This window comes from Meriones unguiculatus, chromosome 8 (assembly GCF_030254825.1).
Source record: "Meriones unguiculatus strain TT.TT164.6M chromosome 8, Bangor_MerUng_6.1, whole genome shotgun sequence".
NCBI classification, from domain to species: Eukaryota; Metazoa; Chordata; class Mammalia; order Rodentia; family Muridae; genus Meriones; species Meriones unguiculatus.
In genome coordinates, this window is record NC_083356.1 from 45650284 (window position 1) to 45938641 (window position 288358).

Here is a 288358-nt window from a genome sequence, read left to right on the forward strand (position 1 = left end):
AGATGGCTGCCAATCCTGATGACCTGAATTCACCCCTGAGACTCACATGAGACAATAGACGTGTTAGAGGCATCCTCTGATTTCCATATGCATATGTGGCGGTAAGTCCCTTCTCCCACATACAAACATACACAGACAGAAGACAAATGTAATAAAAATTTTGATGTGGAAGAGACTTTTATGAACTTGAACCCACATGCCATAAACTAAATAGTGGTCAATATGTTCATTTCTGTAACATACTAAGGAAAGGGATTCAAAGGGATAGAGAAATTGGCAAGGAAATTGTTATTCTCGAAGGAGGAAAAAATGCACGTGGTTGATAAACATGTGCGCACTCCGTTTTCACACAGTTAAAGCCATGAAAGGCAGAGCAAGAAGATGAACTGTGTTTACTTATTGGATCAGCCAAGTTTTAAAAGCATGATAACAAAATGATGTCAAGGGTCTGTGGAAATGCATGCAATCATGCTGGGGTTGGAGTACAAATAGATAATTTCTTAATGGGGAAATTGAAAATAACACTCAGATTTTAAAAGCACATATTCTTTGATCCAACAAGTCTGGATTTAGTAGTTTCTCCTACAGGGACACTTCAAAGTCAAAATAATAAACAAAGGAGAACAACCTAAAAAGAAATCTACCAACTGAAAGCTAGCGAAGCATAAGATGAACAGTCTCATGTGGGAGAGCCATCCAACTATTTAAAATAATGGGGTGGAATTATATATATTTATATGTATTATATAAAATATTATATACATATACTACTATACAGAGAGAGATGGAAAGATTTAATTAAGTATTTCAATGTGAAAAAGAAGTACAGCAAAGGGCATAAATTTCCCATAAGAGAAAGACTTTTAAGTCTTTATATATTATACTTTTGAGATTTTATACATGAGAGGAAGGAATTTTACTAGAATTTTGTCTTATTAGGCAATTTAGTGAGACTGCACTTTCTGTAGTGTAAGGTCTAAAATTTTTGCCATAACCTGGTGAGACCATGATAAACTAGCCCAGGTACCAGCCTAATTTCTCAGAACATCTCCTCTTTGTCTCCTCTGTAGCCATGCTTAACCAGCTTCGCAAGCATATCCTGACCTCAGAATATTTATTAATCTACTTAAAACATTTGTATGGGGCCTTTGCCTGCATGTGTGTTTCTGTTGCATATATATGCCTGATGCCTGAGGCCCGAGGTTGTCAGTTCCCTTGGGACTGAAGTTACAAGTGGTTGTGAGCTGCCGTGTGGGTGCTGGGAATGAAACCCAGGTCCTATGGAAGAACAAGCACCCTTAACTGCTAAGCCTTATCTCTACAGCTTCTGGGCTATGAGGTTTGATGTGATTATTCCATCCTTCTTTTTATGGCACATTAAGAGGAGGATTGGTTGTCACCTAAGTCACTCTCGCTCTCAGAGGAACTGGATGAAACTACAACTTCTGTACTGCATGCACTCTGATTTAATCTCAGGTCCTGGGCCTGTTGTATGCTGCCTGTCCCCTGGGCACTCCTGTCGTCGGGTCCTGTATTCAGTGTCAGTTTGGGCTACGATGTACTGAGAGAATATCCTTTTTCACAAGGAAGACAGGAGAGCTGCTGCACACATTTGTTAGCATCCTAGATCTGTACACATTTCACAAAGCTGACCCATTCAGTCAACAAACCCTCTTCAATGGAGGGCTTGAAATCCTTGTTTTGTAAATGAAGAAAACTGAGGCTCAAAGACACTGTGAATTCCTTATAGTAAATGGTATTTTGGACTCAACTTTGTGATTTCCTGTCTCCAAAGCCGGTGTCTGTTCCATGCTGGAACTGGTGTTCTGGAAAGAAAGGGTTTGGTGTAAGGCAACAGTGCCTATAGTGGTCTATAACTGGGTACCAGGCTGCAGGGGGGACAAGAAGGGCCACGCTGAGAGCAGAGAAGGAGGCGAAGGAGAGCCATGACTGGGCCATCCCCATTTCACATGGAATTCACATGTTCATTCTCTCCCCACAGAAGTCCTGGACCTGTCTAGTGCTTTCCTGACCCCATCTCTGTTCTTCCAAGGGCCAGATGGGGTGATTCTGTTTTCTGGACTAGCACAGGGCAGATGATGATTAATATTTGGCACATGTGGAAACAGAAATGTGAAACACGTGCCTGAGTGCACTTCCTCACATGTTTCTAATCAACCAACCAGATTTCACTCGAATCTTTTATGGTTTCTTTGAATTATTAGTGGCATTGAAAGCCAAATGTAGTTTTGGACCACTCTGAGGTTGCTATAGTAGCTGTCCCTTTTTCTAAGTCCCTTATCCACTTGGTGAAAATTATTATTGTAGTAAAACCTCTTAGTCATACTTTCCAGGGGGTTGACTTTCTTAGTTTGTCACGTGGATAAATACTATGTTAGAGCAATATACTTGGGTGTGGCTTTGCACTGGATTGTATAAAAAAGAAACCATTAATGTTATGGGCATGTGTTGTCTGGAGGTACCTATAGCAATTTCCAGGCTCTTGTGCTTTCAATAAATAAATAAATAAATAAGTAAATAAATAAATAAATAAAATGGGATCATTGAGAGACCCATGAGTAGTGATAGAAATAATGAGTGTCCTGAGGAGACCTGATGGGCCAGGGTCAGAGGGAAGGGGAGGAGGACTTCCCTTATCAGTGGACTGGGGGAGGGGCATGGGAGGAGATGAGGAAGGGAGGATCGGATTGGGAGGGGACAAGGGAGTAAGCTACAGCTGGTATACAAAGTGAAAAAACTGTAATTTATAAATAAATACATAAATTAGAAAAGTGAAAAAAAAGAAATAATACGAGTGTGTTAAGAAAGAGAAAGGAGATCTGAGGTTATTGTTTCAGCCAGTAATATACCTGGTGCATATATGCATCAAGGGACAATAGGCAGATAACCCCTGACTCTCTCTGGAGCATAAACACAAGGACTGGGGTTTGGACCCCCAGCACTTGTGTACATGCGTGCCTACAGAGGCGCAGGGATGCATGCCTCTGACCTAGTGTTGGGGTTCATGGGAAGAGTGTAGCGGTGAGACAGAACCAGAGAGACTAACTGAATCCAGAAGCTTCAGCTGCAGTGAGAGACCTCATCTCAAGGCTAATGTGCAGGGCCAGGAAGAAGGTTCAGTGGGTTTAGGGGCTTGCTATGCAACCCGACACATGAATTCAATCCCCAGAGTCCACATACAGGCAGAAGAAAAGAATGAATCACACAAAATTTTCTTTTGACCTCTGTATACATGCCATGGTATATGTACTTACACATATAGGTCATGTATACATAAACCTGATGATAAATAAAGTTTTTTGGATTATTTTCAACAGGTAAAGAATAACTGAGGAAGACAACCAATGTCATCCTCTATATACATAGGTTCACAGAACCACACAAACACATACAGTCCTACGCACTCAATAACAGTAAAATAAAAATAGAAGTAAAAAAGAAAAAGAATCATCCTGAGTGAGATATTCCAGAAGCAGAAAGACACACACACAGTATATACACACTTACAAGTGGATACTAGACCTATAAGACAGGATAAACATACTAAAATCTGTACACCTAAAGAAGTTAAACAAGAAAGAGGACCCGGGGTAAGATGATCAGTCCTTACTTAGAAAAACAAATGGGATGGACATTGGAAGTAGGAGAAAATGAGAATCAGGATAGGAGCCACCATATAGGATCTCTGAAAGACTCTACATAGCAGTGTATCAAAGCAGATGCTGAGATTCATGGCCAAACTTTGGGCAGAGTTCAGGGAATCATATGAAAGAAGAGAGAATTAGTAAGACCTGGAGAGAACAGGAGCTCCACAAGGACCAAATATATCTGGGCACAGGGGCTTGTCTGAGTCTGATTCTCCAACTAGGGACCATGCATGGATATAACCTAGAACCCCTGCTTGGATGTAGCCCATGGCAGCTCAGTATCCAAGTGGGTATCCTAGTAAGGGGAACAGGGACTATCTCTGGCATGAACTTTGAGGCTAGCTCTTTGACCTCCCCACCCCTCTTGGGAGGAGCAGCCTTGCTAGGCCACAGAGGAGGACATTGCAGGCAGCCCTGGTGAGACCTGATAAGCTAGGATCAGGTGGAAGGGGAGGAGGACCACACCTATAAGTGGACTTTGAGAGGGGCAGGGCGGAGATGAGTGAAGAACCATGGGATTGGGTGGGAATGAGGGAGGGGGCTACAGCTGGGATACAAAGTAAATACACTGTAATTAATATAAAAAATAAAGGGTTGGGGATTTAGCTCAGTGGTAGAGCGCTTGCCTTGCAAGTGCAAGTGGGTTCTATCCTCAGCTCTGGAAAAAAAAAAAAAGACTGGGTCTGGAGAGATGGCTGCACTGGTACTCTTCCAGAGGACCAGGGTTCAATTCCCAGGAACCACATGGCGGTTCCCAACCATCTATAGTAAGATCTGGTGCCCTCTTCTGCTGTGCAGACATATATGCAGAAAGGACACTGTATAAATAATAAACAAATCTTTTAAAAAAATAAAAAAAGTGTTAAAAAATAAAAATTGAGTTAAAAAAGCATTAAAAAAAAAAAAAAGAAAAAGAATGGTGCTCCTGAGAATTGAAGAGGCCCAATGATCTGGGAAAAGTTAGAAGCTCAGATGTACTGGATCATGAGAGTTGGTGAATCTTTGAGTCATTTTGCATAACACCTGCATTCTCTTATGTTTGTATATGATACACTTTCCTCCTCCATGATTCCTCCTTACATATAGCCTTGGCAAGTATGAGTGTCCTGAGTGTGCTATGCCAGGAACATGTGAACATGTTGTGTTTTTTCATGATATCAGAATTTATTAAATAATAACAAATGCAATAAGTTTACAAGGGGGCAATTGGGTCAGTCACAGCGATGCACCCAATAATCCTTCCTACTTTGTAATGTGATTGAGGCAAATCCATGTTTCTTATAACAACCGTAGTTACTCATACTAATTCTCATATCGCACATCACACAGCAAATCTATGTATGCGTTTATGTGTTTACAAAATAAATACAAGTTAGCGCCTATAGCAGAGTCTAAATGATTTCAGAAGTGGGCAGATAGAAATGCTGTAAAGTCAGTGTTTGCTAAGAAAATAAACCCAAAGCAACTACAGGGAAGAGGCAACTGCTGTAGAGATCAAGCCAGGAAAGAGCCAGGGTTTTGAGAGAAGATGTAGACAGCTGCAGAGGTGAAAGGGCAGAACTAGACCCAGAACAAAAACAGCAGGTGTAAGTCCAGCCGGGCAAACGGGTGGACAGGGACATGGCCATTGAATAACCTGCTCTGCATCAACTGTGGGGGACTGAGCCAAAAAAGTAAGCAACATTCCTTCATGGTTTCTGCTTCAGTTCCTTCTTGAGTTCCTGCCCTGACTTTTCTCAGTGATGGACTGTGACCTGAAAGTGTAAGCTGAATGAGGAAGTGAATGAACCGGGAAATTTTGAGATCAGTGACCCAGAACAATGAATTGGACCAAGGAGACATGGGTAATGGTAGAGATAAGGATAATTTATTAAAAAAAGAGAATACTCCTCCTGGGCACGGAAACTGGCCAGAGAGTTGGGAAAGTTTGGAAGCGCCAATGGTCTGGGCCAGGAGGACCATGTTCTTTTATGAGTCACATGCGCTCACTCTTTCGTACGTGCAGCTAGCTTTTCTCTTGTGTGCTCTGCCCCTTACCTGCTGGGGACTGGCTTCCAGTCTTTCTTTGCATTGGCTTCTTTTCATATGCTGATCTTGATGTTTCTCCCACTCCTCAGTCTCTTTTCTCTGTTGTCTTCAGAGTAGAAATTAGGTTGATTGAAATCATGTAACTAGATTGCACTGAGGGGCCAGAGAGATGGCTCCGTGGTTAGGATCACACGTTCGTTTTGCAGAAGACTCAGGTTTGTGTTCCAGAACCCAGGTGGGATTGCTGAGTAACTCCAGTTTCCGGGGATCCAGTGCTCTCTTCTGACCTACACTGTTGAGCACATACCCACTCATACACATACACATACTTAAAAAGAAACATGTTTATAATACACTGAATCTTAATTCAGTTACACAGAAGTCTGAATCCCTACTATCTACATGGCATGCTGCCAATGGATATAGAGGTGTGGTTATTACATTTATAAAAGTTTACATTTATTACATGTATGAAAGTCCATAACTTAACCTGAACAAATCTCAAAGGAACCCATTGTCTTCTCTCAGTCCTGAGCTCAGCTGGTAGCACCCCGGAGTTCTAGTTGCTGAGTCTGTTGAATTAACTTTGCTTCTTCCCTCTGTAGTAATGTCTTTCCATTTATTTATTTATTTATTTATTTATTTATCTATTATTTATTTTGTATACAGAGTTCTGCTTACATGTACACCTGCATGACACGAGAGGACACCAGATCTCATTACAGATGGTTGTGAGCCACCATGTGGTTGCTGAGAGTTGAACTCGGGACCTTAAGAAGACCTCCGTCTTCTTAACCTCTGAGCCCCCTTTCCCTTTTTTCTTTTTTGAATGCAAATTATCTGGATGACAATTTCTTGACAGTGCTATTTTTTTTTAACATTTTTCTTTTATTAATTACACTCTATCCACCCTGCATCCCCCCATAAGCCCCTCCCTCCTCCCCTCCCAGTCTTACCCTCCCTCCCCCTCTCACACATACCCCTCCCCAAGTCCACTAATAGGGAAGGCCCTCCTCCCCTTCCCTCCGATCCCAGTCCACCAGATCGCATCGGGAGTGGCCGCATTGTCATCCTCTGTGGCCCAGTAAGGCTGCCCTCCCCTCAGGGGGAGGTGATCAAAGAGCAGGCCAACCAGACTATGCCAGAAACAGTCCTTCCTACCATCACCATGTAACCCACTTAGACACTAAACTGCCATGGACTACATCTGCGCAGGGGCCCTAGGCCATCTCCATGCCTGGTACTTGGTTGGGGTATGAGTCTCTGGGAAGACCCCTGTGTTCAAATTTTCTGGTTCTGTTGCTCTCCTTGTGGGGTTCCCGTCCTCTCCAGATCCTACTATTTCCCACTTCTTACATAAGATTCCATGCACACTGCCCAACAGTTGGCCATAAGTCTCAGCGTCTGCCCCGACAGTCCACAAGGCAGAGCCCCTCAGAGGCCCTCCCTGGCAGGCCCATAGGCTGTTTCCTGCCTTCTTCTTCTGATGTCCATCCTCTTTGCCCTTTGGGATGCGGATTGAGCATTCTAGTCAGAGTCCTCCCTCTAGATCAGTTTCTCTATATGTACAGATTTTATTAGGTTTATCCTATATTATGTCTATATGAGCAATAGATTTGACTTCCCAAATGTTTCTTGATTCTGCATATTTGTGGTCAATGCTGCCCTTCTGTGTTCTGGCCTTTACTATATTTTGCTTGGACTTTTCTAGAAGCTTTTCCTTCATTTCCAAAGCCTCCAATACTCATATCCTTTACCCCATCACAGAGGTTTAATGATACAGGATGAATACTGCACTCAGTAAGACAATCAGTGCTGTCCACTGTGTGGTCTTGGGTGGCATGTTGGCAGAAGCTGGCAGACCTGTGAGTTAAAGCACTGTAAAAAGTCCAGCATCTCTTTATTTATAGATGTCAAGCGCAGAGGACAGAAACCTAGCGTTTTTAGTCTCTATAATCCAAAAGGTTTTGGGTTATAGTTGTTGCTTTTTGTTATGACAATCAGCCAGGTCCTAGAAACCCATCTTTCAGCATGTTTTAGGAAGACAAATGTTCTAAGAGAAACTCACAGCAGTAGGCAATCAGAAACACAGGTTTTTTTTTTTTTTTTTTACATATTTATTTGTTTGTTCATTTACCCCTTTGTTTCTTTGATCACCAGGTTATCTATTAAATATCTAGACAAAGAGTTTACAAAGTAACCCAATGCAACCACTGCTCTCAAGGGCAGACAGATAAGAGGCTACACTAAGACTCCAGGACAGAAGCTCTGCTCTCAAAAGCACATCCTGGTTTTTAAATGAGTACTGGGACAACCTAAGCCAATGCAAGAGGGGAGGGAAGATTGTGTTTGAAAAGAGCCAAGACCTGAAGAAGAAGCCAAAACCTTACTTTGAGTAAGCAGAAAGAGAGACTGGAAGCAGAGGGAAGCATGGGTTCTAAGTCTGAAGGGAGACAGGACTTCTGTGATGCTAACATTTGTATGTGGGGTTCCGATGCTTACTTTAGGACAAGCCAGGAACAGGGTCATGAGATATGATATTGAGCCAGAGACAATAGACACTCATGCTGAGTGGTTCTAGCTCTCATAGGGTCTTAGACAAGAGTGGCTGATTCCCTGAGCCTCTGCTTGGGCCCTTAATCTAGAGGCCCTTGTCCCTGTGCAGTCACCTTGAGCAGGTTACTGCTAATCTCCTCTGAGAAACTGAGGCCTTGTCTTCAGGACAATGAGAAACCCTGCAGGGCAGGAAGCAGTAGATTATGTGATGGATCAGGATTTTAGGGAGCTCTGTGTGATCTCCCTACAGCAAGGAAGGGTTGTCAGAGGCTCACCCTGGATTTGAAGAGAGTGATTAGGAGATGTGGTCACTGGTGAGGATGAGAGAGGATGGTAGCCTGAGATAAGGTAGTGAGTGACATTTATTGGAGCTAGTCCCATGATGGATAATTAAGGGAAGCTCATCAGCACTCCTTAAGGGGCAAAGGAAGAGTTCCAGTCTAGCTGAAAGCCTGGTTCCTGAGAGATGCACAGCAATGTGCTTAGTGGGTTGTGAGGAAGTTGCTGTTTTCTATTCCTAACAGCTTCACTGAGGGGTAAGCACCACACGGAGCTACAGTTTGATGTCTTTGGAGATACTCAAGCAACTGTGAAGCTAATGCTGCAGTGGAGCACCACCACAGGCAGAAAAACAAGACTTTTAAGAACACAAATTTCACAAAGGACACAAGGAAACGTTAGGAGACGTCGTCTGTCCTCAAGCTGGCAGAGGTGAGTGTCCCCTACTTCTCTTGCTTGTGTAAGCCTCACCTGAGCCTGATGAGGACATTCCTGTTTGTGACAGCTTGTTCCACTTCCCCGCCCACTGGAAACATCTTCATGAGGAGGTTGAAGGATCTCATTCACTATCCCGAAGAGCAACTCCAACTTTCAAAGTTGTGCAATCCTGTCGAGTTAAATTTTTACAAGTCCTTGCTCAGCCCAGCGTGGGAGAGACATGAACCAGCCGGGTTGGGGAGAGGGCGGTGCAGAGGGGGAGACTTGTGGCATTAGTCACTTTGCAAACGTGGATGGTGTGAGCATCTCCAACCACTAACATGTGGGTGCTTTACGGTTGTTAAGCTGGTGGCACACGCCTTTAAACCCAGCGCTCAGCAAGGCAGAGCCAGGCAGATTGCTGTGAGTTCGAGGCCAGCCTGGTCTACAAAGCAAGTCCATGACAGCCAAGGCCACACAGAGAAACTGTCTCGAAAAACCAAAACCAACAAAACCAAACAAAAACCAGATCCGTAATGAACAAAACAATCATTTGGATTTTCTCTGGCTTTGTATATTTTGGGTGGCTTTTATTTGGTAGTTTTTGTTTGTTTGGGGGCAGGGTCTCACTATGTAGATTAGGCTAGTCTTAAATTCACAGAGAACTGCCTACCAGTCTCTGCCTCCCTAGTGTTGAGATTAAAGGTGTGTACCACCATACACAGCCAAGTCCATGTTATTTTTAACTGGAAGAAATATCTTTGTCATAGTACAACAAGATCTGTCACCAGAATGTTCTTTACTCAGGTACTAGGACTCTTGATGCGGCTTTTCTTTCCTTCATTTTATCCTCTCAAAATTCCTTTCAGAGTTCAAATCTTATGTTTCTGTAAAATATTTGTATTTCACAGTGTTGGCATACACTAGAGTCTCAATAAATATCTGTCAAATAGACTAATGGGCGTTTTAATCCTGATCCAGAGCAAGAAGATAGATGAAATAGGTTAATTTTCTGCAGTTGTTTGTGGTGTAGTCATGCATGGTGCTGCTGACTAGAACTTCTGCTTAGTGCTCCTGTCCGGGGGCAGCTGAGGAGAGGAAAGCAAGAGCGGAGGGTAGAGTGAATCTGAACAAGGGCCTTTGCATAGGAAAGATAATCCAGTAGTAGCTACGAGAAGGCTAACATATGAGGCTGGTGTGCAAGAGCAGATGCCAGCTACCCCCGACTCCAACTTTCTGGCTATGTGGCTGATTTGCTGGTGACAACACCAGAACCTCTTCGGCCACTCAACATTCTGTTTGCTACAGGAAGATGGTTTTATCCTAACTTTGGGTTGGCTAGAGAGAGTTAACCACCCAAATATTGATTTCTGACATATTTAGCTGATGTTCCAGAGAGGCTAAGCATAGAGTGTTATGTGCAGGCCTGGTGCATAGGAATAGTAACAGGAGGATAAAGTAATTGTAGGGGAGGCATGTAGGTGACAGGTGTAATGCAAAGTCCAGGAAGCCAATGCGTTCTTTCTACTCCTAGGATCGAGGAACACGGAAAGACACATTTCCTTCCACCACATTTAAACTCTGGAAACAGGGCTTTCACACCTTGACTCCCACTTTCCATTAAGTTTGCTTGTTGATTTTGTCTTGTTTTCGAAACAAGGTCTCACTGTGTAGCCCTAGCTGGCCTAGAACTGGTCTCAAATGCATAGAGATCTTTTTCCTGAGTGCTGGAATTAAAGGTATGTGTCACTTCCCCTAGCTGTCATTTTTAGGCTTCTGATAAATCAGCTCAAGATTCATAACATCTATTAAAATGCAGTGTGACTATTTCCTAATGATAATGTGTTTAAATGAATCACTGTTGTTGTCCCCCTTTCATACTACACTCTACATAGGACAACCTGTAAAGAGCTGTGGTCAATCAAAAAAAAAAAAAAAAACAAAAAAAACCACAAGCACATACCACGTGTTTATAATGTTCCAAGTCTGTACTTCTCCCTGCAGCCTCTTATTTCACTGTAATGACTTTTTAATTCTTTGATGGGGTGCCTAGAAGGTAGGAATTATTTTTTTCTTCTTTGTAGAGATGAAGACATGACCTGTGAAGATCAGAAGCTACTGTCTAAACCAGAGTTTGACCCAGGAAGTTTGTTTTCAGAGTGGGTCCTGGTGACATAAGAGAGTCTGCTCAAATAGCTTAGCTGCAACACGACTGGTAAGACAGTTTACCCAAACTGGATTCCATCCCCTTTCTCCTGTTATTCTATGGTGACAGATACAGCTAGCCCTCTTGGCCGCCCCATTCTCTCTGTCATTCTGGGGTTCAGAAATTTGGACAATTTACCAGGCTGCAGCACATGACACACTGCCTGCATTTGCTTTCCAAAATCTCTACCAGAATCCATGATCCTTCATGCACAGCCCATATAAAACGGAAGTTTGTGACTAAATGCATCATCTCAAGTGTCAGCAGATGCCAAACACAGAACATGGGTTATTAGACAGTTCCATTCATAGAATACATGGCTAGAACAGGCAACCCTATAGAGATGTAACAGTCTCTACCAGGGAGTACCCAGGACTAAGAGGCTGAATGACAAATAAGACTGTGGGGTTTCCTTTTAGTGTAATGAAATGTTTTATAGTCAGACATGATCTTGGTTATGCACATATTTGAATATTCCTGAGTCATTCAGCTGCACAATTTAAATCAGTGAATTACTTACCAAGTATACTTCAATAAAGCTGTTAAAACAAGTAAATAAAAACTTAAACATAAAGCAGACCATCTCTCTAAAAATTCACTTGATGTGTTGCTTTATTAATTTGTTAATTCAGTCATTGGCTAGACATGAGATTCAATGTGGCAAATGCTGAGTCAGGAAATGCTGGCTCCAGGACCCAGCAGTGGGAAGCAGCCAGCACTGTGAGCAGTGCACAAGCAGAGAAGGGGAACCAGCCTAGCAGAGGAGGCTGTTCTGAGCCCAAGTTCATAACTGAGTTGAGTGAGAATCACTGCTCTAGGGTCATGACCTGTGGGTCATGAACCCCATAGACCATTGGAAAACACAGCAACAAAAGGACAGTTACAAAGTAGCAGCGATTTTATGGTGGGGTGGTAGGGCTCAGCACAACATGAGAAACTGTATTAGAAGGTTACAGCATTGGGAAGGTTGAGAACCACCTCTCAACAGTTGAGCCAGATATGGGTGTTGGAGGTGCCAATACCAGCTGGTGAAAGCTTGGAGAAACAGACCTTTGTTTGCATGCTGGGAAGGCTCATCATGTGTGGAAGGACCAGCAAGAAAATGACTGAAAGCCAAGTAGATGCCAGTGATTCATTTCTCTTTGGGCCTTACTTCTGTGTCATGAAGAGGGGAGGCGAATAATTTTCAAGCATGGCTTTTAGAAGTACCTGGAACTTACTCCAGAGGTAACTGTACTTCGTGCTTTTGGCATCAGGATTTATCTATTTATTGATTTTCATTTTTAGAGTTACCAATGGTTATTTTAAACCCCTATCTACCAATTTAGGATTGTCTGGCAATTCAGGCTTCATAGTGTTTCTTAGGTGCTTCCTATTGGGGGCCTCGGCAGCAGCCATTGCCATCTTCGTAGGCACCCGCTTAGCCTCTCTTGCTTCACTGGCAGCCATGTTATCTTGGTCTCCCTTGAGTGATACCACATACCTGCAATCCCAGTAGTTAGGGGGTGGAGGTAGGAGAACCAGAAATCCAAGAGGCCAGCCTGAGCTACATGTGACCCTGACTCAAAAAGCCTACAAGGAAAATCCTGGAAACTGTAGAGTCCTGGATATGGTACAGTACTGAGCAGGACAAGAGTCTCAGGGTTCATTAGGTTCAGACTAGAGGAAACAACAGAAAACGAGCAAGAACAAAGAGGTTCTCGTTACGGCATAAAACAGATGATCTGAAAGCAACAATAAACGTGAAACACTATCTAGTCACAAAGCTTCGTAGATAGACTGTGTAGGAAAATTCTCTTTGAGGAGGTGACAATAAACCATGAAGCTTGAGGAAGAACTGGTTGGGAATCTATGGGAAGAATGTTATTGGTGATGTGTGTGTGTGTGCGTGCGCGTGCGCATGCACACGTATGTGTTTGTGAGTGTGTATGTGTGTGTATGGTGTATGCATGTTCCTAGCAGCATGTGCGTATACACACATGCATTGTTGTTGCAAGGAGGAGTTAGTGGAAACAGTAGAAGATAAGTAAGGAGCCCCTTGTTATGACGTGGAATAAATGATGTGAAGGGGATGACACATTAAGAAACGTGAGTTCAGTGTAGAGGAAGTACTTAAATGTGCTTCTGTGCAGTGATATTTTATTTATCTCTGTATGTTCAGCATCAAGGATGGTGAATGACATTTAATAGTTGTGTTAAAAATGAAACCAACAGGAGAGAAATTGAAAGGAAGGGGATGGCTGAATGTTCTCAAGAAAAGGAATAGTGAGAGAGTCCACAGTACACAGAAGAGGGGCACCTCAGGCCCAGGGGAGTTGGAAACAGAGCTAGGCACAGGCTGGCACGTGGAGCAGAGTCCCCTCCTAACAGCTGGGGACTTTTCTGGGGAGGAGGAGGCTCTTTGCCAAAGGAAAGCCGGATGCACGGTGCTGAGGCTTGCAGGGACCACAGTGGGTTTGCACACCTGGGCAAGGCTCTATACCATGCAACCACAGCAGTGGTCAGTGACCACGGCTGCGGGACGTGTAGACTTCTGACAGGTAACATTCCTGCGGGTGGTTCACAGGTGATATGGAGTGGCTAGCTCAAGGAAATGAACAAACTGATGCAGATACCATGAGGGAGCTCAAAGATAAAGAGAAGGGAGCGAGGCCTCACACCTCTCATGAGCCCAAAGCTGGGAAGAAGTGCTGGAGAGAGAAGTGGAGGGGTTTCCTGATTCCTCTGCATTTTGCACTGTGCCAACCAGAGTTCTCTACAACACAACAGTAGCTACCTGTTTGCTATTGCATAGACTCTCCTGAAGAAAGGCTAAGGGCTTTACTTACACAGTTTCATTTAATCCTCATAGCATCCAGCACAATCGCTGTCTTATTGATGAGGAACTTGAGGCTTGCTGAGGTTAAACACACTGCTTACATTTTTCTAATTAGAAAGAAGAAAGAAAGAAAGAAAGAAAAAAAAAAAGAAGGGCACTGCATCTGGCCGGTAAAGCCTAAGCCCCACACTGATATAAATATTATTCTGGTTGTACAACAACATTCGATTCCTGCATCCTTTTCTTGTGGGCTGACAACCCGGGGCTAGTTCTGTCAACTCATTGGGCATTGCAGGATGAAGTCCAAGTTTCCTACAGTGACTCACGAGGCGGGTCAGAGTCCAAACCCACCATCTCCTCTGTGGACACAGGCTCTCACACCAAGTGCCCCTGCTGGCCTCAACTGTTTTCAGTTCTCTGAATCCAGCGGGCAGCTTTTGTGCACAGTGCTGTCTCGTGGTGGCGTGCCCTTCCTCCGTTTCTCTTTCTGCCCGACTCCTTCAAACCTTCAGAGCTGAGGGTTCACTAGCAACCAGCGGAGTCCTTCTCCAAGCTGAAGAAAATGAGAATATGTGGGCATCTCATCTTTGCAGACCTCTATGGCATTCCCTATCACGTTGAATGCTGTGGAGCTTTGACTGCTTGACAAGGGCTCCTTCCACAGGTCCATAGTTCCTGTCTGTCTGGGTTAGTGTTTCTTGTTTGTTTTTGAGACAAGGTCTCACTCTGTAACCCAGACTGGCCTCAAACTAGTGGCAATCTTCCATACCTGGCTCAATGAAGAACTGTGCTTTCCCCTCCACTCCCATTAGCTGGAACTACTTGGAACTGAACCTTCCCACGTTTCCATGTGTGACGCAAGTGATCTTTTATTAAGCTATATCTCCAGCCCTCACCCTTGAAGGATGAAAGAAAGTGGTTTTGATTGTGTTGTTGATAGACATTGGTTCACCCCCAAGAACTTCTGGCTTCTAACCTCTGAAGCCAGATATTCTCAGAGCATCTTTTCAGTCTCCGGTAATGAGCAAAATGTGCACAAAATTTTAAATGTAGTCAATGCATTCAAGATAACTGTGGTTATCCATGACCCAACTACCATTCTATTAAAACAAAGTCTTACCCTTTTATAGTCACCAAATTGAAGCAGTTTACACAGTTGCTTTATATTAATTATGGTATCATCAAGTTAAGATGAGTCACTCAGAGCAGAGACCAAGATTTCTCCCTCTGCTTAGAAGATCGAACATACGTCATAGCAGCAAGAGACAGGCTTCTCTACCCTCCAGGGTTGTGAAAATCCCTTCAAAAATTGTGACGTGTTCACGGGGTGGAAATACGAGGGTCTGGTCGTCTTCCCCAGGGTTCCGCAGGGCCTTTCTAGAATGTGTCCCCCGCTGAGCTCACCTGGAAACGCTGGTTTAGGGACCCACCAACACCACAGCAGGAACGTCCTGCAGCAAGATCTTCAGGAAACAGGAACGGATTCTAGAGAAAGAAGGGGAAATGCACAGCAAACTTCACAGACTCTGCTTGAAAGATGAAAAATTAACCCGGCGCGGTTGGGGGTGGAAGCGTGAATGGCGGTGCTGGACGCCGGGTCTTCAACGTCCGGACACTTTTCCTTCCCTAAAGCCATTTTAGTCAAAGGTCATGTGTGTGTCCTGTCAAAGGCCAGCTTCCAATGGAATCACTGTCCCCCGGGATAGCGGCCCCCTGACTCCATCTGCCTTGGAGAAATCCCAAAAGCAAACGGCCCAGCACAAACAAGCGCAGTCAGGAGCCGCGATCCCGGGCTCAGCTCCCAGGTCCCCGGCAGGCAGCCGAGGCTGTGTCCGCAGCGCCCTGGCTGGAGAGAGGCACCCGGACGCCGCAGCATGAGCCGCCACTCGGATCTGGTAGGGTATGCACTCCTCTTTGCGCGTGCTCCATGGCTGGGGCTCCCGGGTCACGGGGGCTGCACGGTGCAGCCGGGGCAAACCTTGCAAAGGGGCCTCGGCAGCTGCCGGAAAAAACGTTCCGGGCTGGGCTGGCTTCCCGTACCCTCAGCTGGACCGAGTTCTAGGCTCACAAACGCGGAGCTAATTTTGAGTTGTCGTTGCCAGAGTCTGTTTGGCTTTGCAAATGCGTATCTCGTTTCTGGAAAACAAGCCAGTGAGGGGCTAGGGACGAGTCTCAGCTCACCGCAGCTCGAGCCTGTGGCAAGGGAGCGACTCCCTTTGGCCAGAGCCAGTCGCAGGGGTCTGTTAGCTTTGCCCTCCTGGGACAGCCAGCCTCTCTGGCCTTCTTGTTTATGACTCGTTAGACAAGCGCTTGGCAAGGCTGGGGGACTGTAAAGCAATCTATTTCAGTAGCGTTCTCTGTGCTCCTTCCTACACTTGCCTCAAAGAGACAGATCATTTTTCCGAGTGGGGAAGCCCTTTCCTGCAGCCAGATCCCAGCAGCCAGACTCTGCTCCTTTGTACTTTTTTATTTGAGCGAATCCTTTGGATGGATCTGGCTCCTTTTGGTTAAGACTAGACGGCTCGGTTCCCTACTGATCCCGGGTGCTTTTTGGTTTGGACTCCGAAATCTCCAAGAGCAGAGCAGGTGGGCAGCGAGGACCGCTGGTTAAAGGGTTTCAGAGATTGCTTCTGTTTCCACTCCGGTTTCATCTTAACAGGTTAAGCAGGGAGCCATTTCTCACTGATAAAGGGGATGAAAACAAAAGCCTTCCCAGTGCTCAATGGGCTCAGAAAGAGCCCTTTTCTGGGATCTGTTTGTGCATTTAGCACACACTCAATTCTACTGGACTAGGAGGTTTTCTACACTTCAGTAATTTTCTGAACTTATGATCCTCTCCAGAGGCCACCTCCAGCTGCTATCCGGTTTTCTCCTTCTTGAAAGAGCGGGTGACAAGATCTCACTGTCCTTACTCTCCTTCATACATAGCCTTGGTCCTTCACTTTGAAGACTCCCTTTTGTTGAGGTCATCAAAGGCCTCTTTGCATCAAAAACTACAGAGATTTTTATTTTTATTCCTAAAATATAATTGTGGGACAGACATAGGACAGTCTTAATGAAAACAGAAAAGGAAAGAAAGAGGAGGTGGCATGTTACTAGGTGTTCAAAAACTGGCGAGTCATGTTTCAGTTGCTTGCAAATGTTGAGAATAATCTTTGGTTCAGTGCTCCGCCTCCCAGAGCTACTGGGTGGCAGAATGCTATAGTATCTCCAGGATGAGATCCTGTCCTAATGCTTAACTGCAGAGAATTTTGAAGTCCTCCTCCTTCTTTGGGTTCATGAGGCCATTTTGAATAGTAGTCATTCCCTCTCTCATGTTTGGACTCTTAGATTCTCTAAGACCATCTCTGCCCTGTTCTCTTTTGCCCCTTTGAGTCACTACTTAATACCTTAACGGGCCTCACTTTAGATCTTTTAGTGCTTCCCTCAGGTCTGTCCTTGACTCTCTCCCCTTACCATCTATCCCATCCACTCCAGCAGCTTCAGTCACTGCAGATATACATGGTTCTGTAGCAGAGCCTTTCTCCTGAAACATTTCCAGTGGGGTGTTCCACAAAGCATCTTGAAGTAAAAATATTCAAAACTGAATCTCTTCACCATTCTCCTTCCGCCTCTGCTCTTCCACTGTGCTAAGGACACCCTCGTCATGGTAGACACAGTAGAATCACCATCATGCTTTTCTTTCCAGTCTTTCCACTGGGTGACATTCCACATGCAACTTTCTGTTCATATATGTGCCATCTCTCCTTCCATTTTTTGAGTTCAGGCATTCTGGTCACATTGGCTACTTTTCTCATTGCCTTAACAAAATACCTGACAACTTAAGGATGGAGGATTTATTTTGACTCACTATTAGAGCGGATCATGTCCATTGGGAAGGCTGGTGCTGCGAGCATGAGATTACAGGTCCATCTGTAGTTAGGAAGCCAGGGGAGGGTGGGGTCATGCTAGAGCTGACTACTGGCACTCAGCTAGATTTTTCTTTTCCCCCTTTTCAGTCTGGGGACACAGCCTGTGGGATAGTGTCACTCTTATTTAAGGTGGGTCTGTGGTTATTCTGTCCTCTCTGGAGATACACTCACAGACATCCACAGGTGTGTGCCTTTTAGGTGACCCTGAATTCAGTCACATCACCTGATCTCCATATTGTGTCGGGTGTTCCTAAAGCACAATATGGTCAGAGACATGCTTTGTGAGACATGTGTTAGTGAATTTTTGTATTTTTTTTAAGAAATGATGTTGATTTTTTAAAAAATGTGCATTGGTAGTTTTTCTGCATGTATGTCTGTGAAGGTAGCAGGCCCCTGGAATTGGAGTTACAGACAGTTGTGAGCTGTCGTGTGGGTGCTGGGAATTGAATCCAGGTCCTCTAGAAGAACAGCCAGTTGTTTTAAAACACTGAGCCATCTCTCCAGCTCCCACAACTAGCTTTTTAACTTATTGCTCTCCTACCTAACAACTTCCTCCCTTTCCACATTTCATGTATGATTTTGCATGTCTTACACACACTGTGCACAAAGTAGTCATATTAAACTATCTTCTCTCAGGTCAGTGTCTAGCATCATATTTTTTTTTCAGTGACTCAGCTAATAACCACCTTCTTCTTTTTTCTTTCTTTCTTTTTGAAACTTCCAAGACCATCTACTCCTCTTTTAGAGTGGTTTAAGCAAACTTGCCATTTTCTCCCAGAGCTTCCTTTTTCCCACTATCAGTTCTTACCATTCTTTATTGCAGTATTCTACTCATCTGCCCCCCCCCAGTAGGCAATACACACCTACAGGATACAGAAGAACTGCTTTTGTCTCACTATTATTTTTTCCTAGGATCTTTAGAGCCTAGTGCCCCATGTCTCAGTTGGGATGTTTCATAAATTCTTGGGATTGATTTTTCTTTCTAGCCTGTTCTTCCTCCCCTTCTCTCCCCCTCTATTCCTCTCTTTCTTCCTCTCCTCTCCCCCTTTCCTCTTATTTCCTTCCCTTTCCCTTCCCCCTTCTTCCCCTCTCCTTTTTCTTTTCTTCCTCTCCTGTCCTCTCTTCTCCTGTCCTGTCCTATCTTGTCCTCCTCTTCCCTTCTCTCCCCTCCTTTCCCCTCCTCTCCTGTCCTCTCTTCTCCTGTCCTGTCCTCTCTTTGTCTTTTTTTCTCTTCTCCTCTCTGGGTCTCATGTACCCAGACTGGCTTCAGACTTGCTATGTAGATGATGAACTTTTGATCCTCCAGGATCTACTGCCTGACACCTGACTGCTGGGATTACAGTTGTGCATTACTACACTTAGTTTTATGTAATACTGGGGATTGAATTTGGGACTTCATGCTTGCTAAGCAAGCACTTTACCAACTAAGACATATTCACCAGCCCCAGAATACTTGTAAATTCTTTTTTGAAAAAAAAAACTGTAAGAAAATGTGTGTGTGTGCATGAACACGTGTGTGTAAATAAGAGAACAACTTTGTGGAGTCAGTTCTCTCCCTCTATGTTCTCCTGGGATCTGGGGCTTGAACACACATCATCAGACTTGGATAGCAATCACCTTTATCCATGGAGCCATCTTGCCAGCAGCTGTTTTGTGAATTTTTATGCACTGTTTAAGAATGAGTATTCTGTTCAGGCAGTGGATTACATAATGGAGATACAAGAGCTTGTGTGAAATTTTTTTTGAGCTACAATAGGGTAAAGAATAAAGATTCATCATATTAGCAGGACAAGTCACACTCTTCCAATTATTTTAAATAGGAAGAGTTTAGAATTTCTGGATATTTGAGATAATGTTTCCAGTGTCTCCTGTGTAATCTACATCTGAATTGGGAGGTTTTTCTTATCCCAGCATAAAGCCTGCAGATCTCCAGGCATGAAAAGTTTTTAGTATTGCCTCTCTTGACTTTATGAAAGCAAAGAAATTCTCCTTGGGCTGCAACCCAGCAGGAGAGAAGTTACCTGGGGCTTCCAGTGGCCAGGAAGGAAAATCTCCAAGAGCTGTCTAGAGAATGATGGAGACTTTGGGAGGCTACAAGTGAGAAAATGTGGTTCTGATTTTCCAGTGAGAGAACTATGCATTTGGAAACACTGTGAGGTGACTAGTGATTGCATTCTATAGGGAGTTATTTAAACTGTAAGCTGTTCTTAAGCTCTGTGGGGCCATGGTTCTTTTGAGGTTTGGATGCACACTACTCTTCTTAGGGAAAAAAATGTACAAAAGACTACACACAGCATTTTGCATAAACTTTTGGGGGGTTCATCCAAGTCTTTCCTTCAATACCCTTGAGTTGTTAAGGACGTCTGGCTAAAATATCTGTAATCAAAGGGCTAATTAATTCAGTGGGTACTTGGGAGAAGGGAGTAGGTGGTGGTTAGAAGCCAGCATAATCAAATTATGCATGTTTTCTGTTTTGAGAGGATCCTGTGTAATGTGTGCTAATGACCATGAACTTGGAGTCACAGGACATGGGCTCACGTCTCTACCCTGGCAATCACTAGTTGTGTAACTTTCACTCTGAATGGCTATTTCATTATCCAATTTTTAAAAGGACAGTTAGAATTTTAGCTAAAATGAAGCATTTGAAAGCATGTGGATTGTGCCATACTTAAAAATAAGAAGGATGTGGGGGAGAAGAAGAGGAGGCTTAAGAAGGGGGAAGATGAGGGAGCAGATATGTAGAGAGGGAGAAGATGGAGAAAGGAACAGATGAGAATAGTTCAGGAGAGAAGTGGTGGCTTGATGTATTCAATGTTTAGAGATTTAATCTGGCAACTAGAGCAACAGTAAGATGTTGCTTCTAAAATTAAAATTAGGATTTATAAGAAGTCTAAAGTATCAAATATAGGAGGTGAGTCATTTCATTCTGTATTGTTCAGCCTTTAGAACCCCACAGCTCAATCTGAATGCCACACATTAGGTTTTTAGCAATTATTGTCAGAGTACCTACTGTGTGACACCTACTGTGTTGTAAAAGGCAGACCTGGTCAGATGGGGTTTGCAATGTAAAGGCATCCTGGGCAGGGAACATGTGGCTTTAATTTGACAGAGGAAACTTAAGTCCTGATGGAATTATGTAATCCAGAATTAATGGACAGGTTATGTGTAGAATTGATACCTGTCTACACTGAGACTCAGAAGCTGACTAGGGACAAGCAAGGTGAAGGTGATAGAGGAGAGAAGTTTTCAAGCTGATGTGCCCTCAACAAGCTGGGAGCAATGGGGGCAGTCAAGAAAGAATCTAATGAGGTAGAGGATGAGAGAAACTAGGCCAGAAGGGTAGCATGGGATGCTATATAAAGCTACTACACAGCAATTAATGATTAGGAGAATGAGACCCAGTGAAGGCTTTCAGCAAGGCTGCACCAAATGCCGTATTATATTTTGCAAAGTCTACAGAATGGACAATAGGCTGAAGGGAGTGAAAGGAAGAAGATGATGATGGTGGCAGGGCATGCACATTAGAAGCACTGTAGTATATAATCAAGGAGAGATGGGGACCCCAACCAAGATGGTAGCTGGGAAGATGAAAAGAAGTGGGTCAAATCGAAAGCTCATTTGGAGAAACAAAGTGAGTGATGAAAGACTGCAGGGATGCTGCAAGAAGGAAGCGTGCAATCCATTTAATCTATATAAAAAAAGACCTAGAAGGTCACTATACCTGTCTTTGCGTCTTTCATTCTATGTGGAAGGGAGATTAGCATTGCTTGTCTTTGAGATGGCAAGACTGGTTCATGTGGTGGGGGGATACTGGCTCATGTTGGGGGGAATGAAATTTTAGTGAATCAAGTAAAGAATTTTCTGACAGGCTTTCCAAGGCAACAAGGTCTTTGCTGCACAACTATTCTGGAAAAAGTTAAAGAATTGGGGTAAGGATAGGGAGGCTGGAGGACACCGATGTTTCTGTTCTTACTCAAGATGCCAAAATTGTGTGTGAAGTTCAAATAGCTGAGCCTGGCATTTACAGCCCACTGTGATTCAGCCTTTGCTGCGTGCCATGTGTCCCGATTTCTTGGTTCTAGGGCATATCTATTTCTTCCTGGTAGCTAGCATGTACAAGAGAAACTTCATTTCAACCATACATTTTAAGATCTTCCATCTCCCTGACATAATTTATATGCTTGATTCCTTGATATATATTTTCTAGAAAGCCCAAAAGTTACTTCATGTTCACTATTTGTTCCTCTCAGAATAGACCTTGCATTTTAGTGCCACTGTGTTTATTTATGTCATGTCCTCCACCAGAAATAACTATCCTTCCTACATCCTACATCCTCAATGAAAAATACACCATTTCCTCAAGTCCTAACCTGAGTCCTACCATGACCTTTATCAAGAAACCCTTGTTTGTCTTCCTCCTTTCCACTTCACACTACCACCACCACCTTTTCCTCTTCCTCCACCTCCTTCCTCTCCTTCTTTTTCTCCTTTTACCCCTCCTTTTTCTTAATCTTTTTTTCTTTCTTAATCTTATATAAACATGGCCAGTTGCCTTATATTACATAGTATATAATTATTTTTATACTTATTTAAATTGCTTTCCTAAATTTCTATCTTCTAGAACTCCAGTTAGAGTTAGAACACTTTGTGATCTCTACCGTAACCCAGTGGAGTGAATGATGCTTTGTCTAAGGGGAAAGGTTGATTTATTAAAAATAGTTATGTTTGGCTGGATAGATTGCTCAGCACTTAAGAAGACTTGTGGCTCTTATAGAGGACCTGAGTTTGTTTTCCATACACACACACAAACACACACACATACACAAAGGCAAAATACTCATGCACATAAAATAAAATGACTAAATCTAGAAATAACCATATTTTATTATATAGGTGATACACACATTGTCTAGAAAGAGTTGAATGAAAGAAGGAATAAAGAAGAAGTAAAGAAAATCATCTGGAGTTGCATTACCTAGAGGTGCACATCACAGCACCTGGGTGAACAGCCCTTCTGAACTGTTTTATGTGCTTGTATCTTAAAATTGAAGTCATGCTCAATTTTCTATAACCTGTTTTATACCTAAAAAACAAACCCTGTGCCATTGTAAGTTCTTTGCAAACACGATCTCTAATGAGTGAGATCGCATCCCATTCTATCGCCATCTTGTGATTTCGTTAGTGAATTTCCATAGCTGGGCATTAGACTATTTGCAGTTTTTGATGCAACATGCAACACTATGATTAACTCCCTGGAACATTCACCTCTGCAACCATTCTATATGAAACACTGACAGTTTCTAAAACGAGAAATCCATTTAATGACTAAAGGGAAGATATTGAACATTAAGGAAACAAGATTTTTTTTAAAGGCCCCTTAACTTAGTTTTATCATTTTTATTTTGGAATTTTTAAATTATTTATTTTGTTATAAAGTTTCTGTACATATGGTTTTAGACCCATAGTTTAATGAAGGCAACTATTCTGGAAACTTGTCAACAACCTGTGGGTTTTGGAAGGAAGGGACTGACAACTAATAAATTATATGAACAAATAATTGAGTTTGACGTCTAAGCACTTTGGTGACTAATGTGAAATGAATTACTGCTTATAAGCTGAATACATGAGGAAATGAAGACAGAGCTGCTGTAGAATAAAGGTAATTCTCTGGAAAGATGGACATTGGCCAGCATTCTGGTGTTTGGAGAAGGTGGAAGGCCATGGACTTGGATCCTTATTCTAAAGTAAATAATCAATCATTTTGGACACTCAATAAGCAAGAACATTTCCATTATAAAGTGGAATGCTTTCATCAGAACAGAAACTGGCCTTATTTGGAAAGTCCTGTGAATCTGTGTGGTCACTTACGACAGACTAAATGAAAGATGTTATTATGGGATGAATTGTATCTCATGCTCCAGGTTCATGTGTTGGAGTCTTGGGCCTGTAGACTCACTCCACAGTGTGACTTTGGAGATAAGGTTTTTAGAGGGGCTAGTGAGAGTAGGTAGCAGGCATGTGTACTAACCCAATATGATGGATATCCGGGGAACAGGAACTAGAGACATCATGGAGGGAAGATGATGTGGAGAGGCACAGGAGAAAGCAGGTGATGGTAAGCCAAGGAGGGAGAGCTCAGAGGAAACCAGCCCTGCTGACTGACACTTTGTGCTTACACTGCTAGATTTCAGGATGTGTGCCAAATGCAAATCTATTGCTTTAGCCACTTTTTATTAATTAATTAAGTATATTTTTTGGTCATTTTCATTCCCACTAGCCTCTGTCAGCCATTCTTTTCTCCTACTGAGACTCTTTTTCTCCCCATAAAAAGAAATTGCCTCCTACCTTCATCTCCTCCCCACTTTCCTTGACTCCCTGAGTTTAACTCTTATTGCTTGTATGAGCATGAACTGGGTGTGTACTAGAACACAGACAACTTAGCAATAGCCATACCACCAAAGAAAATGACACCGCTACCATAGCACCCACTAACTGTTTGTAGTCCCTCAGTGATGAGTCATCAGGGGGCCCTCCCCAACACATAAGGAAGCAGTGTTGGGCATAGTCTTATGAAGGTCTTGTGCAGATAATCTTGGCTGCAGTGAGTTCATGACTGCAATCGCTGTGTCATATCCAGAAGACACTGTGTCACAGCGCTCTTCCTCAACCTCTGGCTCCTAAAACCTTTACCCCATTTTTCAGATGTTACCTGAGCCATGGAAGAAATGGTATAGATGTCCTCTTAAGGTCAGGCACTCCAAAGTCACTGTCTCTTCACACTTGGCTCAATCTCTTCCTGTGGTACTTTGCTATGAAACCTGTATCATTCTACCCTGAGTGTGGTTCATCTGGTAACACTCAACATTTGTTTTCAGTCACCAGAGCTTCTGATGTTCAAACGTGAACATAACATGACAGTGTTTTGTGTTTACGACTTGCAAATAATTTTTATCTCCACAATTCCTTTTGAACATGACAGTGTTTACAATGGGAATTATTTCTTCTCTACTCAAAGGATTTGGTGATGGACAGAATAGGCTTTCTCAGTATACAATTTGATTGCTGACGTATCCAACTGTAAAACTTTGGATAAATTAGATATAATTGGGTTTTTTCCTTATTAATACTGTCCACATGTTAATTCAACATAGTGACATGAGGAGAGCCTAACAGTTTCCTGGAAGCTGCTTGACTTTAATCAGCAGAAACAAATGCAAGATTATTGCACTTTTTCCTTGGGTGACCTAAGCTTGTTCTTGGCACCCAAGAGTGTGAAACCCTGGGTTGTCTCACAATGTTTCAGTGGCTTCTACCCAGGGGAGTTATTAGTTCTGAACCTTGGGGTTAATTCCATAAGAATGTAATTCCTTTCCTTCCTTTGAGAACAAAATGTTGTTTGTGTTGATTATCCTCATGGTGTGATAAAACCAGAGTTTTCAAAATGGTGAGTCATAGTGATCTATGGATAGGACATCAGAATTCAGTAAAGACTAAATATCAAGATGTTCCAGTTAATTTCAATATAAACAATGAATACTTTTATTGAATATTTTCTATTGTTAAAAATACTAAAAAAGTGTATCTAGCAACTGTATTTGAAAGGAACTAGAGAGGAGAGAATAGACTCATAATACTTCTATGTGTCGATATTTAAGTCTATATAAAAGTTATGCATTTATTTTAATAACACTTCAGAGGCAATTGACAAGGTTAAGTTTTTTTAATTAAATTTTTATTTTTTTTACATTAATTACATTGTATTCACTTTGTATCCAAGCTGTAATCTCCTCCTTCATTCTCTCCCAATCCCACCCTCCCTCATATTCTCCCATGCCCCTCTCCAAGTCAACTGATAGGGGAGGTCCTCCTCCCCTTCCATCTGACCCTAGCCTAGCAGGTCTCATCAGGACTGGCCACAATGTCCTCCTCTGTGGCCTGGCAAGGCTGCTCCCTCGGGGGGGGGGGGTTGTCAAAGAGCCAGCCACTGAATTCATGTCAGAGACAGTCCTTGTTCCCCATACTAGGAACCCATGGGTTCTAGGTTATATACAAGGTAAGTGGTGGGATCTAGAAAAGGTCATTCTGAGTGAGGTATCCCAGAAGCAGAAAGACACACACAGTATATTCTCACTTATAAGTGGATACTAGACCTATACTATACGATAAACATACTAAAATCTGTACACCTAAAGAAGCTAAACAAGAGGATTGATTCTTTGGGTAAGAGAATCAATCCTCACTCAGAAAGACAAATGGGAAGGACATTGGAAGGAGGTGAAAACAAGAAACAGGACAGGAACCTACCACAGAGGGTCTCTGAAAGATTCTACCCATCAGTATATCAAAGCAGATGCTGAGAGTCATAGCCAAACTTTGGGCAGAGTGCAGGGAATCATATGAAAGAAGGGGAAGTTAGTAAGACCTGGAGAGACCAGGAGCTCCATAAGGAGAGCAACAGAACCAAGAAATCTGGGCACAGGGGTCTTTTTTTTGAGACTGATACTACAACCACGGTCTATTCACAAATATAGCCTTTGTTTTTGGTTGGGGTTTTATTTTGCTTTTTACACCCAGTTTGAAAGCACTAACTAGAACTACACTTGAGCTAGCTATTTTTGATGGCTTGTCTTCTAGGGGTCATACAAAGTGCTTACATCAGTAATCTCATGGGATGTTCAAAACCAAGGCTTGGCAGGGCTGGAGAGATGGGTCAATGGTTAAGAATACTTGATGCTCTTGCAGTGGTCCAGTGTTCCATTTCTAGAGCCCACAAGGTAGCCCACAGCCTCTTGTAATGGCAGTTCCAAGGGATCCAGTACTGTCTTCTGTTTTAAACACACACACACACACACACACACACACACACACACACACACACACACATTTTAAAAAGAATTGCTTGTAATATATATAATACATAATATACAATATACAATACACACACACACACACACAAACACACACACACATATTTACAACCAAGAGTTGTCAAACTATAGCCTGCAGGCCAAATCTAGTCTTACTTATTGGTTTGTTTGTTTTGCCTTTTTAAAGTACTGAGTCAAAGTTTATTTCACACATGCAGGACAGAAAACTGCAAAAAGAAGGAACTTTCTCCCAATATCAATTTGGAAAAAGGGTTCTTTAGAAATAGAAAGGACAGGGGGTGGGGATGTCCAGTGTGGTGCCCTAAATTCAGTCCTCAGCACCGCATAAACTGGCTTATAATCTTAGCCTATAATCTTTGCGCTTGAGCAGTAGATGCAATAGAATCAGGAGTTTAAGATCTTCTTTAGCAACTTGAAGAGTTCAAGACCAGCTGTGGACACAAGAGGCCCACCCTGTCTAGTTTGAAGGAAGAAGGAGATTAAGAGAATATGTGAAAGACAAGAGAGGGCAATAGGGCATGAAAATGTTTGAAATACATTATGCATATATATGAAATGTTGTTATGAATTATATTATGAATAATTAACATATGCTAATAAAACATTTAAGAAAGTAATGTCAGGTATGGTATCTCATAACTGAAATCCCATCACTTGGAAGACTGTTGCAGTGGGATTGTCATGAGTCAGTCCAAGATAGAGAAAGAAATCCATTCTCAACCAAGAAAAAAAAACCCATAAAAACAAGAAAATAAGTGGGATGGAGAGATGAGTCAATACTAAAGAACACTGGCTGCTTATCCAGAGGACCCTGGTTCAATTCTCAGCACTTATATGGCAGTTCACACCCATCTGTAACTCCAGATTCAGGCACCAGGCAAGCACATAGTGCCCAGACATGCATGCAGGCAAAACAGCCATATGCATGAAATATAAAATAATAAAAATCTAAAAGGTAAAGAAAATAGCATCTAGGGTGGTTAATGTTAACATGCTAGTTGCTTCAGAGTTCCTGATTGAGAAATTCTGCTGTGGGGCTGAGTCTACGTTTCTAATTAGTTCCTGTACAATCATTCCCATGTTGTTGATTCGGGGATCTAAACAATGCTGTCTACCTGTCTGTGTGCCTGTTTATGTACTTTATTTTTTTTTAAAGATGACATTGTGTTTTCTTTAAAATATATTTTTGTTGTATTTATTGAAGGTGGTATTGCTCTTCTCATGTGTAGGATGAACAAAGTGGACACCTAAGAGGATAAGTGATTAATTTTGGGAAGATTCTCAGTAATTCTTAGAATTTACAGTAAAGTCCCCTGATGTCAAACTGCTCAAACTGTCACCATGCAAGAGGTAGAGCGCGCATTTAATTAGTCCTTACTTTATCAATGAGAAAACCAATTTGTGATTTAGGATTAAAAGCGCATCCATCCCTAGGATAAACCTGATTGGCTGAATTTAGTAGTGGCTGAGAGTTCAGAATCTGCAGCCACACTATCTAAATCACAGTTCTGTACTTAATTTTCTGTATCTACTTTCTTTGCCTCACTAATTATAGATGATAACAGTACCATCTGTTTGCATGATTTAATGAATCTCAGAAGAACGCTCCAGCGTCTGTGTAAGCTATAACGGTGACTGATCTGGGTCTTTTAGTCTCTTGGCTAGCTGAAAGTGCACTGGAAAGGTCTGTTGAGAGGCGTTACCAGCATCCATCCACTGATGGCTGGGCCTGGACCTTTGCTTGCTGTCATCTTCCATATTTCAGTCTCAATATTCACTCCCAGAGTTGCCAAATTGACTAAACATTGCCATCAGAACTGCACGGGAGTAAACTGCCCGCATAATCCTAGATAAACCATCACCCTCAGTCTGTAATTTGGTGATGAGCTGCAGATAGGAAGAGCAATCAGTTTGTCTTAATGTTCCTCACCCTCCCGTGCACTAGGCATAGCAGTGGTTGCATGTTGTGTATCAAGCTGCTCTAGCTTCATTTCTGTTGCTGTGAGAAAACATCCTCTCATAAACTGAGGGGAAGAAGGGTTTATTTAGCTTACAATCCCAGATTGCAATCCATTATTCTAGAGAAGGACAGAGGCAGGCGCTTGAGACATGTGGTCACAGCACAGAGAAACGAATGTACACATGCTGCCTGCTTGCTTATGGTCTGGGGGCTTTCTTCATGCTCCCTCTCTTTTTAAGATTTATTTTGTTTTATGTATGCTAGTATTCTTCTGCATATATTTATGTGTATCAGTTGTGTGCCCATCCACAGAGGTCAGAAGAGAAGATCAAGTTCCCTGGATCTGGAGTCACTGGCATGGTGGTTTACAAGTGGGTGCTGGGAAGTGACCCCAGTCCTCTGCAAGAACAGCAGTGCTCTTAAGCATTTAGTCCACTCTCAAGGCCCAGCTTCCTTTCTCTCACCTGATTCAGGGCTCAGCATAGGGAATGGTGCTGCCCACAGTGGGCTGATTCAATTAAACGTCAAATGATCTCCTTTCTCCTGCCCAGTTATGCCCACCGGCAAACAAGATTTAGGCAATTCTCCAGTTGAGACTCTCTTCTCAAAGTATTCTAAGTTTTGCAAATTGACCTTTCAAGCCAAACAGCATAAAAACATAGTGATCTTCTGAGGTGATTAGCAGGCATGGTAGTTCCCAAAGCAGGATGGGCGTGGAAGCCTGGAGACATTGCTGTCTGAGCTATTAAGTGGATAGCAGATATGAAGTGATTCCAGTCCCAGTTCTGATGTCTGGAATCTCTGCTGAAGTGAAGCAGAAACAGGGATTTTTGCACTGTTTGGATTTCTAGGAGCAAGAATAAGAAAAAAAAACCAAACAAAAACAAAAACAAACAAACAAAAAAACAACAACATTATTTTTTCTGGAATTTGGCTAAGCATTCCTGTAGAATCTTGAAAATTCTTGAGAGCTGTGGGCTTAGAGCAGTTTTAGTCCCTTTTCATTGCTGTGATTAACACCATGATGGAGTGTGACTTAAAGAAGAAAAGAGTCTCTTTCCACTTATGATTCCAGGAGGGTGAGTCCTCCGTGTTAGGGAGGCATGGCTGCAAGTGGAGGACATGGTGTCCAAAGCAGGAAGCAGAGAGGTCACACTCTCAACCATATCATGAAGCAGAGAGAGAAAACTGAAAACAGAGAAAGGCCTTGGGTGGCTCAGAACTGAGGGCTTGGAGAGACAAGAGGTTAAAGAAGATACGACTTCTAAACTCAGGCAGTTAGTAAGTAAAGACACTGAAGCTGGAACTTAGATTTACTGATTCTTTTATTACTAATTAATTTTTTGTATTTAATTTTTTCATTCAAAATATTTTGATCATATTCTTTCCCCTCCCTTGACTCCTCTCAAATCCTTCCCACCTCCCTACTCACCCAACTTGCAAGCAAACAAACAACCAAAAAAACAGAGAAACCCAAATGAAAATCCAAACACGCTAAAAACAACCAAACAAACAGAAAACAAAACCCTGTAAGACAAACCCCACAAAAACAAAGCAAAAATCAGACAGGAAAACATGGAGTTTGTTTGTGTTGGCTGACTACTCCTGGACATGGTGCCTGCCCTGGTGTGCAATTGATCTATTCAGTGACACTCCATTGGAGAAAATTGGTTTTCCCTTTCCTAGCAGGTATAAATTACAAGTAGCTTCTTTCTCCAGGGTAGGACTTTGTGTCCACTTCCCCTACTCTATATGGGGATTTTGTTGGCTTTGAACCTGTCCAGGTCCTGTGCATGCTGTCACAGTCTCTGTGTAAGTGACTCTTAAGAACTGCCTACTTTTCGTTACATCTTAAAACAATTATAGACACTCTCAACAATTTATATTTAGCTGTGCAACAGCTTGAACAATGGGATGAAACAGTAATGTCTTTACTCACCCATTCTGATGCCACACTGCGCATGTAAATGCCAAATCCAAAACCCTTTGTGCAGCTGGGTGCACCGGGCCCAGTCTTGTTGAGAAAAGCATTGTTAGGCTGGAGTTGGGATAATGCAAGAGTGTCCAAGCTCATCAAATTCATCACAATGCCCCCTTTACTCCATAATAGGGCAGCTATCAATTAACATGCAGGGCACGCACTTAGCGCCTGTTGATTGCTTTCATTCTTAGACAAACAAAAGCCCAATAAATTAACAGATGTGTGTGCCCAGGTCACAAGTTTGGTTGGGGGCTGAGGTTAAGCTCTGATGCTAGCAAGTTGCCATTGCACTGAGAATGGTATTCATGGCACTGCCAATTTTCTCATCTCTCAACTGCCAGGAAGATGAGAAGAGCTGAAAGCTAGAATCAGTTGCTGTGTTTTCGTCTATTTGAATTTCTGTCTGGGGAATGAGGCACAAGCAGCTCAATTTTCTCTGTGCCAGACACCGTTGAACTTTTTGTAAATGACGGAGGTGTCTTGAATGAGCTTTTCAACGTCTTATGGTAGTGAAGGCATGGTGAGGACAAGGGATTATAAACTTTGGACCATTCAGGCTGGTATCTCATCCTTACTTCACCATCTAACTGTGTGGCCCAGGCCAAATGATGACCTCTTTTTGAGTCTTCATTTCCTCACTAATAACATATATACGACAGTACATATAAACAGCTAACTTACTATGTGGTGCTGAAATTGCCACTCTCGTATTTCATGTTACTATTATGCAACCCTGCAATGTCCTGTTCTGTCACCGACTGGGTGACTACGGACAAACTGCTCAAACTGTAAATTATAATTATTCTGACAGGCTCACTGGTGCAGCACTAGGGCGGCATCCAGGCTTTCATCACTATTACACCTTGTTTTATTCTTCAGTCATCACTTTTAAGACCATTTGCTGTACTTATTTATCCAGAGTCCTTTCTCAGCCAGCAAGAATGGCTGAGGAAGCATGAGCAGGTATTTGCAGGGTCTTTTGTGACTTGATGTTCTTTGAGCCTAGAACAGTTCTGGGAACACTCATGCCTAGGGTCATAGTGGGCATAGTGTTATTATTAAGGTTACAGTATGAGGTATGTCTAAGATAAAGCTACACTGAGTGAGCACTCTCAGCTCTGACAGTTGGAGACCCTCATTCTTAGCACTGGAATCTCAAACTGTGTAGTAGCTGAGTCAAAAAACCAGGGTCATTGTCAATGGTAGGACTTACGTCCTGTGGTAGGATCATAGGAGATGGATCACAAAAATATAAGTGTCAGAATGTTAATCAATTCTCAGGAAGAAAAAGGAAAGAGGGTTAGAAAAGAAGAAGGGACTGGGAAGAGGAGAGAAGCACGACTTTTGTCACCAGAGTCCACTGGCTACCAGTCTGTGACCTACATTTACCCAAGCCTCATACTTAGGAGGCATCCAAAACCAGCTGCATCAGTCAGATGATATGAAAAGACAGTGCCAGTAGAATGACCCCAAACTGCTATGGGGGCAAAATGAGAAATTACCCTGGACAGAGTCAATTCTCTTTCCAAGTTGTCAAGAGTCCTCACAAACAACTCCTCATGCTCCCTCCTAATGAAAGGCTGGGGAATTTTGTTAAAGAGAATATAACTGACATGCTGCAGCACCATGTAACATAGCAAGAGATTCTTTTTTTAAATTACATTTTTATTTTTTACATTAATTAGATTTTATTCACTTTGCATCCCAGCTGTAGCCCCCTTCCTTACTCCCTCATCTCCTCCCATGCCCCTCTCTGAGTCCACTGATAGGAGAGAGATTCTTAAGGCTGGACTCTGCTTAAGCAGACCTGAATATGAATGCTGGCTTTGACCCTTGCTGAGTGTGTAAACTTGGGCAAGTGACTTAAACTTCTCTATGCGTTAGAAAATAAATTGAATCCATGATGGACTTTTCAGGGTCATTGAAAGTGTTTCGTGAGATGAGTTCTGTTCAGTCTCTGATACACTCTAGGGGCTTCATTGGTGGCAGCCATTGTTATAAGCAGTTGATGCTACACAGATCAATCAGTTTGATTCCGTCTCTACAACAGTATGAAGAAGGTCCTGAGGTTCTTTTCATTTTCATATGAGGAACTGGAGGTCTAGTGAGGTTTCCCAACTCACTCCAGGCCACATGGTCAATAAGCATCCAAGTTCTGATCCTGACCAAGGCTGACAGCTCAGGATTTTGGTTATTAGTAAGTTGTATAACATCTCTCCCAAGAACAGCAGAAGCTTAGCTGGACAGAGGAAGGTCCAGAACTTCTGCACACTCTTGCATAATACTCTGCTGGCAATCTGAAGTTGCTGGATTTAATAAATAGACTGGCTTACTGTTTACAAGGCATAGTGAGAAAGCTATAAGGCTATGCGAGGTCAGCTTGTATTATGTTTGTTTTCTGGATCAGTTCAGAGGACAATGCTTCATCTCTCCTCTATCAAAAAGATTCTGTGAAAGGTGTTTCTTTCTCCTTTTTATTAAGCCCTGTCCTTTCATAGACATATGTAAATAGATCATACCAGTTATCTATTGATCCATACATATTCTATTCTCTGTAAGGATTTCTTCCAGGAGATGGATTAGCAAGAACAAGAAGGCATAGGAGTCCTTACTTTCCCCTTATTTACCAAGATGAAGAAAGAATTCTTTTTGTTTAGTTTGCTTTGAATACTCTCTTTTGGTTATTACAGAGAGACAAATGGACTCCTTGAGAGAGTTATACAGAGAGAGGAAAACAGTAGGTACCTAGAGTTGAAAAGGGTCTTAGATGCCATTAAGTCAATTGTCCTCTACACTGAGATGTTGTGCTGGAATTCTTGAACATTTACTGAGGGTCTTTGCTTGTTTGTTTCCGTTTTTTTTTTTTTTTTTTGCTATAGGAGGAGTTATCTCACCAGTTATCAGCTCTGTCTCCCGTCATACTCAACAGGAAATGTAAGGCTCACCTTATAGCATGCAAAGTCCTGCATGGACCAGTGCCCACTGCGACACCAGCTCTTACTGTTTCTCCACTGTACTCTGTCTAGCCACACTGCCCCCCCCGAACATACCAGGCTGTTCCTGCAATAAGGCCTTTGTACTCCATCTCTTTGAAGAAATACCTGGAGCATCCTTCACATCCAGAGGCTGTGTCCCCAGGGCACTACATATATTAGGCACACAGTGAATGAACACAGGAACGAGTGACTTCATGTGTAGAGAACGTCATAGAAACACCTTTAATTCCACCCTATCATGCTTTTCTTAGCGTCCCTAGTTTCGTAGGGGTCTCGTAACATAACATTCCCAGAAGTGTCTGGGCAGCACCACGCTCAGCAGAAATAAATGCTACTAGCAGAGCTGGCCACTACGCACCTGTTAAAGGAGCTGAAGATCAGTCAGGGTCACTTAGAGCTCTAGTCAAGCATGGGCACCCATGGAGCTTGCCTTTCCCAGAACTCCCAGGTGGTTTTGCCAGTCATTGTTGATGTTGGCCTCTCCTTACATGGATGCATAAGTACGACCATGCATTTCTCTGTCTTATTCTGGCTCATTTTTAACTTCTTAATTTCACTGTATCAAGAAACATTTACATTTATTATTGTTGTTCTTTGAGTCAGGGCCGCATTATGTAGCCCTCGCTGGCTTGGAACCCTCTCTGCAGATCAGGCTAGCTTCAAAATCGGAAAGATCTGCCCGCCTCTGCCTTCCGAGCGCTAGTATTAAAGACAGACACCACCACACCTGGCCAAGAAGTGTGTAAATTTAGTCAGTCCACGGCAGCTAGCCACTTACCTGCATGTTGATTTCAATGATGTGTTTTAAACTTGTGGTCCAGGAGCAAGAAAGCTACCACCTCTCCTCTAGAGAAGTGTGCAGGTGAACTTGACCTTCCTTTCATGTAAGGCCCCTGGAAGAAGATACTTTTTAATAAGGACCTTGGATTCTAATGAGGACCAGAAGCTGCCAACTAAGCCATTGATTGTGGACCCCAGCTTCTCCTTGTATGCACAAACCAACCACTTATTGGTATTTTGTTGCATTGCCCCAAAGTACATTTCCTTTCCCAATCAAAACATCTATCTAGGTTGGAATATCAGTCTCAGACTATGCATGGAGATAACCCAAGACCCCTGCACAGATGTAGCCCATGGCAGTTCAGTATCCAAGTGGGTTCCATTGTAATAGGAACAGGGACTGTCTCTGACATGAACTGATTGGCCTGCTCTTTAATTACCTCCCCCTGAGGGGGAAGCAGCATTACCAGGCCACAGAAAAAGACAACTCAGCCACTCCTGATGAGACCTAATTGACTAGGATCAGAAGGAAAAGAAGTCCTCCCCTATCAGTGGACTTGGGGAGGGGCATGCATGCAGAGGGTGGAGGAAGGGAGGGATTGGGACGGGAGGAGGGGGGGAACCAAGGGGGGGAGATACAAAGTGAATAAAGTGTAATTAATAAAGAGAGAAAAAACCAAAACTATCTATCTATCTATCTATCTATCTATCTATCTATCTATCTATCTATCTATCTATCTATCTGTTTGTCTGTCTGTCTATCTATCTATCTATCTATCTATCTATCTATCTATCTATCTGACCTTGCTATTCCTGATACTAAGGAATCCTGGTGCTGAGCAAGCTTTCATAAGCATTAGCACCCTTGTGAAGGGTGCTTACTACCTCTGTGTTGAATTAGCACAATATGTGTGTATAACACTTTGGTTCTCCCAAACTTTGGTTTTCTCCAAAACTTTGGTTCTGAGAAATTGTCTAACAGTGAACAGAATTATTTTATGATGGCTTAGACATTTTGAAATGACATGCCAAAGTCCTTGTCACTTGTTCACAGCTAGTTCTGCTTTGGGGTCACAACAAGGCTAGCCTAGATCAGAGGTTTCTCTGTGGTTTCTGTTATGCTCATCACACACTTATCAGTTCCTCTGCTTTGCAGAGACTCAGATCCTTCTCCATGTAGTTGAAAGCCCCATTTTGTGAGAAGTTGTTAATCTTTCTAATCCTCACTGCGAATCTGAGAGGAAGCATGGCTTTCCCACTAAAGATGGACTGGACCTCAGGAGTTGCCTGATATATTTGATGTTTTCACACTTGCTGACAGTGATACTACCAAAAATATTCATGAACACAAAGCGAGATGATCTGTGTAAATTGTCTGGGAAAGTGTAAGCCCCTTCTGAAGACCAGCTGCCACATATGAGGTTTGCTGCATGTCTGTGAGGGGACCGTGTCTGCTCTCGTCTGTTATTTCCCACTCATTGCTTCTGGTTCTTATATTTGTCCACTTTGAAAATTCCACCTTTAGCACAGTGTATGAAGTCTCTTTCTGCTGCATGAGCCGCCTACATCTTCCAGTCACAGGAGCTTTAGAACTGACGGCTGTATGAAGCCCTCTGCTTTATGTCGCAGAATGGAGGAAAGTGAGCAGTCTTCACTTTCTCCTAGGAATTTTATTTTTTACTGTTTGTTCTCAAAACGCAAAGTATTAGTGCTCTTAAATCTCCACAGCTGCCCTTCACGTTATTTGTGTTTCATTGCCATTAAGGTTCGAGTTTTATAGGCAAGAACTGGATCCTCTTATAGGCTGTTACCCTTGACAGTAACATGAAACATGAAGCCTGATGAAAGAGTTGAAAGGGCTCAGACAGAGTCTCAAGAAATTCACTCACAGAGAGGACCTAACTGTAGAGGTGCACAGCACAGCTGAGATGCCGCGCTCCTCCTGTGTGCTGTTCCGTATACATAGTATTGGGATGACTCTGGAGATGGCTTTGAACATGCAGTCTTCAAAGCTAGGATCAAAGCGAACCCTGTTTCTCTGCGGATCGAATGCTCAGAACTTTCCTTTCTACATGTATAATCTCAGTGGCTTACACGTGTGTTTGAACGTGCGCGTGTGTGGTGTGTGTATTTGTCTATGTAACCTTTGCTGACTTGGTATTTGGGACTCTGACCTCAGCCTCCCAAATGCTGGGATCATAGATGTTCACTGCTAAACTGGGCTGCTAGTAGGTGTGTGTGTGTGTGTGTGTGTGTGTGTGTGTGTGTGTTAAAGATACCATCAGCGAAACATACAAATGAAAATGTATCCTTCCTAATGCGAAATGTTCAAATATCACCATTACCTGACTGTAGAGCATTTCATTATATGTGTCCTCATGCTCCTGTCTGACAGCCATTTCTCCTACACTGTCCCACAGCCCTGAGCCCCCATACTCTGGATTGTTTCCTACTGGGGCTGTTTCTTTTCAATGAGTTAATGCAGCAGGTGGCTTTGTGAAAAGCTTCTTTCACGTGGTGTGGTATTTTCCCGTAGAATGTGCTCGCTTACTTGTTCTGGCAGCAAAATGACAATAGCATAGAGATGGCAAGAGAGCATATCTTTTCTTTACTCCTAGTCTCAGGGGAAAGCACTCACCCAGTCTCTAAGCAGTTACTGTGATGTTAGCTGTGTGGCTTTCCCTCTTCACTGGGAAAGGGAAGTTCCTCTCTGCTTTGCCTTTGCTGAATCTCACAAGCTCTTATTTTGCTTAAAGGAGAAGCACGAGAGTGGTAGCTGTACTTCCTCCCCAGAGAGGCCATTGTGCTGGGAACTCTAGCCTTGCCATTCCAGGAACAAGTATAAACTTCCTTCTAGATTTAAGCTCAAAAAGTTGCTAAGCAGAAACTCAACTTAATATTTTCCATTAGTGCTGAATAGTGAGGTTAGTATCATGTCTTCAAAGCTGTGTCTAGAAACAACCCAGCTTTGCCAAACAGGGACTGCACAATACCCATTGAGGACTGAGAGAAAGTTGAAGGGGAGGTTTACAACATTATAATTTGACTTAATGTTTCCATGAGTAAAAACATTTCCTAGAACTTATACTACTTCGAAGTACCTATCTTATGGCCAACACTTGGTAAGACATTAGGAATATCAGGGAAGGTGATGGAGACCTTATTCTCTTGTGTGCGTGTGTGTATATGTGTGTGTGCATGCCTTATGTTTTAAGCGTTTGGCTACTTGCTTAATTTAAATATAATTTGGTCTTCACATTGACGTTGCATGATAAGAACTGTTTCTTTTTATAGAAATGTGTCATTTAGAGAAGCTGAGCCTCATCTTAAAATTTTGGGTTCTTTTGGAGTCTAGAATCCAGACTCTTAGCCTGTTTATCATGCTGTTTGTTTATCTTTTTCTCTGAGAAGTTACACTTTTACTGGCAAGGGCAGAAATACTAAAACAAGCAAACAGACAGAAAACACTAACCATCATGGAACTTTATAGAGAAGATATCTATCCTGGGTATGTTCTCTTTGTTCTTGAAGGTGGTACAATGGGTGCTTCAGCTATGAGGTGTGTTTTCCTGCAGTTGTGGAGGCTTGGAGAAAGTTGTGGGTTAGGGTTTGGGTAAGCATCCTGAGAAGACTTAGGGGCTAACAGAACCATATAAGTAGGCGTGAACTTGGACTCCTTCTAGAAGCTGTTGTCTGGGTTGTTTCTGCCACTCATCAATAAAAGGTCTACCATGCTGGGTGAGACTGGGCTAGGGTTTGGGAATCAGAATACCTCAAATAAGAGACTGGCTTACACCAGAATTTGAATACTGGAGATAATGTATTGATTTTCTTTGTTTGCTTTTGGAACTCACACGCTTTGCTTGTTCAAAAATCTGAGGAGGTGTCACAGGGTGAAGGAGTTGGCTAGGGTGAGGTGAGATCCTGACTCCCCACCCCTACCTCAAGTCAGGCAGTTCCAAATTTCATCCTCACTATTTGTTTTAAGATTTTATCTGGAAAAAAGGTCTAATCATTTTTTAAAAGGTGAAATATACCATGATAGTCCAACAACCCTGTTTGACAGATGAATAAATGAGGCAGAACAAGAACTGCAGTTCTAGGTTCTTGGTGCCCAGTGGTTCGTTCAGCATTGCTTTGTTATTTGCCTATTACATCCCAGGCAGAGTGTGGTGCTCTGGGGAGTATGTGGGTACCTGATCTCTGTGTGAGAAGTTTCAAAAATCTGAGAACAGAGTAAAGGGACCCCATTGCTCTCCACTGGATGAGAAGGTCAGGGGAGGTCATACTGGATAATGTCACATGACTCAATTTTCATAAACATATTGGGATTTGCCGGGGAGATTAAGTGAAGAGGCCATTCTAGGCCAAAGTAGCAACCTGTATTAAGAAATGGAGGTGTGCAAAAACACAACTTAATCAAGAAATAGCACACATTTTTTCTTATTAAAACTACCATTTATTAAGCATTATTCTGTGACAGGCTTTGTGTTTGGTGATTTGCATGGATTACTTCCTATAATACTCTGAAGAATCCTGAGGTGGATACACATGGGAAAACTGAGTCTATGGCTAGAGAAGTAAGGTCACATAAGGCCTCACAGTTAAACAGGGATAAAACTTCTCACTGATTCCAGAGCCCGTATTCTTAACTGTGAGCCTTGTGAGCTGTTGGGTTTCAGCCCTTAAGTCAGTGGTTCTCAAACTTCCACCAGGGTATCCAGATGCACTCTCTGCCCTGGGTTTCCTGGTTCAGTTGGTCGATGTAGGCTCCAAGGACATGTATTGCTCATAAGCTTCTAGGCCATTCAGATTCAGCTGGTTCAGGCTTGAAGACCTGCCATGAAGAGAAACAGTGCAAAAGCTTATGTTTTAAAGAAACGTCATCAGATTTATATCATGTCTAGGGCTTTTTGGGTAATTTATAGCGATGAGTTACACATTGGATCCATGAGGATTCAATGAAATGGTGTGAGGAGGAGGAAGAATGCAAAAAATAAGTTATAAGAGGAACTCCTCAGGTATGACTCAAAGAGAATGAGGGATGCTAAGAAATGCCTCCTTGTCAGAAGAGAACTCAATTGCTGATAGCACTCAGCAAGCTCTGAGAAACAATGGAAATGACAGTATTTCATAATTTGAATTTCTAAGCATAATATGTGATCGGGAAAAAGAGAAGAAAGCATTACAATAGAACAAGTGGTCACAGTTTCCATGAAAGAAAAGGGAGTTGGCAGGGGAAGCTGGTTCTTTAGGTGGCTGTATTTTGGATGTGTTGAGTTGAGGCCCTCGTGTGGTGTAACAGGAGGTTGTCAGGCTCTAGGGGAGGGAAGCTGAGGCTGGTTTAGAAGACCTGGTGCTTAGCCGTGGCTTACTCATTTACTCTGCCATTTCAGAGATGTCACATACTCTTTGCACCTCTTTTTTTTTTTTCCATCTTTAGGAAGAGAAGATAATAGTACCTCTTCCTACTTAAAGATACTAGAAGGAAATTATCAATCTTATGTTGAAGCTGTTGAAAAAAAAAAAACAAACCAATTATCTTGAGCTAAAAGATGGCCTATTTCGTAAAGGTTACACCCAATAACCTGAATCCAATAACTGGGACCCACACGTTAAAAGACAAGAACTGATTTATTCAAGTTGTCCTGTAACCTTCACACACATGCTGTGGCAAACACACACACACACACACACACACACACACACACACACACACACACACTACAGCTGGGCATGCTGGTGAACACCTTTAATCCACGTATTCAGCAGGCAGAAGCAGGCAGATCTCTGTGAGACCAGCCTGATCCACATAGTGAGTTCTGGGACAGCCAGAGCTACATAGTGAGATCTGTCTCAACAAAAGTGATAACATTAAAATACATATAATTAAAAAGAGAGAAAGAGGAAGAACTTAGTGAAACAAAAACAATTATCTGTAATCATCTTCCCACTCGTTCAATGCGTATGTGGTACACAATGCATTACAAAGTCAGTTCCGAGAGGCAAGCTCTTCTGAGGGTCTCTGAATGGGAGCGTTCTCTTTGTTTGCTGGACTCTTGGACATACAGTTGAAACTAACTAGTTAAATAGCATTTTTGACTTTTAAAGTGTTTTATTATCAACCAGAGTTAGGAACAAAGCTGACTTATTTCCTGGGGCTAATTCTTTCAAAACATCTTTTGTTATGAATTTATTATGTTCAAGGTCTCAGGTCACTACATCTACTGCCTTAGATGGTTTTGAAAATTCTTGATGAATGTTTTGAAAATACCAGTTGTGCCTTTTATTTTAACCAATCCTAAGGGGTTAACAAATAGAAACATGTATCATTCTCTTCCCCCTCTCCTGTCTCTCTCTGTCTCGTGTGTGTGTGTGTGTGTGTGTGTGTGTGTGTGTGTTCATGGGTCTGACTATGGGTACACATTTGTCAAGCTGCATGTGTGGAGGTTGGAGGGCAACTTCAGGTGTTGAGGCAGGGTCTCTTCTTTGTTCCCTGCTCTGTACACAAGGTCAGCCCATGACCTTCTGGGAATTCTCCTTTCTCTACTCGAATGATAGGAATCACAGACACACCACAAAGTTCAGCTATTTATGTGGGTCCTGGGTCGCCAACTTGGTTCCTCACACCTGTGCGGCACATGATTTTCCACTGAGTCATTTCTCCAGCCGTATGTATGTGTGTATGTATGTATAAACATATTTATTCCATTTAGATATGTTTATATATTCCAATTAACATACAAGAAGAGGCATTTCTGAGATTGTATGTGGTCATGGTAACTGATAAATATTCGTTAGCTCTAAAGCCATGCTTACCACGCAGCAGCCCTTCAGCTCTTGTATCTGGCTTATTTACAGATCTTTCCCCTCACTCTTAGCCTTTTCTTCCTGCCCATGACAACCAGGACCTCCCTGGTGCAAGCTGAATGCCATCCTTTTAAGCCCAACAACTGTATCCATTATTGATTCCTTGCAAATTGTATCCACACTAGAAAGAGATTAGCTTTAAAATCTGATTAAACCTCTGCTTTCTTAAGCCTTCTAGGGCTCTCCATTGTGTTATGGATAAAGATAATGCCATTAAGGTTACCTTTGAAAGACCACATGACTGGCCTCTCTTAACCTGTACACTCTTTCTTCACTCTCTGCCTATTCTGGTTTTCCCAACTTTATTGAAGCTGGCTGATTTTTAGTCAGCATGAATTTTACCTTCATCCTACACAAAAATTTTGCACATTGTGTTCTCTCTGTCTAGAATTCTTTCTTCCCTGAGAATCCTCTACCTTTCAAATCACAGCTCAACTGACACTACAAATTCTTCCGAAAGCCCTCCCGATTAGGTCAGAGCCGAATTCTGTGTTCTCAAAACACACTGACCATTACATGTGTTCATTCACCCCTGCTTTCTAGTTGAATGTGGAAGGCATGGATGTTGTCCAATTCAGCTCTGTGTGTACCCAGAACAATGCTTAGCACATACAGTAGCTAGCTAGTATCTGAACAATGAATAGGTAGGCACAGATTATTTTGGTGTGGAATTCCTGTTAGATTGTATGTGTAGTAAATGTAACACATTGACAGTTACAATATAAATTAGATCCACCGAAAAACATTGATTTAAGCTTTCAGTTGTGTGATAATTAAGAGAACTAGCCCTCTTGGCATTAGAGCTGAAACTTGCTATTTCTCTACTGGCTAACTCCTGGGAACATACATTACCCACAAAAGCCTTGCTTTTATGCTTTAGCATCTTAAGTCTCATCTGCAGTCCAGAGTTGTGGAAGCGATGAGCCAGCTTGTTATGCTTTTAGCTGTCAAAACATTCTGCCCATTAGGTTAGGAAACAAAGGCTGTTGCTCATTTTGGAAATTCTGAATTTTCTAGTAGTCCTCAGCCAAAACAAAATTTAAAGACAAGACATAATGACTTTTCAACTAGATTTAAGGGAATACACACGAGTGCCATTTTCTAATGTTCGTGATGTTTTGTTGTAGTTACAGTTGGAGTAATACTAAACCAACTCAAGTCAATTCAGTTCAGCATAATGAGAAACAGGACTTAGACAAAGTTTTAGTGTGTTCCTGACAGTTTCAAAATTGGGAGTGAGAATGACAAGTGTTGATCATATAGCATTTAAAACTCACAGTCAACTCACACCTTCTTATCTTGGTCAGGTCTTGAAAACAGTAGTTCATAGACTCCTGTCAATGAAAAGATAGACTGCACATTTACATAAATGCAACTGCCTTATTGCAATCAAGCAAAACACTGCTGCTCTGTATAAACAGCAAAGTAAATAAATCACAGCTCTGAAGTTCCCAGCATCAAAATGATCGCTCTGCTGGAGCACCCCAGCTTGCCATCATGAGACTAAAACTTAAAATCTAATGAACAGTGAACTCTATTACTAATAGATTAACATTACATTATGAATTAGGTCAAACCGTTTAACGTGTGGGTCATTGGTGAATTAAGTAAGTCATTTATTCTATAATGTTTTTGTAAATGTGGTCTTTGTATGACTTGCACCAGAATGACCAATTGTGCTGTTCTCGTCTGTCCTCTAAACGCTCCTTTTTTTTTTCCTCTACCCCCTTAGATTTCGTGGAGCAGAACCTCTGGGGATAAGGCATAAATATCACACTTTAATACCTGTCCCTCAGGGGAGCCTTCTGGGCCATAAAGTTGGAGAACCAGAGAGATTTTTGAGGCTGAGATGGTTAAAAGATGTTTATAGTGTTAGGTTTTTCTCTGCCAGAGGGCAGTGTTCTCTGAAATACGGCTGGCTTTATAAACTCCACTGGAAGTTAAGTTTACAGGCCCCTCCATCCCCCCCGCCCCCGCCTATACTCTTTCTGCCGCACTGAGCCAGTTAGCCTTGTATGTCTTTCTACGAAAATCTTAAACCATAGCAGGTGAACTTTATTTCTTATAAAAGATTTTGCACTGTAGTCCAGACATTTTAGACATTTTTGACCTATTGTATACGCTACTGGGTTTTGGAGTTTTCTCTGTTTGAGGTGATGAGAGTTAATTGTAATTTACAGTTGATGTGATGCCAAGGTAGGGCTATCCCCTTGACACATACTCTATAAGGATTACCGTGTGGTAAAAATCTGCTTGCCTTGTGTCTTGCCCTGCAAGCCCTGTTGGGGGTAGAGACATGAGGATTGCTGGAGATTTTTGGCTGACAGCCTGGATCTGGCTTCATGGAGACACACTATCTCAAGGGCATAAAAGGGACAGAGTAATAGAGCAGGACACTCACAGCCCTCCTCCGGCCTCTGCACAAGTACACACGGAGAGTACAAGTACCTTATGGACATATACACACACAAAACACTGCAATTTGCTTTAAGTATAGCTAGGCGGTGTGTACATTTGTGTGTGTGTGTTTATACATGTGCGTCTGTTCTTTTACGTGCACATATGTGTGCACGTATAGATGTGCTTTGTGTTTGTGCATATATGTGTATGTTTGTGTGTGTATGTGTGTGCACCTGTGTATTTGTGTGTATGCATGTATATGTAGCTATGCATATGTAGGTATTAACAAGTTCCTGACACACAATGACCTGATGAAGATACAGTTTTTTGGCAGAATGGTTAACAGGAATAATGGCTGATCATGATCTTTTTGGATAAATGGGTAAATCCAATTCTGTACATAATCATGCATGTACATGTATCAACATGCTATCACATGTTGTGACCCCTTCCTCTTGCACAGTAGCTTACACGCCATAAAACAAAACAATAAAATACAAAATGATCTTTGATTTCTGAGCTATATCCCCCCCCCCAAAGAGAGTCTATGTTTTCCTAGAGATGGGTTTCCATGTCAGAGAAAGTCTCAAGTTGCTGGGACCAGGAGGCCTGGAGAGGCTAGAGAGAAAAGAAGGCTGTTTGTTTATAGACCCTTTGTAGCATGCAGCATACAAGGAAGAAATAACAGTGTGGAACCGATAATTTCCTCTTGGTTTACAGATTTCCCTGAAAACAGCAGGTTTGCATCTAGCGATTGAATGAACATAGTAGAAAAATCTTACATGGGGTTAACATCTCTTAGAAGCCTAGCTAAATAATCAACTCCAGATCAGTTTAGCTGGGCATAGAGTCTAAAGCAAGAGGCTTGTAGATAAATTCATAGCCCGCCCCCTCTGTGAGAGCGCAAAGCTAAGAGGATCCGAGAAGAGCAACTGAATGTCTGCCAGTGCCTCTTCTTCTTTTCAACGAGCTGTTTACTAAATCCTAGCGTTTATAATGAAAGCCAGGCTTACTCTGCGGCCCACGCAAACAGGCGCTTGGCTTTTGTGCTATCAGGTTTTATGCGAGCAGAGCCATGGGGCTCCTTCAGCAGTTGCTGCATGGAAGGTTTCTGTTTGTTTACGTATGCACATATGTACTCTGCAAGAATGATAGTCAAGGGGCCTGGCAGAGAAAAGCCAAAAACAAGCTTTCCCTCATTTGAATCCTAAAGGCATATAATATGTAAACGACTTTCCGATTTAGAGACTTCTAAATTTGGTGTGGTTGCAAAGTTGCTAAACTGCTTGGGATAGAAGCTTCAGCACACACACCAGCCTCACACCACCCAGCCTCTTCAATGAGATGAGCATTTGAGGGAATTCTTGCAGCCATTGCCATTCGGAGCTAAATTCAAGGCTAATCAAGCTCCCCCCTACTGTCCCTTAGGCCTCTTCCTACCCCCGCCCCCACCCCACCAACAAGCTGACTTTTGTCAGGAATGGGTAGAGACTTGAATGATGCTGTCTTTCCGCATACTCAGAAGCACTTTATGCAGCTTAGCTGGCAGTCCCAGTATTTTGATAAAAGTTACTAGTGTAAAGTATAACAACATGGAGGGAAATAATGCTATCTCTTGTGTGAGTTGCAATTTTGGAAGATTCCATTGTGAGAGACTCCTGAGGAATCAGAAGTAGCTGAGAATGTAGTTATACAGAGACAGGGTTTTTCGAATTGCCAGAAAAATAAATAAATGGTAAAGACAGAGAGATTTATTTGGTTTATAAATTGTAAAACTTTTTTTTTCTTGTTAAAAAAAAAAAAACAAAAAAACAGAACCCTGAAGTTGTGAGATTGAGGACATCAAATAACTACATAGCAAAAGCTTCGAGCTGATGGGAAGTTCCGGGCAGTTCTGTTTCATTTTTATCGGATAAAATACATTTGGTTTCTCTTTTGACAAACCATGTATTTGTGAGGGAAGAAAAACGAACATGCACTGTTACTGGCCACAGCTACATAAGAAGTCCTCCGGTTGCCAAAGGATACCACATGAAAGTGTCTGTGTGAGGGGAGGGGCCGCCGGGGGGGGTGGGGCCAAGAAGGATGTTGCCTTAAGCCTCTTAGGCTCAGAGTTGCAATTTGTGAACCAACTGTGATGAAATCGGGCTCTGCACGAATCAGATGAGCCTGTCAACTTCCCAGGTGGGATTGCTTGGAGTTAATAGACTGAACCCAGAGCCCCGAAAGCAGTGCATTCAGGGCAAGCGGAGAACACCCTGCGGAGACTTTCCAAGAATCCCTCGGCATGGCAAGACAAGGCTGTTTCGGGTCACACCAGGTAGGAGGAGGATGCGGTGACTAGCGAGGTGCTGAATCTCCAGGATTACTTCCATTTGGATTATATATATATACATATACATTATATATATGTATATATGTATATATATATATTTCTCCCTTGTTCAAATTCAGACGTATCTGAAAATGCCTTTCGGAGTTGGCAGGACTGGGGTTGCTGGAGTCATCTGAACTGCTTTCACGCACTTTGAGGCCATCTAATACAGCTGTGTTTGACAACTTGGTCTCTTTATTCCCCTAGGTAATATCCTTGTTCACTTTTGCCGTCGGTGTCAATATCTGCTTAGGATTCACAGCAAGTCGAATTAAGAGGGCAGAGTGGGATGAAGGACCTCCCACAGGTAAGAGTAGCCGTTATCAGCATTTTTGATTCTTTAACAGTGTTGTGCACATAGGCAATCCTCGTTAACAACTTCAAACATTCATCTTCCTGACGACCTTGCAGGGTGATTAATTTAGCTCAAGGTTTTTCTGTCACAAAACTAATTATGTCTCTGATTTAGGTGTAAAGAATGTTGTTTTAATCAAAGACCTTTATTGTCGCTTCTTAACAACTGGCTGTTTACATTTTTGTACCCTGAAGTTTGTAAATGTTGAAATAAAATGAGAACCTTTGTTCATAAATAAAGCCAGACTGAGAGCAGTGAGAACAGATCTCGGTTTACTGTTGGAGAGGGATGATACTGACAGGTACCACGAGGTGCAGATGGTCAGACTGGTGTCCTGCCGTGTGGAATAAAGCACGCTATTTGCAACCAGAAAGTTCTATCTCAGAAGTGAGAAAAAAAGGAAGTTTAAAAAAAAGGCAATAAACTTTTTTTTTCCTTACAAAACTAGACCTTTAGAACTTTGGAACTAAGATTTACTGAGAATAGGGGGACCCTCAAGGTGATCTCTTTGCAGAGCTTCAAGAGTAGCTCTGCGCTCTTCTGTGTTCCCTTCTGGTAAAGGCAAGGTGAGTTTTGGGAACTTTCCTGACTTAGCCCAGCTGGCGTGAATGGGGCTCCTTTGCACTGAGCTGCCCCGAGCAGAGTGGGGCTTCATAAAGGAACGCTTGTGCAGGCTGAGGGGGCCTAGCTGACCTGGTCGCAAGCAATGGCTTGGTTAATTTCCTGGAAATTGGAGCTGCTGATGGTTTCAGGATTAAAAATTGCATTTGGAATGACAGGTACTCTAGGGGGCAATATTTTCTTCCCTCTCTCTGACATCACAGTATGTTTTCTGCCTTTCTGGGAATTCTGTGTTTCCCTGCATTTCTTGATTGGGGCACTACCAGAACACCACCTGTCTTTACACCACCATAATGTGTTATTATTGAGTGGGGTGTAGTGGATTACTGAATCTTGCACATGGAATGCAGGCTTCTTGAGTCAGGTTTGAGAATATTGAAAAAATACTGGGAAATGTGGGTGAGTGAGCTGAGGTGAGGTGTGCTTTGGGGGAAGAATGAAAAAAAACGGATCTTAAAAAATTGTGGCCCCAGGGAGCCAAATGGACAAAACTGCATTGTGTTTCCTTAGGAGAGAGGAGAGGGGTCGCTGGGCCAGAAGAGAATGCTGTTTTTATTAGAGGCAAATGCTGTCTTCAAAGCCCTCTTTTTCACTCCTGCTAAAGCTGATTGCAACTAAAAGACAGGGGACCAGGCCCTTGGCATGGCATAGGGCTCTGACAGCCACTGCCAGGTCATTCCACGGTGCCTAAAAGGAATCCTTTTTCTGCTTTCTTTATCTGATATTGACAGGAATAAATGCTGTTTCTTTAATGACTGCATTATTTTCAAACTTTTTTTTTTTTTTTTGGAGGGGGGAAGGAGGGGACCTGGATGGATCAGGAAGGTCCCAGCCTGGGATCTTCTGTCTATATCAGTAAGCGCTATAGTCACAGGCAAGTCACTTGTAATGTCTCAGCCCTCAGCAGTGAGGATTAGTTTAGAAGAATTTTGCTTTATCTTCTGTGGTCTCTAGTGACAGCTCATCTCACCTATGTGAAGTTTTAGGATGCCACACAATTTACACCTGAGTTTAGGACTTAGATATACTCAGGTGGTTTTTATTTTTAAACTTTCTTTTGATGCAGCTAACCTGCTTTCTATGCAGTGGGATTTATTTCTGCTTAAATAGAAAAGACAAAAGATACCTTTTTGAAAAGGAGGGAAAACATAGTGCAGACAGTTTTCATATCTGTTTAAATGTAACTACGCTTGGAAGAAGAATCTCCTAAGTAATACACGTGGTAGGCTGTTCGGCCTATTAGCAAAACTTTTGCATCAGAGAACACTGGGTGAACTTTCCCTACACTTATTAAAATAAGAGTCAAGAGAGAAAGCACCCCGTTCTTTTTTTAAACAACATCCTGTGGCTCCAAAGAAATCCTGCGAATTCAGTGCCACCAGGTGTTTCACAAACAAGAAACACAGAGACTCTTCATTTACATGTGCCCAGACCATTCGAAAGCATGCAGCTTCATGTATAATCCTGATAGCTCCTTGGGCAACACCAGAGACTGTTTTGTATGCATGAATACTCTCACTGCTGTACTGTGGACTGAGGTGTCTGCTCCAGGGCTGGACCATGCAGAGAAACTTATAATTAATTAACGAGCACACTTGTAGGGTTGTGTTTATTGCTAGGACATGATGATCTGTTAGAAGCAGGGGGCAGAATAAGACTTCTCCCAGATCCTGAGATGTTTAGAAGGTGTAGAAAGGCCAGAAAAAGTTATAAAGCTCAGGAAAGGGATGCCAAGTTAAATGAGGGGGTGGAAATCAAATTTCAAAGGAAATATAAGTGCAGTTTAGTTGGATATCTTTACTTCAAATATCCGGGGTGGTCACCCCATTTATCTTTAAGATGAAAAGAAAATTCATGTGGTATGTCTGGAGTTGTAGAGGATTCTGCTTTGTGGAAGGGATACTTCTTTCTCTACTGTTTCAGTCCCCAGGTAGACATGGGTACTTTTTGAAATAGAAGCAATGTGATACTTGAATGACAAAACAGGATTTGTGAGCTTGTGAATACAGGGCTAATAAAATTTTGATAACTCAGTCCAATTTATCATCATTTTTATTGGGCTGGATGGAAAGTTTAAAAGCACATGAGTGATTAATTTGTGGGTAAATATGAAATAAAAAGCATAAATAACAATTTTATTAGAAAATAGAAAATGTTTTTGGGGGCCGAGTGTGGTGGCGCACGCCTTTAATCCTGGCACTCGGGAGACAGAAGCAGGCGATCTCTGTGAGTTTGAGGCCGGTCTGGTCTCAAAGCAAGTCCAAGACAACCAGGACTGTTACACAGAGAAGCCCTGTCTCAAAAACCAAACAAATAACAAGAAAACAACAACAAAAATCAAACCAAACCAAACAAATAAAAAAATGTTGCTAAAGATCAGAAGGCTCATGTTCTTGAAAATTTTAGGAATCTCATTGTACAGTTGAGAGCAATTTAACTAACAGCCCTGCAGAATGCAGGAAGATCTAAAACTTCAGCCATCCATCTGTGAGGAAAGTGGTCGGATGGCTATAATGCCCAATGTCACTTAATGGTAGACTGAAGATAGAAACTGGGGACTTTGAGTCAATGGAACGAAATTATCTGAGTTAGGATTCAGAGACATCATTGCGCTTTTGCAGATCTCTGTTGAGCAGGGCTCAGTGTGGTGATTTTTCCATTTACTTTTATACAGCAGAGAACTCTGTCATGTTTTTCTATCTGAAATTTCAGTGTGCTTTGCTCAAAATAGATTTTTTCTTTTTCCTCATATCTTAAATTGAAAATAGATTTATTTCGTACAGTATATTCTAATTATGGTTTACCTTCCCCCAACTCCTCTTATGTCTTCCCCACCTCCCCTCTCACCTGAATCCACAGCATTTCTGTCTCTCCTTAGAAATCAAACTGGCATCTAAAGAATAATAATAAAATAAGAAAGCACAAACAAACAAGCATAGGACAGAACAAATAAACAGATGAAAAAGAGCCAAAGAAAAAGTGCAAAACACACACACACACACACACACACAAACACACACACACACACAATCTCACAAAAAACACAAGAGTTTTTAAATAGATAAAAATCAACCAACCTTTCAAAATTGTGATTGGAAAAGAACCTCCAAAATTTGAAGCATGCATATAAAATTCAAAAACTCTTTGGTTAATGATGTAGTACTTAGTCAATGGGTGTGGTATTTAATGCCTATGATTCCAGTATTTGGGAACCTGAGACAGGAAGGTTGCACGTTTCAGGCTGTTCTGGGCTACACTGAGAGACCCTATGCCAATCAAATCCAAGAAACAATCTTCCTTTTTTAGTCAAATAAATAATTTGGCTGTGCTGGTCTAAAATCTTAGCTGAACAGCTGCTAGCTGATATGTAACTCATTGGTTTAGTTCTTCATTTACAAAAAAAGAAAAAAGAAAGCAAAATGCCGTGCCGTGATAAGACTGATCGGCATAGTGTATGTCAAAAGAGGTGTATGGGAAACTTTCAGGTTCTTTCTGTTATAAGGCTGGTTTTACACTTGTAGGTGTTGGACTTAGCAGTGTCTGACACTTTCTTGTTTGCTAGCAGTTCTGCAAATAACTCCGATTTATGTGTTCAACTACAGTGGATGCTATTTAAATGGTCTAAAAGTTAACTTAAAAGATTTTAAATTTTCATTTAAATAACATTGTATTCGGTCTTCTTAGTATGCAGTCTTTCTACATATGAATATATTGTGTTTATAGACACAGTGTTTTCAGAGTATAGATGCCTGAAAACTTGCCAGGTGAACCCATCATCCATTTCTGCCTCTGCTTCTGTCTCTCTCCCCACTACCTCTGTCTTCACTACCCTGTGAAATCTGGCCTGGCAACTAGGAAGAGGAGAGAACTGTGGATTTGTCAAGTAAGTTCTATACTTAAGAAACAGTGAAAACTGACACATGGGTCTGTATATAAACTAATGGTCCTTGCTAAGGGACGAGATGAAAGTCCCCAGAAAAAGTGGGGAGAGGCAGCTCACTCAAGAAAAGATGAAGTTGCTCAGCAGTAGTGATGCACACCTTTAATCCCAGCACTCAGGAGGCAGATGCAGGCAGATATTTGTGAGTTTGAGGCCAGCCTGGTCTACAGAATGAATTCCAGGACAGCCAAAGCTATACAGAGAAACGCTGTCTTACAGATAGATAGATAGATAGATAGAACTATGCGTTACATACTCCAGAAGAGAGGTGGGTGACAGCATTCCAGACACTGAATGCTGTCCACATGTCCTAAGCCTTTGCTTCCAGTTTACGCTTGAGACAAAACAGCAAACAGAAAAGAATCTGCTGTCTTTATGCTTTTGAGAGAATGAGCCAGTGTAAGAACAGCCCACAATCCATTTCAGGGTTTTGTTTGCAGCAGACACCTGGGCTGAGCACCAAGAACAGGAGGCACTGATAGGGAAGACAGAGCAACCCTGCCCACAGGACCAACTTGTTAGAAGAAGCTTAAGTCCATCCAGCTTTAGGCTAAAACACTTGAAAATTTAAAGATTACCACCCTCACTGGCCATTTTCCAGATCTGAATTTTCCCCTTAACAAGAAGATGTAGAAGGAAATATGATTGAGAGTATAGGATGAAGTCAGCTTTGATGACAGCCCTTGTCATCAGTTAGATTCTTCCCAATGGTCCAATTAAATTGTCAGTAGTTTGTGGTTTTTATATGTCTGTAAAATAAACAATACCAGAGGCTTATAGCTTTATCTCTCTGTGTGTCTTCTGTGTGTGTACACTGAAGTGAAATACCCTGGAAAGGGGTTTTTACTTGACAATTTAAAATAATCTTGCCTGTTCCTATTTGAATTACAGATTTGAAAGAAAAAAATGTAATTTACATTTGCATTCTGTTAAACCATGAAATTATACTTTGGTGAGGCGGAACACACAGCCTTGGGTCAGCTGCGTATTACAGTTGTGTACATACATTTTAAAATGCAATGTCTCCCAAGACCGACTTATCCATATAAGTAACATTATATACTTATCTATATAAGTAGTCTGTAACATTTGCTTTTCAAAATTACAGAGCAGACTAAATCTTTAAAGGAAAACAGCATCGTTTGAAGATGTAGCTTAAAGGAAGTTTATAATTTGAATGCCATAGGAGTGCTGGCAAGTGCCTCCATCACACTCTTGTTCTCACTCGGCACTTGTGAATGCTCTTTGTTGGCTTGCTTTTTCATCTTCCTTATTCTGTGATTTTTATGGCTGTCTCAGTAATGATGGAAACTATTAGGATGGCAACAGTTCACTGCCATGTCATTTTTCTCCTCTCAATGAGTTACAGAACCAAAGTGCTTATGCTTGCTCCTGTTTGAGATCAAATAAAGGAGGGTCTACATTGAAAATCTCAGGTATGCCATCGAAGGCCCTGTCCATAGTTGGCATTGGATCAGTTCTAATCAAAAGGCAAGTCTTCGAAAGGTCTAAGGCTAGTAAGATGCCTTAGAGCAGATAGGTGCTTTTCACTTAAGCCCAAAGGACCAGTGCTCATGGTACCCATGTAAAGTTGCAAGGAGAGAACCACCTTCACGATGGTTTCATCTAACTTCCACATGTGTGCCTGCACACATGCATGTCCTGAACACGGATAGAATAATAATAATTAAAACACTCCCAAAACAAAACAAAACAAAACAATTAAAACAAAACAATTCCATCCTTAGGCTGAATGTAGGGAGAAGGACACAGACCGTGGGCAAGTAATTTCTTTTTTTTAAAGTCCGTATACAGAGGGTGACTAACAGAATGAACAGGACTGTGCTTGCTGTGGCAGTAAAGAGATGGGATGGAACAGACTCTGGAAAGGCCCAAGTGAACTCTCAATTCAAGCACTTTCTTTTTTTGTTTTTATTTATTTACCGATTTTATTATTTTGAGACAGGATCTCACAGAGTAGCTCTGGCTATCCTTGAACTCACTATGTAGATCAGGCTGGCCTCAAACTCAAAGAAATCTGCCTGCCTCTGACTTCTAAGTGCTGAGGTTAAAGGCATGCACCACCATGTCTGACTCTCTCTTTCTCTCTCTCTTTTTAAAGGGAGAACAACTCAAGTTTCTTGGGGTTATTGGATTAGAGAGACTCTTACATGGCTCAGATTATCTTTTCCTTTTTCTTTCTGTCATTCTCAGCTTAACTTGCAGTTGTTATCCAAGAATGAATTTTCCCCGTTTCGATATTTCTCCTAATTCACAAGGGAACTCACTCCTAACCGAAGCTGCTGATAGTTGGATCTTGAACATTTTTACTGAGATGTGTCTCTGCAATAGAGATGCAGCTCTGACCACTGTCTTCAGTGGCAATCTTGGTAAGAAGGACTAGCTGATAAGGCAAGCTGTTAAGGAAATTCTTTCCAAAGACAGCAAGGGGCAAATTGAGAGAATGACTAATACCATAAGAAAATATTTACAAAATCACCTTGCTAGGATGGGCAAAGAATGATCACAACCCAAGGTGTGTAAAGGTATTTGAGAAGTGAAGAATCTAGGGTCTTTGAAGAAGAATGCAAACACGGGGCGTAGACAATTAGAATGTTTCGAATACTGGCTTGGACTCCATAAAGAAGATGAGACAGGGCGAGCAAATGCCTTCAGACTTCTTTTCATCATCTCAGCTATTCGAATAGTGGGCATGTTTACAGACACAGCTCAATGGGAATGATCGCTACTTGAATTTATTAGGCAGTGGTTGGAATGATTCTATCCAAGCACAACCCTTAAACAAAGAACATGCAATTACAAGTTTTTCATTATTTTCCCTTTTACTATCGGTTTTTTCCTATTTTTCCTTCTTGCCTGCCATAGTTTATGTCTCAGCCTGTACGATTGATAGGTTGGCCAAAATCAACAGAAAAATGTGGTTTGTGGAGCAGAGGTAAGACATTGCATTGCAAACAGACATGATTTTCTAAACCGAACTGATGTGGTTTGTATTTATTTCGACATCCCCAAATCAACTGTGAGAAAGCATTTCACATCTCATGGTCTAGTGAGTCTGTTTGCTTAATGTCAATTGATCTGATGCCATAAAAGCTAGGCGCGGAGACTCTGATTCTGAATGGAACAGTTGACTAAGAGATGAACTACGTGTTCAAATAAATGGCATGGGTACACCTAGGACTGTCATGTTCTCTGACATCTTGCTTTTTCTTGATTTTAAAAGTGATATATATATGTATTGTAAAAATGATAAATTTCTAAATATAGAAGTTACAAATATATTTATAAATAATATTTGCTAAGGTATGTTACATATATTGTTCTATATATATCTCATCTGCTTTTGTGTGTGGAAAATAGAAGACAATGAACTAAAAGGTCAGACAATTCTCTGTGAGTTCATAAAATGTTGCAAATTTCAAGACAGGATTTTTTTTTTTTTTTGAAGAAGAATTTATTTAGCATTTAATATGTTAAGACTAAAACAGTGCCAAATCTGTTGGGCATATTGTCACATCTAATTCTTTATTTTCTTTTATTAATTACAGCTTATTCACTTTGTATCCCCCCATAAGCCCCTCCCTCTTCCCCTCCCGATCCCCCCTCCCTCCCCCTTCTTCACGCATGCCCCTCCCCAAGTCCACTGATAAGGGAGGTCCTCTTCTCCTTCCTTCTGATCTTAGTCTATCAGATCACATCAGGAGTGGCTGCTTTGTCTTCTTCTGTGGCCTGGTAAGGCTGCTCCCCCCTCAGGGGGAGGTGATTAAAGAGCAGGCCAATCAGATTATGTCAGAGGCAGTCCCTCTTCCCATTACTATGTAACCCACTTGGACACTGAAATGCCATGGGCTACATCTGGGTAGGGGTTCTAGGTTATCTCCATGCCTGGTACTTGGTTGGAGTATAAGTCTCTGGGAAGACCCCTGTGTTCAAATTTTCTGGTTCTGTTGCTCTTCTTGTGGGGTTCTTGTCCTTTCCAGATCTTACTATTTCCCACTTCTTACTTAAGATTCCATGCACTCTGCCCAACAGTTGGCCATAAGTCTGAGCGTCTGCTTTGATAGTCTGCAGGGCAGAGCCTTTCAGAGGCCTTTTTTGAAATGCAATTTTTAAATAAAATAAACTTATGTATTTGGCTTTATTTCTGCCTTATCCACAATACTGATGAATTTATTTTCTAACACCAACCTTAACTATTTACCTCCAGAATATACTTTTTTTTACCTTGCCACCAAATTACTTTTTTCTTCCAACATCTTTCTATTTCTGTCAGTAAGTCTTTCTATCCTTTCAACTTTCTAGAATTCTGAGTATTTATCTCTATGAATAAACTGAATATTTAGGTTTAAGATGAATTAGTATTTTTTATGGTATTGATATTTTTGTCTTTAAAATTCAGTGCTCTATGATTTAACTAGATTTTTCTAGAATTGTCTTTTTCATAAAGCTTTAGTATATTCTTTTAAAAAAGGATGGCAATTTAAATTGTGTGTACATGTGAATGCAGTGTCTCTGCAGGCCAGAGAAGGAGTCAGAGTCAGATCCCCTGGGGCTGGAGTTATATGTGCTCCAGTTATACATGATCATATGTGTTCAGACGGTTTTAAAAACATGCTCACACTTCCTTATGGTTTTGGTGGCAATGGCAGCTTTTCACCCAAAATCTTGCTATGTAGCCCAGGCTAGCCTTGAATCCTCTTGTCTCTCCTTAGTGCTTGATCATTGGCATACTGTGAAGTTCAGCTAGTTATGTGGTTTTAAAAATAGGAAATGAACTCTTATTCCAATAGGGGCATGCACCATTACACATGGATAGTACTCATTACTGTAATCACGAATAGAGCCAACAGTTGTGTGTTCTTGGTGTTCTGATGAACGTTTCACACAGGTTGTTTCATTCATTTCTCATTTCAGTCTGGAATTACTTTTATGAGCCTCCCATTTTACAGTAGGGAGCTGTGGCTTATGGAAGATGGTCAGCATGCTTGAGGTACCCACGTTGCAGGCACTGAAGACAGGCTTCTCATCCAGAGTTTGGCTGCATTCCACTCCAATTGCTCCCAAGTACCACTCTTGCATTGGTGACATGGCCACTCCCTAATCTCTTGTCTTTGCCTCTTGTTCAAACCGGCAGTGTTGTCTGACTCTCCATGGACCAACACATCTGGATCCTGCAAGGGTAGATGCTTTGAGCTTCAAGAGGTTGGCCCTCCTGATTGTCGGTGTGACAACCTATGCAAGAGCTATAGCAGCTGCTGCCATGACTTTGATGAGCTCTGTTTGAAAACAGGTATGTGACTTCTGGATGCCTTTCCCTTCCAGCAAAAGACCTACTGTAACCTAGCTGTTACACACTTCTGTTTTAGCCTATTCACACAGTGGGTTTTGGTTTGTTTCTTGATGGTTGCATGAAGAATGTACTTCTTATGGATAATTTGGCTCAGTCATTCTTGGCGCAGCCGAAGAAGGCACTTTCCAACTGCAGGCACTGTAGACTGGTTTGAAAAGCATTTGTGGCCAGGCCTTTGTCCATCTTCCTCACCTCACGTTCACTGCTAGGGTTTGTAGCTTATAATTATGCACATTTTGAAAGTAACGGGTTTAAAACTAGTTCCTTGTATTCTGTGCAAATGGAAACCACTTATGGAATCAATCTGGGGTCTTGTGCGATGGGCAGCTCTGAAATCTTCTAAAGTTTTCTCGATTTTATTTATCCTGCAGTGGAATGGCCATTAGAACATGTGCGCTATTGAATGGATGTACAGGAGTCAAGGAAAAAGCAGCCTTGGGGACTTTTGACATCATACTTACTCTGTTTTCAAAGCCAAACATTTTTAGATAGGCCTTTTGGAGTAGGCTCACTACCATGTCTCTGTCCCTGGGCAAAACCTCATGCAATCCACTAAGAAAATGGTAAGACACACTACTTTGTACACTGGAAACTGATTTCTCAGCTTCCTTGACAAATTCTTACTTCTGTGCATTGGTGGTATTTTGGAAAGCCCAGCTTAACCATTGCTATTTGTCTGATTTTTTAAATGAGACATTATTGCATTTCCTTAAACCTTAGTTCCTAACTTATTGGCTCTTTGATCTCCCCACCCCACAAGGGAGGAGCAGTCCTGCTAGGCCACAGAAGAGGACTTTGCAGCCAGTCCTGAAGATATCTGATAAAACAGGGTCAGATGAAAGGGGAGGAGGTCCTCCCCAATCAGTGGACTTGGAAAGAGGCAGGGAGGAGATGAGGGAGGGAGGGAGGGCTTGGGAGGGAAAGATGGAGCGGGATACAGCTGGGATACAGAGTTAATAAAATATAACTAATAATAAAAAAATAAAAAAAAGAATGTGTAGGTAAAGACTTAAATATAAAACATGGCAAAATAAATATAAATATAAAAAAATTAAAATAAAGTCCCTCACTAATTGGGACTTATTTTCTCCACAACCTGCAAAATATAAGGGTTTCATTAGCTTAATTTTGCATAATGAATTTCTAAGTAGGCAGATGCATTTTTGTTGTGGATTTCCCATGGTTCTTCAACTGTGACTCCTCAAGTTTAAGACCTCAGGCTCTTGTAAACTGAGTATATGGGTAGAATAGACATCCCACAGAGCTCTTTGACTCTAAAACATAAGTGCAAACCAGAAATCTGTGTCTGATTTGCACTGAGAATTTTAGAACATTTTATGTTCCCACCTTACCTTGAGTATCTTGTCTCCAATAAGTTATGCCAACCTTCTAACATTCTGGTCTTAAAACTCCTTGCAAAGATTAATGAACCCCTGATTCTAGGTTAGTTCTCTTTGAATGTAACTCATGCCATTCTTCGTAGTTTAATACAAACTATAACAACATTCTGTAAAGCACTTTGTTCTCTGGTGTCTTAAGCCAACATGCATTGAATGTGGAAGAATCAAATGTCAAATAACAATAAAAAGTTGAAAGGAGAAAAGAAAAGTTCTTAAGGCTCTGCTATGCCAACACAGGAAGCAAGCCTGAGATTTCAGTGTAAACTCTTTCTGTGTTTAGCATGTCTGGATAGTGTATGTATATCTCTGTGTGTATTTATATACACAGTCATGTGGGAGGCATTATCTGTATCTATAGTCTTTTAAACACTGTCTTTTCAAATGACAGTGTAACATTCCACCAAATGGAACATAATTCACTGACTATTCCACCTCTGTCTATTCTATCACTTAGCAAGGGCTCCTCTTTGGTAGAATGTCATGAAGGAGCAGCCTTGATGTAGAAGAATGTCATTGCTTTCTACTGTCTAAACATTTTAAAGGATGAAGGCTTTCAGTGTTCCAAGTGTGCTTTACTGCCCATGAAAGCTCTTTATGTCGTGGTCCTCAATTTCAAGAATCATAATTCATTTTCTTGACCATTCTTTTGGTAGCCTTTCTACTGCCCCATTCATGCCTTTTTCTTCCCTTCCCATGACTGAGTGATGGTGTCTGTTGGTTGCATGTTTGTGGTCTGTCTTTCTGTCTTGGATATGAGCACCAGGAAGACGGAGCTCTTATCTTTCAAACTTTGCTATACTCTCAGCACACAGAGGATGGAAAACAATGAGGCAGACAGATTATGGGAAGTGGAAAAGCTAAATACTTGGATTACCAATGAAAGCTTTTTATGTCATGGTCCTCAATTTCAAGAATCATAGTTTACTTCCACCACCATTTTAAAGATATTTATTGAATATTCATTGAACAGCTAGAATGTGGTGGTTAGTCTGACAGTCTTATATCTGAGATGAAATATAATAGTGAACAATATGGTTTCGTAAAAAAAACAAAAACAAAAACATCTTTCCTTAAGACTTATAGTTTATTTTCTAAAACAAAATCAATTAAAAGATGATACTAGCACTCTAATTAAAATGAAAAAGTTACTTCCCCCCCATTTCCCTGAATAACTGAAACCTAAGCTATCACTCAGTCAGGATGCTGCAGCCTGTTTACTGACCTCCTTAGGAGCAGGAAACCTCATTTTATAGACGGCCATTTTGGTCAGTTGGGATTTGGAAGGCATTAATGCCTCTTTCTGTTCTTTCTCCTTTTGTGGTACTCAGGGCCATTCTGCAAGGGTGGGGATACTCTGTTTGACTTTCTGGGTTTTGTTTTTCTGTGAGAGCTCAGCTCTGCTGTGAGTGTGCCCTCTGCTTTGAAAAATTAGAAATTCATCCTATCTGTAAGTTCTCCAAATGTCTTCTTGGCCTCTGGCTGACTCAAGTTTTACAAACAGATTAAGTGATGTGAGCTTCTGGCTCTTTTTGTTGGAACCCCTTGTAAGCAACTGCGGCCTCTTTCATTTGGTTTGTGTGTGGCAGTGAGAGTGTTTCATTGTGATGATTTCAGCCCGTGGCTGGGAGTGCACCAAAGACAGATGTGGAGAAGTACGGAATGAGGAAAATGCCTGTCACTGCTCAGAAGACTGCTTGTCCCGTGGAGACTGCTGTACCAATTACCAAGTGGTCTGTAAAGGTGCGTGCTCTCAGACTGCCCTGAGACAATAAACACTGGGCATTCGCCAAGGTACATAACACCTAAGGTGTGGGGTTTGGAGATGGAAAAGAATTGTATTTTTTTAATATCCTTTTTTATGTGTATGAGTGTTCTGCCTGCATGAATGTACATGCATCATACGTGTGTGTGCAGTGCCTGTGGATGTCGGAAGAGGGTGTCAAATTGCCTGGAACTGGAGTTACAGATGATTATAAGCCACCATGTAGGTGCTGGGGACTGAGCCAATCTTGGGTCCTCTGAAAGGGCAACAAGTGTTCTTTTTTTTAAATTTTTTTTTATTAATTACACTTTATTCACTTTGTATCCCCCCATAAACCCCTCCCTCTTCCCCTCCTAATCCCACCTTCCCTCCCCCTTTTTCACGCATGCCACTCCCCAAATCCACTGATAGGGGAGGTCCCCCTCTTCTTCCTTCTGATCTTAGTCTATCAGCAACAAGTGTTCTTAACCACTGAGCCATCTCTCCAGCCTCAGAATTATACTTTTTAATTTTTTACACTACTTCTTAGTTGTCATCTTTTGTATTTCATTGATTTGATACAGCAAAAAAGTAAACAAACATCTCAAAATTAGACGAAACCATACTATTTAAGATATTTCTGAGCTTTCTGTGTTGTTTAAGATCAGGTTTCTTAAGCACCAGAGCCTGTAATTGGGTCCATGAAGTTTATTGAGAAAATGCACTATAGGAAAACCATGTGTGAAGGTCAGGGAAGTGGGATTGGGAAGGGACCTTGGCAAAGCAAGCCTTGGTGAGTCTTGCCTTGGCTTGTGTGATGACTAACCTGACAGGGTCTAGGATTATTTGGGACAAGGGCCTCTTCAAATGTAGGTAGTGGGAAATATTTTGATTACTTTATTGCATTAATTGATGTAGACAGGCCATATTTACAAAAAAAATTAGAGTTTAAAATTTCATTTTATGTATATGAGGGGTTTGGCCGACTGCATTTCTGTGAGCCACATGCGTGCCTGGTTGCCAGCAGAGGGTTTCAGAGCCCATGGAATTGGAATTATGGCTGGTTGTTAATAGGTGCTAGAGACTGAACCCGGATCCTCTGCAAGAATAATATGAGCTCATAACTACGGAACAGTCTCTCCAGTCCCCAAGACACATGTTTTTGGAATACCTTTTATATAATTTGTTCTTTTATAATTTCTTGTACCGTATATATAGTGTTTTCTATTTACTGGAGTCCTCAACCTTCTTTTTTTTTTTTTTTAACCTCCCTTGTACTCTCATTCTCCCCCTGCCTATAAGTATATTTCCCACATGTATGTCATTTTGTTTTGTTTTGAATTCCACTGAATGTAACCACATCCAACTCTGTTGACTTAGGTTTAACTGCCCCTGCCCTTCAAATCAGCAGCAGTCAGAAGGCACCGTGGTTCCCTCTGGGGGGGGGGTGTCAGCCTTGTTCTTGTACAGGCCCATTGCAGACCTCTGCAGCTGCTGTGGGCTTGTGGCTGCGCTGACTACGCCGTGCTCAGAAGGCAACAGTTTATGACTCTTGTCCCTACCTCCGAGCTCTTATGTTCTTTCCACACAATATTTCTTGAGCTCTAGAGAGGGTAGTATAAATGTTCTATTTAGGGCGGAGCATTTACCCATCTTACCAGTGGGCAGGGGCTAGGACTGTATACCATGCAGTTTTTGTTTTTTTTTTTTCTCTTTGCTTTCAAGAATTGTGAACCAGATGAGACAGACTGCTCCAAATGCCTGCTGCCTTCCTTCACTTCCATGGTGCACTGTCCCTTGATTCATGAGCTGAAGTAAACCTTTTCTGCTTGGAGTTGTTATTTTCAGGCTGTTTTATCATAGCCACAGGAAGAGAGACTCTGTGTTAAGGAGTAAATCACCAAGTCATTTGAAGCTTTGGAGCACGACTTTTGTTCCCAGTGGATGTAAGCTGTTTGTCAAGGCCCCAGCGGCAGCCTAGGACTGGGAGTGCTTGCTGAGGAAGGACACTAGAGCATCAGTGGATCCAGTTGCAGCCATATTTGTACAATATGCATGTGTATGTGTGTTGTTGGCAGAATATGATGTTTTTATATTAATCGTCAGCGGCCTACAGAAAATATAAAAGATACAGCTTCCTTTTTTGGATCTATGCCTAGGAGTGGTATAGCTAGATCTTGAGGTAGCACTATTCCTAATTTTCTGAGAAAGCACCAAATTGATTTTCAAAGTGGTTGTACAAGGTTACAACAAAGATGCTTGCTCAACCATGTTCATAGCAGCTCTATTCGTATAGCCAGAAGCTGGAAACAACCTAGATATCCCTCAATGGAGGAATGGATACAGAAAATTGTGGTACATTTACACAATGGAAATCATGCAATTTGCAGGCAAATGGTGGGCTCTAGAAAAGATCATCCTCAGTGGGGTATCCCAGAAGCAGAAAGACACACATGGTATATACTCACTTATAAGTGGATACTAGACCTATAAGATAGGATAAACATACTAAAATGTGTACTCCCAAAGAAGCTAAATAACAAGGAAGACCTTAGGAAAGATGCTCAATCCTCATTCAGAAGGGCAAATGTTATAGACATTGGAAGTAGGAGAAGACAGGGAACAGGAGCCTACCACAGAGGGCTTCTGAAAGATTCTACTGATCGAGGTATCAAAGCAGAGACTGAGACTCATAGCCAAACTTTGGGCAGAGTTCAGGGAATCTTATGAAAAAAAAAGTGAGATAGAAAAATCTGGAGGGGACAGGACCTCCAAAAGAAGACCAACAGAGCCATCAAAACTGAGTCCTGGGGGCCCTGAAGAGAATGATAACACAACCAAGGACAATGCATGGAGAGGACCTAAAACTCCAGCTCAGATGTAGCCCATAGACTCAGTCTCCAAGTGGGGTCCCTAGTAAGGAGACCAAGGGCTTTCTCTGGCATGAACTCAGTGACAGGCTCTCTGATCACCTCCCCTTGGGGGTGCAGCCTTGCCAGGCCACAGAGGAAGACAATGCAACCAATCCTGTTGAGACCTGATAGGCTAGGGTCAGAGGAAAGGGGAGAGGACCTCCCCTATCAATGGACTAGGGGAGGGATATAAGGGGAGAAGAGGGAGGGAGCGTGGGATTGGGAGGAGACGAGGGAGGGGGGCCACAGCCAGGATAAAAATTGAATAAATTGAAATAAGTGATAATAATACAAAAATTTTTAAAAATGAAAAAAAAAAAAAAAGACACAACTTCTTAAAGGAAGGCATTTCAGGAACCACACCAGGCACTTATGGATGTTTAAGCAAAAGTCCATGACCTTTTCTCTATAGTTCACGCCACCTCTTATTTCCTAAATTAAATCCTTTCCTCTCTCTAGCACAGAATGTTTATAAAGCATTTCTGTTAAATGACTTCAGGTACTGGCTAGGACATAGCATGTGTAAGACCTTGGATTAAATCTTGTTAAGAAAAGGAAAGGACGCTGGGTGCCATGGCGCATGCCTGTAATCCCAGAACTCGGGAGGCAGATCTCTGTGAGTTTGAGGTCAGCCTTGGTCTTCAAAGTGAGTCCAGGAGAGCGAAGGCTACACAGAGAAATCCTATCTTAAAGAACCAGAAAAAGAAAAGAAAGGAAAGAGATTTTAGGAAAAAAGGAAATCATTTCTGTGAGGTGTAAATGGATCTGGAAACCTTCCTTTACTGCTATTGCATTGTGAAGTTCCCTCTACTCTAAGAGTTATGCTTTTATTTTGAAGTGTGGCATTCATCAAGAATTTATTTTTTCTTTCCTTTTAATCTTTAAGACATAAGGGCTACAAAGGGAAAAACCCTGGATATCATTAGTCACTGAATCGTGACAGGTTGAGGCCATTTTTGTTGGTTTGAATTCTGATTTCAGTGGCTGGCCTGAGTTACTCATGCTTGATAAAGCCAATTCAGCTTATTTACTATCTTGCCGGGTCATCCAATAGCTAAATGGTTCTGGGCCATGGGAGACTTCCAGTGTTCTTTATGTGGGAGAAATTTCTGTGAGATGTTGGTGACAAGTTTCATGTGTGTTCAAGACATAATTTTTGCTTGTCTTAGAGAAACTTAAGGTAAATTCTTATTGTTATTGATTTTTCCCCCAAAGAATTTCATCCCTATATCGAAATTGAAATATCTGAGGCTGGGCTTTTTTTTTTTTTTTTTTTTTTTTTTTTTTTTTTTTTGAGACAGAGTTTCTCTGCATAACTGCATTCCTGGAACTCACTTTTTAGACCAGGCTGGTCCTGAACACACAGCAATCTGGAAGCTGGGCCTTTTTATGGATAAGATCACTCACAGTTTAGAGGCTGTAAGTCTCCGTTGGAAAGCCCCTGCCTGTTTGATCTCTGATCGTGACTGTTGGGCTGTATCACAGCAGATCCTGTCACAATGAAGGGAGCCTGCTGAGGCTCCCTTAAGACTTTTCTTTCTTGTGGAAACTAATGAGTTTCCAAGAGACATGCATTAATCTCTTGTGAGGATGGTCCTCCCCCACACAACCCCATTTCTTTCCACTAGGCTCTGTCTCCTAAAGGTTCTGTCACTTCAAGCACTGCCACATTGGAGATGGCACTAGCATGGGCATCTGGGGTATAAACCACAGGAAAAGCCTAATTATAGAACAGCTCTGGGCTGAGTAAACGATGGTTTGGTGGAGGTATGAGGAAGTGTGGAAGAATTCAGGTCGCCAGAATCCATGTAGGAACCTAGGCAAGGTGATACATGGAGACAGTCAGATCCTGGGATCTCACTGGCCGGACAGTCCAGCCAATCTGTGAGCTTCCGGTTCATGGAAAGACCTTGTCTCAGAAAATCAGAGGGATAGTGACAGAGGGAAAGACACTTAACATAAACCTATGGCTTCCACACATGCAGGACTTAGGTTCTTAGATCTTGATGCAAGATAAAAGTGAAAGACAGTTTGGGTTTTGATTTATAAATTCAGTACTATATATGCGCTCATCAGAAAATGCTCTCTTGCAATATTTTTATGTATACTCTTGACTATTATTCTAACAGCATAAGCTTTTTCTCCATCTGAAGGGAAGTCATGTTATGCTTTCTATGTCTTTGAGATCTTTAGTGGCAGGGGAGGGAATGTTCCATCTAATGACCAAACAGTTTATTTTTGGAGGGAAACAAACATGAAATCTTGTCCACTGACGCCACTGTTTTATTTTTTATTTTATTTTTTTAAATCTACAAACCATTTAGGCTCTGCAAGCTGAAATAAACACCATTTGAGGTTATTAAATCTTAGCTTTCCCACCATGTATGGGTGTACTTTAAAAGCCAGAGCAGACACTAGACTTTATTTCAGAATTTCTTTTTAGTTGGTGTCCTATAAACAAGTCCCAAACAGGACACAGATTCTGGCATTGTACTTCTACTCTCTGGTTGGCGTCTATAAATAGATTTCACAATAAATGTCCCCATTTTTCTTTGTAGGAGAATCACACTGGGTAGATGATGATTGTGAAGAGATAAAAGTCCCCGAATGCCCTCCAGGGTGAGTGTATTTTTTCTTATGGATATGACGCCACATTCCTTGATAAGCCATCACAAAAATAGATGGGTAAATAACTGCAAACATTTTAAGATGAAAATCCCCTTGTGTGAGTTCTTATAAACATGTTGCCCGTTAAGCTATCTCAAGGCTTTTAAAAAATAAAAACAAAACTCAGTTATCCATTGTCGGGTGTGTGCAGGTTGTGTATGTGTGTGGAGATGAAAGGACAACTTTCTGGAGTTTATTCCCTCCTGACTTTAAGTGGCTTCCAGGGATCCAACTCAGATCAGCAGGCTTGCAGGCAGGCTCTTTGACTGCTGAGGCATGTCGTCAGCCAGTCCTATCTCGAAGCTTCAATGTTCTCTTTTCAACTTTCTCCTATCACTGCTGTGCACAGCGGAGTCTCAGTGTCTGCTGTGGTCCACCAAAGTGCATCTGTGTACCACTAGAGGATGCATTTCCTGCAGCGATTCCCTGCCGTACCGCTGTGCCTCCCCTTCAGCAGTTTTCCTTGAGTTCTGTTTTTACCTTTGTTAGTGTGTGAGGGAAGGGAAAGAAAGAGGCAGACTCTAAAACTTCGGAAGCTGTCATCCAAGAAGGTAACTCCTACCAGATTCAGCAGGAATTCGCTTCTCTGCCGAAGGGCTGCCTCACTGGGGAACAGCCAAACGAGGGACACCTAACATCTCTGGAATCGTGTCTGGAATCAGACATTTAAGCCTTCCAGGAAGCTGTGGAGACTTCATGGGTCTTTACAATGCTTGGCAGAAAATACATTCTCAATAAATGCATTTTTATAATGTATTTAGTCTTTTAGGTATTTATGTATTGCAACCTGAAATGCAGAATTTAAGTGTTTAGATATCTTTGTCCCCTACCCACCTTTAAAAAGTCTTAATTAGGCATAAAAGGAGAGATAAATAAAGACATTTCAACACTTTGGATGTATGGAATGGGATGAAACAATTTCTGATCGTCTATGGACGGCCCCCCTCAAAATGTTTTACTTGTAACATGACTTCTAATAGCCACAAGCTAAGAGTTGCTCAGTTAGCTTCAAGTTATTGGAGAAAACTCTGCACATGGTTCAGTATTCTCTCATGACTGACTAACTACACCCTTAGGATAATAACATAGCATTTCATCCGTTCCTGGCCTGGATCAACAAGTTCTTTGCTGATAGACTTTTTAAATTCTTCATAATTTAAATCACCTTGGAATCAAGTCAATAAGAAAGTTGAAGGAATGCCCTTATGATACTTAGCAGAAAGAGTGTTACTGTTGTTAATTTTACTTCACTTGTGTAGTCATTAATTCACTAATATCTCTGATTAGTATTTATTGCAATTGGATATGGTGGTCCATGCCTTTAATCCCAGCACTAAAACTGAAGCCTCAGTGAAAGCTGAAGCAGGAGATTTGTGAGTTTGACGCCAGCTTAGTCTCCATAGCAAGTTCCAGAGCAGTGTGAAACTCTAGAAGAGAAGCCTGTTAACAGATAACTGTAAGCAATAAAATAATGTATATATGAATGCAAAGGAAGTATGTCTTAACATCATGAAGGAATTTGGAAGCATGGGCAGCTAACATCATAGAAAAGGAAACTTAGAGCTGAGTTTTAAAGAATAAATAAGAACTTTCCAGGTTAAATATTGGAGAAAATACATACTTTTGGCATGTGGCACTACTCATTTTTTTTTTTTTTTAATTTAACTATTGTATAAGGCCCTTGCTTGTAATATAAGAAACACCAGTAGAGTCAACTACTTTCTCTTGGCCAGGTAACTTTACCCACTTAACTCTGAATCAGTTGCCTCAAATGGTATGTGGTTGGGAGCCTGGGCTTGTCTATGTTCCTTCCTTCCTGGGTCTTTTTTGGTATTGACTGGTCCCAGTCACTGAGTGTGACCAGACACTGCGGAATGTCTGTGGCAGCAGTTTCCCGAGACTTACTCTGTTAATGTTTAAGGTTTGTCCGCCCTCCATTAATCATCTTCTCTGTGGATGGGTTTCGTGCATCATACATGAAGAAAGGCAGCAAGGTCATGCCCAACATCGAGAAACTGCGTAAGTCAATTTCATGTTCTTATCTGTTTTCCAGGATAGTCATAGCCATTGCTCTGTCGTAGGCTTCCAGAGCCATAGAGATATGGTCATTCTTTCTCTCTCCTTGTTCTTTCTTACCTTCCTTTCTCTCTCTCTCTTTTTTTAAAATTTCATTATTGGAAATACAAAAAGAGAAATAAAGTGCTTTTCATAGCTGGGAAAATGAATTTTATACGTGAAGTTGCTCTGGATGGTTTTCATGTTCTGATGACTCATTTTCTACTTCCAGGATCCTGTGGCACTCATGCTCCTTACATGAGGCCTGTGTACCCCACAAAAACCTTTCCTAACTTATATACTCTGGCCACTGTAAGTATTTGTTTTCAAGTAATGTATATTCAAAGGTCTGCTTTAGCCCTTCAATGACTTGAAGGGAGGAATTTTTTTAAAATATAACATGCTTTAATTTTTAAAAAGATATATTTTCATGTATTATTTAAGAATTTATTTTTATTATTTGAGAATATATTTTTATTGTATCCTTTCCTGTCTCCTACCTCTTCCCAGACCATTCCCCCTTCCTTACTCACCCAACTTCATGTTTTCTTTCTCTTAAAGAAAGCAAAAATAAAAACAGAAGCAAAAGAAAGAAGTGACTTAAAAATATGGTCTGACGTATGTTAGCCAAATATATTTATCTAGTATGCACGCATATATGTGTGTGTCATATATGTAAGTCAGGGAACACCTATGGGGTCTCAGTTTTATCCTCCCTCTATGTGGGGACCAAATTCAGATTTGTAGGCCTGGTGATGAAGGCTTTTACCGACTGATGCAACTGGCTGGCCTGAAGGGAGCTTAAGAACATCTCCTCCAGTTTCCCTCCATTTGCCTCTGTTAATCACAGCAAATGCTGCTCAGAGCTTCGTGGGTGTCTGAACTGAATTGCAAAATTAAAACTAAAGCCTTTTCAAGCACAGCTGTAGCCAGGTTTCCCATTAAACTCTCAGCGTCAGAGGGATCTATCATTTATCTTCCGAACTCTCGAATAAGAATGTTGGCTTCAGGGACACCATGTCGTAATTTTCAAACATTCCAAACTCTACCTTATTTTCTTATTTCAAACAAAATTTTTATTAGTATTATTCTTTAAGTTATCGTTCTAAAGAAAAGTAAAACCATAAATTGAATCTTCTTTGGAGACATGTGTACATCTCAAATGAAGTAATAAAGATGTCCATTTTGTTAGATTTCAGTAGTCAAAAAGCCAAATATTATATTCTCGTCATCATCTTACATTTTTAAAATGGCTTAAAGTTAGTTATGACTCGTATGTAAAAATGGACTCAAAGGCTATATATATCTATCCTACTTGATTTGGTTAACATTGTTGTAAAACCCATCTGTGATAAAGTTGAAAATAGAACATATATATATATGTAAATTATTATATTGTTATTTTAATAATAAAATTGTTCTTATACAAAGGGTTTATATCCAGAATCCCATGGAATTGTTGGCAATTCAATGTACGATCCTGTATTTGATGCTACTTTCCATCTTCGAGGGCGAGAGAAGTTTAATCATAGATGGTGGGGAGGCCAGCCGGTGAGTCTTGAACTCTCTGTGTCTGTGTGTCTGTGTGCATTGAAATAGTTTGTCTAAACTGGGAGTGCTTTCATCCTTTGATATTTCATGTGTGTGTTCATATATGTATACATTTTACATGTGGATATGTGGATATATGTAGTATATTTGTATTATGTGTATATATTTATGTACATGTATATGCAAACATACATATATGCATGAATCTATGTGTGTACATGTGAGAACATAAGTCATGATGATAAAAAATATAAGATGATGAATTTCTTTTCTGGGATGATAGTGGTGGAAATGTGTCGTGGGTTGAACACCTAGATGAAAGAATAATCAAATGTTATTGTTTATTAAATTTGGGGATACTATGCAAAAGAAAAAGAACTATGAATTCTCAGATATTTTGACCCCAAGTGACACTATAAGAAGAAATAATAATGGTTCCTGGAGAAAAGGAGTGGATTAAAAGTCAAAGGGAATTTATAGGTTATTTTATTTAAGCATCTCGATCACAGAAGGTAGGTGTAATAAGTGGAGTCCTACCTTGGTTCTGAGGCAGAGATTGACAATTAGAAGAAGATCTTGTTGTGTACCTCACACACTTGGGCAAAAAATCAAAAGGCTTCAGGTGGCTTCCACCGGTGATTTTCCTGTCCCTGTGTAGGATAGGCAACCTACTTTGGTCAGACGTGAGCAAAGCAGTGACATAATGCCATGGTTGTTGACTGTCTGGAGCTGGGCTTAAGAGTACAAGCTCCAGGTCAGAAGGCTCAGAATTACCACAGGAACATGGCCCAGGGAAGAGTCGTGAAGAGACTCTGAAGATATCAGAGACGTGAAGAGGGAGAATGGAAAACAGCTTCATCTCAGGTTCTCTGGAGACTGGTCAGGGAGGAAGCTTCTGAGACTTCTGTGCCCAAGTGTAAGAGTGAGGCAGTGTCCTCACTCATCCTGCACAGCCACCCTGCTGAGACATCCTTGAGTTTGATCATTCACTGCCACAGATGGGCAGAGTAAGGTACTCCTTATTCTGAGACATGTGGCCATAAGATGTGTACTGAGAGATGTGTCCATAAGGTATCACTTTCTGAGAGAGGGTCAGCTGCTGTCAAAATATTCATCTTGATTAATAGGTAAATCACTATGCAAGGATAAATGTGGGCTTCTTTTTTTCCCCTCCCTTTTTAAATAAACACTGACAGGCTTCCTGTATGCCTGTGCAAAAGACTCTTTATAATAGACGTTCTGATTTTGCTGTTTTTATTCAGGCCGGATTCCCAGAAGTCTATGATGACTTAGTTTGTGATCCCAGTGAAATTTGTTGACAGGGTGGATCTCACAAGTTTATGATAGAGGAATATTTTATGAGTAAATAAAATGATGGCAACGTGAGTTTTATTTGACTATCTCTAGTTGGGATTTGGTAATAGGTTGACTATGAAAACAGGCTCTCCTGAGGAACCTCAAGGTATATGTGGAGATAAGTGGTAATCTGATCTAATTGGATCATTGAACACTTGGTGTTGACATTGAGTTTCCTCTGGGTTAGCATGACTCAGCAGCAGAAAAGGCCACACATTCATTACCTCCTGCAGATGCCCTGCAGAGAGAATCTATTAACCTGTCCCATGAAGTCAGTTCTCTGTTCTGCTGTTGGCCTGCTTCCTCACTAGCTCTCAGAGTTGACACATTTGACCAAGTCTCCTTATGTTCCCCAAGATCTGTGGTGAAGCGGATTCGTGTTTCTGTCTAACATCTTGATCAAGACAGGCACTGAGAATGCTAAGAACCATCATAGCTATATTTTAAAAACTTGTTGTGTTGAAAACTGACCTATTTGAAAAGCATACAGACACAAACTCTAAGTAACTATAGGGGAAGCATACCAGCATGTAGAGTACTAAGTATTCTAAGGGGTAATTTTATCTATTCCTGAAGCATATATGCAAACCTCTTAGACGTGCGTATTTTATAAGGTCCCCAGTGAAAAAAATAAATTGGGCAGAAAAATTATTCATAAAAATCTTAAACTGGTAACTCAATTTAATTCCACTCATTCATTTCTGAATGATGAAACTATATAGGACATAAATAACACCAGGGTCAGATGCAATACTGAATAAGAGCACTTCTTGTTCCTGTTTAAAAACTAGGAGATAGAATGAAGATTTGGGGAGTTGTCCATGTGAAAATCTGAATCTCCATAGTAAGTTAAAAAAATAATCTCTGCAACTTAATTTAATCTTTAAAAGCAATTGGATATGCTCATTCTCACTTTGCAGACTTGCTTGTCTCTGCAATGTTCTATCTGAAGTTGCCATGGCTTGTCCATGACCCTGTTTGTCTCACATGTGTTTTAATGGAGTCCCCAAGAGTTTGCGCCTCTGAGAACGCCTTGATACAGTCCTGAACCTCAGATGAAGCGGTTAGTGGAGTACTTCTGTGTTCAGGTTAGATCAGGACTCTCAGGCACCTGTGTATGTATCTTCAGGGCACTGACTCCATCTGCAGATTGGAGAAGCAAATCAAGCCCTAACTCAGGTCCTTCAAGTCAAAGCTCCTAGTTGTGTTTAAGGCGAGCAGACGTGTTCTATGTTCCTGCTCTTCTCAAGCTGGCTGGCTTTGAATCCCCCTCGCCCCCATTGGTAGGGCAGTGCCTACCCTCATGAATGAACTGAAGTCTAAAATGAGCGAAGCTGGCATTTCCAAAAAGAGATGGCAAAAGGCCACACAACAGTGTTGGAATGAATTTCCAGGCCAGAAGGATGGGCCTGATGGGAAGTGCATATCCTTGTCTGTTTTTCTTATGTCTTTACCTCCTGCCTCTTTCCCATACACCGTTACAGACCTACAGAATCCCCACCCACTTGTGTTTATTTTTGTTCTTGTTGCTGGGTACTGAACCAAGGGCCTTGTGGATGCAAAGTGTGTGATATTATTGAACACACCCCAGCTGCTTTGTCTTAGCTCTTAATGCAGTCGTTCGCATCCTGTGGGTTGTGACCCCCACAGAGGTCACATATCAGATCTCTTGCTTATCAGATATTTACACAATGATTCATAACAGTAGCAAAGGTACAGTTATGAAGTAGCAACGAAAACAATTTTGTGGTTGGGGGTCACCGCAACATGAGGAACTGTATTGAAGGGTCGCAGCATCAGGAAGGTTGAGAGCCACTGACTTAAGGTACTTAATCAGAATGAGCTCTGTTCTCCTGTTCACCTTGGCGTCCTTAGGCAGGGAGTGTTCCTTTGCAAACCAGGCGCTGGCCTCTTAATTCCATTCCAAATTTCAGTTGAACTCGCTGCAGGGTTTCTGTTGCTGTGATGAAATATCGTGACCGAAAGCAAATGGGAAGGGAAGAGTTTATTTGGCTTACACCGTTTTGCTGTCCATTACTGAAGAAAGTTAGGGCAGGAGCTCAAGCTGGGAAGGAGCCTGGAGGCAGGAGTTGATGCAGAGGCCCTGGAGGGTACTGCTTACTGGCTTGCTCCTCGCGGCTTGCCTCCTCAGCCTGCTTTCTTATAGAACCCAGGACTATCTGCCCATGAGTGGCCCCACCCACAATGAGCTGAATCTACCCATATCAATCGCTAATTGAGAAAATGCTCCAAGGCTTACCTCTATCCGATCTTAGGGAGGCATTTTCTCAACTGAGGCTTCCTCCTCCCTGATGACGCTAGCTTGTATCAAGTTGACATAAGACTAGCCAGGACAGTGTCTATACTCAGGAGGCCTGCTTTAGCAAAGCTAAGTGACTCTGCTTTAGCTTTCTTTCTCTATTATAGGTTAGACAAATGACTTGTGAAATTGTTACTTGTTTGTCTACTTTGGTCTATAAGTTGCATGGGGATAGATTGGCTTATTCATTTCTAGTCATAAGATGAATCAAAAGCCTGGTTCAGTTCATGTCCCATAGACTGTATCTGGCGTTGACCTCTCTGTGCTACAGTTGAGGCAGATTTTACCTTTGCTTCTATGGAGTGTTTGTCTTTTGGGCTTGGGGATTTAGCTCAGTAGTAGAGCATTTGCCTAGCAAGCACAGGTCTTGGGGTAAGCCCTCACCTACCTGTAGCTGGATGGTTGTGTGTGAGGGTATGACTCTAAAAAGACCTTTAATCTTAGCTACTTGGGAGGCTGAGGTTAAAAGGATCACAAGTTCAAAATTAGCCTGAGCAACTTAGTGAGACCCTGCCTCAACATAAAAGAGAAAAGAGAGGGTTGGGGATGTAGCTCTGTGATAGAGCACTTTCCTTGTATTCATGTACTTTCCTTGTGTTCTTTTTATTATGGAAAATAAAAAGAAGAACACAAAACAAAACAAAAACAAAAATAAAATTAATAAATAAACAAGCAAGTAGGGTTCCATCTTCCTAGAGGTGGGAGTGCCAGGCCTGTGTGTCCTCGGCTCGGTACCTACTATTGGCTGTAAGTACTTAGAAAGCACACTGTCTGTTTACTGTTCTCCTGTCTTCCTCCCTTCACAGTCTCGCCATCTGCTTTTCAGCATCTGATCTACCTCTGCTGGAGATAGGGGTAGAGGACAAGAGAGTAATGGGGGACACTCTGATCAAAATACATCGGAAATGTGTGGGAAATTGTAAAAAAAAACTACAGTATATTCATAGATGGAATTGATAGTTCCATCTGTCCCTCTGGTCACTCTTACCTATCTAGTTCCATGACTTTGAATATAAAGAACAAATGTTAAAAGGCTGGTCAAGGTGGCTCAAGTCTGTAATCCGGGTACTCAGGGAGGCAGAGGCAGGTGGATCACACTGAGATCAAGGCCAGCCTAGTCTGCAAAGTGAGTCCAGGACAGCCAAGGTCACACATAGAAACTCTGTCTTGAAAAAAAAAACAAAACAGAAAAATGCAAGAAAGATTATGGTTGTTTGTTTATATTTTTTTATTTATTTTTGTTTTGTTTTAAAGGTCCATTGTCTTTTATTACAAATGTACTTGGTCTCTTGGCTTCAAAAAATTTAAAATCAATACCCTAATATCTGTATGCTAGTACAAAACAAACTATTTTACAAATTAAATACCTAAAAACTTAACAAAGTATTAAAATTTGATGAAAAACAATTATAAAAATTCTTTATTTCTCTCTTCAAAAAAGGAGGCAGTTTTTCTAGACCTATTATACAATGATAATAGATAGTATTCAGCATTCAGAACAGGTAGCTAAATTATATTGTTTATGTTAGAGTTAAAAAAAATCTCTTTAACTAATGAATTTTGTTTGTAAATGTTCCAGTTAACTTCGTGAGTGCCATCTGATGGCAACAGAAACAACTATATTTAATTAAATTCCAACTTACACCTATTTAATAATTTGCATAGCTTGAAAGGGATAAAATTTATTCTACTACTGATTAACATAGAGTATTACAGTGCTATTTCTGAAGGCAATAAATATTTGCTCCCAAATGAAATTATCTGTCTCTTTTCAGCAGGGGTTAAAATCACTAGGAGCTTTCTTTAATACCTGAAAAAAAAAAAAAAAAACAATCAAACATCTCTAGATGTAAAAGCATAAAACCAAAAATTGATAGACTTTCCTTTTTGAGTCAAATTTTAAGCCTTTCATGGGAATAGTAAGTGAGACTTACACCTTCTTTTATATTTCCTATTGGTTTTGGATTCTACTTTCCATGGCTTTTGAGAAGCTGGAAAAGTTTGTTTTTCCCGACTGCTTTGTCTTTTTCTTCCCATTTGGCAAATATTCATCTACCTCCAATGTGTGTCTAGTAGAGGAAAGGCCAACATGGCTTTCCTATGAACTTATATTTTTGAAAAAATATTTCTAGTTTATTTTCTTTTTAAAAACTTCCATATTCCCATACCTATATATTTTACTTAATTGCAGAGGATGTTGATTTTTCACACTTTACATCATAACTCCAGTGGGGGAAGCTTTATTGATTCTTAGCATTCCTGGCAACACAGCAAGAAGATACCAACATATTTTCACTTGCCCAGTTTTCAAACAGTCTGTTGGGCACCAATGGTGAGAGTTGGGCTTCTAGAGAATAAGCAACAGGGTTATGACGATTAAGGTTAGGAGGTCCACACTCAGTATCTGCTTAGTTTATTTGTTTTAAAATTTTAATAATCTCTAAGAAAAATGTATGTTTGCATTCAAGGTCAGAAAGATCATTTCTTTGAATTAATAAAGAACCAGGAAACTTTTCTTTCTCCTCTGCTTTAATAAAAATAGTACTAGAGGGTTATTTTTGCTTTTTAGGCCAGCATTTTAGTGCCTGCAGTTTTGATAATTACCTTACTTTGGGCCCGTAAAATATAAGACATACCTATGGCTTCTACAGAAGTTTTCTGGCAGCTAAGGATTTGACTTAAATCCCTTCAGGCTCCCAGAATTTGCTGAACTTCAATTGTGCTACTAGATTATTAAATGTTTTTTAGCCCTTTCATTTGACAATATGTAAAAAAAAAATTTGGGACCTGTTATGTGAAAATGTACTCAAAAAAGCTAGTTCAAACATGGAATACTTTTTCAATAAAATGTTGGCACATACCTTATAAATAATAAAAACAAAGTTACATCTTTGGTATGTATAATTTTATATATCATCTTTGATGGAGTATTTTAGTCCATGTTACCCCCTGCAATTTTTTTCTTGTCTTTCATTACTCATTAGCCTTTTTCTCCTTTCCAGCTAGTCTTTTCTTTTTATTTCTTTGAGCATGTGTGGGTGTACTCCACTGTATTTAATTAGTGTTGCTTACACGAGTAAATATGTATTTAATTTCATATATTGTCTATATTCACCTTTTGTTCTCTTCCAATCAGGCCCCTCATTTTCTTTTAGAAATACAGTGTAGTAGCTAATAATAAGGAGGCATAATTTTCTTGCTTCTTTTTTCATCAGAAAGGTACTTTTTTGTTTTGATATTTGACCTTGAATCTGTAATCCCCCTGTCTCAGCCTCCCTACTGCTGGGATTACAGATGGACAATGCTGTGTCTGTCTAGAAACATACTTTTTGATCTTCAGATTGTCTTAATAGTTTGTATTTTGTTCTGTTTTTCAGATATAAATATAATTCCAACAGATAATTTATGTAAAGCACAGAAAACTGAGTCTAATGGCATGCACATGTGCTTGAGAGGCAGAGGCCAGCAGAACTAGGACTGTTCAGTCACATAATGTGTGTGAGGCCAGTCTAGTCTGTAAAAGACCCTGTGTGAAAAGATAGATTCTGGTTTTTATCACCAGTGTAAGGCATGTGCTTCAAACTCTTTGATATCATTAACGGGTTTACCAGTTCACTCAGGTGGGCCATGTGTTGGGAAAGTGTAGCATGTGAAGCCCTCTGGCACCCTATCTTGGTCATCCTTAGCAAAATGGAGCTGGGACAGGCCAGATACCTGAGCAGCTCCTTTGCATAGTCCACCCAGGACTCCTGTCACTCCTCCTGCATCTTCATTCTTGATCTCCACGAAGGCTGTCAGAGTAACTTTGCCCTTGGTACTTGTCATCTTCATTCTGTGTTTGCATCCTTCTATCACTGCAAAGCCTTTTTCTGGTGATCTTGTACATGAGCTGAAAGTCATCGCCAGGACTTCCCATTGTCCAGATAATGTCAACATCAGCACGAGTTCTATGCTATGATTTTTGAAACTGTAGGTCATCGTCAGAGAAGTTCATGTTTTGATTTTTTTTTCTTTAGCAAGCCCCAGGTTGACCTTATACTTCTTATATATCAAATGATGCCTGGTATGGTACGGTTTCCCTGGGAACAGCAAAGCAGTTGCTTTTCCAGGAAAGTTGTTTGGATATGAATGCAGTGAGCTTGTGTCACTGGAAATAAAGTAAGTATAAACATTGGTCCCATATTATGAGAAACAGGCCTCTTTAAGATCTGGCACAGTTTTTGAGGCTGGGATAAGGTGGCGTAGTTTGAGTCATCTCCTCTTGGAAGGACTTTTGAGGTTCATTTAAAGTCTAGGATGCATTATGAAACCTGGATGGAGCATGCCAGAGGTTATCTATAAGGTGAAAAGGTGTTTCCTAGTGCTGGACCAGATTAAGAGGAGACACTTAGAGCAATTTGAGACCCTTAAATACATTAGCCATCCCAGTGAACCAGATGTCTTGGGTCAGGCAGAGTCATGGGAATAAGGCGAGGCCCTCCTCCCTCCATGTCATTCTCAAACCCACAGATCTGCAGGTACTTGGGACCCTCCTACTTCAAGGCTCACTTGTCAGCTGCAATAGCTATAAATCTTTAGGGTGTAGATTTCTAGATGCTCCCAGGGGCTCTGAGATCCCTTCAGAAGTTTTCAAGCTAGGCATTTTGAGATGGTTAACCTAGATTCCCTATGCTTTCCAATTACATATTCCTACAAGAAACAAACAAATAAATAAATAAATAAATAAAATAAACAAATGAATAAAATAAAGATTTCCATCATACCCCCAAAGTCTGGATGCAAAATAGAAAAGGATCATGTTTGCTTTAGTCTTGGACTACAATCCTGCTCATGTATTTCTCTTTTTCTTTGTGAGGGTTTCTTCCCACAGACTTCTAGTGGGACACTTGCCACTGTAAGCTGTTTCTAATGCTCCTGAAGTAAATGGATTCCATTGATTTCCACTATTGTGTAATAAAAGGCTGCAACAAACTGTTTACCCAATGCTAAAACACTGGCTCAAAAATTTTAAGTGAGTTAACTCATTAAAATGGAGCATCATCACATGTGCTAGAAAAGTACATCTGCCTTTTGGAGGAAACCAAAGCACAAGAAGATGAAGTAACTTTCCTGAGGATCAGGCAGTTGTTAAGTGACAAGAGCAGGGGGTCAAGGTTCAGATTGCAAAGGTTCGGGCTGCTTGTCTCTTGAACACTTTCATCCTCCTCTTCTCATCAGCATGAGCTAGAAAGAATTTAAAAAACAAATCTCATTGTGTATCCAAGGCTTGTCCTCTTGCTTTGGATCCTGCTACTATTGGGATTACAGGCATGCATCAATGGCTGGTTTATAGAGAACATTTAAAACCATTCTTCGTGAAATGGTTCATTAACCCAGCTTATCCTAAGGACTTTTGCCTAGAGCCCCATTTACTAAAAAGAAAAAAAAAAAGCTAAAGGAACATTATAGAAAAAATATAGGTTAAAAAAGTAGTCGTTTTAGTTCTTTTTTTCTCCTCATTCATCTAGTTTAAAGCCAAGCATGACAAGCTAGATTTAAGGATTCTGACATCTGGGTACCAAATTGGGACTCTGTTCCATAAGGCCAACAGTCGTAAAAGAAACATATGGTCCTATCCCTGCATCCTTTGATGAACAGAATTCTGCCACATAAGTAATGTTTAAAACAATTATCAGAAAAGACAGGTATAGAAAAGAGAGACTTTGGGAATGAAATATATTTTTCACAAGTCAGTAGCATCACAGTAAAGCTTTTGAGAACGTTTGCAGAATATGTATTAAATAACATTTATGGAAATAATGAGTCTTGACCTCCAGATGTGAAAAAAAATGGTTGGAAATATTGTGAATTTTATGGTGGGCATGGGTAGAGTATAACATATCAGATATGATGTGTTTTAGTCTTTTTCTTCTTTGACCAGAGCTCAGAGCATATTAAAAGCCTCTTATATTTTCCTCATTAGCTATGGATTACAGCCACCAAGCAAGGGGTGAGAGCTGGAACATTCTTCTGGTCTGTGTAAGTCACCTTTATTTTGTCAATGTTTATAAAATTACAGTCATGGTTTAATTTATGAAACATCAATGTAGCCAACTTCATTTTAGCTAAATGTAAACATGTCAAATGTATGAGAATTTATTGATTCAAAAATAACTTTCCAGGCATTTTTTTTCCTCAAGGGTTCTTTCTCTGTCTCTCTTTTTACTTCCTTTTCTTACTCTCTCTCCCTTCTTTATCACTCCTCTCTTGTACAATCCTTCAGTTAAGGTCAGCTTTCTCTTTGACCTACCTTTAAATGTTTTATCTTCTTAACCTTTATTTTGACTACTTTTCATCCAAGTACATGTAATTCTTTTAAACTATTGCTGTAGCTTCTGTTATCATTCTTTATAAATATATTGTGACCTATGGTGCTTATTTTGTATGTGTTTATTTCTTTTGATTCCCAACATTAAACACATAGTGTAGTTTTATGCAGCTGGCAAGCTGATGAGGTAGTCTAGGTTTGGAAGTTCTATGCAGTAAACCAGGGTTAAGGAAACCTCCATTTTTTTTAAATGTTTTTTTTCCCTGTGTAGATTGCTTTTTTTTAATTTTTATTTTTTAATATTAGTTACAGTTTGTTAACTTTGTATCCTTGCTGTATCCCACTCCCTCTTTCCCTCCCAATCCTGCCCTCCCACTCTCATCTCCTCCCTGCCCCTTTCCAAGTACACTGATATGGGAGAACCTCCTCCCCTTACATCCGATACTGGTTTATTAGGTGTCTTCAGGACTGGCTGCAAAGTCCTCCTCAGTGTCCTAGCAAGGCTGCTCCTCACTTGGGGGGGGGGAGGAGGTCAAAGAGCCCACCATCGAGTTTATATCAGAAATAGTCCCTGTTCCCCTTATTAGGGTACCCACTTGGATACTGAGCTACCAAAGGCTACATCTGAACAGGGGCTCTAGGTTGCATCCATACATGGTCCTTGTTTGGAGAAACAGTCTCATAAAAGACCCCTGTGCCCAGATATATTTGGTCCTTGTGGAACTCCTGTCCTCTCCAGGTTGTATTAACTCCCCCCCCCCACACACATACCTTTTTTTTGACTCCCTGCATTCTGCCAGAGGTTTGGTTATGAGTCTTAATATTTGCTTCGATACACTGCTAGGTAGAGTCTTTCACAGGCCCTCTGTAATAAGCTCCTGTCCTGTTACTTGTTTGCTTCTACAGCCAATGTCCATCCCATTTGTCTTTCTAAGTGAGGATTGATCATTGTACCCTGGGCCCTTTTTCTTGTTTATCTTCTTTAGGTGGATAGATTTCAGTATATTTATCCTATCTTATAGGTCTATATAAGTGACTATATACCATATGTGTCTTTCTGCTTTTGGGATACCTCACTCAGGATGGTCGTTTCTAGGACCCGCCATTTGCCTGCAAATTTCATGATTTCCTCGTTTTTAATTGCTGAGTAGTATTCCATTGTGTAAAAGTACCACAATTTCTGAATCCATTCCTCAATTGAGGGACATCAGGGTTTGGAAACCTCCATATTTCCCATTTCCCACCAAACTTCTCAAATTTCCCCAGTATGAGTATAGGGCTGCTCATCCCTTCAGAACTGGGGACTATTTCATGTTTCCAGGCTAGCGAATGAAATTTACGTGATAAATTGTCAATGTGTTGATTGTTTTTATGGCTCCTTAAGAAAAGGACTCTGTTTCTACTTTCATGGGGATTTTATTCCCACTGTGATGTTATTTTGTTTCTATTATTTTCCAACCACCTAAAGCTGTTTCTGTGTTTGCTTTTTATGCTTTAACAACAAAACCTGACTATTCTCTTAGCAGAAGTGTGCTGAGATCAATCACTGGTTCAGATTCATCCAGAATGATGCTTTCTCTTGACTCTAAATTCAGGAATAGAGGGTAGCCTCTTCAGATTCAAAGGGTTCAGCTGAAGTTACTTTTGGGCACTCTGAAACTAAGGCGGGTGTCTCATTAGAAGTAGTTTTTTCTTTCCTCTTTAAAAGAGGTTCCCTAGTTGAGAAGTAAGTGTGCCTATGTTAGAATTGGTGCTGCTCAATATAAGTGGCCTGCTATTTACCAAGTTAATCTTCCACGGTTAAGATTTTAACCCTTGGCTCTCACAGATGCACATGGGAATTCTGCTCTGCAGCTCATTCGCCTAGCAGAATGGAGAGGAGCCAGCAACATAATTAATACTTAGTCTGCACCCTTACCCCCCTGGAACTGCTGCAAAGTTTCCTTGAAAAGGCCCAGTGTTCTGGCTTTGAATGACAATTTTCTCCACCCATTTGAAACCACTTATAAGAAGGTGGCTTTTGTGTGCTCCCAAGATGTCTTTCCTTCTCCAGATATTCTTTTATCTCCATGTCCTGGAAGTGAGCAGGCTCATTTACTTCCAACCCCCACCCCTTTGAAGCGTTTTATAACTTTATAAAATATGATCAGGCTTCTCATTTTTACAGGGAATATATATCAAGGGAATCTACATATAGTCCATTTTGAAAAATTTCAAAATTTAAATAAAACCAGATTCAAACCATAGGCTTCGACTTTAAAGGCAATCTTTTTAACATGGCTCTGTATTGCAGTTTAGAATTTTATTCTTGCTTCTTAAATGATAGTATTTCATTTCAAAATCATCCCCAGCTGACACTGTATTGCATGCTTTAGTTTCAATTCATTCTCAGAGGCAGTAATTCCATCGTATATAAGTGTTTAGCTTGAATACAATCTTACTTCTGCTACTGACCTTGGGCATATGATTGACTACCTCAAGTTTTTTTTGAGGGTTTTATTAGGTTCTTTAATGTAGAGAGAACAACTAAGAACTGGTAATTGCTTTTTTATTCTCATTAGCTCTTTAAACGCTAACCAGACAAAGTAGCCCATCACACTAAGCACTTCATTTTTTTCATCTATTTTTTATATCATTTATTACAATTTATTCCATTTGTATTCCAGCTGTGGCCCCCTCCCTGGTCTAAGCACTTCATTTAGTCCTTCCTTTTCTAGTTTTTTTGTTTGTGACTGTGTCTTATGTACTTGGTTTCAAGATTAATTCTTTTCAATCAGTGACATGCATCCTGTTTTCCTTGTGCTTAGACACTTGCTGCCCTTGGTCAGCTTACTTGCAATTCTCTGCCCTGTGTTTGAGATATAAATGGCTAAGGGCCATACTTTTTTTTTTTTAATCTGTGAGGTTATTTCCAAAACACACAGAAAATTTTAGAGACAACCTTGTCCAACTCCTTGCTTAAGGGATAAGAACATTAAGACTTCAGATTGTTAAGTGTTGTATTCAAGGTCACACTCCAGACTCCAGACTCTTCATTGCTACATACACAACACTAGAGATAGGGCATGAGGGAAGCTTTCACTTAAGAAATGATAAAATAATTCTGATTTTCCATCCCAAGTCGAGGGGGATGACTACCACAGTCTTCTTCATGGGAGAATCTTGTATCTTTGTATTTATAGAAGGGCCTTAATCATAATGTACCTTTAATAATGGACTTTTCATGAATGAATGTATCCTTTCTACAGAACTAGAAATACAGCACATGATTATGTAAACTCAAATTTTTCTTTTTTAACATTTTATTAACTCCTTTAGCAAAATTTTGTATATTTTCATAATATTCATTCCCCACCCCTTCACCTAATTCCTTCCAGATCCACGTCACCTCTCTACCTGCCCAACTTCATGTCTTTTTAAATTTTCATTTAAAAAAACCCCACCCACCAAGTCCACTTGATGCTGTTGATGCTGCCTGTTTACTCGTGGACATGGGGCCATCCATTTCAGCACAGCTGGCCTACCAGAGATCACAACCTCAGAGAGAACTGACTCTCCCTTAGAGGCTATCAACCTTCAGTTGCTCCTTAGGAGTGGAGGCTGGCAAGCCCCTGCCCGTCCATGATAGAACATGGACTGGCTTGATTTTATACAACTAGCATTTTCCTAAACCCTTTCTATGAGCCAGAAACACTTTTAAAAAACTTTACATATATTATCTCTTTGAATCCTTCCAATAACCTTATGAATAGATGCCGCTACTAGAATTTTGTAGAGGCATCAAAACATAGGTGCCTTCAAAGTCTCATTGCCAATATTGATAGGAGTTGGGATTCAGAACCAGGCATTCTGCCTTGCAGGCTGGTGTCTTTGATTCTCTAGTGTTGTTCATGCAGCAAGGATGGTAAAGGGTGAGTGTGCTGAGCTTGACACTTGTTCTGTTACCTTATATTTCTCCACTGAAGTCAGGAGTGGTGTTACACCATACACACACACACACACATAGCAGCAGCAGCTCTCAGGAAGGTGGAGGAATAAAGTAGCATGAATAGGCTGAGCTATTAGTTTTTTTTTCTAATTTAGGAAAGAATTCAAAATATGCAATTAAAATTATTTTGTTCAGATACAACGGATTTCTAAGGCTAAAGGATTCTTTAAGTGATTAACCTGGCTTTGCTTGGTCTATTTTTATTTCATTTATAGGTCGTAATAAGCAGGGCCACATTTATTCAATGCCAGTGGAATATGTTTATGGCAGGATTTATTTTATAGTGAGCATGAATTTTCTGGTGTTGGAGGACATTTCTGAACAGAGAGGATTTTAGTGTGGTGTCAGATCCTGAGAGGAGAGCTAAGCAGAGCTGGTGGGATGGATGGTGATGGCAGGCACAGGAAGAGGGTTTCCAGCCCTAGTCATTTATCATGTTTGCATTTATCTGTTTCCCAGCCCTCGTGTTGATGTTCCCTGAGAGTAAATGTTTCAATGGTCTACCCAATAATTTTCCTCACCACGATGAAACTAGTGTAAGCTTGGATTCATCATGAATTAGACTCTACAGTCTGATCTTAGAGCAATAGAACTTTTTGTGTTCCTTGTTGGGAAAAAAAAAAGTGATTCTTTCTCAAGTCATGATATTGCTTAGCTTGCTAGCATCCTAACAGAACTCAGCCCAGGATACTGTTCTGTCTTAGCCAAGAGGTCCTAATGTTATTGCCAGGCCTAGGATAATTATGTTCAACAGAGGAATGGTAATTTAAACACAAAGGCCATTGTGGATGAAGATTATACCCCTTTTGTCAGTCTTGTAATTATATGTGCCTAAGCTTGACGAATTTTTATAAAGCTAGAAGAAAACGTCAGGAGTAGCTTCACTAACCCATTATTTTATAGAGGAGGAACTTAAAATTTGGGTAAAATAACATTTTCAAAATCATAACTATTTGAAGACTGACAGATATCTAACTGTGATCATTAATAAAATAAGATTATTTTTAATTTTGAAAATAAATTTTTTAGCACTTGTTATATGTTAGGCACAGGGTGTGCCCCTTCTTTGATTTATTTAATTTTACTTTACCAACTCAGTTTTGTCATTACTGTTCTGATGTGCACTCTAAGGCTGAGGTTAGAACTCCACAGAAATCATATTTCCAGGAAGAGACGGATGATGGGAGACTTTTGTCACAGCCAAGGGCTTGACTCACTTTAAAAACAAACAAACAAACAAACAAACAAACAAACAAACAAGTCGAAAACAAAAACCTTCACTGGTTTCTTTTTGCTTGTAGCAGTTTCAGATCAGCAAGATAAGGTTCTTTACTTTGGTCATGAATTCAGAGTTTCCAATCTAATCATTCATAGAAGGGGTTGAGCAATAAAATAGGTTGGGGGTGGAAATGGAAGTTTAAACACTAATTCCAAAGAGGGCCCTTCACTGCAGTGAAGTGGAAACAGATGGTGAGGAAGAGAGAGTGAGTGTTGGCCTGAGTGATAAGAGCAAGCACTTTTGGGGCTTGAGTTTGTGGAAATGCAACCAAAGGATTTGCTTTTATTTTTTGCCCCTACAGGACCATCCCTCATGAAAGGAGGATCCTCACCATTCTACAGTGGCTTTCACTGCCAGATAACGAGAGGTATTTGTCCTCATCAGTCCTTTTCTTTTTTACCCCTAGTACATTTCCATGTTGGGCTGGATCTGGACAAAGCACTAGATGGTCTGTGACATGGAAGCACAGTCCAGATTGATGTTATTAAAAGTTTTGTGCTTATTAACTTAAAGCATGATTTCCTTAAGAAGGTTTGAGTTGCCGGGGACTATTTAATTACATGGATTACTCCAGCTGTTAATCCCGGTGACTTCAGCAGACCTGGGGCAAGTTGTAGGCTTTGATAAAGGAATCAGTCGTCAGCATCTCAAGGACTGAAAGGCATTACAGCCGAGTCTCCCCTTGAATACAAGTCAGTTCTCTCAGGCTGCCCACTGCATGGCCAGTGGTGTTGATCACAGTGCTCCTGCTATTTAAAGATCAGAGTGCCCAGCGATGGTCAGCTATTTTCATTGTGACTCTTAGTGCTTTGATGTGGCACCTGCCATTTACCACAGTGGGCAGTGATGTGGGGATGTAGAGTCATGGGTGAGGAAGTAACAGAAAGTAAAAGTTTTCCATCTGTAATCGTAAGAGTGGGTGGGGGACTAATTCGGCTTGAAGGGTTCTTTTTTAAATTAATTTTTTTAGGCTAATGTTCAAAGCGATGGGTTTCGTGACAGCATTTGCATGGACATGTGTCACTCTGCTTTCTTTTCTCTTATTTCCTTCCTGTTACCTTCCTGGGGGCCCCCTAGCCCCTTTGAAGGTTTTTCCCCTTTGTTAATGTGGGATATGAACTGGTCTGTGTAGCTTCGCATTGACTCTGGTTCTGATTTCCCCCACAGGCCTTCAGTTTATGCCTTCTATTCAGAGCAGCCTGATTTCTCTGGACACAAGTATGGCCCCTTTGGCCCTGAGGTTAGTAGTTTATCGTCTGCCTGAGGAGAACCTGTGTTCCTGGGCTACCTAATTTTAGGATTTGTGCAAAATCTGGGAGTTTTCAAATATAAAAGGCATGAACATTGTCAAATATTTTGTAAAACTTACACTATAAACTTAAAAAAAGAAGAAAAAAAACCTTAAATGTACTTTTTCTTCTTACAGGAACTTTATTTCAGATTATCTTGTGGTGAATAGGGGAAATTGTAGCCTTGAAGGAAGGCATCAGTAGAAGAAGGTTAAAGTTTGGCTACCGGTGGGATAGGGCAGAAGGAATCTCTAAAACCTCTGATACACAAGACAGCACAACTGAATGTTAACTCTTTTAGTATGATGACACAGTTCTCGGAGGGAAAGTCATTTCATCAGCACACGTAGCCTTAGCATGATTAACCTGACACGTGACACAGTAGAGATACAACATATGTGGGTATCTGGATGTTGTTGTTCATACTGTGACACTGTGAGCACTCCCAGGGGTAAAGTGAGTTCTTAAACAAGAGCGATGCTCCACTGGGAGGCTAGTGGAGCTCAGCCATCCCAGGAGAAGACAATATTTGTAAGGCGCAAAAGCGATTCACTGAAACTAACTCCATGGGTGCATGTGATTGTTTTTCGTTTACTTAAGATGGGGTTCTTCCTAATGTCAGTGTAGGTCACTTGAAATATGATAAAGTCTAGGAGTCAAACTTTTAAAATATCTTAAATGCTTTTCATTTTTCTTCATGGGACACAGCAGTCACTGCAATAATGTAAACATTACTTTGGGCCGAGAAAATTATTTTAAAAAGCCTTTGCTGTTGGGTATTGTCTCTGATTCTCTGGAAGCCGAGGATGGCAGAGTTGCTCTAAATTCACTGTGTTCAGCCTGAGGATATGTTGGAGATGCAGATAAATGTGTCTTGATTGAAGCAGTTCTGAACAAATTACCCCACGTCTAAACAAAGGCATCGAATACCAAAAAAGCCTTAAGGATTTCTGAATGCTTTAACATCAATTCAGTGTCTGGTGAATTTCTTTTAAGCACTAGAAACTAATAACTATGTGAAACCATTCATAGTTTGCCTTGAATCACGGAAGTCCTATAAATCTGAGGCCCTTTTATCCTTTTGATGGTTGAGCATTATTGCGTGATTATGAAATACAAATGATAAAATAAGATAAACATCCGCATACATGAAACACAGAAAGCCAGGATGGCTGTTTTATCTTTGGGAAGACTTTCTTTGAGATTAATCTAAGAATGAACTGAAGGAACCAGATTTTATTAAAATGTAAAAAAAAAAAAAAATCCACCCCACCAAACACCTAACTAGTTCCATGTGCTCTATTAAAAAGTCCAACTTTGTCTGAATAATATCCTTCAAGAGAAAAAAAAAAAGGAACTGGTTTTGTTATAGCCATCTTTTGAATGTTGAGGCTGGTACTTGTAGACGTTTGAGTTTCTTGGTAAGTGGAGGGTTTGCGTTAGACTCCCAGTCCACGAAACTTCCCACAGGACAGGGGATCAGAGAAGCTACCATCGATAACTATATTCAAATTATAGGACTCATCATCTATGTGGCAAGAGATGGCTCTTAACAACACATGAGTTATAGCACATTTGATGCCTTAAATCCTATGGCTTAACAGTAAGTGCTCTTTTCCAGAGACATTTCTGGGTTTGTGATACCTGTGGTTTCGTTATAGCTACTTTGTGAAAGTATATGTATTTTGGTTAAGAACCAACCCAATTGTTTTCAAACGCTGAGTAATGACCAAATGACTAATTGAAGCAAGGTGTTGAATGCTTTAATTCGGTGTAATGATGGTTTCTATGTTCATAATTGCTTATAAATATACAAGCCTCCCCCCTCATAGTATTTTTGAATAAGAATTCTAAGTATTCTCATTATGTTCTTTCAGTATTAATACTTCTTGCAGCTGGAGTTTGTTCCCTAGATGCTGGGTAGACATTAACTATATGCTGTAGGGAATCTCATAGCATGTCCACATCTTCATAAAGAAAAGGATGTTTTCACATTTCAATATTTCTCATGTGATTCTCTAAGAAACTTCTGCTGAACCCAAGACAAAATAGAATGAGAACCAAAGGAAGCCAGCAAAACCTTTCTTGTGTGTAAAGCTTGATTGGCTCGCACACCTGTTTATCAGAAACACATATCTGTATGTGTGATCATCCAAGTATCATCACAGACCTTAAGTGCTTATGAGAGTACTATATACACCAGGCGAAGGGTTATTTTTAAAAATACATACCATTTTTATAGATGACAAGAAAAGAACTTGAGTTTGAAATTTAATTGAAATGATTCTAACTAGAAAAAAGCTATATGGCACAGTAAGATGAATTCAACTGAAGTTTGTGGTTTATTTGTTTAATATTTGAGTACACTTCTTTTTCAGGGTGAGTCTCAAAAGCTATTAACTGAGATGGCCAAACACGGGCTAACAGTTTCGAGAAATGGTGTACTGCTCCTGGTTTCATAGTGTAATGGTGAATGTTCAAAATATGCTTGCTTTTGATTATTGGCGCAATCTTTTTCTCTTTGAACTATGCTTTCTCTGTGACCTTTTGTTCGGCTGCTCTTCTGGGCCTAGAGGCAGAGCTTTGGCTGGCTGGTCCCTACCTTCAGATGGGAAAGAATCCTTCTGAAAAGCAGGGACATTTGCAACCTGCCCCCTCCCGTTCTCTGAATAACCTCAGGCTAAAATTTCTAAATTCAGGCTGAAGTATGGCTGGACAGTGAAAACTTAGCTTTCATCTACCTCTAACATCTGAAGAAGGAAAACATGCCTTTGTAATGACGATGTAAAAACTCGGTCTGCTTAAACTCCATTTCTTCCGCTCTTCTAACCTGCTGCAATTGAAAGGGTTCTCTTTGGGCATCTTTGGAATGTTGGAGTCTCTTGCCTAGAGTTTGATGGGCAGATTTGAGTGCTCGCAGAATGTACTCGGTGACCATGACATGGAAAAACCCTCTTCCTTTTCCTGCTCTTCTCATGGAGATTTGCCTAAACTAGAAGCATTAAAACCAAAGCAAACCAAACCGAAGTCTACAGGGCTGTGACTTTTGACTGCTCTGCCAGAGAGAAAGGATGAGACAAAGACAGAAGTGCTCTTGCAGCCGCTTGCCCTGGGAACAGAGCAACCGCATGGCAGACATTCCCCTTGGTTACACTAACACTGTTACTCTTCCTGCCCCTGCCTGCATTCCAATGGCTCTTGGGACGGTCCTGCCAACAGATGAGATAGCTAGGTAGACAGCAAGGCCAGCTGCTTTAATTCACCTTTGCACCATCAGCAAATCAGGGGCTGGTTTTCTCCAGCACTGGGGGGCTCTTCCTTCGGTTGACGGTTAGATGTCACTGCTCTCTGGATTTCCAGACAATACTTATAGAAGTGCTGTTGCTTCCAACAGGGAGACAGCTTCCCATAGCAAGTGTCTGAGTGATGCCTTCATCTCTCTACCTCGATGAAGAAATCCATGACTTTTCATATTTTATATAATTTTCAGAGAGGATTTCTAAACACACAGTCTTGTGTTTGCTCCTCTTTCCTGCTGAAAGTCCTGATGTGTACAAGTTTATTCAGGACCAATGGGGACTGTTTATTATTTCTGTTTCATTTTGTCCTTGGTTGAACATGCAAGCTGAGAGCCCTCTGATATATTTGGTGGTGTGATCAGATATCTATCCATGAGTTGATGAATTGGAACCACCTACATGAACCTCATTCCCATCTTGAAGCGACCAAGAGACCTTGACTCGTTTGGTTACAAGCTAGTACTTTATATACAGAGAGCTTTTTGTAACCAAGGAACAGTCAGTGCAGGAATTATGGAGCTTGCCTAATGTCACTTTCAGGTGTATCCATACACTGGCTTCTCAGCCAAAAGCAGCCCACATGACTAGATCCTCTTACATCATAACCTTGTGTCAGCAATAAAGCTGTGATCACACTGCGACACAGGTCAGAGGCCTCTCCCTATAGAGGGCCCTGAATCACCTCTCCTCCCAACGTGTTCTCCCTTAAGGAGAACTTAGTCTTCCTAACTTGGACTCTGCTGACCCCAGCTGGGAAAGTGTGAGCTTTACTCTCTGGCCCAGAGGGACAGACGGCCTCTGAGTGCAGACATCTCTATCCGCCAGTACAGGAGAGTAGTTATGGCTCACTTCTTACTCCGGCTAAAAGACCTAAGAGGAAAGTTACCCCTAAGAGGAGACAGGAAAGACCAGTTGCTCCTCCAAAGAAAAGAAGAAGAAAATTACATAGGATGGATCAGTATGCAGCGGAAACTCGTCAGGACAAAGTAAGTTTATCTACTGTTCCAAACCTCTGTGGCGGGCAGGTCTGGCTTGAAGGCTGCCTTTGGTGCCTTGGTTTGAAAATAGCCTGGGTAAGGCTTAGGAGAACTAGTGTGCTTTCTTTGGCATTGAATCCAGGGTCATCTGGTACTTCAGAGGTTAACAAAGATGTGAAGACATCTTGCACTCTCAGTACCACTGAGGGGAAAAGGAGTCTTTCATCTTCTTTAACGTTAGTTGGCCCCACCTGGATGTTGCTGTTTAGGCTGGAATGACTTCTTGGTTTTGCTTGAAAAAAAAGTCACCATGATTTCTGTTGCTGCCTCTGGAGAAGCATCTCAGAAGTGAACAGGGAAAGTCTTTCAAAGCAAGGTAGATTAGAACTCAGTGAACACGCTGACTTCCATTAGTGGTGTGTATTTCTCTGAGCTTGGCAGACGTCTTCTGTGGATGAGAGAAAACAGGCAGACAGAACTGCGTATTTTTCTCATAATGACAGTAAGAAATTTTACTCCTAACATTTACATTCAAAAAGAATGTTTGCTTATTCATTTTTTAAAACCTTCAGATTCCTCAGAGGCGGATTTTTCATTGTGAACCTGATCGCTAAGACGCAAGTTCTGGATTTTACCTGAATTGTCCCACTGAATAACGGAAACTGACTCCGTGCCAAGGATAGACATGTGTTATGCATTTCACATTTCTGTGTCTAGACACGGATCTTGGAGGACAGTGTATTTCTCAGACAAACACCACTTAGTCTCACATCTGTTAGTCCCTTCAGGTTTTGGTGGCCCAACTCCTTCTGCAACTTTCAGTTGTGATTTGAAACGCTGACTCCTGTCGTGAAGAGAAGAGGCCTCTACCTTGTTTCAAGGATGAAACGATACAAGGAGAGGTCTTGAATCATCCAAGAAGATTCAGATAGCAGATGCCATAATGCGTTTGATTGGTAGTAATGTTCAGGCCTCTCGTTTCCATCTTGGCTAATTTGGATGTATGTGTGTGGTTATTAGCTGCACTGGAAAACGCATCTGCACTAGTGTATAGTGTTTGTGTGATGTGAGGTTTCTTGAAATCTTTCTATTTCATACTCAGATTTGAAAAAGAAGGCAATCCTCTGTATGCCTAGGCTCTCATGACTCCTTTTGAAGCTACAGTGAGAGATGGTGGATTGAGTTTCTTGGGCTTTGGAAATGTTCCTCAGAGAAGAATTGGGAGTTTGCATTTCATTAGTCTAACTAGAACAAATTCTGTAGCTCATTTCTGTTTGTTAGGATTCTTGTCGATTCTTATTTAATCTGTTTGAAAACAATGAAGTTGAGAAGCAACAGCTTGTCCTTAGGACAGCTTCATTTGCAGGCAATTGGTTTGTCTCTGGGGTTGGCAGTTCAGGTCTTTAGAACAAGGGATGAGTCCTGTCTTATTAATGATGTTCTAATTCATTTCCCAAAAGAAAGTGATGGTTTTAACCTTCAGTCTTTATGCTTTTAATTTCCTTGGCCTCTCTCTCTCCCTCTCGCTCTCTCTCTGTATGTCTCTCTCTGTAGTTCAAAGTCTGGTGATTTTATAGAGGGAACAAAGGCTTTCCACTCTTTGTCTGACTTTCTTCAATTCACTCTTAAAACTCTTGGATTTACAGAACACAGTTACATTTTAGAAAAGCCATTTTTGCGCCTCAGAAAGCATTTACCTCAGTAATTTGTGATATTTTCATATCAAAATATTTCAAAAGGGATCGAAAAAGGAGAATCTTTTATTCTCTCATGAGATTGGACTGAGTACTTAGATCTTATTACCATTAAAAAAAAAAAAAGAAAAAGGAAAATGGTGGGAAAATATTCCCTAGACAAAATTCTGCCTCTGGACCAGACGTTTTCTTTCCAGAATGCTCTAAGGGTAGAAGATCTATGGAAATTGAAAGGTAAAAATACATACATAAATATATGAGGACTAACTTGCTTTTTACAGATGACCAATCCTCTGAGGGAGATTGACAAAACCGTGGGGCAGTTAATGGACGGACTGAAACAACTCAAGTTGCACCGGTGTGTGAATGTTATCTTTGTTGGAGACCATGGTAAGGCTTTATTCCCTCTTCTTTGCTATTAAGATAGAGGTTTCACAAGGCAGTGGTGGCACACGCCTTTAATCCCAGCACTCGGGAGGCAGAGGCAGGATCTCTGCAAGTTTGATGCTACTTTGGTCTGTCGAGTGAGTTCCAAGACATAGAGCTACACAGTGAGAAACTGTCTCAAAAAACCAAAAATCAACCAAACAATATAACTGAAAAGATAGGAATTTCCCAGGATGTTGTAAAAAGGAACCACTGCTCTCTGAATCTAAAATTCTGTTCTTAGCTTCTTTTTCTTCTTCTTCTTCTTCTTCTTCTTCTTCTTCTTCTTCTTCTTCTTCTTCTTCTTCTTCTTCTTCTTCTTCTTCCTTCTCCTCCTCCACCTCCTCCTCCTCCTCCTCCTCTTCCTCCTCCTCTTTCTTTCTTCCTTTCTTTTAAATTCAGGATAGGGAGAGAAATTAGGTCATGATACAAAAGTTTGAGGGACTCAAGTATTTCTTCAATCGCATGTTCTTTGTAGGAGAGGCCTTGCTGCAAAAATCTGTCTCTATTAAAGTGTTGCAGACAGTTAACACGTGATATGAATGACTTCTTCTGTGAATTCAGTATCACAGGTGATATTCTCTGGCCTCTGTGAACTACATCTCCAAAAGAAGTCTACAGAATTTGTGTGGTTAAAATAATAATTCTCAATATGTAAAGGAGGCAGAGACATAGGGTACTTGTCAAAGATGTGGTATTTAAGTCAAATGGTTTCCTGGTACTCTCAGGGGAGACTAAGGCCCAGATCAAGGCCTCAACACAGAAGACGCTTATTAAGAGGAAGGGTCAGTGTAGGCAGTGTCCTGTTCTCTCTCCCTCCTCCCCTCTTTCTCTTCAACTTTCTCCTCCTCTTTTTTCTTCTTTCCTCCCCTCCCTCTTTCTTTCTTTCTTTCTTTCTTTCTTTCTTTCTTTCTTTCTTTCTTTCTTTCTTTCTTTCTTCCTTTCTTCCTTTCTTCCTTTCTTCCTTTCTTCCTGTCACTATGTATCCCATGACAGCTCAAACTTAATGAGTCTACTTACCTTCCCAGCTGCTGGGACTGTAGGTGTGTATATCCCACCATGCCATTGTAGGAACGGTTTCTCTAAAATACTTCCTAAAATAGAAAAACATTCTTTTTCCTTTTTTCCTCATGAGCATTTCTTGAGGTTATTAAGAGATCATAAACACCATATGATTATAGAGCTAAGGGCTTCAGGGAACATTTTAAATAAATATTTTCACTCAGCCCTTCCCCTAACTCCTTCTAGATCCAACCCAACCTTCCCACCTTCTTCCATCCTTGTGTCCTCTTTTTTATTTTTTTTTAATAGCCCTCTAAGTGAAATTTGTGCTATCCATATACTCAAGACTATGGGGCCATTTATTGGAATGGGGTAGACTTACCGGGAGATACATCTTTAAAGAATACTGATTACTCTAGAATTCATCAACTGTCAATAGCTCTTTAGGGTTCATGGTCCCTTTCTTCCCCACTCGTGATGGAATTACCTGTCTTGAGGTTGTGCAAGTAACCACAGGTGCTCTGAGTTTGTGAGTACAGTGATCCTGTTATGTCCAGAAGACACTGTTTCTCTTTCACCCTGACTCCACTCTCCAGCTTTTACGCTCTTTGAACCCTGTCTTCTGCAATGGTCACTGAGCCTTTAGGAAAGGGTTGTGGTATAGATGTTCCATTTATTGCTGAGCATTCCACATATACTTATTTACCATTGCACAAAGAAAATACCCCGATGAGCTAACAGCTGAACTAATCTATGGGTACAGAAATACAAATTTAGAGGGCAGCTGGACACTGTATCCTCTTCTCTAAATGATAATAGTAGGTTTATGCCTGGGGCTTGTAAGTTAATCAATCATGTTTTTTGTGTTTTTGGCCATGTTCATAGCACCATACATATGCTTTCTACTATATAGCAGGCCTGAACTCCAAGCTGAGAGTGACTGACTACTATAATAACATTCATACTGCTCTTACATCTGTGGGCCATCTTGCCATACTGGTTATTGTAGTTTACAGGATTCACAGTTGAGGAAGACTGTTAATGGCTTTTTTGTTTTGTTTTGTTTTTTTAATCTCAGCAGCCTACACAGCACCTTCTGATACTCTGAAATCTAGCTAGCAGCTTCACATTCAGTGCCAACTTAGTTTTCAGAGAGCATTTTTTATTCCCAGACATGCAGACTGAGTTCTAAAGAGTGCCACCCATGTACTAAACTATCAAACTGTAAACTATAATATTGACCTTAGAATTTGGGGCCTTTGTTTTCTAGTAGAGTATAAAAAAGTAAAAATTGATTGACTTATTATCTGTTCTGTTAAGAATAGTTCTATTTTGGCCCCTGACATTTTATTCCAAGGACATTCTAGAAGATCTGAGATGCTGGAGTAAGGAGTGGGGTTTTTTGGATGCTAACTTGCTACCCTGAGAGGATTAAATGATACCCTCTGCAATATCATTCTCTACTAGTCTGGCCTGGTGGAAAGTTGCAGACAGGGTGGAAACTGTGAGCCTGTGACACACTAATTCAATTTAAGTTGCCCAGAAGTGTGGAGAGCATTTGCTCACATGCTAGAGGCAGACATCTAAGAAGTAGACGGCCCCAGTGAGTCATATGTCAGAGAACCATATATGCCATACACAGATTTCTCTATGTGAAGATTGCTGAAATGAATGGGTCCATTGGTTCTGGAAAGCCAGGGTGCCTGTTTATTGAAAGGTAGCTTGCCTACTTTTGCAAGCTCTGAGCTTTGACAGAATGAATTTTAGTGGAGCTTCGATCACATGGTGATTCTTAGAACCCTTGGTGCTGTGTGCAACCTGCCCCAGGAATTATCAGCTCCCTCATTTGCAAAGTGAAAACATGGAATCCACACAGGTGAGGTCAGCCTGGGGGAAGGCCAAATGGGGGAGTGGAGTTATTAGAGAAATACAGGGCACATCCCCAGATGGTCTCTAAAATCAATGGCGGTGGCTCAGTGTTGGAACTGCAGAAGTAAATGTGTTAAAATGTAACAAATGGAAGATTCTTTCCATCTTCCATTCATCTGTTTTTGGAGATTTTTTTTATCCCCCTTTCTGAGGTAATGTTTTATTAGAACACATAGCTATGCATTATTTTAACTTTTTCATCTGGAAAGTTTCCATGTTAAAAGAAAAGAGGTTGTGTTAAAATGTTTTGCTCTTTCTTCATGCTAATTGATATTAAGAAATAAAAAAGGGGCATAGGGGAAAGAGGGTGGGAGGGAGGGACTAGGGAAAGAGGAGGGAGGGGGCTATGATCAAGCTGTAAAGTGCATATATACATTAAAAATAAATTAAAAAATAAAAGAGGACTACTGGAATGTTTCAGTGATTAAAGGTGCTTGCATATGAGCCTTGTGACCTGAGTTCAATCCCCGGAATTGTTGAGAAAGTGCAAAGAGAGAACTGACTCCCTCTCTGACCTCCACATCCACACTGTGGCTCCCTTTATTATGAGTACATACCTACAAATTAAATTTTAGAAAGAAAAGAAGATTATGATCTGGGATCTCCAGAAGTGATTATTTGAGTTTTACCAGATCCTGACCACTCTGGATCACACCCTAAGACCCTTTACAGAATTATTTATTGTCCCTCTTAGAAAATATTATCACACTAGATCGTATAACGCAATTCAGTGGTCTCTCTTGATCCAGGGAAAATATGCTCTAAGACTCTTAGCAGTTGCCTGAGACTACAGATAGTTCTTAACCCCATATGTCTGTCCTTTCTTTTCTTCTTTTTTTATGATTTTTAATTAAATTTTTATTTTTTACATTAATTACATTTTATTTGCTTTGCATCTCTCTCAGCTGTAGCCCCCTCCCTAATTCCCTCCCTCATCTCCTCCCATGACCCTCTCCAAGTCCACCAATAGTGAGGGTCCTCCTCCCCTTCCATCCAACCCTAGCCTATCAGGTCTCATCAGGACTGGCTACAGTGTCCTCCTCTGTGGCCTGGCAAGGCTGCTCCTCCCTCTGGGGGTAGGAGAATGTGGTGGTCAAAGAGCCAGCCACTGAGTTCATATCAGAGATAATCCCTCTTCCCCTTACTAGGGAACCCACTTGGTTACTGAACTGCTATGGGCAACATCTGAGCAGGGGTTCTAGGTTATATCCATGAATGTACCTTGGTTGGAGTATCAGTCTCAGAAAATAACCCTGAGCTCAGATATTTTTGTTCTGTTGCTCTCCTTGAGGTGTTCCTGTACTCTCCAGGTCTTACTAACTCTCCCTACTTTCATAAGGGTCCCTGCACTCTGCCCAAAGTTTGGTTATTAGTCTCAATATCTGCTTTGGTACACTGCTAGGTAGAGTCTTTCAGAGGCCCTCTGTGGTAGGCTCCTGTCCTATTTCTTGTTTTCTCCTTCTTCCAATGTCCTTCCCCTTTGTCTTTCTAAGTGAGGTTTGATCCTCTTACCTAGGGTTCTCCTACTTGCTTAGCTTCTTTAGGTGTACAGATTTTAGTATGTTTATCGTATCTTATAGGTCTAGTATCGACTTATAAGTGAGTATATACCATGTGTGTCTTTCTGCTTCTGGGATACCTCACTCAGAATGATCTTTTCTATATCTCACCATTTGCCTGCAAATTTCATGATTTCCTTGTTTTTAATTGCAGAGTAGTATTCCACTGTGTAAATGTACCACAATTTCTGTATCCATTCCTCAGTTGAGGGACTTCTGGGTTGTTTCCAGTGTCCTCTCTGATACACTTGTAATTATGATAAGATATAATTTATAAATTAGACATAGTAAGAAATTAATGACAGTTACTAGTGATAAAAACCATGTCAATTAGAATATGCTGTAAAAAGAGATATGGCTGCTCTTAGCTATTGTGTGGCTACATTTGCTAAAAGGATGACTTACATATTCAGCACAATGGGACAGGATAGCAATCAATTTCATTATGCTATTAGAATGGCAATTTAAAAATTGTAAGTCACTTGCTTTTGGAATCATACATTAATTCTTTTTGGGTTTTTATTTACCATAGATAACTATACCTTCAGAGAGTGAAACCATAAGGGGGGGTGAACCTAGGATGTGGGGGACCTATGGACTGTAAATGTTCGTTGTTCTGGGTCAACTTGTGAATTTTAAAAAATGTCAGTAAAGTCCTCAGTGAGATTTATATCTGAAGAGCTTCTAGAGTCTATAATCTTAAGGTTTAAATTAGTTTTCAAAATATCAAAATTTTCCCCTGCTCTAGAAGGCAGAAAAAATTTGGGGATGGGAAAGAATATTGATTGGTTTAATAAAAAATTCTTAGACCTCTTATTGTGTGGTAGATGATAATTTCCGGATCCAATTATGGTGTTTACAACTTGTTTTTGCACATTATTGTACAGCTTGGGTGGTCATTTGAAGTGACTTTGTTTTTCTCTCCCTCATTTCTTGTTGGCAGCATTGTTTTGTCAGTAACACCCGAGGCCACCAGTGAAGATAGATTGAAGAATTGGGATCATCTCCTAAAGACAGGGGATATACTAGAAAGAAAGAGAGTAGGAAATGGCATTGTTTAAGTGTGTGTGTGTGTGTGTGTGTGTGTGTGTGTGTGTGTGTGTGTGTTGGCAGAAACCAGAGGTGTCAGATCCCCCTTAAGCTGTAGTTACGGGCAATTGCAATCTGCCTGACATGGGTTCTGGGACCTGAACTCTGATCCCTTGCAAGAATGGTATGTGCTTTTAACTACTGAGCCATCTTTCCACTCCAGAAATGACATTTTACAAAGGAAATGTAGAAGTGCAGGCCTAGTCATTTCTGTCACCTCTCCCTTACCGTGCTGGATACAGATTCAGGCAACTGGGTCTATTTTCAAAGAATAATCTTCGTAAGGACAGTTAATAATTTGTGTTTTTCAAACATTCTTATTTGTTTGTTTGTTTGTTTGTTTATTGAATAAGAGAGAGAAGCACTCATGTAGAGGCCAGAATGTAATTTGTGGGAGTCAGTTATTTCCCTGTACCATGTGGGCTTCAAGGACAAAGCTCAGGTAGTCAGGTTTGGGGGCACAAGTACCATTATCCACTGCACCATCTCACTGGCCCTCAAATTGTGCTGCTCTTCTTGCTCAATAACTCAAAGTAACAATTGAGGTGGCACATTTTCAACCTTGACTGCATGTAAGATAATATGGTTAAGAGAACATCTGGAGAAAAATTCTATAGATACAGCTTCACTATATCATATCAGAACAATCTCAGCGGTGAAGCATTTTCTAATTAAGTTGCTGAAATCTAATTAAAGAGATGTTATGATGCCATCTTCAGGCCTGTATGAACTTTTTTTTTCAGATTTTAATTTTAATACTGCCTGACAGTACTTACGTGTATTTTTTCATCCCATAGGAATGGAAGATGTGACATGTGACAGAACCGAGTTCTTGAGCAACTATCTGACTAACGTGGATGATATTACTTTAGTTCCTGGAACTCTAGGACGAATTCGATCCAAATTTAGCAATAACCCTAAATGTAAGTTGGCTCTTAAATTATTTAGTAGTGCAACTAATAATCAGTGGAAGAGGTAAAGACTTATTCTTTGCAGGTTGAATGCTTGGGCAAAGAATCCTAGTTGACCTTGTGTTTTCTCATCTGATGATAAAAGACTTGTTATCTGTGAGGCCTCCGTGGACATGAACCCATGCGTGTTGCTTACAGCGGTTCCTGTCATAGAACAGCATCGACCAGACATTTGCTCTTGTTTTTATCGTGTGGAAACTGCACTTGATTGGAAGCATGTTTACAATATAAACATCTATTTATAGAAGAGTGTTTTCTGGGGTCAAGGGCAGATAGGCTGGTCCCTTTGCAGAACCAACACTCAAAGTTCCTAAGTGCCTTCTAGAAGGAGGCTCTTTCCTTTTGTCATGGAATAGACGAAAGAAAAAGAATTTGTTCTTTAGACTGCTGACTATTCTGAAAAATTAGAAACTGAAAAAAAAAAACTGGAAAAGTTGTGAATCATTGGTTTAACTTGTTTAGCGTGTTCAGGGTGTTACATGTCATGAACACGGCCCTCTAGTTTGTCTTGCTGCCATATAGATTTTGAAAACTATATAGATCTTCGTTTTGGTCCTTAAAAATTTTTTTGTTGTATACATTAAATATACTTGGAATTACATCACAAAGGGCATTGTCATATGAGCATATGTTATATGTTTATAACTATATATAGTTTTTCTTGAGACACACTGTATTAAAACAGAACCTTTAGAATAATAAACCATTGACATCAAGCTCAAAGCTTTGGAAACATAAGTTTTTCCTAAGTCAAAATAAATGGGACACATTCCAGGGCCAACATTGTGAAATCAGCAAAATACTGGTGTTTCTTCGTTTTTTTTCTGTGAGCTCTTCTGTCCCTTGTGGCCTCAGTACCTTTGCTCCCTTGGACTGGATGTGAGCCTTTATAACGGGTAGCTTTTTATTTTAGTATTTTCATCTTAAGGTGTATGCAAGAATTTGCATATCTATTTCAAAAAGTATTTCTGACATCAGTAAATGTAATGGGGAGATTGAATAGATGAGGAGCTTTATTGGGGAAATATGGAATTGTACTACCAATAGTGAAATATTTATGCTCGCCGTTCATTTTGGGAGAGGGAGAGATGGTGAGGTGTGTAACGAAAAGCACAGTTGTGGCAGCATACTTTTGTTCACACTGCAGCTCTTCCAGTCTTCCACTTAGACACTTGAAAAGCCTTTTCAACACGCTGTGCTTCGGGTTCCTCATGCATAGAAGAAGGATTGTGGGGATGACTGAATAAGAGATTGTGTAAATGTAATTACATTGTATTTAATCTGTAGTCGGAGCTATATGATGAGTGTCAAAATGAGGTCTTGGCCTTATTACTGCGTCAGCTGAATATGGACATAATCTTATTTAATCCCTCTGGTATCCTTGTGTGATATATGTTGCCATTATCTCAACAGACAGTAGAAGTTAAGGGCAGAGAGAGGGTTGAAGGAGCTGGCTCAGAGGGTGACAGTAGGTGGTGGAGATAGGATTAGAATCCTCATTTGCTGATTCTTTAAAAAATTAAATTTTATTTATTTATGGTATTCATATGTATGCACACATGCACAACAGTGCCATGTACCATAACATGTGTGAAGTGAAAGAACAACAGGTAGGAGTTAGTTTTTTTCTTCCACTGTGTCCATCCTGCGAATGAAGCTCCGGTTGTCAGACATGGTGGCTGAACCATCTGACCAGCTCCAGTTTTTGCTGAGTCTTAATCACCACCTTTTCTTCATTGACAGTGGGCTTGACAGCATGAAAAGATGAGCTCAGACGTGAAGGACTGTTATCTTAAACAGATGCCTTTGGTATTTCCTAAGAATTTTCTGGGATGTGCCTGAAGATGAGGTTTCCCCATGTTGTTGATTTCTCAAAACCTTTGGGTCATAACCCCTTTGGCATACATCTATCTCCAAAAAATATTTACATTATGATTCATAACAGTAGCAAAATTGCTCTTGTGAAGTAGCAATGAAAATAATTTCATGGTTGGGGGTCACCACAACATGAGGAGCTGTATTAAGTGCTGCAGCGTTAGGAAGGTTGAGAGCCACTCATCTAAACTATGGAACAGGCATGAATTCATTCTGTTTATTCACTGTGGAGACTATGATCCACAAGGTCTCGGGGTGTAAAGGTTCGGAGCATGGCAAGTTCAGTGGGACTGTGTGCTGCGCTCTAGTATGCAAGCTTCCTTGCCTTCTAAAACTAATCGGCTGAGTGAGGACTCTGATGGCTGCCGGTTTCATTATGATCAGAGAGAAGGTGCTTCAAAGCTCTTCGAGAGACACAGGTACACAGCGTGGACTCAGTTATTATTGCCGTGGTCACTTCTGTGCTTTCCATTAAACGTAGCTATTAAAGTAGAATGGAATTTACCTTTTCCCTTTGGATTTTGAAGCTTTAGAACTACGTTTCTAAAGATGGCATTTAGAGTGTACATGTGTGTATTCTATGGGAACCCACATTTCCACAAATATGAACAAATGCTTTTTATTGTTTGTGAACAGGTGTTTATTTAGTGCTTACTAAGCACCTTATTCTGGGGATCACAGCAGTGAATGACATACACACAGCCTGCTCCACTGATGTTTCTGTCCCAGGGAGAGCTGCAACGAGGAACCTGGGTCTCCTCAGAATACTAGGTTTTCCTTTCTCCTGATTCTATAATGACATAATTGAAGTGCACGTTCATTTTGAAAAACAAAACAAAATCCAAGCAGCCTACAATCTTTTCCCACACAATCCCCACAGAGGGGTGTCTTGACAAAACGGTCCAGTGTACACACAGCCATCATTCACATAGTTGGGCTTTAAGCTTGTTCCAAGTGTAGGCTGAAACTTTGTCTCCTGGTAGTAAACAAAAAACAAACAAACAAGGCGGGCCAGACATGTGAGCATACAGCTTGAGAGGAATGCTCACCTGTGTAATTAGACCTATGATATCGTCAGAGAAACTACTCCCTTGCTGCATTAGGAAATGCATCTCGCAGTGAATGGTGGCTTGTTCCAAAGCATTGCAGAGAAACAGGAAGTGAGGATAAGAGACCCCTAAAAAGGACCAGCTGAGTTCATGACATGAAATTGCAAATCAATTCATGTGGGTGTGCTCCACAGGAATCTGTTGGGAAAGTTTGAAGCAAGTTACCCAGCAGTACTCTGTGCTAGGGAGGAGGACTTTCTTTCTAGACAAGGAGCCCTGACCTTTTTGGGGCAGATTCCTGTGGGATGTGTGTCACTTGTGTAGTTGCCTTTCTGTTACTGAAATGTTAGCTACCTACACCCAATTACACATCTGTTCAAAGCTGACATCAAAGGGATGGAAGCATTGAGTCTCTTTCTGTGGAAATCACTTCTCTCTGTGGTTATGTTCTGAAATCTTTCTTCCTTTCTCTACACAGATGACCCTAAAGCCATTATTGCTAATCTGACGGTAAGTGTTGCAAGCCACCAGGTCTCTGCTAGGAGCAGCTTCGTGCTCACCTTCTCATGTTTGCCTTCCCTGTGGGTGGTTAGAAACTTTTTTTTTTCCACTGACCTGTGGTCCTGTGTATTTGTTTCTCCCAAGCTTTCAAAACTTCTGGCCTATGGTCAACTGTAGACTCCTCAGTGGTCTTAGTGATGATACAAACTGAGGCTTTGTTCTTATAAAGCTGAGAAGTATTTGCTCATGATTAATCAGGTCTTACTCTCAAACAGATCTGTCCCCATCTTGTTTTCCCCTGTCCTGGGTGGAGGCCTCAAAGTGCTTGAGAATACCATCAGATAGGCTTGCACCTGTCTACTCATCTTCTCCAACACTGCCTCCCCCTCCTTAACTTGAAGCAGTTGGAAAAAACCTCGAGTTTTAAACTGTCATCAGTTTTGAATTTATCTTAAGAATTACTCATCCCCTCTGATAGCCTATGTTTTATTTCTGAAAGCTGTCTAACTCTTTAACTCCCTACGAACCTATTTGCTTTTAAAATGCATTATTTAATAGGGCATAACAAATTTAATTTTTTCACTAACCATCTTTTTTTGTTGTGCTCACACTGCCTTCAACTTTCACGAGACAGACTATCTAGGACTTCTTTTTTTGGTAGAGAACATACCTCCATAAGACCAATATTCACTTATATTTCAGTGTAAAAAACCAGATCAGCACTTTAAGCCTTACATGAAACAGCACCTTCCTAAACGTTTGCACTATGCCAACAACAGGAGAATTGAGGATATCCATTTATTGGTGGATCGCAGATGGCATGTTGCAAGGTAACATGGGGATACTGTCTCTGTCTTTGCAAGCACCTGTCTCTTTGGCACCTGGAAATCCTTTAAGGTTCTTGGTCATCAAGAAGATAAATCTGGGCTGGAAATGTCATTGTTTAAAATGTTTTGTGTAGAAGATTAAATGATGAGAATAGAAATGACACATCTCTAGTTCCTGAGCACTTTTTCAGTTTCTCATGCATCACCATGCACAAGTTTTATGGAGACATTCTCATCTTTATTTTTTATCCCTTGAACAACTGAAATACAAATAGGGTCTTGCTGATGTGGTCTCCATTGACAGGATTTCGTAAGCAGTGTTTGTGGAAGGTTCCTGGAAATGTTAATCTTGAAACCTCTGTTGCTGCAAACATGCTTTACATTGACCAAAACACAACTGATGATTGCCTTCTGAACTACAAATGCCTCTCCTAGATCAAGCAGACCATTCTTTCTTTTGGAATATGACGTAGAGCATGTCTGGGGACTCTGGCACTTCTAAAGAGAAAACCACCACAGGTTTAGTCATTTTTACATAGACCTGGAAGTAGTGTTTTCTCACTCATTCTTGTTTGACTTTGTCTATAGGAGAAGTGTGATGGATATGCTTGTAGTACTAGCTGAGTAACTATGATGTTATAGCTGAGCAATAGTCTGTCATAGTTAATAGTGAAGCATGAGAAGGTAATGAAAACCGCTGGTCTTCTAGAAACCTTTCTCAATATTAAACACACACACACATGCAGCATGTAATGCCCTCCTTTAACTGTAAAGTGACCAAATAGATTTCAATACATAAAATTATGCAAAGAGAGATATGAAACCCAGAAATTATTAGAACCATGTAGAAGAGACAAGAATTCATGTAGAAATGTTACAGAGATATGGCCAAAATAGGTTGGCTGACTATGTCCCAGAGACTTTTAATGTTGCGGGTATCTAGGGAGAGAAGAAACTTGATGGGGTTGTCTAGTTTGTATGAAAAAAATGTGCCTTAGAGTAGCAGTTAAGTGAGAGATGACACTAGCTGAGTGAGTTAGTGAAAAGCAAAGGCCAGTGCTAAATCTTTTGAAGTTCACTCTTGCATTGTTTGGTTATTATACATACATATTACTGTCCTAAGTCCAAGTTACTCTAGGTGGAAACCCATTTGTTAGACTTCTTTGTTTTCCACAAGCATTATTCTTTACTGACATGTGCCTGCTTGTTCTTGGGCAATACTTACATTAATAAGCATCAACATATAGAGAAACCATAAAACATTATGCAAAAGGCGTCTCTCTGCCACAAAGGTAAAATTAAATGATCATAGTGACTTGAAAGTAATATTTTCATTCACTCCTTACTTTTAAATACATTTTCTAGGTGAGACCAGGCTTTTTATTAACTATGTCATGTTTAATGTTAAATTAACCACTTCATGGACTCTGGTTTTATTATCCTACTAAATAAGTTTGTTTACAAATGATTTTATAGAATGCAGATCCATGAATTGATTCAATATCACAAATTTAAAAATGCCTCCTGTGTCTTGGGACTGAGCCTGGTGGACACAGAGCAGGGAGAGATGCCCTGTTTAGTCCAAGCAGAAGGCATGGAGAATACTTTGACTTCTTTTCAAAATTTCCCTTCTAATCTAGGGTGATATGCAAAGCTATGACATTAGAGAAAGGAAAATAAGTATCTTGCCATCACCCTAGGAATGACATAATTAAAACAGACAGTTGCTTTAGCAGTCCTTTTTGGGGATCCTATGAACCCCCAAATTTGCTTTCTATCAGTATGATTTGGAGCAGAATTCTAACTGACCATAAAATTGTTTCAATGTAGGAAACCTTTGGACGTTTATAAGAAGCCATCAGGAAAATGTTTTTTCCAGGGGGACCATGGCTTTGATAACAAGGTCAACAGCATGCAGGTATGACTACAAAAGTGAATTGAAACTGAATTTCATAATTCTCAGGGAGGATGGGACTTGGGGTTAGTGAAGCTGCAGGGAATTCAGACACAGAAGAAACCTTGTTAGTGGAAGCAGAAATGGTTAACTGTGTTTCTTTTCTTTTCTTTTGGAAGACTGTTTTTGTAGGTTATGGCCCAACTTTTAAGTACAGGACTAAAGTACCTCCATTTGAAAACATTGAACTTTACAATGTTATGTGCGGTAAGTCACTTGTTCAATAAAACCCAGTGAAACAATCTTTGGTCAGTGAATTTCCTCACTGCTAGAGAAAGAAATGAGGTGTCTATTTTCTAAGACCTCTCTCTGAAAAAAAAAATTGTAACTTGCCCATTGGTTCAAAGGGCAGAATGTCACCCCCTTCTAAAGCTTCTTTGTGTCCCTTCAACAGTTGACTAATGGGGAGTTTTCATAGTGTTGCTGTTGGCAGCCTTTGGCTGATCCAACATAGCATTACAGTTTGACACCGTTGGTCAGAGACCCGATGAAGCAAGAGTTCCACGCAGACAGAGCACTCTCTCCCACCTCCCTCTCTCGCATTACAGCCCAGTGAAAAATTTGCCAGCTTGCATCCCAGCCAGCTATTTATGTGCTCTTAATTATTTTTCTTCCTTGAGCTTCTTGTTGCTGAATGAGGACAGCTTTTCCTATTTAGTAAGGGAGTGCCAGTCTGGTGGTTAGAGGCGGAGTCTGAAAGTCGGGTCCCCTGGGTTCTTTTCCCAGGTCGACTACTAGCTCTTCACTGTCCTGCCTTTCAGCTTAGGCAAGTCACTGTATGCCCACTTGGCAACCATTCACTCACTGTGAAATCAGTCCGTTCATCCCTTGGTGGCCCATCAATGCACATAGCCAAAGTCTACTCTTGTCACCACACTTTTGTGGAGCATTAGAGGGCAGGCTGTAGGTATTTATTGATTACGTCTTATTTCAAATTTTGGTTTTAAAAAGTGCTGGAGAAGATCAAGAGGGTGATGGTACCAACATTGTCACACACACGGGCAATGGCTGAGTGAACTATTCCCCCACTGAGACTTTTTGGCAATGTCATATTCACACTCTAGCAATGAACAGGACCATCTCAAGAAGAGTTAGCAAGGCATTGTGAGGTCTGAATGGCTCAGAAGATGTGAAACGAATAGCTGACATGGTAATTTAGTTTGTTCACTTGTGATTTGTGCTCAATATTTATAGATTTCTGGAAGGTGAAGGGTTTTGATTCTTACCATATCTCATCGGAGAACTAATAAGAAACACTACATCCTTTTCTTTCTTTTCATCAGATCTCCTAGGCTTGAAGCCAGCTCCCAATAATGGAACTCATGGAAGTTTGAATCACCTGCTTCGTACAAATACCTTTAGGCCAACCATACCAGAGGAAGTTACCAGACCCAATTACCCAGGAATTATGTACCTTCAGTCTGATTTTGACCTGGGCTGCACCTGTGATGATAAGGTAGAGCCAAAGGTAGAAATAATCTTTATGCTTTATCGTGGAGATGTGTGTTTGGTTAATAAAGCATTGTCCAGTAGAACTTTCCATGATAATAAGGTTGATTTCTGACTCTGCTATCCAAAATGGAGTCCAGGACTGCTTATGACTGAGGGGTGAAAATTTTAATTTTATTGTTTTAAATTTAAGTTTAATATGCTGAATATGGCCCATGACTACTGTCTTAGACAGGTCTGGAGAATGAAGGGTAAAAAATGTTATATTCTGAATTCACAATCTCCAGTCAAAAGTTGGCTTTTTTATTCAATTGTGGGTCACCAATGATTCATGGACCTCATAGATAACAGGAAGCTATGCCAAAATGGTTTTGTGAGATACTTGAAATTTTAAGGAATTCGAGAGTACTATTTATAAAACCTGAGCAGGTGGACAGAAGTCACTGGAAAATGATAATTATTCTGGACCTAGCAGAATACCTCCCAAGGCCTGAAAGGTGAGGGCAGATGGAAAATTTACTAGGGAGACTGTCAGGAGACAAGGAGGGAGGGGGGAAGGGAGGGAAGGAGGAAGAGTGGGTGCAGGGGAGAGTATTGTGTTTGTTAGAAGTCTGAAGCCCAAACACTGTGGCCTGTGACCTGGAAGTATAATACCCCAGGCTCTATTGACTCTACAGGTGTCTTCCATGGTAGAGCCTGACTATAAGCCAAAGGACAAGTTTATTCTTTACTTTAGTCCCTAAAACTCACCCTTCTAGGACACAGAGCAGGATGAGGAAGGCACAACATGAGTGGGGTGTCATTGAAAACATACTACTTGTCATACCATGTTAAACAGTTGTTAGATACCAAAACCAAACAAAACCAAAAACAAAACCAACAACAGCATAAAAACAAACAAAAACAAAAAACCCCAAAACCAAAACTATTAAGCATTAATTTGCTCATTGAATTTTTCAGTTAAGATTTTTGTATCTACCAACAGGTGGTTCTATTAGCAGAAATGAACCAGTGCTTCCACAGAGTTGAAAAGATGTTTACACAAAGCAAGGGTGTTGATTCATTTTATATGCTGTTTAATTATAGGTAAAAGTGTGAGTTTTTTTCTATTAGACTCAGAAGAAAACCAGACAATAATTTTCACATTGCACAATCTCTTTCCCTTACCGTTTGTCCTCTCCCAGCATTCCTGGAGGTGTAGGAGCCATAGTTTGGTAGGCTCTACAGTAAGAGGAATACATCTTGTTCTTCCTCCCCTTCCCTGCATTTCTCTCCTTCCCATCTTTGCTCTTGATGAGAATCTGGAAGGCTAATGTATGAAGGGGAGGCAATGCTCACAAGCTGGGGGTGGGGGTGGGGGTGAAACTACCAAAGACATTAGGAAGCAGCTTACCAAGAGGACCACAAATACGTTGAGAGGGCGCTATGGTTACATTTGTTATCTGTATGACCTCTAGTATAGAAGCCTTTTGATTATATTGACATAAACTATATTACATACATTTTGTATTGTCTTTATTTAAAGAACTTCTCAAAATATCTATCTATTTATCTATCTACCTATATCTTTCTTTCCTTCCTTCCTTCCTTCCTTCCTTCCTTCCTTCCTTCCTTCCTTCCTTCCTTCCTTCCCTCCTTCTCTCTCTCTCTCTCTCTCTTTCTTTCTTTCTTAACTTCTTCTACGATACAGCATTCACTGGGATCCTGGAAGCACTGTGTAATCCTCATGTTTGACTCGTACCTTTACTTTTCATATATATATATTCATATATATTAATAATGTATATAAGATATATATATTAAATATGACTTATCTTAATGCATCTCAAAATAACCTATGGTATAATTTTGCATATGGAAATTTTAATGTGGCTGCTGTTGTAGGCTCTGAATCATGTGATTGTTTGATTCATAATTATTTCTGAGATACATTTATGTGTATTAGCATATGAACCTTCAGCCGACCTATTTTTTATGTCACTTATTACATTTAATATATAGATAGACCATAATGTCTTTATTCATTTTACTGTCTAGGAACATGCAGGAATTTTCAAATATTAGCTTTAGAGTAAGTCAGTGGACATTGTTGTAAATAGAATTTCATAGTTAGTGCTTGAGAGTCTCAACGATAGGTGATAGGTGCAGAGCTGAGCAATGACTTTTCAGAGTTGCTCAGTCATTATTCTCCAGAAGTGGTGACTCATCACTGTTTAGATTTGAAAACAAAACAAAATTTTATACATCAGTTTGGTAGGTCATTTTAGTGTAGACAGGAATTAATCGGAGATATGAGGCACTACTGTCACTACTTAACATGTGCCCAAATAACCACCCTTACCACCCTGGGAAGCTCCCATGGTTGCATGGTTGCACGGTCTTTTTTTTTTTTTTAAATTCTTTATTAATTACACTTTATTCACCTTGTATCCCCCCCATGGTTCCCTCCCTCCTCCCAATCCCCCCCTTCCTCCACCCTCTGCCTGCATGCCCCTCCCCAAGTCCACTGATAGGGGAGGACTTCTTTTCCTTCCTTCTGATCCTAGTCAATTAGGTCTCATTAGGAGTGGCTGCATTGTCTTCTTCTATGGCCTGGTAATGCTGCTTCCCCCTCAGAGGAAGGTAATTAAAGGTTGCACAGTCTTAAGGGAAAGGAAGGAACTGAGTCACTGGGAGATGATTGAAGGTGTGCACAGACACAGAGGTCAAGCTTAGAATGCAAATGTGAGATTGAAAACCGGCTCTCCAGGAGGATTTACCACACTGACACCAACAGACTTCGGGGCTTTCTTTGGGACTTAGCAATATGCTAAGTAGAAAAAAGGGAAAGGGAGAAAGAAAGAACACTCCTGATTTGTTTTCTTTTTTCCTTTTCTGGTTTTTACATGTGAAGAACAAACTGGAAGAACTCAATAAACGTCTTCACACCAAAGGATCTACAGAAGGTAAGAGCAGGTTGAAAAACCAATAAAATAAGTTTGACTTCTAGTTTTTAAAAATTGAAGACTGGAGCTACAGAGATGGCTTGCTGTTCTTCCAGAAGATCTGGGTTTGATCCTCAGCACCCACATGGCCACTCACAACCAGCTGTAACTCTAGTTCTAGAGAATCTGATGACCTTTTTGGCCTTTGTGGTCACCAAGCACACACAAGGTTGGAAGACATCCATGCAGACAAAACACGCATACAGATAAAACAGCAACAACAGCAGGCAAAAACATCAAAGACTTCCTATTTCCTAGGATAAGCACACTATTTTTAAAAATTTCTATTAGTATTACAAACTTTTTTACATATAGGAACACAATGCGTCAGCTGTCTAATGAGGGAAATTCTATTAGCCTTTTGATTTCTTTTAACAGCCTTTAAGATCTAAGAAAAAGGGAACAAACTTTCTGGGTGTCTGATGGGACACAAGTGAAGATGCTAACGGGAGCTTATATGATCAGAATGGTAGTCATAGTGATAAATATTAGCTCCTGGTGCTTATATCAAAGCTCAACTTCCTGAAGGATTGGTGGGTAAGTTGTAATGGAAAGAGGTTCCTAGAAGAAATCAGACTTCCTTCGTCACACACAGGGTCATCTCCACCTCTGACCCATTCTCTTCTTATTTTATCTGTGATGATAGCAAGCACATGATAGTAAACTTCTAGAAACTTGTGATGTGACAAAAACCAAACTCAAGACAAAAAAACCAAGGATCCAGTGATATATATCAAGGAAGAAAGACACATGTCTTATTTGCGTTTTAGTACGTGGAGTTTAGGGCTAAGGGGGCTTTCCAATATTTACCATAGACTCTAGGCGGAAAGAGTTGTCCCTTTTGAGACAGCAGTACACAGAGCTTTGTACTAGATATCAGCATCTCTGGTTTTGTCATGTGATCTCACTTCTACTCACAGGTTACCAGCCCAAGTCAATTCATGGTAGCAGTGATGTAGAGAGTATATTCTTTCTGCTGGGACTCTATCCAGCAGGTCATATGGCTGCAGATCAGGACAGAAAATAATCAGGAACAATAAAACACCCTATCAGGCAAATTTTAAAATTTATTTTTGTGTGTCTTGTTTTTTGAGACGGGATATCACTAGGTAGTTTTGGCTGTTCTGGAGCTCACTGGGTAGACCAGGCTGACCTCGAATATAAATAGATCCACCTGCCTCTGCCTCTTGAGTGCTGTAACTAAAGGTGGATAAAGCTCAGCTCTTCCTTTTGATTTCAAAGTCATGGAAAATTAGAAGAAGAAAGAGTTGGGAGATGCTCTGAAGGTTTCCTACAGCAGATGGGATGACTTGCAGATTGAAGAAGCAGGTAGAACAGTACAGCATCACCACATCATGTGCTAAAGATGCATGCATACCTCGCAGGGCCATCAGATCCTTGAACCGTCAGATCCACGTGGCCCTATTTGTCGTATGTGTGGTTTCCCATCTGATTAAGCAGAAGTTGAGGAAGGCAGCACAGCAAGTTTTATTTACTTGCCTTGCTTCCTTTTCTATGAAAGATCTTCAGCTTTCTTTCTTTTCTGCATTGCCTCTCTCCCCCTTTTCCATTTGATCACAGAACACATAGGCTTTCTGTCCTGTAATTGGCTAGCACCGTGTTACAGTCAGGCCTTTGCTAGTGGAAGCTTTACATATCCCCCACAAACTCTACAGATGGCTTGAGAGCTTGGCCATCTAACTTTTAGTGTACTGTAGTGTTGTTATAAATGAACAACAGCAACAACAAAAATGCAGGTTTCCAGGAAGGTGGTGTCAGGGATCCCCTCATGATTTTCAAAGACTCCATTACCAAAGACATAGCATTGAGATGTTCCTTAAAAATGGCCGCAGATTCGTTCATTCTGACTGACTGTCCATTCTCTCGGAGGACTTTTGTACTTTTTGCTGATTTAAATTCCGGCTGTTCTTGTTCCTAAAATATTTCCACCTGACTCATCTAGTCTGCTGGTGAGACAGCATTGTGTTCATGTGACAAAAGCCACTCCTGCAGCCTAGCACAGGCCTCCCAGCGTGAAAGTAAGAGGCCTTGTCCTGGTGAACCTGTGGCTGTCACAAGGGAGCTGTAGTTAGTGACATTGCTTCTCTGCAGCTTTGTTCAGAATGTCTTACATGTTATCACAGGAGGGTCTTTTTATACCATAGAGCCTTAAAGGCTGCCTTTTTTTTTTTTCCTTGGAGGCAAACCAAATGTCTTCACTCACTATTTGCTGGGCCTTAGCTGGGGCTGGTTAGGCCGTGTCTGAAATGATACCATTGGCAGTTCCTTAACGTGGGGCTTCAAAAGGATGTCATAAAACATTAGGGGGAAATCAAGGCAGCTGCATTCGTTACTTTTGCATCATGAAAGAATGCCTGTCAGATCCAATCTGAGGCGGGAAAGATTTATTCTGGCTCATGGTTTCAGTCCATCACCAGGGAGAAGACATAGCAGAACAGCTCAGTTCATGGTAGTGGCTGGAGCATGTGGCAGAGAGGCAGCCTTGAGTGAGCCTGGGACGAGGCTTCTGGCTATCACCCTCAAAGGCCTGCCCCAAGGAGTCTACTTCTGCCATCCAGGTGTCCACCTCCTACAGGTTCCTAATCCCCCTAATGCACTGCCACCCCGCTAGGGAGGGCATTCAAACACCAGCCTGTGGGGGCATTTCAGACTCAATTCATGGCAGTAACACTCAGTTGCCTTTGGTCTGTTCATGGCCTGTGGAACTAACCTTTAAGAATATGAGAGATCTGAAATAAAACCAACTGTCTACCATTGTTGCATTTTGTGAAAGCCACTTCCTTGGTCAGACTCTAGGATTTGTGTCAATCTCAGTGTTCCCTCTTCATGTCTCTTGAATTTCATCGCCATAACCTTAGCAGTTTTATCTCATCCATTTTTACAACAGCAAGGCGGGTTCTTCTGGGTCTGAGTATCTCAAACATCATACATCCAGGCTTCTAAATCAAAATACTCAGTGTTTGCTACAGTAGAACCTTGTGAATACAATTGTGTGTGTGTGTGTGTGTGTGTGTGTGTGTGTGTACTTGCATTATATTCAGAGTAATTACTTTGACTTTCTGACTTGAGGTATGTATTTAAGACTTATAAAGCAGTGTATAAATCTAATATTCTATATGTAAGGTACTTCTGGTTTTGGCTGTTAGTTTCATGTTATAATAGATTCAGGTTATTGATATTTTATAGAATGAGTCACATGTAATTCTGCAGCACTTCTATGTCACTGTTTTAATGTTTTATGAAATATGTCAGATGTCTATGCAGAACAGATGTAAAAGCTGCGTATTCCAATCATGAAACAGCCTGGAATCTATGAGCTTAAAATGTATTAAGTTAGTCTTACGTGATGTTTTGTTACCAATATTTTGATTGTTATACAGTCAAGGCCTTTATAAAATAAACAGGAGGAAAACCATAGTCTTAAAAAAAATGTTTCGCTGAAGTCATACTATTTCTAGGTAGGTGGCAAATTCTAGATCTGTGTTGCATAATGGATGTTGTTTTTCCAGTCACAAATAACTAGTATAGTGGCCAACTTGCTATGCAATGAAAACCCATTTCCTTGTGACACTGAGTCAGCGGATGAAGAAATGAATGACATGGAAAATGTAAGCTCTTGTCACAGGCAATTCTGGCATTGCATCCAGAAAAGGAAGAACAATACTAGTTACTTTCATCTTAGTCTTTTCTCCATTGCTACAAAATGCTTTGCATTTTCTTTTTTTTTTTTTTTAGTATTTTTTATTTTTAAATAATTTTATACATTCACTCATATCCTAGCTATAGCCCTCTCCTTCTTTCCCTCCCAAACCTCTCCTCCCTCTTTCATCTCCTCCCTGCCCCCTTCCGAGTCCACTAAGAGGGGGTGTCCTTCTGTCTGGCACTAGCTTATCAGGTATCTTCAGGATGGTTGCAGTGTCCTTATCTGTGGCCTAACAAGGCTGCTCCTCCCTCAGGGGGGAGGGGAAGCTCATGAGTTCATGTCAGAAACAATTCCTGTCCCCCTTACTAGGGAACACACTTGGATACTGAGCTACCCTGGGGTATGTCTGAGCAGGGGTTGTAGGTTTTATCCATGCATGGTCCTTGGTTGGATAAACAGTCTCATAGAAGACCCCTGTGCTCAGATATATTTGGACCTTGTGGAGCTCCCTGTCCTCTCTAGGATATACTAATTCCTCCTTCCTTCATATGATTCCCTACACTCTGCCGAAGGCTTGGTTATGGGTCTCAGCATCTGCTTTGATACACTGCTAGGTGGAGTCTTTCAGGTGCCTTCTGTTACTTATTTTCTCCTATTTCCAATGTCCATCCCCTTTGTATTTCAAGATGAGGTTTAATCATCTTACCCCTGGACCTCTTTCTTGTTTATCTTCTTTAGGTGTACATATTTTAGTATGTTTATCCTATCTTATTGGTCTATATAAGCGAGTATATACCATGTGTGTCTTTCTGCTTTTGGGATACCTCACTCAGGATGATTTTTTTCTAGATCCCACCATTTGCCTGCAAAATTCATGATTTCCTTGTTTTTAATTGCTGAGTAGTATTCCATTGTGTAAAAGAACCACAATTTCTGTATCCATTCCTCTGTTGATGAACATCTGGGTTGTTTCCAGGTTCTGGCTATTATGAATAAAGCTGCTACAAACCTGGTTGAGCAAATGTCCTTGTTGTGTACTTGAACATCTTTTGGATATATGCCTAGGAGTGGTATAACTGGATCTTGAGGTAGCACTATTCCTAATTGTCGAAGAAAGCACCAGATTGATTTCCATAGTAGTTGTACCAGTTGACATTCCCACCAGTAATGGAGGAGGGTTCCCCTTTCTCCACAGCCTCTCCAGCATGCGTTATCTCTTGAGTTTTTTATTTTAGCCATTCTGATGAGTGTAAGGTGAAATCTCAGGGTAGTTTTGATTTGCATCTCTCTGATTGCTGCTTTGCATTTTCTTAAGCAAGGACTCATGGCCACCTTTGTACAAAAAGTAACTCAAATCATTTTAATGCTTGTATACACAAGCCCTTTACATGGCATAGTAATTTATATAGAAAAATGATATAGTAATTTTTGCTAACTGGGTAGAAGAATCCTGACTCTGTTGGAAGATGTGTGAGGCCTTTTTGAATCCTGAAATGCTTCCTGTTTCTATTGGTTTTTGAAGACTCTACTGTGGAAAAGAAGGAAGGGGGCATACTTGCTTTTCTCAGTATAGTTGTTTCTGTGTATGTGGTGTGGAAAGCATTGAAATGTAACTAGCACTGCAATTGCTTGTATAGCAGGATTCACGATATTGATAATAGAGACTAAATTTTAATAACATTTAGCTACCAGTATTCTTTGCTGATGTTGCAGTTGAGCATGAACCCTCTTCTGACCTGTTGTCACCTGAACCATGGCTGCTTCGGGTGAAGACTGAACTGGGCATCTTGTCTTTTGCTTCTCAATAATGATGCAACATTTCTAAGAAATCTAAGGCATTGGGAGGTTAAGTGGTAAGAGTGACAGAGCTAGGAAGAGATGAACCGAGATTTGACACAAGCCTGTGTGTTTTTATCTGAGAATGCTCCAGAGTGGTAGTTAGGAGAGACTGTATCGTGCTGCAGTTGTTTCTGAAGTGCTGATAGACACTTTGATGCAAACATTTGTCCTCACTGGAGATTCCCAATGTTATCTTGGCATTACTTGGGCAGAGCTTATGTTCAGGAGTAGATCCTTCATACAATACAACCTTCAGTAGAATAGCAGGTCACCTCTGACTGGAGATTACCCAAAAGAGTAGGGAGAAGAATAAGAAGCTAGAAGTCGGGGCCTACATTTTGGGCCATTCCAAATCATCTTGTATAAATTTACTCCATTAATAAAGCAGAGGTGGTTCTGATGAGCCCATTCTGACTCAAGATTTTATTAGGCCGGCTAAATAGAATACCAGATTTAAAAAAAATTCCTTTGTCAACTGATTACCAAGTAGACATGTGATTGGTATCTTTGGAGACAGAGTATCTAACATAGATTAAGCCTCTGTCTTCATGATGGTACTGTTCTGCTGCAAGGTTTAGCAAGCAGATGGATTGCAACAGAATGCCTTAATGGTGGAGTAGAAAAGCTCAAGGTGGAGACTGAAATGCTAGTGAGTGGCTTTAGGTGCTTGTAGATCAAAGAAGAAGAAAGGACACAGGAAAAGGTGTTGCTGTCATTTTAAAAGTATATGCTAGTAATGCTTTATTAGCCCTATACTTATTACAGTGGTATTATCTAACCCACTATCATAATCAATAAATACACAGACATCTGCTAGATTTTAGCTTTGCCTTATTTCACCTCGGGCTGGGCCGATAATCCCACCTGCGCTATCTCATTATCTCCCAGCTACCATCCCAGGCCATTTGTTTTAACCATTTCTATCTGGATTACTTTCCATCCATAATCCCAAAATACTTGCTTATATTCTTCATCTGAGCCATGCCTTTCCATGCCATTCTCAAGAGTTCTTCCTCCTGGCACATGTGGTTCTTTTTCTATCCCACGGCAACTGAGCTTTCTTCTTTCTCTTCCACCTTTCTTCTCCCGTGATCTTCCTGTGTGTCCCCCACCACCCCGGCCAGGCGGGTCAGCATTTTATTGGTCAAACAGGGAGGCAAGGTTTACAATATCATTTGGGGAACATAAGTGCCCGCTCATAAAAAATAGCAAGCAGACTTGGGAGAGAAAACAATTAGCATCAAATACAAAGCATCAGCCCATGGTGTTATAAAAATGAAAGGATTTTTTTTTGGGGGGGGGTAGAGATTTTGTGGTAACATTTAAGGATATGTTATTGTGGGAGTGAATGTTTAAGAAAACAAAGAGGAAGAAGGATTTTCATGTTGCTCCAAGTCTATCCCCTGGAGTATGAATCAGGAAGCAGAAAAGAGAGAAGAAACACAAACTTGAGTCTGCATGACTAAACTTTGGAAGACAAAAAGAGTAAATTCTGGGGAACTCCACACCACTTAAAAAGATTTGTCTCACAGTGTTTTGCCAAATGTGGTATCTGGAGGGGAACTCTGGCATGAGCTAAAATGCCAGAGACACTACTGTAAACATGGAGCTTGGGTGTGGAAGGAAGGCTGTGTCTGGAACTCTGTGCAGTGGGAACTCAGGCGGGAAGGCATGGGCCACTCTAGACCCACATCAGGAAATCACAGGAGGGATCTAGGGAGATGGCTCACTTGTCTGCCATGCAAGCATGAGGACACGTGTTTGGATACCCAGTAGCCATGTTAAGAAACCAGGCCTGGCACACCCTTGTAACCTCAGCCCTTGATAAGAGGATATAGGTGCATCTCTAGACCTTACTGGCAGCCAGTGTAGCCAATCAGCAAGCTCCAGATTCTGTGAGAAACCCTGTCTCAAAAAACAAGGTGAGGGTGACGAGAGATACCTGATATCAGCCAGGGGCCTCCACATGTACATGCTCACAAGTATCAACATGCACGTATTTATTTTAGATAGGCAGACAGACAGAGAGGCAGGCAGACAGAGTGAATCATGAGAGAGAAGATGATTAAGGGAAGGCTAAGGTATAATTGGACAGGATAAGTTACTGCAAAAGTTGTAAGACATAGTAGGGTAGCTAAAGTTGGTCAAATTTATTAATTGTGTATTTCAGTACTACTAATAGAGAAGATTTTGAGTCACCACAAAGAAATCATACATATTTAAGCCTACTAGACCAATTAGATTGACCAAACCATTATAAATTTTATACTGGAATTGGGCCACATAAATATTTACAACAACTGTGCCCATTAAATTTTTCTAAAAAGGTTTTCATATTAAATATTCAATATTTCAGTGTTTTAACATAGATTAGAAATAAAAATAGGGAAAATTAAAAGTGAAGCTGGGAGAAAATGTTGTGGAAACAGAGCTTGCAGGTTGGCCCTGACACAAATATCTTGGCAGGTGCAAAGGCAGAGAGTCAACTCCACTTTCTGGTTTGAGTGGGAGCATTTTGTTAAAGAGAAACGCAACATGTGGTTCTCCGAGATTTCCAGGACTAACAGAGCTGGGCCGTGGCTGGATTTGCGATTCACAGACACAGTTAGAAAGTAACACCTAAGTCTTGGTTCTGAATCTCAAAATTTAGTCTTCTTATTGCAAAGATAAATTTCTCTCTCTCTCTCTCTCTCTCTCTCTCTCTCTTTTTTTGCATGAATTATTAAGCTATAAAGACAGCTAGGTAGATTTCTGGAGAGCCAGGTGGTGGTTTATGTTGGACTTTCGGGAGGTTGTTGATATCATTGTATTTTTTTCCTTTGTTTCCGTAAGCTCAGTAACAACTGAAAAAACAAAACAAAACAAACAAACAAACAAACAAAAACAAATGAGATAATGATATGTTTCCGCTCTGGCTGTGTTCTAAAAGCTGCAGTCATGTTAATAGCTTGAAGCTGTGGTGTTCTTTTCTTTTTCTTTTATTTTTATTAATTACAGTTTACTTTGTATCCCAGCTGTAGTCCCCTCCCCCACCCCCTCCCAATCCCACCTTCCCTCCCTCTTCTTCTCCTATGTCCCTCTCCCAGTCCACTGATAGGGGAGGCCCTCCTCCCCTTCCATCTGACCCTAGCCTATCAGGTCTCATCAGGACTGGCTGCATTATCCTTCTCTATGGCCTGGTAAGACTGCTCCCCCATCAGGTGGAGGTGATCAAAGAACCAGCCCATGAGTTCATGTCAGAGACAGTACCTGTTCCTATTATTGGGGGCCCTCTTGGACACTGAGCTGCCATGAGCTACATCTGTACAGGGGTTCTAAGTTATCTCCATGCATAGTCCTTCTTTGGAGTATCAGTCTCAGAAAAGACCCCTGTGCCCAGATTTTTTTCGATCTGTTGCTCTCCTTGTGTAGCTCCTGTTCCCTCCAGGACTTTCTGTCTCTCCCATCTTTCATAAGATTCCCTGTACTCTGCCAAGAGTTTGGCTATGAATTTCAGCATATGTTTTGATACCCTGCTGGGTAGAGTCTTTCTAAAGCAAACTCGATGTTTGTGTGTGGAGCAGAAGAGCTGATAAAGATGGGAGGCCCCCCAAGGAAACTCCTCAGGTTGTCCTACCAATCTTGTGCCTCATCTGCCATTTTCCTTGTGTCTCTTCCATTTTGTTTGAGCTTTGTGACTGTATTGTTTGTCAGGAATTTTTGGTTGTTTTGCAAGTTATGCAAGGGAAAATACATGCAAACTGGTTTGTAGTTTAATTACACTGGTTTAATATTTTATGCCCTATCAAGGCCTTTTCTCATGGGAGTTTAAGCCTGTTTGTTACTATAGCCCTGCGTGGATACCAGAGACAGTATAAACTCTGCTGCCGCTTGGTAATAGATGGCAGGATTGTCATTAGACTGTGAGCTCTTTGATAATGAGAGCTCTAAGCCATCAGTGTTCAGTAGCTCCATTCTCCAGCTCATGGCCTGGCACAAAGAAGGATCTTGAATGTTCAATGGAGGTATATGCAAACAGATAAGTGACAGAATTGGGGCTGGGGAGATAGCTCAGTTAGCAAAGTGCCTGCCAGAAAAGCATGAGGACCTAAATTTGCATTCCCAGTACCCATGTGAAATATGGACACAACATGCATGCATATAATCCCAGAACAGGGGAGGCAGAAACAGGCTGATGCTTAGGGCTCATTGGTCAGCCGTTCTAGCCAAAATCAGCAAATTCCAGGTTTAGTGAAAGAACCTATACTAAAAAATAAGGTGAGGAGAGACAGACATTTGATGTTGACCTTTGGACATGACAGCACACACACACACACACACACACACACACACACACACACACAGCATGAACATATACTCTAAATGACAAGGGTGATGAGGAAGCATAAATTGTCACTAATAGAGAGAAAAGAAATCACAGATATATAGAATTGTTTACAACAGTCACGAGGAGGATGCTGTAAGCAAACTAGCCCCCGGGGAAAGGAAAGTGATAGTGGAAAATGCCAAGAAATTCAGGAGGTCTGGAGGAAGTAAAAGCCAGGGATTTAGATGATGGATGCTCCAAGGAGGGTGCCACACATGAAAAGGTGGCTGCTCATTGCTGACCTCTTAGTGGAACAGGATGAGTCTGGAGAAATACACTGGTGTCTTAGTCACTGTTGTATTTGTGAAGAGACACCATGTCAAAGGCAACCAAAGAAACATTTAATTAGGGCTTGCTTATGGTTTCAGAGGTTTAGTCCATTATCAACACGGCAGGAAATGTATGTGGCAGTAGGCATGACAGGCAAGGTGCTGGAGAAACAATTGGGAGCTTCATCCTGATCTGTAGGCAAGAGAAAGAGAAAGGGGGCAGAAAGAAAGAGAGAGAGAGAGAGAGAGAGAGAGAGAGAGAGAGAGAGAGAGAGAGAGTGAGAGTTGGCATGGACCTTCTGAAAACTCAAAGCCTACCCCCAGTCACCCACTTTCTAATCGTTTCAAATAATTCTCCTCCCTGGTAACTGAACATTCAAATACATGAGTTCATGGGAGCATTTTTATTCAAACCACTACACTTGGTACACGTTAAGACTTAAGTGATAAAAAGAGAATAGCTTCTCAAAGACTGTTGATACTTCTGCTTCCAGCTGAAACCAGGAAATTCAGAGGTACCAAAAATGAAAACAAGAAAACCCTTAATGGAAATTTTGAACCTAGAAAATGTTTGGTCTGAGTTTGGAAGGAAAATCTGGCTCGGTTTATGGCCCCCCAAGTACTATTGCTGGGATTTGCTGGCTTTTAATTTGTTTATTAGATTTCATTTCTTTAATAACATTATGGTACAATCTGATTCTTAGGGATGGATCCCCAAGTTTGGCAGCTTAAATGAGGCTTCTACATCTATTGCAAGGCTTGCTCAGGAAGCCAGACTGCCCAGAAGTTGCTTGCGCTGTGATAGCGTGCGTCACTCTGCCGCAAATCAGCAGTTTTACTTGGGAGGGTTCTGCGAAATATTGTGTGAACTTTTTTTTTTTTCTCCACTACTTGCATAGAAGGGTTGAACTTTAATTAAAGCAACATGTATATATAATTTAATAAGTGCTTGCCAGATTCTCTCTAATAAAAATTATAGTAAAAGCAGCTTTTATTCTAAACCATTTAGGGAATTGTGAATTTGCTAAGCCTCAATCTCTAAATATGTGGGCATGCATGGACCCAGTTTCCATGAATTTATGGCAGTTTATCCTCTCCCAAGTGGGCAAGCCAAGCTCCAGGCTTTTATTGTGGGTTGAAATAAAGGTCTGAGTACTGAACTCTCATCCTTCACCTCAAAGACTAGTAAGGCTTCATTGACTACCTTCTTAAAGGAGCCCAACTCTGCCTTCTGGGGTCTTACGTGAGTTCTTTGTTAATAAATAAGCTTCTTGCCTGTATCTGAGGGACCGTCTCGAATGCCTGCTATGTTATCTATACATGTTCCTTTAAGTCCATGCCTAAAGACAAAGCCACTAACTACTCTCTTTTTGAAATAACATATCTCAGATGTAGTTTGCAGATAACGGTTAAGAGAAAGCCTTCTTCTTAATTGAACCCTCAACCAATCTGATAAGCCTCTTCAGGGGTCATATCATTTATTTAGGTAAAATTCAATCCTATTGGTTTTCCATTCAGCTGACTCACCTCAGAAGTTACTGGATGTTTTCCTTCTATGTAGACTTTTAAATCCGACAATTTCGAAAAGCACCTTCATAGTTCTAGCATTTATTTTATGGTTTTGGCCCTTGGTAAGGTTATCAGATAAACTACAGAAGTGTTAGGAAAACTAACTTGAGATCAAATTAAGGAGAAGCTGCTGTCTTATTAATCAGTAGGCTAGCAAACTGTAGGAAACTTGACTCTTCCTCCAATATTTTACAGTTGATATAAGGTTGACTGTGCATTAAAAATAGTTTTCTCTTTCTTTATTTCCTAGAGAGACATCTCCTGTATGGACGACCTGCAGTGCTTTATCGGACCAGATATGATATCTTATATCACACGGACTTTGAAAGTGGTTATAGTGAAATATTATTAATGCCTCTCTGGACATCATATACCATTTCTAAGCAGGTTGTTGAGAAAATTGGGGCTTATACTCTTTATTTGCTATAATGAGGGTTTTGATTAATAGAATTTTACCTTAATTTTTCATAATGGAAGAACCCTTCTTTTGCACCCATGGTAATATTATTTTTTGTGTGTATACATGCATTCATATGTGTACACACATGCTATGCCATGCCTTTAGAGCTCAGAAGTAGCTTAGGGAGTTGGTTCTCTCCACCCACAGTGTGGGTGCAGGGGATGAACTCAGGTGTCAGCAGTGGAGGAAACACTTCTTCCTGCTTCACGGCAAAACGTTTTTAACTCTACTCTTGGTTCAGTGTTCTGAGTGGTCTGTGATAAGTGTTGAAGGGAACACACTAATGCTTTTAGATTCTTTTTTCTTATTTTCCATTTTGTTTACATTTTGCCCAATAGTTGCAGAAGCCATCAAGGTTGGTTTGTTTGCTTGTTTTAGTAGAGACTAACTTTCAGGGTAGTTTTTAGTTAGCAGTCAGATTTAGGGAAAAGTAGAAAGAGTCCCCGTATATATCAATGCTTGGCCGGACCTTGCTATCCGCCTCTTCTTTTTATTTTATTCGACATTTTAAAAGTTGATAAGAATTTAAAATAATTATTAGATTTACTTATTTTAATTTACGTGCGGGTGGTTTTCCTGCATGTATGTATGTGCTCCACACACCTCAGAAATCAGAGGGCAGAGGATCCCCTCGAACTTGTTTGGTGGATGGTTAAGAATCACCATGTGGGTTCTGGGGATGGAACCCTGGTCCTCTGTAAGAGCAGCCAGTGCTCTAAACTGTGGAGCTATCCCTCTAGCCTTCTGTATTCTAGCCTTTGTATTTTAATAAAAAGGCTTTAATTGGAGTTTCAGCTCACAAGGATGAGATACAAAGCTAGAGATCAGAAATTAGAATATTTTTTTTGTAATTGAAACATATTTCATATATGTCGCATACATATATTAAAATATATATATATACTTAGAAATATATGTAAGTGACAAGAATACTGCTTCCCCAACTATCTTTTAAATTTCTGTGTGTGCATACATGCAAGTGTGCATAGAGGGAGAGAAATAGAGAGAGAGATGCTTTTTAAAGAAGTGATATATATGTGTGTGTATATATATGAATAGAAACATATATGGGCAGGAATATTTATGTATGTGTTTGTATTTGTGTGTGTATTTCCTCAGGAATGCCATCCACCTCTTTTTTTTTTTTGAGACAGGTTTTTATACTAGCTTGGAGTTTGACAAGTAGGCTAGGCTAGGTGGTCAACAAAGAGCCGAGATCAGCCTGTCTATGCTTCCTCAGCACTTTAACAGTATGAGTTCCCATTATGTACTGTTTAACTCCAGACTGTGTTAAAAAAGATTTTACTGCAGGGAACTAAGTTTGAAAATTATTGGCTTATTGTATTTAAAACAAAGGACCTTTAGAAGTAGATTATGACTACCATAAGCCAGCAAGTTTGCGTTTGACTGTTCACAATGGTGCCTTCTGAAACAGCACCACTGAGTGTCTCTGACTCCCCATGCAGGCTGAGGTCTCCAGCATCCCAGAGCAGCTGACCAACTGTGTTCGCCCTGATGTCCGCGTGTCTCCAGGATTCAGTCAGAATTGTTTGGCCTATAAAAACGATAAACAGATGTCATATGGATTCCTTTTTCCTCCCTGTAAGTTGCATGTTGGGCTCTGATTACTGCGTGTGTGTGTGTGTGTGTGTGTGTGTGTGTGTGTGTGGAGTTGGAAGCTTGTTGGTTAGGATTTCAGTGGTTCGGGATTTCTACATGGGGAAGCACTGTGAGACTGTGAGATTCTTCCAAAATGAGCCTGAAAATAACCAGCTTTCAAACATCCTGCTCTCCTGGGAAAATCTAAAGTATGCACAGGGGAAAATTGTTTCCTTCACATTGTTTTTTTTTTTTTCATTATTTTTTAATTAATTACAGTTATTCACTTTGTATCCCATCTGTAGCTCCCTCCCTCCTCCCCTCCCAAACCCACCCTCCCTCCTTCTACCCCACTCATACCCCTCCTCCAGTACACTGATAGGGGAGGTCTCCCTTCTTCTAATCCCAGTCTATCAGGTCTTTTCAGGAGTGGCTGCATTGTCTTCCTTTGTGGCCTGGTAAGGCTCCACCCCTCTGAGGAGGATGTGATCAAAGAGCAGGCCAATCAGTTCATGTCAGAGACAGTTCCTGTTCCCATTACTATGGAACCCACTTGGACACTGAACTGCCATGGCCTACATCTGTGCAGGGGTTCTAGGTTATCTCCATGAATGGTCCTTGGTTGGGGTATCAGTCTCAGAAAAGACTCCTGTGCTCAGATTTTTTGGTTCTGTTGCTCTCTTTGTGGAGCTCCTGTCCTTTCCAGGTCTTTCTATCTCTCTCTTCTTTCATAAGATTCCCTGCACTCTGCCCAAAGGTTGGTTATGACTCTCAGCATCTGCTTTGATACCCTTTTGGGTAGAGACTTTCAGAGGTCCTCTGTGATAGGCTCCTGTCCTGTTCCTTGTTTTTTCCCTCTTCTGATGTCCATCCTCTTTGCTTTTCTGAATGAAGATTGAGCATCTTACCCAGAATCCTCCTTCTTGATTAGTTTCTGTAGGTGTACATGTTTTTAGTATGTTTATCCTATATTATATGTCTAATATCCACTTGTGCATGATTATATACCCTGTGTGTCTTTCTGTTTCTGGGATACCTCACTCAGGATGATCTTTTCCAGATCCCATAATTTGTCTGCAAATTTCATGATTTCCTTGTTTTTAATTGCTGAGTAGTATTCTATTGTGTAAATGTACCACAATTTCTGTATCCATTCCTCAACTGAGGGGCATCTGGGTTGTTTCCAGCTTCTGGCTATTACAAATAAAGCTGCTAAAAACATGGTTGAGCAAATTAAACTCATACAACCACTTTGGAAATCAATCTGGCACTTTCTTAGACCATTAGGGATAGTGCCACCTCAAGATCCAGCTATACCACTCCTAGGCATATATCCAAAATATGCTCAAGTACACAACAAGGACATCTGCTCAGCCTTGTTTGTAGCAGCTTTATTTGTAATCTCCTTCACATTGTTAAAGGGGAATCGGAAAGAAATAGTATGTCATTAGGACATTAGCTCTTCGCTAAGGGTTTTTTGTTTCACAATTCCATATATTTATAGGATGAGCTTCTGTCATTTTTATTCCTCATTGGCCTCTCACCAACGTCCCCTCTGATTTCCATGTCCTCTTTGTGTGTGTGGCCACTGAGTTTAATAGGAGTCATTTGCCTGAGTGTGGGCTGGAGGCTATTAAGCAGCCTGATCCTGCAGAGGTGATTTCCTAAAAACAATTATGTCTCATTATCTTAACAACCTTTTTAAGAGTCTAAGTTATAATAATGAAATCAAAGAACTAGTTAGGGAGAAAGGGGCTGTAAATACTTTCTGAGAGGTAAGCACAGCAACTGAGTGGGAGTGAAGTCAGAAATGTCCAATGGAGGGGATAAGTTGAAATAAAAGAAGATACGCTGGCTTTGAGCTCTTTAGGTTGGCATGGAAGACTAAGATTTCAGTTGGTAAGCAATGGCCTCTGTTTGCTCTCCTGATGTTTAGATCTGAGCTCTTCCCCAGAAGCTAAATATGATGCATTCCTTGTAACCAACATGGTTCCAATGTACCCCGCTTTCAAACGTAAGTAAAATAAACTTACTTAGAAAATAAATATTTTATGTTTACCACTTACCTTTTCTATCTCCATGCTGATTTTAATAACACTTTGCCACTGTTAAGCTTTCATAATTTTTGAAGACCTTTCATATAAATTCTCTATAGTTGACCTGCCTGTGAGGAAAGCTAGTAAGTTGTCTAGCCATTGCTTACACTTAGGAAATGAACATCGTAAGAAGTGACCTAGGTTATAAGTGGTAGACTTGAACTAAAACCATAGTTTTCTTCTCACCTGCAGCTTTTTCTATTTAAACGATTGTTCTTTTGATGATGGAGTCTCACCTGAATTTTAAAAGTCACTTACCACTTCATAGCATATATATTCATTTATTGAACATAGCTGCAAAATCCATGGACACCCTTCTTTTTTAGGGTGCATATGTTTTCTGAAGGTTAACATAAAACCCCAGGAGATTATGAATATTCTACTTTGTCAGAATATTAATTCAGATGATTTTAAGGTCATTAAAATTATTTTTTAACCTCTTGGAACATACAATTTATTTGTTCACAAGATAAGTATTATTAGATGATAATGATTCTGTGAATGTAGTAAGAACCATAAACCCTGGTCCTCCAAACCAAGTGTAGTCCCTAGAGTGTGACCATTGTCGATGCAATCAGTAAAATTCCATTTTTTCCACGACTGTGCACTGAACTCAGATCCTCACATACCTTCCACCACTTAGCTGTACCCTCAGCCCCTTACCTCTTTTCAGAGAGTATTCCATGCAGCCCATGCTGACTTTGAACTTGTTATGGATCTGAGACTGATCTCTAGATCCCTGTCTTTGCCTCCTGCCTCCTGGGTACAGTCCTTTGCTCCCACATGCAGCTGATGTAGCGCTGACTTTGAGTGTCCTAGGAAAACACTGTGCCAACTGAGCTACATTCCCTAGCCTTCAGACTTAAGAAACTGACCGATAAAGGGTTTCATTAAAAAAAAATTAATTTTGCTTAATGGCTAAAATACTTCCTCTTCTGCTTCCACTGTATCTGTGTCTATCTGGCATGCTCTGTCCCCACTTCCTTGCTTGGCATTTTCCTGCACATTAAGCCTTTAGATCTCAGCACTTTAACCTCCAGTGGGAACTTTCCTTGACTTACTGGGCTAGGCTTAATGCCTCCAGAGCCTTGACTCCTATCTCTCATCCTTCTTTTTGCGAGTTCATAGTGAATAACACAGATAACACCCTGGAACAGGTTCTGGTGAGTCACAGCAGCAGCTCTTGACACTGCACTTGAAGAAAGGCACCCTACAGAGAGCTTGTCTGAAACAAGTGTATTTATGCGTGATAATTGATTTGTGTCTTTGCACAGGTATTTGGACTTACTTCCAAAAGGTTTTAGTGAAGAAATATGCTTCAGAAAGGAATGGAGTCAATGTGATAAGTGGACCAATTTTTGACTACAATTACGATGGTTTACGTGACACGGAGGATGAAATCAAACAGTGAGCTTTTGTTGTTTTTGTTGTTCTGTGTGAGATGCCTAAATTCTAAAACACCAATCAAGGATATTCATATCCTTAGTTAGAAAAGACTTCATATCCTTAAAGGTTTTTTCTTTGAATTTCTTAAACTTTGTTAAAATCCTTAGTTGTTTTTGATCTTTAATTAAATATTAGTAGTTAGAATGAAATTTTGGTCTTCTTGATAGGCACATTTTTCCATTCCATGATAGAAAAATGTAGGAATAATATTTTTGGAATTATCATTTGTTCTTCAGAAACTCTTAAGTAGAAAAATTGTGATTGTAACTTAGCTTCATTATTTTCGGAGACTCTGAGCCAGTATGTTTTATTAGAAAGTTGCATATAGCCAGGCGTGGTGATACGTGCCTTTAATTCCAACACACAATAGGCAGAGGCAGGCAGATCTCTGTAAGTCTGAGGCCAGCCTGGTCCAGTATATCCAGGGCTCTGATACACACACACACACACACACACACACACACACACACACACACACAAAATGAAAAGAAAGAAAGAAAGAAAGAAAGAAAGAAAGAAAGAAAGAAAGAAAGAAAGTTGCATACAGACTTTGGTTGAATCCTATTATCTTTCTCTTATCTCTCCCTTTCGTGCTGTTGGGGATAGCAGTAGATAAGGTAAACACTGCTTACAAGGAATATGTAGCCTCTTGTATTTATATGTGTACAAATAATCAGAAATAAGCACAGAGCATACAAATAATATAGCTAGTTATTGGATAAAATGCTTTTTTGAAACACATGTAATTAATAGTATAGAAGTTAACTTCTCTTTCAGTAATTCAGTAGAAATTTTATCTTAATTACATGCTTATTGTTGGTCATTTTGGTACTCCTTAAGCAAAATTAAGTTCACTCATAATTTCAAGATTTAGGAAATGATTAACGACAGCAACCCCCGTGAGGGATTTAAATGTGCATACTTTGCTTTACTGGAGAAAGCTTATTTAACAGCACTGGGCTCATCTGATACTGACTGTTTGTTACTGCTTCCTTTGTACCAAGTTCAGGATCAGTGTAGACTAAAAGTACTGATAGTTCTCTACACCCAGTGTCTTGTGATTCTCAGCCGTTTCCTGTGTCTATGAAAGTTATCTTTCTCAAACACAAATCTAATATTGACACTCCATAACTCCCAAACCTTCAATGGAATATTACAACTTAAACCACAGTGCCCAAATTCTATATACTGGAAATCGTAAATCATCACGAGTTATCTCTTATTGACTTTTTCAGTTCTTTGTTCTATTTCACTAGTCTAGTCACTATTCACCGATTCCAACTCTTCAATCCAGCCACCTTATTTCCTTGGAATATCTTTTTCTTTCCACCAGGTAGAGGCCAGTAGACAATTCCAGACAGAGAGAACAACAACCATGTTTAAAGATCTATTAGTGGGCTAGCATAGTGTCTTAGACAACAGTTATGAGAAAGTGTTTTTAGGAGAAAGTTTTGATGTGTCTTGTAATTGTCTCTCCTTTCCTGGTTCAGATATGTGGAAGGCAGCTCTATTCCTGTCCCCACTCACTACTATAGCATCATCACCAGCTGCCTGGACTTCACTCAGCCTGCTGACAAGTGTGATGGTCCCCTCTCCGTGTCTTCTTTTATCCTTCCTCATCGACCTGACAATGATGAGAGTTGCAATGTGAGTTCAGAAACAAGGTCCTCCAGGTTGTGCTTTCATACTTTGTTTTGTTTCTTTTTTAAAATATTTTATTTTATTTTTATTAATTACAGTTTATTCACTTTGTATGCCAGCTGTAGCTCCTCTCCTCTCCCTTCCCAATCCCATCCTCCCTCCCTCTTCTTCACCTATGCCCCTAACCCCAGGCCAATGAAAGGGGAGGTCCTCCTCCCCTTCCATCTGACCCTAGCCTATCAGGTCTCATCAGGACTGGCTTTTTGTCTTCCTCTGTGGACTGGTAAGGCTACACTCCCCTCAGGTGGAGGTGATCAAAGAGCCAGCTCATGAGTTCATGTCAGAGACAGTCCCTGTTCCTATTATTGGGGAGCCCTCTTCGACACTGAGCTGCCATGGGCTACCTCTGTGCACTTATCTCCATGCATGGTTCTTGGTTTCGGTATCAGTCTCAGAAAAGACCCTAGATTTTTTTGGTTCTGTTGCTCTTCAGCATAGAACCAGACTGTATTAGAGAACATTTGACTCACCTAACCAAATGGAAAGGAAAAATGACCCAAGTAAAACTTTATTGAATATATAGGGACCTAGTATTCTATAATAATAATAACTTTGTATTTTTCATTTTCTGTGTGCACATGTGTGCACATGTGTGTGTATTTAATACAGTCCTATTTATATATCCAATTTTGACTAGTGATGAAATCCCCAAATGTTTTTATTTTCAGAAAAGGATGTACCAGAAAGGAGACAGTAAATTTTTGATAATAGTTGGGGTAGCATAAGAGTCCAAAGGAATTTAGTGGATTAATCTCTTCTTTTGTGGATGCTTGAAAATATTCATAGTAAAAACTTATAAACACATACATGTAACAGTTACTAGTCAGGTCATCCTTTGCTACTAGTTTTTGGAAGTATAACAGCCATTCTATAGCACAGAAGACTCCTGCATCATTTATTCTCAAGTGAAGAGAGCTGGGAGGCAGACTGGCATAATGAAAAGGCCCTTGCAGGTGCTAAAGAGATGGATCAGTGGTTATGAACATTGGTTTCTTTTCTAGAGGACCAGAGTTCAATTCCCAGCACCCACGTAATTGCTCACAACCATCTGAAACTTTAATCCCGGCGATTCCAGTGCCCTCTTCTGGCCTCTGTGGACACTGGACATGCACATGGTATACAGCTATCCATGCAAGCAAGCAAAACATATTCATAAAATAAATAAAATATATTAAACTTTTCAAAAGCCCTCAGCAGGAAGATAGGAGCCATGCTGTACATACAGAGTTAAACCTCAGGGACAAATCACACAGACTCTTCATATGCCTTTATTGTGATGGAAACTCTTTGCTCCAGGTTTGATTCTAGAAGTAATAGCTGATATCCTTTTATTTCACTTAATAGAAGGAACAGGGATAGAATATGTTGAATGGGATTTTTAGTCAATAAATGACACTCAAATCCCTGAATTGTATAAAATGTTCTAGAAGAAAAAGCACTGTGTAGACATAGTCATAAGTTCCTAGGCAGACTTCCATATAAGGCTGCAAATAGAACATGAACAGAAATAACTACATTGAGAAGCAAAAGGCCATAACAATTGGTTCAGTCGAGAACATCATCTCCATAGGCAGTGTGACTCTGGAACATGGAGTCAATTAAGGAATGAAGAGTTTAGGCCATGAGTGTTCAAAGCAAAATAAAGACTTCAGAAAAATAGTAGAAATGTGAACTCTGGTATAGGAAGCTTAGTTACATTCATCTAAAATACTGGATTTGATGGGAGATAATTTTTACCCTTGATTTAAATCAAAAGGCTAAGAAGCGATGAGTGATGTTTTAGAATTGCTTTTAATCAAAACTTTAAACCTATAGTGGTCGTCATATTAATGCTAGTTGCAGAGGTAGTTATTACCATTCACTGAGTATATGTTATGATCCAAGTATTGTTTAGGTTCTCTACATATATTGTTCCTGTCATCTGATCAGTCTGAAAAGTCCTGTTCTTTCTCCTACCCTTGTGTGAAGTGCTGAGGAACTTATATTTAATACAAGATGATGGTTAGTTGGTAGGATGGGGAACTTTACATTCCTCAGATAATTAGCAGATATCTGTAGAGAGCTTCAGGAGTTTTTCTGATTGTGCAATTAGGTCACCAGGAAAAATGTTTCATCAAGAGCAACATTTTAGGCTTTGCTTTAATAAGATAAATTAAGTTGGAGGAGGTTGAGCATGGTGTTCAAAAGGTATTGGCAAGATTCATAGGAGTGAGGTCATAGAATTTTACCTGGGGTATGCTCTTAAGGAGAGTGAAAGGCTGAAACATTGTGGTGAGAGGACTTCTGGAGCCCCGAGTGTGGTTGGAGAGGAGGAGGAAGGGGTGGAGAGACTGACAGTGAGAGATAAGCTGCCACAAGTTTACTGCCTTGATTTCTTTTTTGTTTGTTTTGTCTGTTTTTTGTTTTTGTTTTTGTGTGTTTGGTTTTGTGAAACAGGGTTTCTTTGTGAAACAGTCCTGGCTGTTCTGTACTGGCTTAGTAGACCAGGTTGGCGTCGAACTCACAGAGGTACGCCTGCCTTTGCCTCCCCAGTACTGGGATTAAAGGCATGTGCCACCATGCCCAGCCTGGCTTGATGTTTTGGTTGTGGTTGCTCATAGGGGAATGTAATACTCTTGCAATATTGCTGTACTTCCCTTGAGAAAACCTCAGTTCTACTAAAAACCTGCTGAGAGGTAGATAAAACACAGATGAAATGAAATTCACAATTGCTCTGAATTTTAAAGATAAAGTAAAGGTTATGTAGACATTTATACATATGATAGGCTGTTTAAAGTACATCTCAGTTTCTTGGGAATCCTCCAGTCAGTGCAGAAATGTGGCAGTGGTGAGTTTGAAAGGCTTGTTCCAAATTTAATGGCCAGACAGTTCCCTAGGTGACACAAGTTTTTCACCTCAGGAGGAAAAAATCCATACCACTGTCCCCAGGAGTCTTCCTCTGCTCACTGGTTCCTGGACCTACAGGAAGTTTGGAAGACCTTTCAGAGAGCTCATGGCCAGTATGCTTCTTAATTAAGAATCCTCTGACCAATAGAAACTTCTCCTATTTGTTATGTTTACTTTTAAAACTACAGACCTGTTTGGGGAAAAGTCAGGGAGAAAAGATAGAAGAAAAATAAATACCTTTAGTTGTAGAGACAGTTCAGAGGTTAAGAGCACTGGCTGCTTTTTGAGAGTGCTGGGGTTCAAATCCCAGTACACACATGGTAGCTAACAACTGTTTGTAAATCCAGTTTTAGAGTTTCAGAAGCTTCTTCTGGCTTCTGTGCAAACAAAACACTCATACACATAAAAATAAAAAATAATAAATCGAATTCTAAAAAGAATGACTAAAGCACAAAAATAATCATGGATTGTGTTTTTGGTTTCATTAATATTCTGTTATTTATTGTAATGTATTTTCTTTCCTACTTACTTTGGTGTATATGAACTTGTATATGAACTTTCCGTGTCCATCAGTAATAACTTCCATGTATTGTCAGTGACTCAAGGCAAAATACATTTTCTTTACACGTACTGTATCTTAAATTGCCTTTGGACAAATTAGAGACAAGGTTTTAGCATGCAGGAAGCAGAAGAGAATTTCCCTGGCAATTCATGTCTCAAAGAAAGAAGTAGAAAGGGACAGATCTTCACCCTTGAATTCTTATCGTTATAGCTTGCCATGATTTTGAATTAGAAAAAACTTTTCCAACCCTGCTCACACATTCATATAACTGCATTTACAAAGGAAATATTATTGGACTCACTGACCATTGAAAAATCCAATAAAGGAGCAAAATGTGAAAATTCTTACAAAAATATAACTTCGTGCTTACCTCCTACTTTGTTAATTACATGATCGTGCTGAGGACTGGTTAGTAGCACTGTGGAGAGTGCTAAATTTAGGTTTGACTTTACTGGGAGTTGCAGAAATCTTGGTTGGGTTAGGCAGGAGGTTGTGAAAGGCTTGAATCGTCTCTTCTGCCTGCGAAGTCATTTCTACACTTTGCCTGGAATGGCCAGGCAGGCATTGGTTTCCTGAACCAACAAGCTCAAGGTACACATTTAGACTTGGCACGAACTCCTGTCATTCCTGGTCCAGGTCAGTGTGGGTTGGAGCTTTCTGAGAAAACCTCTGCAGGTTCCTGGGCCTCAGTGGCCAGTTCCCTGAGATCACTGGTGGTCAAGAGTTAGGAAAGGGTGTGCCTGAATGTTCCTGGTCATGGGCTGTACAGCACCCATAACTTCTCTAAAACCTCTTGCTGGACACACAGTTCAGAGGCATTGGGTAGTGGTGCCTTTTGTGAAGTTCTTCCTGCCTGGCTACTAATGAAGAGGCACTACTGATCAATTCATAGGGTACTTGGATCTTACTATCCCCTCTCCATATTCCCTCCATATTGAAATATTTTTGACATGTGAGGGTTACTTTAACTGAATTATCTTTTAGCTTCAAAGTAGACATGAAACACATGGTTTTGTTGTTCTACATGCTTTTAGCCTGGAGTTGTTTTTGGTTTGTTTGTTTGTTTGCATGTTTTTGTTTTGTTTTTGCCAATGAGGCCATTTTAAGACAGAGGGAGATTCCTTTCCTGTCTTTGGTAGTTTACTATATTACTTCATTTCCCCCTTCCTTCTTCCTCTCCTTTTAACTTTTTTCCTACCTCCCTGCAAAGCAAGCATTAGTACCCATGTCAATCAATGAAGCTTTTGTGTGTTTGGGGGTGGGGGCGGTCAGTAGCTTCAACTGAAGCAAGAAAATGGTGGACTAGCATTTCCAACTCCTACTTTTTGAGCCCCCAAGTGCCAAACGTATCAACTGACCTGTTTGCAGCTGAACTCATTATCAGCGAGGAACTCCCTGCCATCTCCTGGATGGCTGACGCATATGATGGGTCTTCTGAGCAGGCACCCACACTTAGTTTCCTGTGTTAGGCACCAGCTCCCTGCTTGTTCTGTGAGACAGAAGAGCACTCCAGGTGAAGGGTGTGCTGAGTGCAACCCTACATTTGGTAGATGAGAAGAGAAACAAATGATGAGATTTTGCAGGCTCAACACTTTCTCCAGTTCCGTTCTGTGTTCTGAGAACCTCTTGAGAACCTTTTCACGCCCTATTTCTCATTTGCATGGTGTGGCTTGACACTGCTGAAAACTTTTACAGGCAGGTATTTGTGGTGTGTTCCTGAGAGGAATTCAAGAGAGAGAGGAAGGTCAGGTGGGTGCATCGAGCTTTGGGTCTGTGTGCAGAAAGTATGGAAAAATGACCGTTCACATAACCTCATCTAGGAAAATCTGATTGCTTCGTTTCCCTTGCAGAGCTCTGAGGATGAGTCCAGATGGGTAGAAGAACTCATGAAGATGCACACGGCTCGGGTGCGGGACATTGAACATCTCACTGGTGTGGATTTCTACCGGAAGACTAGCCGTAGCTATTCGGAAATTCTGACCCTCAAGACATACCTGCACACGTATGAGAGCGAGATATAACTTTCTGGGCATGTGCGGTGTAGTCTTAGCAACTGGTGTATATTTTTATATTGTGTTTGTATTTATTAATTTGAAGCCAGGACATTAAAAAAAAACACTTAGTATTTTAATCCTGTACCAAATCTGACATAGTAAGCCTGAATGACTCTGCTATTTTTTTTTTCCTCTAATGCTTGATTTAGACAGAGTTGTGTTCTGGGTAGAGCTTATAGTGAACACTTCCGCTCATGATCCAAGGAGGAGCTTCCCCATGGTGCTGCAGGTTGAATATTTGCATTGAGGAAATATTAATTTTCCAGTGCACAGTCACCGCGTCTAGTCCTGTTCTGTGTTGAAATTCTGATTTTGTAAAGTTGCATTCATCTGCTGTTAACTTTGACAGACATATTTAAGCCTTATAGACAAATCTTAAATATAATAAATCACTCATTCAGATTTTCCCTGGTTCTCTCTGGCCTTTGTTTTGTTTGTAAATCTGGGGGGGGGGGTTACGTCAGGGGTATGCATGCAGTGAGGGAAACATTTCTTGCACTGAGGCCTCTTCCCAGCTGCTTCCTTGATACTTAACTATAAAATGGCATAGGCACATACATACGGGAAATCGGAAGGGCAGAGAAAAAAATGAGCCAGGACGGGGAAAAACGTAGTTGTTATGTAAGGTATTTCAAACTTTAGAAGAATAGTCTCTTTTGATGGCTTCAGTTCAAAGCTTTCAGTAATAGGCTTTTGTTTTATGGGTTTAGGGGTACAGTGTTAGTTGGTTGAACATGTACAAAACACTGTTCAAGTCCTAGACCCACAAAAATAAGAACCGTATTAAGCAATATCCTGTACAAAACACCCACCTAACTACTCCAGAGAAAGGAGAGAGAAGAGGGTAAGTTGAGCTCTCGATGTAAACATGTAACCAACTAACCAAGTTAGAGGCGAAAAAATGCCAAAGGCCAGGCATTAATCACAGCACAAGGTCAGAAAGTGTGAACGGGATGCGGGTAGTTTCAAAGCGCATAGTTATGGTACTGTACAAGCACAAGTGGGCATTAAATGTTGCTAATCCTATCATGGAGAAAAATGACGTTGTCTGATTAATAATATTGTCACATTTCCAATAATGGCCACTCGGTTTTGTTTTGTTTTGTTTTTAACTAAATAGAAGTACATGGCTTTATTTCCACTGTGGTGGTGATCACAATTGGACCTTTGATTGTTGGTGAGATGGCTTTTTAAATTTATTTCCAGTCCCATGATAATCACAATTGGATCTTTGGTAGATAAAATGGATTTTTAAATGTTTGTAAATATTCTTTTAAAGCACATTCACTTAAGAAAGAAGAAATAGTGTCAGGTGAAAGAAAAGAAAAACAACATTACATCAAAAGGTGGTACTAGGAGTATGTGAAAATTCACAGAGTTGATAGATAAACAGTGACATTTGAAAAGCAGGGCCACAAGCCTGCTTTAGAAGAAGTGATTATGGTCTTACCAAAAATTAGCTACATTTGCTGGGTACTAACTGTTGCAGGCGTGTCTCTGTTATTTTGTATGCCTTGTGTTGAAACACTGAAAAACAGGAAGCCTAGAGAAGATGTTTATGGACAGGGAGAGAATGAGGTGTGAGTGGTAAATGGGCTTGGGGTTTGGGATAGAGAACAAGTACCGGCAGAGATGAATAGGATCCATTCTGTATTCAGTGATTATGTAGTGAGCATCAAATGCCAGCACATATACAGGCCAGTAGTGACAAAGCCAATGAATAAAAGCGAGCATGGTTCCTGACCTCATGAAATTTATTTTTAAGTTAGAGAAAGGTGCTATTTAAAAGTGATAAAATTTAGTGACACACATGCAAGGGGAGTATCAAGAGAGTGGGTAGGAAATGACCTTGTAGACATGATTCTAGGCTAGGTTTAGGATATGAGGAGAGGTGACCTTGAGGAAAACAGACAAGAGAGAAATACTGATGGTAGGAAAAGTCTCAGATTTGTGACAGTCTGAAATAGGTGTCGCTGAGCACACGCGGTGGCACCAAGGTCGGCAGGGACCACGTCAGGCTCCAGAGGCCTTCTGCTAGGGCTTACAAGGTGTCTTGATCCCATTCACTGCACTGAAGAATAACTGAGAAGTCTCATACAGGGTGTGATAAGACCTGACTTACGATATCTGTATACTGACCAGAGTAGGTCATAATCACATCATGTGTTCTGGATAGAAATCCATAGAAGAATAAATCCAGTGAAGGGGTCCACTTACCATGGCCATGCTTATCTCCCCAGAGTATCCCTGCAGAGAAGGAGGGGTAAATGTTCCTTTCAAAGAAATTGTGAGCTTCTTGTGAGGACAGATTTCTGCATCACCTGAGAGTGAACCCAAGATGGGTTAAACCTGAGGCTCCTGGAGAGAGCAGGGTAAATTTACTTGATTCCCACTGCTCTATTTTTGTTCTTGGATCAAGGCTTTCTTTCTCATAAACAAACTTCATGCCCAGGGAGAACTCTACCCCTGTATATTTCAAGTAAGTGGCTTTGCAGATAAATACATGCCATTAATTGTGGGGTTATTTATGAAAGTCTCTGAATGGACAGGGACACTATTAAAAATGAGGTCTAGGAGACTATTTTAAGTTGGGATATATTTTTTAAAAAACACGCATGGACACCTTAGTCCATTCATGCTCTCACTGAGCAAGCCGCTAGCCACTCACTACCACGGTGGTCCCACCCCAGCGGATGGGCTCAGAAACTGCCTCTCTAAATGATCTCACTGAAAATGGGGTAAACCAGGAAAGCAGCCACATGCTTTCCCAAGGGAGAAAACACTCCGAATTGTTTATAAGAGGGTTGACTTTTAAAAAAATCTCTGAACAAAAGCTGTGCTGGGTGCCAACTTGGTTTGCGTAACTGCCCAAGAGCCACAGCCCCCAGCTTCCTGTGCCATTGTTCCTTGTGGTGGTTGGGAAGAGGGTGGCTGTGGGAGACCCAGAAGACTTCTCCTGTTTACACTTCTCTCTCTGCTGTTCTCTTGTTCTGTTTCCCTGCCCGGTGGGTGGGAAGTAGTGATGGCAATGGGAGATCTCCCGTGGCTTTGAAGCTAGGGATTGTTTGGGACAGTAACAAACACAATTCAGATGTTCAAGTTCATAAGCTGGGGCAGAGAGCTCAGGGGGAGGTCTAACCTAGGGTGGTGGTTCCTGTTTGGGCTGTATTTCTAGGAAGCCCATGTCCTTGACCGCTCTTGGCAACTACAGCGGGCTGGAGTGAAATGTGAAAAAACTGAGTTCTGACAGTCATTTTCTTCATTTCTTCCTCTTCCTCCTCCTCCTCCTCCTCCTCCTCCTCCTCCTCTTCCTATTCTTCTTCTTCTTCTTCACCATCCTCTTTCTCTTTATTCACCTTCCTTCTTCTCCTTCACTCTTCTTCCTCTTTTCATTCTTCTCTTCCTTTCCTCCTCTTCTGTTTTCTTCCTATTATTCACCGTTCTCTAATTCCAACTCTGTTGAGGTAAAACAGACACAAATAAACTGCACACAAGTAAAGAATACATTCTGATAAATTTTTACACATATGTACATCTGTTATACAATCCTTGATACCAAGTTCATGAATATTTCCACCATGCCTGTGCTGGTTACTTATTCATTTATTCAATGTGACACAAGCCAGACTCACATGAGAAGAGGGAACCTCAGTTGAGGAATTACTTCCATCAGATCGGCCTGTTGTTGACAAGGTTCTGGGACATTTTCTTGACACTTGATGTGGAAGGGCCCAATCTGTTATGAGAGGGAAAATGGCCCAGGGTTGAATAAAAAAGCAAGCTAGTAAGAATTCCTATGTGGTCTCTGCATTGATTCTTGCCTTGGCTTCTCTTGAGGATGGACGGCAACCTGTAAGCTGTTAGTTTGGGTTACTGTTTTGTCACAAAACAATCTAGAGCAATACCCAAACACTTTGCTGTGTACCACAGTAACCTTTTATGTTCTCAAACCACCCCACCTTCTCTCATAACCTTAAGCCTGACCCTCAGCCATGTTACCATAGAATAGTTGGCACTGTAGTGGAATATCTAGGTAGTCGCTGCTCACTGGTAGAATTTATTTAAAAAATAATGCCACACACACAACAGATTTTATATGGAAAATATTGGGGGGGGGGAAGGGAAGCAGAAGAGAGTTAGGGCCTTAGTGAGCCTGAGGGCAAAAAGACAGAGAGAGAGAGAGAGAGAGAGACAGACAGACAGACAGACAGAGATGGGGTACGAGTACCCCAACAGAGAAACAAAAGCAGAGAGCAAGAGAGAGAAGTGAGAGGCAGGGGTCCTTTTATTCAGGACCCCTGGCAGTGTGACCACCAATGATGACATCACAGGTGCCTAAGCAACTAGGAGTGGGCTAGTGCATCGACTTGTGAACTAACACTCACTCCTGGCTTCTTTCAGTATAGGCACTCTAACACTCATTTAGATACAGTCCATCCTTTTTTAATTGTGTAGCATTATATTCTGTAGATGCAACCCGTTGGCTTAGTCTTCTGTTGGGGGACACTTAAATTATATTCAGGTTTCAATTATTGCAAAATAGCTGCATTGTTAAGAACATCTGTGTATAACTTTTTGCATATGGGATTTGTTTCCATTTCTCTTAGTAAAAGCTTAGGTGTGGAGTGCCTTGATCCTATGGTAAGTGGACGCGATTTAATTTCTTTATGTAAGTGTCAAATTCATTGCCAAAGTGGTTGAATTTGATACTCCCATGAGCTATGTTTGAAAGCTCAACGAACTGAGGTCTCCAGTTCTTGGTGTGGCTGGTTAAGTTTTGGAAACTCTAATAGAATAATAACAGTAGATCACTGACTTTTTCTTTTTCGATGAAGCTTGGTTGGCCCAGAATTAGCTGTATAGCTTAGGCTGCTCTTGAACTTGCAGTGATTCTCCTACTTTTCCCTCCCATGAGCTGGGATTACAGGCATGTAGCAGCATACCCAGCCATTTTTGCTCTTCCTCAGGACTAGCAGAGCTGAGCATCTTGTGACGTGCTCATTCACCATCCACGTGTTTTCAGGAAATTTCTGTTACAGGATGTTAGTCATTTGAAAAACTGAGTTGCTTTTAAAGGCATTTAAAGGGTCTTTAGCTGAAATTTAGGTTTCTTGAACATATTTTGCAATAATTACTTTTCCAGTGTGGGATTTGCCTTTTTATTTTCTATATTAATGTTGTGAAGATTAAAATTTTAAAACATATGATGAAGTCATATGTTTTGATTTTGATTAAATTCTAATCTGGTTTAGTATCTAAGAGACATTTGCCTAACACAACATGGCCAACTGTTTCCTCTTTGTTTTCTTTTACTTCATATTTCATTTCAAATTCATGGTTCGCTTCATAATAGTTTTATATGTTTGAATCATACAAGATATACATCCAAATTCTTTTATTTATTTTTTTTGTATGTGAATAGCATTTTAAAATTGTTTGAGAGTTTCTTACATTTATGTGGTGAGTTTTAGTTTTTCTCACAATCCCATCTGATCCTCTCTTACTTCTCCCCTGGAACACTTCTCAACAAGCTTCCCCTACCACTTTTGTGTATTCTTTGGATGTGTGACCTACTGAATTTGGTTAGACTTCTTCGCCCGAGTGTGGGTGGGAGTTAGTAACTGGAGTAAGAGCATCTTATCCGTGGCTCTCCCGAGGAAAATGACACCCTCTCCCAACACCATTATCTGCCAATAGTCAGTCCCTCAGGTAGGAGCAGGCAGGCCCTCATGAGCCTCTCCCCACCCACAGTGAGATGCTGAAGGGCTGGATTATACCTGAGTGTTGTTCAGATCTACAGAGAGTTAATGAGGGCAACAGATATGTGCAGAAGACATCCCTTTGCTGCCATCCTCCTATCCCCAGGCTCTTACATTCTCTCTGCTTCCTCTTCCATCATGCTCTCCGAGCCTTTGAGGGGTACTATTGTCATGATATGTAATAATGATTCATCGGTGCCTTTGGGGAATAGCACCATGGCCGGCCCATGTCAAGGTGTACCCCCTTGAGGAATTATGCCATGCAACAGATCTGGTATAAAGGAGTTTTATTGGAGGGTAGGGAGGGGGCCTAGGGAAGTGTGAGGGACGGTGGAGTGGGCCTTAAGGGCTGAGAGAGAGGGGCCAGAAAGGGAGAGAATCAGCTGGAAAGGGGAGGGGAAAAATGGGGAGGGAGAGAAGGGAGAGAAAGAGAAGAGAAAATGAGGAGAGAGACTGGAACAGAGAGAGAGGGCTAGGCTGACAGGGGTCCTTATATTCTGCACATGCCTGGTGCACCTGGCAGCCACAGGTAATGACATAAGCAATTGCTGGGACCCTGAAGGCTGGCCAGCTGAATCGCCTGCACGCTAACAGCTATGGCTGTCCAAAAGCAATTCATTCTTTTCATCTTGATTCTTTCCACTCTGTTCGTAAACCAGCCATGTGTAGGTGTTGGTTACTTCCTCACTCACTCTATTCTATCAGTCGATCTGTTGTTTACACCAACACGGTCTGTTTGAACTGCTGTGATTTCATAATAACTTTAAACCGAAGCATTGTTAGCTTTTCAACTTTCTTCTTTCCTATAAATCCAATCTGCTATAGTTCTGTGTGCTTCCCTGCAAATTTTAAAATCAGCTTATCTTTTATTTTATTTTATTTTTTTTAGAAAATAATACAGGGGTTTTAGAAAAATCTACAGGAATTTTTGTTGACCCTATCCATCAAATTACTTATAGTTAACATCTTAAGTAATCTGGAGCTCCCTGATCTATGAACAAAAAGTATTTCTCCACTTGTGCTGGCCTTTTTTGACTGAAAGTTCTTTATTTCACTTTTGACTTTTAAAGATATTTTCCCTGGGTGAAAAATTCTAGGTCGACAATTCTTTCTTTCAGTGCCTGAGACATATCGCCTCATTGTCCTTCAGCATACATCATTTCTGATGGGAATGCTGTCTCTCTTTTATTTTTGTCAGTTTTAAGTAACTTGATTTTGATGGGCCTTCATTTTCTTACTTATTTTTATTTCTTGTGCTTAGGATACATGAGTTCAGTTTTCATCAACATTAGAAAACGTAAGACTATTACTTTTTCCAATGTTTTGAATTATTTCTGGGACTTAAATTGTACATGTGTGTGGTTTATTATTGAACATGTGCCATTGCTCATTTTTTTCAGACTTTCGTCAGTTTCATCTCAGGTAGTTTATTTTCCTATGACTTCAAGCTCACCATTCCCTACCCCTCCTGCTTTTAAAGGTAACTTTTTTTTTTTTTGTTAAAAAGGCTTATAGATCCATTTGGTATTTTTGATCCCAGCATTTGTAAAGTTTTTGCCTGTATATGTGCATGTGTGCTATCCATGTATGTGTGTATACATGTTCACATGTGTGTGTGCGTGTGTGCAAGTATGTGGAGGTACACTTGGAGGTCTGATGGTGATGTTGGGTGTCTTTTTCCAGTGACACTCACCTTGCATAACGTGGCCAAGTTTCTCGGTTGACCCTGGAACTTGCCATCTAGGGCTGGCCCGGCTAGCCAGCTTGTTCTGGGGAAGCCAGTATCTGTCTACCTACAATGCACTGGACCACGGGTATCGGAGCAGTCATGCCCACCCAGCCTTTAAGTGGGCTCAGTGGCTCTAAACACGTGGCCCTCATACTTATGGAGAAATAATTTCAACCCACTGAGCCATTTTCTCAGAGTGTGTGATTTTCACCTATCAGAACTCAGTCCTGGGCTGGTGAAATGGCGAAGGGTGGAAAGGTGCTTGCCTGGCAGGCCTGGCTGGAGCTCCAGCACCTGTGTAAAGGTTCAGGGAGAGAACTGACTCAATAAAGCTGCCCTCTGACTTCCACAAAGGCTCTTCTGCGTGCATGCGTGCACACCCTGAATGTATGAAAATTCCTTCTAGATCACGTACTTGTCTTTCATATCTTATCTTAGCATGTTTTGTTTCTTATGGTTTCCTGAGCACAGAGCATATAATCATAGTAACAGTTCACTATTAATATTATTCTTTGACATAATTTGTGATCTTAATACTTTAGTTTATGGATGGTTATCTTCCATGTGTTTGGGCAAAATTCAATTAATTGATTATTTTTCTTTTGGCCTTTATTATGGATTTACTGTGTGTTTCTGCTTATTTAGTCATTCTTAAGTTACACTTCAGATATATGAATTTTATGGTTTTGGTTGCTGGATTCCTGAAGCATTCTTTTAAAAATCCTTGAGCTCTATTTGATGACATATTATTATTATTATTATTATTATTGTTATTATTACTTTAATTATTATGAGTTTTTTAGGGTTTCCCTGTGTGGTTGTCCTAGAACTCACTCTGTAGACCAGGCTGGCCTTGAACTCACAGAGATCTGCCCACCCCTGCCTCTGAAGTGCTGGGACTACACCATCACTGCCCAGCTTCAGTGTCACAATTATATTTGGTGCAAGAGGAGGAAAGCTTCTTGAAAAAACATGTATTTAGTGTTACTCATTAGAAAGTTTAATGACATCCTTTTTCCCTAAAATACTTTAGGGCAGGAGTACTATGTTAATCTAGTTTCTCTCTCCTACTGAGAAAAGATGTTTTTGGTTTCAGAGACGAGGGTGTCCTGTGGAATTTTGCATTCCGCTTGTTGGGAATTGGCAAATTCTTTTTAAAAAAATTTTATTTTATTTTATTTTTAATTACACTTTATTTACTTTGTATCCCCCTCTAGTTCCCTCCCTCCTCCCCTCCCAACCCCTCCCTTCCTTTCCCTTCTCCACGCATGCCCCTCTCCAAGTCCACTGGTAGGGAAGGGTTTCTTTTTCTTCCTTCTGATCCTAGTCTGTTAGGTCTCGTCAGGAGTGGCTGCATTGTCTTCCTCTGTGGCCTGGTAAGGCTGCTCCCCACTCAGGGGGAGGTGATAAAAGAGCCAGCCACTGAATTCATGTCAGAGACAGTCCCTGTTCCCCTTGCTAGGGAGCCCACTTGGACACTGAGCTTCCATGGACTACATCTGTTCTAGGTTATCTCCATGCATGGTACTTGGTTGGAGTATCAGTCTCAGAAAAGACTCCTGTGTTCAATTTTTTTGGTTCTGTTGCTCTCCTTGTGGGCCTCCTGTCCTTTCCAGATCTTACTATTTCCTACTTCTTCCCTAAGATCCCTTGCATTCTGTCCAAAGTTTGGCCATAAGTCTCAGCATCTGCTTTGATAGTCTGCAGGACAGAGCCTTTCAGAGGTCCTCTGTGGGAGGCTCCTAACTTGTTTCCTGTTTTCTTCTTCTGATGTCCAGCCTCTTTGCCTTTCCCAATGGGATTGAGCATTTTAGTCAGAGTCCTCCCTCTAGATTAGTTTCTTTAGGTGTACAGATTATAGTAGGTTTATCCTATATTATAATGTCTATATTAGTGAGTATATACCGTGTGTGTCTTTCTGCTTCTGAGACAGCTCTCTCAGGATGATCCTTTCCAGTTCCCACCATTTACCTGCAAATTTCATGATTTTCTTATTTTTCACTGCAGAGTAATACTCCATTGTGTAGATGTACCATAATTTCTGCATCCATTCTTCAGTTGAGGGGCATCTGGGTTGTTTCCAGCTTCTGGCTATTACAAATAAAGCTGCTACAAACATGGTTGAGCAAATGTCCTTATTGTGTACTTGAGCCTCTTTTGGATATATGCCTAGGAGTGGTATGGCTGGATCTTGAGGAAGCGCTATTCCTAATTGTCTGAGAAAGTACCAGATTGATTTCCAGAGTGGTTGTACAAGTTTACATTCCCACCAGCAGTGGAGGAGGGTTCCCCTTTCTCCACAACCTCTCCAGCATGTATTGTCACTTGAGTTTTTGACCTTAGCCATTCTGATGGGTATATGGTGAAATCTCTGGGTCATTTTGATTTGGATTTCCCTGATGGCTAATGAGGTTGAGCATTTCTTTAGGTGTTTCTCTGCCATTCGATATTCTTCTATCAAGAATTCTCTGTTTAGCTCTGTTCCCCATTTTTTAATTGGATTACTTGATTTGCTGCTTTTCAACTTCTTTAGTTCTTTATATATACTGGAAATTAGCCCACTGTCAGATATAGGGTTGGTGAACATCCTTTCCCAATCTGTAGGCATGCGTTAACTTCATATGGAATAACAAGAAACTCAGAATTGCTAAAACAATACTCTACAATAAAATATCTTCTGGAGGTATCTCCATCCCTGATCTCAAGCTGTACTATAAAGCAACAGTAATAAAAACTGCATGGTACTGGCATAGAAACAGACTGGTGGATCAATGGAACTGAATAGAAGACCCAGAAATAAACCCACACACTTATGGACACATGATCTTTGACAAAGATGCCAAAAACATACAATGGAAAAAAGATAACATCTTCAACAAATGGTGCTGTTCTAACTGGATGTCTACATGTATAAAAATGCAAATAAATCCATACTCATCACCCTGCACAAAACTAAAGTCCAAGTGGATCAAAGACCTCAACACAAAAGCAGACACATTAAATCGGTTAGAAGAAAAAGTGGGGAAGAGCCTTCAACTCATTGGTACAGAGACAACTTCCTGAACAGAACACCAATAGCACAGGCTCTAAGAGCAACAATCAATAAATGGGACCTCATGAAGCTGAAAAGCTTCTGTAAAGCAAAGGACACTGTCATCTAACAAAACAAATGCTTACAGATTGGGAAAGAACTGGCAAATTCTTTGGCTGAACTCTGTGCATTGCCCTTGTAGTTATTTTAGGTTTGTTCTCCCAAGCTCACGTGCTTTTCTCACAAAGAGCCTGAGTCATGGATATTTGCCTGAACACCTGAGAGGGGCTCTTTGCAGCATCCTGGGGGCTGTCTGTGCTTCTGTCACCAGAAGGTGTGGCTCAAATTTAGAGTGGCTCTTCTAATCTCACATGACCTAGATCTTGGGTTAGTCTTTCTAGTTAAAACAACCCGATCAAGAAAAATTCCGGGTGTGCCCAGCCGCTTGAGTTTTAGAAACTTCCAGAGGTGCTCAACTTGTCAGTGAAGACTAGCCATAACAATGATGAATAAAGATTTTTCCCCAGACCAAATTTATTTATTAGTAAACTTATCTAACATTTACAAATTCTCATATTTAGTATATATTGCAAATATGAAAATAGCTTTTAATTTCAAGGCTCACATATTATATTGGGTCATGAACATGTGTTAAAACACATTTCATGTGAATAGAAAGAGCTATCAGGCTTTCATGAGGAAGTTAAAGATGACCCTAATATGGTACAGTGAGTATATAGATACGTTTACTCTCACTACTCACAACAATTCTAAGTTTGATAGTAAACTCATTTTACAATGAGAAAAGTTGGGGCTGGAGAGATGGTTGAGTGTTTAAGAGCACAAGCTGCTCTTACAGAGGACCTTTGTTCAGTTTCCTGAACCTATGTCAGGTGTGACTCATAACCATTTGCAACTCTAAGTCAAAGGGAGTCTCATGTATACACACACGCACATACAAACACACACACAGAAGAGAGAGAGAGAGAGAGAGAGAGATTGTGTGTTTTTATGTTATTGGGGCAAAATGGCTGTCCAAGGTCATGTAGATAAAAAGGAGGAAGACTGCCTTTCAGTCTAGCTAAAGGAAGCTATCGGTGAGGAAGCATGAGAAGTGAATGTGAATGAGGTAAGTGAAGGATTAAGTAATGTCCTTCCTGGAGAAAAGTGAAAAAGCCAGTGCAGTTAATGCTTGCAAATGTTGGAATTCTTTGATTACAGCACACTCTGGGAATCCAATTCAGTTTTCTGCTGCATGCTCATGCTGGGTTTGGAACTGGAAGGGTAGAGTTCAGATAGACTGCTTTGGCTGAATTTAAGTAACAACAGAATTAACGGAAAGAATTTAAGGGTTATTCTGTCCATTCTGCATCGCTCCTAAGCATTTTAGTGTTGGAGGCTGACATGAGCGAGGTTGAAAGCACTGAGTTCAGCTGAGTCAGTGAAGAAGCTTGCTGTCACTCGATGGAGAGTGAAGACCCAGCCAGTATTATTAGCCTTGGGGATGGAAAGCTCTGAAGTAAAGAGTCAGTGACAGAAGGAATAAAGGAATAGGGATAACTCAGAGTCTTTTACCTTGGGTAGTTGGGGAGAGAATGGAGCCTCTAACCAAGACTTCTAAAGAAGCAAAGCTAGAAAGCAGCAAGGAGCTAATATGTCAGATTTGAAAAGACAGGCTTAAAGTATGAGTAAATCATGCTAGTGAGGATGACGAGGAGAACAGTGAAGAGGACACCCTATCCATGGTGTGTTCATGTGAGAGGCGTGGGAGACACTGCTCTCAAAGTATAGAGCATGAAAAAAAAAAAAAAAACCCAAACAGAGAGAGCAATTCACTTCAGGACAGAAGCAAGAGATAGCACTGTTAGCTAGGCAGTGGTAAAAAGCTATAGCTATGTAGCCTGGAAACTTTAAGTCCAGTTCTTTTCATGTATGAAGTTGTGATAATGCCCACTCACACCTGGCCTAAGAATTGTGAGAGGTGAGGGGACAATGCAGGTGTGGGGCAAGGAAGAAACCTAATTGAGAGGGGAGAACAAAGAGGGGTACAATGGGGACAAGGACAAATATGATGTTTTCTTACATGTTGCTTTTAAATTTAAATCTATATGAAAATAAACAGATAAATAGAAAAAAAAAATTCCAGCCCATAATAAGCATTTACTCTGTTGTAACCCTTTGTTTCTCTTCTTGTGCCTTCAGCTTAAAAGTCCAAGGGTTTAAATACTGGCTTTTTCCTTGTTTAATGTAAGATGATATAGACAAAAGCAGTTAGAACATAGCAAGTCTTCAATGCCTGACAGCAATGCAGCTAAAACCTTAGTTATCAGAGGAGACTTCAGTGAAGCACAAACAGAAAAAAGGGTCCTTGTATTTTTTGTCTTCACACTATACATGCTATGAAAGAAGATATGGCTTTTTGGAAGGTGTGTCTGGCTTTGTGACTCTTTAATTTTTTTTTCTCAAAGAAGGGATGCAAAGCAGAAATTCTCTGAAATTCATAGATTTCATATCTTGAATGAAAGCTGAAATCTACTCAGAAGGGTTAGGCAGAAAGTTTGTAACTGCAAGAGAAAAGGGAAGATTTCCCTGGACTCCAGAGTTATGTATGGAGGTCTGAGCAGGTGGTTCATTCTGGGATGTAATGAAGACAGAGAGAGAGAGAGAGAGAGAGAGAGAGAGAGAGAGAGAGAGAGAGAGAGAATAATAGGCCATGGAGTCCTGCCATGGCTCATAAAAAAGAAGATGCTCACGCTTCAAAGGACCCAGATGCACACATGTCGAGTGCCTTTAACATGTATCAGATTATTTTTTTAATTTTAATTCAATTTTTTTATTAATTACAGTTTATTCACTTTGTATCCCATCTGTAACCTTTCCCTCACCCCTCCCAATCCCACCCTCTTTCCCTATTTTTCTCCTATACCCCTCCCCCAGTCCAATGATAGGGAAGGTCCTCCTCCCCTTCCATATGACCCTAGTTTCTCAGGTCTCATCAGGACTGGCTTCATTGTCTTCCTCTGTGGACTGGTAAGGCTATTCCCTGCTCAGATGGAGGTGATCAAAGAGCTAGCTCATAAGTTCATGTCAGAGACAGTCCCTGTTCCTATTACTGGGGAATCCTCTTGGACACTGAGCTACCATGGGCTACACCTGTGCAGGGGTTCTAAGCTCTCTCCATGAATGGTCCTTGTTTGGAGTATCAGTCTCACAAAAGACCCCTGTGTCCAGATTTTTTTTTTGCTTCTGTTACTCTCCTTGTAGAGCTCCAGTCCCCTCCAGGTCTTCCTGTCTCCAACTTCTTTCATAAGATTCCCTGCACTCTGCCTAAAGTTTAACTATGAATCTCAGCATCTGCTTTAATACCCTGCTGGGTAGAGTCTTTCAGGGGCACTCTGTGGTAGGCTCCTGTCTTATTCCCTGTTTTCTCCCTCTTCCCATGTCTGTCCTGTTTGCCTTTCTGAATGAAGATTGAGCATCTTACCCTGGGTCCTCCTTCTTGATTAGCTTCCTTGGGTGTACAGATTTTAGTATGTTTATCCTATATTGCATGTCTAATATCCACTTATAAGTGGGTATATAACATGTGTCTCTTTCTGCTTCTGGGATATCTCATTCAGGATGATCTTTTCTAGATTTCATAATTTGTCTGCAAATTTCATGATTTCCTTGTTTTTAATTGCTGAGTAGTATTCCATTATATGTTTACACAATGGTATCAGACTTCTATGTGACCCTGGAGGAAAGGTGGGTATACTGATAAAATTTGATATAAGAGCAAATGAATCATACAAATTTAGTATTTATAATTTCAGTGGCTTGAATAAGAATGGCCCCCTGTGTTGGATAATGTCATGTCAACTTGACACAGCTAAAGTGATCTGAGGGAGGTGACCTCAATCAAGAAGATGCCTTTGTAAGATCTGGCTGGAGGTAAGCCTGTAGGGCATTTTCTTAGTCAGTGATTCATGGGGGAAGGCACCACCCATTGTGGGTGTTACTTTTCCTGGGCTGGTGGCCCTGGATTTTCTTATATAAGAAGCAGGTTTAACAAGTCAGTAAGCATCATCCTTCTATGGCCTCTGCATTATCTCCTGCCTCCAGGTTCCTGCCCTGTTTGAGTTCCTGTCTGGCTTCCTTCAATGATAGACTATAATGAAGAAGTGTAAGAGAAATTAAACACTTTTCTCTTCAACTTGTTTTTTGGTCATGGTGTTTCATTGCAGAATGAAAACCTTAACTCAAACATCCCATCGGCTCTTATATTTGAATGCTTAGGGAGTGACACTATTTGTTGGGGTAGGTGTGGCCTTGTTGGAGAAACTGTGCCTCTAGGGGTGGGCTTAGAGGTTTCAGAAGACCAAGGGAGTCCCAGTGGCTCTCTTTCTTCTTGTTACCCATGGACCCTTGGAAGTAGAACTCTCAAGCTATCTCGCCAGCACCATGCTTGCCTGTGAGCTGCCATGCTGCCTGACATGATAACAGTGGACTAAACCTCTGGAAGTGTAAGCAAGCCCCAATTCAATGTTCTCCTGTATAAGAGTTATAAAGGCATGGTGTCTCTTCACAGCTACAGTACACTGGCTTAGACAGAAGTTCTTTTACTTCTGACACCAAAATCTGTATCCATCAGGGTTCTCTACAGTAGCAGAATTTATAGAATGAATTTCTCTCTACATATATAGAAAGGGGACTTATTAGAATGGCTTATAGGGTGTGGCCCAGCTAATCCAAAAATAGCTGGCTATGGATGGAATTTCCAAGAATCCAGTAGTTGCTCAGTCCAAGAGGCTGGATGTCTCAGCTGGTCTTCAATACATATGTTGAAGTCCAATGCCAAAGAAGCAGGCTCCAATGGCAGTGAAGGAATAGACTTGTTAGCTAGGCAAGAGCAAGCAAGCAAAGAACAAAAGCTTCCTTCTTGCAGGGCGTGGTGGCACATGCCTATAATCCCAGCACTCTTGGAGGCAGAGGCAGGTGGATCTCTGTGAGTTTGAGGCCAGCCTAGTTTACAAAGTGAGTCGAGGACAGCCAGGGCTATTTCACAGAGAAACCTGTCTCAAAAAAAAAAGCTTCCTTCTAGAAATTGTGGCCCAGGTTAGAGGTAGGTTCTCCTACCTCAAATCATTTGGATTAAAAGTGTGTTTTCCTATTTGAAAATCTTCCTACTTCAAAAATAAGCAAAAATCCCTCATCTATGTGCCTTCTATTTTGGGGTTTTAGTTAATTCCAGATGTCAAGTTGACAATCAAGAGTTGCCATCACAATAACCCTTCTTTTAAGAAAATAAAGTTGCTTTTCCTGTGGCATAGATACATACCATCATTGAGAAGATGCTTAGCACTGTGCTTGATATATCTCAGGGATTCAGTGAATATTGTGATGGAGCCAAGAAAATAAAACAGGAACATATTCTGAGTGAAGAGAGGAGCAGGAAACCAAAGATACTGTAAAATATAAGGTTAAACCTCTCCTCTTCCCGTGTATGTGTGTGTCTGTGCAGATAGGAGAGTGTTTATGGAGGTCAGAGGACATCCTCGGATGTTGGTCCTCACTTTCCTCCTCATTTTAGACAGGGTTTGTTGTTGACTCCTGTATGGCTTGTGAGCTTCTAGAGATTCTCTTGTCCGCACCTCCCATGTTTCCATAGGAATGCTGGGATTGCAGATGCAAACTACCATGTCAGACTGAATGTGTATTCAGGGAATCTGAACTCAGATCCTCAATCCAGCTTTCCAATTCCGAAAAACTTTCATGATCCTGGTATTAGTCAGTGAAATTAAATTCCAGAAAAGTCAAATTAGATGGGAATTTGAAACAAGGCATTGGTGGCCTGTGTGGAAGTAAATTCAGTGGATCGATCTGAAAAATGGCCACAGTGAGCTGTGATGCAAGAAAGTGAGGACAGTGAGGACAGTGTATAGAGACTGCCCTGTGAAGAAACTGGGCAGGAAAGAGAAGATATACAAGTGACTGTGAGGAGATAAAAAGCCTAAGGAGGATTTTGTCTTGTTTAGGATGGGAAACACTTTATGGACTATTGAGAGGCGAGGAATTAGGATCTTAGGAAGTTAAGTTATAAACAAATTTGAAATGAAAAGTGATAGATGAATGAAGACTCAGTTGTAATACATTGCTTCTAGTATACATGCTTCTAGCATTATGAGTTGAAGTTATTAAAGCACACGTGGTGTTCATCAGATTTTTAAAAATGGCCCTGTGGGCCAGGTACAGGCGATGAATTGGTTGCTTTAACCCATATATTAAAAAAAAATAAGTTGGATGTCAATACTTTAAAATATCAATAAAGTTCTAGTAAAGCCCCCATTCTTTGCCTTTGTTAAGATGGTAAGGATTGAAAAAGTTAACCCCTGCTTGGTAGGCTCACAATCAGTGGGAGCCTTAGCTGCTGCTATTTATATCAGGGTTGGCAACTGTTTCCTCTAAAGAACTGGAGAGTAAGTACTTCCGGCTTTTCCATAATCTCTAGCTATTCTGTCCTGCTGCTAAAGTTTGGAAGCAACAATAAACAATACATAAATGGACTTTGCTGTGCTCCAATAAATTTTATCTGAACAAACTTGACTTTCATAAATATTTTTAAAGTCATGAAGTACTGCTGTTTCGGGCTATCATAGATAAAGCCAAACAATACATGCTGGCAATGTGGGGAAAAAGCAGTCCTTGTCCATGCTGGTCGGAATGATGCTGTCACTGCACATCAATTGGGGTGTTCCTTGTAAAACTAAGACCAGTGCTGTTGTGCGGCCTAGCTCTGCTATTCCTAGGTGGATACTCAAGCGATTTTTAAACACATATATGACACACATATATGTGTACATATATTATATATGATATGAAAGACAAAGAAAGACAAAGAAGAGGGACTATTAGGAGGGAGGGTGGAGTCTAAAACACAGAAAGAGGGGGACAAAAAGGAATAAAACTTAGTGTATTTCTTTCCTATGCAGAATCTAGATTTAAATAGTCTGTAAATCTATTCATGTAAGTGTATAAACATAAATGTGTGTGAGAGAGAGAGAGAGAGAGAGAGAGAGAGAGAGAGAGAGAGAGAGAGAGAGAATGTGTGTCTGAGTGAGGGAGGGACCCAACAAGTGATGGGAAGGAGGTGTAGAAGCGACTAGTGGGATGGGGCAGATATGAGCAAAGTACAAGGATTTTGGCTTTAAAGATGTAGTAATGAAGCCTATTTTTTTTTAATAAAAAATATTAAGAAAAAAAAGAAAGAAAAATTTCAGGATTTGTTTAAAAAGGAAAGGGAGAAGAGAAAACAAGTTCAAGCCCTTTCTTAGCCAGCGAACAAGCTGAAGGTCAGCCGGACAGCACTGTGAGCCTCTGCCTTAAAAGAGGAAGAGGGTTGAGGGGTGGAGGTGGCTAAAGAGCAGTCTCCTGTACCACAAACAGTCAAACAACAGACAAAACGACCTCGGTCAGTTTCCTCACGAAATCCATTCAGACCGTGGTTTTTCCCTGACCCCGGCAGCTCCTATGCGAGTTTGTCCTGTCTCACAGGCGATCTTCTCAGTCTGTCGGTTCCCTTCGTGACTTCTCATCCTCCATCCCTTACCCGACGGTTGCCACACAGCCGCAGCAGCACTCCCGGTGCCACCCAGGCAGCCTGAAGAATCAGGCAGCTGGGTGTTTGTGCCATCGTCTTAGGAAACTCAGCGTCTTTGTCCTGCCACCCTGAGCTGTGCCCACAGAGAAGGCCTGTCAGGTATATGCAACATTTTCCTACCAATAAAACGAGGTCGTTCTTGGATAGGAGGCAAAGCAGAGCCATTCTTTAAGGTTTTCAAATATTAAAAAAAGGAACAACTCCTCTTCACTTGTTCCACAGACAGAAACAGCTGGCCAGGTGGATTTGACTTCAGACCCTTGGTCCTGCTCACTGCATTGTTTCCTCCCTTTTTAAAAATTTTTGCAAAGTTTTGTTTGTTTGTGTGTGTATGTGTGTTTGGATCCAAACAGCTCTGAGTCAGGCTATTTCCTCCAAGTGGAGGATAAGTTGTTTTTTATTGTTTTAAATTATATTTATTTACTGTATACTTTCCCTCCTTCATCAATTTACTTTATTTGCCTGTGGACATTTGGTTTTGATTCTCATATTGGATGATAGGCATCTCTGACTGCCTGGAGTAGAAGATTTTCAGCATCCAAAGGTATAAAACCTACTATTACTAGTTTCAATGTACTCAGGACATAGAGGCAGACAGATCTCCATGAGTTTGGAGACAGCTTAGTCTACATACTGGGTTCCAGTTCAGCCAAGGCCACACAGTAAGACCTTGTCTTAAACAGTAACAAAATGTGTGGAAATATTGGACAAACCAGCATGGACCGTTATTTTGTGCAGATTCACATTTTTATTAGTGGTTTGATAGAAAAAACACTATTATTTTAATTAATTAGTTTTAAAAATAGTTCAGTTATTTACAAATTTTAAAATAAAAGCTCATGATAAAAAAAGACCTTGCCCTTTCAGTAGACTAGGGAAACAGGATAGGGGGAAAGAGGAAGGGAGGAGATGAGGGGGCTCTGCAATGGGGATATAAAATGAATAAATTAAAAAAAACCTCAAAAATAAACATCACACACCAAAATTAACAAGATCTAAAGTCTATGCATCCTGTTGACCTTCTATACAGTTAGAATAGCCTTTCTGAAGCTGAGGGTCTTCACATTAGATTTCACACTTTCATTATTATTTTTTCTTTTTTTCTTTTTATTTTTTATTAATTACACTTTATTCATTTTGTATCTCCCCCTTAAGCCCCTCCCTCCTCCTCTCCCGGTCCCACCCTCCCTCCCCTTTCTGCATGCATGCCCCTCCCCAAGTCCACTGATAGGGGAGGTCTTCCTCTCCTTCTTTCTGATCTTAGTCTATCAGTTCTCATCAGAAGTGGCTGCGTTATCATCTTCTGTGGCCTGGTAACTGCTCCCCCCTCAGGGGAAGGTGATCAAAGAGCAGGCCAATCAGATTATGCCTCTGACATTTTTTTTTTAACTCACCCCTTTTCCTTTGTAGTTTTATCCCTAGAGCGATCACTACCAACTTCAATGTATTTATTTCCTTCATCCCTGAAGTAGTAAATTTTGTCTTTTCCATCTTTCCTTGTAGGACTTTGCACGATGCCTGTAGACTAGCTACTTTTCTTATTGCTGTGCCAATGCCTGACCAGAAGCAACCCAAGGAAGCCAGGAACCGTTTTGGCTCACTCTGTGAGAGGGTGTAATCCATGGCGGCTGGCAAGGCATAGAGGCAGAAGAGGGGAGACTGCTTCTTCACATCTGACTAGACCAGAAAGCAGAGAGGTTGAGTGGGAACTTGACTATAACCCATAAAGCACCTCTTCACCCCCTGACCTAATTCCTTCATCTCACAATGTTCCTCAACCTCCCAAAATAGCTCCACCAGCTGAGGACCAAGTGTACAAAAACATGAACCTTTGGGAGACATTTCATATTCAAGACTATCAAAACCTAGCCCAGATTTAGTTTCTAATGAATGATAGTTAATGACTGATTAACCTCACTTCTACCTTCTAAGAGTTAATATAATGATAGGTGAAAATCTCTTAGGTACAAATGAAGATAAAATGGTCATTCAGAGGTCTCTATCTAGCTTATGACTTCTGGCTTCTCAAAATAAGAACTTTCTCTCTTCTGAGTACCAAGGTCTCTCTGTATGGATCTTGGAACTCTCATTCTAGAGACCTGTTTATCTTCTCAATCTCAGTCACTGGTTTGATCAGGTGAATCCAGTCTCTGCTTTTTCCTCACTGGCTTGAATCTATAACATGACAAGACCCTGGTCATGCCATTCCTCTCAAGACTTCTCGGTTCTAGTGTCTTGTTCCTCACTGATGCTTTGAGGGGAGACCTGGCTTATTTCTTTTTTGACACCGAATAACCATCTCACAGAACGGAACTCTATGAGAAAGGGCCACAGCTCCAGAGGCTTTGGTAGTTAAACTTTTAGGGTCCTCACTTGCAAGAGCTAGAGAAAAAAGGAGGGTCAGTGGGGAGCGAGCGTGATTTGATTAGGGTGTAATTTTCCTCCCTCTGGGATTATTTCAAGAGTGTTCTACAAATGTCAGGGAACCAATGACTCTTCACATCGTGGAGTGTTGCTTTTGGAAAAAACAGAGGAAGTCACTGCTTTGGAGATCAGTGATGAATTTGCACTAAGGTAAGATCTCATCTCAGCAGAGGGTCTAAAACTTTGGCAGTATTCCCCAGCCCTCTTCCAAGCCTGGGAGAGATGCCATCTCCCCAGGACTGTGAAGCTTCAATTCCCTTAGGGCATGAGGGAGACAGACAACCCTTGCCTCTGTCCTACAACACTGGGAAAATTGAGGCTGGGAGAGGATCTGTTGCTTGGTTACTCTGGGCAAATACAAGCTACGGGAGCAATGCATTTGCAATAGAGAATCTTGTCAGATCTTTCCATTCCAGGCTTTTATCTCCATACCACTATCTGGCTTTGGGAGGGAAAACATACAATTGTTGAGTTAGAAGCAAGAGAGAGGGAAATAAAACAAACAACAGGGCAGGACTGCTTGGAAAAGAGGAGAGTTCTTTATGTAGCACTTAGATCATATGAAGTCATGTTTCAGGCGACATTTGTGGCTAACATAATTGCTATGTCGAGTAAGAGACAGCATACTAATCTTTGCATGTACACTGATAATTTTCTTTGTTCGTTCTTTATGGGGGTCTGGGGCAAACGCTTGTAATTTTATGACCACTTCTTTATTTTTAAATTTATAAATAACTTTCACATAAAGAAGACTACAGATACAAATACACCAGACCTGAACTATGGACGCCTGTGTCATTAGAACAACCATTCTGAAACTGTGGAGCTTCACACTGGAACTTACACACCCACTACCAAATGCTCTTTCGTGCATTTATACACCACCAAAAACTGAAAAAAAAAGTTTCTTATCCTCTTCCTGCTTTTGCAGAAGACCCTGGCTTAGTTCCCAACATCTACATAGTAGCTCACAGTCAGGATCAGGTGCCCATTACCTGTATTCCATTCTTCCTGTTATCTGGTAGTTAGCTTTTCTGGTTATCCTGTCTACATATTATGCTCTACCAATAGATATTTTTTTGTTGTTTGTTTCTACATCCTCCAGAAAGTCTACATTTTTCAGTCTTATATACTTTTTTCTGAGATATGTATAGATAACTAGATATGGTTGGTGGCAAAGAGAGGATGAATGAAATCCTGTGATTGCAGGACCTTTTTTTTTTTTTTTGCCTTTTTAAAATTTTTATTATTAGTTACATTTTATCAACTCTGTATACCAGCTATATCCCACTCCCTCATTCCCTCCCAACCCCACCCTTCCTCCCTCATCTCCTCTCTGCCCCTTTCCAAGTCCACTAACTGGGGAGGACCGCCTCTCTTTTCATCTGAGCCTGTTTTATCAGGTATCTTCGGGACTGGCTGCAAAGTCCTCCTCTGTGGATTAGCAGGACTACTCCTCCCTTGGAGGGTGGGGAGATCAAAGAGCCTACCAATGAGTTCTTGTCAGAAATAGTTCCTGTTCCCCTGTTCCAGCCTTTCTTGGCGAAGCCTTGTGAGGTGAGAGTGGCAGTAGCCTAGCCCTAGTCTGGGACAGCCACTGTTGGAAGTTGCAACTTGGTTCTTAGTTTTCGGTCTTAGTTGTGTCTTAAGGGTGTGAGAAAAAGGCAATGTGCTACCCCATTACACAGATATACAAAAAGAGAACCTTTGTGGGAAATTTCAGACCTTTTCTTCTGTCTTTGCAGCTTTCTTGTTTGCGTTATGTGAGGTATTAATGAAACAGTAGCTTAGCCTTATTTTCTAATTCTGTAGCTTTGAATTTTGGGGTTATGCTAGAGAGAGCCATACAGTAGGACATAGTAACATCACAGTAAGTTCATGGCCATACCTTCCATCTGTTCCATCAGCTCCCTGACACTTTCCATAGTAACCACCCTCATCTAGTGTCAACATCTAGCCATCTTTTATGTCCCCTTTAGTCTGAGTTCCTGACTCCTCTCTGCTTTTCAGAGGCAATTGATGTTTCAGACTGTAGCTTCCTTAGGCTCCGACTAGCAGGTCTTTATATGTGAGTGACATTATTCAAGGCCTCTCCTCCCCAGTCGATGCCATAACCTTGTATTCATTCATAACCTTCATGGGGGCTCCTTTTCATTTTATTTTTTAAAAAAATATTCATTTATTTTTATCTGTATGAGTATTTTGCTTGCATGTATATTAAATGCAATGAGCTCTGATGCCCACAGAGACCAAGAAGAGGGCATTAGTTCCCCCAGAACTGTATGGCTTGGATATATGTATATATATATATAGAATACATACATATATGATATAGGATATATGTATATATCATATATATATATATGACAGAAAGAGAGAAAATGTGTGTATGTACATATGTAGGCATCAAAATTGCATAAACTATTTATTTACATGAGAAATATGGCTGGCACTTTAAAAAGAGAAATTAGAGCAGCTCTAACATTTGAAGAAGAGAATGATATTTTCTGACATATACTTATCCAGTAGGATAAGAAAATATATCAGAGATGTGTAATAATATAAGAATATCATTTGAGGTGCTAACAAGATGGTTCAGTGTCTAAAGGCACTTTCTGCTCTTGCACAGGACTTGCGTTCAGTTCCCAGCACCCACCTGGCAGCTCACAACCATCTGCAACTACATTTCCAAGGCATCCAATGCTTTTTCTAGCTTGTTCAGGCACCAGACATACATATGGTCAGCATACATACATACAGGCAAAACACGCACATAAAATAAAAATAAAAATAAATAAATCTTCCAATAAGAAATATATTTGAGACAGACATAGTAAAAAGTGAGGAGAACTATTACTGAAGAAAAGGGATTTGGAGAAGAAAAACACTAAGGAGGTAGAAATGAATTTGTTTGGTACCTAAGAAAGGAATTGGAGAATAATCCATTCAACAAGCATTTTAAGAAGTATTTTGAGCCAGATACTATGAAGAATAAAGAATAGAAAGATGAAAAGACTAGATTACCAATTTCAAACAATAATTATAGCATATGACAGCATAAGTATTCAAATTGGTGTGTGTTCTGAGGGAAGTAGCAATATAAAGACAGCAGCTTTTGGCTTTCCTTGGTAGCTGTGGATAAGCATCACAGAGGAGCTGTGTCACTCCAGACTGGAAGAAACAGGACAGGTAGTTGGGAGTCAATTCAGAGAATTCAGTGTTTTACTCATCTTTACATTTCCAGGGCCCAGAGAACAGACAGATGCTAAAACACTGAGGTGACCATGAAGGATGAAGAAATTATATGGTGATGACATGAGGAAGAGGAAGGAAATGATGTCAATGTAGGGGCTGATCTTGAAGACTATACTGTCTTCTGCATCCTGCATGATGTCCTCTTAGCTTGAAGAAAAATTTTTGGGTTTTGTTTTTGTTTTGTTTTTGCATTTGAATTTTACTAGCTAACAATTAGGCAAGTTCATACTTCAAGAGAATTTGGCTCAATAAGCAGATTTTCAAATTTATATTCTAATTGTATTCAGAAACTTTAAAGATATGATTACGTTTTGGTCTGGGGTACAGGGAACTGATCGAAAGCTTTGGGAGTTTTGATATTCTCTGGAACCTTTTTGCTCATCTTTAATTGGCATGATATTTACTTTTCGACTTAGTTTTCAGGTCAACCCAATTAAGCTTCTCTGTGACACATGCTCTCATTTCACCTTGGCAGACGGGTTTCATTAGAAATCATCCACAGTGGGGGTAATGCAAACATAATATTACTTCTAAACTAGGCACAGTTTGATGAAAGATTTGGATGTGCTTCGTGGGTTGCTGTTCCAATTTCAGATATTTTGCTGGCATTCCCTGAGAGTCAGCCAAGAGCGAAGGATGACAGCTAAATGGGCTTTTCATACTCTGAATGTGGTAGTGGAGTTTTAGCCTTGTGATTCTCTTTAAAAACCTTTGGGGCACTGATGATGGAGAGGTCCTGAACTCCACAGAGAAATGTTATTTCAAATGAGTTCTTGCCAAGTCCAAATTCGCCAGTTAAAATTTTAAGATGAATTACATCATCTCTCACATTTATACATTGCTTAATCCAATTTTCAATGCAATAGTCCATGCATTATTCTCTATTGGACTTCATAGTAACCTCAGGCTACCAAGATAGCATTGCTTCATCCACTTTATGGATTTTATAGATGAGGGCTACGTTTAAAGAAAGTAACTTATTTGTCCATAATTACACAGATAATTAAATGTTTTATGAGGTCTGGGAATCAAGTTGGTCCACCCATTCCCAGTTAAGTGCTTGAACTAAATCATGAAGTCTTACTGGTAAAACTTTTAAATGCGCTTTTCAAATGAATCACATTTCAGTCTTTGCAACAGACAATGTCCACACCACAGATTTAAGCTGGCCAACATAATAAATATAGAAAAGGCAGAAATTCAGTTTTTTGCTCTTCAAGAGTTGAATTTGGAGCATTTTTATGTTAACATGATGGTGGCTTTATGGACCTACAAACTTCAGTGTTGGAGAATATCTCCTTATAACATAGGAGTGTATCTTTTTCTAGGATATTTGTAAAGAGCTGTCATCAGAGGACTTTCCTCCTTCAGTAGATGGGAAATAGCACAGAGACGCACAACTGGACGATGTACAGAGAGTTAGAGAGCTTGGAACACTCAGTCCTAAATGGGTTGTCTTCATCAAATCTCTCTCCTCCAGGCTCAGGGAACTCTGTAGAAGAGGAAGTGGAAAGATCGTAAGAACCAGAGGGGACAGATGACACCAAGAAAGCCGTGTCTTTCTTACATGACAAGAATGACGGACGTAGGAACTCACAGAGACTGTGGCAGCATGCATAGGGTCTACACAAGTCCAAGCCAGACAGAGGCTTAGCACTGAGAGAGGGAAGTGGACACAACTCCCCCTCCCCCGACCACCTCTAACCAACCAAGAAGCCACCTCCAAGTGACAATCACTTGCAAAGGAAAGATTAGTTTTCTCCAGTGGAGTTTCACTGGGCATATAAACCACACTTAAGGGCAGCCCCCTCCCCCCTCCAGTAATAGAAGGCCAACATAAAAAAAATTCTACGGTGTATTTGGACTTTTTTTTTTTTTATCTCATATTGCCTTTTGGGGGCACTTTTTGTCTTACTGGTCTTTTTGCTTGCATATTGTACTTGATTTTGTCTTTTTACAAATGTGTATGTTTATGTCTCTTTCTATCACATTTTCTATGTTTTTTTTTAATTTGCCTGTTTCTTTTTTAAAGAGAGATAAAGAGAAAGGCATGTAATTGGATGTATGGGGAAGTGGGGAGGATCTGGGAAGAGAAAGATTTTATGATCAGAATATATTGTATGAAAAAATTTATTTTTAATAAAAATAAAAATAGACTAAAACAGAATTAGAAATCTGTATAATACAAATGTTTTAGAGTTATATGGTCCATTTACCTAAAATGATGTGTCTTTCAAATTTAATGGCACACATCTTCTAATGACTTTGTCTTCAGTTTTCATGATACTCAAGTTCATTGCATGCCAAGTTGCTTTGATGGAATGGCTGGGGCAGATTCCTAGACCTGCCACAGTAATTATTCAAGGTAGAGTGCTAATGTCTTCATTGTTTTCTGGGCTCCGAGGTGCTTCATGGGTTATCTTTGTAATTCTGTCTCTTTAACTTTTTTCCTTGAAAATATATTATTCTTAAGTGTCCACAATGACCATTGAATCAGGAAGAGCTTGAACTCTGTGCCCAGTTGTAATGTATCTCTTTCCATTAAACAGTAGACCTTTGTACTTGTCCATGTTCTGTATTTACTCATCATGGGCCTCGTTTTTGAAGGCAATTGGCAGTGTTGTCTATAAGATCACCACCATCCATTAAAAAGATCTAACACTGAATATCAGAATGGGAACTGTTGTAGTAACTACCATTTATATTTCCCAAAGTTTTTTAATCTTTACATCACTTTTTCTTATAGTCACTTTGGTATAACAGAAACTTTCAGAAACTTTCAGGGGTGGCAGGTTTCAGCTAATGTCCTCAAATCATTATAATGCTTGTTCACTTGCCTTCCCTTTATATGTCTAAGAAAGGTATCTTAGATTATTCTTTCTGGAACGGGGAAGTCAAGAATGATTACATGTTCTTCATATTTCTTACACAGCAAAACTAAGAATAAGTGAATGCTTTGCCTATTTAGGTACCTGAACTAACCTGTGCCCTAGACTATTGAAAAAAAAAAAGAGATAAATGTTTGTAGAATTTCTTTATCTTAACATTTGCCATTATGAATGGACCAAGAAAGAAGTCTAACAAATTATGAAGGAAGAATGAATTTATTCTTGTACACATGTCTGGCTTTTAAATCCTACCAAAGCTGTAGTATACCCTGCTGTCAGAGACAAGGAACACTATGAATGGTCTTACAAATGAATGCTTAAAAGCAAAGGCAATGGAAAAAATGAAGGACAGGAATAAAAACATTGGACCTCTGAGTCCAAAGAAGGACAAAGAGCTTGAGCTGCCTGCTACTGCAGAAATTCCAGGCTTGGCCTGTGACTGATATGAAAATGCTGGAACAAGAGGACTAGAGAAGTAACTTCTAGGAGACTTGAGACAACTGCAGTGAAATTGAGTTCCACTGGCAAAGAAACAATGTGTTAAGTTCAATGATTTTGGTCTTGTAGGTTATGGCATAGACTAACCTACAGAAACAACACCAGTGATAATTGTGGCAGTGTTCTGACTAAGTTTGGTCTCTTTTTCAGGGACGAAAATCCAGAACTCCTAGGCACAAAGTTGGAAATTTGCCAATTAGACTAGTATCTTTGATTGTGCCTCACATGTATGACTTAGGTGGGTGGGATGCATAGCTAGTGCTCTAACATAAAAAAGAGAGCTCCAGGAATATGAAAGGAAGAGTGTATTATGTGAGATCTCAGTAGGAAAGAGATGGTAGACTCCAACGAGGCATTTGAAGAGTTTACTTAAATGTTTGTTTACAACATCTTGTCTTCAAAGTTGAAGAAAATCAACAAAGGATGATGAAGTATTTTAGGGATTATGCCTTGGAGGGTTAGATCTTGCTTGGCCCCTCCTTGTGTTCTATTTCTGATTTCTAGCTGCCATGAAATTAATTGGTCTCCTTTACCCTGCCGTTCTTAGAATTGAGACCTCAAAAATGCTGGGCTAAACAAAAATAATTCCTTCTTTTAGGCTGTTTTGGTCATTCATTTTGTTACAATGATAAGAAAAGATAACTAATAATGAGCTTCGACCAAAACAGAACATCATAGCCATGAGAGAGTGGTAGAAGAGGCTGCTCTCCTCTCAGCAGCTGATAAGGAGAGAGAGGAGGCTGAAGAAGAGGAAGGGGTAGAAGAGAAGAAAGAACAGGGTTAAGACTGGCCCTCTGATAGTACAAAAGGAGAGCCCTTACTCCTGCAAATAGGACCTACCTCCCATCACTTCTTAATGCCATCATATCATGAATCCATCAATGGATTAATTGGTTTATAAAGTTAGAGCCTATGTGATCCAATAACTTCCCATAAAGCCCAAGAATTTTTCAATAAGAGTAGTGGATTTTGATAAAAGAATCCAGCCCCTGCTTTAAGAGAAAAAAAAAAAAAAGATTTACTTATTTATATATATGAGCACTCTAATTGTATGTAATCCTGCATGACAAAAGACAGCATCAGACAGAAGAGAGCATCAGATCCCATTATAGATTGGTTGTAAGCTTCCATGTGGGTGCAGGGAATTGAATTCTGGACCTCTGGAAGAGCAACCAGATCTTTTAACCACTGAGCCATTTCTCTAGCCTCCCAGAACCCAGCCATTGCAAACTCATGACTTGGTAAGCAAGGGCAAGGAAATAAATTCTTCAATTGTTTTTCACCAGCTGATTTCCTCTTGGTAAATCTCACTATCTAATCCCAGCCCAAGGCAAGAAGATGAAATAGTACATCAACACAAGCCTTATAGCGTAAGGAGAAAGGTAAAAAACAACAGCTAGGAGGGGCTGAATGGAAGAAAGAAATGGGGGAGTGATGTAATTCTATTTCAATTAAAAACCACCACGTCTATATATTCCTAAAATCATAAGGTGTTTATTTTTTATAATCATAAAATGTTTATAATCATAAGGTGTTTATTTATATTTTTATAAATTACAGTTTATTCACTTTGTATCCCAGCTGTAGCCCCCTTCTTTATTCCCTCCCAACCTCATCCTCTCTCCCTCATCTCTTTCCATGCCTCTCTCCAAGTCCACTGATAGAGGAGGTCCTCCTCCCCTTCCATCAGGTCTCATCAGGACTGGCTGCATTGTTTTCCTCTGTGGACTGGTAAGGCTGCTCCCCCACCCACTCAGGGGGAGTTGATCAAAGAGCCAGCCACTGAATTCATGTTGGAGACAGTTTCTATTCCATTTACTAGGGAACCCACTTGGAGACTGAGCTGCCATGGGCTACATCTGTGCAGAGGTTCTAGTTTATCTCCATGAATGGTCCTTGACTGGACTATCAATCTCAGAAAAGACCCCTGTGCCCAGAATTTTTTGATCTGTTGCTCTCTTTGTGGAGCTCCTGTCCCCTCCAGATCTTTCTCTCTCCCTTCTTTCATAAGATTCCCTGTACTCTGCCCAAAGTTTGGTTATGAGTCTCACCATGTCCTTCGATACCTTCCTGGGTAAAGTCTTTCAATGGCTCTCTGTGGTAGGCAGAAAGGCAAAGAGGATGAATGTCAGAAGAGGGAGAAAACAGGCAACGGGACAAGAGCATAGGGTGTTTATAATTGATAGTGTCATAGAATTTATTTCGAAGCATAATTTTCTGTTTTCGATTTCCCTTTTATTTTTGGCAGTTTTAGAGACTGAACATAGGGCTTCATGTACGTGAAGGAAGCCCTTTACCTCTGAGCTCCAACTATGCCTTTCTTTCAGAGGAAACAGCTAGAGAGACAGGTTCTACTGATATCTTCATAGTGAAGACGAGAAAACCGAAGCACAGAAAGTTAAGGAACTTGTTCAAAGTCTCATTGCTAATGAGTAATGGACGAAGGATTTAGACTCATACAATTGGAAACCAAAATAAATGTGCTAAGTTCCCATTTAAGAAGTTCAAAGAATAAACAATTATTTTGTATTTTAAAATTGGTACAATGATAGGCCTATGGAAACTCTTTATAATTTACACTCAATTTGCCTGTGAATCTAAAACTGTTATAAAGATTGTCAAGTGATTTTTAAAAAAAATGATTCAAAACTGTATCTATATAGATAATATCCATCAAAAAAGTTCATGTCTTCTGAATTAACAATAAAAGACTTCCTCTGCAGTGAGATTGTTTAATTTAGAGATCTAAGATTTCAGAGTCTCTTTCTCAATATGCCACCATGCCTGTTTACTGACACATGAATACGAGGCTGTGATGCCTGTTGGGGTGAAGACAAGGCTTAGGAATGTACCCAATATATAAGCTGGACAACATGAACTGACACTACTCTGGGGCTAAGCTCGTGACCACTACTCATTACCAGATTTGTTGGCCTTGGTGACCATCTCTGAGCCATGATGGACGTTGAGTAAATGAAACTCTCTTCACAAAAAAAGATACTATTTGGTCTCTTTGGACTGGATAAGAGGTGTTTATAGACCTATGAATGTATCCTACCATCTTGCAGTCCCCAACTAGTAATGCACTTAAGTGTAATGATGTCAGAGAATGGGTCCTCAAGGAATTTTATGGGCCACATCTCCTTATCACTTCAAATAATTACTCTTTATATACTGTTCTGTGAGGTCTCAGATATATACGACTGCAAGAAAAAAGATAGTGAGACTTTAAACCTAAGATTTTGAGGAATAAAATTTGGGCTGCCTCATTGGATAAACAATCTCAATAACTGAAGTGCTTGTTGAAGGTAAAAGTAACACAGAAAAGAAAGCAAAAGAGAAAAGTTCTAGCTCAGCTGGACAATGAGGGGTGGCATCCAGGTTACTCTTCATTGCAAGAATTGTTGCCTAGCTGAGGACTTTCCAGCTTCCTTCAGTTTCTAGCCCTTACTCAGATCGGCTTGCCTACGGACAGCTGCCTCACTCAGGTTCTTTCCATTTCTTTAGGTTAGCACACATGCAGTAACTGATCAGTGGGGGTCATCTCAGTTCAACATGGAACAACTCCAAAATGTCACTTTATCTTTTAAAGTCCCCTTGGGGACTGACTGATGCTTTTGGGCTAACATTGTTATTTGTGTAATTATTTTCCTGGTTTCTCTTTACCCTCTAAAAGATATTGACTTCAAGAGCTTTTCTTTAGGAAGGTGTTGCGCAAGCTCCCGTCCAACCCAGAGTCTGCGTTCTGAAGTACCCAGCCTCCAGCTCAAGTTACAGCTTGGCTTCAGGAACAGAAATACAGTACAGGTACAGGTTTGAGCCATACTTTCCTTTGGTGAAGGCGGTCACTTCCCTTGCCTTTCTGTTACCTTTCTCTACCATGTGCTTGCATGTAAGTGTGTGCCAAGTGTTGTTTGGTGCTGGCTTTTCATTTGCTTAGAGTGATAGGATATCAGGAAAGAGAATGTCAGCACACCCTGAACTGGTCAGAGTGGCAGATAGGGTCTTGCTTGCTTTCTGCTCCAGGGAGATTTTGAGAGTTATCATGTCAAACAGGAGAAATGTTTTTGACAATGTTAAGGGAAGAAGGAAGATAGGGCAGGAAATTAGCATTGTGGTCAACAATGATGAACACTAATCATTTGGACTGCTCAGAAAAATATCTCTGGTATCTTGGAGAAAATTCTAAGATGTGTGGAAGTATATTCTATGTACAGAAGCTGAAGGAATGGGGCCATTCTCAGCCTTGCTCAGTTATTCAGTTTGTGGCCCTTCATCATGTTCTTCATGTAGCTAACCAGATTACTGACTCCAAACTGACTCCTGAGGAATCTGGCAAGTAAGACAGTACAATTTTCTTGGGGGCTCCAGAGACGGTTCTTTTAACACAATGCTTGCTACACAAATGCAAGGAGCTGAGTTTGATCTCCTAGAATCCCTGTAAAAAGCTGAGTGTGTATCTCAGGTCTACAATTTCAGCGTTTGGGAGGCAGATTCCTGGAGCTTACTGGCCAGACAACGTAGCTAAATTGGTGATCTCTGAAAACTCATAGATCTTGTCTCAGAATATTTGGTTGAAAGGATTAATAAAGACACAAAAGGGGGGAAGGGGCAGAGCGCGGCCGTGCCGGCCAGAAGCAACCACTGGGATGGACGTGTTTCTCATGATCCGGTGTCACAAGACCATCATCTTCACGGACGCCAAGGAATCGAGCACCGTGTTCGAGCTGAAGCGCATCGTTGAGGGCATCCTCAATCGGCCGCCGAACGAGCAGCGGCTGTACAAGGATGACCAGCTCCTCGATGACGGAAAAGCTCTGGGCGAGTGTGGCTTCACTAGCCAGACAGCACGGCCACAGGTCCCAGCCACAGTGGGCCTGACCTGAGCAGATGATGCCTTTGAAGCCCTGCGCATTGAGCCCTTCTCCAGCCCTCCAAAGCTTCCATAAGTTATGAAGCCACAGGATTCTGGAGGAAGTGCCAATGAACAAGCTGTGCAGTGAGGGCCCCAGGTCCCACCCCCTAGAGACCCATTTCCCCAATTAAAAAAAAAAAAAAGATTTGGCTGTCAAAAAAAAAATGACTTCTGGCTTCTGTACGCATGCCTACACATGCTTGTCTGTCCCTCCCCCGACACACACTCAATTTGTAAAGTCTAAAGCAGAGTCACAAAGCAAGTGTTATCACAACAGAAGCACGGTTGTTTAAGAACAGTGGTGGCATTCTAAGCAGACCATTTCTAGAAAGACGCTGGCTGTTTCCCTTGGTCTCTGCAGAGCCTGCCTGTTTTCCCCAGTCCAGGGAGGCATCCGGCACCCGTGCAGTCAATTTCTAGAGTCTATTTCTGGATTTTGCTACCATACCCTAGTTTATAGATCTTTTGGGATGCTCATGTCCTAGCTCTACATATACCTAATGGGGTTGACAATTAAACTCAAGTGCAATTCAGTGCAAAGTAGATGGACACCAAGAGGAACGAGAGTCTTTTTGTTGTGGAGACTCCCACATAAAACAGCGTTCTTGTTCTTTGCTCTAAGAAGCCCGAGTCTTTGCACTGAGGGCGAGGACATTGTGACTGCGCAGCAAATATGAACAAGCGGCACTTATTGTTCCCTGAGGTCCCAGCTGTGTTTCTTAGAGTCTTTAGTTTTCATTTTCACCTGTGATGCCAGGATGTTTTGTCCATTTTAATATGAGTCCAACCCAGATATTTCTTACTGTATGAAGCTGAGCAAAAATCTAATTTTAATGGTGAGCAATTCCCAATGAATCAAGGACTCATAGGAGCATAGCCAGTGTAGACTTGGACTGATAATCAGTGTGGTCCAGGCCAATCTCAGAAGCCCTCTTTCTAATTCTGCAGCAGAATTATAATCAAAAGAAACAGGCACAATATAGAGTGTAGAGCTTTCTATCAGTGCATTCCCTGATGCGGTCATTTAGGTGCACTCTCAAAAAGGCACATGAGATCTACAAATACCGTAGCATGGAGAGCAAAGAGGTTGCCTGGCAAACCACAATCTACTGCCAAGACCACTACAAGCTGTTACTTGTTCCTTGTTGACTCTCCCAACATTCTCATTGCAACGAGAAAGTAATAAATCGTTTGTTAGATGTCAGATGTTAGTGAGGTTTGTGTTTGTTTAACTAAGCCCATAAAAGCAGAGGGTTAATGTACAGCATCTGGAAGGCAAGGAATAGACTAATTGCTGAGGAGTCAGGAAGGAGTTGAGAAAAGAAGTCAGAGGTCAAGAGTGTACCAGGGACTGAGAATGAGCAGTGGGGCTTTCCTTGCGATCTGTGGTTGAGGTGATGTTGATCAAATACTAATGTCCCCCTCCTGCTAGGGCCTCTCTTGGTTAGAAGGGAAATCACTCATTAAAGGGACACACTTTGAACAGTGCCTTTGGGTTTCATACACACCTGAATTGTGCAGCAGTTACTACTTTAGAACAAACCACCATCATATTACTACCACGATTTATGAAATACCTACTGTAGGCCAGCCATTGTACTCTCTACTGCATGTTTTCTGTTTTTTTTCTTTTTCTAGTAGTATTGTATCAGGTATGATACACTCTAATGCTTATATGTGGTACTTTAAAGCTTCCTGTTAGTTCTATGTAGCCATGAGTTCCATTATGGCACTTTCATACATGAATGTAGTGTGTGTTATCATATCCATGTCCTCCTGTTCCCTTCCCACTCCTGCTCATCTTCTTTTTCAACTAGGCTTTCTTTTACATTCATGTCTTTTTTGCACATATGTTTTCTTCATCATTCTTAGCCTTAGTGTAGCTTTTATTATATTCATTTCAGAGATGAGGAAGTCTTTTCCTCATATGAAAGGGGAACTCAGAACCCACCTTTGGTTCTGTAGCCCAGCGTTTTGCAATTGCATTCTAGAGGTGGAGGAAGATATCCATTTAAGATCTGTGAACAAGATAGATGCATTCTTTCTGCTCAGGGCTGGTCCTTGTCCTTTTGAGGTTAACAACAACCAACGTATTTCTTTACCACAAGTCCCTGGTTACCAAAGTCAGATGCAGAACCCTGGGCTGCCCTGAAATTTGATCTGGCCCACTGTGGGATCTTTCCTATACTTCTGTTCTTTGGTCTCACAGTTTACAGAAAACACTACATCAATCCAGTTTATGCTGGCTCGAGTTCTAAGAGAAAGTACATTGCCTGACATGCAGAGCGGAGAGAAGATAAGAAAGTTAGGTTAGCAACAAACTTTGTGAGAGTTTTGTTTTGCCACAAGGGCCCTAGCCACATGGTGCCTTAGAAGAACCCAAGTCCTGGAAATGAAGAGTGTTTTTAAGGGCATACAGTATTAATTACCCACATTCTGTAAAGAGGTTGAAAGTAAAGCTGAAAATGGCCTGCATGCTCATCTCTTCCCTTAGGGGTTGGTACAAACACTCATGACACAGAGAATACCCAGTGGCATGGGCCAAGTGTCGGGGACTCCACATTTCTCTTCTATGTCAGCCAGTCACCTAGTGGTTCTTCCAAGCTTGGGATTTTCCTGACTCCAAGCTAATGTTTTCCTGTGTTCCATTTTATCTTATTTTTCCTCCTTTATACTCTTGGGTCTCTGACTCATTCCAGCTTTAGAAGTTTCCATTCTTCCAAAAACTCTGGAAGTTTTAGGGACTTTTTTCCATTGGAATTTCCCTATCATCCATGCTGTTCTGAAAACTCATCAATTCTTCATTTGCTTCCAATGATGAGGACTGGAGGAATGAAGCCCAGAGTTGAGAGCCTCAAATGAGCCTAGGTGAGTTTTCCTCATGGTTCCCCCTCAGAATTAAAATTTCTTGTATGTGTGTGTTTTGCTGTGTATACAGACACATGTGTTTGTGTATGAAGAGGTCAGAAGTCAACCTCAGACCTTTCCCTAGGCACCTTTCACCTTTGACTCAGAGTCTTTTACTGGCCTATAACGCACCAGGTGAGAGAGGCTCCTGTCTTCACTGCCTAGAACTGGAATTACAAGCAGATGCCAAAACACCTAGCATTTTTATGTTGGTTTGGGGGTGTCACAGTTAACACTTTATTGGCTTACTTATCTGTCCAACTCTTAGTATTTTTTCAATCTTGAGAGTCATAGGGCTGGGGAGATGACTCAGTGAATAAAGAACTTTCTCTGAAAGCATAGAGACCTTGAACTCACATATAAAAACTGCACAGGCATTGTAGCCATTTGTAATTCTAGAGGTTGAGAGAAAGAGATGGGGAATCTTTAGGAAAAGCTGGCCAGCTCAATTAGCTGGAACCCAGAAGCTGCAGGGTCAGCGAGAGACTGTGCCTAAGTAAATTCAGTGGGTAGTGACCAGGAAGACATTCAAAGTCAGCTCCATGTTTCTACATGCATACACGCACATGCGCGCACGCACACACACACAAAGGTGAAGATAAATATATTCCACTGACAGGGGATGAATACCTATCTCAAGGGTTTTTCAGGGAAGGCAAAAATAACTCTAGATTTACCTGGCATTATATATTTTGTCCTACCTATTTATAACTTCCTCAAATCCGTGTTCTCTAGTACAAAAGAGTTCCAATCTCTGAACAATTAAATTACCCCTCATTCTTATTTTACCTGCAATTCCAGCCCTTCAAAAATTCACATAAAATTGCCACTGCACAACGTACCTCATTCCTACCCTGCCGCTTTCTCTACCACCTGACACACTATAATGAGAATGCGCATCTATTCTAAAAAGCATACCATTCTAAAAAGCATACCATTCTAAAAAGCATACCATTCTAAAAAGCATACCATTCTAAAAAGTGGGAAGTTAGACCTCAGAATAAGATGAGAGTGAAGGGTCTAGAATGAAATGAGGGAGAACATGGGTAGTATGCACATATGCTCTGGCTTTGGTTTATCTAGAATCTGAATCTAGACCCAGTGGGACTCAACACATGTTATTTAAGATCTTGGGTATTCAGCTTCTGTGGCGGGAAAATGAGGGTAACAGATCTCTGTTTGAGGTTTTGAAGTAGTACAGTGTTTAGTACATTGGCACCAGAAAAACCCTTTTGCCTGTCTTTTCCTTTATTTGGAGGAGAGTTCTGGAGGTCATAAAGAAGAAAAGAAAACTATTTGCTCTTCTTTCTGTGTCATTTATCTTCCCAGCATTGCCTTCTTAGTCACACTTGCTTGCTGGATCAAGAATGATTTCAACTTCAAGAGTCAACCTCCTCATAGTGTCCATGCTAGGCCTGGCTAAATCGTAAGGGTCCTTGGGCAGCACGGTGGACAAAACTGCTGATCATGGGCCATGAACATTTGTTACTCTTTCATCTCCAGCCTTTGACTGGGGCTCCAAGTTTGTTTCCTGAATGAATTCCAATCACTTTGTAGAGACTGGACCCTCCTGTCAATACTGCCTCTAGACATCTAGGCCCAACATTTGCCTAACTTTCACTAACCCCTTCTTATGGCAGAACCCAAGTGGTAGTCTGGCCTTCAGAGATTATTCACCATCTCCATTATTTTAGCCTACTTCCACAGTTCCTTGTTTTGGAAGGCCTTGCCATCTGACTAATCACATTCCATGAGTGTGCTCTACTTATAGTGTTGATGTAAAATGTCCTTTAAAAGGCTCATGTTCTGAAAGCTCGGACCTTAGCTGGTGGGTCCAGCATTGCCATGTAATTTGATCATGAAAGCTGTGATATATTCAAAGAATGAATCTTTTGATGGATTGTGTGGGTTGCATGTTGGGAGATGATGAAAACCAGAAGGTACGGCCTAGTTGAAGAATGTGTGTCAGGAGAGATATACCTTGTCCCAAAGTTTTCCTGCCTCTCCTTACCTTCTGGTCTTCCATGAGATGACCTGCTTTGTTCATACTGTGAATATGCCACATACAATAATGTAAAGTCCCAGAATTAATACAGCTAAGTGAGTATGGACCAAAATCTACAACCATGAGCCTAGATAAATGCTTTTCTAAATCATTTCACATGGGTATTTGCATACATAAGTGAGCCAATCTAAATGATATAGCATCAGTGATGAGCCAAGTAAAGTTGATGCTGACTTTTCGATGTCTATATAAATATGGCATCTATGCTTATGTTTATATCTCTGTGTCTACACACACACACACACACACACACACACACACCACACCAACCCAGCTTCTGAACTCTTGTCTGAAGATCCTCTTTTACATTCTTCAGGTGAGAGTCAGGACCTCAATCTCCTGCTGAGGAAGCCTGCCAACAAATGTCTTCTGTCACTCAGCTTTGGCTACCCTGGCAGCCTTTGTAGACACAATACTACAAGGTCACAGGAAAGTGTTCAGAATTTATTCCTGAACCACCTACTGTTTCCAGGTCAAAACAAATCAAACAAAAACAACAATCCAGACCACTCTTATTTCTACATCTTGGGTGAGAGTCTAGATACCACCTGTTTTGCTACCCTTGCGTATTTTTGAGCTTGTGTCTTGTTTCTTCATTACTTTCCAAAGTGAGTACATTCATTTTCTTTTCCATAAATCCTATACTTACATAAAGAGAGGGAGGTGTTTTTGTATCTAAAGATCCTGACTCAACACATCCTGCCTAAATTGGTGCCCCTCAGCCTCAAGTTTGCTGCTGCCAACTATTGGATTAGCTGTTGAATGATGCTTGTGGCCTTGGCCTCCAGGAAGGACTAGGTTGGATTTCAAATGGCTTAGGAAAGAGAAAAACCCCAGTCAGACTAACTCCGCAGTCTTTCTTGAAAGCCTGAAGCATGCCTGTAACTGAGGACTGCTTTCATATTAGGAACAATTTTTTTGTCATGGAATCAAACGAGCTATTAAGGCAGGAATAAGAACAACAAGTAACAGCACAACGGTGTTCCACCTCTACTGATGTTGGTGTTTTGTGCTAGGATGTGGCTCAATTGCTAGAGTGCTAGTCTAATACGCACAAGTTCGATCCTAGCACTGCAAGCCATGCTGGTGGTGCTTTCCTATAAACTCAGCACTCCATGGGTAGGAAGATCAGAAGTTCAAGGTCATTCTCAGCTATATGGCAGGTTCAAGACCAACCCAGACTATGTAAGACCATCTTTCCCTCCCCCCCCAAAAAAAAAGAAAAGAAAGAAAAAGAAAAAACAACAACAACAAAAACAATAAAAGAGTGATGTTGCTCCCAGCTAGTGATTCATCCCCAAGTCAGAATCATCCACAAAGCAGTCCTCCACACTGAAGCCTTTCGGCCGAGGTGCCTGCCTAACTTTGCTCTGCTTTTCATTTGGAAATAAGCCATTCTCTCCAGTTTTCCAAGCCTGTATGTCTGGCCACGTTCTTGGCCCACTACTTGGTCACAGCTTAGACATTTTAACCTGCCTGAAAAACACTGTGGATGGATTTTCCAGGAATCCTAACCTAGACTTAAAAACAATGTTTGATCTTGAGTAATACTTTTTTTTTTCTCCTTTTGCTCACTTTCATGCACAAAAGATATGTCAGTATGCTGGTGTGTGTGTGTGTGTGTGTGTGTGTGTGTGTGTGTGTGTGTGTATGTTTATGGCATTTGGAGACTGGAAAAGCAATTTCAGTTGATTCGTGGTGGGGGCAGGAAAGTGCCTGCGTCTTTGGCTGGAAAGTTTTGCCCTTGGTCTGATTGTTCCCAGATGTGATGGGCAAACTCACTATTGATAATGTGGAAAAATTGGCAAAGTATTAGACAATGCAGTAGTGTGGACCCCTTATGGGGGCTAAATCTGGTTCCCAAACATCTGTGTTTCCTGCTTCTTTGTCAGTCACTCATGTTTTTAACCAATTTCTCACAACTTTATAGGTAATTGCTCCCAAGGCACTGCTAAAATGATTTCTGGACATCATTTAGCCAACGTGCTAGAGTGCTAAGGTGGGTAGTAATTATCATTTCCATTGTAAAGACAATGGTGCTGGAGAATGCACAGGTGTCCATTGTTCTGGACTTGATGGGAACTAATTCATTGATGCCAGAGATGGCATTTACACTCAATAAACTAAATGTCTTCACCCTGAAGCTGTTGAAGGTCTCTGCTTGCTGTCTGGAGGTTGCAGCTATCCATCCATAGTTCTTAACCCTTCTAGGCACACTTGACTGGTACCCATATGCTTTTAGACCAAATCTGGGCTGAGACTGAGGAAACAGTGAAGAGTTTAGTGAGCATACATATCCCAGTTCTCAACGATGCTGACTACCATCTCGTTTACTAGCAGTGGAGACAAGGATATGCTGTGCTGAAAACAGTTTTATGACATGAAAAAAAAATTGTGCCTGTGGCTCTTCCTATTACTGAGACAAACAAATGCCAAGGAGCAGGTATGGGTCAACAAAATGTAAAATCCAACATTGAGCACATTCTAGGTAATCTAAATATCTTTTACTAGTCTTTTAAATTTTTATTTAATAGGCATATTACTTTTAAAAATATTTTTTTTGGGGGGGGGCTGGAGAGATGGCTCAGAGGTTAAGAGCAATGACTGCTCGTCCAGAGGTCCAGAGTTCAACTCCCAGCAACCACATGGTAGCTCACAACCACCTATAATGATATCTGGTGCCCTCTTGCAGACAACACATTATATGCACAATAAATAAATCTTTAAAACAATATTTTTTAAGTCTGTTTGGTAATGCACAGGTATAATCTAGGCAGGTTGAAGGCTGAGTCAGGAAATTTGTATGCTCAAGGCCAACTTTGGCTACCCAATGAATTCAAGGCCAGCTTGGGATACAAAATTAAAACCTTAATTCAAATACTATTTAATTGCCATATAAAAACTACATATGCTGTACTATTTAATAGTATTTAAATGTAACACTATTTAAGTACTATTCAATTGCCATATAAAATTATATACAAGAGCATGTATTGACCCATGTACTTGCTTTTGCAATGGGAATGATAAAGTCCTGTTCTTGTGCAGTTCTCAGGGTATGTCATGGCATATTCCTATAATCTGGTGGCAGAGGCAGGTGGGCCTCTAAGTTCTAGGCCACCCTGGTTTGCATAGGGAGTTGCAGCCCAGCAAGGGCTGTTAAGTAACATGCTGCACAATAGCTTTCCAGAATTCCCTTTTCCCTCTTCTGTGGGATTTTGGGCCTTTTGATTTACATCGTTCTAATGTCTTCAACATCTGGTTTTGGCAACCGTTCTATCTTGCTTGGCTGCTGGTCCATGGTCTCTTCCTTTGCCTTTTGTGAATGGATGCTTTCATTATGATAATTTACAAAAGGCTAGTCCTTTCTTGGTAGTACGTCAGATATAGAAAAATTCATTTTTCTTTTTCGTTTTTTGTTTTAAGATTTGACTTGGGCTTACTTTAGAAATATTTTGATGGTACAGAGCAAAAAAAAAATAGCATAAACTGCTATATTAATGTCCATGATTATAAAGTTCAGTGTTAAGGTGCATCTTAAATCAGTTTTGTGCCCATGGCTCAATATAGAACAAAGGTAGATCTTTGTTTTTGTTTTTGTTGTTTTTTTAACATCTCTGAAAAGCCCTTTCTCAGTTGATCAAGGTTATGAATTGAGGCCAAGGGTCTTCTTATTCATATTCAGAAGGAAAGAGAGACTCTCACCTCTCATCTCAAACTGAAAGCCTTTGCTTAAGTATGATCAACGCAAGGTAGAGTACTGACACGAATGAACCTCTTTTCCATGTGCTGTAGGGGAGATACTGGTTCTGTATGCTTGCAGAATGGCTCATTCACTTAACTCAGTCAGCATAACTGTGCATCCCTTCTCCAACAATCAACATAAAACTGGGCAGATAGGGCAAGCCTACCTCAGGAGAGAGGCCATGCTTGCTGGTAGTAATTGTCTGCGGTGAATGGGTGCTGGGAGAACGGTTGATGGCCACCCAACAGTGCCACATTTTTGGGGACTCAAGACCAATATATATTCATTTAGTCAGCACTAAATTCTTTATAGTTATATGTAAGAAAATTAGGTATAATACTTTAAAACTTTTCAATTCTGTTTGCATGGTGTCTCTATCCCGATTTGCCAAACTAGATTAGAATCTCTTTATGTTCCATACAGCATCAAGGCAAGTCAAATAAACTCTCTGAGTCACAATTTCTGATCAAAAGATGTGAAGAGCACTGTTGACTTGGGGGTATATCTTGTGCTTTTTGTCTTTTTTTTTCTTTACATTTTTCCTTACAGAATTTCTCTGTAATATTAAAAAAAAATTCATGTCACAATTCACTGCCTTATTGCAGAGATATGTGAATGCTAATAAAATTTTCTTCCCTTAATGATCAAGTGGTAATTGTTAATAATTTAATAACTATTTTTAACACTTTTCCACATTTATACAAAATGCACAGTGCATGTATAGATACATTTTTTGTTTCTTTTTTACTTATAAAAATGACACATCACAAGTAAAGCTGCTACAAACATGGTTGAGCGGATGTCCTTGTTGTATACTTGAGCATCTTTTAGATATAGGCCTAGCAGTGGTATAGCTGGATCTTGAGGAAGCGCTATTCTTAATTGTCTGAAAAAGCACTATTCCTAATTGTCTGAAAAAGTGCCAGATTGATTTCCAAAGTGGTTGTATAAGTTTACATTCCCACTAGCAATGGAGGAGGGTTCCCCTTCCGCATCCTCTCCAGCATGTGTTGTCACTTGAGTTATTCATCTTAGCCATTCTGATGGGTATAAGGTGAAATCTCACGGTTGTTTTGATGAGACCTGATAGACTGGGATCAGAGGGAAGGGGAGGAGGACCTCCCTTTTCAGTGGACTGGGAGAGGGATATGGGTGAGGAGGAGGGAGGGTGGGATTGGGAGGGGAGGAGAGAGAAAGGTACAGGGGGGATACAAAGTGAATAAACTGTAATTAAAAAATAAAAATAACTAAAAAAATAAAGGATCTCTCTGTGAGAAAAAAATGACATATCACTCATACTAATCAGAAATATCTTTTCTTACCTAATAACGCACCACTGATCTACTTTCCTGTCTGTAGCTGCAGGTATAACTTACTTAATAGATGTCTAGTGTGTATACATGGTGAAATGTATCCAGCCGTTCCACTAATGCTAGATATTGAAGTAATTTTAAATTCCCTAGTACTGTAAACAGTGCTCTTTAGTCTTATATAACCTAATGTAACCTATTACCCTCCTGAATGATGCCATGGCATTTTCTTCATGTAATCTTATGTTTGTTACTTAGTGGCAGCTAAATAAGCATTTGTTCAGTTACTCCCTTATTCATGCTACTATGAGCAAAGTACTGAGTAATTTATGAGAGACATTATTTATTTACTTATTCATTTATTTTAGATAGGGTCTCACTATGCAACTCTGTCTGGCTTGGAACTCACTGTGAAGATCAGGTTGGCCTCCAGTTCATAGATATCTGTCCACCTCTGCCTCCTGAGTGTCAGAATTAAAGCTGTGTGCTACCTTACTCAATTCTCTCTCTCTTTCTCTCTTTTTGAGGAAGGATTGATATAGCCCCAACTGGCTTAAAACTCACTCATAATTCTCCTGCCTCGGCCTGAGTGCTAGGATTACAGGCATGAGGCGTGTGTCAGACTTAACTTTAAATTATTTTTATTTTTTTCTATTATTATTATTATTATTATTATTATTATTATTATTATTATTGTGTGTAGTAGAGGCCACAGGACAACTTACAATCTGTCTCTCTTTGTATCCCGTGGATTCTTGTTCTTTCCTATCATGTAGGTTGAACTTATGTCATCAGACTTGGCAGCAAGTACCTTTACCTGTTGAGCTAACTTGCTGGCTCCCTGTTTAATTTTTATAAGCTGTTTTAAGGTATTTATTTTTTAAATTAAGTTTTATGCCAGTATGTAAAATAGTAATTTCTTTATGGCATTTTTTTTGTACATATGTATCATTAAACTTGGTTCTCAGCCACGGGGCCTAGGTGGGCAAACCATGCTCAAGACAACCCCTGCCCACTGTCACATGGCATGGGCAGGGCATAGCACTCCTGAGACAGCACCCAGACACCCAGAGGCCCCAGATACCACTAAGATAAACAAGAAAGTGGTGAAGAGACGGAAGAGGAAGAGAAGCAGGAGGATGTGTGCACAATGAAGAGAGGCAAAACTGGACACTCTAGCGCAGTCAGGAACAACCTGATGTGAGAAGCTGGTGATACCTGGTGAGGTCCTGGCCCATGCTGGCACCAAGGGCCATGTCTGGGTCCATGACCATGCAGCAGAAGGGGTCTGCTGTTACCACCAAAAGCTAGGCACACATACCTGGTTTGAGCTTCTGCCTGGGACTATGTTGAGGTCTGAGGGCTGTGCAGGGCTGACCCTTCCCCTGGCCAGCTGAAGAACTTGGATAGTGGCCCACACCTTTTCCAGGAAGCACAGTAGAACTGGCTCTGGTTTCAGGGGTTTCAGGTGAGTTCAAGAGAGCTGTCCCTATCACCTGTATGCCATGTGGTGGGGTGGGTGAGTGAGAGAAGCCCCACCCTCAGTCACCCCTCACCACCCACAGCAGGCAGTAGAACTGGTCCCGAGGTCACGAGAGCAGCAGAGCTGTCCCTATCCTTCACCTGCTGCAGCAATCGCGAGAGCAGGCTCTGCACCTCGCTTAGGCAGCACAATAGAACCCTTCTGGTGTGGGCATGGGTGAGCAGCCAGCAGGCATGAGGAGAGGCTATGCCCCTTACCAGCTGCAGCACTGAGTGAACTACCCAGGAAAGTGCTGGAACGCTCGCTTGCCCTAGTAGTGTGGGTGTGGGAGAGCTGGCAGGCTGACCAGCTCAGCCTGGCCCAGACCCAGAGCTTTGAGTTGGTCCACCCCAGCATCTACTCCATGTATGAACTTCTGGAGCACATGAAAGAGCTGATCCTACAGATCCCAAGCTGCAGGATCTCCATGACACAGGGCAACAACAGGATACCTGAGAGGAATCCCAGTGAGACTCCAGTATTGATAGTCTAGCAGAAACCAGAGACCTTGAACCAGACCAACAATGAAATGTTCTTTGCAATGAACGTTTGCCAACAAAGAAGTGTGGACAAAGGGTATATACTCTGGGACACAGTGTGACACGCTAGAGTTTCCACAAGATTTTTTTTTTTCCTTTTTTCTTTTGGGAGGGAGATTGCAAGGGCAGAGGGCAGGCATGAAGGAACAGGGAGATTAGTGGGATTAAGGTGCATGATGTGAAATTCACAAAGAATAAAAAATAAAAATAGATATTGGTTCTTTTTCATTCCTCTTCCTCTATCTTCCTCATGGTCACTCTTTCTTTCCCTCTGACTGGTTCCCTTTCTCCTTTCAGATACTCGCTGTGTCATTGATTTTCAGGTCTCATGTATTATCTTTTCCTTCCCATTTCCTTTGTGTTCTTTTTCTTTGCTTTGTGACCCTATGTGTAATTTTATGACCTAGACATGCACACACACACATAAACATATCAATTTATGTATATGCATACATATAGATTCAGCATGTGTGAGAAAACATGCAATATTTGCCTTTTGAATATTTATTTTTAACAATTTCTAGTTGTATCCATTTTCCTAAAAATTAGACTTCAAATGCTTAGGACCTTTTCAGTCAGGTTATGGCAGGGATGAATTAGGGAAAGGATTTAGAGAACGCCAATCAGACTCAGGAAAGTGGAAGAAGAGTCTATTAGCTTAGGCTCAAACCAGAAGAGAGAGGGGAGGAGCCATGTGCACGGGAAGTACACAGTTCTCTACAGGAAAGTCCAAGCAGGGTTGGCTTCCTTGCAGAAACCGATGAAACACAGAGTCCCGGTTCTGCCTGTGCCAAATGGAGGTGGAAAGTAGGAGTTTCGAGGATGAGGCAGTGGTGATACGGAAATGTTACAGCTCTTTGGTTAAATCTCCATCTTAATGGCAATGGGTGCTGCAAATGCAAGTGCCTGATCTGTTTGCTAGAATGCAGGTTCTGGGTCTGCGCCATGCTGCTCCAAGGGGTCTGAGCTGACCTGAATGAGCTCCAGCAGCAGCCCAGGTGGTTCCACTGTGGCCTGGGGGTCCAGTGGTGACTTCTTTGGGGAGCAGGGGAGCCCTTCTTTCCTCAAAATACATGATGAAGCTCAGACATCTTTGATGAAATAGACGGTGCTTTCCATTTATTTCATGTGAGATAGGGACTTATAAACCTGGGCCAGTGGGTGGGGTTATGAGGATGAATGTGTGTCACTGGCTGGGACTAGAAATATGGCAATGCTGTATTTGCACGGGAAAGATAACAGGAGACAAGCTCTTGTGACTGGACCACCTATAACCTTGAGTGACCACCTATAACCTTGGGGATGTTTCACGTGCTCCTGAGGCGGGCACGGAAAACAGTGGAAGAGTTTTGTCCCACACCTTCTGTTCTCAGGAGGTTCAAATGTGAGATTTCCGGGATTTGAACATATTTCTCCCCAGCAGTTCCATGCTGATTCTCCTGGAGGCACGGTCCACGAGCCCCATAGAGTCACATCAGGAAAAAGATGAACAGCTGAACTGGAGAAAATTTCTGTTCTTGAGAGTGGTTCTGGCAGAGGAGAGGAGCTCCCACCTCCCTCTGGCTTATGAGGAAGTCTTGGGATACAAATGCAGCTGCTTCTTTCTCTTCCTGTCTGTTTACTTCCTGTCTGTTCACTTTCTGCTCTTGCTTCTCTTTTGCTGAGAGTTAACTGGAAGGAAAGAGAGCCCAACACCTAGGGATCACAGGATGGGGTGAGGTATCATGGCTTTATAGAAATTCAGGGCTTTGTTGTAGAACACGACATACAAAGGTCAGTATTAGCATGGCGACTTTATTTCAACGATGGCTCCTTCAGAAAGAAAATTGTTTTTTGAAATATTTATTAATTATAACAACAATAACCCAGTGGAATAAAATAGCCTTCTATAAGTCAACTTTTATGTCTTTCAAGATGTTTTATATAACTACATTACAAGGTCTCTAGTACAAGTAGAGTGCATTTTTCTTTGGCGTAAGACATGAAAGTCAGCAAACACTCACACAAATGGTTCTTAAAGTGCCCTTCATTCACCCCGGTGTGAGCACCAATAAGGAAGTGAAGACTCTGGGGGCTGAGTTGTAGGAAGTAAACTGACTTTCCAGTGTTGGAGACTCACCGCTCGCCTTGGGATCTTGCCTGATACTCATCTGTATGAGGTTTAGTGCTGCATGAGGCCACTTTTGAAACTCAGAGAAACCTCATGTGTAAGAAGGAATAATAATGACATCAGGCCATTTGTGGAAAAATTGATGCAACTGGAGATCATCACACCGAGTGAATTAGTCCAACCTCAGAAAGACAGAGATAATACGTATTTTTTTTTTCTCATTTGTGGTTTCTAGAGTTTTATGTAGTTGAATGAAAAAATGTATGCATATATAACATCAAAGAGAAGTGGAAGTGTTAGGGCTACAGAGGCAACTAATGGAAATGAGGAGGAGAAGGAAGAGGTGTGAGGGAGAATAGGCTGTATATTATACCTATTTGTAAAAACCTTAAATTTAATTTAAAAAAAAAGACACTCAGGTTTTGTCTTTAGGTAGAGTGACCTGATTCTGAAATTGATAGTCTTTCAGAAGCAAGTATTTCCAGATAGACACAGGTATATAGTTCCACTGATCCTTTTTTCTTTTTCTTTTTTTCTTCAGTTTGCCTTAAAGCATGTTTTGGAGGCTGGTAAAGTTGGAGGGAAATAAAGACCTCTGTGTGAAAATACTGGGTTTCAAAACTTTTCCATGTGGTTTGAATATACTTGAGACATTTAGTAGAAGAAGTGTGTACTTAATCATGACAGTGTGATTGGGAAAGGGTTTTTGTCAGCACAAAACTCCGGAGGGTAGCTGGAGACTGGGAGGCATAATCTTGAATAATTACAAGCAAAAACTGCTCTCAACAGATAGCTTCAAAGGAGAGAACAAGCTGGCTGAAAGCAGGGTGCAGATGGTAGGGAAGTGGTCACGGGAGCATGGCATGTGGGAAAGATTTAGGCTGGTTGTTGCGGACATTTAATAAGGAATCACTTATGGACGGTGTGATGGTTGGCATTAATCATTAGCTTGAAAGGATCTAGATTTACTGGTCTCCAAGCACACCTGTGAGGGGTTACCTAGATTAAAGTTGGCCCCAGAGAAGGTCTGCAAGGGATTATCTTGATTGTGTTAATTGATATGGGAGACTCACTGTCATTGTGGCCAGGACCATTTCCTGGGCGGGAAATCCTAAAATGTATGACTTGAGAAATTGAGCTCAACACATACATGCATTTATCCCTCTCTGCTTTCTCATAGCAGATGTGTCACAACCAGCTCCTCAAGTCTGCTGCCTTGATTTCTCTATTGTGTTTGGCTGATCCTTCAACCAAGATAAACCCTTTCTCCCTTAACCTGATTCTGGCAGAATGTTTTATTGTGTAGCAGCAGAAAGGGAAACAGATTCACACAAACATTGTCAACATTCAGGCTATGTGTATAGTAGCGGTCCGGTGGTAGGTACTTCAGTAGGACCAATTTTATCATTCTTTCATGTATGTGTTCAATAGTGGCAAATATTTTCCATATTCTGGTAACACAGAGATAAATAGGATGCCTCAGGAATCTTTTCACATTCAAGGAAGCCTGGTTGTTGTATGAATGAAACCTAACTATTTCACTCAGTGTAAAGTTCGAGTCTGTGTTGCCATAACAAAATAACTTAGACTGGATAAATTATAAAGAAAAAATATTTTTCTCAGACTTATAGGCTAGGGAGTCAAAATTAAAAGCACTTACAGATTTGCAATGAAAGTGCTGCTTTCTCCCTACAGGCTGGCAAGTCTTGCTCTATCCCCATGTAGTGAAAGAAAAAAAAAAAAGAAAAAGACAAACATTGTGATGTAATATGTCAGACACAAGTAGAAGAGAGTGATCTTATCTTTCATAACCTTTTATCAAAGCCCAGATTCTGAATCTGTGAGCTCTTGGCTGTTAGAATTTAATCGCCTTCAAAAGTCCACCTCTGAGTGCTATCACACAGATTGCTGGGCTTCAGCTTGTGAACTTTGGGGAACATGTTCAGACCACAGACCTCAACATTCGTCCATGGAATGTGGTAGACTTCTGTTTGTGGCTCAATAACAACCCACTAGTCCAGAATCACATTTTATTTATTCATTTATTAGTAAGCAGTTATTTACATCGTCTCTACTTATATGAAGTACATACAATTGGATACTTGTTGAAATAGAAAACAGAACTGTGGTTGCCAGAGACTGAGAGGGGAAGTTAGGGAATCACTCCCTAACTTCAGTGATGCATGGTTTAAAGAAAAAAAGTCCAGAGAACTGCCACACAGTATTGTGCTCCTAGCTAACAGCATTGTACTGTACATTTGTAATTTTAAAGGAGAGATTATATTATATTATATTTATTATATGTTTTAGCTATAGTTTAAAATATATTGCAATCTGGAGCCACTTGACAGTTAACCTTAGCAAGAAAGAGAAGTGAACATTGAAGAAATAGGGGTTCTTGTACTACAAGGGAGTAGTGATGTTAGGAGACCAGAAAAGCCAGGAGGAATTAAAATAGGAGGGAAACAGAAGTAGACCGAGCAGCCAAGGGTTACACTGAGCAGAAAATAAAGAGCTGCAAAGATTGGAATTTATGGATAAAGTTGTTTCCCTGACTACATATAAAGTTTAGACAGTCCTAGTGTTTTGTACATGAAACTTTCTCTTCTCAAACTAAGAGAGAACACTGTATGTGTTCAGCATTTTCATCCTTTCCCTAGCTCAGGATTCCTGTCCTGGTCAGGAGGCTGAAATATTGTGTTTCTTGTATTTAAGAGTATAAGTTAGAAAAACGTTGTTAGTGTAATTAGAAAGATGGGAGGAAGAATTGGAAGTGTGTGGAAGAATTAAGTAGCTTTTTTGTCTTTCCTTTGCTGTGAAGATTGTGGGCAAGGAATAACAGAGAGTGAAAAACAGAGAGAACTATATAGGAACAAAGCCTATATCCTATATAGTAAAGAGCTATGAAAAGCTGACAGAACTACAAGTACATATGGGGGGCAGAGAACGTACTGGTGGAGCTGTGGAATAAGGGAATAGAAAAGAATAAAAATGATCTTTAAAGTTTTGGACACGTGATACTCAGGGGATTAAAGGTTTAAATAGGATGTAGTTCAGTGGCTAGGGGAGAGAAAGGAGTGGCAATGGGTTAAACAATAAAAAGAATTGTTTTAAAAAAGCCTCATGTAAACCCATTCTTTTATAAGCTAGTTGAAAACTATAATCGAAAAGAAAGGGAGTTGAAAACTTATATGGGAAGACCCTATTGCTGAAGACACTTTGATTGCAGGACATAGGAAAAATCAGTCTGACATGAGTTAAAAATGTTCTAGCTGATAAGCTTTCACAGTTCTACAAGACTCTATGTGGGACATTCATTGATGGTGAAAATAAATCAGTGTTCTTACCCAACACTTTATGCTACAGGACTGATTTTCCAGGTGATGCAATAGTGGCACTAGCTGTTATGGGGGTAGCCTACCACTTTCCAGTTGGATTTAACCATGAACATGAACTCATGCCTCATACTATAAACCTGGTTTAAAAACAAAATGTGTCTGGTGTTATAAATTCTAAGGAGGAACTTACTATTGTTGTTTCACTCAATAGTCCTCTTGTCAAACTACCTTCTAAATATTTATTTTTATACCCATGGAAGTTTTCTGATTTCCTCCTTCAGCAGAGACATTTCTTTTTGTAGTGGGTAGTTGTTAATGAAGAGACCCATAAATGGTTAAAAAATGGTAAGAATAAGTAACTGCTGAATGCTCATCCCTGATTGGAAAATTCCATATCAACCTTTACAAAGCTCAGGAAGCATTGTGGAGGAGGGGCCAGAAAGAGTGTAGGAGCAGGAGGATGGGGAAGAACGCTGTGAGGTAAGTGGGCAAAGGAACCATTTATCATTTTTGACGGTACATGGCTTGGTGTAATTTTAAGCCTTTTAAGTTCTTGATCTTTTTGACATTGAAAATCATATGGGTGCCACAGGCTCAGTCCCAACTCTTGTTTGCTTAGTGTATAACCATCAGTGAATCGATCTTGGCCATCTGGGATTCCCGAGTGAAAGTAGACTCATGGGTATGACATCACCCTGCAGAGGTCATGATGAAGAGTTGTGTGACTTTGATAACATGTGCGAAAAAGATGTTTCCTACTAAAAAGTCATTTTACTAATGTTTGTTTTAATCATAATGAAATAATTTTATGTTTGTATAGCATTATAAATGTTGTTTATATTTAATAATTCTCATGTTTATCCCAACAGCCAATATTTTCCAAATCCAATTTATCATGATTCACTTCTGGTGCATTAAGTGACTTGGTTTAAGTCAGCCAGAGGGTGTTGGCACCAAATTATGAACACCAAAATATGAACATAGAACTGCTTGACTTCAAGGCTCCCAGCACTAATGGAGTGTAGTCTAGAAGTGGAAATGACTGTGCTTTAGCTGTCTGAAGTCTATATCTCTGAACTGTAGAAATAATGAATAAAAAGTCAATTGTGCTTGGACCAGCTGGATAAGGAAGGATGGACAAGGAATCTTCTTTATCTGGAAACAGATAAAGCTATTATAGTTCTAGATTTGGGATTTACTTCTACTTTGACAAAAGGGAGACAGTGGCTGGAATACGCTAGGGTTGGTGTGAAGAGCCATGTGCCCACCAGGAGTGTATGGTTGGTGAGGTAGAAGCATTTTTTCTTTCGAATGTAAATTTGTTATTCTTAGGCATGCTTTTTACTTCTTTCCCAGAAAACCAAAGTCTTGAGTATCATTACTCTTGAATAATGCCTAAGACTCATTTGGCAATGAATTAGGCAGCTTTTACAGATTCAATATGAAACAGTTACAAAAAGAAAAACCCTCACAGCTGTTTGAGGAAACTGATCTCTTTACATGTGGTCTCTTCTCCAAAGAGAAAGAAAAAAAATCCACCTCCCCAGAGTGGGGAAAAGTAGACATATTTTATTTTGGGCCAAGATTTCATTCACCAAAAACCCAATGTTACCAGAGCAGAAGCCAGGGTCACAGTAGCCAGAATTCAGGAGCTGGCTAATTTTCTTTTCCACAATTCCCTCAGTGTCTCCAGCTCCACCCTTTCCTACTCGGCCTGTGTTTACAGAGCCTTAGGCACAGTCACCCTGGTTGGTTTAATGTAATCATGGTTGAAAGGATCCCACGTCTAGTTGCCTGGTCAGTCGCTCTTGACTGAAGAGTACTCCAACGGGCTCATCTGTGGCCAGGGAGAGAGAATAACATGAAATTACTAAGCTTCATTAGGCACAAAAACATAAGATGGCATTCATGTTTGAAGGGAGCCCATGGTCTACAAGGCAGGTTACAAAGTCTAGTACATGGGGACATGCAGTCAGGTCATATGGGGACTTATTGTCAAAGAAAACCTTTAGAGTTTTCACATTGGCAACTGATTTACAGTGTGAATTTTAATTGTGTTTCTGTAACTAAAAGGCATTTATTAGCTTGGAAATAATAGGAAACCATAGGAACACATAGGAAACCACTTCGTAAATTCCAAGGAACAGCAGACACAAAGCAGTTTTGTGAGTGTTTTGATAGGAGAAGTCTGTGTGCTGTGTTATCCCATCGGCAATACCAGAATATGATTACTAAACAAAGTGGCCTACAACTGGACCACAGCTGGATGGGTAGAAAGTCAGTTCAGTGAGGCAAGGTCCAAAGGCTGAGATTGGGAAATTCATGATTTTCAGGGTGTTTTAGTCAGGGTTTTACTGCAAGTTGGGGAGGAAAGGGTTTATTTAGCTTACACATCTAGATCACAGTCTACAGTTGGAGGAAGTCAGGGCAGGAACTCAAGCAGGGCTGGAACCTGGAGGCAAGAGCTAATGCAGAGGCCATGGAGAGGTGCTCCTTACTGGCTTGCTTCCCCTGGTTTGCTCAGCCTACTTTGTTATCAAACTCAGAACCACCAACCCAAGTATGGACCTACCCACAATAGGCTGAGCTCCCCCACATTGATCACTAATTGAGAAAACACCTTTTAGCTGGATTGCATGGAGGCATTTCCTCAAGTGAGGTTCTATTCTCTCTGATGACTCTAGCTTGTGTCAAGTTGACACACAAAACCAGCCAGCACACAGGGTAACCTGTAATTTTGTAGGACAAAGTTTACAAGTTAGATTGGTACCAGACTATAAAGATGCTTAAATATTGCATAAAGATTTCACAGCATATTATGAAGGCAATGAGATTTGTAAAGTTAATTTAAGCAGAGTTATCATTTTCAACATGATCAAACCAGAACTTTGTCAGACCTTTGTGATGGAAAAATCTCAAGTGTAGAATGAGTATAATGCTACTTGGAGGCTCATCAGCAGTTTGAATGAGAGATGACAGGATTCTAATTACAACGGTGACAGTAGAAACAGAGACAGAGCCTCAAGTGATACTTGGCCCCAGCGAGGCTTTCTAGGAGAGGTGAGGGGAATCCAGAAAGACTCCCAGCTTTCTGATAGACTGTGTTGTTTGTGATCCAAAAGCAAAGAGCGGTTTAAGGTGAGATTTAGTAATGGATGTTTATGAGTTCAGTTTTGGACATAGGGTGGACCACATGGTGCTTTTTTTGGGTGTTAGAAGAGCTCCGGGCAGGAGACCCAGATCGAGGCTTTTTGGCTGTTTGTTAAAGGCTGGGATGTGAGTACATATGATCACCTGGAGAATGAGAAATAAGCCCTGGTATAACCATGGCCTGGATGGGGAGGTCAGAGCAGAGGTAGTGAAAACAGAGCAGTCAGAGAGATAGGTGGGAAAACTGGGAGGGAGGAATGGCCTATAGTGCAATGGCAGAGCATCTCAAGTAGGAAGGGACAGTATAAGAGCCAAACACTGTTGGAAGGGCTAATACATACAAACTGACAGATATTTGCCTGCTGGATTTAGCAACAGGATAGTCTTAGTTGATCTTGCTCATGGCATTTTTTTTAAAGGGTGGTGATGAAGAAATATGACTTGAAACTGGAAGAAATGAATGGGGGATGAGAATGTAGAAAGGGTCAGCATTGGATGCCTTAAGAGAGCAGTTTGGGAGTCAAAGAAGTAAGGTAAAAGTGAGAAAGAAAGGGTCATATATAACAAAGGAGGAATTTTTACATGTGGAAGAGGTTTAGAAATACTGCATGCTGTCAGGAAATAAAGGAGAAATGGAAGGGAGGGCTGTAAGTAACAGAATGGCCTACAGTGTGAGTGGCATCAGTTTGTGCTTTTCCTTCAGCTCCTGGTTTTTGTTTTCTTTGCTCCTGACATCATGGAAGGCATGATTAGCAAATATGTCTAACTGTGGTGGTTCCTAAAACCCTTTCAAAGGCCAGGGACCTGCAGACACCATTCACATTTCCACAGAAAAGGCTGCTATTTACAACCAGGCAAATGGAGTCAATGGCAAGTTGATTTCTGCCTTCTGTAATGAAAGAATATTGAGATATTGGTATTTTTCTACTAGTGATAAAGTAAAAAAAAAATGTGATAGCAGGATTGATCTGAGACCAGTCACAACTCACAGTGGTAATGGTAAATGTGCTTCTTGGCAGTCATGAGCAGTTTTTTAAAGGAAGAAGAAAACAAAGAACCTGATGACTTGTTTGAGAATTGACTCATGAGCTCCCATCGCATTTTCTTTTTCTTACATCTGATCTTCATATAGTTCAAGACCTTTGTTCAGACTGACTTTACATGAACAGATTTTGAAATCATTAATATGAAGTTACATATTACACATATTACACATCCTGTCCTCTAACCTAACTTGGGTGGAATGTGGGAATTTTCATGGCACTTTTTATAAGAGCTGTGGCACCCAAAGGTAGATGAAAGGATCATCCTTACAAGGGTGGCATGCTGGAGTTTGAGTGTGTTAAAGTTGTACACACATGGGAAGAGTGAAAGTGACACAGGATAGAGGCAGAGTAAGGAGGATGTCTGCTTTGATGAGGTAAGCAACCATGGAGTGTCAGACTCGAACTGAAATCATAAAAGTCAAAGGGGAAAGGGGAGCAGAGAAATTCTTTCACTAAGAAGGAATCTCAATCAATATCAGTAGCCATTAGGGAAATGCAAATCAAAACGACCCTGAGATTTCACCTTACACCCATCAGAATGGCCAGATTAAAAACTCAAGTGACAACACATGCTGGAGAGGCTGTGGAGAAAGGGGAACCCTCCTCCACTGCTGGTGGGAATGTAAACTTGTACAACCACTCTGGAAATCAATCTGGTACTTTCTCAGACAACTAGGAATAGTGCTTCCTCAAGATCCAGCCATACCACTCCTAGGCATATATCCAAAAGAGGCTCAAGTACACAATAAGGACATTTGCTCAACCATGTTTGTAGCAGCTTTATTTGTAATAGCCAGAACCTGGAAACAGCCCAGATGCCCCTCAACTGAAGAACGGATGCAGAAATTGTGGTACATCTACACAATGGAGTGTTACTCAGCAATGAAAAATAAGGAAATCATGAAATTTGCAGGTAAATGGTGGGACCTGGAAAGGATCATCCTGAGAGAGCTGTCTCAGAAGCAGAAAGACACACATGGTATATACTCACTCATATAGACATATAACATAGGATAAACCTACTAAAATTTGTACATCTAAAGAAACTAATCAAGAGAGAGGAACATGACTAAAATGCTCAATCCCCATCCTGAAAGGCAAAGAGGATGGACATCAGAAGAAGAAGAAAACAGGAAACAAGCTAGGAACCTGCCACAGAGGGCCTCTGAAAGGCTCTGCCCTGCAGACTATCTAAGCAGACACTGAGACTTAAAGGCCAACTGTTGGGCAGAGTGCATGGAATCTTATGTAAGAAGTGGAAAATAGTAAGATCTGGAGAGGACAGGAACTCCACAAGGAGAGCAACAGAACCAGAAAATTTGAACACAGGAGTCTTCCCAGAGACTCATACTCCAACCAAGTACCATGCATGGAGATAACCTAGAACCCATGCACAGATGTAGCCCATGGCAGTTTAGTGTCCAAGTGGATTACACTAGTAATGGGAAGAGGGACTGCCTCTGACATAATCTGATTGGACTGCTCTTTGATCACCTCCCTCTGAGGAGGGAGCAGCCTAACCAGGCCACAGAAGATGACAATGCAGCCACTCCTGATGTGATCTGATAGACTAAGATCAGAAGGAAGGAGAGGAGGACCCCCCCTATCAGTGGACTTGGGTAAAGGCATTCGTGAAGAAGGGGAGAGGGAGGATGGGACTGGGAGGGGAGAAGGGAGAGGCTTATGGGGGGATATAAAGTGAATAAAAATATAATTAATAAAATTAAATTAAATTAAAAAAGAAGGAATTTCAAGAGGTTTCATAACTAAACACAAAAGATGATATTTTTTTTTTTGGTGTCAAGACTATTGTTAACACACTGCAAAAGTTAACTGAAATCTGATGGTCATTGTACATGTCTGTATCCTGCTTTTGATGACTGCCTGGTAGTTCTACAGGAAAATGTCCTTGCTACTTGGATTTCATACTTATGAGGCTGGTGTATCATGCTTACACTCTAATTTCTTTTTTTCTTCTTCTCATTAATTAATTTATTTATTCATTTTACATCTCGATAGAAGCCCCCTCCCCTCTCCTCCCTGTCTCACCCTCCCACCCTCTTCTCCAATTCCTTCCCCTCTTTCTCCTCAGAAAAGTGGAGCCCTCCACTCTCCCCCATACCAACTTGCTCCAACACATCAAGTCACATCAGGACTAAGTGCATCCTTTTCCAGTGAGGATGGCCAGGCAGGACTTCCAGTGGAGGGGAAGTCACACACTAAGCCACACACAAAACCTTCAACCCAAAATTCACCCTGCCTACAAGATATGGAGGGATAAAGATGGAGCAGAGTTTGAGGCAATGGCCAACCAGTGACTGACACAACTTGAGACTCACCCCATGGGAGATCACTAGCCCCTGACACTATTCATGATACTCTGCTATACTCTATTTTTACTGTAGCAGGCAAGATGATTCCTTGGATAAAAGCACATGTTACCAAGCCCGAAAACCTGAGTTCTATCCCCAAGACCCATATTGTGGAAGGACAGAACCAGCAATTATTCCCACAAGTTGTTTTCTGACTTCTCTGACTTCACACACATGCTGTGGCACATACACACCCACAAACATGCACATAAACACACACACACACAGAATGATAAAGATAATTCAGAGTTTGAAAACTGAATTCAGTAGAGAATAAATTACTGAAGGCAGTTCAAGCTGAAATGAAGATGGAACTGCAAAACTCCACAGCAAAATTTGAAACCCAAAGAAAGCCTTACCAGTATACCAGATCAAACAAAACAAAGTAGAGGAATGGGAGCACTGGATCAAAGAATATGAAAACACTTACAATGCAATACCATGAAGAGACCAAAGTAATGAATTTTAGTCACAGAACAAAGGAAAGAGCAGCAGGTCAATTACATAGACCAGATCTTCAACACTGTACTAGAAGAAAACTCCACAATTAAGGAAAACATCCAGACACAAGAAGCACAGAACAGCAAATATATAGGAGCAGAAAAGAATGTCCTTCCAGTGTATTGATTAAAACAATAAAAACATAGGGCAAAGAAAGAGTATTGAAACCTGAAAGCGAGGTGGGCAGTGGTGATACACGCCTTTAATCCCAGAACTTGAGGGGCAGAGGCAGGTGTATCTCCATGAGTCGGAAGCCAGCCTGGTCTACAAGTGAGTCCAGGACAGCCAAGGCTACACAGAGAAACCCCGTCTCAAAAAAACCAAAAAAGAAAATTGAAAGAAAAACCATAAGTCACATATAATGGAAAATCCATCAGAATAACAAATGACTTCTCAACGAAAAAAGTGTATGTGTGGTATGTGTGTGTGTGGTATGTATGTGTGTATGGGTGTGTGGTGTATATAGACTTGTGTATTGTGTTGTGTGTATATGTGTGTGGTGTGTGTGCATGTGTGGGTATGTGTAGCATGTATGTATGTGTTTGTGTGTATGAAGTGTGTGTGTTTGTGTGCTGTGTGTAAGGGTGTATATATGTGTTTGTATGTATGGTGTGTGTATGTGTTTTATGTGTATGGTGTATGTGTGTGTGGTAGTGTGTGTGTGTGTGTGTGTGTATGGTGTGTGTGGTGTGGTGTGTGTGTGGTGTGGTGTGTGTGTGTTTAGTGGCACTGGGAATTGAGCCTATTCCCTAGCACACACTAGACAAGTGCTGTACTAAGTCACATTTCCAGTCTGTGGTTTTATATCAGAATCTCATGACATGACTCAGATAAACCTCCAATTTGTTGTATAACACAAGCTTTCAATCCTCCTGCCTCTACCACCCGAGTCCAAGCGCTGAATTACGGGTGTGCATCATATTTCTCAGCTAGGAAAGTACACACACACACACACACACACACACACACACACACACACGTCAATCTCATCTTGGCCCAGACGCTGGGAAGCTGAGTCTGAACGATGTTACGTGATTTCCAGGAGAGTTTGTTGTGCGAGTCTCAAGTGAGTGCGAGAATACAAGGCCCCAGCTCTGAGGGAGGAGTGGGATAAATACTCTAACAAAGAAGTTGTCCACTCGAGATGAATGTGCAGGTCACACTCATGTATTCAATCACTGAGTCATGATGCCTGAAATCATCAGCCTTTTGCTTAGGTCCTTTGTACCTTTTCTCTTTAATTTTTTTTTAATTTATTACAATCTATTCACTTTGTATCCCAGATATAGTTCCATTCCTTGTCCCCTCCCAATCCTGCCCTCTCTCCTTCTTCTCCTCCCATGCCCCTCCCCTAGTCCACTGATAGGGGAGGTCCTTCTACCCTACTATCTGACCCTATCCTATCAGGCCTCATTGGAGCTGGCTGCATTGTCTGCCTCTGTGGCCTGGTAAGGCTGCTCTCCACTCAGGGGGAGGTGATCCAAGAGCCAGCCACTGAGTTCATGTCAGAGAGAGCGAGCCCCTGTTCCCCTTACTAGGGAATGCACTTGGAGACTGAGCTGCCATGGGCTACATCTGTGCAGGGGTTCTAGGTTATCCCCATGCATGGTCCTTGGTTGGAGTATCAGTCTCAGAAAAGACCCCTGGGCCCAGATTTTTTGGTTCTGTTGCTCTCTTGGTGAAGCTCCAGTACCCACCATATCTTTCTATCTCCCCTTTCTTTCATAAGATTCCCTGCACTCTACCCAAAGTTTGACTATGAGTCTCAGCATCTGCTTTGATATCCTGGTGGGTAGAGTCTTTCAGAGTCCCTCTGTGGTGGGCTCCTGTCCTGTTCCCTGTTTTCTCCCTCTTCTGATGTCCATGCTGTTTAGCCTTCTGAATGAGGATTGAGCACCATATCCAGGTGCCCAAGATCCAGCTATAACCACTCCTAGGCATACATCCAAAATATGCTCAAGTACACAACAAGGACATTTGCTCAGCCATGTTTGTAGCAGCTTTATCCCTAATAGCCAGAATCTGGACACAACCCAGATGTCTCTCAATTGAGGAATGGATACAGAAATTGTGCTACATTTACACAATGGAATACTACTCAGCCATTAAAAACAAAGAAATCATAAAATTTGCAGGCAAATTGAAACAGGACAGTCTCTCCAAGCATGGTTGGCTACCATAAAAAGCTAAAATGTTACGCTCAGGATGCAAGGCTAAGCACTGCACTCAGGGTCAGCCCCTTTCGACCCAGAGAAGAGCATGTCTGATTGCATGCGGGCTGATACCCCAGGTCCCGCCTCTGAGAAAAAGGTATTGGACGGGTCTGATGCTCTTTGGGTGGATGACACCTAAATGAACATCGGTACAAAGTCCCAATTTATTTCTAATACCGAGATCAGACCTCTACTCTTGCCTTATGCGTATAAAACAAAAAGAGGGAACTGTAGAGAGCTGCATAATGCCGCGCCTTAAAGATGGAGCTGGTTTCTGCCTTCCACCTTCCCGATGGTGAGTGCTCTCTGTCACAAACAACTCTACATTTGGCTAAGGCTGAGGATCTGGCTTGCTTCCGTGTATGTGGCACGCTGGGGTTGGCTACCCAGAGGCTATTTAACCTGTGGGCTGGCTTTCCCCAGGGTCAGAAGATTGTTCAAGGTTCCTGAATAAGCTGCATTGAGAAGAAAAAAAAAATTTGCAGGCAAATGGTGGGAACTAGAAAAGATCATCCTGAGTGAGGTAACCCAGAAACAGAAAGACACACATGGTGTATACTTATAAGTGGATATTAGACATACAATATAGGATAAACATACGAAAATCTGTACCTTTTCCCTTGAGGAGACTGAAATCCACATGGCTTCCATGCATGCATTTTCCAGATTAGGGACGTGTCTGATACCTCAGCGCAGGCTCCTTTGCCCAGGTTCATTAGTTTTCATCTCTTCTTTCCAATGTTTTCTCTCAAACTACCCCAAACCCTTGTTTGGGGCTGGATATGTGTGTGGATAGGTTGATACCAGGTTGCTATTAAATGAACCCTTAGGTGACCTTGCCAGTCTCATTTGGGGACCAGCTTACCTGTTTTTTGTTTTCTGTGTTTTTTGTTTGTTTGTTTTTGAGAATATAGCCATCTTTGTCTTCAAGTGCTTCCAAGCACTTGGACTTGAGACAGAGCCCTTAAAGGGTGCCATGAGTTCTGATCAGTTTTTAGTGCCTTACTGCTGCAAATTAATCTCTAACGTACATGGGGGCCAGAGCCAGCTGGAGGTGTAGGAACAGCTCACTCTCACCCTTGGTTTACTGGAAATTTAGAACTTTGCCAAGTTTCAGCACTCAGAGCTTTGGAGTTAATTGGGGTGTTGTGGTTATTTTCAAAGCTTTAACAGACCATCGCCTGTTCTTGCGTCCTTTCCTGATCAAGGTAGTGCTGTTTTATTTGTGTCCTGTAAGTTTTACAAACAGTCCTTTCTAAGATCATTTCTCCACTTCATAATCTTTCTTTAAAAGCAATTTTTTTTGAGGTGGAATTCACATAAGATGAACTCACCTTTAAAACAGAGATTTTATGAGATTCTATGAGTGTAAACACACATGTCACCATCACCCCTTTTCAGACATGGAATATTCCATTATTCCAAAACATCCTCTCCCCCCCTTCCTTTTGCTCTCAGTCTCTCCCTACTCAGGGACACCACAAGTAAAATTTTGTCATTCTGCTTTTGCCCTTCTAGCAGTTTTTATAACTAGAAGCATACACTATGCCCTCTTTAGGTTTCCTTGTGCTTGCATCTTTCTAAAAGCCCTTCACGTTTTTGCATCTGTCAATCTTTCATTGTTGTCTTCTCCTATCTTAGTATAATTTTTTTGAGTTATAAATGTACATAATTTACAATTTGAATATTTTATTTTGAAATAACTTAGACTTACAAGAGATATGCAAACTATCATGTAAAAATTCTTGCATGACTTTATTAGCTTTGCGTTTTAATGAAGTATTCTCTTGACAGGACTGAAGGCTACTAGCTGGGGGAGAACATCACAGTGGTACTGATACAGGCTGTCCAGCTGAGGAACATCCAAGTGTTTACGATGTAGACTAATTTGGGTCACTTGTTAAGTTAATGCCTGGTAGATTTCTTAGGTAAAGAATTTCTATTTTGATTTTTTTTTTTTGTAGCAATTCATGAAGTTTAGATTGCAAAGTAAGGACAGTAAGTTCTGCTGCTGGATGGAGAAATATTACAGAATTTTGGACGTATTAAAATTATTGTAGTAATTAGTAAGATAATTTGAGAGTGTACCAACAAGCCCACTGATTTGAACACTTGGCAATTCTTTTTTCTGTTCAAGATTCTTTATTCTTTTTATTTTTTAATTAAATTTTTTAAAAAATGTATTACAATTTATTCACTTTGTATCCCAGATGTGGCCCCCTCCCTTATCCCCTCCTAATCCTGCCCTCCCTCCCTCTTCTCCTCCCATCCCTCCCTCTTCTCCTCCCATGCTCTTTCCCCAGGCCACTGATAGGGGAGGACCTCCTCCCTTTCCATCTGACCCTAGCCTATCAGGTCTCATCAGGATTGGCTGCATTGTCTTCCTCTGTGGCCTGGTAAGGCTACTCCCCCCTCAGGGGAGGTGATCAGAGAGACAGCTACTGAGTCTATGTCAGAGACAGCCCCTGTTCCCCTACTAGGGAACCCATTTGGAGACTGAGCTGCCTTGGGCTACATCTGTGCAGGGGTTCTAGGTTATATCCATGCATAGTCCATGGCTGGATTATCAGTCTTAGAAAAGACCCCTGTGCCCAGATAATTTGGTTCTGTTGCTCTCCTTGTGGAGCTCCAGTACCCAACAGGTCTTTCTATCTCCCTCTCCTTTCCTAAGATTCCCAGCACTCTGCCCAAAGTTTGGCTATGGGTCTCAGCATCTGCTTTAATACCCTGCTGGGTAGAATCTTTCAGAGTCCCTCTGTGGTAGGCTCCTGTCTTGTTCCTTTATTTCGCCTTTTTCTGATTTCTATCCAGTTTGCATTTCTGATTGAGGATTAAGCATCTTACCCAGGGTCCTCCTTCTTGCTTAGCTTCTTTAGGTGTACAGATTTTAGTATGTTTATCCTATGTTATATCTATTATACACTTATAAATGACTATATACCATGTGTGTCTTTCTGCTTCTGGGATGCCTCACTCAGGATGATCTTTTCTAGTTCCCACCATTTGCCTGCAAATTTCATGATTACCTTGTTCTCAATTGCTGAGTAGTATTCATTGTGTAAATGTACCACAATTTCTGTATCCATTCCTCCATTGAGGGACATCTGGATTGTGTCCAGATTCTGGCTATTACAAATAAAGCTGCTACGAACATGGCTGAGCAAATGTCCTTGTTGTGTACTTAAGCTTATTTTGGATATATGCCTAGAAGTGGTATAGCTGGATTTTGAGGTGGCACTATTTCTAATCTGACAGAGGGCTAATATCCAGAATATATAAAGAACTCAAGAAGTTAAAAAACAACAAATCAAGTAATCCAATTAAAAAATGTGGTACAGAGCTAAACAGAATTCTGTATAGAGGAATATCGAATGGCAGAGAAACACATAAAGAAATGTTCAGTGTCCTTAGTCATCAGGGAAATGCAAATCAAAACAACCCTGAGATTTCACCTTACACCCATCAGAATGGCTAAGATCAAATCTCAAGTGAGAACACATGCAAGATAGGATGTGGAGAAAGGGGAATGTAAATGGGAACAACCACTTGGGAAATTAGTCTGGCGCTTTTGCTGACAGTTAGGAATAGTGTCAATTCTAATATAGTCAATTGCCTTCAAAAATGACCAATGTTCTAATGATTTTTGTTTTTTTCATTTATTAATTAGAATACTGTGAGAAAGCATTTTCTATTCCTCCAACATATTTATTAATTTATTCATGTAAGACTTGAGTCCTGGTTGTTTATATTTTATTCTGGGAATATTGCTATTTACTGGTAACCCAATTCCTCTTGCTTTTACAGTGAGCTCCTTTTTGGGGTGTCTTTTTATTTTTTGTCACATTCTTACTTTTAATGTCATAGTATGCTCTCGGTAAATTACATGAATTATGTTTCCATTGTCTTAGGCCTAGATTGGATCATTCCTGTAAAGAATGTAAGCTTCTTATATAAGCAAATGGAATTTAGAACCCAAAATGTTACCATCAAATACATGTGTTTGTTGTTATTGAGTTGTCACTACATTAGGCTCTCTGAGAGAACAGACACGTGCACACATACGTATACACACGTACATATACACACTTCCACATACTTAATGTGGATGTTGCTTACATTTTCCTTTCCTTCTTTTTCTCCTTCCTACTTTTATTTTTTTGCTGCTGGGTACTTACCCAGAGCTTTGTACATGCGAGGCCTGAGCTACATCTACATAGATAGTTCTCATGGGTTATGTGAATGACCTCATGACATAGGATTGGTTTCCCCAAAGGCAAATGGTCTAACAGATCACAAAGGAATCTAGGTAACCTACCTTTTATGCTCTAGTTATGAACATCTCTCACTGTCTTTTCTGCCACTTATTGATCTCATAGATGCTTGCCTACTCAAGAAATTCTCCGGGAGACAATATGATGAGATGGAAAAAATCTTATATTTTCATTAGTGGCTCCTCCATTTTTAAATCTGAATTGTTGCTCTACCAGATTGTCAAAATTGGGCTAGTTTCTTCTCAAAATGCTGTACATAGTATCTGTGCTCTTTATTTAAAAGACAGTGTGTTCATTCTGGCTGGAAAAAATTACTACTAGAGCATTGTTTGGTCACACAGTGGAATCAGGCTAAAGGTGGCAGAGCCTTGTTCCCAGGTTCCCTTGAGCAACAGAGATGTTTAATGACAGGGACTCATTATTTGCCTTGCTTTTTTTGTGATGAAGAATAAAATTTATCTTCCTGAACTCCTTTGAACTTGGAATCAGTTTGATGTGTTATCTTAGCCTGCACCTATACATATGCAAGGTTCTATACATGTGATATGTCAGCTTGTACTCCCCCTAAAATATAAGGTTCTATGTATGTGGCATGTCTTAGCCTGTTCCTTATGTAATGTAAGGTATTCTGTGTGTTATATCTTGCTTGGCACATTGTGCCTTCTGATATCTAGATACTCAGGTCTTTGATGAAAGCGGGATCAGTCATGGAACATTCTTAGGCTTCTGTTTGCTATATACTTACTTCACTTTACCTTGTTCTGCTTTCCAGAACTCTCATTGGGCAGAGGTTGGGTATTTCTGTTCTGTATTTGGCATTTTGAAAGGTTTCTTTCCTATCTTAACTTTTGAGAACTGTTTACTATATTTTACTTGGGTTAATTTTATATCGGCTTTAATTTATTCAAACAACATCTTAAGTCACTTTATATTTTGTGTTTCATGGTTCCATATCTAAGATCACAATGGTCTAAATTGTTCCTTCTAATCACTTTGACTCATGGGTTTTATCTTATGTGTTAGGTAACCTTTGATGATGTCGTCATATATAGTTGGCTTTAATTTATGGAAAGTCCAGGGCACAAAACAAGAAGCTTTCTTCCAGATGGATGTACATTTGCTTCTACTTGAAGGGAGGGATGGCTTCTGCTATGAGGCCTCTGTACTTAGGCAGGGCTCTCCCTCTCTCTCTGTCTTTCTGTCTCTGTCTCTCCCTGTCTGTCTGTATGTCAGTCTGTCTCTCTTTTTTTCTCTTTCTTCCTTGACAGGATTTCTATGTACAACCTTGGCTGTCCTAGACTTGCTCTGTAGATGAGACTGGCCTCAAAATTACATATTCACCTGCCCCTGCCTCTCCGAGTGCTGGGATTACAGGCATGCAGCACCATGCCCATCTTAGTCAGGGTTCTTAGTGTAACCAAACGTATGAAATGACTCTTTTTCTCTCTAATCTAACAATGGCTGGCTATGAACAGAAGAAGAATCCACTAGTTGCTCATGTCTGGGCTGGATGTCTGAGCTGGTCTTTCAGTGTGCAATAAAATCCTGAAGAAGTAGGCTCTAATGCCAGAAAAGGAATGGACTTGCCAGCAAGGTGAGAGCAAACAGACAAAGAGCAAAAGTTTCCTTCTTCTAGGTCCTTATTAATGCAGATAGATCTGGATTAAAGATTTGGATTAAAGGTGTGTCTTCCTACCACAAAGATCTGAATTAGAAGATCTTCCCACTTCAAATTAGTCAGAAATTACTCACAGTGTCACCTTTATTTTGGGAGATTAGTTCCATATTAGTCAGGTTGACAACCAAGAATGGAATGACAGGGCCTCAGCCTCAGCCTCAGCGTCAGCCTCTCCCGACTTGTCCTTCAACGAGTAAGAGGTCTTTATTCTTTCAGCAGGAAGAACAAGGAGGTTTCGTCCATCCAGATCACCTTTAGTTTAGGGAGTTTACTTTTCACTCAGGACAGGCTGCTGTGGAACAGGTGAGCCTTTAATAGCTGATATTTGTGCTATTTTAAATCTCTGTGTATGAAAGTTTTCTATGGGTTCTTCTCCATGTTCAGGCAAGGCCAACTTACACTGGATCCAAACAAGTTGTTTCCACAGTATTATTTTGCTGATGTCTCCACAATAGAAGAATGCAGTTTATGCATTGCGCACCTCTGTAAAAATGTACAAGATGACTTCTCTCTCTCTTTTTATTTGCGTGTGAATAGAGTATTGTAGATATTCTCTCTCTTCTAGTATCTCGAACTCTTGAACTGCAGAATATGACACTGCATACACGCTTGCAAATTCTGTCTTCCATCTTTTCCATCAAACTAGTTTACAGAGAACTTGAAGATAATGTTTGATAAACAACAAATGCGTTGGAATGAGGGGTGCTGGAGAATGAGGAATTAAATTTCTTCAGAAATGTCACAGGTATAAGAATCTGAGCAGACTTTGAGCACTGTGAAGATGAATAATACAGAATAGCGACTTTACTTTCTATTTTGTTTTGAAAAATCAGAATGACTAAACAAATGTTGACATTAGCTCCTTCTTGTTCTCAAAATTAATTTTACCGTAAATCATTGACCATCTACAAAGAAATGTGTGTAACAAGGGCGCCCTCTAGTGGCTCCTTTCTGTCACAGGAAGCACAAAATTCAGGTCAGGCACCAAACAGGTATTTCAAGCATTCACCATTGCAGAGTGGAGTGCTTTTGCAATCAAAATCAAAGTGCAGATGTTTAGGAAAGCTTCCATCACTCCGCCCCCAAATTTCTCCTTAAACTACATGATACTGTCTGAAGGAATAAAACATAGTCTTAAAGATGCATACTAAAATCTTTTTGTGGTGATCAGAGGTCAATTCCAGTATTGTTTTCTTGTGCTCTTAAATAGTCCCTTCCTGAGGTTGGCCTGGAGCTAGCAGCATAGTCTAGAATGATGGGTCAGCAAGCCCCAGAGACCCACCGGTCTCCCTCCACTTCTCTATGCCCCCAACACTGGGACTGCAAAAGGTTGCGACCACGCCTGGCTGTTTCAGGCGGGCTCTGGGAATCAAGCTCAGGTTCCTGGGCTTGCAAGGCAAGCCCTATCCAGATAATTCTTTTTCCACCAACTTTAACTGTTTGACAACGAGAAAGCGAGATTGCTCATTACCCATGTTTAAAAAGAACTTGAAACATTGTGGGGAAACATAGACTCATAAACAAAAACTATTCCTTGTTGAGATAAATTTAAAATACGAGTTTCCCCCGAATTGAAGAGGAGTGAGGGCAGGTAGGGAAGACGATCAAAGTGTCCCATCAGTCGTGTGTGGACCATGTGCAGCCAAAGATAGCTATGAGTGCAGCGTAACACAAAATTCTAAACTCATTGTTGTAGGAGCCTGGTGGTCCTTTATCCATAAAAAAGACACCAAATCTTTTAATATTTCAAAGCCCAGGCCTTTGTTGGACAGGCGCTCAACTAGCTCATCTAACTCAAACCATCCTCCTAGCCCCATCCAGCCAAGTGGCTAGGTATACCTTCTAGGCCCATAGTCACACCCATCTCCTCTCTGTCTCCAGGTGAAAATCCTTTCCTTTTCTTCTTCTCAGAGTTTCTTTCTCCCTCCCAGGAAGTCCCATCTTGCACTTCTCTTTCTGCCCAACTATAGGCTGTCAGCCAGCCACTTCTGTTATCCAATCAGGGGCAGTTTGGCAGTTCACACAGAGTCATCCCCAACACATGAGACTCTGCCCATAGGACAACAAGATTCCTAGGGAGCGGGCAGGGCAAGCAACCAACATGTGAACACATAGTAGCTCCAGATCAGCCCCAACATTCATCAAAAAAAAAATTATTCAATGCTGTGTGTATGTGTGTGTGTGTGAGGGGGGTTGAATAAAATGGTGCCATAGGCCCATAGGAAGTGGCACTACTAAGAGGTGTGACCTTGTTGGAATTGGTGTAGACTTGCTGGAGGAAGTGTGTCATTGGCGGAAGGCTTTGAAGTCTCAGAAGATTAAGGTATACCTGTTGAGGAATTTTAATCCAGCTGCATGGCTGCTCTGGCAAGGAATCACAGCCAAACACCTTCTAGGTCTGTGTGATCTGGCTAGAATGGCACACCTTTAATCCTTCTGTCTGCAATACAGACATGCCCTCAACACACACCTTTAATCCCAAACAATGAAGGTAAATTTAGTTTTTAGAAGGAAGAAGGAAGCACCTGTTTTCAAAAGTGATGTCTAATTGAGAGGCAAAAAAAGTGATGAATCAGAGAAAGATTTGACAGAATAGGATATGCCCAATTCTCATAAGAATAGAGAGGAAAGAGGTGATGAGAGAGAGAGAGAGAGAGAGAGAGAGAGAGAGAGAGAGATGGGGGAGGCAGTTTCACTGGGAGAGTTTTACAGAAACAGGTTGAAGAGAGAACAAGCTAGATATAGGTGAAGACAGAATGAGCCAGAAAATTAGAAGAAGCCAGAGAATTAGAACAGATTCTAGAGTTAGTTTGAGGTCAACTAGAACGATTTAATCAGAAGATGAGAGCAGCCACTTTTAATCAGTCAGCTTGAAGAGAAGTTGGAGCCAGAACAGCTGAGCTGAACCAGCCAGCCAGAGTTCAGAAAGAGCTCCATAGGGTGAGTTTATTCAGTAGTAAGTCTCAGAGGTTGAAAACATTCTAGGTCTAGACACGATTGCATGGAGGCTAGAAGCTCCCAGGACCAGGCCTAGGTTAGTGGACGGAGGCAGTAAACCTCCAAGATGACAATTTTTTTTTGCCTGTCCATATTTTTATTATTTTTTTAAATTTTTCATCAATTGCACTTTATTCATTCTGCATCCCCCCATGAGCCCCTCCCTCCTCCCCTCCCAATCCCACCCTCCCTCCTCCCTCTGCATGCATGCCACTCCCCAAGTCCACTGATAGGGGAGGTTCTCCTCTCCTTTCTGATCTTAGTCTATCAGTTCACATCAAAAGTGGCTGCATTGTCCTCTACTATGGCCTGGTAAGGCTGTTCCCCCCCAGGGGGAAGTGATCAAAGAGCAGGCCAGTCAGATTATGTCAGAGGCAGTCCCTCTTCACATTACTATGTAACCCAATTGGACTCTGAACTGCCCTGGGCTACATCTGTGCAGGGGTTCTAGGTTATCTCCATGAATAGTCCTTGGTTGGAGTATGAGTCTCTGGGAAGTTCCCTGTGTTCAAATTTTCTTGTTCTGTTGCTCTCCTTGTGGAGACCCTGTCCTCTCCAGCTCTTACTATTTCCCAGTTCTTACCTAAAATTCCATTCACTCTGCCCAACAGTTGCCCATCAGGCTCAGCATCTGCTTTGATAGTCTGTAGGGCAGAGGCTTTCAGAGGCCCTCTGTGGTAGGTTCCTAGGTTGTTTCCTGTTTTCTTCTTCTTCTGATGTCCATCCTCTTTGCCTTTCTGGATGGGGATTGGACATTTTAGTTAGGCTCCTCTCTCTTGCTTAGTTCAAGATGACAATTTTATCTGGCACATAAAAGCTATATTTACATATACCCATTGGCTTGCTGTCTGCAGATGCAGATACAGGACTGCTAGCTCCTCTCCAGCACCACATCTACATGCTTACTGCCATGCTACTTATGGACTAAACCTCTGAACTGTGAGTTAGCCCCAGTTAAATTCTGTCCTTTGTAAGAGTTCCTTTGGTTACCTCCCTGGGCAATGGGCAAAGAGACACTTTGTTGTTCTTACATCAGTCAGGAGCAGAGCAGATGGCAACCTTTTGTTCATCCTAATGATGCCTGGCTTGGTGGCCAAAGCTATTTTATGTCTAGAACACATAAAAATCAAATCAAATCAAGGCAAACCCAGGCAACATAACACAGAAGGATGAAGACAGACTGAGACCCGTGTATGGCCATGCCACTCACAGACCAGCCCTCCGGTGCATGGCACAGGCAGGTCCTAGACCCACTTGCCATCACACCATGCAGCATGAACAAAGTGTGTAATCCAGGGGCCTACCAGCCAGAATCACCACAACGTGAGAGTATGTGATGGACGGATGGGGGAGAGAGAGGAGGGGAGCAGCTTGAGCATTATGAAAACAGATGGAACTAGAGACTTGTGGGTGGAGAGGCCTTTTGTGAGTGGCCGTCTTTGCCACCTGGGGCCATGGTGAGGTACCAGCCCCAGCTGACACCGAGTGTCATGCCTGGGCCTGTGGCTGTGTGGCAGCAAAGGTTAGTGTTGATACTCATGGCTCATATTACCACTAGAGAACATGGGGACATCTCTGGTCAGGGAAGCCAGCGGGGACCACGTGGATGTTCAGAGGTTATGGGGAAATGACCCCTCCCCTCACTGGCTAACATGCTCTAGAGAGCTAGCCCCATTTCTCACCACTGATGTGTTGTTCCTCCCCCCTCCCCCAGCAGTTGGGAAAGCTCTGGAAATAACCATATGGTCATGATAGCAGGAGAGCTAGTCCTCACTGGCTGTAGCACTCAGGATAGTGGGCCCTGTACTTTGCCTGGGCAGCACAGTGGAGCTGGCCCTGATGGCAAAGTCACCAGTGAGCTAGCACCAAGAATGCGCAAGCTGACCCAGCTTTCGCAGGGTTCAGCGCTTGGGAGAGTTGGCCCTGTGCCTTGACTGGGTAGCACAGAGGAGAGCTGGCTCTGGAGGCAATGGTGCTAGTGAGCTGAGCACAGGAGACCCTGCCTTCTTCTGTGTGATCTGGCATTGGGTGGCTCAGCCAGAGCAGGGCTAGAGTGCTAGAGTGCTAGAGTGCTCACTCTGGTAGTTAGGATAAAGGAGAGCTGGTGAACTGACCAGTTCAGCTACAACCCAGGCCCGGTTCCAGGGCTCTGTGATGACTCACTCTGAAATATAATCATCTGTGAACAGCTGGGACTTGTGAAAGGGCCAGTCCTGCTGATCCAAAGCTGCAGGACTGCCGTGACACAGGGCAACAACAGGATAACCAGGAGGAGTCCTGGTGAAGATTCAATATTGATGGTGTCACAGAAGACAGAGACCTCAAACCAGACCAATAACTAATTGCAATAAATATTTGCAAGTAAAGATGTGTGGACAGAAGAATATACTGTGGGACACACTGTGACATACTGCGTCTTCTGTGGTGAGATGTTTTCTATGCTTTATAAAAATTTGTGTGTGTGTGTGTGTGTGTGTGTGTGTGTGTTGTTTTAGGGGAAGGTTGCAAGAGCAAAGGGTGGATATGAGAGGAAGGGAAGATGAGTGAAACTGGGGTGTATGATTTGAAGTTCACAAAGAATCAACATGAAGTTTAAAAAACTAACAATAGATAACAGGGTTTCTTTAATGTGATATAATATTGTCATTAAATGAAAAGTGTGTTATGCTTTTATTCTTGCTTGGTGCTAAGTGGAACTGTTTATAAAATAGATGTAAACACAAAGTTTGGATATCTTTTTTAAAAATTTATTTATTTATTTTATTAATTACAGTTTATCCACTTTGTATCCAGCTGTAGCCCCTCCCTCTTCCCCTCCCAATCCTGCCCTCCCTCCCTCCCTCTGCTCCGCACATGCCCCTCCCCCAGTCCACTGAGAGGGGAGGTTCTCCTCCCCTTCCATTTGACCCTAGTCAATCAGTTCTCAGCAGGACTGCCTGTATTGTCTTCCTCTGTGGCCTGGTAAGGCTGCATCCCCCTCGGGGGGGGGGGTGGGTGATGAAAGGGCCAGCCACTGAGTTCATATACTGGTTTATATAGTAAATGTTTTTATGGTAAAACTGATAAGGAAATAATACATAAAGATGTAGAATATATAGAATGAGTTAATATTTGATGTGATTCTTTTCCAGTGTCCAAAAGGCTTTATTATTAAAAATATATGAGGTGAATTATTAAGATGAAAATATAAAAAAACTGCCAAAAAATTTGCTTTGGTCATGGTGTCTCTTCTTAGCAATAAAACCTTAACTAAGACAGTGTGTGTCTTTGTGTGCATGTGCGTGCGTGCGTGCGTGTGTGCATGCATGTGTGTGTGTGTGTGTGTGTGTGTGTGTGGTGTACATGCATACGTAAAACTTAATTGTATGGTTCACTGGCATGAACTTTGTAGATAACAAAGTTGCGTGGCAACGTCAAAGGTTAGGCACTCAGGAAAGTATAGGATACTTTGAAGAGGACACTCTGTCTCTTAGCTAGAACAATGAATGGGAGTTCCACTGGATAAAGCGTGTGGGTGTGGCACAAAAGCTTGGAAGGTGAAAGATATGGGCAGTCAGGAACTGTTTGCAGGGGGCTTAGAATGTGCACCTGTGACTCAAGCCTAGGCTACCTGTGGGGTTTTGGAAGAGGATATTAGAAGGACATGTAGGTGTCAGGTGATGCAAAGACATGAGCATAGTACCAAGATCAATGTGGCTGCGTGTGGACATGTGTGCGTGTTTGTGTGGGTGTCATTCTGTAAGTGGTATATGCCTTTTTTCCAACACAGGATCAGGATCTTCGGCCTGGATCACCAAGTAGGTTAGACCCTTTGGGTAGTGAACCCCACAGACCTACTTGTCTCCTCTTCCCACTGCTAGGATTATAACCATGCTATCATGCCGAGCTTTTTATGTGGCCTCTGGGGTCAAGCTCAGGACTTTAGTGACTGAGCTATGTCCCCAGCCTCACAGACAACTTTAACAACTTTTTAAAAACTCTGTTTATTTAATTTGGTGTGTGTGTGTGTGTGTGTGTGTGTGTTATAGGAGTAGTTCAATGATAATAAATTAATTATAATTAATTAATTTTATAAATAAGAATTAATTATTAAAACATTACTTTTCAGTGCAATTTATTATTCAACAATAGATAATTAAACACTGGCCACATGAAGCTTCCAGGAAGGTCCTAATATCTAGCTTAGTACAGTCTTATTACAATGGAAAGGAAGAAGGACTTAAGTAAACAGTGATTTAATTGTTTCTCTCACCTTAGACGAATGGTCTTAGATTTTGATAATGCTATAATAGTAAGCTACTAGATTATGTTAAACAGAAGGCTGGTCTATTCCCATGGGAGAATTATAGAATACACATATGTGTGTAGATAGGGGAAATAGGAAGGCTATTTAGAAAGCTTTTGGAGTAGTTCAGATGTGAAATGTTTGTGCCTGGGACCATGGTGGACATGATAAGGAGATTAGCACAGGAGCACTCAAGGTATACTTCGCTTGTAAAAGTAAGAGTTGTAAAGAAGTGTACTTATTCAAACAATTTTAAAAGTATGGGGCAAAGAGTGTGCTCTAGGCAAAGAGGCCCATGCAAAAAGCCAAATAGGACAAGATCTTCTCAGGTTAGGGGTTGAAGTGGTTTGTAGCAGAAAGCCATGTGCCCAGAGTGATTTTCAAATCGTAGAACTGTGGTTGCTCTTGCTGTAATCTTGAGTGTGTCTGCTGTGGTGGTTCAGAGCACAGTGTAAGCTTTCATCCCAAAAGCCAAACTAGACTGTGGGACTAGGGTAATGGTGATAGCTGCTGTAGTCTGACCTGGGTTCAGATACTACATATATGGTCTCATAAGTCTCATCGTATTTTCACAAGGTAGCTTTACTATGTTGCTTTACAGAGAAGTAACCTATGGCTCAGAGTGAGTTAATGTCTTGGGGATTCTTTTGCTGTGAAGACACACAATGACTATAGCAGCGCTCATAAAGGAAACCATTTAATTGTGCTGGCTTATGGTTCAGAAGTTTAGTCCATTATCATCATGGCAGGAAGCATGGTAGCACACAGACATGGTGCTAGAGAAGTAGCTGAGACTTCAGTATCACATGGGCAGGCAGCAGGAAGAGAGAGTGAGATACTGGGCCTGGCTTGAGTTTTTGAAACCTCAAAGGCACCCCCCCCCCATACACACAAGGGATCCACTCTCTCCAACAAGGCCACACCTACTCCAACAGGAACACCCTTCCTAATAATAGGAGTCCCTGTGAGCCTATGAGCCTATTTTCATTGGAACTGCCACTATAAGTTACTTGAGCAGGGGGCAGAGATTATGTAGCACTTGGATAGAGGAGTACTGACACTGAACCCTATTGAATTTGAGACACTGTGTAGTCCTGATTGTCCTGGAACTTGCTATGTAGACCACCCTGTCCTGGAACCCACAGATACCTACCTGCTTCTGCCTTCAGAGTGATGAAATTAATTAAGGATAGACACTACCACACTAACCCTGAAATCTGACTTTTAATCACTCAGCTCCACTGCCGATGGTCAGTTAGTGTTGAGGGAATGAATGAATGAATGAATGAATGAATGAATGAATAAAGGGATTCTGTTTCAGGCTCTTCTTTTCATCTCTGTTCAGAACCAGGTGCCTCTGATTCTTTAAAGCAAGCAGGTTGAGGCAAGCCATTGGCATTCTCATGCTGGTTTGACAATGAGAATGGAAATCTTATCTCAAGTAATTTTCGGAACTAGTATTGACTCTAGGAAATCAGGGTCACATAGGAACAAATTCAGCAAGATTTCAAACAGTGTCAGTACCTAATAGTGGGTTGTGAGCCTACTATTAATGCTTTTTAATGCTTATTTTGGAGAATTCTGAACACGAGGGAAAGGATGTGTGTGTTCCCAGTGATGTAATTAATTAAAGGTCAAGAAATGAAATTATGACTCTGGAGTTAAAGGGCACCTCATCTTTATCTGAAAATAAGAAATCTCTGGGTGAAGTTGAGTTGCCACAGGGCTATATCCAGGGAGTAATTTGTGCAGAACCGTGATAAGACATTGATCTGAATGAAACCTAGAAGACTTGGATAACTGAGACTTACAGGCCTCTGGTTGAGAAGTGAAATTCTTTTCCAGAAAGGAATAATTACCATTGCCTTCGCACTGGCCTCAGAATGACTGAAAGGGTACAGTCATGGGTTGACTTAAACCCTACAGCTTTTAATTGACAGAATACGTTTCTAGCCTTTTGCATTTATTTCTCTGATCTTACCTAGAATATGGGTCAAAGACTTGGCCAAACAGGAAACAACTTCCTGAACAGAACACCAACAGCACAGGCTCTAAGAGCAACAATCAATAAATGGGACCTCATGAAACTGAAAAGTTTCTGTAAAGCAAAGGATACCGTCATCAAAACAAAATGACTGCCTACAGATTGGGAAAGAATCTTCACTAACCCTTTATCTGACAGAGGACTAATATCCAGTATATACAAAGAACTAAAGAAGCTGAAAAGCAGCAATCCAAGTAATCCAATTAAAAAATGGGGAACAGAGCTAAACAGAGAATTCTCAACAGAGGAATATCGAATGGCAGAGAAGCACTTAAAGAAATGCTCATCCTCATTAGCCATCAGGGAAATGCAAATCAAAACGACCCTGAGATATCACCTTACACCCATCAGAATGGCCAAGATGAAAAACTCAAGCGATAACACATGCTGGAGAGGTTGTGGAGAAAGGGGAACCCTCCTCCACTGCTGGTGGGAATGTAAACTGGTACAACCACTCTGGAAAGCTATCTGGCGCTTTCTAAGACAAATAGGAATAGTGTTTCCTCCAGACCCAGCTATACCACTGCTAGGTATATACCCAAAGTTTGTTCAAGTACACAAAAAGGACACTTGCTCAACCATGTTTATAGCAGCTCTATTTGTAATAGCCAGAACCTGGAAACAACCCAGATGTCCATCAACGGTGGAATGGGTACAGAAATTGTGGTATTTTTATACAATGGAATACTACTCAGCAATCAAAAAGGAGGAAATCATGAAATTTGCAGGCAAATGGTGGGATCTAGAAAAGATCATTCAGAGTGAAATATCCCAGAAGGAGAAAGACAAACATGGGATATACTCACTTATATAGACCTATCAGATATGATAAACATAATGAAATCTATACACCTAAAAAAGATAATCAATTGAGCGGACATGGGGTAAGATGATCAATCCTCATTTAGAAAGACAGATGGGATGTGCATTGAACGTATGACAGGAGTCTACTGAGTGCATCTGAAAGACTCTAACTAGCAGTGTTTTCAAAGCAAAGACTCATGACCAAACCTTTGGCAGAGTACAGGGAATCATAAGAAAGAAGGGGAGTTAGTCTGATGGGGAAAGGATAGGAGCTCCACAAGGACCAAATATATCTGGGCACAGGGTCTTTTCTGAGACTGACATTCAACCAAGGACCATGTATGGATATAACCTAGAACCTCCACTCAGATGTAGCCTGTGGTAGCTCAGTAACCAATTGGTTTCCCAAAGTGAGGGGAACAGGGACTATTTCTAACAGGAACTCAATGACTGGCTCTTTGGTCTCCCCACCCCCGAAGGGAGGAGCAGTCCTGTTAGGCCACAGAGGAGGGCTTTGCAGCCAGTCCTGAAGATACCTGATAAAACAGGATCAGATGTTTGGGGAGGAGGTCCCCCTTATCAGTGGACTTGGAAAGGGGCACGGTGGAGATGAGGGAGGGAGGGAGGGACTGGGAGGGAATGAGGGATCGAGATACGGCTGGGATACAGAGTTAATAAAATGTAACTGATAAAAAAAATAAAAAAAATTAAAAAAATTACAATAAAAATTCTCAGAGCACAAAAAAAAGATATTTTGAAAAACACTACATTTGCATAACTTTTGCAATAGTATTTTACTAATATTCATTTTTACTAGTTTTGTTGCTAAACTCTTACCATGCTTATCTAAAATTTTAAATCTTATTAAAAGTGCATATAAAATATATATTAAAGTTTTCTAAAGTACTAGAACAGTTGAAAAAAAAAAAGACTTGGCCAAGAATTTTGAAGCATGGCAATAACAACAGTACCTGCCACCTTCAGGTAACAGCAGAACTGTTCCTTATATTTTTTATTTACTTATTTTCAGTGCTGGAGATGGAACCCCAAGCATTACATGGGTTAGGTAACTGTTTTGCTGCTAAACTACATCCTCAGCCTGGTATTATGAGGCAGGGGCTCCATTATGTAACTCCAAATTGATCATGAACTTGCATGTCTCCCAGGATGACCTTGTACTCATGACCTTCTTTCCTCTACTTCTCGAGTACTAGAATTACTGATTTGTGTAACCATTTCTGATTTAGGTGATCTTTCTAACAGAAAATTTTCTCAATTCAATATTCCTCAGCCTGGTTTTCCTTAGAAATTTCTGATAGTGTCACATGCTATCATTTGAGTTAAATGAGAGTTTGTGTTTTTTTATTGTGTGTTTTATTAGTAACTAACTCCTAGTTTGGACCACTGCTAGGGAATAATGGAAACATTTATTTACAGTTGTATATGTCTTAGTTAGGGTTTCTATTGCTCTGGTAAAACACTACAACTATAACCAACTTGGGGAAAAAAAAAGGGTTATTTCAGTGTGCAGTTCACATTACAGTCCACCATCAAAGGAAATCAGGGCAGGAACTCAAACAAGGCAGGAACTTGGAGGCAGGAACTGATGCAGAGGCCATGGAAGACTTCTGCTAACTGGTTTGCTTCCATGTGGATTGTTTTGACTGCTTTCTTATAAAACCCAGAACCACCAGACCAGGGTTGACACCACCCACAGTGACTCGGCTCTCCCACATCAGCCATCAAGCAACAAAATGCGCCACAGGTTGCTCACAGGTCATTTCAGGGGGCATTTTCTAAACTGAGGTCTCCTCTTCCAAAATGATTCTAGCTTATGTCAAGTTGGCATAAAATTAACCAGCACCGTAGAGGAATGTCTTATGTGGATGAAGCAGTTGTCAACAAATTGCTGATTAAGCTGGGCGGAAGGACAGGAAGTAGAGGGAGGGATTTACTGTAGGAAGAAAGGAACTCTGGGAAAGAAGAGGAAGGTCTTTTCTCCAGGAGGCATGGAGGAAGACAGGTGTGTTCATGGATTTGGGGAGGATAGTTGAGCACATGGCTATAGGAACAGACTGATGGAGTAGAAGCCACCTGAGGAATCATAAGACTGGCAAGTTATTGGTTTTTTCTTTTCTTTTTTTTTAAGGTGCTAGGATTAGAGTAGCTCAGAATCTGCTCAGCATAGTGCTTACAGCTTAAAAATAAATCATAAGTCTCTCTGTGTCAGTCATTGAGGAACTAGCTGGTTAAAGAAAAACTACTGCCTTAATGATTTACGGCATTAACATAGAAAGAATAATTTTTCTTTCTAGAAATAGCACCCAAGTAAATTAATGTATCCACACCCGTCAAAATTATATTTTATTTTTTGGTGGGGATAATAGGCTCCCACGGAGCAGCTTTGGCTGTGGAGACATGGCAGGTTAGAGAGACAAACTGGGAGGCTAACAGTCTACTGGACTGAGTTGGGGAATGGAATTAACTGTCTAGATTTAAAAACAGAGACTGCTATGGTCTCTCTGCAAGACATTATGGCACATGGTGTTAAACCCACATCTCCATATCCCCAAAGATCACCAGGAGCGGACCATGTATGCAGGAACAAATCACCTTTGGAGCCCAACGCAGTGGACAAGGCTAAAAGGGGGAATTGTGGATAAATGCCTGGTGTGGATTTAGCAGTTGTCAATAAAGAGCTGATTGGTCCATCAGCTGGGCAGAAGGATGGAAAATAGAAGGCAGGACTTTCTGGTAGGGAGAAAGGAACTCTGGGAAGGAGAGAGAGAAAGGCTTTTTTGCCAGGAGACATGGAGGACAACAGGCCTGTTTGTGGCTGTTGGGAGGATAGCTGAGCAAGTGGTTATAGGAACAGACTGATGGGGTAGAAGCCACCCAAGGAGTCATCAGATTGGAAAGTGATTGGTTTTTACGTGGATTTTAAAGGTCTTAGGATTAGACTGGCTCAGAATCTGCCAGCACAGTGCTTACAGCTTAAAAATAGATCATCTCTCTGTGTCAGTTATTGGGGAACTAGCTGGTTAAAGAAAACTACTGTGTTAATAATTTATTATATTCATTAATATAGAAAGAATAATTATTCTTTCTACATAACACGGTCTGATAGAAAGTCCAAGGTCAAAGTTTTGGTAGATGTGAAGGCCTTCTTCTTCTTGATTGTAGATTACTACCTTTCTATGTTCTTTTATGCATAGAGAGGCAGATATACACAAGAGAGCAAGCTCTCATTTTGTAAGACAACTATGTTTATGGGCAGCATTCTCATGACCCAGTGACTCATTTTCCAATGCCACCACAGTCTGGGGTCAGGTTTTAATATTTGAGTTTGGGACATTGCAACAGCAGCAGCTTAGCAACTTCCTGGTCTGTTATCGTTATAGTGGTCCTTAGCACGGTGCCTGAACAAGCTCAATAGCTGCATGTCACAAATAGAATGTTGAGGGCCTGTCATATAACAGCAATGCTCCAACTGTCTTGAAATCTGGGGGCTGCAGAGGGCACCATTGCATGTGCAGGTTGAGAGAACAGAGATTCAAACTTGTAAAATTTGGAAGCCGTTGCTTGTAGAGTGAATCTGGCCTGCTGCCTGTTCTGTAGATTAAGCTTTTATTGATGCTGGGAAGGTGGCTCAGTTGGTGAAATGCTTGCCTAGTAAGCACACAACCTCAGTTTGAGCTCCAGAACTCGTTTTTTTTTTTTTTTTTTTTTTAGGAGTCAGATGTGAGAGCATGTACTTATAATCTCAGTGCTGATGGAGGCATGACGGTTCCTGGGGCCCACAAGTGAGGTCCAACTAACTTTCTTGGCTAGTATCAGGCTAGTGAGAGGCTGCAAAAGATAGTCACTGAGGAACAACATTCAAGATTGTCTCTGGACTCTGTATGCCTGTATATGCACACACACACACACACACACACACACACACACACACACACACACATGAACATGCACACACACACACATGAACATGCACACACATAAATATTTTATTGGAACCCAGCTATGCCTGTTGATGTAAGTTTTACTGCTGCTTTTGCACGGACACAACAGAACGGAATAGTTTCAAGAGAGAGCATATGGCTTACAGAGTCCAAAATATTTACCACCAGGCCTTTATAGAGGAAATTAGTGTATTTACCCATGACCTTCTGTCTTTTCCTAACTTTTACTGTGTGTATTGTTGACCATTACAAGAGGATTAGACTTTAAAATTACTAAAAGTGTCTCCAGAAAAAAATAAAATGAAGCAAGACATGGTTTTCACAAGCTCAGTTAACTTGCCCCACTAGATGTCTCTCTTCCCCAAATTTCACTAAAGCCAATGTTGAACCAACTGTCAGCCAACTGGGGCTGTGACATACCAGACAAATATTGACAGTTGCTAAGGCAACTGGGGTAAAGTATTGGCCAGGGGATAATATAGGCGCCAATTGTGCGTGCCATGTTTCTCACATAGGGGAGATACAAAGAGAGAAAAATGAATGAAAAAACATGTTTGGAGACCTCTCTTCAGCTGTGGCTTAAGAGTAAGTCACAGCTGATGTTTATCTTAACCTCTATCCTCTTCTTTCCATTTTCCTTGAACTTAACACTTTGGGGACTTGGGGGACTCTTAAGTCAGCTACAGTGCATCATAATCGGGAAAGTTTTCAGAGTACCAATCCTTTTGTCCAGTGGTGTCTGAACTTTACTTTTCTAAATACTAATGGTAACTGTAAGGTCATGTGAGTTTTTGGTCTGTCTGATTTTGTTGCATGGGTGGTTTCTCTAGCATTTTTTTCGATTATTGTTTGTTCTGAGTCCTGTTCCTGAAAGGATGCAAAGAGGAAGGACAGCTGGAGTAATACCTCATTTGAAATGTGAAGGTCCCAGAAACACTAGCTTAGGAGAATATGGGGAGACTAGAGGACAGTTGGGGCTAGGGGAAAGCTATGTAAAGTGGTGACACCTTTTCATCTTTCTACCCTCACATTCCATGTTTGGAGTAAGCCAACATTTGTGGGAGTTTGCAGTAGGAAAAGGTTAGCTGTGAAGCTGGAGAGTATCAGTTCTCAGAGAGGAAGAGCAGTGCTAACCCCCATCTTCTCACCTCCTTCCTCCATTTGGTGCTGGCTGCAAACAAAATGCTGAGTGTTCCCCTAGAGAGCCCTGGCTGAATCTAGGCTTTTCTTCCAAGAAGAGCCAGCTTGTTGGCCTTCTGGTTCCCACTTTTGCTCTTTCCACAGCTTCCTCATCCTTTCAAGACTTTGTCAAGTGCGAAGTGTCTGATCCAGTCACTCATATTTGGATTGTTCAGGTCAGCAGGGGAATTAGGGTTAGGAATGGGTAGAGGGTGTGGAATTCACAGGCTTAAATCCTCTAGATAGTCCCTTTTCCTCTCGAGGATTCTGTTTTTTCCCTCAGATATGTCAGGGGTTAGTGGAGCATCTTCATAAAGCAGGAACACACATGTTTCATCCTGATCTCTAAGGTCAAGAAGTCCTTCTCAATTTAGTATGTTTGCTTTCATACATGAGATACTACCTGAAGAATGTCTTTATGACTCCAGTCATGAGCAACTTATAGATCAAATAGTTTCTTCTGGTTTATGGTTTCAGAGGGATAAGTGCTTGTCATGGCATGGCAACACATGATAGGAACAGGAACCTGAGAGATCACATCTCAACTACAAACAGGAAGCAGAGAGGAAACTGAAAGTGGGGTGAGGCTGTATACTCTCAAAGCCCATTTCCAGTGAGGTACTTCTGCCAGCATAACTCTACCTCCTAAAGGTTCCATAATCTCTCCAAGCAATGCCACTGACAGGGGAATTGCTCAAATACAGGAGTGTAGGCTGAGATTTTTCAAACATCTACTTTATTTAAGGTTCTTAAATTATTTTACCTCCTTTCCAACCCCCAAACTTAGGTAGGAGATTAGTAGGAAAAAAAGCTATAGAGCTCTTTTATCTGCTTCATGCTGATAAGGGTCAATGGGTCCTTTGGGGATTACCAAACTCAATCAGTAGTCTAGTGAAACAGTGAAGCAGCAGGCGCAGCAACAGTGGAATATTCAGGAAATGCGGCTAGACTCTGCCCAAAACACACAAGTCCGCCGAAGTGGCAGAACTCCGCCAAAGCAGCCTGAGAGTTTCTCTGGATCATTTCATAAGAGACATTCCTCATTTAAACCACTGCTTCTCACCTCACAGCCCCGTGAGCACATGTCCAACTCATAACGCAAAAATGTATTTAGACTGACATCAAAACTCTCCATGTCTTTAACAGTCTCAGTAGTGTCCAAAAGTTCCAACGTTTTCCACATTTTTCCAAAAATCCCAACATGGTACAAACTATCTCTGGCTATAAAATATCCTCCAAGAATTTCTGCCACCCACTAAGGCTGTCGATGCTCTAGACCCGTGTCAGCCCTAACAGTGTGGTATGGCCATCTGGCTGCCCTAGAGAGAGGTTATTATGGGTAGGTACACAGAGCTTTCTTACTTTTCTCTTTTAGAAATGAATATTCTTTTGTTTAATTCTTTGTTTCCTGTGACATGATGTGAAAACATTTTTCAGTCCATTGAGCTTTTACCACTAGATAAACTTAGTCTTTAACCACTATGTTAATTCGAGGCTCTCAGCAATGACACTGTGGACATTTTGGGGACAGATAATTCCTTTCTCTGATGAGATATTAAGAATCAGATCTGGCTACCCACTAATATCATAACAGCTCTTTTACGTTGTTGTGATTAAAATTGTCTCCAGACAGAGCCAAATGACAGTGTGGGAGCAAAATCACCTCTGCTTGAGAATTATGAAGTACCAAACCCCTAACTGTGTCATCTTTGGAGTGTCCTCAAATAGTACTAAGTTTTAGGTGCCAATGAAAGAAAGGGTAGATATTTTACTATCTAAATTGCAAATAGCATCAGTTTTCCCCCTTTCCAAGACTAATGGGGTCAGGAATTAGAATCAGGGGTGAGGCCATAGCTCAGTTGGTAAAATGCTTGCCCCATAAACATGATGACCTGGACTTGATCCCCAACACCCATGTGAAAATGCCAGCTGTTGCTGTAAGCCCCTAGAGTGGGGAAGCTGAGTCATGAGGATCTCTGAGGCTTGATGGTGTAGCCAAATCGATAAGCTCAAGGTCCAGTGAAAGACCTTATCTCAAGCATTAAGTTGGAGAGTAATAGAAGACAATAATTGATATTAGTCTCTGGCTTCCACTTACACACACACACATATACAACATAAATTAGAAAAAAATACTGATAAAATTAGAGGGTCCTCATCTGCATGGAGTACTTGTACCCTCTTAGATAGTGAACCATGGTTCAGGGTGGCCACTGAGCATGCCCAAACTTTCCTGTCTTTAAGTATCTCCAGTGAGTCAGGTTGGCTCTGTGAGCGTGGAGCAGATGGAAGTGATTATGGCATGGCATCTAGAAAAAGCCTACATCTGACATTTGTCTTCTAGAAAACCATCAACCTGTCCATTAGCCCTGCAGACTGCCTAGATTTTGAGTCTCTTCTGAAAGACTGAGAAATTCCATTTTTCCCACTGGACAGGAGGGGCTGGCTGAGGTCATTATGACGATTCATAAGCAGCATGTTGGACTGTAACTCCCAGCGGAGTTTGACATACTGATTTTATGCATGCCACGTGAAAGATTGAACAGTTGTAGTTCTGCTTCGTAAATTACTCCTTGAAGTCTTTAAACAAGATAGCTCTGCCACCAACATAGCTGACACATCCTAATTAATCTTTGTGGAAAGAGCCTGACATGTTGCAATGAGCTCATCCAAATAGCATCGGTTCTCCTCTGATACTGAGGATAAATTGGAACAAGGCATGATTTATAGGAAATAAAATATCACTCCCATTTCTTCATTTTTCTTGCATAGGTCAATCATCTACAAAATGGGTTATGACTTATAGATTTTGTAGAATTGTGCTGTAGACATTAAATGTTTCCAACATGTGATGATGGATTGATGTTCAGTGAATGGTGATCAAGTTTTCTAAGTTCTATAATGGGCACCGAGGAGCTTTCTAGAAAAGGGCAACTGCCACAAAAACCAAAAAGATGCCTTTCTATTCCTTTGGGAACGTAAGATAATTGCAGGTTTAAATCATTTGTGGGAAAATGACTGATGGTTCAAATGAACTTATAAATGAGTTCTTACACATTTACAGATTGTATGAATCATACAGTTTTCAAGTGAAGAAATGGCAAATATCCAATAAATGTGTCAAAAAATGTTCTACAGATTTAGCTATCAGGGAAATGAAAATCAAAACTACATTGTGATTTTATCTTACCCCAACCAGTCTAGCTACCCCCGAGTAAAAGGAGTGACAAATATTGAGAAGGAGGTAGGAGAAAGAGACTCCTTTAAATAACTGACAAGCCTACGGATTAGTATACTATGGAAATCACCATGGAAGTTCCTCAAAAATTAAAAACAAAGATTTTTTTTTAAAGAGCAGATCAGATGTTCTTTAATATCAATTGCCTTTTCTTCTTGGCAGGGAGCTGGTGGGCCAAAGGTTGCCCTGAAGGTCCTCATTCAGAAGAGGTGAATGCTATGGCACCTCAGGGCCATTGTAGGCTTGTGGAGTTTGGTTTGGAGATACTGGTGCTCCTATGGACATACTTCTTCAGCAACCGCTCCTGCTCCAGCTGGACCTGCACATACCGTAAAAACAAAAATTCTATACAATTAAGCTGCAGTGTTTCTGGATATGCAGTCAAAAGAACCAAAGTCACCTTACTATAGTGATAACTCTATATCCATATCTATTGTATCTATTCATGATATTCAGATTAATGATCAGCTTAGGTCCCATCAGAAGAGGAATGAAGAAAATATGATACATTGTGCACTTTCACACACACACACACATGATAGAATTTTATTCAGTCATTAATAATGAAGGTTTAGCAAAAGAACACAGGGACACATATATCTGTAATTTTACCACACTAGGGAGGCTGAGGCAGAAGGATCACAAGTTTGAGGCTAACCAGTGCTACATGCTAAGACTGTTTTAAAAACCAAACCAAAGAAACACAAATTCAGGAAAGATGAAATCGTGTCTTTTTCAAAGAAATGGGTGGATATGGATATTATCACATTAAATGATATAAGCCAGGCTCACAGAGAAGGGTATGACAGATTGTTTTCCACAAGTGGAGTCCAGCAGAGAGGAAAAGACATGAAAGTAAAATAGAACCATTAGGAATGTGGAAAAAAGGAAAATGGGGAAAGGGTATAAGAAAAAGTAGTGGGGTGGGTATGAGCATACAAATTTCATACATTTGTGGAAATGACACAATAAATCCCTTTATTTTTTAACGTTCAAAATTTTAAAGGGCATAAAATAGTACTTTGCTTTACTTTTGTCCTAACTTGGAGCAATCTACTGAATTAAGGATCCTACTTTATTCTAAAGTTCAATTCTTTTGTCAAAGAATCTGTGCCTAAAAATGCAATGCAAGAATTTATCTGTAATGGCAAGAAAGAGTGACAAGAGGCACAGTGTAAGATCTTAGATAATCCCAAAATTTGGTTGAATGAAAGCAATCAATAGTAAAACAAGCCTTCTTGTGTAAACATTGTAGATTAATTTTTTAGAAATGCCTTTGAGGCTTTACTAAATGGAGTAATTATTCTTAATGCACTGAATAAGAATCATTAACTAATTAATAACTTGAGTTTTCAAAAGTGGTTAGGCCATAATGACCCATTTCCAAAACTGACTTCACTAGTTTGATGCATCTGTCTATAAATCTTTGTATATATGATCCACCTCAATATATCTCCTTTGGGCACCCTGACAAAGCAAGTGGCCCTATAAAAATAACAAGTCAAATTTGTCAAATGAGTCAGATATAGTGACATTTTACAGCTCCTCCTGCCATTTCTGGGGATGTCATATGTACAGTTTTAATGAATACTCTCACTACTGATTTCATCACAGGCATTTATTCTGTGCTTTAAGAAACCAGAATACATCTTTTCTTTTCTTTTCTTTTTCAGTACTGGGTTTCTCTATGTACCCTTGGCTGACCTAGAACTCACTCCATAGATTAGACTGGCCTCGAACTCATAGAAATCCTACTGCCCCTGCCTCCCAAGTGCTGAGATTAAAGGAGTGCACCACTACTGTTTGGCTACAAGAATGCATCGTAAAGCCAATGTGGTTGTTTTTCAGTTGAGAAATCAAAAGAGTGTTACAACAGGAGAGTAATCCAGAAAAGGATATAGCAAAAAAGACAGAGGGGAGGTGCTTCTAGCTCTTGTGAGCTGGCAGTCAGTCAGGTACAAAGGGTTTGAGTCTAAAGCTGGGCGCTCTGGGTCTGAAGCCTTACAAGTCTTATCTATAAATGGGACAATAATACTTATTATGGTAGGCGTAGTGAGATAAAGCCGGGATACATGGTTACTTACAAGTCTATTACATTTATCTATCTCAGTTGGGGTCACAGAGGTGCTGAATTGAACATCCTCATTTGTGGACACAGAAGCACGAACAACAGGCAACCTTGACATGTTTGGTTTTCTGACACTGAGTACATTGTTTCCTAATACATGGCTTTGTTTCTGTTGGGCTGTGTTGGGGTTGGTGAAAATCTTGATAGAGGGTGTTTTGTGGTTGGTCTTGAATGATAGCCATAAAGCCATGTCAGAGGAAGGAGGGCACTCTAGGTGGGAAACATGGCAACACGGGTGATGTGAGCATGGTAAGACTGGAGCCCTCTTGGCCAAGGGGAAAGGAGAAACAGGTTGGGCCTCTGCATGTACCATTGAACATGGCTTTGGAATGATAACTTTCCCTTAATGAATGAAGGAAATCATCTGAAGCTCCCTTTTCTGTGCACTTCTGGAATCTTTGATGTATGTATTTGGGAGGTAGGAGAGGAGTGTAGCCTTTTCAGGTAGATGACCAGTGTCACATCAGAAACTGTCATCACAGGGAGCTTCGTGTGAGAAGCTGGTTCACATATGAATGGGTGAGGGGCAGAATTTAGTCTTGGGAATCAAGGATGAAGCAAATATTTATATAACTGTATGAACTTCATGAGGATAATGTTGACTTCTCCCTTCATCCTAGCAGTTCTTGGTCCTAGAGTTTTCACCAAAAGTCAACTCTCTTCCTTGCCTAAGGGTCATGTGTTCTCTCCATTGCCACTGGTAGAAATTACAATTTATGTGAATTTTAAAAGGATAATAAAACATGCTTCACAAACTTTCACCTGAACTCTACATTTTTTATGTGATATTTTCAGATGACAGAGGTTGCTCATCATATTCTGGTGTATGGTGTATTATTCTGGAAAAGGTAGAAAGGTACCATGTAAAACAGTGTAAAGAAAAACCATGCACGGCACTTGAAATCTCAGATTGGAGTCCAGTGAAAGACAAAAACGGAAGTAATAACAAATAGGGAGCTGCGGTAATAATTATTACAAGAAATAGTTAAACACAAAGAAGGGACTATGGCTAGTGAAGCTGCACAGTGGGTAAGAATACTTGTCCATCATGATAACCTGATTTTGACAAATATGGTGGAAAGTGAGAACCAAGTTCTGTAGGTTATTATTTGTGTGCGTGTGTGTGTGTGTGTGTGTGTGTGTGTGTGTAAATAGTTTTTAAACCTTTTTTTTAAAAAGGAAGAGGTTGTGGTTAGTTTAGCTGGGTGAAAAAGTGTAGTGGTACTAAAATTGTCTTATGTAACCTGAACATAACGTATTTTCATGAAACAACATAGAATCTGAAAGATTTTTGCAATCTCTATCCTCTTTTCTGTATGCTGTGCTATACAAACAACAGAGAAGAGTTTCACTGTTGAACTTTCAGATGAACTAGAACTACCTCCTCTGTAAGACCTACTATGACAATACCCTTCAAGGCCCTAGCAGTTGGTTTTGTTTCATTAGGACAAATCTGGATCAGTCTGGAACACAGTGATCTGTATTTAATCAAAGTTAAGAACTTTATAATTTCTTTCAAGCTTTTGAAATCCTACAAGCAGAACTTGCTTCATAGGTTTTGCTAATAAAATGTAAGTCCTGGTAACATCTTCTTCCTGGATTATACAATATTTATTTCTAAGCTCCTTTCAGTGTAAATAAGAAGCTGATATAAAGCTCTGCCATTAGAATGGAGCTGCACATTGTATGTACAGTTTCTTAGGCTGACATTCAGACCTAAGGAGAAAGACATCCTTTAGGAAGAGTGGTCCAACATTGTCATCCTTACCCTTTACACCTCCTGATTATCCCTTGAACAGCTGGCTTAATGTAACAGTAATTTACAGTCCCCAGCTGGAAGGCTGCAAAGAATTCTTCATTATCCATAGTTCAGCAAATGCCAGGAGTGTTGTTGAAGTGGTAATTGAATTTTGTGAACCCTCTGTGGTCCAGCCAGCATAGCATTGCATGCAAGAATCATGTGACGTGCTGAAGATGAATACATGTCTAATAATAAAGTATCCTCAGGCAAAGCTCAATAACACCCAGCCAAAAAGAACATAATGATTTGATGATTTGACTTCTGATATTGAGCGTTTTGGAATGGGATCCATTCAGAAGCATGACAATGTGTACCTACAAGGAGGTTATACAGAGCGAAATCTAATGCTTCCCAGAAATCTTTATCAAAAATTTAATTGAAATTTTCATCAAGTAGAGCTGTGCATAAGACAAATTATCCCCTTGTCTAATCAAAGCTATCCTTGCCTAACTCTTTAATTGAATCCTTGTGTGGGAAAAGAAAATTCCTGAAATAAATTTTGATGAGAGTTTTCAATGAAATGTGCCTTATCACAACTCTAGCGACCAAGTGCTTTAAAACTTTCACACTCACAGAATGACCTCACACTCAATGCTTTGCAATGCTGTTTCTAAAAGAGAACATTTATGGTTTGGGAAAATAGCTCAGAAAATCAGCACTGTTGGAATTGTTTTGGTTGCTGAAAATATACTTGGCCTCAATGACTGTGGCCCTCTTGAAAGGAAACAGCTTTGGCTCTGAGCTTAGGCAGACCCCGGGTTTGAATCCTCCCCCTCTCGTGGCATGCACTCTGTCCTTAATAGGTCATTCGGCTTTTTGTGTCTTTTTCTCTTTCCTTGCAGAACTGAGCTCTATGGAGTCGGGGAGAAAGTGGGAAGACTGCTTGCTACATAAGCATGAGGACCTGAGTTTGGACCCCAAGGACCAGTGTTGAAAGCAGAGTTTGGCAGTGTACCCTTTAATCTTAGTGCTGGAAGGTAGAAGATAGGAAGATATTTGGATTTGATGGGGAGCCAGTTTAACCAAATCAATGAGCTCCGAGTTCAGTGAAAGACCAGTTTCCCACAAATAGGTTGAAGATCAACTTAAAAAGACACCACACACACATTTGGATACACGTGAATACACACACACACCCCACAAACACGCACACAGAGAAACATACACACATACATATGGCTCAATAATCTACATATACATTAAGTATATAGAATAAAGGACTGTGCCTATTACACTAACAGTTGTCATTTACAAGTCTGCTACATGACAGGCACAATCAACTGCTTTGAGCACATACTGTCTTAATTCTGTAAGTTAGTATGTAAAGTGACTGACTTATCCTACTTTTGCTAAGACCGGCCTTGAGTTTATAATGGAAAATCTTAAATCTTCAGGATCCTTGTCAATTGAGGACAAAGTAGACCAGTTCTTCACTCATCAGAACATAGTCTCACTCTACAGGTGTAGAGACTGAGACTCAGGCATGAACTGCCTAATATGTCAGAACTTGGAAAAAGTAAGTCTGGTCTTCAAAGCCAGGCTCAGCTAAGTCCCATGGCAGTGCTGTTTGGGTGCCCAAACTTGGCTCAGTCAGTGTTAGCTCCCTTACAATGTTACAAGAACATTTTGAACTTTACAAAACTTCATACATCAGCTCACATTTTTCTAACCTTTAATTATAATTTCAGGAATGCATTTGTGAGGGGGTGTTTGTATGTGTTGGAGAGTAAGAAATAGTGATAATAAGAACAAAAGTCTAAGAGTCTGGCATTTATTTCAAAGAATGTCCTGTGATCTGTCAATGCAGAAACCATTCATTATTTACTCATTCAGTCAACAGGTATACAAGGATGTATGTTGTGTGTGAGACACTTGGGGAGATACAAAGATGGGGAATACACTCAATGTGTCTGTAATAAAGAATATGAAGAATCAGTTATAAAAGTACTAGAACTCTGATAATAGTGACAAGTCCTAAAACCAACGCCCTGCAAAGACATTGCCCAGTTGACCTTTTGTGAGAAGCTTGAACTACATGAAGCTACATGGGCCTACCTTCACGCTTCTAGTTCTCTCTCTCCCATCTCCCCTTCCTTCCTCTCTCCTCTCCTTTTTTCTCCATTTGCATTAAGTTGCTGTTCTTGACTGGAGGGTTCATTCTCTTTTCCTTTGTTATTTAAGAGGAAATGTCAGCTCTTCAGGTACAATTGTAGTCACTGGATACCTTTACAGGGTAGTTTTATGTCAAGTTGAAAGAAGCTAAAGTCATCTGTGAGCAGGGAACCTCACTTGGGAAAATGCCTCTCTAAGATTGGGCTACATGCAAGCCTGTAGGACAGTTCTTAATTAGTGACTGGAAGGGAGGGCAGCCCATTGTGGGTGGTAACACCCCTGGGGTGGTGGTTCTGGGTTCTATATGTGAGCAGACTAGAAGAGCATGTGGTGCAAGCTGGTAAATATTACCCCTTCATGGCTTCTGCGTCAGCTCTTGCCTCCAGGTTCCTGCCCTGCTTGAGATTCTGTCCTGATTTCCTCCAACGATGAACTATGATGTAGATGTGTAAGCCAAATAAACCATTTCATTGTCAACTTGCTCTTTGGTCATGGTGTTTCATCACAGCAATAGAAATTCTAAGATGCTACCTCAAGCTATATTAACCACTGGCTTGATTATAGAATGTATGCATTTATTTATGTTCTATATTCCACAGGATTTATGAGTATTTATCTTCTATCTTCATTGTTTCTTGCTTTAGCTTTTCCAAACAATGTAAATATCAGAAAGAAGGGTAGCCTGTTTAATTTATTTCTTGTTTTGTCTTTAGCTGTGTTCTGAGGATTTAAAACAATGCTAGACACATAGATGTAAACTAAGCATTCACTAGATGAGGAAAATGAATTAATTAGCAATTGTTTTTGATTCTCAAAGGTGCAGCTAATTCTACATGAAGCAGTTGTCATAGGATGGACTAAAGAGACATCTTGATTCACCCTTATTTTTTTTTCTAGGTACAATAGCATATCCTTTCTTTAAAAAAAATGTTGACAGTCATAAAAAATGTAAACATTAACTTTTTAAACCTTCAAAATATCACACTGCACATTTTTTCCTAGATATCCTTTGATAAATGTTCATAGATATTATCTTAAGACAAGGTCTTGCTACAGCACTGGCTGGCCTAGAACTTGTGATCTTCCTCCCTCAGTTTCAACTGAAATTATAAGCATGCATCACCACACCGGGTTCTTACATATCTTCAAACAATAATAAATTCCTCTTTTTATAGTTCTATATTTTGTGTGTGTGTATCCTTTATCTTATTTTCCCACTCTAACTTTAAAGATTGCTTTGTTTTTTCCTAAAAATTTACACATTATGATTTCTCTAGCTAAATCTGTGTTTTTGGAACTCATTATGAAAAAACATGGCTTTAAACAGCTCCAAAGACAGAGAATCCTGCTGTGGACTCATTCAATAGCATTAACAATTACAAATGAGAAGATTTTTGGTTTAAATTCAAGATACACTAATTCTTTTAACCGTGTGTGTGTGTGTGTGTGTGTGTGTGTGTGTGTGTGTGTGTGTAGGTTTGCATGTCCCTGTGTTCATATATGGAGGCCGGAAGTCAATGTTGAGTGTCTTCCTCTTTTCTTTTCCACCTTATGTTTTGAGACAGGGTCCCTCACAAAACCTGAATCTTGGTGTTCCAGCTTGACTGGCTGGCCAGTGAATCCCAGGGATCATTCTCTCCCCACCCTTCTCCACCAGAGCTGGGAACACAGGTGTGCTGGGCCACACCCAGCTTTTCCATGAGGGCTTGGGATCCAAACTCAGATGCCCACACTTGTGTAGTAAGCTCTTTGCTCACTCTGAGGCTTCCTGGTTCTTTCTTTTAACTTCCTGGTTTTTAAAAAATGTTTTCCATGAGCAGCCAGAGGAGATGAGGGGTACTGACTTGATATTATTATTCAGATTAAATGATGCAATGAAAGCAAGGTGCTTAGTCCAATGTAAGTATGCAATAAATGTTGGATGGCCTTGATAATCTTCTGTGAATCAACTCCTAGAAGTCCAATTTGCTTCCCAGCTTATCTGGAAGGCAAATATAAACTAGCTGTAAAAATGGATGTGAAGGAGGCTATAGTCTGAGGAAATGTAGTTAGAAAAAAAATCCTTTTTAAAAAAAATAATGGAAGACTGTGGGTTCATAATGCACCAGCCAGAAACTTCGAACTATAAACGCTCATATTAACTGTGGCTTGGCTTTTATATCACCCAGGTGGCAGTCCTGGTCATGTCCTGCTCTGCATCATCACTGGGATTAAGGCTCCTTTCAGTCACTGACAGACTGAGTCCAGAATGTCTTATGGAAATCATAATCAAGGCCTTCATATGGAACAGTAGTATTTGTATAGGACACACACGCCCTCCTCTATGCCTTAGCATCTTACTCATAATAGCCAAAATAACAGCATAACATTTATGCTATGCAAATGGTTGTTACCTATGTAACCACTCTAGGCCAACTACAGGGTACAAATTAGCTACAAAGTAACATTTGTTCTCCCTAATCTCTTCAGTCCAAGGTTAGTTGGTTGGTTGCATCCCTTGGTACAGCGGTTCCGGTCCGTACATGGATAGGTAATGGCATGTTTTTCCCGGCAGATGGCAAGGGTAAACTGACAAAGAGGATACAAATGATTTCACTTGGGTAATGGGAATGGCAGCTGGGCTATCCTTTGATAAAAGACACAGAGAAGTGAATATTGACCCTAAGAGAGCAGATTCAGATATCAGTGTATGAGTATGTCTAGGATGCTTCTGGAAACATGGTTGGGGCTGAAGATGATGGTCTGAGGAAATGGCACAGAGAGTATTTGAGACCTTGATGGTAGAGATCACTGAACATAGTTAAAGCTGTCTTTCCCCCTTCTGATAAAAAGCTATGAGTACATCACAAAATACCCACTTTGCTTTTCAGTCGATGCTACTGACTGAGGGAGGTCCCATTTAATTCATGGATTTTTATTTTAAGTGAACAACATTAAACTCATAACACAAAACTAATACCAGAGTCACACACTCATAGCATCATTTTTTTTAAAGTTTCGTCTGACAACTAGAGAAATTAAAGAGAATATTTTACAAGATGTATAATTTATATTCCATAAATACTTTAAGGGGAAAAGTGAAGCACGTGTGGTGATGTACCAGTTGCATTTGGCAGCACATTTTCTGATCTTTATCTATCAAACACATGTAGTACACATGTATATCTTGTGTTTTCATAACCATAACCAAAGGATTATTTTGAGCAGCTCTTCAATAACTCTAAACTTTCATAAAATTTGTGGATTCTGCTCTTCCTTCTCAAAACTGCACCAAAAGCACATTTGAAAGTCATCAGAGATTGTAATTAGGTGGCCTGGTCCTCAGTGTACTGTTTGACTACGAGAGAATCCCTGCTGAATTATGAAGAAGTGAGCCTCGGCAGACCCCAGGACACAAACCGTGGGTAGAGAGGCCCCGTCATCTCTGCACTGGAAGGTTTTGGTTCGGCTTCTTTCGACTGGAAAGGAGTCAGTTTATCTACAGTGGAGAAAGTTCGTGATCCCAGTCCACTTAATTAAAGACATTCCACTGCTGTAGCCGCAGCACATTTCCTAGTATACCACTAAATAAAAAAAACCAGACTCTGAACTTCCATGTTCAAGAGCTGTATGTTTTCTTTGACCTTAGACTTGGAAGTGCAGAGCTGACCTACCCAAAACGGGAGCTCAGTAGAGGTCCCTCAGTATATAGTGATATATATATGTACATGTTCAATGTGATCTTAGATTTCCCTGTGTCATTCATTTCTGTGACACTTATTGGGATATAACTAGTGCACAGAAAATGAGCGTAGCATGACCCACTCTACAAACTAAATCATCGATCTGACTTAAATTTATGCAGATTTGCACTTTCAATAAACAGCACAGGAAAGCAAGTCCTCCCTAAGCTATATCCTGAGCTTACCTTGATTCCAAGTTTACATTTGGAACACCTTTCCTTAAAAAATAGAAAACAAATATAAATGATGTCATATGATCACAGAAACATACATGGACACTGTTTCATTATTTTCTTATAGTCAGGTGATGGCCAGCCAAGTGACAGTAAGGGTTTGCCTCCATCCATGTGCTTTTCTGGACACCTGTTACATTTCTCCTCTGCTCGTCTTCAGCTCCAGCTCCTGAAGAAAGGCTTCATTGTTCTGGGGGCAGTTAGAGTGACAGGTACAGGTTCCAATGACCATCACTGGTTTCTTGATGGTTTGCCCTGGGGAACACTGAAATTCCACCTGGATGGTTTTGGTGTTGTGTGGGGTACAGCACCGGCCATCGCTGCAGACCCCACAGAATCTGGGCTTGTAGGTGTGCAGGCTAGTGCAGTTCTTGAACTGTAGGTGGATGGCTTTCAGGGACTTCTTTGTGCGGAGACACTTTTTACCTTTCTAAGGAAAAAAAAAAAGAGAGAGAGAGAGAGTGTTGACTGGAAATCCTGCAGTTCTTCTGAAAGACCACTTAAGCAGTTGCCCACCCAGTATCCTTTGATCTTGCTTCTTTTTAAATGAAGCAGCAATTTTACTTGGACAATGTTGTAAGCTCAAATCAGTAGCTTCCCCAGGGTACCTGGGAATTGGTGATAAAATGTCCAGCGACAACATCAGTCTAGTCATTCTGGGTAATCCCCCCCTGCCTTTTGGACATTTCTTACTGGCCTCTTACATTCATTTTCTTTTCTGCCTAGAATTTGAATATAATGCCAAGTGAAAAGAATCCCCTTTTGTCTTTGAATCTATGAACAGGAAGAAGAAAGCATCTCCCATTTAAAGACATTGCTTTTATTCAGCAAAATGCATTCTTTGGTGTTACTGAGAAAAGGACCAAAAAATGGCATTAGTAAAGCCTATTAATGTTTTGAGGACTTTTAAGGCATTAATTTACTTAATTTAGACAGCATTAATTCACATAATTATGTATATTATGCACAACTGACCCAATTTTATTTAAAAAAAAAATGGAGTCTTAAAGGACTGAAGTGATCAGAAAATATCAAATATTGGAATTTGTCTGATGTAAAGCCAATTCCTTTTAATACATTATGACCTTGGAAATTCTAGAACCATAAAATTTAAGACTCTTCCCATGAAACTGAATTGAGTGGAAAGTTTATTCAATATCCCACTAGTTCAGATAATAAAGAAACTGACTCAATTTCATTAAATAAACAAACAACTAACTTTTATTTTGTACTCGACTACAAATTTGCCAGAATTCTCCACTGCACACTTTCCGGGGGTGGGGGTGGGGGGAGTCTCATGGTATGTAGGGTGATGATTAGGAATCCTTTTATGTCCATGGTTCTCAAACTACCACACACATGAACACACCCTCAGGGCTTTGTTAGAACCTACTCTTGGTCTTTACAGGCAGGGTTCTGGTCTTAGCAGTTGCTGCTGTTTCTGGTATCTACACAAGAAGAGCCTCAGCCATAGACTTTAGAAATCTCAGAAACAAAGAACCTAGTCCTATATTCCAAAGACATTTCCAGGACCTGTATAAAGTACGTACACCATGTAAAGATCTTAAGCATAGTACTTCCCAGTATAAAGTAAAATGTTAAAGCAAACATCATTCATGTGAAGGAACAATACAAAAGACCAAATTCTAGAAGACTTATAGAAAAAAGCCTTATTTAATAAAGAAGTAACTATGTTCATGAAAATTTTGAAAGGCCTGTTTTTCCTTCTTTGTAGTTAATATTTAGAATATGGTTTTTTCAATAGCTGTTAAAAAGCAGAGGTAGCAACATTGCTGTGAATTGCGTATCCTTGCAGGCAAGTGTGTGACTGCTTATGTGGGTGAATGTTCATTGCGAAGCTACCCGTTTCCCAAAGTGTCAGAAGACGCATTTCTAGGGTACAGTTTTGGAGAAAAGGTATTTCTAGTTCTTTCTGAATTTACAGAAGGAACATAGAGTTGGGGTAAATCTCTGAAATCATATAGCTGAACAACCTCATAACCGGTGAGATCACGAGGGACTCTTCTCTTAGCAGCAAGGAACATTTCCTGGCTAACATCAAGAAAGTATTTAATCTATGTCCAACAGTTTGTAAGTTTGTAAGCTCATTTTGTTTAATCCTTATGACAACCTCAAGATAAATGTTTTCTTTTCTTTTGTTTGTTTGTTTGTTTGTTTCTTTTTTCTTCCTCTCTCTCTCTTCTTTTTGAGTCAGAGTCTTTCTATATAGCTCTGCCTTTCCTGGAGCTCTCTATGTCGACCAGGCTGGATTCAAACTGAAAGAGCTCCATCTGCCTCTGCCTCCCAAGCACTGGGATTAAAGGTATGTGCAAATATGTCCAGCACGAGATATGTTCAATGGTCCACTCAATGGGGAAAGAATTTAAAATAAATTGCCCAAGATCACACCTAGGTCCTGTTGAAAGGATTTAAAGCCAGGTTGAACTGGTTCTAGTGTTGTCCCCTTAAAGATTATATGATACTGCTTCAGAGTAGAGATACACAGAGCTTGGATTTCTAAAGGTTGTTTTATCTTGGCCTCAGGTTGATAGAAGGCTCTATGTAATGGTTAAATCTGATCCAGTTCTGCAACAAGACCTGTTATGTCATCAGGAACCAATTAAGGCTCCTGATCTGCACACTTTATACCTAGAATCAACATATCATGTTGACATCATTCCAACGACAACAAAAAAGGTGGTGGGGTGTTTCATTTGGCTCATGTTGCCTTACTCTGGCAAATGTGCTATTTCTACCAGGCTTTTCAAAATATTGTTATGTTGATCATTTCCAAACACACGTTCAATGCATTTACTGACTGTTTTTTTTATTATGTACACAGTATGTTCTGGGAATCATAGTAGGATCTTTGGACTGCAAGGTGAATAATAAAGCAGGCAGCCTCTATCCCGGTTCTGCTTATAGCTTGTACCAGATTTCTTAAAAAAAAAAACAAACCAAAAAACAAAAAAACAAGTAACCTTACTAAAGCCAGCTCTACCTCACAATCAGAGAGCATTTTTTTTTTCTCCAAGTATGGGATGTGCTGTATTAGCCCTTCCTCATTTGTTTGTTGAACAGCTGTGGGGCATTTACATATAATAAAAAGAAAGACAGAAAGGACTGATTTTGATTCCGGGTGCTCCACACCCTTCCTTTGTCTAGGTTAATGCCTGGATAGAGCAAATGTTTTTCAGTCAGCCAGTGTGGCCGTGCCTTTCTGGAGGCCAGGCTTCAAGGAGGCGAGGCCACTGCTGTAGAGTGACAGGCCTCCTCTGGACTCCTACCTTGTCTGTTGGTTGCTTGGACTCTTGTTCACAAGGCCGAACCATGCAGAGACGAGTTTGCTTCAGCATCTCACACTGGCGGTTCCTGTTGGTGACCCTGGAGGACAAGCCCATTCCGCAGCTTTTGGAGCACGCACTCCACTCCGTGGTCTGCTCAATACAGTTGATGCTGGCGTCAGAGACTTCGACCCCTACAGTGGCTTCTGGCCTGTAGGCTGTCGAAGACATAAATACAGTTATTTGAGTAAAATGTAGGCATCAGTAAGTGTCCCTCAGACAACATTAGATGGTGAATTTTAATTTTGTAGCTGATATAGACCAGTTTAGAACTAGGTTTATTTGTAAACCCCTAGTGGGTAGGCATGATGTAGGACTGCAAGAAACTTTTATTCACTTGACCATGAGACACTTAGAACAACTTGTTATAAGAAACTTAAATTATATGAACATAGGATCATAAGCTGAATATTCTCATCGTGTAGTTTGGCACATAAAAAGGTCATGATAAACAATTTAATTTTTGTGTATACGTTTGTATGTGTCTGTGCATGCATGGCCATGTGTTTGCAGGTGTACATGCCTGTGTATGCACATGTGTTTGGAGGCCATAGGTCTACCTTAAATGCTGTTTCTCAGGAGCTCGTTCACTGAAATCTGGGGTTCATTGACTAGGTTAGTCTGGTTGGCCAGTGACCTCAGGCGACCTGCAGTTCATTGCCTCCTCAGCATTAGGATTACAGGCAAGGTGTATTTTTTAAGGGTGTTGGGGATCTAACTAAGCTCCTCACATCTACACTTTGCAATCACTTTGCTAACAGAGCTATTTCTCCAATGCTACATTTTAATTCTGATGAGTAAGTAGAGCTAGCCAAATCAAAAATCCAGAAAAGAAAAAGATTTTTTTTAAACTAAGAGTCAATCAGGAGAGAGCAAGAGAGAGTCAAAGAGTACCCATCCCATAAGGCAAACACTAAACACAAGTGACCGGCTCAGTGGGGCCCATCTAAAAGAGAAGCTGTGTACACAATTTCAGCAATCTAGCTCAGAAAGAAATCAACGGTGCATGTGATCTCAGTGGCAACCCAGAATTCACAATGGAACAGCCATCCCAGAGTCACACTTGCTTTGTGACTGCATTGACCCCCACTCTCTAGCATGTCTGCAGAGTTTCTCACCTGGAAGGGCCAGGCCTCCCAATGTCCCCTGCTCATTTGGGCCACAGGTCCACTTTTCGCAGCACTCTCCAGGCACAGCAACTTTTCTTGGAGTTGGGCAGTCAGGACCTGGCAGCAGCACATCCAGCTGGCAGCGGGGCACACAGCCAATCTGCCCATCTCTGCAGGTGCAGTGGTACTGACAGTTTGGTTCAAACTTCTCTCCGCTGCGGTAAATGACCCCATCGAACACGCAGTTGTCTCCCTCGAGAACTAGAACATCCAGGAAGAAGGGAAGGCAGAGGGAAGAGGAGAGAGAAAAATGAAAGCACAATTCAACTGGAAAGCTGTGTACTGTCGGTAGGACATGGTCAGAAGTTGTTCCTTTTCTAGTTCAGATGACTGGCTTCTTACAGGTCTCAAGGAGAGGGAGGTGTAAATACTGAAGAATTTGAACACTGTCAATACATATATTTTGGTTAATTGATGGCTTTTAACACAGCTCCACTTCCTTTTGAAATCACCTACTCTGAAACGATTTCATTTCTAAGACAACAAAGACAAGAACAAATGAGGAGGTCACACTTTGAAGACCCTATCTCCAAAGATAAGATCATTTCCCAAGAACCGTCTTAGAGTCTTCTACTACAGTAGTTTAGAATTTAAAACCAAATAGCTTTCAGACTGGGAAGGACATTAAGCTTTCTTGGCATTGATGTGCAGTAAGACATCACTAGCTTAGAGAAAAAAGAAAGAAAGAAAAGGCTTACTTTAAACTTCTCAGGGAACTGGGGGATGCCCCTGATTATAGCAGTGTACCTCGTGGGAAATTGATCTCCCATTGATTAATTTCCATGAGCCAGGATTGGCTAGTTGCCTGCATTTTATTTTACTGCAGCCCAGACAGGAGTGACATAGTCCTCCCAAGAGAAGGAATTGCTTTGGCTCAAGTAGGACAATTACAGGTGTGAAAACAAATGTGTTGGGCTGCTGTCGGGGAACCGGGAACCGTAGGCGTGTGAGTAAACCCATACTCCCATCACCCCAACCGTTCCCCTGAAAATCCAAATAAAGTGATCTCGTTGGCCCTTAACTCTGCTGTCATCCCTTGTCTCTTCTCTAGGCGGCAAGCCATGTACCTGCACTGAGCTCATCTCCTCTCAGCCTGATGTCCGATACACAGTAATCCTTCCACGTAGGTCACTTATGGTACTGTACTATTGCTACAAATGTGTTTTGCTTGGTTCTCGAGGAAAGGGGGAAAGAGAGCAAACAGAGGAAAACAGTTTCACCTAGCTGCCCGAGGAGAGGTGAGGCCAAGGAAGGGACAGCAAGAGGGACAGGATTACCCATGCATATGCCAGTCTGGTTGCTGGGGTCTGCACTGCGGTCACAGTAGAGGCCGCTGCTCTGGTCGCAGGGCTTCAGCTCGGAGCAGCTCTCCCCGCGCTGGCGGGCGCACACCAGACAGCAGGAGCAGCCGTCCAGCACCGAGCGCACCCCAGGGGCGCAAGTCGGAGGTGTAGTGGGGCACTGGAGCGGGCACGGGGACTGACAGCGCTGGGCTGCAGAAACCTAGGAAGAGCGGCGGGACAAGAAAAGGGACCCTGGTTATCAGGGACAAACTAAGGCAGAGTGAGCCCGGGACGGATCAGGGTCAAGCCAGGAGACCATCCCGGGCATCCTAAGCGTGCGCCACTTACTTGACTTAAGAGATAGAAGAGCAGGAAGCCTTGGCAGAGGCATCGCCTTCGCAGGAAGAAGCTCATGTTCTGCATGCTCTGTATGCTAAGGCTGTCACGGGCTGGAGATGGGGACTGCCCCTTCACCCAGGTCTGGCTGAGTGGCGAGCGCCACCCGTGCAGGTTTTATAGCGCGCTCCAGGGACGCACAAACTGGTTGGCTGCGTTGGGAGGAGGGGGTGGGTGGGTGGGGAAATCAGCTGGGTGGGGAAGTGGAAGCAGCTCCGCGGTTGCCATGGTGATGGGCCCCAAGGCTGCTCTCCTTAGGGCGTGGCGCCCGGCCTGAGTGTGCCTGTGTGTGGCGATTGGCTTTTCCCTGAGCACCGGGAGGGGCTGGGTGGAGCCGGGAGGCCAAGACCCCAAGCCAGCTACAGCTCGTGGGAAGGAAACGCCCTCTTCCTCGGTGTGTTTGCTTCACCTTCCCCTCGGAGGAAGACCTTGCTACTCCCCAGCACCCTCCGCCCTCACTGCTCCAAACAGGGCTACAAACACCGAGCTCTGAACCGGGACGCCTGAAGTTTGGGGCCATATGCGCAGGGCAGGGATTGGCCAGAGGCCCAGAGGTTTAGTCATAAGGGAAGCACATGCAAGTTTGTCACCGTTTATTAGGGCACTCTCTGAAATGTGTTAAGGACACACACACACACACACACACACACACACACTGATAAATGAAATAACAAAACACTTCGTCAAGAGTGGGGGGATGCTATTGGCTAAATTCTTCTGATTGTAATCATTTTAAAATTCGCGAAGTCTTAAGACCCAACTTCTACATGCCCAGTGGAAATAAAAGTAAAACAATGAAATACAAATAAAAGGAGGAGGGGAAAACTTTCCGTGGCAGAGAAGTCTCGAAACACCTGCCATATGGCACCAACTGTAAAACTGCTAACAGGCTATGGTCCTGTGAAAGCCTCCTGGGTTGCACTCACTGCCCCCGGTGAACTGAAAAGGAGAGAGGAAAGTTCTTGTTTGACTTGACTGAAGAGCACCTCTCCAACCTGTCATTCATTTGCAAAAGGAAAAGGTGATCAGCAGCTGTATGTTTGCTCTCTCTTGTGAGAAAGAGAGAGCTGGTTTTATTCTTGCAAAGGTGACCCCATGTGACAGATTTAAAGCAGGTTTTTCCCTCCCTGTATTTCTGTATTCTCAGCAAGAAAAACTATACTCAGCCTCCTTGGGGATAGCTACTTCGGAAAGACACTTCGTAAGCAAAACTATACAGGCCTGTGATATAACTCTAGACTTTACAAGACACAAATTGCCTCTACATTGCTGACCTTCAGCAGGAGGGAAACCAATGGTAAAGTGTATAGTGAACCTCGGTTGTCTCTCCAGTGCTCCAAGAAGGCAAAGTCACTTCCACCTCCTTTGTGTTTTATTTGTTTGTTTGTTTGTTTGTTACAGCTTGGAACTTCCCTGACACACTGCCACAACTGATTTTTTTTTGGGGGGAGACAGCAAACTGTGGCCGAGAAACACGCAAAGTTTACACAGAGATGGGGTTGTTCATTTGCACATCTGATTGGGGGTGCTCATGTGCTTGTCAGGTTAATGTTTTTCATTCGCCACCTGTCTTGGTCATACCTCCCTTCTGGCTGTACAGCGGAGACAATTAGAGTGCGCGTTTTTTTCTAAGTTAAAGATTCTAAGTTAAAGATTTTTTTCTAAGTTAAAGATGGCCTGACACTTGACCATCTTCGTGGTGTTTCTTGGTGTGGTGAATTCTAATGTATGATGAATGGTAAGCTAGCTTTGGGGAAACCAAGTAGGAGCAGCGCTGAGGTCCGGTAAACTCTGGGAGAGGGTGAGGAGAGCAAGGAAAGTGTAACACCTTGAAGGCAAGAAGTGGCAGATTCACTGCTGCTCGGACTCTTGCTGGTGAATGCAAGAAACTAAAGGAGGGTTTTAACAGAAGGCTGCTGCGATGTTTCCATAGTAACTGGTTGGGAATAGTGCAACTTGGTCTCAGAGCTTTGAAGACTGTCAAGACCAAGGCTCTTGAATGATTCTCACAGCTTCTCTGTGTTATGACAACATAAGCCTGTTTCTTCCCTATAAAGCAGTACTTCTCAACCTTAATGCTGCAGCCCTTTAGTACCATTCCTCATGTTGTGGTGACCCCCATTCATAAAATTCTTTTGTTGCTACTTCATAACTCTAATTTTGCTGCTGCTATGAATCGTAATGTAAATATCTGATATGAGGGTATCTGATATGTGACCCCCAAGGGGTTGTGACCCACAGGTTGAGAACTGCTGCTCTAAAGGGAAGGATTTTAGAGCAAAATCTCTGATTTTTTATGGCCACATCACTATGGAAGGAACATCTCTTTTCATTAGACTCCTTTGAGAGAAATTGAGGAAAGGGAACCCAGAGATTATTCTGGGCTCATCTGAGGAAACAAGAAGGTGAGGTGCGATGATTCGCTAACACACATGCTGGAAGAGAAAGCATATCAGGTTCTTGAGAAAGCGGGACCATTCTTTAGGAAGAGAAAGAACTTGGCAAACAAACACAGCACCTCTATTTTATGATCTGTTAAGATGGTGGGGAGGAGTAAAGACTGTCAAGTCAAAACAACTATGTACTGCAGACAAGACTATCTGGCAGTACCCATGTCACATCAGGCTTTTTGTTGTCCTTGGAGCCAGCCTGCATGGCTTGGTGTCTTATATCATTTTATAATTAAGGTTCCGTGAGACTTACACCCACCAGAATGGCTGAGATAAAAAACTCAAGTGATAACACATGATGGAGAGGATGTGGAGAAAAGGGAACCCTCCTCCATTGCTGGTGGGAATGTAAACTGTTACAACCACTTTGGAAGTCAATCTGGTACTTTCTCAGACAATTAGGAGTAGTGCTACCTCAAGATCCAGCTATACCATGCCTAGGCATATATCTAAAATATGCTCAAGTATACAACAAGAACATTTGTTCAACCATGTTTGTAGCAGATCTATTCATAATAGTCAGAAGCTGGAAACAACCCAGATGTCCCTCAAAGGAGGAATGGATACAGAAATTGTGGTACATTTACACAATGGAATACTACTCAGCTATTAAAAACAAGGAAATCATGAAATTTGCAGGCAAATGGTGGGAACTAGAAAAGATCATCTTGAGTGAGGTAACCCAGAAGCAGATATAAGTGGATATTAGCCATATAATATAGGATAAACACACTAAAATCCATACTTCTAAAGAAGCTAAACAATAAGGAAGACCCTAGGAAAGATGTTCAATCCTCATTCAAAAGGACAAATGTGATAGACATTGGAAGCAAGAGAAGACAGAGAACAGGACAGAAGCTGACCACAGAGGGCCTCTGAAAGATGCTGCTGATTGAGGTATTGAAGCAGAGGCTGAGACTCATAGCCAAACTTTGGTCAGAGGGCATGGAATTTTATGAAAGAAGGGGGAAGATAGATCTGGAGGGGACAGGAGCTCCAAAAGGAGACCAACAGAGCCAACAAAACAAAACAAAACAAAACACAACACACAAACAACTCAAAAAACAAAAAACAAAACTGAGTCATGGGAGCCCTGCAGAGACTGATACCCCAACCAAGGACCATGCATGGAGAGGACCTAAAACCCTGGCTCAGATATAGCCCATAGACTGAGTCTCCAAGTAGGTTCCCTCCTAAGGGGAGCAGGGGCTGTCTCTGGCATGAACTCAGTGGCAGGCTCTCTGATCACCTCCCCCTTGCAGGGTGCAGCCTTGCCAGGCCATAGAGGCAGACAATGCAACCAGTCCTGATGAGACCTGATAGGCTAGGGTCAAATAGAAGGGGAGGAGGACTTCTTCTATCAGTGGACTAGAGGAGGGACATAGGGGGAAAAGAGGGAGGAAGGATGGGACTGGAAGGAGATGAGGTAGGGGACTTCAACAGGGATACAAATTGAATACATTGTAATAAATGATAAAAAAAACAACAAGCAAACAGAAAAGTTTTCGTGAGAGTTGAGGTCTCTAGGGAGTTCTCATTGGAAATATTTGCTGAGTTGCTGGCCTAAGCAACCAACCAAAGCAGTATGGAGTCAGAAAGCTGCAATGCTGTTTATTCCCTACCCCCTTCATCTCTTCCTCTTCTCACTTTCCCTCCTTCCATATTTGACACAAGAGGCTCTTGTGTGCATTTTCTGCATCTAATGCAACATCATGACTTATTAGTCAATTCTCCTACCCTGAATGCACTTGGAGAACTTTCCTTATGTTTTTGCATCTGAGATGTTGCTGCTTTTTCTTTCTCACGACTATGAAAAGTTTCAGAGACCATTGGAGCCTACTTCTAGAGTAGACAACTATACCAAGAGTCCCCGTGTTTACAAATGGAACATGTTAACATCTTCAAGACTCAGTGCCCTCTCTTCTTAGCCTTGTGTTCTCTGTAAATCGACATACTCATTCTTTAATCTAGCCCTGTGTGCTTAGCTACCCTCATGGCTCCTCCTTCATAACTGTCATACTCTTTCTGAATTACCTTTACATGTCTCTCTTCTGGGGCCTCAGGGAGATGGTAGCACGCAGAGTAACTCCCATCTCATGTGAAGCAGACCAGTTGCCTTTGATGTCAGGTTTTATGGACTCAATCAAGCCCTTATGCCTTTCAGACAGACCCCTTGATTCCTTGTTTTCCCAGGAACATTCCAGGAAATCTAAAAAATGGAAAAAAAAACCCATTCAACTTATAATGTTTATGGTTTGAAAGATGTTTCATCTGGTACAAACATGACTTGGGTTCAGATATCCAGCACCCATATAAAAACTAGGAGTTGGGGTGTGCTTATGTAAACTCCTGTACCATGGAGATCGAAACAGACCGATCCCAGGAACTCACTGACCAGCCAGATTGGCCTGCTCAGTGAACTCCAGGCTGAGTGAGAGACCCTGTTTCTAAAACAAAAACAACAAGGTGAAAAATGATAGAAGAAAATACCTAATTTTGACGTCTACATGCATATTCATGCGTGGACACACACACATCCCTTACATTTAATCTTCCCTTCTTTAACAGTATTTAACACTGGAAAAAAATTAAGACCAAATTTAATGAATTTCTTAAAGAAAAAAATTGTCCAGAGATTGAGAAAAGATTATTCAAGTGAAAGTTGCTGGAAGTATGAAAAATAAGTTAAATTTTCTTGTTAGCTAAGGACTTCCTTTTATGGAAATGGTGCCAAATTTAGGTATTCAAATCATGTTTTTAATGTTTTCTTCATTGCAGAGGAACTCTGTATGTATTATATCCAGGCCACATTCACAACTCTTGGTTGCCAGAACTCTCCTTCTTTTGGACAGCTGGCTGTCCAAGTGGCTTTGGGCTACTTGGCAGAATCAAGCCAGTCCTACTTCCAAGACTTGAACTTTTGAGACTAGGGATTGGCACTACACCCATCTATGGACTGCACATCAGGTTATCTGATAGTCTTGTCTACAGTGCTTCCTGTGGATGGGAAACTCAACTCATAAATATTGGGGACAAAATGTTTAATAAAAAAGCAAGGCAAAATGTTTAACAAAAAAGCAAGGCATAGTTAACAAAAGGTAAAGTCCCAATTAACATACTATTATCTTAAAAGAAAAGAAGATAAAAATTACATTCTGTGTAATCTTTATGTAAACTCTTATTTATATTTGGAGCAGGAAAATACTTAACATAATCTCTCCCACTCAGTCTTTTGAATTTTCAGCTGTGAATACTAGAATATGTGTGACCACAGAACTTTGCTGAAGTTGACAATGTGAATGTTCATATTGTCCAGTCACTCATGGATAGCTGTTTTATATCTCACGAGATGAATTGAAGATGAATAAAATGTTTTGTTTCAAGGGTTTTATAATTTAGTAGAAAAATGAAGTAAAAATAAGTACTGTGAGGCAGCATGTGAAAATTCCTATAAATAAACACAAGTACAGTACCATAGCAGTATAGAGAAGAAAGAAATACACTGCACTGTTGTAAGAATTGAGAATGGTGGAGGCTGGGAAGAGAATGTTGGGAAAGACAACACCACATTCATTGTCTTCCCACTAATAGACAGTGTGGTGGAGACTGAAGGACATTAATTTGGATTAAGCTTGGAAGTGTGTGTTGGTCACAAACAACATGAACAAAGATATGATGAGGGAAATTCAGAACTTTTTTCTTTTCTTTTAAATTAAATTTTTAATATTAATTAGAGTTTATTCACTTTGTATCCCAGCTGTAGCTCCCTCCCTCATTCCCTCCCATTGCTACCCTCCCTCCCTCATCTCTTCCCATTCCCCTCTCCAAGTCCACTGATAGGGGAGGTCCTCCCCCCTTTCCTTTTTAAAGGCATCACAAGTGTTGAATGTGTCTGGAGCAAATGATGGTAGCGGGAGATAAGACTGGAAAGGTGTCCACAGCCATTTCCTATTGAAAGATTCTAAACAACTAATGATAGAGATTGTGATTTAAAGTTTTGCCTATATTCAGGGTACATTCAGGACAATCTTTCTTCAGGAATTCATGCTGCCTTATAGCAGGAGTAGTTTAAGGGGAAAGGGAGGGGAAAAAGGAAGGGGAGAGATCTGATGTTCTTGTAGCTTTTTGTCTAGCTTAGGTTGAGGTTCCCCAAGCTTTCTCCCTTTCATGGTAACATCTTATTGGTGTCATCCTTGTTCATTCTGGTTCAACATTGATTTCTATTTTCTGTGACCACCTGTTTAAAAGTTTTTCAGCCACTATTTATTCCCCAGTTACTATCTCTGTGTCTTTCAATATTGTTCCCTAAAGTAGTTTATACTATTGCTTCTTGCTTTCTCAAATTTTCACATTTTACATTAATTTTCCTTTTTTATGAATGAGGGCTTAACTCTCTTATACCACAATTCTATGATTCCTTTTCTGCACTCACCATTCTCCATTTTCAAATATCCACAAGAATATTTGTGTAAATAAATGCTATTTAATGTAGTTATTGTTCACGATGTGTTATAATTACGTTCACTTTCTTATGAAACTCTGTATTTCCTAAACTTACTATTTATTTTTCTTTGCATCATTTGTAAAGTCCCTTGGATAGAGTCACATAACAAAGGAGCAGATTGAAACAGTAATAAGTTTCCTGACAAAAAATGAACCAAAACCAAACAAAACACAATGACATCAACAAAAAACAAACAAACAAACAAACAAACAAACAACATTCTTCACAGAAGTAGAAAAAAAATCCTAAAATTCATATGAAACCAAAAATGACAGTGGACAGCCAAAGCAGTCCTAAGCAAAAAGAAGAACACTGGAGGGATTGCTATTCCAGGCTTTACTATATGAACTAATATAATATATACATATATCCATGTATATTATTGTAGAGTAAGTTAAGACACATTTGAGCTGACTGTGCTTGGCACAATAACCATAGACTAACAAAACCCCAGTACAAGGCCAGAGAAACATCATTTTGAAGTGTTGGTCAGGGTTGTCAGAATTACTCCCCAAACAATATGCATTGTTGATATGTCCTTTGATTGCCTCTCAGGGATTGAAGGTGGACCCATATTGCTGAAGAAACCACATGCTTAGGATACAGGACTCAGATGGTTTGAGTTGGATCTGACCTGACAGCTTCTTTCCTGCATTCTAGCTTTCATGGTTCTAGAAAAGACCATGACAACTTCCAAAGGAGTGAATAAATTAAGAATTTCAACTCATTTGCAATATCTGTGAATCACAGCACTAATCAGCATGTCAAGATTTGTAAAAATACACGAAAAGTGGCTCACCTGTCATTGCCAACCAACATCTGTGTAGTTGGACTGAAAACCTGCTCAACGGAAGAAAAATTTGCTTGGTGCTAGACACCTTGGTAGCTTCTCATGGTCAGGAAGGTCATGGACCTTAGAAAGGGACCTACTACTTCCATTTCACTAGACCAGCCTTGTTCTTTACCACATGCTAAATCAGGTAAGTGTGGCCACTGCCACTCCTCCAGGAAGCCTCTCTCCACAGCAGATGGAGACCATCACACAAAACCACAACTGAACACAATCCAGTGAGCTAATGGTTGTGAGCTGCCCAGGCCCAGTGAACACATTTACAGTACAGGTCCTGTGACTGCACAAGAATAGAAAGAGAGATTCTACAAGCCAGACTACCAAGAAGTCTGATGTAAAACACTCTTTTATAGAAATGGCTGCATAAACTAGACCCACAACAATGACAATATGAAAGGACATGTTTCCATGGAGGAGGGATATTTTCCCAGGGTCCCACCATAGACAAAAATCTATAGGCAACTAAAATGACTGCTGGGAGATGGAGAATTAGCCACTTCCAGGAATATGACCTCGTATGGTTGCCCAATGTACAGTCGTCTGCCCTAAAACCATATACACAAAATCACAAAAATGGATCTAGCAGGTTGTATTCATGTATATTTGTGCATACACATACATAGTACATGTATGTATGTATGTGTGCAATAATAATAATCAAAGATAAAGAGGCTATCAACTTCAGAGTCAGGGAACATAGGAAGGGTTGAAGAAAGGATGGGTATCTGGGAGGGTTTAGAGGGAGAAAAGGGAGAGAAATATGATATAATTCTATTCTGTTTAAAAATTTTTAAAATAAAAATTTCAGGGCCAAATAGTTATATTCCTCAAAAAATGGCCAAGGGTATCCGATAAACTGCCACTTGCCCTTTCTCTCCACTTGGTTTTGTTTTGCTTGGGACCTGCAAATTGTTACTCATGTGCTATTTTCCAGATATGCTGATTTGAGTTCTGCTGAGGTCACCGTTCATCTGGGAGCTCCCATTACCGCATGGTAGTGCTGGCTTTCTGCTCTGTGAATCCCAGACCCTTCTTCTTCATAATTTACCCTCTTGTTTGGTGCAATGCCTCCTCTAGTAGAGTCTTCATCAAATGGGCTGCAACATAGTTTTTTGTTTTTTTTCCCCTTGAACACATAAACCTTATAATATCCTGACTAATGTCTTTGGTAAATAGTGATGAATAAAAATGGAATGAGCCAATGGTGAGACAAAGCTATATTATATAAATACAGGTTTAGTAGGAGCAGCACCAGAGAGGGAGGGACAGAGAGAGGCACAGAGAGAGAGAGGAGAGAGAGAAAAAGAGGAGGAGAGATACAGAAAGGAAGAGAGAGAGAAGGGGAAAGAGGAAGGGAAGAAAGAAAGAGGGAAGAACAAGGGCAAAAAAGGCAGAGAGGAACCAAAATGTCTGGATTCTAGAGTAAAGCACCTCTGGCAGAGGGAACACCCCACCCATAGGTAGAGGGCAGGGTATGACAGCCATGCCCTGCAGCAGGTAGGGACCTAACAATTAGTATGTAGCATTAGATTGGAGACTATGGACTCTCTGAATTGAAATGCATATCTGTATTACCTTCCCGCTTTCAGCTTTGCCCCTCCCCCTTGGGGGTTGGTCTGGTGCTGTTGTGTATTCAAATGCTAAATAAATACTGGCCTCTAAGATCTGGTTGCTGTCTAGAAGAGTACATTCTCATGTACACCAAATGATGCTGGAGCCTGTAGCTGGGCAGAACAGAGGTAGGGGAGGATTTGGTTCTCAGGCTGAGGGTCTGAGGTAGGAACCATGAGGCTGTGGCAGAGAAGAGGGAGAGAGAGAGAGAGAGAGAGAGAGAGAGAGAGAGACAGAGAGAGAGAGAGAGAGAAGGAAGAAGATATATCTGTCTGTCTGTCTATTTATCTGTCTATTATCCATCTATATTTTTTCTATCTCTGTCATATTTATCTATCATCTCTCTGTCTATTATTCATCTATATTTCACCTATCTCTATCATCTATCTATATTTATCTATATCTATTTATCTATGCATCTATTCTCTTCTACCCATCATCGATCTATTATGTATCTATAATCGTCAATATTATCTATATACATCTATCTATCTATCTATCTATCTATCATCTATATCATCTATCTGTTTGTTCATCTGTCATATCCTACCTACCTACCTACCTACCTACCTACTTTCCTACCTCCCTGGTCTCATCTGGTGTTCTCTGAGGATAAAATTAAACCTTCCGTTCAGAAATCCTTATGTTTACTCTTTGTGAGCTGCTGGAAACTGAACCTAGGGCTTCACACATGGCAAGAAGTGCTCTGCTTCTGAACTATATCCCCAGGACTAAATTCCCTATTTCTATTATCTTAAAAACAAATAAACCTCTTTTAAAGCTGAATATGAAATCTTCAAAACTGGTAAACAAATTATAAAAGGACTTCCCAGGCTTCTATTAGTGTTTTTTTGTTTTTTTTCCCCCTTGCTCTACTTTATAGAAAGCTTACACTGCTCTTCCCCTACCCCCCCACCCCTCCAGGGCTGGAACCATGGGGGTTGAGAGAAAGTTTCTGCTGTGCCGGAAACTCTTATTAAAAAGGGAAGGAATTTTGTTTCGCAGAGTTGAAGGTGAAGCTGCTGCGGAAGAGCTTGCTCTGAAGACTCTGAGAAAGACAAGGAGGAAGTTCGTCTATGAGAAGGCCAAACGCTATCACAAGGAGTACAGGCAGATGTACCAGACCTCATTTGGATGGCCAGGATGGCAAGGGAAGCTGGAAACTTCTACGTCCCTGCAGAACCCAAACTGGCATTTGTCATCAGAAATCCAAAGTATGAATGGTGTAAGCCCAAAGGTCCGCAAGGTATTGCAGCTTCTTGGTCTTGGACAGATCTTCAGTGGTATCTTTGTTAAGCTCACCAAGGCTTCGATTAACATGCTGAGGAAAATCCTAGAAAAAAAAGAAGCAGATACACCCAAGAGGAGCAGACAGCTGGAAATAATCAAACTCAGGGATGAAATCAATCAATTAGAAACAAATAAAACTATTCAAAGAATCAATGAAACAAAAAGCTGGTTCTTTGAGAAAATCAACAAAATAGGCAAACCCTTAGCCAAACTAACTAAAAAGTAGAGAGAATCTATCCAAATCAGCAAAATCAGAAATGAAAAGGGTGACATAACTATAGATACTGAGGAAATTCAAACAATCATTAGGTCATACTACAAAAGCCTATATGCCACAAAATTTGAAAACCTAAATGAAATGGACAATTTTCTTGATAGATTCCATCTTCCAACATTAAGTAAAGATCAGGTAGAAAGACTGAATAGTCCTATATCCCCCAAGGAAACTGAAGCAGTCATTCACAGTCTCCCCTCCAAAAAAAGCCCTGGGCCAGCTGGTTTCAGCACAGAATTCTACCAGACCTTCAAAGAAGTGCTAACACCAATTCTCCTCAAACTATTCAACAAAATAGAAACAGAAGGTACATTACCAAACTCATTCTATGAAGTGACAGTCACCCTGATACCTAAACCATACAAAGACCCAACAAAAAAAGAAAACTTCAGACCTGTCTCTCTTATGAATATTGATGCAAAAATATTCCATAAAATACTTGCAAACCGAATCCAAGAACACATCAAAGATATCATCCACCATGACCAAGTAGGCTTCATCCCAGGCATGCAAGGGTGGTTCAACATACAGAAATCCATCAATGTAATCCACCACATAAACAAACTGAAGGAGAAGAACCACATGATCATCTCCTTAGATGCTGAAAAAGCATTTGACAAAGTCCAACACCCATTCATGTTTAAAGGCTTGGAGAGATCAGGGATACAAGGCACATATCTAAACATAGTAAAGGCAATATACAGCAAGCCTATAGCCAACGTCAAACTCAATGGAGAGAAACTTAAATCAATCCCACTGAAATCAGGGACAAGACAAGGCTGCCCACTCTCTCCATACCTCTTCAACATAATACTTGAAGTCCTAGCCAGAGCAATAAGACAACTAAAGGAGATCAAGGGAATACAAATCGGAAAGGAAGAGCTCAAAATGTCACTATTTGCAGATGATATGATAGGATATGTGAGTGACCCCAAAAATTAAATCAGAGAACTCCTACAGCTGATAAACACCTTCAGCAAAGTGGCAGGATACAAAATCAACTAAAAAAAAAATCAGAAGACCTCCTGTATACCGAAGACAAAAGGGCCGAGAAAGAAATTAGGGAAACAACACCCTTCACAACAGCCACTAATAACATAAAGTACCTTGGGGTGACACTAATCAAGCAAATGAAAGACCTGTTTGAGAAAACTTCAAGTCTCTGAAGAAAGAAATTGAAGAAGATCTCAGAAGATGGAAAGATCTCCTGTGCCCATGGATTGGTAGGATTAACATTGTGAAAATAGCCATTCTGCCAAAAGCAATCTACAGATTCAATGCAGTCCCCATCAAAATACCAACTCAATTCTTTACAGACCTTGAAAAAAAGATTCTCAGCTTCATATGGAGAAACAAAAAACCCAGAATCTCCAAAACAATTCTGTACAACAACAGATCATTTGGAGGTATCTCCATCCCCGATCTCAAGCTGTACTACAGAGCAATAGTAATAAAAACTGCATGGTATTTGCATAAAAACAGAAAGGAGGATCAATGGAATCGAATAGAAGACACAGAAATAAACCCACACACTTATGAATACTCAATTTTTGACAAAGAAGCCAAAACCATTCAATGGAAAAAAGACAGCATCTTCCACAAATGGTGCTGGTCCAACTGGATGTCTACATGCAGAAAAATGAAAATAGATCCATATTTATCGCCCTGCACAAAACTAAAGTCCAAGTGGATCAAAGATCTTAACATAAAACCAGATACTCTAAATCTGTTAGAAGAAAAACAGTCTAGAAAACAGTGGGGAACAGCCTAGAACTCATTGGCACAGGAGACAACTTCCTGCACAGAACAGCAACAGCACAGGCTCTAAGAGCAACAATCAATAAATGGGACCTCATGAAACTGAAAAGCTTCTGTAAAGCAAAGGACACTGTCAAAACAAAATGACTGCCTACAGATTGGGAAAGAATCTTCACTAGCCCTTTATCTGACAGAGGACTAATATCCAGTATATACAAAGAACTAAAGAAGCTGAAAAGCAGCAAACCAAGTAATCCAATTAAAAAATGGGGAACAGAGCTAAACAGAGAATTCTCGACAGAGGAATATCGAATGGCAGAGAAACACTTAAAGAAATGCTCAACCTCATTAGCCATCAGGGAAATGCAAATCAAAACGACCCAGAGATTTCACCTCACACCCACCAGAATGGCCAAGATGAAAAACTCAAGTGACAACACATGCTGGAGAGGTTGTGGAGAACAGGGAACCTTCCTCCATTGCTGGTTGGAATGTAAACTGGTACAACCACTTTGGAAATCTATCTGGTGCTTTCTCAGACAATTAGGACTAGTGCTTCCTCAAGACCCAGCTATACCACTGCTAGGTATATACCCAAACTTTGCTCAAGTACACAAAAGGGATATTTGCTCAACCATGTTTATAGCAGCTTTATTTGTAATAGCCAGAACCTGGAAACAACCCAGATGTCCATCAACGGAGGAATGGATACAGAAATTGTGGTATTTTCACACAATGGAATACTACTCAGCAATCAAAAAGGAGGAAATTATGAAATTTGCAGGCAAATGGTGGGATCTAGAAAAGATCATTCAGAGTGAAATATCCCAGAAGGAGAAAGACAAACACAGTATATACTCACTTATATAGACCTATAAGATATGATAAACATAATGAAATCTATACACCTAAAAAAGATATTCAAGAGAGCGGACATGGGGTAAGATGATCAATCCTCGTTTAGAAAGACAGATGGAATGTGCATTGAATGTATGACAGGAGTCTACTGAGGGCATCTGAAAGACTCTAACTAGCAATATTTTCAAAGCAGATACAAAGACTCATGACCAAACCTTCGGCAGAGTACAGGGAATCATATGAAAGAAGGGGAGTTAGTATGATGAGGAAAGGATAGGAGCTCCAGAAGGACCAAATATCTTTTCTGAGTCTTTTCTGAGACTGACATTCAACCAAGGACCATGTATGGATATAACCTAGAACATCCACTCAGATGTAGCCTGTGGTAGCTCAGTAACCAATTGGTTTCCCATAGTGAGGGGAACAAGGACTATTTCTAACAGGAACTCAATGACAGGCTCTTTGGCCTCCCCACCTTCCAAGGGAGGAGCAGTCCTGTTAGGCCACAGAGGAGGGCTTTGCAGCCAGTCCTGAAGATACCTGATAAAACAGGATCGGATGAATGGGGAGGAGGTCCCCCCTATCAGTGGACTTGGAAAGGGGCAGGGTGGAGATGAGGGAGGGAATGAAGGAGCGGGATACAGCTGGGATACAGAGTTAATAAAATGTAACTGATAAGAAAAAAATAAAATTTTAAATAAAAACAACAACAAAAACATGCTGAGGATTGTGGAGCCGCACATTGTTTGGGGTACCCCAACCTGAAGTCCGTGAATGAGCTCATCTATGAGCGAGGCTATGGCAAAATCAATCAGTAAGAAGCGAATTGCCTTGACAGATAGTCCTTGATTGCTTGATCTCTTGGTAAATTCGGCATCATCTGCACAGAGGATCTAATTCGTGAGAACTATACTTTTGGAAAGCACTTCGAGGAAGCAGGTAACTTCCTGTGGCCCTTCAAACTGTCTTCTCCACGAGGTGGAATGAAGAAAAAGACAACTCACTGTGTGCAAGGTGGAGATGCTGGCAACAGGGAAGACCACATAAACGGCTCAGTAGAAGGATGAAATAAGGTGTGGCGCTGGTTTTGTCCGCGGTATTTTTGTAGTCTGAACAGTTAATAAACAGTCACAGCTTGGCAAGTAAAAAAAAAAAAAAAAAGCCTATACCTTGACTTCATAAACAAAACTTTTAATGATTTTTTTTTTTTAATTTAATGCAGTCCAACAGCATAGCTGTTCTTGGAGGTAAGGTTTTCACATACAGGTCAAGTTGGCCTGGAGCTCAGCATCCTCATCCTCTGTGCTAGGTGTGCAGCACAATGCCCAGCTGGCAGTCATTTTACACACAGTATAATTTACACACATTTTTTCAATGCCCAGTTTCATATCCTCTCATAATAGTTATGTAGTCACTACCAAAGCCAGACACAGAGAGACAGATCTGTCACATCCCAAATGTTTTCCTATGTCTTTTAGCCAGACCCTCACCACCGTCTCTGCGTACTTACAGCTTTGCCTTACTGGAACGCCACGCGAACCTTCAGAAGCTTTCGGGCCACTGCTTTTTGTATTCTATGCAAAGTTTTCAGCTGGGAGAGACAGGCTTCCAGCCTTTTCCATGTTGACTGACGAGGCCATTTTCTCCTGAATTTAGGGAAGTCACTACTTTTATCTTCTGTAATATGTTAATCATGTAAAAGTTACTTTATTGGTCTTTCAAACAGTCTGATGTGCAAAGAGAAATATCATTTGGTCATGTTTATAATACTGCTTTGAATTCAACGTGCCAGTTTGGTTGAGAATTTTCATAACTGTACTGATGAAAAATATTGTTTTGTAGTTTTTTGCTAATAGTTTAATTATTTTACTAGTTTTTCTAGTATAAAAATGCCAGCCTCGGAGACTGGACTGGAAAAATGAGAACTTCATTCTTTGCTATAGAAGACATTTTAGAGTTGATATTGATTTTTTTTAATGTAATTGATTGGCAGAGTTTATTGATATAGCTGTTTGAACCTAGACTTTTCTTTAAGATTTATTTATTTGCATGGAAGAAGTTGTGCTTCTTGAATTCTGAAGAATAATCTTTGAGTTATATGGTACAGAGTGCCTGTGCTTGCGGAGTCCACATGCTTTCGGAGAGTTGTTCTTTCATAATGAATCAGTATTTTCCCATAGTAATTATGGGTCATTACACTAGAAGGCAACAAAGTTAGAAACTTTAAAAATAGATGTTTCTTTCAACTCAATTTACAATATGGTTGATTGTTTTTTTTTTTTTTTTGATAGGACATTCATTCTACTATGCCATTTTCTGACCATTTGCTTTTGCTTTCCTAATATGAAGCTCCATAGAACTCAAAAGACTCTGCAGACCAGATTTTCTTTCATTACTTAGATGCAGTATGAGCAACACTCCCTCCAGATCCACTTGTCCACATCATCAGTGACTCAGGGTGGTACTTACTCCTATCAGTGCTCTGAGTTTGTGAAAGACATCCTGGTAAGTTCTAGTCATGCTGCTGCTGCTTTTTTGTTTTGTTTTGTTTTGTTGTTTGTTTGTTTGTTGTCCTTTCACCAAGTGTAAATACCAAAGGTCTATACTATAGATTGCATTGTACAGTGGTATTCATTTAACCCATGTTTTGAGTACTGGCCAGTCCCAGTAGCTTCACAGTCTTGTTTCACAGTTGGCTCAGGTTTAAGGACTCCAGGACTCCAGGAGATATGGTCATAATAATAATAATCTTTCACACTGGTGAAAGATTAAGCTCCTAGTTCATTTTTTAAAAATAAGCAGTAATTTGGGTAATTTGATTCTTATTAAGTCCATGCACTTGATAGTATGTGTTTTTTGGTGAGTTTGTCCATTTTCATCTAAGCTGTTAATTTATGTGCAAAAAACTGCTCATGATACTCCTTTGCTATCCTTTAGGTCTCTGAATGCTTTAGTGAAAAACCCCTTTCATTCCTGATATTGTTATTCTCTGCTTATTTATCATTCTGACTAAAAGTTTATAATTTTATTGATGTTTTCAAACATTCAACTGATGTTTTCTATTGGATTCATTGATTATTTTTCTCTGTGTTTTTAATGAGATTGTTTCTGGTTTTTATTTTTTTTGGTTTTTTTGTTTGTTTTGTTTTTAATTCAATCTATCTGATTTGTGCTTATTTTGACCTTTCATATCCAGGTCCTTATATTTTTATTTGAGATTTTTATTGCTTTCTAATATATCATTTAATGTTATTTTTTTTTAAGTACGGGTTAGCTGAATCACAAATATTTTGATAGACATGTCTTGATTTTTATAGTGACAATTGCTTTTACCATTAAGTTACTTAGAGAACACTGTTTAAGTCTTAAATACTTGAAGATTTCCCAGACAGCTTTATGTTGTTTATTTCCAGTTAAATTAGAGACGGTTAGAAAATGGAGTCTATATAATTTAAGTATTTTTCAACTTTGATATGTGTTTTATTTAAAAATTTTTAATGTCATTATAAATTTATTTTAAAGTATAATTATTCACATAATAACCTGATTTGTTGAATGTTTTGAAGTGAATTTTTTCTTTCATTGAAAGTAAAAAGTAAGCTTTTTTTTTTTATGCAATAGACCCTGATTATGGATTCCTTTTTCTCTACTTCTCTGAGTTTCTCCCCACCTCCCATTAGATCTCCCCTTTCTGTCTTTCATTAGAAAACAAACAGATTTCTCAGGGATAATGACAAAATAAAATAAAATACATGATGAGATAGCAAGCCCAACACACATCAGAACAGGACAAAACAAACTAAAGGAAAAAGAGTCACCTCCCACCCTGGCAAAGGCACAAGAAACAGATATATAGACACAGGAATCCACATGTATAGTCATAAAAATGCAGAAGCCATAATATGTATTCAAAGGATGTGTGCGGTAAAAGAAAAAAAAAAAACAAGTAAAAAATAAAAAGGTAAAGTTAAAAAGAAAAAAAGCCCTGACACAACATTATGAGACATGGAACCTGCAAAAATGCCAACGAATCCCTTTTCTGTTGGCCAGTTTATTGCTGGGCATGCAGCCTACTCTTAAGAGTCCTTTGTTTCCCCAGTGAGACTTCCCTGGAGGAAACTAAATTTTAATTTGCAAATCATTATCAATTGTTTTAGGGACACAAGTATGAGCTATATTGGTGACTATTTTGTGTGCACTTGAAAAAAAGTGTTTACTCATTTTAAAAATGGAAATAATTATTAAATGGCCTCAAGGGATTCTTTTTAGAATAAATGATGTAATGTTTATAAGAGTTTAAGGATCGCTGCATATGGGAAGCACCAAAATAAACCCAAAGAACTCTCTGTTTTTATTGTTATGATTGTTTTCTTCTCCACCCAAGAACACATTATGACTTAACTTCCTTTTTCAGTAGTCTTATTTTTGAAGTAAACATTGACCTCATTGAGGCCTAATTTTTGATGGCTAACTTTGTTACTAACTCTTCTCTGGCTACTGTAAATAAAAAATATTTTGTAAAACATAATTTGTTAGATGTTTTCTATATGTAACCTGTAAAATTGATTATTTGTTCTCAATTCTTTCATGTATTCAGTGGCCTTGCAGTGTTAGGTGGAAGCTTACTAGCTGCAAATCTAGGTTGTTGACTGGATATTTCCTGCTCATTTTCTTTCTTCTTGTTCTGCTGCAATGACTAAGCTTTCACATACATCAATTAAGCTTTTTACTGGGCCAGTGCCAGAGGGTTCTACCTTCTCTAACACTTTCATGAGAACTTCTTTAGTATTTTGCAAACAGGGTCTAATTTGTTTAAAGACAATGTTTTTTTAAAATTTATTTATATTTTTATAAATTACAGTTTATTTACTTTGTTTCCCCTCTGTAGCCCCCTTCCTCATCCTTCCCAATCCCACTCTCCCTCCCTAATCTCTTTCATGCCCCTCCCTAAGTCCACTGAAAGGGGAGGTCCTCCTCCCCTTCCATCTGACCCTAGCCTATCAGATCTCAGCAGGACTGGCTGCATTGTTTTCCTGTGTAGCCTGTTAAGGCTACCTCACCCTCAGTGGGAGGTGATCAAAGAGCCAACCACTGAGTTCATATCAGAGATAGTTCCTGTTCCCATTACTAGGGAACCTACTTGGAGACTGAGCTGCCATGGGTTACATCTGTGCAGGGGTTCTAGGGGTTCTAGGTTATCTTCATGCATGGCCCTTCATTGGAGTATCAGTCTCAGAAAAGACTCTTGGGCCCAGAATTTTTTGATCTGTTATTCTCCTTGTGGAGCTCCTGTCTTCTCCAGGTCTTCCTATCTCCACCTTCTTTCATAAGATTCCTGCACTCTGCCCAAAATTTGCTTATGAGTCGCAGCATCTCCTTTGATAGCTTGCTGGGTAGAGTTTTTCAGAGGCTCTCTGTGGTAGGCTCCTGTCCTGTTTCCTGTTTTCTCTCTCTTCCAATGTCCATCCCCTTTGCTTTTCTGCTTGAGGATTGATCATCTTAACCAGGGTCCTCCTCATTGCTTGGCTTCTTTAGGTGTACAGATTTTAGTAAATGGAGAGAAACTTAAATCAAGCACACTGAACTCAGGGACAAGGAAAAGACTGCCCAGTCTCTCCGTATCTCTTCAACATAGTACTTGAAGTCCTAGCCAGAGCAATAAGACAACTAAAGGATATCAAGGAGATACAAATCAGAAAGGAAGAGGTCAAAGTATCACCATTTGCAGATGATAATGATAGTATGTATGAGTGACCCCAAAAATTCAACCAGAGAATTACTTCAGCTGGTAAACACCTTTAGCAAAGTGGCTTGATACAAAATTAACTCAAAAAAATCAGTAGCCCTCTTGTGTATGAAAGACAAAAGGGCTGAGAAAGAAATTAGGGAAACAACAACCTTCACAATAGCCACAAAGGACATAAAGTACCTTAGTGTGACCCTAACCAAGCATGTAAAAGACCTGTTTGAAAAAAACTTCCAGTCTCTGAAGAAAGAAATTGAAGAAGATATCAGAAGATGGAAAGATCTTCTGTTCTCATGGATCACTTAGGATTAACGTAGTGAAAATGGCCATCTTGCCAAAAGCAATCTACAGATTCAATTCAATTCCCATCAAAATACCAACACAATTCCTTAAAGACAATGTTTTAAATTCATACTGTTTGTTCAACTTTCTGAGTCCATTTGTGCGTGCTATTGTGTAGATTTGTAGAGATTGAATAGATTCTTTCCATTAACTTTTGTTGCATTCCATTAATAGACCTTTTTATTGATTTAATGATTTTGTGTTCTTGGAAAAGGCTAGCTTGGTTATAGTATGTAATGCTAAGTTGATTTATTAGCTTTAATTAGAAGTGTTGTCTTCATATTAATAAGTGAAATGTATCATGCAAACAAATTAGAAAGTTCTTATTTTTACTTTTTGGAAATTTATTTTGTCTGAGGATCATTTTTTCCCTGAAGTTGGGAAGAAGTCACTGTAATTTTTGCATATCTTCCAAAGAATTTGAAAAGCTTATTTTCTAAGATTAAAATTGCATAGGTAATTAACCTTATTACTTATATTACTAAATTCCTTTATGTCAATAATTTATACCTACTAATGTTATTTGTGCCAACAGAGTATTAATATTTTTTCATAAAATTTATTTTTATCTTTTGTATATTTATGACTACCTTCAACATATTAAATGTATAATACATATAACTAATTTCTTTATAGGAAATTACATTTTCCTTGTTAGTGTGTGTGTGTCTGGGTGTGTGTGTATTTCAGGGTTTCTCCATAGCCTTGGCTATCCTGGAACTTACTCTGTAGACAAGGCTGGCCTCACAGAGATTCACCTGCCTCTGCCTTCTGAGTGCTGGCATCAAAGGCTGGTGTCACTACTGCCTACCTTATCTCTCTCTCTCCACATACATATTTTTTCCCCCCAAGACAATAGCTCAAGCTGTTCTGGAACTTGCTCTGCAGACCAGGCTGGCCTTGAACCCACAGAGATCCTTTTGCCTCTGCCTCCTGAATGTTGGGATTAAAGGTGTGTGTCATCACTGCCAGGCTCTTATATTCTTTTGTGGGGGGGGGAGCAATCTGGGAAAATATTTCAATTCCTATCTTCCCATTATATTTCTGATGTATTCTTGATGAGTTGATTTATTGATTTTCAATTTCCTGATTCATTTTTGTTTGTGTGTACATATTTTTCTATTTCAAATTCTACTTTTCTATTTCAAATAGTGCATAGAAACGCTATGGTACTTGAATTATTTTTTGTGGCAGCATTGATTCAATAGGTAATACTCATATGTGTTTGCTTATTATTAAAATAATCAAAACTTTATTACTTGCTCTCTGTGCTCTAATATTTGTGATCTTTTATTGTACTTTTTCTTGTTTGTTTCTAGATAACTTCATTGTTGTTACTTTTTAAAATCACGTACTTCCTAGAGATTTAGTAAAAAATTTAGTTGTCCAGTTTATTTTACTTGTCGTTATTTTATGTAATGAAGCTAAAGAGTGACTACTTTGCCTTAAATAGAACATTTTTGAGTCCTAGGTTTTGTTTGTTAAATTGCTATATATAATTTCATATATATTTAATGTATCATTACACATTATCCATAGTTTTATTTTTATTTTTTGATGTTATTTTTTTTCCTTGTATAAAATTCAGAGCTTTTAACATTAAAGTTTATTTTTGTCACACACACACACATACACATATTGGTTTTTCAAGACAGGGTATCTCTGTGTAGCAATGGCTGTCCTGGAACTTTCTCTGTAGATCAGGCTGGCCTCGAACTCACAGAGATTTGTCTGCCTCTGCCTCTGCCTCCTGAGTGCTGGGATAAAAGTTGTGCACCACTGCCACCTGGCTCCTTTAATATTTTTTTAAAATTAACTTTTATTAGAGATTATCACGTGACATTTTCATATTTATCTATAATTTTATGCTATATGTTTCTAAACAAAATAAAATTGAAAATTGTCATTAAGGTTTCTTTGTAATATTCAAAATCTTATACTGATCTCTACTCCTATTTTGATTTTCTTTTTGTTGTATAACTTGCTTTGATTAATTTATTAGACCTCTGGAGTAAAAAGTCAATAAACTTTCCAAGAGGACTGGATGAATTATGTATTTGCTGAGGAGTCTTTGCATATAGAGAAGTCTATTGCAGTTGAAGGACAGTTTAGCTGGACACAGAATTCTTGGGTAAAATGTTCTCTTTAGGGACTGGGGAGATTACTCAGTGGATAAAGTGCTTGCTGTGTAAGCATGAGGGCCCAAGTGTGGATTCCTAGTACCCACATAAAAACCTATCTTGGCAATGTCTGTCTGTATCCTCAGTGATGGGGGTGGAGATAGATGGCTGCCAGGGGCTTGCTGGTCAACCATTCTTGCTGAAACAGATAGTTTCTGGTTCAGCTGTTAACATATCTGAAAGCCTTAGAAAGTTGGAGAAGTTGTTAACAAGACATCCTGTGTCAACTTCTGGTCTCCATAAAGCCCTTATGGTATTTACATCTTCATGTAGCACAGACAGAGAGAGAGAAAAAGAGGGAGAAAAAGGGTGGGTAGGGAAGGAAGAAGGAAGGGAAGAAGGGAAGAAAAGAGAGAGTCATTTTAGAAACTATTTATACAGAGTTGTCCTAACTAGTACACAGATATTTCGTGTATTAACTCATTTGGAACTTATGTGAAATCCTGCACATGGTATCCTGGTTTGAAGATTCTTCATTGAATACACAATCTGTTTAGGAAACTTGCCAAAGGTGAGTGACTGGCAAGTTGAGAATTTAAACCCAGGGGATTTTCTTTCAAAATCTATGCTAATAATCACTAGGCATTTGGTACGTTAGGTAGTCAGTATCAGTTACTGTCTCTACGTATTTGCAGATTTTAAATCATTGTATTTATTTGTAATTTATAGAAGAGATCACTGAAGAAAATTCTTCTCTTTCATGGAATGGAAAAGAATAGAAAGAAGTGCCAAGCAGAGAGCACAAAACGCGTGAAGACCTCCAGTAAGACAACATAGTGAGGTCTAGACCAGGTATGGACCATAAACTGTGGGGAACGCACTGTGTATTTAGAAACTAGATAAACAAGACTATGTGGTTTATGGTAAGGATTTTTGCTTTTTAGAAAGGACAGGAATTGAAACTCTTTACACAGTAGAGTTAGGTAATTTCCAAACTTTCTGCTTCAAGATTGGGTTGGACAGAACTCACGGGCAGTCGAGGAACCCATTTACAAAAGTGTGCAGTCAATAGATGATAATGACTGAGGCCAGGTTTTGACAGTGGAGATGGAAAGAAGCAAATTACAGAAGCAATTACAAACTAAATGTTCTATAAGTATAGGTTGGCCTAATTTGAAATCTTTTTTTTTTACACTTTGAATTACTACTTTTCATTCTTTTTGAACTTTATTTAAAAAATTCTTTTTTATTTACACTTTATTCACTTTGTATCCCCCCTGTGGTTCCCTCCCTCCTCCCCTTCCAATCCCTCCCTTCTTCCTCCTTCTGCATGCATGCCCCTCCCCAAGTCCACTGATAGGGGAGGACCCCTTTTCCTTCCTTCTGATCCTAGTCAATTAGGTCTCATCAGGAGTGGCTGCATTGTCTTCTTCTGTGGCCCGGTAAGGCTGCTCCCCTCTCAGGGGGAGGTGATTAAAGAGCAGGCCAATCAGTTCATGTCAGAGACAGTCCCTGTTCCTATTACTATGGAACCCACTTGGACACTGAACTGCCATGGACTACATCTGTGCAGGGGTTCTAGGATTTCTCCAAGCATGGTCCTTGGTTGGAGTATCAATCTCAGGAAAGATCCCTGTGCTCAGATTTTTTTGGTTCTGTTGCTCTTTGTGGAGTTTCTGTCCTCAACAGATCTTGCTGTTTCCCACTTCTTTCATTAAGATTCCCTGCACTCTGCCCAAAGGTTGGCCATGAGAAGAAGGAGAAAAGAGGGAACAAGTCAGGAGCCTGCCACAGAGGACCTCTGAAAGGCTCTGCCCTGCAGACTATCAAAGCAGATGTTGAGACTTATAACCAACCTTTGGACAGAGTGCAGGGAATCTAATTTGAATCTTGATAGTGGATTTGGAAGGATGTTTCATAGTAAATGCCAAGATTCTGGGGCTAATGTTTGGATAAAGGGTATACATGAGGAAGTAACAATTTAATGACTTTATCTTTCATGAATCAATAGGTAAGATGGACTGCTGTGAGAGTATGAGAGGCTGAAGAGCCAAAGTTTCAAGGTTTGAAATGGAAACTAAGGAAGACAAAAATGATAGAGTGTGGCATGCAAATGTTGAATTACCAAGGGTTTAAGTATTAGATTCTAAGAAAGATGGACCATGTGTATTGAAGAGACTTGCAGAGAGATGAAGCTTCTGGGTTGGAGAAATGCCCGGAAGTAGGAGAGATTGGGAGAGTTTGAGTGCCATGAGAACTTAAGCGCAGATAGAGTCTCAGGTCGGGTTTGCTTTAACACCACACTCAGCAGTGTCTGTGGAGGCCAGACCACATCCATATGCCGTAACTATATGATGAATGAATCTAGTTTTATCTGTGTGATAACTAATGGGTTTCCCTTAACATTTCAGTTCTCTAGATGAAATTCTTTAGCTTAATGATTGGGGCTTTTTTTTTTACATTAAAACATTCCTTAAATATTCAGCTCTCAGTTCCCATTTCTGAAAAGCATGGCTATATTAATGACAATACCTGCCTCATAGGTACTTGTGAGGTTTCAACCAAGTTATATGTGTGAAGTGTTCAGCTTTTGACTTAGTAGTCAGCCACTACCTATATCAAAATAATTATTAAGTTTTTATTGCTATGGGCATCCTTCCAATCTGCGAGTTTTCTGTGTTTGTATTGGCTGCATTTCTTGTTGTTCTGCCAAAATACCTGAGAGAAAAAAAAACTTAGGAGAAGATGTAATGGGGCTCACAGTTTAAGAGTGACCAGTCCATGTTTGCTTGGCCCCTGGTTGTAGATGTATATTCTCCACTTCCTGGTGAAAGAAAGCAGAGAACAAGATTGAGGAAGAGGCTAGGGCAGAGGCAGGTCTCAAGAACACATCCAAGTGATGTTCTTTCTCCAAAATTGCCGTAGAGTCATTCAACAAATACCTGCTTTACACTTACTGTGTATGAATATTAGGTTGGTTTATGATTAGTCCAACCATTATGATTAGAGCCCTCTCATAGCCTAACTGGTTCTGTCAATCCCTCACAAGTATTCCCAAAGATGTACTTTATTAATCTTTTAGGCAGTCATCATCGCTGTCTTACCCATGAATCTTTCAGTTTTTAGTAGAGCTTGGGTACCACCACTCTTTTAGATCTTTTTTGTACCACACACAAGTTCTCTTTTGAGAGGCTGATGAGTCCCAATTCCGAATCTGAATGGGACATGTAGCTTCAGTATCCAGGTAGGAGCCTTGGAGAGTGTGTAAGTGCCCTTATTTTATTTTCTGATCACAGTGGATCAACATGTTCAAGTAGAGATAATGAACTTGTAATCTGGAAACACTTGGATGATGATGAAAATACCATTGTCTCTCCTCTGTGGAAACCATGCGGATCTTCAGTTTTTCCCTAAAATTGAGAGTATGAAGTAGAGCCATGACATGTGTGTCTGGGGGATCCACCACCATCACAGGAATAGCAAAGGAATACTCAGAGAAGTGGTTCTTTAGGACCACTTAGAACCTTACTAATGCTGTGACCCTCTAATACAGTTTCTCATGTTGTGGTGGCCCCCAACTATAATATAATATTTTTGTTTCTACTCCATGACTATAATTTTATTACTGTTGTGAATTGTAATTATCTATGTATTCTGATGGTCTTAGGAGACCCCTGTGAAAAGGTCATTCAACCCACAAAGGGTTCACAACCCACAGATTGAGAACCACTACTTCAGAGGAACCCCAAGAGAGGACTCAGCAGAGACCAGAGCAGAAATATGCTTGGGTTGGAATATTTTGAACTCCTTGATTAGACCTGTGTAAATCGGACTGTATTCTAGATCTCCAATCATGTGAATTAGCACATTTAATTTACTGTTCAAAGTACTTAAATTAGGATTTTGTTATGTGTACTGTGTATTCATAATTGATTTATAATTTTCATTACAAATGTGATTTCTTTACCTCATTCTTATATGGAACAAAAAAGATTTATTCTTTTAATAATCTCATGTAGAAATTCCATTTCTAGCATAATCAATAGATATTAGGCCATTAGTTATTACCTATATTTATTTCAAAATAAGTTAAACTTCTAGAGAAAAGCAATATTTTGAAACTCATTTTTTGAAAGAATTATGTTATGATTCTCATGGGACTAGGCCAATTATATTTCTACATACAAATTAGTTTTGATCAGTGTTTCATTTCAGTTTTAAATACAAAACAAATATATCACACAAATCTATTTTATTATTCATTATAAAGCCGAGTTCAGCACTTTGTTATTTAGTATCCACTATTAAACTTCTGTGTTTCTTCAGCCTTTAAAATTTGAGAGACTATGGCTTTTATTATTCAGAGAGAACCCTTGAAAAAGAAGAAAATCTGAAAGCAGATAGAACTGGGTTTTGAGCTCAGCCTTGCCGCTTACTTGCTCAGTGAACTTGAGTGAGTTGTTTAACTCTGAGTCTCAAGTTTTTCTTCATAAATTGGGAATGACAGAACGACTTCCTGAAGAACATGAAATGAAGACTGTGTAGTCACATGGAGCTCTTAGCTCTTTTAAAAACCCTTCAGACCTCAGAAGACCCAATTTCCCTCACTGTCCCCAATTAAAAGCCAAAATATTTATCATAAGGGCACACCAACAGATATATTTTTTTAATTAAAAGTATTAACTGTTTTCTTTACTAGATTGTGAACATACCATGAAAAAGGGCTAACAATAGAGTTTTGTTTTGTTTTGTTTTTTGTTTTTAGGGACAGGTTTCTCTTTGTAGCCTTGACTGTCCTGGACTCACTTTGTAGATAAGGCTGGCCTCCAACTCAAGGATATTCACCCGCCTTTGCCTCCCAGAGTGTTGGGCTTATAGGCGTGAGCCAGCACATCAGGCTTAATGATAAGTTTTTACTTTGTCTGTTGTTGTGTGCAATTTTATGTCACCTTTAAATTTACATTAAATCATGTATATTTATTGTCATTGTAGGAATGCCTGTGATCCTGGGAACACTATACATATCAGAAGGCACACAGAGAATTTTGAATTAGGTTCTCGACCATGGTATCTATACATCAGTTTATTTGCAGATTGTTCTGTTTTGTTTTTGTTGGAGGGCTTATGTTGCTTCATTTAGTTTTTGACCTCACATGATTTTGTGTTGCTGTGTAGCTCATAATAAGGATATTGGAAAAATATGTGTGCAGTCACGCTGAAAACTGCCCACTTAATACGAGCACAGAGAGAAGCACCTCCTCCTTTGTTTTATCCTTATTTTTGAAGCAATTTCAACACTTGGATGTGAAGTGTAGAGGAAGGGCCTTTGTCTTTTGTAGTGCCTTTTTCTTTCTTTCTGTAAATACCTTGAATGATTTTCATGTGAAGGAAATTTTACTTTCCCCCTGGATCTCAGTTCTAGCTTAAACAACCAGAAACCATTTATATACCTTGCCCAGAGGCCTTCACGTGGTCATGCCAGTTGGATCCTTTCTCCATTCCTAGCTGGAGACTGAGCAGTAGTAGCTAAGGAACCTCATCAAACACAGGAATAAACATATTCAAGTCTGAGTCTGTCTAAACATGGGTATAACCACCCCAATGACTGAGCTTTCCTTTTTGCTGTGCAAGTTGAATTCAGGAGAGAGACATCAGCCTTGGAAAGAAATAAAAGACACAAGTAGATAAACAAAGTGTTGCCTTCTGTGAGGCTTCTCTATGGTATGGTAGTTACACTTAGAAGCAAGACTCACAATGACTGCATGATTAAAATCCTGGACCTGGTGTCTTGGGTTCGATTCCCTAGCTGCCACTTACTCACCAATCGGCATTTGAAGGGCACTCTTTGTATGCCTCTATGCTGTAGAGGTAATGAGCAGAAAGCAAAGATAAATAAAACAAGCATTTGTAACAGAGCCCGTCTTAGTTATTTTTCTGTTGCTGTGATAAAACATCACAACAACTTATGAAAGGAAGCATGGAATTGAAAAGAGTCTGTGACTGCAAAGGGTAGTAGAATTCATGAACATCATGGTGGGGAGCCTGGCAGCGGGTAGGCATATTGTCAGAGCAGTAGCTGAGAGTTCACATCTTGTGAGAACAATCATGAGGTGGAGAGAGAGAGAGACAGACAGAGATAGAGAGAGACAGAAAGTGGGAATAGCATGAGCTTTTGAAGAGAACTGGGAATAGCATGAGCTTTTGAATCCTCAGTGTCCACCCCTGGTGACATACCTCCTCCTCCAAGGCCACACCACCTAATCCTTCTCAAATAGTTCTACTAATGACTGATCAAGAACTAAAACATATGAACCTGTAGGAGCCGTTCTCATTCAAACCACCAAAGAGCCTTACACTGTAAATCCTAAACATATTAATTCTGCTTACTGTTATATTTCTGGATGAGTGTTTGGAATTTAAGAATACTATAAATAGATATTTCATGTGAATAAATTAAAATTATTTTGCATTGATACAAGATATGGAGTTAAGATTATATAAACTTGATCATGAGGGAATCAGTGAGAATACTTTTTATTAACTTACACTATGGAAATGATAATTGTTTTCTTACAAATTTTACTGACATCTCTCATTCAGAAATTTCTTTATAAGCACAGGAAACATGCTTTATAAGCAAGACCTAAAGGGAAAAGAGACCAGCATGTTTTGGATTTTAAAGCAGTGCTTTTGTTATTTCTTTTTTATTCCTTTAATTATTTTTATTTTTATTAATTACAGTTTATTCACTTTGTATCCTCTGTGTACCTCTCTCCCTCCTCCCCTCCCAAGCCCACCCCCTCTGCCCCACCATGTCCCTCTCGCAGTCCACTGAAAAGGGAGGTCCTCCATTGTTATTTCATAAGCACTGTGTACCGACCCCTCCCCACACACTCCAGGTCTCTGTTTACCTCCTGTTTTCACTGAGATTCTTGAAAGGATACTCTCCATTGGACATTACAGTCTATTACTTATTTTTCTCTTGGATCTAACACAGTTATTTCCTTGCAGCTGGCTGCTGCTGAAACAAAACAAAGCAATATAACAACAAAATGAAACAACAGCAACAACAAACCCACAACATGCCCTCATTGGTCCCTACTGTTGGACAGTTCATAGCATCACATACTGTCTTTTTTCTCCTCCTTTCTGAAGCTTCTTTTTCGCTCTGGCTTTCTTTATTCCTAATTCTCCTGCATTCTTATTTCCTTCTTAATCTCTCTGGATACCATTTGTCATTGTTTCTTAAATTACAGTTTTGCAGGATTCTTCCCTCAGAGACACCATTATTTCCCCCTTAGATTGTCTGAGCTGATAACACATGCTAATAAATTCATGTACCACCTTTAAACTGTTTCAATGTCTATTTTTTAGTTTATATGAACTTAGATGAGGTAATAAACTAAGTGCCAGTGGAAAGATTTCTTTCAAGACTCTTGGTTAAAAAGGATGCAAAGAGAATGCTGGACAGTCAGGACATAGGGTGTGCCTCACAGAGTGTTTACTCATTTCCTTGCACATCACCTAAACTTCCCTTTGGTAAATCCACTTTATGAACAATGTGACCACAGCCCTTTTTCATCCATAGTCTTACTATTTAGTCTTAGCGTTTCTCATACTTTTTACCCCCTACAATATGCATTGTAGGTAAAGGAAAGACTACAAAAAAAAAAAATAAGACCATCAAATTCTCAGAAAAAGAGAAAGATAGATAAGTAGATCCTCTCAGTTAAAGTGTGGTTGTCTGAGAAATTTTGCAACAAGATGAAATCTGGAGCTATTGATCATCAAAATTTGACCAAATAATCCTAAAATCAATGACAATTTAGAGGAGATGTGTTCAGTATTCTCAAGGGATTATCTGTGCTACTAAATAGCACTAGCGCTCAAGGCTGTCTCAGTGCAATCCTAAAAGTGTTTCTCGACTGAGCACTAAAAATCCGTCAAGCACACATTTAGAGTTAATCCTACCACCTTACTGCCAAGCCATCCTTGGGAACTGGTAGAAGACCCTCTAGCAATGTCAAGGTTCAGCAGTCCTTCATTCAGGGTGGAACTCTCACCCTGACTCTCCATGACGGCCACTTGGTACAAGACTTAACATTTAGTTTCTTGAGAGAAGCCCAGTTACTTTTGTTAACGTTGTAACTGTCTACTGGGCATCTGCCATACTTGAATAAATACTTGTTAGTTTGCATTTTTGTTTGTTAATTTTGTTATAATTTTCACCATTATTTCATACACATAAATAATAAAATATGATCATATCCATCCCATTTTCTCCCTCCAAACTCCATTTCTTTCACCAACATGTTCCCCTCCCATCTTCCAACTCTGATTCTCTCTAACTCTTTCGATGACCCACTAAATTTAGTTAGTGATGCCAATGTGTGTGTTTGAATTTGGGGCCATGTGCTGGAAAATGGGAAGCATACCTGTGACCACATGCTGAAACAAACAAACAAACAAACAACTCTCATTCCCCCAGCAGCTGTCAGACACCAGCAGTCCCTCATTAAAGAGTAGTGCCTGGAAAGCACTTCTCTCATCCATGCTAGAATTTTAGCTGGATTATTCCTGTGTTGTGATTAGCTGCTTTGAGTTTATGAGTGCTGTAGCCATATCATCCAGAAGACATCCTTTCACAGCATTGCTCCCCATCCCATTGCCTTCTTTAGCAGGGTGATTTCATGACCTAGCCTCACCTATCCAAACTCTGCCCAGCACTTACAATGTCCATTTCCCTGTGAAACCTCCCCCATGACTGACAGTTCTCTTCCTGAACACTCTTCCCATCAGCTTCTGTTCTCATTACTCTACTTCGTGGCTCATGTTGTGATAACTTACACACTTGTTTTTTCTTATGCAGTAGGTTCAAGCATTTTAAAGTCAAGAGCGTTCTTTTGTGCTTATTCTTGTCTTCTCCAGCAGTGTTTGGACCTTCAGTTATTGTTTGCAGCATGAAATTGAAATAGCATATGAATCTGGGGGAACCTGAACTATTAGGAGCACACACATCTCCATATCAGTCTGTGCTAAGTTTTACAGAATGCCCTTGTCTTCTTTATACTAGAAAAGTTTATTTTATAATCAAAATTATGTATATGCTGATGGATAGAAGGATCTTTAGAAGAGCGATCTGTGGACTTAGCCCTGAAACCCTTACAAAGTGCTGAGGCATTAGAGTGTTATCAGAAGCCAGCTCTGCTTTTCTGTTGTTTGTTTTGAGACAGGATCTCTTGTAGACCAAAGTAGCCTTGAACTCCTGATCCACATGCCAACACCTACAAGTACTATAAGTATAATCTTGTGTAATCATGCCCTCTTGAGATCACAGACTCTAGATCTAGACTGAACCTTGTTTCTGCCACTGATAAGCTGTGACCCGAGAAAGCTACTTCCCCCAACAAGCCTCCTTTTTAGCCTCTGGGCTACAGGTAGAGAAGGCACTCCTCTCTCAGGAGGTTGATGAGAGAATGAAATAAACACATATGTGCAAAGTGCTTAGGACGGTACCAATACATGGTACTCAGTAGATTCTAGAAACAAATTCTTATTATTAGTTCACTGAGTCATGTGTGTCTGCCTCTCTTTTAGAAACATGAACTTCAGATTGGTCAGTGCTGTCTTTTCTTAACTTTGTAGTTAAATGACCACCACAGTGGTACACACTAAACACTGAAAAAAAAAAAAAAAGAATCTGGAAGAGAATGTCTCCCTGCTCTAGAAGTCACTGGATTTCCTTGCTTCCTGCAATGGGGCATCCAAACAACTTTCTTTGTTGCCCACATCAACTTCATATTTAATCCTGCTGTTTTTCATTTGCTTTATAATTCAATCATAATGAACTTTGAAACCCACTCCAACTTCCAAGAATCTCTAGGGACTTGCTTCATCAGTCTGACATCACATTCATTTACATTTCTGATTTTTTTTTCATTTCCTTGTATGAGGTCTAAGCGTGGTTCCAGTAAAACACTTTTAAGATTGCATTACACATACTGTGTGCTATTTATTTCTGGCTACATGTTTAAATTAACAAGCAAGAAATTGCTTATGCTCCGGTTAGCTGTTGCAAACTGTAATGCTATATCTACTGCAATTGAAAAAATTGGATTCTGACTATTCTTTTGTTACATCTAAGCTAACAGTTTAAATGGAAAATATTTATATGGACACATGGCCAACTAGAGTTCAAGGAGAAGTTGATTATTTTCCAAAGCTGGTAAATTCTTCTCTGGTCCCCATGATAAATAATTATCTATCCTCTGGCAGGATTGTTCTGAAAGAGCCGATACATCACTTTCAAAAACATCTTTCTATGTTGGTTTATTTTGTTTGGTGGGAAATTACTTCTTATATAGTCCTGAAGAACAATGTAGTGTTGAGTGAGTCACCATTTTCTAAAATAGCTGTTGAGTATTTGAAAGTGGATATTTTAAATCTGACTTAAATAATATATTATATTGATGGTCTGAATCCTGAAACACACACAATTTCATATTACTTTACTGGTGAGGAAATACAAACAACTAGAGATTTTAGAAGTTTCCAATTGTCACACATTTGCCCACTGAATTACTCTTTGCACTCAACAACCAGCTTAAGAAATTTGTATTTAAAAGAAATTATTTATTTACTTATTTGTTTATTACAATTTATTCACTTTGTATCCCAGCTGTAGCCCCCTCCCTCGTCTCCTCCTAGTCCCACCCTTCCTCTCTTTTCTCCCCCTCTGCCCTTTCCCTAGCCCACTGATAGGGGAGGACCTCCTCCTTTTCTCTCTGACCCTAGTCTATCAGGTCTCATCAGAGCTGGCTACATTGTTTTCCTCTGTGGCCTGGCAAGACTGCACCTCCCAGGGGTAGGTGATCAAAGAGCTGACCATTGAGTTCATGTCAGAGACAGCCTCTACTCCCCTTATTAGGGAACCCACTTGGAAACTAAAGTTGCCTATGGCTTCCTCTGAGCAGGAGTTCTAGGTCCTCTCCACTCATGGTCCTTGGTTGGAATATTGGAAGAGGCTGAAACCTCACTCAGAAGGGCAAACAGGCTAGACATCAGAAGTAGGAGAAGACAAGGAACAAGATAGAGCCTTCCACAAGGACCTCTGAAAGACTCTACCCACCAGGGTATTGAAGGAGATGCTGAGACTCATAACCAAACTTTGGGCGCAGTACCAGAATCCTTATGGAAGAAGGAGATAGAAAAACCTGGAGGGGACAGGAAGTCTATAAGAAGAACAACAGAGCCAAAAAACCTGGGCTCAGAGGGTTCTGCAGAAATTTGTATTTTTAAGAGGCCATGGTACTGGCATAGAAACAGAATGGTGGATCAATGGAACCGAACAGAGGACCCAGAAATAAACCCACACACTTATGGACACCTGATATTTGACAAAGACACTAAAACCATACAATGGAAAAAAGATAGCATCTTCAACAAATGGTGCTGGTCCAACTGGATGTCTACATGTAGGAAAATGAAAATAGATCCATCCTGATTGTAGCCCCTTCCACCTCTCCTTCTGGTCCTTCCCTCTAAGTTTTCCCCCTATCTCCCCTTTCCTACTCCTCAGAAAAGAGGAGGTCCTCACCAACCACCACATCAAGTGGCATCAGAACTGAGCACATCCTCTTATCCTGAGATTCAGATTTCTTAATTATGAGATTTTTACTCATGTATTTTCATCATTTTTGTGTTAAAGTTTGTATGTGTGATAGAGAGAGAGAGAACTTTTACATATTTTGCGTACTCTGAGTACACATATTAAATACATCTTTTTTCTAGTCTCTAGATTATATTGTGATTTTTTAAACTATTTTATTGAACAGGCAATTTTAATCTTTTTCTTTTTTTTTTTCAATGCAGTTTATTCAGGAACCTTGAACAATCATCTGACCCTGGGGAAAGCCAGCCCACAGCTTAAATAGCCTCTGGGTAGCCAACCCAGGCGTGCCATGTGGGCAATGCAGATAGGTCCACATACATGGAAGCAAGCCAGATCCTCAGCCTTAGCCAAATGTGGAATTTTGACAAATTTATTGGTCCTTGTTTTTTTAAATTTCATACTCAAAATTCATTAAACTGTTCTCTTTCCTTCAGAAATTCTTAATTTATGACTTTCATATTTTAGTTTTAATCCTCTTTAAATTTATTTTTATGTATGTCATAAGCCATTCTTTTTATATATAGCTAATAAAATACCAGCACATTCTTTCTTAATTTTAATTTATTTTTTATATTAATTACAGTTTATTCACTTTATAACCCAGCTATAGTCCCCTCCCAATCCTACTCTCCCTCCCTCATCTCCTCCTTTCCAAATCCACTGATAGGAGAGGTACTCCTCCCCTTCCATCCTACCCTAGGCTATCAGGTCTCATCAGGACTGACTGCATTGTCTTTCTCTGTGGCCTGGTAAGGCTGCTCCCCTTTCAGGGGGAGGTGATCAAAGAGCCAGCAACTGAGTTCATGTCAGAGACAATCCCTGTTCCCCTTACTAGGGAACCAATTTAGATACTGAGATGCCATGGGCTATATCTGCAGTACAATCTTTTCTGTTTGTTTTTGGATATCTTCTTCCTATTTGTAATTTTTACTTCCATTTGTTTCCCTGTGTAAGCCTTATTTCTTGTCATTATTTAAATTTTTTTTCCCTAATAAGTCTGTTTCCATTTTTCAAAAGTCTTTTCTCTGCTAACTTTTTGCATTTTTTTTGGTAGATTTGCTCTCACTACCCCTTCCTTTCTATATAATGTGTCAATATTAAAAGGATAATACTGTTACAAGTTACACCTCCATTTCAGCTGTTTTGCTCCCTTGCTCCAGCATTCTCCATCTGAGTGACCACAGATACCTTACAGACATCACTTATACAACTTAACTCATTGTGTTTCCTCTCTGCTGTTCTTCCTGGTTTCCCCCATTTTTGTGTCTTCTCCTTTTGGTGGTCTAGACATCCAGCATCAGGTCCACACTGGAGCTTAAGATTGCCCTTACCTCCAGGGCATTTTCAGATACATCGCTGACGCTCAAGAAATTAGCTCCTGGCCTTAGAATTGTACATGTTTCTTTCCTCCTGGACTATTGAGGCTGGTTTTGACCATTTACTTTAGACGGAAAGCAGCAGAGTAAACATGCTAGGTAATTTTCCACCTAAGGACAAGGAGACTTCCCATCACTTCTTGTCCCTATGTGTCAACAGAAGGAAACCAATAAGCAGGTCATTTGTCAGGGCCCCACTCATTATCATGAGCTCTGCATTCTACATACTTGTCCGTGTCCAGCACTTAAATTCTCTATGCAGGGCATCCATGACTGGGCCAGTTAGCAAGGAGGATCTGCCGTTGTTTTCCGTATCCTATTGACTCCAATCAATATTCTTCTGTAGCTATTATACTTTTTCTGTAGGTCTGATGGTTTGGACTAGACATGGCACCAACATATGCTCCTTTAAGCACTCACAAATGATGAGTAGGTACCAACAAATAAGAAACAGTGCAGAGAGCTGACATTGTCCTGATGAAATGAGATGGTATGCTTAATTAGGGGAGAAATACACGATGTTTAATAAATAGTAGTAAATAGTAATATGTTTATTGCACCAGAGCTCTTGCTGCTTTTCATTATGTGTTTCACAGTTAAATTAATTGTTCTCTAAAGTCAACTCTGAGTTGGGTGTGGTAGTACACAACTTTAACCCCAGCACTCAGGAGGCAGAGGTAGATGGATCTCTGTGAGTTTGAGGCCAGCCTGGTCTGTATAGTGAGCTTCAGGCCAGCCAGGATTGCATAGTGGGATCCTGTCTCCAAACAACAAAAACAAAAAAACAAAACAAGACTAACTAAACAAACAAAATAAACTCTTGTGATTCAGACCCATACTATTGCTCTAATTTCACTTCTATTGTTATGAAAAAATACTGTGACAAAAGCAATTTAGGGGAGAAAGGGCTTTTGTAATTTCAGGAAGTCCAGACTGAACCTAGCAACTGCTAGTCACATTACAGCCACAGTGAAGACCCAGCCTATTGTGGGTGATACCATTCCCTCAGCAGGAAGTCCTGAACTGTACAAGAGCAGAGAAATCGAACTGAGCTCAAGCAAGCCAGTGAAAATACTCTTTCTCCTCTAATTTGCTTTTGTCATGGTATTTTATCACAACAATAGAGGTCTTCCCATATCAATTAAATCAGTCCCTCACAACCCTGTGTAGAAACCCCTGATTAAGAGTGTCTCTCCAAGTGATTCTAGCTTGTGAAAGTTGACAATTAAATTGACATCACTCATTCATAGCGCAGCTTAGAGCATGGACTATAAAAAGTATGTGGAGACTAAGTGAATTAGAGAATCAATGCTTATTACAAATGACTTGGTCAGACTCTTTGGAGGAAGTTTTAGGAGAAAGAGAGAAAATCATGACAATATTGGGCAAATCAAAATGAACACTACTACGGAGAGAAAAGTATTCAAATATCAGTCATACTATTTGTGTGAACTCTGAGATGCTAGATTGAAAGATGCTCTTCATTTACTATGTAAGTGATGCTGGTAGAGCTGGCAAACAATTTGGAAAAAAATAGAATATGTCTCTATCTAACACCATATGGTAAAATAAAATCCAGATGGATTAATCATTTCTGTGGAAAAAGTAAAACCAACAAACTTTGGAGGAAAATAGTTTGGGGTGAGTGAATATTTGACCTTGAGCAACAAATTCTAAGAATGCCACCAAAGAAGATATTGTCCTGGTAAGTTAGTCTCAATATACAAATATCCATTTTAATTGTATTTCTTATTTTTGTATCATTTCTCCCTTTCTCTTTCCCCCTTCAACTCTCCTCATGTACTGCCCCCCGCCCACTGTCTTTCAAATTCATGACCTCTTTTTATACAGAAACTTTTTTTTTTCCCAAAAGAAGAAAAACAAATTGCCAATAAGAGTGTGGGAAAAGGTCACCATTAGTGATTCCAAAATTTCCAATTAAAACAAAGAAACATTGGAAACAAGAGCATAGGGAATGCAAGGCCAGCCTTGGCTACATGGTGAATTTGAGTACATCTTGAGTCACACAAGACTCTTAGAAAAATAAGAGAAAAACAAACTTTGAGATTCCCACTTAGCCAAACAAACAAACTAAAACTTAAATAAAATATATGTGTTCAGTCATTAGGTAAGTTCTAGAGAGGTCTTGTCATTGATAGTTAATGTACTGTACAATAATGTAATAATATTATAATGTACAATGGTGTAATAATGTAATGTACAAGCATGTAATATTGTATAAATAATGTATTGTGTACTTGAAATTTATGTGAAGACAAGACCATGGCATCATCTCTGTCATTTGGTTAGGTAAATTAGCATGTAACCCTTTCGCAGTTTTGGGGAAAGAGGTATCACTGTGAACTGTGCTGCACATCAAACTGGGAAGCAATTTGGTAATCTCCATCAAAAACCTTAAATATGAACTTATTTTTATCTTAGGAGATGAGCTCAAGGCATTTATAATATTTTATCCAAGAAATAACCATAAGAACATCAAAGTGTTCACAAAGGGAACTATAGCAGTATTTCATTTCACAATGACAATGATGTTCATGTGGTGATTTGTGTCTTAGTTTCTTAGATGTTATATGGGTCAATGTGAGTCAGGACCAGCTAGTTTGGTTTTATACATCAGTACTATGAGCTTGGCCAATCTTGGCCAATGTGAGTTTGAGATATGTCTGGATATACGTAAAAAAAAAAAAAAAATGCTTCTGAGTTTGCAACTGAGACTTCAAATTAAGAACATGGCAAATTCCCCAGTGTAATAAATTCTACTCCAAGAAAACTTTTGGGACCCAGCCAGATTCCCCAGGGAACAGATCCTTTGCCTCTCAATCTGCCAAGCAAGGATACTTTTTCTCTTTATTGAAAACTTCTGCGATAGGTATTAGCTGTCTATTGCTCACTAACCTACAACCACAAGCTTAGCAGCTTTCAAACCTTGAACCCTTAGCTCACAGTTCTGTGGTTCAACAACAGAGCTCAGCTGTCGTCTTTTGTTTAGGGTTTCAGCAGGTAGGTGTCAAAGCTGATTGACTGGGAGCATATGTAGAGGCTAAAGTCTGGAGCCATTTCCACTGGCATGCAGATTGGTAGCAGAATCCACATATTTACAGCTGTGAAACCAAGGTCCCTATCTCTGATAGCTCTCAGCAGGCTACTCTCAGCTCTATGGTCCTCATTCACGCCCTCCTCTGTCTGTTTTCAGATTCACCCACAGCTCATCAAATACTTTCCTTGCTTTCAATTTTTATTTTCTGTTCTGTTCCCAGGCAGAGAATTCAGGCTGTGGTAAACTGGGTTCATTATAATTATTTCCCTTCCTACTACTGTAGCCAATTCATCAATGACCTCTAATTACATTCTCAAAATCCTCCCCTTTTTTGAATAATATTCATATCCTGAAAATTAGCCTGAGGAATTTTGGTGAGGAGAAGACCATTGGATTCTGGTTTCACATGATGCCTCCTTGTGAGTTATTTTCAGTCTTTGACACTTGATACAAAGAATAAAAATATCGAATGCAGGAGGCAGTTCTTGCTGTATAGAGGTGATGATGACACATTCTTTGTATGTGTGTGTATGTGTGCATGCCGCTCGTTTATGTATGTGTGCACACATTCATGCACATGCAGAGACAAGTGAAAGATTTTAGATACTCTGCTCTATTTTGCTCTGCATTATCCCCTTAAGAAAGGGTTTCTCATTGAACCTGAAGCTAGGCTGGAGTCCCCAGAGGTCCTTTTGACTCTACTTGCTACAATCCTGGGGTTGCAGATACTTGTTACCACAACTAGTGCTTCTTCTTCTTTTTCTTCTTCTTCAGGTGAGTGCTGGCAATTTGAACTCAAGTCCTCATGCCTGAGGCAATAAAAGCTCTCACCCACTGAACCATCTCCTCACCCTAAAAGGTGAGAACTCACAGTCTTACAATTTGGAATCATAGATCCGGGTAGGGAGCAATGTTGTTGGGTGAGGATGGTTGGCTGGGGTCTGTGGAGAGTTAGCCCTGGCAGACTATTGCCATGGGAAAACCAGTGCTGTCTGCTAGAGCTTTCACAGTTCCAAAAGGCGCATGTTTATATACACATCCTTGATATTTAAAAAAATAACACATCAAGTAAGCCAAATCCAAACTATACACATCACCAGCTTTCAGGCTCGGCTTTGATTTCTTCCCCTGCTATAGTATTTGTGAAAAAATTCAAATTGAAAGAGTTAGTTGACATACCCAAAGCCAGCTAGGTTTTGGGTGACAGGGCTGAGATGAGAAAGTCGAATGAACTAACTCAGTTCCCCACTCTTTTTATTGTTTGTTTGTTATGTTTTGTTTTGGAGACAGGGATTTGTTATTTCTTTTTTTCAAATGTCATAATTTCAGTTTTCTTTATGGCCAAATAAAATCCCACTGTATATAAAGTATCACACTTTCTTTATCCATTTATCTGCTGATACACAGATCACCTGTCTCAATTTCTTGGCTATTGGGAATAAAGCATCAGTAAACATGATGTATAAGCACCTCTGTAGTTGCACTCAAGGTCTTCTGAGTTTAGACCCTGGAGTAGTGTAACTGCATCCACAGTACACTAAAACAAAGCAATGGGACTCAGAAGATTACTAGTGCCGCAATGTGTATATGCATGTGTGAGGGAAGCAATTCATGAAACCAGATAAAGGAACACGAAGATAAAAGTTTAAGTGGGGAGAGGGCTACAAAAGGTGTGCTACTGGGAAAGGAAGGAGAACATCTGGAGAAATACAGGAGAGAAGAAGAGAGAGGAAGGAGGAATAATTAAAAAAAAAGTATGTTAAACCCTAGAAAAAGAAGAAGCAGACACACCAAAAAGGAGTAGATGGCTGGAAATAATCAAACTCAGGGCTGAAATCAATCAATTAGAAACAAATAAAACAATTCAAAGAATCAATGAAACTAAGAGCTGGTTCTTTGAGAAAATCAACAAGATAGACAAACCTTTAGCCAAGCTAACTAAAAGGCAGAGAGACACCATCCAAATAAACAAAATCAGAAATGAAAAGGGGGATATAACTACAGACACTGAGGAAATTCAAACAATAAATAGGACTTACTTCAAAAGTCTATACACAACAAAATTTGAAAATATAAATGAAATGGACAATTTTCTTGATCGATTCCACTTACCAAAGCTAAATCAGGACCAGGTATATCACTTAAATAGTCCTATATCCCCCAAGGAAATAGAAGCAGTCATCGAAAGTCTCCCATCCAAAAAAAGCCCAGGACCTGACTGTTTCAGTGCAGAATTCTACCAGACATTCAAAAAAGAGCTAACTCCAATTCTCTTGAAACTATTCCACAAAATAGAAACAGAAGGAACATTACCAAACTCATTCTATGAAGCCACAGTCACCTTGGTACCTAAACCTCACAAAGACCCAACAAAAAAACAGAACTTCAGGCCAATCTCCCTTATGAACATTGATGCAAAAATACTCAACAAAATACTTGCAAACCGAATACAAGAACACATCAAAGATATCATCCACCATGACCAAGTAGGCTTCATCCCAGGTATGCAGGGGTGGTTCAATATACGGAAATCCATTAATGTGATCCACCATATTAACAAACTGAAAGAAAAAAAACCACATGATAATCTCCCTAGATGTTGAAAAAGCATTTGGCAAAATCCAACATCTATTCATGTTTAAAGTATTGGAGAGATCAGGGATACAAGGCACATATCTAAACATAGTAAAGGCGATATACAGCAAGCCTATAGCCAACATCAAACTGAACGGAGAGAAACTTAAAGCAATCCCACTGAAATCAAGGACAAGACACAGCTGTCCACTCTCTCCATATCTCTTCAACATAGTTCTGGAAGTCCTTGCTAGAGCAATAAGACAGTTGAAGGAGATCAAGGGGATACAGATTGGAAAGGAAGAAGTCAAATTATCACTATTTGCAGATGATATGATAGTATACGTGAGTGACCCCAAAAACTCTACCAGGGAACTCCTACAGCTGATAAACACCTTCAGCAAAGTGGCTGGATACAAAATTAACTAAAAAAAAAATCAGTAGCCCTCCTGTATACAAAAGACAAAAGGGCTGAGAAAGAAATTAGGGAAACAACACCCTTCACAATAGCCACAAATGACATAAGGTACCTCAGAGTAACCCTAACCAAGGAAGTCAAAGACTTGTATGAAAAAAATTTCAAATCTCTGAAGAAAGAATTAGAAGAAGATATGAGAAGATGGAAAGATCTCCCATGCTCATGGCTTGGTAGGATTAACATAGTAAAAATGGCCATCTTACCAAAAGCAATCTACAGATTCAATGCAATGCCTATCAAATTACCAACACAATTCTTTACAGACCTGGAAAGAAAAATTCTCAAATTCATATGGAATAACAAGAAACCCAGAATTGCTAAAACAATCCTCTACAATAAAAGATCTTCTGGAGGTATCTCCATCCCTGATCTTAAGTTGTACTATAGAGCAACAGTTTTAAAAACTGCATGGTACTGGCATAGAAACAGAATGGTGGATCAATGGAACCAAACAGAAGACCAAGAAATAAACCCACACACTTACGGACACCTGATTTTTGACAAAGATGCCAAAACCATACAAAGGAAAAAAGATAGCATCTTCAACAAATGGTGCTGGTCCAACTGGATGTCTACATGTAGAAAGATGAAAATAGATCCATATTTATCACCCTGCACAAAACTGAAGTCCAAGTGGATCAAAGATCTCAACATAAAACCAGACACATTAAATCAGCTAGAAAAAAAGTGGGGAATACCCTAGAACTCATTGGTACAGGAGAAAACTTCCTGAAGAGAACAGCAACAGCACAGGCTCTAAGAGCAACAATCAATAAATGGGACCTCATGAAACTGAAAAGCTTCTGCAAAGCAAAGGACACCGTCATCAAAACAAAGCGACTGCCTACAGATTGGGAAAGAATCTTCACCAACCCTTTGTCTGACAGAGGACTCATATCCAGTATATATACAGAACTAAAGAAGCTGAAAAGCAGCAAACCAAGTAATCCACTTAAAAAATGGGGAAGAGAGCTAAACAGAGAATTCTCTGTAGTGGAATATCGAATGGCAGAGAAGCACTTAAAGAAATGCTCATCCTCATTAGCCATCAGGGAAATGCAAATCAAAACAACCCTGAGATTTCACCTTACACCCATCAGAATGGCCAAGATCAAAAACTCAAGTGACAACACATGCTGGAGAGGTTGTGGAGAAAGGGGAACCCTTCTCCACTGCTGGTGGGAATGTAAACTTGTACAACCACTCTGGAAATCAATTTGGTGCTTTCTCAGACAACTAGGAATAGTGCTTCCCCAAGATCCAGCTATACCGCTCCTAGGCATATATCCAAAAGTGGCTCAAGTACACAATAAGGACATTTGCTCAACCATGTTTGTAGCAGCCTTATTTGTAATAGCCAGAAGCTGGAAACAGCCCAGATGCCCCTCAGCTGAAGAATGGATGCAGAAATTGTGCTACATCTATACAATGGAATATTACTCAGCAATGAAAAATAAGGAAATCATGAAATTTGCAGGTTAATGGTGGGACCTGGAAAGGATCATTGTGAGTGAGTTGTCCCAGAAGCAAAAAGACACACAGGGTATATACTCACTCATATAGACATACAACATAGGACAAACCCACTAAAATCTGTGCATCTAAAGATACTAAGCAAGAGAGAGGACCTTAACTAAAACGCTCAATCCCCATCCTGAAAGGTAAAGAGGATGCACATCAGAAGAAGAAGAAAACAGGAAACAACCTGTAGGAACCTTCTACAGAGGGCTTCTGAAAGCCAGAAGAAGAAAAGAGGAAACAAACTAGGAACCTACCACAAAGGGCCTCTGAAAGCCTCTGCCCTGCAGACTATTAAAGCAGATGCTGAGCCTGATGGCCAACTGTCGGGCAGAGTGAATGGAATTTTATGTAAGAAGTGGGAAATAGTAAGAGCTGGAGAGGACAGGGTCTCCACAAGGAGAACAACAGAACAAGAAAATTTTAACACAGGGAACTTCCCAGAGACTCATACTCCAACCAAGGACTATTCATGGAGATAACCTAGAACCCCTGCACAGATGTAGCCCATGGCAGTTCAGTGTCCAAGTGGGTTACATAGTAATGGGAAGAGGGACTGCCTCTGACATAATCTGATTGGCCTGCTCTTTGATCACCTCCTCCTAAGGGGGAAGCAGCCTTACCAGGCCACAGTAGAGGACAATGCAGCCACTTTTGATGAGAACTGATAGACTAAGATCAGAAAGGAGAGGAGAACCTCCCCTATCAGTGGACTTGGGGAGTGGTTGCATGCAGAAAGGGGAGGGAGTTTGGGATCGGGAGTTGAGGAGGGAGGGGATTATGGGGGGGTACAAAATGAATAAAGTGTAATTAATAAAAAATAAAAAAAGAAATGATCACCTCCTGAACAAAACACCAACAGCACAGGCTCTAACTTCAACAATCAATAAATGGGACCACATGAAACTGAAAAGCTTCTGTAAAGCAAAGGACACTGTCATCAGAAAAAAACGACAGCCTAAAGACTGTAGACTAAACCCTATATCTGACAGAGGGCTAATATCCAGAATATATAAAGTACTAAAGAAGTTAAAAAGCAACAAATCAAGTAATCCATTAAAAAAATGGGGTACAGAGCTAAACAGAGAATTCTGTGTAGAGAAATATAGAATGGCAGAGAAACACTTAAGGAAATGCTCAACATCCTTAGTCATCAGGGAAATGCAAATCAAAATGACCCTGAGATTTCATGTTCACCCATCAGAATGACTAAGATAAAAATCTCAAGAGATAACACATGCTGAAGAGGATGTGGAGAAATGGGAACCCTCCTCCATTGCTGGTGGGAAAGCAAACTTGTACAACCACTTTGGAAATTAAACTGGCACTTTCTCAGAAAATTAGGAATAGTGCTTCCTCAAGATCCAGCTATACCACTCCTAGGCATGTATCTAAAAGATGCTCAAGTACACAACAAGGAATTTTGTTCAACCATGTTCGTAGCAGCTTTATTCGTAATAGCCAGAAGCTGGAAATAACCCAGATGTCCCTCAGCGGAGGAATGGATACAGAAATTGTGGTACATTTACACAATGGAATACTACTCAGCAATTAAAAACAAGGAAATGATGAAATTTGCAAGCACATGGTGGGATCTAGAAAAGATCACCCTTAGTGGTGTATCCCAGAAGCAGAAAGACACACGTGGTATATACTCACTTATAAGTGGATCCTAGACTTATAAGATAGGATAAACATACTAAAATCTGTACACCTAAAGAAGCTAAACAAGAAGGAGGATCCTGGATAAGATGATCAATCCTCACTCAGTAAGACAAACGGGATGGACACTGGAAGAGGGAGAACACAGGAAACAGGACAGGAGCCTACCACAGAGGGCCTCTGAAAGACTCTACCCAGCAGTATATCAAAACAGATGCTGAGACTCATAACCAAACTTTGGGCAGAGTGCAGGTAATCCTATGAAAGAAGGGGGAGATAGTAAGAACTGGAAGGGACAGGAGCCCCACAAGGAGAGCAACAGAACCAAAATATCTGGGCACAGGACTCTTTTCTGAGACTGATAATCCAACCAAGGACCATTCATAGATATAACCTAGAACCCCTGCTCAGATGTAGCTCCTGGCAGCTCAGTCTCCAAGTGGGTACTCTAGTAAGGGGAACAGGGGCTGTCTCTGACATGAACTCAGTGGCTGGCTCTTTCATCACGTCCCCCTGAGGGGGGTGTAGCCTTGCCAGGCCACAGAGGAGGACAATGCAGTCAGTCCTGATGAAATCTGATAAACTAGTGTCAGATGGAAGGGAGGAGGTCCTCCCCTCTCAGTGGACTTGGAGAGGGGCATGGGAGGAGATGAAGGAGGGAGGGTAGGATTAGGAGGGACTGAGAGAGGGGGCTACAACTGGGATAGAAAGTGAATTAACTGTAATTTATATAAAAAGTAAAAATTTAATTAAAAATGATCCAAAGAAACTCATTATTTTGTTCACCACTTTATAAAAATCTGACAAAACTGTAATCTCTTTCTAGCCATATACATTGCTACTATAAGAAAGCATGATGAATTTAGTGGTTTAAAAACCACAAATACATTCTCATATTTTCCTGGAAATGAGAAGTCTACATCTTATGAAGATAAAATCAAGGTTGTGTTTGGGTTGGATGCTGTGGAGGTTTTAAGAAAAGGAAAAAAAAAATCTTGCCTTTGCCTCTTCCAGCTTTCAGGGGCTTCCAGCATTCCTTGGCTCCTGGTACTATTGTTCTAATCACTGTTCCTGTTGTCACTTTAGCTTCTGTATTGCTCCTCCTGTATTTCTTCCATAAGGATCATTGTAACTATATTGGTCTCATCCAGGTACTCAAAAAATCTCTTAAGATATTATATTATACTTGCAAAGTTCCCTTTATGTGGAAAGCAGTGTGTTCACAGGCTTCAGGGAGGTAGGCAAAAACACTTTGGGAGACATCCCACCAGTCCTCCTATACTAGATCAACATTGGTGATCTCTGTGTCTCATATTTCTCTGCTCGGAGTAAAAACCAGAACCTCACGATCAGTCAGAGAACGTGGACCAGGCAACCGTTTGCCATATAACTCTGAAGCACACTGCATGTCTGCCCTACCGCAGCTTTCTCAGTTTATTTTATGTGTCTCAAATGGAAGACAGTCTCTCAGAATGTCAGGTTAAAAAACACGCAAACCAAAACAAAGCTCTACCAAATAAGCAGAAATTCAGTATTTGGGAGACTGAGGCAGGAGACTTGCCACGAGTTCAAGGCCTACTTGAACTATGTAACAAGGAGCAAATGAGCCAAGGCCTCTCTCAAACAGGAGAAAAAAAATCCAAAACCACATCATAAATATTAACGTTTTTGCTTGCTCTTCCTTCTCAGCTTTATGGTGTGTTGAATATTGTTTTATACCCAAAACCATTTTCTTTTTTGTAAGTATTAAATTTAGGGTCAAAACAAAGAGAAACACTTCATCGAGGAATAATGGGTTTACCAGTCAGAATAAAAAAAAAAAAATCTTTCTGATCCAGGCTCGCAGTGGCCACCATCCTTCTTAATCGATTTTACACTTCTACTTCCTTCATGGACTGAGAAATACTTGATCACAGACAGAAACGATAAATCACAATGGCCTGCCTTCAAGGTCTGTGAGTCAGTGTGGACGTCTGAGTCGCTCCGAAGTGAGAGACCGACTGGTGCCGCCAGGCTCTTGCCTGAGGGTTCCCCTTTGTAAACTGAGAAAAGCCCCATTTGCTCTTACCATGCTATGAAACTTGAAGTTTAAGAAATTCTTGGGTCAGTGGAACTTTCAAATTTATGTAATTAATATTCATGAAGCGTGATATGTGTAGAGGCCTGGATTTCAGTTTTACAGACACACATCAGTGTTTTGTGGTTTTTCTTTGTTCCCAGCATTTGGTCTGTGGAACTTGCTGCATTTTTCACAAGCACCTTTTCCCTCCCTAATACTTGCTGAAGTATTTCCGGGGTGATGCAAAAGCAGGGTGGAGTTTCGTGGGCAAACCACTTACACAGGTTAGACAAGCACAGGGATGTTCAGATGTGTACAAATTGTCAGAATAAATGCTACAGGAGGGACTTGTAAATGACACAGCAGGAAAGAGCGGGAAGCTGCCACTGATGTCAGCAGTCGGTCTGCGCGTCTGTGTGGACAGCGTCTTGCATTCCAAATGATTTATATTTCTATTCAACCTGGTGAAATTCCCAACAAAAATTAACTTGGGCTATCTGCCAAACTTTCCTCTCACACATGCACACACAGGTGGATTTCGTGTACGAGTGGAATGACTCAGTGCTAAGTGCTCTAGAGAAGTGTGATAGCTCAGTAGTGGTCTTAGAGTGATGCAGTCTCAATGTCTTGCCAGTGCTGGGTCAACTGGCCTTGTGGGAGGGAGATGCTTCCCGTTGGAGAGCAAACCCTGATGTATTGTGGGCGGTATAAGGAAAGTACCTACGATTGTCGCGGGAGCCAATGCCAACTGCCATGGGGCTCATGTCTTTTATCCTGAAGAGCTTCCCTTCTGGGACTGTTTGCTTTCAGGTTGTGGGCATTCATTTCTTTCGGAGAAGAAGCACATGTAAGCTGCATCACTCCATGTGCTAACTCAGGTGGGAGTCCTGCATCCATCGACTCTGAGGTATTAACGATCTGTTTTTGTTGACAGGATGGTTCAGCGATTCTTTCTTGTTGGTGAAGAGATGTGTTTAGAAGTGCAAATGATGAGTTGTAATCATGCAGCTACACATTAAGGAGGCTTTTGTGGACAGCTGGGAAGGAGTAGGCCTGAGAGGACAAGCCTGATGGTTGTCATCCACCTACTGACAGAGAACAGATGAGGTGGAAGACGGAGTAGCCTGAGAAGAATAAAATTCTATCTAGGAGGGTGGGCTACCGAGGACTGCACAGGGGCATCTTCACCTGGTTTACTATAATGTGTTTACCTTTTTACATTTTTATTTTTATTTTTTGCATACACCATTGTAATCCATCTGAAGATTTTGTCTGGTCAGTTTTTAAAAATTCAGTCTTATCTCATGTGATAGCATTTCATATTGCTTAGCATTCACCATCACTAGCATCTTTATTATATATTATATTACATTATATTATATCATATCATATATTTATTATAATAAATATATGTTATATATTTATTATATTTATATATTATATTATATTATATTTATATTTAGATCTTTAAAGTGAATAACTTTGCAGGTAAGCACAATGGCTATGACCAGATGGACGTCTAGTAACAGTCTCTGTGATGCCACTTACAGCAGGATTTAAGGAAAGCCCTTTGATTTCTTAGAGGCAGTGTCATTAGAAATAGAATGAGAATGATTCTATGAGAATACACCTCATGGGAATATTGGGAACATAAAGGGAGAAGAAATATGTAAATAGCTAAAAATTGTGCATGTGCTATTAAATATGATTTTTCTTTTTCAAAGAAAGGATTTCACATAGCCTATGCTGGCCTCAACCTTGCTATATAGCTCAGTTTGTCCTTGGACTACTTTGTTTTATTAATCACAGGTTATTTATGTTCTTGGACTTCTAATTTCCTTCACATGTGTGGTGATTATAGGATTGCACACTATGTCTGGCTGAATTATTTCTGTCATGGCTATTTCAATGTTTAGTTTTTTGTCTAGTGCTATGTTATAATTTAAAAAAGAGGCAGCTATAATGCATTATATGTGAAAAAACAAATGCTGCAATAACATTGTAAAAACCCCGCAAATTATCTCAGGCCATGCACAGAGATGCTAATTGCATACAGCCTTCAGTGGTGCCTTCAAACATTGTATGAGCTTGTGGTCTCCAGGTCATATAGTGTGGTTCCTAGTGTCTCCAGTTTCTAATGGGATATAGACTGACTCACCAAGGAACTCACTTTCACTTATAGTAAAATTTATGCTGTGGAAAAACCATGGCTATCCTATAGCAGGACCTCAAAAGATAGGAAGAGAAGAACAAGCTTTATATTATAAACAAAATTCTGCTTTGGGGTTCTTACAAAGCCTGGGTAGAATATCCGCCATTAACTTGAGACTAGAACGTTGAGGGTGTGCCTTAAGAGCCCCTATAAGTGTAGACAGACTTTTTTCTTTTTTTTTCATTGTTATCATTTATTACAATTTATTCATTTTGTATCCTGGCTGTGGCCCCCTCTCTTGTCTCCTCCCAGCCCCACCCTCCCTCCCTCTTCTCCCCCTATGCTCCTCCCCTAGTCCACTGATAGGGGAGGTCCTCCTCCTCTTCTATCTGACCCTAGCCTAGTAGGTCTCATTAGGACTGGCTGCATTGTTTGCCTCTGTGGTCTGTAAAGACTGCACCCCTCAGGAGGAGGTGATCAGAGAGCCTGCTACTGAGTTCATGCCAGGGAAAGTCCCTGCTCCTCTTACTAGGGAACCCACATGGAGACTGAATCTATGGGGCTACATCTGAGCCAGGATTTCAGGTCTTCTCTGTGCATTGTCCTTGGTTGGGTATCAGTCTCTGCAAGGCTCCCAGGGCTCAGTATTTTTTTTTTGTTTGTTTGTTCTTTTGGTCTCCTTTTGGAGCTCCTGCCCCTCCAGTTCTTCTATCCCCCCTGCTTTTTCACAAAATTCCATGCATTCTACCCAAAATTTGACTGTGAGTCTCAGCCTCTGCTTGATACCTCCATCAGTAGAGGAGGAAGGATGAGGATCTAGCATCTTCTCTAGAGTCTTCCTTGTTGTTTAGCTTTAGGAGTATAGATTTTAGTATGTTTATCCTATATTATTTGGTAGACTACCTTCTTAAAGGCTCCCCTGTGCAATGAACCTGAATTCACCTATCCCTTCTTTACTCATGTAAGATACTTACAATTCCCACAAAGCATACAACTGGATAAAGTTTCACAGGCTTAGAGTCACAGAAGTACCGGGAAGCCACTCACACTCAGCCACCCCAGTGCTTCAGATAAAGCAACTATGAAGCCTGTCTACTGAAGGAAATGGTCATTACTTCATGTTTGTATGAGAGCATGGCAGGGAGACTAAGTGTCCAGTGGTCAGTGATGCAGGGAGACTAAGCATCCATGGTCAGTGATTACCTCCTTATCCATTTCTACATCTCCAGCACGTTCCCCGAAACCTCGTCTATGATGATTACTAAAACAATTGCTTACTGTATAAACAATTGAAAGAATGCCTGACTTAATTGTAAGACATCCAGATTCCAGAATGACCCTGGCATGGACAAGGATGTTACTCTACAATAGTAATATCTTTGGTTTAAGGAGGGGATGGGATATTGATGAATAAAAACATTTTATTTGACTTGAATGTTTACTTATATCTGATGGCTACTTGTCCTAGCTCATATAGATTTCAGAGGTCCTGACTATCTAGAAAAGTTAGTCCTCTTCTGTCTCAGGCATATACCTAGAGTGTCCCTTAAGTAATTGTCACCAAGATATCTTCCTCTTCCTCTTCTTCTTCTGGCTTTGGAGCAATGTGGATTTTAGAGGACTCTTCTTAAGGAAGTCACATTATAAAGAAATACAAGTGTAATAAAGTGGAAGAGAAGGCTCTAACATGCATTCCTCTGAGATACAAAGTTTCATTTAATGTGTACAAGTCAGACAGGTAGAATTGGCTGGGAATGTTGAGAAGATTTTATTTCTAATTCCTCATCTTACAAATCAAAGGAATGTGGATAGGGTGTTGAAACAACTTGTCTAGAGTGACATAGGGAATCAGTAGCCACGCTGGTACCATAAACAGGACATCCGGCTTCTAACCAGTGTTCTTTCCAGTCTCAGAGCAGGTTGCCCAGCCTGGAGCCCGAGAAGCCACTTGCAGGATTATTTGGAGGAATGTTTGTCATCTGGCGGCTGCACTCACCAAAGAGCCAGACTGCTTGATGGTGGAAAAAAAAAGAAAATGGGAATGCAAAATGCTAAGATGGAACTGAGCATTTTATATGGAAAACATGAATAAGCTATGGCTTGAAATATTAAAAATAGGTGAAATTCAATTTAAATTCTATTGGGCACTGACTTTAGGGTTATAAACAAAATGTCTGGAAAATTTATTGAACAATATCCCTTTTTGCATTGTGAGGCAAATCAAAAAGACTGTGCTCCAGCAACTTATTTGAAGGTAGAAAGGATTAACCTAATAGAGAAAAGGAGGTAGGGTACAGTCTTATCTTGGTGGTGTAGGACTAGCCTCCCTGGGCTGGACATTAAAGAAGTCAATATTAATGCCATCTAAGCGATGGCTTTATTTGGTTCACCAATAGTGCTCTGAAATTTGATTTATTTATCTGTAACTGGTGGAGATTGCACCATGAGTCAGAAACAGTCTCTCTCAAATTGAGCATTAAAAGATCTACCTTCTGTCTTGGCCTATTTGGATGCTATAGTCTAACATTTGAGACTGTATGGCCAAAACACAGACATTTGTTTCTCTCTCCTCATTTTGTAACTGATTATTGGCTTATTGTATCCTCATTTTTGTAGGAAAGAGATTGCTTTCCTGTTATCTTTTCCTAAGATACCTAATTGCATTATGAAATCTCCACCCACACGATTAATAACTTCCTAGGAGCCCCGCCTTGAAATGCCATCACACTGAAGATCTAAATAACATACAAATTTTGGGAACATGTGACAATTAGTGTCTGATGCCTTTTGTTTGATAGCTTTTGTATCGGATGAGGGCACCTGTTTGTTTGTTGACTGTTTGTGTCAGCTATTACACCAGAGTTTGTGAGTATGTAGCAAACAGAAAAGATAGAGTTCCTGACCCCATGGAGATTATACGATAAGTGGAGAAACAATAAATAAACAGTAACTAGCAAGGAAATTTCTCCTGGGGTTGCTGAGGAGAGGCTCCAGCACTTGCTCTTAAAGTATGAGCACTTGTGTTTGAATCGTTATCACTCATTTAAAAAACTGGGCATACAGAAGCAGGAAAAAAACTCAGATGTCCCTCAGCTGAAGAATGGATAGAGAAACTGTGGTACATTTACACAATGGAATACTACTCATTTATTAAAAACAAAGACATCATGTAATTTGCAGGTAAATGTATAGAATTAGAAAAGATCATCCTGAATGAGATAACCCATACTCAGAAATACATGCATGGTATAAACTTACTTATTTGGCATAAAGTATATTAGTATATAAAGTATACATATATGTATTTATATTATATATAAAGTATAAGGATACTTTATCTAAAGGATGTAAAGTATGTTATATATAATATAATACATATATAAATACATATAAGCATATAAAATATATTATCCATATAAAATATATGTACATATATATAAAGTATATTATCCATAAAGGATATTAGCCATAAAGTACAGGATAACTATGTTATAATCTACAGACCCAAAGAAGCCAAGGAGGGCCCAAGAGATGATGCTTAAATCTCACTCAGTATAGGAAATAAAAAAGACATCTGAAGTAGATGAAGGGAGAGAACTGTGTGAGAGAGGACATGGGGAAGCCAATGGTGGTGGAGCATGGGGATCAGGTGTGGAGAGAGTGGGAGGGAGGGGGAGGACCTGAGAAAGAACAGAAATTGGTGGGGGGCATCTCTGGGACAAGGGAGGTTCCTGGTAGTCTATAGGGGTGACCTTAGCTGAGACTCCTAGAAGCGGGGATTAGGGAGCCTGAAGTCCCCACCTCCTGTAGCCAGGTAGGACTCCTTAGGGGAGGGAGGGGGACACCAACCCACCCACAAAACCTTCAACCCTGAATTTACAATACCTACACAATATTCAGGCTTAAAGATGGAGCAGAGATTGAGGGAATGGCAAAACAATGACTGGCCCAACTTGAAACCCATCCCATGGAAGAAAGCCAACCCCTGGTCCTATTAATGATACTCTGCCATGCTTGCAGACAAGAGCCTAGCATAGCTGTCTTCTGAGAGGCTTCACACAGCAGCTGATGGAAACAGATGCAGAGACCCAGAGACAAACAAAGACTGAGCTGAGGGAGTTTTGTGGAAGAATGGGAGGGAGGATTGGGGGAACCGGAGGGGTCAAGAACTCCACAAGAAGACCTACAGAGTGGACCAACCTGGACTCATGGGGGCTCACAGAGACTCAACCACCAACCAAAGAACATGCATGGGCTGGACTTAGACCACCTACACATATATAGCAGATGTGCAGCCTGGTCAACATGTGGGTCCCCTAACAATGGGAGTAGGGGCTCTGTCTGACTCTGTGGCCACTGGATCCCCTTTCCCTTAGCTGGGCTGCCTTGTCAGGCTCTAGTGGGAGAGGAAGAGCTTAGTTCTGCTGTGACTTGAGGTACCAGGGTTGTGATCTTTGCTCAGTGATCTGTAGTCGAACACTCTGTTGCAATGCTGGCGAGTAACAGTGAGATGTATCTCTTAGCCTCAGGACGGTGAAGCTAAATAAATGATTCTTGTCTGTGGCCAAATACGTAGGTACATATCCAACTATGTGGGATATTCAACATTTTTAATTTTTAACCTTTTATTATAAAAGAGACTTTGTGCAGGTGTTGATTCCTTTCCCAACAGGGGGTTGGTGTAAGCATTCTGAACCAATTTATGGTAGGCAGGGTTAAGCTATGGTGTTCAAGAGGCATACTAATTACACAGCCATTACTTTAAAAAATATTTTCAACTTAAAATGTGTTTATGTTGACCCCTGATCATAAATCGAGAAACATTTTCATATTTATCCAGGCTGTATTTACAAAAGGTAAAAACATAACTTGTAAAAGGGGTCATCATGGGGAAGAGGGTAAATACTGGGAGCGAAGGTTTCTATGGATAGACTGTATTCATGGAAGGGTTGCAAGCCTCAACATAACATCTAAATAACCATGGGAAGATTGACTCCAGTCAAGTGATAGGAATGTGTAGAAGTCTGGGGTCAGAAAGAGCTGAGGATAACAACATCTGTCAGGCCACTATTTTTCAACAGCAAACCACAGAGACTTAGCCAGAGAAGTTCTGTGTTTCACTTCAAGAGGAAAAACATTACTTCCAATTTTTATGTGTAGAGAGCATAGAATCCCAGCATGACCTGATGGCAACCATCTTGAGTCATAACTACCATGTCTGCCCAGTAGCCAACCTGATCTGTCTTCCTTACATAGTTTTCCATTGTACTTAGTAATAAACAAAACCGGTATGTTGGCATGTGGGATTTCACAACTGGATAATATCCACACCCTCAGAAGATATGTGCCTAACATTTTTGATGTTAGATCGAGGTACATCAGGTATGGTCTGGCTTCAACTGAGTCACTTTTATCATGGCCATTATGTAAACTGCCTCTCTTTGGTTGAATCACAGGGTCTTGCTGCTACACTTGACCATTCTTCTATCAATAAGCCTACAGAAAACTGCACTCTGTACACCCCTGGGTCTGTCAAACTAACTCTTCAGTTTCTTGGCCCTGTTCACCTACAGAAGTTAGTTGGTTCTTTTACAATGGCTTTTCTAAGAACTGAGAATGACTAGAGGGGTAGGTTTGGGAGAGATAAGATACATAGCAGCTTGGATGACAGTATAAAGAGGGAAGATTCAAATTAAAATATATTTTATAGGTTGTGTTGATTAGACTTATCAATTGCTATCCTGTGTCAGGTGGGTAGAAAAGAGAAATCAAACTGAAATTTGATTTGCATATTTGAATTGTCTTAAGTGTTGTTTAGTGGTATGGGGAAGGCTGGAGTTGCTGTTTGCTGAATTGAGGAAAGACTGGAGTTGAAAATGGTTCTATGGAGGATGAATTCACTAGGAGACAGATTCAATAACTTATCTACTCCTTCTAATTGCTTTATCTTTTCAAGGCCGAGGATGGAACCCAGAATCAAATGGATGCCGGGAAAGTTACCACTGAGTGGCACCTTCAGTCCTGATCCTATCAATTTTATGTTATAGCAGATATGTGTGCAAAAACATACCAAGTATTATAAGTGTGGAGGTCAAAAAAATGATTTGGTCAGTAAAGGTTTATATTTTAAATAACCAGACTATAGACTAGAGTTAAAGCCATGCAAAGTACCTGGAGAAAAGATAAAAATAGGAAAGAATGTCCAAGGGTTGTGGAATAGGCAAGTTCTATTAAAAGCTGGACATGGGTCACCAATAAAGTAGAAAAGGGACTAGAGCTCACATAATTAAAAAACAAAACAAAAGAAAAAGAATGCTGAGGAGAAAACAGTGTGGATTAAGAATTACTGAACAGTTGAATAAAATATAAACTGTTAAGTTGTCTTTAGATCTAAAATCAGAGATCACTGGTGACCTTCATAAGACCCCTTTGTATTTTTTCAACATTTAGCATTGGAATGGAAACTGTATATCAGGATTTGAAAAGCAATTGAAAGATAAAGATATGAGATTAATGTGCAAGAAGATTTTCAGATGTTTTGGTGTGAAAACCAGAGGAGTAGTAATACAGGATCTTGAAATACTTGGAAATCCAAAAAGTAATGAATTTTTTTTTTCAAAAAGAGATAAGATACTAAAATATGCAGAATGACTGGATGGCTGGTTGTCAATCATTTGCTGAGTTTGAGAGATTAATAATTTAGAACATGCATTGAAAAACCAGGGCCTTTTGCTCTAGGGTATATTTTTGTACCATAGAGGATTGAGGCTTTGCAAGGTTTTGACATCTGTAAATGGTTAAAAAAACAAAACAAAACAAAAAAAACCTTAAAAATAGCATTTCCTGGCATGTGAAAATTCTATGAAATTCATAGTCTAGCATCTATAAATAAACTCCCTTGGAACACTGTAATACTCACTCATTTATGTATTGTCCAGGCTTTCATGCTCTGGTGTCAGATGTCTAAGGTCATGACAGAGTCTTGAAGGCCAAGAAGGTCTTATGTACTTAGTATCTACCCTTTT

The 288358-nt window shown here is 40.6% G+C and overlaps 2 protein-coding genes, 1 long non-coding RNA gene and 2 pseudogenes across 7 annotated transcripts; 3 read left to right on the forward strand and 2 right to left on the reverse strand.

Moving 5' to 3' along the window:
* Positions 1-13945: 13945 nt before the first annotated feature.
* LOC110564524 (uncharacterized) lies at positions 13946-15385 on the reverse strand. The gene is made up of 2 exons (XR_002477335.2): positions 15093-15385; positions 13946-14525 (listed from the first exon to the last, which is right to left on the reverse strand). It is a non-coding gene; the product is annotated as an uncharacterized LOC110564524 (long non-coding RNA).
* A 320-nt stretch (positions 15386-15705) lies between these two features.
* Enpp2 (ectonucleotide pyrophosphatase/phosphodiesterase 2) lies at positions 15706-133785 on the forward strand. Of its 4 annotated transcripts, none has more exons than XM_021661995.2 (25): positions 15706-15867; positions 46340-46439; positions 56204-56359; positions 59434-59559; positions 65031-65091; positions 67061-67158; positions 67427-67506; positions 68626-68745; positions 78384-78439; positions 84297-84362; positions 85163-85235; positions 91536-91644; positions 98057-98182; positions 101633-101664; positions 102358-102485; positions 104313-104400; positions 104556-104643; positions 105720-105904; positions 108779-108830; positions 120827-120963; positions 122503-122638; positions 124572-124649; positions 126006-126138; positions 127668-127824; positions 133177-133785. In XM_021661995.2, exons 1-25 carry the CDS (start codon positions 15847-15849, stop codon positions 133345-133347), a joined length of 2577 nt encoding a protein of 858 aa, XP_021517670.1. In that variant the 5' UTR covers positions 15706-15846; the 3' UTR covers positions 133348-133785. The 4 variants fall into 4 exon arrangements, with proteins under 4 accessions (XP_021517670.1, XP_060245397.1, XP_021517669.1 ...); XM_060389414.1 differs by having other exon boundaries at positions 105720-105892; XM_021661994.2 differs by lacking the exon at positions 15706-15867 and adding an exon at positions 45858-46078.
* A 31467-nt stretch (positions 133786-165252) lies between these two features.
* Positions 165253-165638, forward strand: LOC110564522 (elongin-B-like; annotated as a pseudogene).
* A 60074-nt stretch (positions 165639-225712) lies between these two features.
* Positions 225713-233145, reverse strand: Ccn3 (cellular communication network factor 3). 2 transcript variants are annotated; one of them, XM_021657939.2, is made up of 5 exons: positions 232935-233145; positions 232524-232806; positions 231253-231504; positions 230078-230292; positions 225713-227220 (listed from the first exon to the last, which is right to left on the reverse strand). In XM_021657939.2, exons 1-5 carry the CDS (start codon positions 233007-233009, stop codon positions 226924-226926), a joined length of 1122 nt encoding a protein of 373 aa, XP_021513614.1. In that variant the 5' UTR covers positions 233010-233145; the 3' UTR covers positions 225713-226923. The 2 variants fall into 2 exon arrangements, with proteins under 2 accessions (XP_021513614.1, XP_021513615.1); XM_021657940.2 differs by having other exon boundaries at positions 232581-232806; positions 232935-233144.
* A 7759-nt stretch (positions 233146-240904) lies between these two features.
* On the forward strand, positions 240905-247644 carry LOC110561493 (large ribosomal subunit protein uL30-like; annotated as a pseudogene).
* The last annotated feature ends 40714 nt before the right edge of the window (positions 247645-288358 follow it).

Coding starts and splice junctions, on each gene's coding strand:
- Enpp2 (XM_021661994.2), top strand. CDS start 46,046: ATGGCAAGACAAGGCTGTTTCGGGTCACACCAG. Junction 59,560..65,030: donor TTACCAAGTGGTCTGTAAAG/GTGCGTGCTCTC, acceptor TTTTCTTTGTAG/GAGAATCACACTGGGTAGAT. Junction 78,440..84,296: donor GGAACATTCTTCTGGTCTGT/GTAAGTCACCTT, acceptor TTGCCCCTACAG/GACCATCCCTCATGAAAGGA.
- Ccn3 (XM_021657939.2), bottom strand. CDS start 233,009: ATGCAGAACATGAGCTTCTTCCTGCGAAGGCGATGCCTCTGCCAAGGC. Junction 231,505..232,523: donor ACCTCTCCTCGGGCAGCTAG/GTGAAACTGTTT, acceptor TGGATGTTCTAG/TTCTCGAGGGAGACAACTGC. Junction 227,221..230,077: donor CCAAGCAACCAACAGACAAG/GTAGGAGTCCAG, acceptor TTTTTTCCTTAG/AAAGGTAAAAAGTGTCTCCG.